The sequence below is a fragment of the Chroicocephalus ridibundus genome, chromosome 9 (assembly GCF_963924245.1).
Source record: "Chroicocephalus ridibundus chromosome 9, bChrRid1.1, whole genome shotgun sequence".
Classification (NCBI taxonomy): domain Eukaryota; kingdom Metazoa; phylum Chordata; class Aves; order Charadriiformes; family Laridae; genus Chroicocephalus; species Chroicocephalus ridibundus.
The window spans coordinates 35,876,828-36,165,185 of NC_086292.1; the positions used below are offsets into that span (position 1 = coordinate 35,876,828).

The 288,358-nt window shown below is 38.0% G+C and overlaps 1 protein-coding gene across 3 annotated transcripts; it reads left to right on the plus strand.

The window, feature by feature from the left end:
• The first annotated feature begins 282 nt into the window (after positions 1-282).
• WDR72 (WD repeat domain 72) lies at positions 283-124,311 on the plus strand. Of its 3 annotated transcripts, XM_063347146.1 has the most exons (21): positions 291-337; positions 7,354-7,522; positions 10,379-10,540; positions 11,641-11,747; positions 14,746-14,824; positions 17,776-17,950; positions 18,514-18,590; positions 20,379-20,498; positions 22,254-22,399; positions 22,755-22,851; positions 25,846-25,987; positions 26,483-26,725; positions 27,262-27,482; positions 28,854-29,049; positions 46,213-46,418; positions 63,964-64,778; positions 69,615-69,706; positions 72,076-72,158; positions 78,477-78,591; positions 116,164-116,262; positions 122,077-124,311. In XM_063347146.1, the coding sequence occupies exons 2-21, from the start codon at positions 7,514-7,516 to the stop codon at positions 122,130-122,132; spliced, it is 3,240 nt and encodes a 1,079-aa protein (XP_063203216.1). In that variant the 5' UTR covers positions 291-337; positions 7,354-7,513; the 3' UTR covers positions 122,133-124,311. The 3 variants fall into 3 exon arrangements, with proteins under 3 accessions (XP_063203217.1, XP_063203216.1, XP_063203218.1); XM_063347147.1 differs by lacking the exon at positions 7,354-7,522 and having other exon boundaries at positions 283-337; XM_063347148.1 differs by lacking the exons at positions 291-337; positions 7,354-7,522; positions 11,641-11,747 and having other exon boundaries at positions 10,442-10,540; positions 122,077-124,310.
• Positions 124,312-288,358: the final 164,047 nt, after the last annotated feature.

Consider the following 288,358-nt stretch of genomic DNA (forward strand, 5'->3'; position numbering starts at 1 on the left):
CTGGGCTGTTGGGGCAGAAAGCTACCCCGTAGACCCCTTCCCTCGGCGGGCGCTGGCAGGGCGGCGCGAGCTGTGGGAGCCGCTGGGCGCTGAGAGGACGGCGCGAGCTGCGGGCGGTGCTGGGGAGGGCGAGCTCCCGCTGGCCCGCGCCGCCCTCGCTCCGGCCGCCGTGAGGGGCCCAGGCGCGGCCGCCCGGCCGGGGCGGGACCGGGGCCGGGCCGGGCCGGGTGTAGCCGCTCCGGAGCAGCATAAAACCCATCACAGCTCCCTCCCCTCCCCTTCCGCGCTCTCGCTGCGGCCGGCCGGTCCTCCCCCTGCTCGCGGTGCCTGGCTGCAGGTAAGGGGCTGTGCCGCGGCCTCGCCTGCTCAGCTCGGTTCCAGGCACGGCTCCTCTCAGCCGCCTTCCCCGGCCGGTCCTCCTCCCCGCAGGCCGCCAGCCCGGCTGGGCTGGGGGCGACGAGCGTAGGGCTCTGCTTCCTCGGGCGCCTCAGGAGGGCGATGGAGGGTGGGTTTGGGTTTTGCCGTGGCCAAGAGGAGCGGGGATGCTGGGGAGCACCGCGCTCTCCTCATGGGCGCTGAGCCTCTTTGACTGCTGCGGCAGGTTGTTCTTTCTTGGGCAAATTTCATCCAAGTTTCTGGGAGTTTTGCTTGGTCCTCTGTGTGTTTAGTATCGACTATTTAACCTCATGGTGTTAGATGTCTGAAACTTGTGATTCCAAGATAATCTAATTAATTATATACATTCTATCAATTGTCTTAGACTATACTTATTCGCTGAACTTCTTGCAGAAAAGCAGTAATATGAAGATATATCAGAGCTCAAAATATTAGCTCATTGAAACGGGAAAATGCTTTTGTGTTGCCTTATTGAGTAGATGCAAAACCTTAGAGTGGAAATAAATTTATATTTGTTTTACAGCAGTTCTGTTCTCTTTTGAAAATGGTTCTGGCTCGAGATTTTTTGAGACTTGCTCAATTACAAAATTAATCAGGATGGCTCACTTAGAGCCTTACGGTGTTTCTGTCATGATTACTTTTCTAGTTGCTGCTAGGAACAGTAGTAGTGTTTTCTTAATATATTATGAAACTTTAGCATGTTAGTAATGCCACTAATACAGAACTATGATCTTTTGAGAATTCACATTGCAAAAATGGCTCTTGTGGTGAGCTAGTTCTGCTCAAAATGTTTGTGTCAATTGAGTGGGATTGATTACATGACAAGAGTGGGTTTTTCCCATTAAAATTTTTTCAGTGTTAAAATTAGAAGTTTACTGTAACGAAACCTGCAATCCATGCATTGCAATGTATTGAATCAGCTTTGGACTTTGGTTCTGCTTCATAATTAAACAGTGTCTTTTTACTTAAGCAGATTTGACTGTGTGTATATATAATAAATCCATCTGAGTTGTTTACACTAAACAGCTGCATGCCCCATAGCAAAGAACACTGCAGAGAGGCCTGTTGGGTAATTAAGAGTAGTCAAAGAGCAAAATAGAAAAATAAGGAGTTCTTATTCTCAGAGTTCGGAAATCCTTGTGATGCAGTTGATCATACCACTGGTTAGTGATCATGACATCGCTATCCAGAAACTAAAGGCTGGTAAAATGTTTTAGTTTTTTTATTTCCAGCATCTGATTCCAATTTTGTTTGTTATTTAAACATTCCAGAGTACAATGTAGCTGAACCAAAAACATTACCTCTCTGACCAACAGGGTTTTTTCTTTATCTTAAACGAGTTCAAGGTCACTTAAGGAAGACAAAATGAGTGACTTAAAGTTTTGATGCATATTCACTGCCTCTATTTGAGATTTGTGTAAGTTTGGTTTTTTTTAGGTTTCATGTGTCTTGACCTTGCCAGATTTTATATCCTTTGTGTTAAAGCAACGTAAACAAGAATGAATTCTGTAGGCTTAATTATGGCTAGTTCATTACAGAATATGTGATATTTCATAGAAATTAAAGTGGATCAAAGCTCCTGTAGATTACATGTGACTTTTGCTTGCATCTATGGGAAGTCTTGACACAGACTTAAAGTTTATTACTCTCTATGCTTTCCAAGTTATGTAGGCCATAAACTTGGAGTTGACACCATCCTGGTAGACCCTTTGATTCATGTGGGATTATGTTGGGATCATTGACTCTTTAAAGGACATAAATGTCTCTCTGCTCATAAGAGAATTTATAATTAAGAAAATGTAGGGACCTGTCTCTTTACTACCATAAGGAAGTAGCACTTTCTCATGTGGAAAACGGTTACTTTCAATAAAGGTAGGCGTAACTTAGTATATATAAAACTAGGGTTAAACCCTCTCCTTAAGTAAGAAAGATGCAATTTTGTAGAAATCAAAGCTCACATTCTGCAGAAACTGATGTCCCTTTTCTGTCATGTGTGCTTTCCTCTAAGAATTGATGAGTGAATGTCCTGGAACCTGGTTGAAACTCTGCTTCAGCAAAGCATCTCACCATTTGAATATAAGTAATTCCACTGAACATGACTTAAGTAATACTATTTGTATGCTGAAGGCTTTGGAGGTGGCAAATAATTCACATATATGTAGTTCTGTATAGTGCTTAAGCAACATTTCACTTCCTGTAGATAACTATTCTGGTAGTTGATAGGACATTCAGACACTGTATTTCAGACAGTAAAAACGAATGTGGTTGTTTTTCTTTAAAGACATCTTTTATGGCTCCAAACACACTTGTATAGTGTATTTCTTTTTCAAATAAACTTTGTATATATACCACATCCTTGATATATGTGAGTATAGTGTATTTCTTTTTCAAATAAACTTTGTATATATACCACATCCTTGATATATGTGACTTAAAGCCAAATTAGCTAGCTCACGTGTATTAATTGTTGTCTGACATGCTTAAACAGCTATTATATCATTGGTTGTTGTTGAAGCCTTTAATAACACTGAAAGAAAGTGGGAATTTGTATTTTTACAGGCATTTTTAGTTTTTCTACTTAGCAAAAGAGCATCTTGTGACACTTTTCTAGCAAGCTTAAAATAATGTAACGGTTTATGAGGTAAAATAGTAACTTCAAGGAGGTGAAGATTATTCTACTGTACCTTATGACAGTGTGTAAAGCACAAGTGTTCTGAGTTGTTGTTTTCACTGCCCCATTTTCCAGCTTAGGTGCAACATAAACTATTTTAATTAATACTGTGTCACCAAAAGGTTTTGAGATGGCCAATTGAATTCTGCCAAGATAGAGTCTTTTGATGAAAACATATCTTTATTGATTGTAGAAGAAGAAAATCATTCTTAAAATGAAATCCAGAGAAAAATCATATCCCTCAGAGAAAATTTCTGAGTGGCAGGCTGAGATTAACATCATAAAATTGAATTTGTGCTGCAAACCTTTGATGTAATCAGCAGCTGGGAGATGGTGTTGCCCTTACTGTGCTCCTTCTGATTGTGGTGAATTATTGTGTGGAATGAAATAAGTGTTTCTTGTGTCACTCGTTCAAGAAATACAAACAAGGTATTACTAGGTGGTTCTTGCTAGTTAAAATGGGTTGTATTGATTCCTGGTCCCAGACTCTTGCTCCCTTGGACTGCAAAAGCAGTATGTTCACACCCCAGGGGAGATCTGGGTGTCACTCAACAGTGACTTCTCCAGCAGATTAGGGTGTAGCCCTGACAGGTCTCAAGGGAAGTCCCATTAAATCTTAAACTGGAAGTGCAGTGGCAGGCAGGGTCTCCAGGATGGAGCTGCAAAAAGCAAAGTAGAGGAAAAGGTGTTGAATTACTGAGGGTTTTGGTAGAATATATTAGAACATGAGGAAGTGGGGCATTGGATAGAAATGTCGGTTACTGGAGTATTTTACTTGTTGCATGCTATCTCATTAGATATATTAAGTAAAATATTTGAAATACAGAAATATTTTTGCTGCTGCACCTCCAGAGAGCAGACTCCACATCTTAAAGGAGCTAGTTATTAGTTCTATTGTATGCTGTGCTAAATACAAACCAGTTTTTAATTGTCTTTAAAAATATTTTGATAAATTATTATTTTACTTTTTGCTATTTATTAATTCAAATCTCTTTTTGTTACCTTTGTCTTGTCTTGCTGTTTTTAGTGTCATTTCTTTGGCTGTCATTCCCTTTTCACTTATCTAGCCTCATATATGTTCTTTTTTCCTTTCCTCATTGCACACCCTGCCTTCTCCCCTGTAGCCTCTGTATCTCCATTCTATTTCCATTTCTCTGTTAAGCATCTTTCTCAGCATTGTATTTCTCTTTTCTAATTTATTCCATTGCTAGCACCTACACAAATGCGTGTGTACCCTGCTGCTTCACAAATTAAAAGTATTGTTAAACTGTATTTTCAGATTCATGGACACAATAGGCTTCTGAATAGCAACTTATATAAATAGTAAATCTGAGCGGTGTCATGAACATCAGTGTGGTACATCTGCAGGCTTACAAAGAGCACTGTGTCACTTCTGTGTCTTTAGATTTTGTGCTTTGGATACTTCTATTGAGTATTTTGTAAATGCAATATATTTTTATTATTTATGCCTCTTAGATGGACTTGCTACGTATTGTGGACAGTGGACTTCTTAGTTTGGGAAAGATTATATCTTTGCTGATCACCAGAGATAATATACAACATCCTTAAGGAGATTGCAACATTTACATCATAAAGTAAATTGAGAAAGCTGTGAAAGAAATATAGAATGGATTGGTAGACTGCAAGTCAAAGCTATTTTTAAGGAAAGTAATTAGCTTTTTACTAATAGTACAAAAGTATTGGTAAATTTTATTTTTTTGTATAGACAGTAAGAGAGAATATGTCAGATAAAGCTAAATAGACAGGAATAGGAGAATGAGATAGTTTAGGAACCACAAACCTTAGGAATTTGTCATGAAAGCCTACCAGGCTCTGCCTAAAATTTATTTCCTAGCAGTTTACTTCAATGATGAATCTAAAGGTGGGGTGGTGGTGGGAATTTATATTATTTTACTTGTCCATCAAGAATATTGAAGTCCGAGCAAATAGAATTTTGCTAGACTGATAAAATGTATGCTGCTCTTATAAAATTGTCAATAATTGTTTTTAATCATTTTGGCCTATCTCTTCTGTTTTATTTGAGGGTTTTTTTTCCAAATATTTGTATTTTTAATAGAATAAATCAGTTAAATGCTGCCAATCCCTTAATATATTCAGGACTGCAAGCTAATCTCTGCATCTTTTTTGTGCTCTTAATGATTGCTACACATTTAACTGGACTTTGAAACAACTGATCTTGGATTGATAGTTTAGGATGCATGTGAAACATGAAATAAGTATGAATATAAATTCAGAAAAGGTATTTTGGCAGGTTGACTGTTACCTGTAAAGTGATCTTTTGTTGCCCAAAATCTTTTCTCTTTCTATAAATAAGCTGTAAAGCTTTTGTTATGGGCTGTAGCTATGATAAGGAGGTTTCTGTTGCAACATGTGTTATATTATGTGAACTGTTTGAGATTAGGTCACTGGGAAGTTCAGTTCCTGGTCTAAGGACCTTCATTCATCAGAGAACTGATGAATTCTGAATGTATTTAAATATCAGGGTATGTGTTTTCTTTATAAAGAACTGTGATTCTTATAACTGTAGTTAATAGTTTAGTATTGATCAGGATGTCTCATGCTAGAAAGCTTCCTTTAAGTAAACTCTGCATGTAAACACAAGACCAATAGGGAATGTGAGCCACAGACTTCAGTGGGGGCAAAAGAAAACCCAAATTTTTCACTTCAGATCACCGTGAGCACATATGCATGCATGCTCCTAAGGAACTCTTCCATTCTAACCCGTATGTTCCCAAACAACCTGCTTTAGGATTATAATTTTTATCTTGAGAAAATGTGCCTGAGGTTAAATAGCGGCAGTGATTGGACGGTCTGAGATGGGCCTAATAGAGAAGCTAGCAAACCTTTTTCTTTTAAGGTCAGTAGAGGAGGCAGAGTCAAGATATGCTTACTATACTGGAATTAGGGCTCTATGGGGAAAGCATATGTTGAGTTATGATGGCACTGTTTCTTTATGGTATAATCTGACCTTTTTCATTCTATTCAGTTCATGACCAGTCCCAGTCAAAAAAAACACGAGTGATGCGGGAAAGGCCTTGCATTAATATGTGCTTAAAGGTGTTCAAGGTCAGGTCTCTGGCCCCTTAAAACTTTTGACTAGACTTTTAAATACCTCACAGCTCTGTAGAATAAGAAGTGGTGTACTCTGCTTTTCAAATTAAACTTTAATGCTGTACAAATGGTCCAAAGTTGCTAAAGTAGTACAGCCAAAGTCCTTGAAGGTGTGCAAATTGGGATAATTTTCCAAGTTAACAGAGGTTTGTGGTGCATTTTCAGTGTGAAAAGTATTATAGAACTAGAGACAGGATGGTAGAGATTCGGTAAGTTAGTGGTGGGATAAACTGGTATGGTTTTAACTAAGAACAGGGAAATTTTTGTTACAGTCATGAGGGAGTTCTTTTTGACAATGTGATCGTAAGGGCAGGACAAGCAAATACGTTTATTAGGTTGTAAGCAGAGAGAAATGGGGAGTAGGACTGAGGAACTTGATTTAAAGTTGAATTATGGGTTAATACTGCTAATCAGACATGCTTGAGTGGGCAGAGCTGGAGGAATTTGACACGTGCTGATAAGCTACATGCAGCTCAGATATGCCTTGAGCAATATTTGACTTTGTGGAAACAGTTCTTTTTTTAAAGGAACAGTCTGATAAATATCTGTTGATTTTATTAAAATAAAAGTATGCTCTAGGTGCCACCAGCAGCACTAAATAACTTTGATAAAGATAAACAGACAAAATGTGGATATGTGCATGTGAGTATGCAGTATTTCTGGGAAGTCATGTATTCCTAGAAGCAAAGATTTCATCCAAAATACTTACCTTGTGTGTCAAAATATCTTAATCCAAAGAAAAGTTAAACAAGAAGCGAAAGAAAAAAGTCAAGGACTGTTCTATTGACATGGAAGTTCGTATACCTTCTGTTTTCTGTTTCTCTTATGATTCAGTCATAATATAAAGGAAAAAGTCCAAAATGTTCTTGTAACATTTCAGTCTAAATTAATTCTCTTCTATAACCAATGTTTTGCCTGTAGTAGTAGCTGTTTATTAATTCATGACACTCATAGAGATCTAAAACAAATGTGTGCAAATAGATCAGCTATATATTAGCAAATTCTAGCAATTTGTTTCATTTTTGACTTCTGATGATCCTCTGAGTTCTCTATTACTCATAACTTGCTCAGCAGTAGGTCTTCTGCTAAGAATATTGATCTTTATTCTATGCTTCTTTTACAAGATGTAATTTATGACTTCATATTCAATGCAGGACAAACCTGAATTCTGCTGCCTTATGGCGTTTTATGCTAATTGAACAATCCCATGGCACAAGTGCAAATGACTACATGATATGCAAGAAAATGCATCTTAAAGACTCAGGATTTGGCTTATCAAACTGTTAACTTGGCAGCCACCGTTGTATAAGCCCTATGAAAATGGTGAGTTTTCTTTGCTTAACTGTTACCTGAAAACATATTATTAGAGTTTGTCTAGAACAACTTTCATTTCAGGGCATGAACTGGAAGAGAAAACGACTTCAGTGTTCACCAATAAGCATAATACTTCATGTGACTAGAGGCTTAAAAAAGTTTTAGAAAAGTCAAATTCTAAAGCTGAGATCAATAATATCTCTCAGTATTTTGTGATGTGCCCACAGAGAGCTTTAAAATTAAACTAAATGTGATTTAGCCTAATAAACTCTTGACCTCAATTAATTTACTCTTAGATTTCTCTTCTTCTGCTGTTGATGTTCTGGCTGAGGTTGTATGGCAGGACCTTGATAGTCTGCCATACCAGCCTTTTCAGCCCTTTTTCTCAGTAGCTGAGCCCTTCATCTCATCTTGTCAGGAAGCAAGACCATCTGTCTTATCTGTGTCCCTGCTTTCAGCTGCTACTGTGCTGGATTTAGCAAGAGTTTGTATTACTGTTTCTCTAAACATAGCTTCAAAGGCTGCTTCTGTGCTCTGTTTCTGTCCTGTGGTCTCTTCTGAATTATCACAGGAACTGCTTTGCATGTCACTTTGCATCACTCCTGTGTTACTACCTTTGACTGGCTGTTACCTGCTGCCATGCATTTTGTTCTACCCAGTTTCTGTCTCTCTTCCCAAGGTTTCAGCTTCAATGTCATGTCTTTTGGTTGACCTCTCCCAACTGCACTGTTCTAGTGCCTTATTACTGGCACCTGTTTAATTTTAAATATCTTTGCTAAGGATGTCCTGAGGGCTCTGTTGTCTCTCCTTTCTTCAGGACAAATAGGAGCACACCTCCAAAAGGTGAATTTTGCTTAGTGGCTGCAAAGTGGCTTCTCTGAAGTATCTTTTCAACGGTACTATTGCTGTTTGGATAAAATGTAGGTGACATACAGTATTTTGAAAAGAATAACTAAAATATTTGTTTATTCACATGGTGCCAGATAATGGTGCATCTGAAGAGCTTAAAATCTGTTTCTTGTTCACTCATGCTTGGGAATAACATGTTGATGTATACAAACGTTCTTAATATTGGTCAATATCTGTCAGTTATCTGAGCATCACCTGCATACTGGTAGTAGTCAAAACTGCCCTCAGTAAAGTTTAAGGGAATTTCAGTTCCAGTTTTCAGAGGAGTCACTTCACAAGCACAAGTCAACTTCATACCCTTTGCATCTCTGACAGCAGTTAGAAGCAGGTGACAACAATCTTCTGGCATCTTCTCCAGAAAGCTGAAAAGGAAGAGAGGTAAACAGAGATGCTTCAGAAGCAGCTGTACAGGTGTTCTAGAAAAATGAAGGAGAGAAGAACCATCATAGGATACAGGGAAGGAGTGCTGGAGACTGCTGTATACTGAAGTTAATAGTTTGGGAGTTTTGATAGAGCTGACTTGTTTATATGGGGATTGTTTGCATTTGGACTATGGTGGACATTGACAGCTTAGTGTAGGGCTCTTTCATATGAGGACACTGATGCTAAAGATGTTGCTCATCTGTGTCTGTTTTTAACAATCAACTGTGTCATGTAAGTTGAACCAGAGGAGACATACTTGTTGGGTGTGTTACTAGGTCCCCTGAAAAGTCTTAACAATAAGATATATATGAAATTTTTTAAGTGAGTTGATTAATTAAGTGCCAAATTACTTATAATTAGGTAGTTGCTGGTTTTTCAATTTGAAGGTGTTGTTGGGAATATTCTAGAAATATGTTAGATGCTTGCAAACATGGGAACTTGAACAGCAAACAATGTGACAGAAGACTTTTGAGGCAACTGAGAAAGTTTTCTTAAAGTTTTTATTTGAAACAAAACAAGTATAGAATTCAGCTAGCAAGCAAAGGTGGCTTTAAAAGGAGCAGGCATCAAATTTCAAAACAAGTGAAGTTAGACTTTTTTAGTAAGGAGGACTTCAGGATATTTTGTAAGTACTGGTGTTTGAACAGACACCAAAATAGTTTTCTGGAAATGCAGTTGTTGAGAATCTATATTGAATTAACTAATGGCCAGTAGTCATTTCAGACAATTCCATTAAATCAATTTTTCTCAGTAGTGACTAAAATCTATTATATTACAAATTTTTTTGAAAAAGGGACTCACGAGTTGAGCAGCAGACAGAATGTGTTCGTTCTCTCTGTTTCCCAGCTTGCAACTCTGCCTCCACCTTTCTTTTGGGTCTTGTCTCTAGGAGAAGCCACCAAATGGTTGAGGATATAGTGCTTTGGTCCTGCGCCTCATTTTTATCTTCATCCCTGACCCACTGCCCTTACAGCTCTATTCTCTTTCTCTTGCCTTAGCCTCCTAGGAACCACAGGCTCTTCATTGACATCCTGCTTCCGTGCCATCTTCATGCTCCAGCAGTTAGCTGCTGAGGATGAGCAGCATGGCTGGTTGGAGGGAATAGGGGAGGCAACCAAAATTAGGAAGAAGACAGTGACATGGGCTCATTGGAACTAAGCCAGGTTGTGTGGGGCAGCACATAACTCTTGTTGCTGATATTTCAATATTGTGATAGTACTGGTCCCTGCTAACTCTGGTCTTGTTTGATGCTGCCTAGACTTAAAATAGGGACACATCATTGTCTGGCTGTATATTTAAGCTATTAGTGGATAACTATGTTAATGAAAGTGTTAGTGTGATGTTGGCAACAACTAGAAAATGTTTCAATACCTCATCAACTATTTTGCAGCAGTATTTTGTAGCTCCTCTTTTCAGACGTTGATTAAATTTCCTTTAAGGTTTTTTTGTTCAGGGTTTTTTGTTTTTTTGGTTTTTGGTTTTTTTTTACATTTCATGTTACTTTGAACTGTAATGACTTTTTTCTGTTTTCAGGTGCTGACTATGAAGGTATCAGCACAGGCTGTGGCAGTGTGGGGGAAAATAGCTCCCTCTCACAGCATCACTGCTATTATGATTACAGATGACCAGCAGACTATAGTTACGGGAAGTCAAGAAGGACAAATATGCCTCTGGGATCTTTCATCAGAATTAAAGGTTTGTGTCCGTTGTGCTACAGTGTGCCAAACAGGCAGACTGGAGCTTTATCTTTTATTATTAACAATGGTATCATCCAGACTTGCATTTACTTAGATTAAGTTTTAAAGATAGGGTGACATTTGTTATAGGAAACTCATGAAGAGAAAGTGTTGAAATGACTATATGAACAACCAGTTATTTGCAGACTTTGGAAAAATTTTTTCATAGATTATCATGACCTGTGCATTATAATTTGATATTGTGTCTTGTGAGTAATGACAAGTAAACATATACAATTATCATGATTCCTATTTTGTAAAGTCTTTTTTCTTTTTTCTTTTTTTTTAATCAATTGCTGAGCGTGGCCTGTCATTTAAGGAAAAAAGATCTATTTATCAAACCAAAGCGCTCTACCAGGTTAACAATGGAAACACTTGTAGGAAAATGGGAGGAGTAAGATGAAATATATATTTTTGGTATAATTAAGCTGCAAGCCTCCTGGCATATATTTGCTATTGCTTTGACTATTTTGTGTTTATTTTGCTGAGAATGAACCAGAATCAAAGCAGTTCAAATTTTTTATTCTGCATTCCTAGAACTATAGTTCTGTTCTTTTCGGATTTGACTGCCCCATTCGTGCTCAAATATAGCTTGAAACTTTAGTGTGCACTTTTATGGGGCTACCGTTTTCCATTAAGATTTTTGCATGCAGTGAAGCTAATCAAAGGGATTACTTAAACACATTGTATGAAACACACGATTAAGAGCTTTGCTGTATTAATTCCCTACTTCACTCTGCCACTTCTGCTTCATGCTGTAGAGTGAAGGCCAGAGATATTCTGCACATTGCATGTTTTATAATGTTTGGCATTCCATAAATTCTTCAGAAGGTGCAGTTTTTAGACTACAGTGAATATAAAGAGTGCAGTTTATGCAAACTGCATAATCCATCCACATCTTTATACATTCCAGAAACGTGACTGAAGAACAGAGAATATAAAGCATATTGACAATTACTCCTTAATAATATCTACAAGTAGTATTCTCTAGCTTTTAGATCTCCTTAGTTCATACTGAAAATATTATGTTTTAGTTAAACCATTGTGTTATTCTCCTAGATTTCATCTAAAGAAATTCTCTTTGGCCATACCGCTTCTGTAACTTGCTTGGCAAAAGCAAGAGAGTTTGAGAAACAGCCATATGTAGTAAGTGCTACTGAAAATGGGTAGGTAACTGAATATTCAATTATTCATTTCTTAAATCATGAAATGTATGGCAGGTGTAGGTCAGATCCTGCATTTGGCAGTAGGTTTTTAATCCACTCCTATGACATGAAAAGGACAGCAGCTACTTAGGATAATGACTGTATTGCTTATATACAGTAGTTTAACTAAGAGCTCATCTCTTGGACAACAGAAGGGTTTGGCAGATTTGGATATCCAGTTAGTAGTCAGGAGAATGAATTGTTCAGAGGGTCAGCTAGGCCCCATTCGAAGGGAGAATTGGAGAGAATCAGCAGGTTCAGAAGCATTTTAATATCATGGTGCTTTTTTTCTATTCCTTCCTGAGCTCAGTCTTGAGAATTGAATCAGTACAAGAGGCTAATGCACTCTGATCCCACTTATGGTTGCTCAGTGAGTAGGTATGGAAGCACAAAAAAGACTGCCCTTGAAAAAGAGACATATATGTTCTTCGTTTGAATCTGACTTGCCCTTTTGGAATATATCCTTCTAGATGCTCCTGATCTTGCAGCTTTCTCCTATGTGTTTGTTGTGACATGGCCCATCACCTGAGTCAAACTAATTTCTGCGGTTCTGCTAGGTTAGCATTCAAGATTTTTTTTTTTTCTATTTCATAATCTTTTCAGCTGGGGTCTGAAGCCCACCTATTCAGGATTTCAGTTGCTGAAAGTAGTTAGGGCTAGCTTCTTACTTCCTTAAGGACTTTCCTTAAACAATTTTGTCTTGCTGCTTAATGATACTCTCCTCTCATTTTGGGTTCATCTTTTCCAATTAGCAGGACAGCTCTGTTAAAACCTCTTACCATGAAGAGTTCCTGTCAGTTGCCCTTCTTCATGCTACACCTTCCAGAACCTTAAGGCTACTACTTTCTCACTGAGGAGCTTGTTTATCCTTTCGAGCTGCTAGGATTTCTGTCTGATTCTCTCAATCATGAGTATACCAGAAGGAGGTAACTCGAACACGCTGGTTCAGGCTTCTTAATCTTCAAAGGTTAGGCTGCCACACTGGACAGATAGTGGTAAACAGTTGTGGTTGTTACGTGCAGAAAGGAAGGTGAGGAGGCTACAGAAGTAGTTTTGTATTGGCCTCCTACAACTCTACTCAAGGGTTCAGGGGTGAACTATTTTTCATCATCATTCTGAAGTTCTGTTAGTGCAGTACTGTTTCCAGATCATACTGGGAGAAAAGATACTGTGTTTCCAAAAAGCTGGATTGAAAAGCATTAAGAAACAAATGAGGTTTTTGCTACAGATACACCATAGAGAGTTCACATCCTAAATGTTCTGCCTCTCGAGGGATCATCGGACTTGTTTGGAATGTGTATAGGTAGGACTGAATAGTCTTCTGGCCCCTTTAAATGTTCACTTTTACCAAATTACTGCTGACTTCTCATCTGTATTACATAAGGGCAAAGCATCCATCACTGATCCCTGGAAGGCTGCAACATGAAGTTGAGATAATTACAAATAGGAAGCCTCATCTTCAGGAGATGCAGGGTTTGTCGAACTGCATTTTCTGGCTTGTGAATCATTCACTTCTGCCTCTTTCAAGCTTCCATCTCCTTGTATTGAGGTGGAGGAAATAGTATGGAAGATGATACTCGCCCCCCATCCCGCTTCAGAATCTCTTAAGTGTTTGTATAACTGACTTATCCCAGAAAGATGAGTATTGAACAGTATTTTTGTACTTCTAATATGGAAATCTATAATCCATAATGATTCGTAAGTTCTCACTGATGTTCTGTGCATGTATATAGCATATGTTGTAGGACAGGTTTATCAACATGTGGTATCAGTCACTCCTTCTTAGTACAGACAGTAATTTAAGTGCGACATGCAGAAGACGAAGTTATATTCTCATTTGTGCATGCTTGTATGTATGAGATTTGCTGCTTTAGCTGTGTTATTGTAGTTGTCATTCTGATATAAACAAGGAGAAATTTACTACCTCAAAATGTTTAATAAACAGCATGAGCATTCTGTTTAAGATAGGACTCTTGGGCTACTAACTCTGATGCTACACTACAGATGTATAGATTTCAGTGCTCTTGCTCAGCTGAAATATATAAATAATATTTTTAGATTATCATAAAATGTGAAAGTGTGTACATTAAAATGTAAATCACTAAGTACTATTTCTGATATAATAAATTATTTTTCCCATTGTGTTCTTATACAGAAAATGTCTTAGAACGTAATTTCAGAAAATGTAAAATTATTGTTTCAACTGTGGAAATAATGCTTGCTGTTTAAATAAAATCTAAAAGCATCAAAGTTTAACATTCAATTGCTGAGTTATGACAACATACCTCATACAATCTCATTTACAACATTTCATTTGGTTGTTTGTGTTGTACTCTAGTCCCATAGCATGTTGAATAATGTCTAGATGAGGAAGACTGGCTAACACGTCTTTCTCAAACATTCATTCCGCTTGTAATTAGGTGTAGCTAGAATGTTGCGCAGATTTAGGTTGTCAAGAGGCGAGTGCTGTATCAAGAAGAGATTTCAGGAATAGCCTCATGGTGGCACTGTTTCTTCTTAACAGAAGTTGCGGTTCCTCTCAAGAACTGAAGTCTGATGCGGCAGAAGATGCATTGTGTTTTTCAAAACGTGTGGTTTAAGTTCAGTGAAATGAATCATTTTCAGGAGGATGTAGTTCCAACGACAGATAGTTACAGTGACGCGTTGACGAGCTGTAATGGCAGTATACCTACAATTTGTTGTAGACCAGAGTTGGCCTTAAAGTCAGGTTTGCTGCAAGGCAGCAGGGTGTAATTACCAAAACAAAAAGAAACAGATACTGTATGTCATCCCCTGCTAATGACCGCAACATTTTCTTACCCAGTAATTTGTAACAAAAAGCCACATAAACGACCAGACTGCACTTAAGTACAGCACTAAAGAAAAACTTGGTGGCACAAAATTATTGCAGCCAATTGAGTGGAAATGACAGAGAATAATATGAAGTTATCTTTGGCAGGGAGATGTGTGTTTGGAATGTCACTAGTGGACAGTGCATTGAGAACGCAAAGCTTCCTTATAGGCATACAGCAATCTATGTAAGTATAGCAACTTTTCATGGACTACATCTGTTTGTTAGAAGTTTTGCTTTATTAACATGATCTTCTTGAGAAGCATACAATTTTAAATGTGTAGCTCATAACAAACTTAACAGGAGGAAAAAACCCTGTTGCAATATATGTATCTTTATATCTGTTATCTTTCCTTTTCTGATTTCCTTCTAAGAAAAGAACTGAGACTCTTAAGTTCCTCTGAACTCCTTATTCAAATCAAACTGATTCTTTTTAAGCTGCAGATGTCTGGAATGCAGTATCAATTAATTTATTCTAAAATTTGGGCACCAGGTAGCAAAGTGAAACCTGTCTTAATCTTTACTCTTGTCCTGTGTTAAAATCGCATGGAAACTTCAAGTTTGATGTTGGCTTTTTGATGTCATATTTCAGAAGTACAAGCAATCTAGCCAAATATTGTGAGACAGTCTGATGAAGATCTTAGTTTTAAGCATTTGAAAGGTTTTGATGCCTAACTGCTGACCTCCAAAAGACTGCCCTGCCACACTTCCAAAAATACACTTTCTTTCATTGCAGAACTCGGGACAGTTTGCTTACTTTCAGAGGCTTTAAATATTGCTTCAGATAATTTCAGGTGTCTGCTTTGAACTTTATCTAAACGTTGGAGTGTGAGGGTATGTTTGAAATACATGTGTGTATATGATTGAGGAGCTCAGCATCTATGGATTTGATTCAGAGAGATGGCTTATTTCTGGATATATTAGTAGAAGAGCTCAGGGCTCCTAGGTTAATTAAAATGGTGTTTTTCTTCAGTGAGGAAGTATGGGGTGGAACTAAGCCTCCAAATGATGGGAGTCTGATACCTCATGTGACTCAAACTATGGCCAAATTCAGAATCCAGAAGAAACAGTGTTTTTCATGATACTGTTTAGGTTGACATGATGAATTCACACACAGTTGTTAATGATAAAGGGAAGAGAAAAAGCTTGGGTAAATTACTAAATAAAAATTATAGAAGAATAATTTCATAATAATCTATGCTTTTACATATATATGTGCGTATATAAAAGCATAGATTGTTAAGAAGTCATTTTATAATTTTTATTTGTGTATATGTTTTAAACATATACACATATGTTGTTTTTACATTTCTGTGTATATACACACAATACAATGCCTCAATTATAATAGAGGTGTGGTATGGTCTGCTTTGTGATATTGCTTAATTAGATTTTAATGGTTAAAACTAGGGAGGAGTTCTGCAGAGAAGTAGACAGATCTGTATTGTAAAGATTTTTGTGGAGATCAGAGGCAAAATCTTTATTCTTATACTTCAAGTAGGAGAAGTAAATACTTCTCCTACTTGTTATTCTCCTCTATTAGGAGAAGTAAGCCAAGTCTAATTTTGACTAGATAATGTTTTTTGTTCTACAACTTGGGCAGGATGGCTAAAGGAAAATAGGAACATCTAACAGGAAAACTTTCTTAGGAAAAAGACTAGATGTCACTAGAAGGTGAAAAATATTCTTAAAATGCAACCTTCAGATATTTATGATAAACTGATTTTTTTTTCTGAGGGTTTTTTTGGGGGGTGGCTTTTTTTTTATTGAGATGGTTTTTTGTTTTGTGGTAGGTGGTGATGGTGTTCTGTGGGGAATGACTGCTTGTGGCATAATAGGACCTGAGAGGTTATAATTTCCTGCAGAATGTTATTGTCGTGGAGGTTTAGTGCACGCTGATTTTGATAACATCCAATTTAAAATTGTTGCTTTATTTTTAGTTAATGTTTTAGCAGGTTTTAATTACATTACTAACCTATGTGGTTTAGTAGGTTCCTTTTGTTCAGCTTAGATGATTCAGCTATAAATGGCAGATGTCAAGCAGTGCAAACTGAATATTTGCCATTTGAAATGAAGTTTAACATCAGGGTCAACTCTTAACCATTTGTGGATCTTAACCAGTGTGGGATTTTCTCAGAGGACTGACTGTACAAATCTTCCAGTTCAAGCCTAATTTAAGACTAACAATAATTACAAACGGTTCCTACTGCTAAGCATTTCTGCCTCTGATCATTCGTAACATCTGTGGTAATACTTATCCTATTCCCAGTTATTGATGCTTCTTTTGTTTTCAGACTTCAATTAGTTAACTGATCGACCAAGAATTATTATCTAAGCAAAACTGACTGTAGAGAGAAGTTGTGGTAAATGAGGCACAATTTTGTGGTTCTGCCTGATATTTTCCTCTGACTACATGATTGTTTCCTTTACTTTAAGGCTACTATTTACTTGTAGATTCCATTTGAGGTGGCTGCTTATACATTTATAGAAATTATGTGTACAATTGTTGACAGATATTACATAAAATGCAAATATCCTTACATATATAAAACACCTAGCAAAAAAGAAATCTTTATAGTCACTCTGTACCTTTGTTGTCTCTGTTCTTAGTACTTTGCTATGTGTCTGTTTTTTCTTTTCCTTATGTGATTGTTGAGAAAGAGTGCATCTTCTGAACACTAGGGTATCTAGTATCATAATGAAGAATATCTCATGGAGTAGAAATTCTTCCTGAAAAAATAATGGAAAATTCGACATGAATCTCTTATGTATTTCCATGAACTTTCTCAAATGTTTGGAGTGAGATGAGGTTTCTCAGAGAAACAAGTCCCAGACTGTTTAGGAATTTGTAATGAAAATTAACACCTTGGTTGCTTCCAAAAATCCTAATATTTAGGCATGGCAGATGCAGCTTTTGGTACGAAATGCCTCTTGCTAAGCTGTATGCCTTTATTAAATTGTTATAAATGAATGTGAAGTGCTTGTCACTAGCAAAATTGTGTATGGTCTCATATATGCGTTAGATCTTTAGTAATGCTACAAGTGTTGATTACAATTCCAAGTATGACATGCTTAATGTGAAGAATATCCATGCACATTTGTGTAGCTCTGCTGGCTCTCTTCTTTTTATTTCTACAGTATTACCATTGTTCGTTCCGAATGACAGGTGAAGGCTGGCTTCTTTGTTGTGGAGAATATCAAGATGTTCTTATTATTGATGCTAAGACTTTGGGTGTTCTTCACACTTTATCATCATCTCAGTCTTCTGATTGGATATATTGTATGTGTATTGTACACTCTGCAAGAATTCAAGGTATACATTGTAGGTGTATTTATGTAGGCCAATTAAATTGTGGTAAAATATTTCTGTATAGATAGTACAATCCTACTAGATTTAATGATCTAATTGTATTTTACAGAGCTGTTATGTACAAGATGTTAACATTTCATTGACAGCACCTAAGAAGGTGTTTTTAATATTCCTAATGTTGGTCATGTTTCATTTAATATGTTTCTTAAAGAGAAAAACAAGCAACCTCTGGACTGGATGTAAGCAGCTCTTTTCTTGGATACAAGTACAAAGTAATTTTGTAATATCAGGGAAAACAAGGTCATAAATCCACTATTCTATGCCTTCTCCTGAAATATATCTCATTGGACAAAATGATTATTCACTATTCACTTGCATGTTTGGTATTTCTGTAGGCCAATTAGTTATTTTTGTGTAAATTTAATATTTTATCTAAACACTGTCCTGCAGAATACTTGTTTTAGTGCTGTGTAGAACACCATTGTCAATGTCAAGGTTCTGTTTTGGTGTTAGGCACTGTTTGAACTTGGTTTCAAGTTGACTATCTCGCTGTTAACTTTTCACAGAAGACTCATTGGTTGCAGTGTCTGTAACTGGAGTTCTTAAGGTGTGGGACCTGTCTTCGTCTTTGAATAGCATACAGGTCAGTTTGTATGAGGTGTGAAACAGTGGTTTGAATGATAACATGAATGTAGTAATTTCTCAACTAAAGGATATGTTGAAGCATAATATGAATAAGTTAGAATTTTCTAGATATGTATTAAACAAAATAGATTAATTTTGTCACAAAATTCTGAAAACACCCTCATATTGCTATTTAAAATTAGTTGGGCCATTGGACAGCTCTTGCCTTGACAACTGCAATGTCTTTTTCCCAGTCTTCATGTCCTTCTATATTCTATGATGGTGAAATTGTAATGCTTTCCTTCTGTCCTGATAATGTCACTCCATTCTTTCAACCCCTTTACTCCTTCCTTTAAACTCAAAGCTCTTCAAAATCGGCCTTTGTACTCCCTCTTCACCCTTGTTATTTTCTTCAAAAATGGTCCTTTAGACTTTGTTTTCCTCTGTCTGCCTCCCACAAGAAAAGATTCTTGTTGTGTCAAGTGCCCTATTTCTCCATCTTCAAACTTGCTTATTCTGTGCAGCTTTTCTGTGTTAATATTCTCAGCAGCTGTCACTTGACATGCACAAGTATTAGAATTGGAATACAACGTTTGGTGTTTGAATTAAAATCCAAGAGATAGATTCACAAAGGGACTTCGATATTACAGCTAAGTACTATGAATCATCAACAGAAATGGCAAAATGTCAACAGTCTTCTCTGAACGTCCGTAATACATTACTGCTTTATGCCACAAACTGCAAATTGTTAATGGGGAAGAATCAGGCCCTGCAGGAGAGAGTGTCAAGTTCGATACCATACCAGTGTTTTTGTGATATGTTTTTGGTTTATCAGCAATGTTTTGGGGTGGGGTGTCTTTTCAGCATTCCTAGTGCAAAAATATACTGTCATGCTATAGAAATTCTGGGCAATGTAACAACTGATTACAGACATCAGAGAAGCATATATGGTATGGTGCCACCCTTTTACTGCCTGTGGCCTGCTTTTGTGAAGGTAGCAGTGCAGAATTATTGACAACCCAGCTACTTCATATGTTAAATAGTAGTATTTTAATAAATATCATTGGAATTAATTTGAGCTGCAAGGCGTAATGAGAGAATGGTTTGCAGTTTGATAGCTATGGTTCTATGACCAGCATAACCCTTCTTTGAGAGGTTTTGTTACTGGTGGTATCTTTCAAAATAGAAAACATCAGTTTTCAGTGATTTAATCAATTATTATATTGGAATTATTTTTATTAATTATTTTGAGCATGATGGCCTTGATAAGTCTGATATTAACACAAAAAGGGTGAAAATACAGATTAATTTTTTTAAACCTTCAATACACTCAGCAATACAAAGCTAAGAAAATTAATACTTTACCACTAACTTTTGGTGGTGTTAAGGTCAAAGAAGACAAATGACAACACCATAGTTCTCGGACTGTCCTGGTTGCGCCAAGAATGAGTGGCAAAGCAGAATATTCTTCAGCCGTTCTGAATCTGATACTGTCGGTTTATGGGTTGATGTAGCTATTTTTTTGAATGAAGAATATTTAGCAGATATTCATTACAGCAGATGCTATCTATGACCTGCCTTTAGTCCTTTTCCATATTCATTATCACTTCTTTAAGTGAGACCAAGGTCTGAGCCATGCTGAATATCTTCTGTTTACATCATACTTGTGAACCCTGCTGTCTTCCTATCTTTGCGTTTTGGAAGTACATGTTAACAAAGCCAGTGTCAGTGGTTTGTTTCTATCCTAAAAATAAAAGCTCGGATATCTAAAATAAATCTTATGGCTCTTTTCCTCTGTATTATAAAGGAGAGACAAAGCGTGTGTGAGAAGGAATCAAAATCTCTGGACTATAGAAATTGTCGGGCTGTACGGTTTTGTTCTTACACAGAAAGGCTCCTTCTAGTTGTGTCTTCCACATGCTGGCAGGTACATTATTGAGCATTATACTTGCTTTTTAATTTTTTTAATAATTTTGAAAAGCTAATGTGATTTTTGCATGCAGATTCTTGTTTTTCTCCTGAGCTTAAAGAAAAAGCATTCATTAATTGTCAGATATAACTATGTGCCATATCCCTCCTCTGCTTATCTTAACTGCCTGGCTGAGATGAATTGTTTATTTTTTACTAATGTATTTCTACTTTGAAAATTTAACATGAAATTGGCTGGGTAGAAAGGGGATTACTTTAAGTATTAGTCAGTTTTAGAGCACTAGGGTGTATTATATTCCTTTCCACAGTGCATTTCAAAAGGAGACAAAGGTGCAGAAAACCAGTTTAAGTTCAGTTAAACTGAACTTTATTGTAAAAAATTCTGTATTTATTTTCCCCAGTATCATAAACGTTCTTCTTAAAATAATCCTGAGCTATGAGTGCAACATATGTACCTGATCCAAACACCACCGCTGTTGGCGGAGGAAGACGGGGGGTGGAAATTTCACATACCCTACAACCGTATTATTCACAGTTAACTTAGGTATATCCTTGAGTTTTCTTTTAGGCTATTTTAAAAAGTCTGTACAAAAGCATTTATAAAGAAATTCCATTTATAGAATAGGTAGGCTTTTAATGGAAAAGTCTGTGTAACATGAATTGTTTTCTGATAATTTCTGTGTTTTCCCACAAGAGGTGACCATTTCTTGTAATATCTCCATTATGCTTTTGAGTACTTATTTTACTGCTTGTAGTAGTGTTAAATATGCATATGTTAGATTTTTAACTTCTATGTTTCAATGAATATACAGCTTTAAAATAAAAGATGATATAATAATCTTAATGCTTAATTAAAAAGGTGTGTGATATATAACATAGAGATTCACATGTATGTTTACAGTGGCTACTTAACCCCCTACTCTAGTAGTGAAAATATAGAGCAAATGAGCTAGAAATAAGCTAATGAATAGAAATTAGCTACAGATAATTTGTAGAAATTCTCATTCTGGAATCTATTTCCTCATACTGCTGGAATATATTATAAAAATGTGGCTATGAATATTCTCTCCATGAGGCCACTAGGAATGTGAACAAGCAGACAATATCCTAGGTTGCCGTAGTCATATCCTGTTTTGGCTTAAAATGGGAAGGTCAGAGGAAGCAAACAAGTCATATAATTTTTGACTAGCTCTAGAAATGGGAGAGAAGAATTCTTGCAAGAAAAGGGGATTATATGTTCTTTGCTTTCAATTAATTTATGAAAAAGAAAAATCTCTACTACTCCCCAAAGAAAGATAAGAAGAATCTCCTTTAAGACGTGTGCTGTGATTATGCCAGCAGATCATCTTTTAGAGAATACAGACAGAAGAATTTATAGCTTTTATCAATCTTAAATGTCTTATTTATGTGCTAAATTCATTACCTACCTCTCTATAAGAAATTAATAGTCCAGCAAATATTAATTATGAATGCAAGGCAAAGCAAAGTAAATCCTATCCAAAAATTCCCTAATATAACAGAAGGCTATAATGCTGCTTTTTTTAATTGTCAGTTTCTTTTTCTTCAAAATGATATGGTTTGATTCTGACTTTGCACTAGTTTGATAGTATGAAAACTGCTTTGGTTTTAAAAGAGGTAGTCAGACTACAGAGTCAAGCTAGTGTTCTACTTATTGATCCATTGCCCCAAACGACCTTGAATTAAAATAAATGTTCCAATACTGTTTGTTTATATTTTGTTTTTCTGAGCTTAGGTCTATGATTATTGTGATTTCTCCTTGCTTTGTACTGAGTTCTGTAAAAGTGGTCATTGCTTTGCTGGTGGAGAAGTACTAGCAGCTTACAGACTTATCATCTGGACAGAAGATGGCCACAGTTACATCTACCAGCTGCTAAACAGGTGGGCTCAGATGGGAAATTCACACAAAAAGTTCAGGTACAAGATGAACTTTGGGAGGTTTATTATGGAAAATCTCTGCATGTTGCAAATGATCAAAAACCAGAACAAAACCACTTTGGCACTCAAAGGTTTACGCTGAGTTTGACAGCCCTCGGTCTTTGTTTGACACAGCAGGGGACACAGGAATAAGATTAGCCATGTAGAACTTGGGCAGCTGGTGCTGTGATTTCAAAAAGTCGCTTGTAATTACTTATTCGGTAACTTTTAATTGAACTTGTGAATCTTGGATGTTACTGTTCTGCTTTCTAGAAAATATGACTTTCAAAAGCTTTTTTTTTTTCTCCAAATTATGCAGTGGACTTTCTAAAAGCATATATCCTGCTGATGGGAAGGTGCTGAAAGAAACTGTTTATCCTCACTTACTCTGCTTTACTGGTGTGAAGGAAAATAAGGTAATTTCATAGAGGTTTACAGTGAACTTCAAAAGTTCGTTTGTTATTTGTTTGTAATTATCCGAATAATCCCTAAAAAATTGTTGAATTCATCAGCAGATTTAATTGTTCTATGGAAACAATGAGTAAGACTTACTTCTTCATTTTAAAATTTTTACTTAGAAACTTGGAGATGCTCATAGTATATTTTTGTCTTAAATTCTGGCAATATTTACTTATTTCACGGGGGGTGGGGGGGGAATCCTGTGTTTTCAGCTGTAGATAGGCTAATTGTTGAAGTGATGATGGTTTTTTTTCTACTTTTGGCAAAAAAGGAGGTCTTTTTTTAAGTTGAAGTTATTCTAGAATAGCTTTAGAAGCTTTTCATTTTATATCTGTAAAAAGAAAAAAAAAAAACCAAACAAAAACAACCAACCCACAAGCAAAATGTAAGCAAGTTGATTAGTTGTTTTATTAAGAAATAAATGCATGTTTCAGTGTAACTACATAAATAGGTTTTTCCCATGTGTATCCACCCTAAATTGATGGGGTTTGAATCTGTGACATTTTATCCAGAATACTGTTATCTTGAGCCTTCAGAGGCATAATCACATGCCTAACTTTCTTACACTGTGAGCAGACTGACAGTACCCACGGTGCATAAAATTATACACAAGTGACTCTCTTCAGAACTGTGGTCTCTGCTTGAAGAAGCCTCTGTGTTTAAGAAAAGAGGAATCTAAAAAAGTAGGTGATCTTTACACTTCTGATTGAGAATTCACATTTAGCAGAGCATGTCACACCAATTTCAAATTTAGAAGTCACTGCTTAGACAAAGTAGCTCAAGTGGACTATGAAAACCTGCATCTTGACTCACTTTTGACTAGTGCTTTGTGTGACCACAAAGAAATAGGTGAGGAAAAAAAAGTTGACTTAAAAAGTAGAAAATTAATTAGAATTAGGAAGTAGTAAAAAGAAAAATAATCTGTGGCAGGGAGTTCTTACTTGGCAAAAGCTGAAGCAAAACAAATAACAGCTTTTTCTATGTAGCTTTTGTTCTGGTTTTGTTGCTGTTGTGTTGCTAATACTGTTTATGAAATAGCATTTGTTGGAAGACATGTATTTAATTCATGCCTGCAGTTGCATTAGTTTATTTGATGTGTATTTGCAAGAGAACTCAAGCAGGTCTTTAAACAGTTTCTGAAGATATGCGAGAGACATATTTTTATTTGTACCTGACTACAAACACTGTCAAATATATACCTATGTGAGGTTTTCTAGTGTTCTTTTTTCTTTCTGTTGACAACTACAGACTCTTAGAAAGTATTTTTGTTGCATGCTCTTGCAAAGCCTGACAGATTTAATTTTCAGTTGAAGGGCAATAGCACAAGCCATTCAGCTTTTCCCCCAAATGCTGTGATCTAAAATCAGATAGGATAACTGCTGAAGGATGCCAAAAGGTCACATATCGTGAGGGAAAAGAAATAGCCAAAACATGTGGCTTAGCAAATAGGGTTACAGTGGTGGTAGGAAGCTCATATTTGTTTCCCCCCAATGTATGCTTTTTTGAAAATAATGTCCCCTGCCCTTTTCTAATATTTCTGCTCTAATATTTACCTCACTACTTGAATGATTTTTATAGCTGATTTGTGAGACAACAAAACTGCCTGTGTGATTATCCGTTTTGATTTCTATTCTTAGATTATAAAGTGAACCACATTACAGTACAGTTGCTTATTGTGGAATTTACTCCCAAACGTCAATGTTGTAAATAAAATATATCCAACATATGGGGATGTTATTAAAATATTTTGAAGGAGCAAACAGAGTCAAGCTGTGTCTACACTACCTAAGTAAAGGTGATGGGTAGAACGAAACAGTTTGTGCTGATGATGTTTCACCCACACTATCTACAGTACAGGGTGTGCTTTTGGGGTTTTTTGGTGTGGGTTTTCTTTGTGTGTGTGCACTCCTGCACACATCTCCCTGTTTACTTCCATGCAAAAAGAATCCTGGTTTGGTGCTCCAAGACAGCTCCACAACACAAACCTAAGCGTTCACTTCCGAAGTACACACCTGGTGAAAACTCAAACATATTAATGTAGACATACCTGGAGATTACTGATTTTCTTGACTTTTGTGAGGGTTTTGAGCCACTAGAAGCTTCCCCGTAGACACCTCACCTGTTTTTAATTGACACTTGGGAATGAAGCCTATGTAACAACTAAACAGGCTGTTCTTGGGAAGTCGCCAGTAGATTATCACGTAGTTTGGGTGTTACTGGTGTAGTGATAGAGAATTATCTGTGGTGTTATACATGCAGACCAAGAAAACCTACAGACTTCTTGTCTTCATGGGAGAATAAAAACATGGTGTTTGTCTGAGATAAGTATACCACAGTAAGTTTTAGCATTGACTAAATGAAGCTAGGTAAATGTCAGCAAGTCTGTTTATCAATGATATTACACCTCTTTAATATCTAACTTTTTCCAGATGACTGAATGATGGTGTTATAGGCTATTACCTATCTGTGTAAAAGCATAATTCTTACCTTTCATTATTTGTAGTAATTTAAGCTTCATGATTGAAGCTTACAGAATTTAGTTTGTTGTGAAGATTATAAATGTTTCATTGCACTTTTTTCAGCCTGATCTTGGTATTTATGCTGTCATTTTTTTATATGTTGGTGATACTGTTAATAGAGTCTCCATTTAGAGACAGTAAACCTAGGGAGTTCCCTCCCATTCCACTTTTCTATTTGGGCTGTAGGCTTAACCAAGGATACTGACAAAGCAGAGGTGATTTTTAAGGGGCTTGCGCCAGGCAGAGTAGACCTGATCTGTGCAGAACTTAGTGGCAGGTGAGGGTTCAACCATTATTTGCCTTATATTTCCAGAGCTTTTGATGTTTAAAAAAAAAAAAACAAACCAAAAACCTTTGAATTTGCAATTAATTATTACATTATTTTATCAGCTCTTTCGTATCAGAATATTGATTTATTTTTGTTTTTGGCAGAGTTTTCCTTTTGTCATGGGTTTTATGAATGAAAGAAAGGAGCCTTTCTATAAGGTTCTTTTTTCTGGTGAAGCTTCAGGAAGGATCACTTTGTGGCACGTTCCTGATGTCCCTGTGTCAACATTTGATGGTTCGCCAAAAGGTTTGGCAATTCTGTGCTCTTGATACCATCTTTTTAATTATGTCTTCAAGTCAATTTTCATGAAAACTTGAATTCTCATGAAAATACCTTCACACTAGAAAGTGATGCTCATTCATTGCATGATGATTGCCTGTATTTAGAAGGAGCAAGACACTAACAAAGTAACTGTCTAGAAATTATTCATGGAACTGAACAAATAAATGTTCCTATTTCTTTACCATCTGCCAATAAAAGCTTCTCTACCAAATGTCATGAAAATTTACTTGGTCCCGCTTATGGTTGTTCATAGGGAGGTATAAAAGAAAGGATTTAGTGAGATGTGATCTAGTGTTGGAATAGCAACTGCTGGCTTTCCATTGCTAGGCTGCAGAAAGGGTAAGTTAGGGGAAGCGATGAAGAGATAAAAATGTGTATTTTGCTTTGTGTGTGTTTTTATTTTGTTTTGAATAAAAAAAAAAATCTAAAAATTCTTGGCTCTCTTCTCCCACCCCTTAGAGATCCCAATTACAGCAACATGGACTCTTCAAGATAATTTTGATAAATACCATTCAATGTCAGAGGGCATTATTGATCATCTTTGTTCATCTAAAGATGGAATCGAAAGTGCAGTTGTCAGTTCCTCTGTATACATACCCAGTCTTGATAAGCTCGTGTGTGGATGTGAAAATGGGAAAATTTTTGTAATGCTAGGTTTAAAAACGGCAAGAGCAAGACTTTTAGAGAACGTATCTTTGAAAGGTAAGTTTTGACAATTTTGTCCAAATTCATCTCAGTCAAGCACGAAAGACTGCATACTTCTGACATCCCCTCCAGCGATTCCTGTAAAAAGTCTCAGAAAAATAGGGGTGATGGCTAGGGATTGGATGAGGAAAATTAAAGATTATGATCTTTCTACTTCTCTAGCTGATCTGTCAGATCACATCTTAGTACTGCCAAGGTGCTTTGCACTGTTAGGGGTCCTGGAATGGCTGTGGGGATGGAGTCACCTGGAAGTGAGATATGGGATGTCACGATATAGGCAGTAGTCTTTTTTGTCATTTTCCCTCTAAAAGATCATTCTGTTGAAGGAATAAAAAAGGTACATCTCAGTAGATGAAGCTCAGAGCGCAGGCCTTTGTCATCCCTTTTAGGAACACATCCAAAATTCTTTGATCCCACGTAAAAGATTGTTGTATTTAGTCTTTTGAATCTCTTGACTTTTAGCAAATGTACTGTAAAATATGGAATGTCTATTCTTAAAGAACATGGATAATTTATGTACTATTTTGTTTCAGATAATCTACCTTATAAGGTTCTGAATGGTCATAGTAGCAGAGTCACTTGTTTACTTTATCCACATGATAAATCAGTAAGATTTGATCCAAGCTGGCTGTTATCAGGGGGCCAGGATTCTATCGTGATATGCTGGGATATATTTACTGGAGACATCTTACACCAATTTAGTCTGCAGTCTGGCCCAGTGACAGAGCTCTTGCGATCTCCAGAAAACTACAAAGTATGTAAAAGTATAATAAATGATGTCTCAAAAAAAAGAAAAGTATCTCCATATACGTGTGTGTGTGTGTGTGTATATATATATATATGAGAAAAAAAACTATCTGGTAATACTTTTATCCTGCAGCACTTTATCCTTAATTTACATACATTTAACTGTCTTATTTGAAACTTGCTTTTACTTTCAGGGGGTTGATTTCTTGTTAGCTTGTAATTTCAGTGATAAAAAATGATCTTAAACCAGTGACATATTAAACTTAAGCTCTTAACGTTCTATTCACCATTTTTAATATCATGGCTGTCAATCTAAATGTTAATCTGGTTATGTCCTAACTTCTAAAGTTAAAAAGTGTAATTAGTAAGACTAGGGGTTTGACGATAGTAAGAAAATATTTGGACAAATAGTATTTTAATCTAAATTTGTATGTTTGATTTTGGTTCCTGATGCATCCTTGTGGTCCTTTGCCTGTATGCTTTTGTGTTTTGACATTTTGAACAATTTCATATGGTTTTAAGTGGATTTTGAACTAAAAATCTGGAATAAGATTGAATTTAAGTACTGAACACTCTATGAAATTTTGTTGAACATTCTGTCCCCATTGTATTCTGTGGGGCTAGGATTTAATCTTTTTCTTCTTAAAAAGCCTGTGAAGACATATTTTGATATTTATGGTTGACTCAGAGTTCACTTGTGTGCCACCAATAAGTAGTCCAAAAGATGTTTTGCAATGGCATAAATTCTTAATGCTTGTAAGGTGCTCTCTAGCCCTTTTTTCTGTAAAGTATGTGGTAGGATTTAATGTCTGCTTGGATTGTGTTTCAGTTCTCTTTACATGGTTGAATTTTTCCATAGAGTGAATTCCTTCCTGTATCACCAAAGCTTACTTGCAGGAATGGAAAGTTTTGCAGAATCAGATCCATACAGTGTGAAATGAAATTGTAACATACCCAATTTTTCGTTAGAAATACATTACCTTTGGCTTTTGTGTCACAATACCTGATGTAATTTTATATCACACAAACAGCAGTTTGATTTAAGGTAATCTTTTACTAAATTCTCTTCTAGGACAACTGGTACTGTATATTTGGATATATAATCAATGCTTCGACAGGCAAAGTATTATGAATAAATGATATTTAAATTTTTTTTAATTGAAAAATCAGAGGAGATTATATATGTTCCTGTCAGAAGATCAATTGTACAGCTAGCCTGTTAAAAACAAGTTGGAGATGTAGGCTGAAATAAAACATCATTTTCTAAAATGATTATGTTCTGGGAAAGTAATCACTGGACAACTCTTACCAGGCTTGTTAAAATGATGTGGTTATGACTATGGTTACAGTGTTGAAACTGAACTTTTCTGTTTTGCAGTTAAAAGATCACAGCATAGTGTGCTGTGTGTGCAGTGATCACTCAGTAGCAATCCTACACCTTCAGAAGAGAGTGTGTCTCTTACATGCCAGAAAGCATCTGTTTCCTGTGAAGAAGATAAAATTTGACCCTGTTGAAAATCTGCTAATTGTTGGGTGTGAAGATGATTCAGTTTATGTTTGGGAAATTGAAACAGGTAATAACACAGAGGGGGTTTTTTTTGTTCATTTTCCTTAAGTTTTGTTTGTCTGTCATGTGGTGATATACAAATCTAACTTATGGAAGACCAAAGGAGAAATACTAACACATTGAATACATTAATTGGAGAGTTTAAACTTTTATATAAACAAGCAAGAAATAAAACTTTCATACGGTTCAAGGTATGTCACTAGTAAAATACAATAGCTTAAGTGACATGGACAGTGGCATAGAGTGCACCCTCAGCAAGTTTGCTGACACCACCTAGCTGTGTGGGGCAGCTGATGCGCTGGAGGGAAGGGATGCCATCCAGAGGGACCTTGACAGGCTGGAGAGGTGGGCCCATGCAAACCTCATGAAGTTCAACAAGACCAAGTGCAAGGTCCTCCATCTGGGTCAGGGCAATCCCAAGCACTGATATAGGCTGGGCAGTGACTGGCTTGAGAGCAGCCATGAAGAAAAGGACTTGGGGGTGCTGGTAGACAACAGGCTCAACATGAGCCATCAGTGTGCACTAGCAGCCCAGAAAGCCAATCATATCCTGGGCCGCATCAGAAGCGTGGCCAGCAGGTGAAAGGAGGTGATTCTCCCCCTCTACTCCACTCTAGTTGAGATTCCACCTGGAGTACTGCATCCGGTTCTGGAGCCCCTACTACAAGAGAGATATGGATGTGCTGGAATGTGTCCAGAGAAGGGTCACGAGGATGATCAGAGGGCTGGAGCACCTCTCCTATGAGGACAGACTGAGAGAGTTGGGGTGTTCAGTATAGAGAGAAGGTGGCTCCGAGGAGACCTTGTAGTGGCCTACCAGTATCTTAAGGGGGCCTACAGGAAAGCTGGTGAGGGACTCTTTAGGATGTCAGGTAATGGTAGGCCTAAAGGGAATGGATTAAAACTAGAGATGGGACGATTCAGACTGGACATTAGGAAGAAGTTCTTCACCATGAGAGTGGTGAGACACTGGAACAGGTTGCCCAGAGGGGTGGTGGAAGCCCCATCCCTGGAAGTTTTTAAGACCAGGCTGGATGGGGCTCTGAGCAACCTGGTCTAGTGGGAGATGTCCCTGCCCATGGCAGGGGGGTTGGAACTACATGATCTTCAAGGTCCCTTGCAACCCTAACAATTCTATGATTCTATAAGTCAGGACCTGACAGTCAGAAGATTAGCCAACGTTGCAGTGAAGTGAGTAGAATATTTCTGGAAGCTATAAATGGAAGTTCTTCTCTTTAGTTATTAAAAATAATGAAATTTTCAGTCCTAACAATCCCAAGTTACAGCATGAAGTTCGGCTTTCTTCAGTAAAATCATAATCTGAGTTAACTCAAAATCATAATTTTGAGTTAATTAATAATCAGTTAATAATGGAAGATAATTGCAGAGCTGACAACTGTATAGTCAGAAAACCTAAAGCAGAGTGTTTCAGGTTAAACTGTAGATTCCCAGGTGATTTGGGAGTGTAATGCTGATTCACAAAGGTAATAAATGTAGTTATTTGAACCTCGACAGACCGAAGTATTAGAAGCTGTAATAGTACTAAGCATTACAATACAGTGTTTCCACGTGATTCAGAGCTATCTGTCCTGCAAGGGGGGAAGTGCACAATGAGTCTAGAACCACTGAAATGCACAGCATATTAATACTGTATGAAAACATAGCTTTACTAATGCAACACTGAAATAATAATTTACAAGTTATTACAACACACTGTCTAGACTGTGTGCTTTGGACAAAAAAAAATCCCTTGTTTTAAAGTACAAAATATCTGTGTTTAATAAAGGACTTGGCAAAATGAGTACAGCATAAATTACAAGCCTGTTTTGTTAGTAAGCTATTTAATATCATTAAGCTACTGGCATAGGAAATGCCTTCTGGTACTTACTCTTTTCCCAAATGTACTGTGTTGCTTCTTTAAAAAGGTTTAGAATAAAATTAAATTGAACTAACAATTATAGTCAGTTAAAACCCCTGGTTTTACACCGGTGTTCTTTTTCCTATAGCTACTCAAAAATAGGAAGTACTCTTATGAATTTGTCATATTTTTGCATTGGTTTGGGGGATTTAAAAATTCTTTAAAATCTTCTTGTTCAAAAACATCAATAAAAAAATGAGAAGAGAAGGTGTGACCTTAGGAGACTGTCCAATTGTATATAGTGTTGTACTTATTTTTCTTTGCTGTCTTGTTGTTGCTGAGTGACTGTGTGATGGTTTTGCTTAGGATTTCAGCTTTAACTGCACTGATGGGAAAAACAGTACAAGGTTAAATGTTCAAAAGTAAATACTAGGCTCTGAGTTAGGGTATTCTAAACTTCTTATCCTGCTTTGATTTGCTCTTGTTTCCTGTGTAACTTTAAATTCTGTTTTCTGGTAAATATCTAAAATTCTTCATGTGCGTGTTCTACTGTTCACGTAGCTGCATGATATTACAGTTTTAAGTGCATTTTCTTCAGTCGGCGGGACATGGGTTCTACCCTTCTGCTGAATCCTCTTCCTGGAAGGTTTGTGGAACAGTAGTGTCTTGTGATTCCTCTGATCCCTTCATTATACTAGTCCCTGTCAGCACATCTGCAATATTGCAAGTTGTCACTTCTCTCTCCTCTTTTCTTCTACCTGTAAAAGAATGTTTCCTCTCCAGTGTGTTCTTTTCTGTTCCTAAAGGTATTACTTGATCTCATGATTATTTTCCCCCTGTAATGGTAGTATGCACTTTGTCTATGCAAACAGTATTTCTAATAACAGTAAACTGTAAGCTATATCTTAGCTTGAAAAAGATGAAAAATTTATTTGATTCTTATCATTGCCTAACTGCTTGTTTTGTAGCAATTGCCAGAAAGTCACCTTTGCCTAGTGGTAAAGTATTAAAGGTAGAATAGAAAGATATTGTACTAGATCCCTGCTGTAACTAAGTGAACTAGAGCAGGCATCTAAATGTTTAGCAATCATTAATAAATGCACGTGTTTTTATGGAGAAGTTTGTAACAATGCTACCAGTCTCTGGCTGTTCTATCTACCTCTTAATTGCTCTTTTACAACTAATGTTGAAAACAGTTGAGAAATTTAGGGGGGAAATCTTGATACAGAATGTTTTCCTTTATTTCGCAATTAAAAAGGACATTTCTCAAAAGCATGTAACTGTAGGCAGGCTGTTTCCTAAGTACATACCAATTTGAGAGTGAGAAATCCTTGAAGGTCATTATACCTAAATGTTTATTAGCATTTCATGTAGCGTCACCTTTTAACCAAAGGATTAGTGTGCACTTGGAACTCTGCAATAAAATTGAGCAAAGAAATGTAACAAAAAAACACAGGATATTTTACTTCCTGATAAATCTGTTGTCATAGCTATCATTTTTAACTGATTTGCATCAGTTATTTTCTATCAGAACTTAATCTTAATGTTTAAAAAAGGAAGTAGATGAGATATTAAAGCTCTAAAACACTTATGTTGAGCATGCAGTGATTATTTTTCATACATACTTTTGTGATGTATTTGTTATGAATCATCATAGTCTGTGTAGCTGTTATATTGTAGGATACAGTGTTACAGCTCCTCAGGTGCTCCCTTGATGTGAATTAACGTTAAAGCTCACAAGGTGGCAAGTCTTAATGTGCCTCTTAACAAGACATTGGATTCTAAGTGGACTCAGACTACTATGTCAGTGCAAGACTTAATTCCCTTCTTTAAAAAAAAAACCAAACACATAAAAAACCCCAAACCAAAAAAAAATGCCAAACCCCTCATTGCACAGAAAGTTAATTTAAAAATTGAATTATTAACAAAGTTTATTTCTAGAGCTGTAGAGGCATCATGAAGAAATACACTAGTTTATATCAAGGCATGTGTTGCACACTAGTGGCTGCAGGAGGATAGCACTGTACAACAGAATTGTTCCTGTATTGTGCATTAAGAAGGGGGTTGTGTTTTGTACTTATGCTTATCTTAGAAGTGTGAAAGTTAACATCCTTACTTTCTTTGTTTTATAATTTTTCATGGAAAGTGTGTATTCGATTACAAAATTTTGAAGACTTAAGTATATCCCACATCTAAAAAACCATTGTGCAAGTTGCTAGCTTTTTACTTTTTCAGCCTTTCACTATTTTTGTTACTTCATGGAACATATACTATTAACTAGAAATAGTGCTGACAGGTCATAGGTATTCCAAACTTCTGGGGCTAAGTAAATAATTGCTAAATAATTCATTTTTAAATTGAAACTTTTGGCTGTTGATTTAAAGAAGCCATCTGTGTATGCCTAAGAAAAGGCAGTTCCGTGTGTGGTGTTAGAGAAGGCTAGGTCTGCACTGCTCAGAAAGGCATCTTGCAGGATTAAACAGTACTTAGGCAATGTGTGCCTTTGAGTTAACTCCTGACAGTGGGGAAACTTTTCTCCCCACAGTGTGGTGCAATGAGGTTCTTCCTTAGCTTGAAACAAGCAAACAATTTTTTTCTTTCCTAGATTTCTGGACAATAAATATTGTGGAGCGAATTCGCTGCTGCTGTGTATACTTAATAACATGGAAAGCAACTGACTCATTAATTCTGTAGAAATGCTAGGCCAAAATGCAAATTGTTGCACTCAACAATGTAAGAACTAAGAGTTTCCATCACCATACGCTACCCAAGGCAGCCCAAAGAAGTTAAGGGTCTGTAGGCAGAATTTCATCTCAGATGCAGGTTTATTTAGCACAGCTAGATAGCTTCAGTGAATTCTTTGTAAATCAGTTAGATTTAATAGCAGAGGACTGCAATGATACCATAGAGACAAAAATAGGAGCATGGTATTAACTGCCTCTCCTTCAGCTGTAAAAATGCTCCCTATTTCAAAATTAAAGACAAAGTAAATTTGATGCTACAAGCAAGAATGAGAGCTGCAGTCACCATCTCTTAAGGAATAGCTGGAACACAAGAAGGAATGCAGTTATTTGCTACATTAGCAATTAACAAATTAATATTTTTTGCTCTTGTTCCTGTTATGCATTGGTAAATAAAAGATACCATCTAGGGTGAATTCTTAGGAAAGCCTACTAGGATACACTGTAGTTGGTTTAATGTGAATTATATCTGTATTGCAGTAGAACACAAGAGGTCATGGCGTTGATCCTTGAAATTGGCCTGACCTAGATCAAGAGCTATGTAGATATTTCAGTGCCACTCAGGAAGACGAAGCATTGTTCAGCTGTATGGGAAAGATGTATAAGGCATCACAGACAAACCTCTACAGAAACACAGCAGCCTTTCATTATGATTTTCATCTGTTGGCAAATGAACAGGCAGCCATGCATGGTACCACTTGCCTATACAGTTACCTGTGAGTGTATTCCCTGACGCAGTTAAATCAGATAAAGTTTAAGTGGTAGCTTTGTGCTTGGATTCCATTACAGAAATTGACATAAGATAAAAGTTTTTGTTGTCTCTGTAGCCAGTGTTTGTGTGTGTCTGTTTTTTTGGTGTTTTTTTTTTTTTAGTTTTTCTTCCAACTATGCAGTTAGCTTTGTGACTGAGGCTTTGCCTCTTTAAGTGAAAGTAAGTGGAGGACCTGATTTTGTGTCAGACTCATATATCACTGTTTAAAAAAATCTGAACAGTGTTACTATACTAGAGTTAATGGATAACTGGGAAAACAGCCAGTCTGTTTGTAATTTCAGGCTGTGGATTAAGGAATTTCCATGAATATTTTGATATTTACACTGTTGTAGAGTCAGCGATAATTCTGTTGAATTTGACAGATGACTTTACAAAAGTTTGGGGCATCTAGTACCTATGACTGTCTTTCGGTTATACCAGTTTAGCTCCAAAACTGTCCTTCCACCAGGTAATTAAGAGGATGACCTAAGCAGATCAAGGACTTCATTATGCATAACAGGTCATCATCCAATTTCCTATGACAAAGGCTGACACTTTTTGAAAAAGCGTTCTGAAGTTTTTAAAATGTTTAAGCAGTCTTTTAGCAGGCTTTCATAATAGGTTTTATAGACTTTATGGGGTGGTAGAAACATCATCACACAGATTAAAATCCAAGCCAGTACTATTTAAGTACTACTTAGTACTATCAAGTCTGTGTCAGGAATGGTGTGGCGAGCAGGATTGAGCAATGATTGTCCCACTGTACTTGGCACTGGTGAGGCTGCACCTCAAAGGTCACTTCCAACCTAGACGGTTCTATGATTCTACTTCATATACAACTTGGTACACCCTCTCTTCATGAGATTGACAAAGATACCTTCTTTTATGTGGTCACTGGGAAGTTGCCCGAGTACAATGGCCTGCCTTTATTCTGAATAAATAGGCATTTCAGCATATGCTGAAATGCATCAAATACCAAGAGTTTAGTTGACTTCAATTTACCTTATCTAACTTGAGACTTCTATCTATACTTAAGACCTCTGCCTATGAGATAGTAGTTCATGTTGGTTTTGTAATGAGCAGAAGGAAGCAGGAATAAGGAGAAGTGTGTATCTTTTCCCCATTGATTACAAAGGGAGTCAAAAGAAGAGGGGTGTGTGGGGGGGAAAAAAAGCAAAGCTAATTGCCTGTTGCTATTGCAAGTCTAGAATAAGATAAATTGAATCCCATCCTTTTAGTCCTTTGGTTTATAGAACAAATGAAAATTATTCTATTCTAAGTTTAAATGTTATTGCACATGCATGTGAGTAGTAATACAGAGAACAGTACAGAAGCCATGAACTAATATCTGTGTAGTTTAATGTGTTTTGCCTAAATTTTAATACATGAATACAGCAACTTTCCATTACAGTGGAATATCTTTCCATGATAATAAATATTGATCTACTAATACATTTGGCATATTAATATAACATGTGTACAGGATATGTTCTAAACTTATGTGTCCTAGAAGACAAATATGAAAATCAATAACAAATTTTATTCTAATTGGAAGAATATTTCTTCCAATAGCCACCACTTGAAATCTGCTTCAATAAGGAAACTATGTGTTATCTATATTGCTTTTACATTTTCCTAAGCAGTTGGTATCTTTGCTTTTTTGAAAACAGTAAATATCAGTATGATAAGATGTAGTCATAAAAGGATCGGTGTTTTTTTGCCTTGCTGTGTACAGCATATGGCAGCACATCTACTGAGCCACATTCCTATCTTATATGTATCAAGAGTGAGGAAGGAGCGGGCAGACTTTAAAGAGCAATCTTCCTTGCTCAGAGGTAGCAGTCTTCATTTATCAGAGGTAGATTTAGTCTTTCAGTTAGTACTAGTTTAATGTGAATTTATTCCTTGAAGTTTGTCATGCTCGCAGAATGAATCATCTGCCAATGTCCTGTTATTTTCTTCTGCCTTGCAAGTCTTGTTGTCTTTTATTGTTTTACAACATGCTTAGTGTGACTTTAAAAATAGAATAAAATCACTAAGTAAGGCTTTTTCTTGAATTATAATAATAGGCAGTTAACTTTACGCTGGCTACATTGTATTTTTCATACTCACCCAGGGAATGCAAGTTTTGATAACTTTCTTGCATGATGCTAGCCCCAGTGCACCAAAAAAAAAATGAAACATATGCCTAAACAGTATTTCTGCTGAGGTAAGATTTCCTGTACAGTCAAAATTAAGTGTATGCTTACAATCCTTACTAGAAAAGGTCAAAATCATCAAAAAAATAATGGTATTAGTGTAGTTAACCATGTTTTTTGAAGACTGTGTCCAGTTAAGTCATTCAGATGGCAGATGAAATAGATTGAATAGAGAGTGTATAAGATATCAAGACAGAGGAATTAAGATGTGTTGGGGCATTACTGCACTTCAGTTTGAGAAGACGTGGTGGCCTGCTAGTCTTACTAGATAGGCTTCTTATCTGGGTACACTGGGGATTGTGATACTGCATTGTAGTCTGTGACATTGTCACTACTGTTATTGCTAATATGCGATCTTAGAAATAAATTCAAGTACAGATACGGCTCACTTGCATTCATAGCATGTCCAAAATGCTGAAAACCTCTTCCTTTGATCTTTTTCGGAGGGCCGGTAAGGGTGCTTTCACATGTTATTGTAGCAGTGCCATTAATTTTTCACTACTTGTTTAGAAGCTGTTTTTTAAAAAATGGTTTATGAGCTGTAAAAATCAAAGTTCAAAAAACGCTGTGTCATATTCTAAGCTCCTAGTCTGGGGATCTACATGCAAAGGAACAATTATTTGTTATACACAAAATCAGATTTCTTAATTTTGCAAAAGCACTGAATAATCTGAAGGATGATCCAGTCCTTCAGGAACGAGAAACTCCATTAATTTTTCTGATGAAAATTTCTAACACATTTTTAATAAACACTTTAGATAAATTATTCATATATCAATTTCAAATTCAATACAAGTGTGTTTTCCACATTGTGCTTGCTATCTGTACAAGAGCTGTGGTGATCATGGTAACTTTTAGTATATAATCTGTGTTTCTGTTAATGGCAGTGGTGATTTTACAGTATCTGCTTGAAATGTGCACTGCTGGAAAATATAATTCATAAGATGATCTTTGATTATAAATGTCATAATAAGCATTTTATTAAGTTAAATACCTGCTTGACTTTTATTTTCTTTTTTTGACGACTTCTCACCTCTGAATTGTTTATGGATCCTTATCTTCTACTTATTAATATTCTGTACCATTTAATTACAGGCAAGACAATTAAAAATAAAGGACGTAACTAAAATTTTCAATGTAAAATTGAGTTGCTAGGGATGAAAAAATAAAAATATAGAGACTGTTATAGTACAGTTATATAACTCTACACTAAGAGATACATGTTTGAAGGAAAAGAAGTTTATGAAGTTAAGCTTTGAAAAGCTCAGAGACGTTAAGGTTAGAACCATTCGTGCAAATCTGATTGCAGAAATCTAATTTGTGCAATTCTGCATTTAGTTTTCTTTTCATGGACTTCTGAACTCCTGAGGACAAAAACTAACTAAATATCTATATAACACTTTGTTTTATCCATACTGTGTAATGTGTATTGCTTTCCCTATTTGTGCCCTATTTCCATCCTTTTCTGAATATAGAATCATAGAATAATTTGGTTTGGAAAGGACCTTTAAAGGTCATCTAGTCCAACCCTCCCCCTCCCCCCCCCACCCCCCCCCACCCCCGCCAAAAAAAAAAAAAAAAAAAAAAAAACAAACACCAAAAAAACAAAAAAAAACCACCAAAAAAACCAACCCAAAAACTTTTTGCTTTATTTTGCCATCTTGGTTATCACAGTATCTGGGTGCTTAGTTACAATATTTCTGCCATTTTCCTGTGAAGTGCAGAAGCATTACAATTGTCTCAGCTTCTAATTTCTTCATCTAAGAAAGCAGAAATCCTAAAAATGACAGTGCTTGCCATGGAGTTATTCTTGGAACATTCTAGGCGTTATGTAATTTTAAAAATATGTTTTAATGTATACAATGCACCAGAAACGTGCATAAAAGGGTCTGCTACCTCAGTTCAGAGACTTTCTTTGCTATTACTACCCATCTTTGCAAACTTAGCATTATCTTGATACTTACATATGATTTTCTACATGTGTATAGCTTGATTTTTTAAATATAGATAAATGAAAGCCTATCACTTCCATTCACTGTAATAAGATCGACTCTTACTTGTCGTGTGGGATGAATTCTGTGTAGACCTCTCTTGCTTGAGCAAACTGAAAAGGTAGTGGTGCTTCAATTAAAATTGTCATTGTGGTGGGAGTGAGACATCAGGATTGACAGTGTGTTTCACAGAAGTGTAATGTCCAGCTTTGAGTCCATAATTTAAGGCATGAAGATTTTATGGAACACCCATGTGTTTCATGACTTTAACATCAATGATAAATGGTTTGAAACACTTTTGCTGAGAAACAAAAAAAAAAAAAAAAGAAAAATCCTACCATCTGAAGGTAGCTGTCAAGCATAGACAACTTAAGCATTTAAAAACTACACAGGTATCAGTATGCTAAAACGGGCTTTTAATGAGATTGGCAGCCCCCATTAAATATGCAGTGTCTAACATTAGTCAAATCCATCCATGATCACTTGTATTGCAAAAAAAAAAAACCAAATCTTTATATAAAATAGACCAGTTTAGAAATACACTGAAAATATTTCTTGCAATGTTAATGTCACATTGAGTAATTTAAACTGTTACATAAAACCTCTTCTGTTTCAGAAGCATCCTTGCTGGGGAGAGAATGCAATTACTCTGCATGTAGTGGTGTGTTAGATCAAACCTTTGATCATATTGATGGTCAAACATGATGGAACACTTCAAACACTGCTTAAAGATAATTTGTATGTAGTTATATATGCTCCAATATTTTTATAATTGCCAACAATAATAAGTCTTCTAAACCTCTGGTAAACTCTGTGGAAGTATTACAAGTTGCAGAGTGTGTGGGGGTTTGTTTTGTTTTTTTTTAAGTGAACCCTTATTTAGTCGGTCTGACAGCTTCTCTCATGTCAGGAAGAAGTTAATGATTAAACTGTTTGTAAAACTAAGGTTTAGGTTTCATCAGGTGGCTGTGAGGAAAGAAGTTGTACAGTTTTAATGAAACTCTTTGAACTGTATCAAAGTAAAATTGGTCATTAATTTAGCATACATTTATGGCTAGATAATTGTAGAAGCAACAATAACTACACTGTTGTGACCATTTTGTCCTTGCAAAACTTAGTGTTTTACAGTCTCTTTTGGTATCTGTTCCATTTTTTTTCTTTCTCTCCCTCTGTCTCTCCATCTTTCTCTCTTTTTCTCTTCAGGTCATTGGTCAGAATGAGATTTGAGTTGGGTGAGTGTGGCCTGGCTGATAAATCCTGTGGTTGCATTTCATATGCTGGAGGCTGTGGTGCAGCTAGGGTCAGTCATAGCGATCACTACCTCTTTCTTTTGGTTTTGTGGTTTTTTTTGGTTTTTTTTTTTTTAATGAATGCTGCATAGCCTAAAAATCTCGGCTGGTGCAAAACTCAGTTTTAGAGTCCTTGGTAACTACATTTCGTAAGTCTTTTGTGAAACATACTACGTGTGTATTTTTTATATTCTTGGGAGCAAAAAAGCCTGGCTAACAAAGTTGCCTGTAGGTTCCTATGCCGCTGGTCAGAAATCAGTCACTTATATATTTCATGAGTAAGATGCAGTAATTGTGAAATGGTTTTGATAGGAAGGGGCACCAGGTTGATCTCTGCAGTTCATGTGAGTAGGGCAATGAGCTTAATCTTTAATTGATGATAAACCATAAATCTTCAAAAGTGTCAAATGGTCAAATTGCGGTAAGTGTTACTTGACGGAAATGACTATACAGTTGTTTTAGTGAACTTCTGTTAGACATTTGGATAGTAAAATCAAATTTTTGATAAAATTGCCATCATTCATGTGAATGAAAACATTCAAGGCTTTTGGAGCGATGCAAGTTTTTCAGGAAGAGACGGTACGTTACCAGTTGCTTCACTGATTTTTGTCATTTTTTTTCTGAGATGCTCTGAAGTTTCAGTAAAACTTCTTGTTTCAGCCTAAGCCTGTGCTTTAAAAAAAGTCCTGTAATTCAATCAGTCTTGTACACACACTCAGAAATTCTACACATACTCAATTCACACCCACAAAATATCTTTGCTTTCCTTCGTTTTAGAATTACACAATAGAATATTGGTAAGCAAGTTAAGTAACAGATTTATCTTAAGTCTGGTACATCTGTGAATGCACCCAGGATATGGGCCCTAAAGTTTGCTTGGTTATACAAAAAAACACTTTTGTGCATACTCTTTCTGATATTAGGACAAATATGTCTCATTTGGTGTTCCTAACAGTGATCTCTCAAACAGTTATAGTGCAGTTAATTTCATTATCCCTTGTGAACCTAAAAAGAATGGCCCTTACAAAACTGTGACTCAAATATTATGTAAACTGTTGCCTTACTAGGAGGAGTTAATTGAAGACTGGGAAAGGCTTGTATCTCCCCTGAAGGAAGCTTTTCATATTTGGAAAAAGGCTCTAGTGATTTAGCTCTTCTGTGCTTAGGTCATGGACTGACCTTCAACATTAATAGTCAGGGCAGACACCACGTGGGCTGAGATCTTGATTTCTCTTCCCCCTCCACCTTGATGCCTAAGAGGTAACCTTAGAGAAAGGGAGAATCTGCAGGGAGTGAGTTAACCCGGCTGTGCACTATTGAACTGAGACAAGGTAACTTCTTGGGCCCAGAGTCATGTAACATTAAACAATTAACACTTACTGCAACATTAAATGATTTCTAGTTTAGACAATCTTTTTCTATGAAGAAATTCAAGGTATGTTAAGTGTAACATACATGATGCAAGTGCTAACATGCAATAAGATGCAAGGTTGCCATTTTACTGTAGTTTCTCTGCACATCTTACACTGTCACTTAAATCCCTTTCTAAAAGACAAAAAGGATGAGGAAACATTGGTTAGTGTATTTTGAAAATGTGAATGATTCAAAATAAGTCATAAGCATGAATATATATGCTTTGTGGAAGTTTAGTGTTTGGTGTTTTTTTGTTTATTTGTTTTAATTTGTCAGTCTTAAGTTAAAGTGTAACTAATATTTTACCTTTATATTTTCTACATGTAAGCTTCAGGTCAGTCTGTAGCTTGCACTTGAATATTTCATAGTTATCTAAACTTGAGTCATTGTTCAGTAACTACTTATTGATGTAGAATAATAAAAGGTAGTGGAGCTTGGAAAAGTCTGCCTCAGGAAAAAAAAAAGGCAGTGTCATCTTTTGCACAATCTGCAGAAGCTAAGGGTGCTCGTTTATACTGAGAATAGTCAGGTGTCTTTGTATTCATATGTATACATACACATGCATACTTTTATGTACTTTATGTACTAGGTGGAACATGTATGGAATTTATGCGTGTGTGTCTTTAAATGGATGTGTTTCTTATAGTTGATCTTCATTCTTATTAATAATGAAGTGTAACATTATATTTAAAAAAAACCTAAACAGTGGAAATGAGAACTGATTGATGTGGTCAGTGTATTCAGTCAGAAGAGTTCATATCGCGGGGTGGGGGGATGTGGTGGTGGTGTTTCATTGCAGACATTAAGGGATGGATTCTTATCCTCGTGCTGTGTTTCAAATGATAATAAAGACATAGACAGAAACTGCTCACATCTCTTCCAAGTTCAGACCTGGCCACTTCTTCTGTTCAGCCCAGTTTAGCACACTTACTGTATCTTGACAATTCCTGTTACAGGATTATTGTCCTTTACTACTTAGAGTAACTTAGATGGTGTCAGTGAGAGAACAGGGGAGTTTTAATGTCCCTTCTTTCAGGATGTTGTGTCTGCAGTAGAAATCCTGAGATGAGCACTGGCTGCACTGGCCAGCTGCTCTTTTTACCTAAGTATGTAAACCTGCATTATATATGATATTCCGGTAGTTTTCTTTGTATTGTTCTTTATTGCTTTCTTTAGCTGAAGGATATTCTGACAATAGTTTGCTAATGCTATTCTGAAAATGCATATTCTGAAGAATGTCGGTAATGTGCAGCAGTTGTACTATACGACAGAAATCTTCCAAATGCAAAAAGCATTATGGAGTGTCTGCCAAGACACTCTATGTGTGTCTGTAATACAGTGCTGTTGTCACAGGGCATCTCCATTGTTAACCTATTCCTATACGTAAAATATTCTTTTAAAGATTATTAGGTATTAATAGACTGAGTTTTGTTTGATCTGTCCCATTTCTGTTTGTTAAATTGCATTTACTTTTGTCCTGACATTTGTTGGAAATATATATGCTTACTTAACACAATGTTTGTTCCATCTGTTTTGGACCATTTGATATTAGAATGGTAGCACTAGCAGTTTGGAGATGTTTTTCAAGCTTGACCACTGTCTTGGAGCAGAATGGTAGACTTGTCAAATTCAAGCATCTTTTAGTGAGGAACACTTCTGTTTGCCTGACTCTACCAGCATAGAAGAAAGCAGTTTCTTTTCAGATTAAATAGGTATTTATGGAAAGGAAGATCTTGACAGAGAATAAAACAGCTAATATTACAGATGATACTTGTTCTGAAAAGTGAGGTTTTTGGTTTGGCTACTAGTAAAGAAAAGGATTTGTTCTTGAGCACGTGCTCTTTTTAAATAAAATCAATTCTGAAACAATTTCTCATTCACAGATCACTGTTATGCTGTAAGATTCAGCTGAGTTACTAGGTCACAGCAGCACTGCAATATTGAGGATTTTTCAATACTTTAGCTGTGACAGCAAACAGAAAGCACTGGAGCCTGGTGATATGGCAGGTCATGTGATGTCAGTGAATACCTCGTCTTGAGGCAGGATAATATGCGTGACCTCCCCAGGAAAAATACATCATTCAGTAAGAGCAGAACCTGGAGAACCGTGTGGGCAGCGCTAGCACCAAGAGACACAATTTGTAGTACTTGGTCCAGAAGAAGAATAAGATGTTGTAACAGTCTCTAGCCAGTCACATCTGGTGGTCCAAAGCTGCCCAGGAGAGTGAAATACTCCACTCTTGTCTGTTCCTGAGACTTGGTTGCCATGGTCACAGCTTTAGAGAGATAAAGACTTTCTTTTCCTGTATTTTGTATGTATAGTAGGGGGTCGTAGCAGTGGTGTTGCTGCTACATAGAAAACCCTATCTTTTTCCCTTTCATCCATTGTTATTTTATGCTCCCCTGTCAAAAGCTTTTGGGCTCATTTGGGTTTAAAATACTTCAGGTTTGAGAATTGTCTTTATTTCTGTCCTCTTTCCTGTACCCCCATGTACGGACTGTGTCTTTTCTTACTCTTCTTATTTTGATTTTCCTTTAAAATCAGAGACAACATATTCCTAACGAATAACTGTTTCTGGAACAACAACCACTGTGCCCCAGTATTCTTTTGACTGTTTGCAGTGGTCGGAATGTATTTGTCGCATACACAGGTTTCTCCATCCTTCCCCCCAACACCTCCCATTTGTTTCTCTTAAGATGTATTCAGGAATCACAGAATGCAGATCTCTTCCTTTATTTTGTCTCTGCCACCTACGCACTCTGCAAATGAGTGTATTCGTCTCTTTGGAAATGTAAAGTACACTGGATAAAATAAAGATCACTAAATTCTTCCGTAAAATAGCCTGGCTCTGAGAGATGACTGTTGGTGAAGCGCTCATATACGCATCTGGAGCTAGCAAAACCTGTTTTGAATTTTTGAAGTTCTGTCTAATGCTAAAGAGTATGTGTAATCAGGTCTTTGAAATATAATACCATGCCCCCAAAATTCTTGGATTTATTAAAAATCTATTGTAATATCTGCCTTAGTTCCTCACCCGTAAAAATAATACGATACCCTGTAATTTCACAGGGATATTATGGTAATAGTCTTTCTGAAGCATTTGAGTACTCTAGAAGTGAATTGCATAGACAAAAGGGATACAGAAAACAAGGACGGATACAGATGTGTGTATACATATAAATATTCCCTGCATAGTGGACTTGCTGCAGAAGGTAGTAGAGAAAGCTTAGTCCTTCACACTGAACAATAAGGGAGAGCAACTACTTCCTTGGTGACTTTTGTTCATCTTTTGCTCTGAATGATGCAGGGTGTTCTGTGGGGAAACAAGTCATGCTTGTAGCTTGAAAGACTATATTGCATATATAAAGAGGCCAAAATAATATTACCTGACTAACTGTATTATTTCCAAACTTTTAAACTTTACAAATAATCCTTCCTTGTAGGCATCTAATAGTATAGTTTTTGTGTTCCTGAAATTTTGAAATGCTGCAGCGTGGGGAGCTTTGTAGCCATTATTGTTTTGAAGTGTTTGTAGATAGTGCAACTGTAAAGATCTTTAGGCAACTTGCTTTCCTTACAGTAAATATTCAGTTCTGTAACGATCCCTGACACTGGCTGCAAATCCTGGGGAGGGGTGAAGAAAATGACATATTAAAAATAACTGGGGCTCCTTATTTTTTCAGTGTGATATTATAGTAATCCATGGTATTCAGTTGCTTTTGTAGGGGGCGAAGAATCAGATGCATTACTTTCTTCTGCTCTGAATTCAAAGACTCTTGGCCATGCAAGCAACAGAGGTGATACTACAGTGAACACAAATGGATGAGTTTCAGAGAAATAATTTCAGATAAAGAGATTTTATACACACGTGCACACAAACACTTATCCTATGAGATCCCTCAATCCCAGTCCAATATTTTCAGCAGGTGTTACTGATAGAACTTCAATGTTACATATTTTTTCTGGTAGCAGCAAAAAGGAAAATTCATGTTTTATTACTTGAGGCTACAAAGAATTCAAACTTAAGCGAAAAAAGACTTCAAGTTACGGCAGATATTTAATACTTTTAAAATCCTTCACGTTTCTTTTATCCCTGATATTTATAGGAAACGCCATTTCAGCAATTTCTTAGGAATTTAATTCCTACAGGAAAAGTGTAGTATATAATAAAAGCTCATTTCAAATATTTAATCTCAGTTTAGATACTTTAATGTTAGTTATACATTAAGCACTATTAGAAAAATTATTACTAAATAAATTATTACTAAAATAATTGGGTATAACAGTTAAAGGAATTTGGTTGCCTAGACCCACATGGGTGATGAAATGGTCTCTGAAATGTAGTATTCATGTTCCTGACTACTAAGCTACATGTACTATGTATATTCAGGTGTTTAAAAAGTGTCAGAGGTAAAGATGGGTTTCAGGAATGGAAGGAAAAAGTTGAGCTTTCTCTTGTTATTTGTAATCTAGAACACTAGAGGACAGCACTAAAGTATTACATAAAGGTGTTATTGTTTACACTGTTAACAATATAGATGCTCTATGAGGGCTTTGTGAGAAGAAAACAAATGACACTTCTGAACAGAGTTAGGGCAAGTGGTATTCTTCTGAATTTCTTTTACTCCTTTTAAAAATGCATCTGACTTCACATATTATACAAAATATCTTCAGTTTCTTGCGGTCTGAATCTAAGATATTTGTTGCAGTGATTTTTTTTTTTTAAACATAGCAATGCTGTAGAACAGACTCCTGTGTGAAATTACATTTTTAAGGTCCAGGAATGAGGAATTAGTTGGCTCATCTGTAAATGTTTCATGATTTATCTGCTCACATGAAATGTAATATGTTAATACTATGATACTTCACTACAATATGAAATAGTGTAGTACCTTGAAAAAATTACGGCTTTTGTTGTGTTTCTCTAGGCACGCTGGAACGACATGAAACAGGTGAAACAGCAAAAGCAATTCTTGCTTCCATTGAAGATTCAGAATACTTAGTGGCAGATGCCCTACTTCCTGTATCTCAAGAATCAAAAAGAAATAAAAACATTGGATACAAACCCTCTAGCTCTTATAAGCATGACATGGTCTCTTACAGTCTTACTCATACAGAAAAATCTTCAGATAAGGTAAGAATGAAGAGTAGAGTGTTTCTCAAGAGCAAGGAGTTGTGATCCAAATTCCTTACCCTTTCACCTTCACTGATGTGTAGCCCTGATGTGTAGGCTGAGGTTTTTATGCGTTCAACCCCATTTCATAGAACAAATGGGGAAGACGGGGGAGTGCCTTGTGCAAAGTCACCAGTAGATCATCTCAGAAGTGTTTTCTCAGAGACTTAGCATCCATAGTTAGACCCTATTTCCTTATGCCTCTGGCTTATGACTGCATCTATTAGAAGGACCCTCAGAACAATCGAACCCACCGGCTTGGATGTTTGTCTTGAGTAAAAGCACATCATGGCACAATGCTACTTGCCTTTGCATTATTGCTTTTCTATGAAATCACAGATTCCTGTTATCATCCAGTGCTAGTTTTTGTTGGGTGTTTGTTTTCTGTTAACGTCATCACAGAACAGAGTGTAAGTGCTTATATTAGTGGGATTAAATTTGGCACCTTATTGGTTAAAAGAGAGTGGCGATGTTTCTTGTGAGATACTGGGCTGCAAGTAAGTATGACACTCTTCAGGAGAGATTTGTCCAGGCACTGTACTTAGCTTTTTTTACAGATTTTTTTTTTTATAGAAGTGGTTAAAACCAAATAATTGTGACTGATGGAAAAGGTGGCCTCCTTCTTTTTATTTTGAAACAGTACCAGAAGGAAATACCATACTGAAACTAGTGGTAATGTGCTGTTAAAGCTGAGAAAATGAGTACAGAGACACCATATAATGAGAAGTAAGGTTGAAAAATGCAATAGTCATTCTATTTGCTTGTGGCCTAGATATATCTATATTTTTATTAGTTATTCATAGGTATTTAAAAAGCCTGTATTTGCTAAATGTAAAACCAATTATTAAAACTGTCTCAAATTTAATGTGGTAGGTATTACCTTATTCAGGTTGGAAGATAATGGCATATACAATTTTCTGAAAACCTTGTTTGTGAATCAGGAGTGAATATATCCACTAAGCTCTTGATATGAAAGTATCTTAAGAATAGGGCCTCAGTGTTGCTTGTTTGTTCATGCTTCCCCCTTTTTAATTAATGGGTTTGGGGAATTCTGTTCTCTGCAATAAAGAGAGGAAGTAACGTCTGCTATTCCTCAACTCTAAATGCAGATAAAAAATCTTCCCACAAGGATGGGAAGATGAAAAAAATGTTTTCCCTCAATTCACATGTGGAAACAGCTTTCAGAATGGTCTCTGGCCTTTTTCTGGCTTTATTGTAGTAAATGAAACATTGGATATTCCAAAATTCTGACTGATAAAGTACAGCTTAATCCACGTCTTCATTATTGAATTTTCTTTTCTGGTCTTTTTCTTTATTGTACCTACAAATTTACATATAACTTTGGGTTTATAATGATTTTTGTTTAACTCTTAATATTTACCATTGACCTTTTACTAACCTTATTCTGATTTCTCAAGTTCTTTTTGATCCCATTTTCTGAAAAGTCTTATTAGAGCGTAATCCTGCTGAGCATGTTGTGGAGCAGATGGTGCACTAGTTGGCCATTGACACAGAATCTGATCTCGCTGTTAGTTTATTAAAAGAAATAGTTTCTTCTTGCCTTTTTAAAGAGGAGTGACAGAAAAAGTTATAGTAGTTGTGCTTGGAGTATAGTTTTGGTCGTATCTATTAAATTGAAAACTGCATGGATTTAACAAAGTGGCTGGAAAGAAAATGTGCTGCTTATGGAAAATGGGAAAATAGTTTTTGGTAAATTTTAAACTGTGGAGTTTAACATGCTTTGGGGATTATCATGATCTTAAATTGTAAGTAATATCACAATAGGTGGCACTGGAGTTGTAATAATAATTTATAGTGCTTGTTTGGGCATACATCTCAGCTGCTCTGATTTCTCAATGAAATATTCCATTTTCTTGCTTAAACTTTGTTCATTAATTATCTTGTCCCAATGAAAACTTTTTATTAAGAGAATATTCTTGATGCCTCTTAGACTTCCCTATGACTGTCAAAATATCTGTTGAGTTTTTTTCATTTTACCTTCTTTTTGTTTCTATAGTAAAGTTATTTTAGTCTAATTGCCTAACAAATGAAGTTCTATAGTTGGGAAACCACTTAATTCATCAAAAATCTGTCATCCATTACATCCAGCGCTTCTTCCCACCTACATCCCAATCAGAGCAGGTTCTGTAGATTGGTGTGGGAGATGCTGGAGGCTAAATGTATAGGGTGTAGCTGAACCTGGGAAGAATATAACAATGGAGGTCCCCTTAATTCTATTCCAGAAGCCCAATGTGGGCTACACAAAAGGAGCGTGGAGCTCTGCGGCTTTTTTTAACACTGTTTTTGTTATTGCTGAAATGAATTCTTTTTACAAAGTCTGCTGTTTTTCTTAGTTCTTATGCAGGAAACTTATTTTAGGTTTTTCAAACAGTGCTGTATTGATTCTTTTGAGTCATTGTATTTCAGCATCTTGAAATAGTCTCCTGAAGTCCAGATCCCATGAAATTAGTGAGAGTTCTGTAGCTATTAGAGTTCAGTATTTCATACCATATTGATAAGCATATAATGACCACACAGATGAAACCATTGTGAAACTTTCAGATTATCAAAAGGTTTTAACATTCATGTGTACAATGAGTATTTATCAATTTGCTTCTTTGGCAAATTGTGTATTAGAAATTTAAAAACACACTAAATTGTTAATAACATTCTATTTAAAAAAAAAGAGTGCAGTCAATTTTAGCTGCTTTCTTAAGAATTCAATTTCAGAAGATTTATGTAACAAAAAATGAGTGGTAGCTATTCAGTCCTGTTGGTATTATACTTGTGAGTGATCCTTATTTTGTACAATGAGATGAGCCATATGAAGATCGCAAGTAAGAGTCAGGATTTTAAATATTTAATCTTAATATTTATTATTACATTGTTATATTATATTTAAGACAAAGTAACATTTGCAAGGTAATGGTCTCTCTTTACTCCATCCTAAGGAGAAGGAAGAAAAATATCCTCACATAGCAGTCCAGCTTCAAAGGCTTTCTTTCAAAACATTTGTCATCATGTGAATCACAGATACAAAAGCAGAATGCTTTGATTTCATGGTGTTTTGACCGTTTTAATTCTTTTATTGTGCTGCACGTGCCAGTGGGAGCACCAATAACAGATGAGTGTGACAAATGCAGTTAACACAAGATCCATATTAATGTTGTCAAATCCCCTTGATATATTTAAACAGATTTTAATTATTTTCAATGTCAAAAGACCCAAAATATATAGCTTAATAGTTCTTCAAGAAAGCTTTACTTAATATGTGAATGTAAAACCTCTCATAAAAATGAAACTTTTATATTGGCCTTAGTCATTGACATAGGGTATTCATCAAGTCAGCAATTTGTGTGGCAAAGTGCCATTTGAATAGTGTATTGTTAGAATACTTATGGTCCACTTGACAAGGGCTCTTGCTGTAAATAGTGCAATTTGACTCCAGCTGTTAAAGAGTGGCTTTGACAGCAGCCAAATAGAATGGAGATGCTTTACTGCACCGCAGAAAAATCAATATTGGGTTCTTGTTCATAGTAACCTGTTTTTTCTTTTTTTGCAGATTTATACAAGACTATCTAGAGTTCGTTTGTGGAAGTTTAAATATTATTGTAAAAGTGGGTCTGTTTTATTTTCACATTAATGTTGGTGATGAATGATGCTTGTTTTTAGTAAAAAAGAAAAAAACATTATTTTGTGGATATACATAAGCAATGTGGTAATGCAGCATTATTTCAACTCTCAGCTTTTATGGATGGATATTAGGATGTGGGTGCATAAGTTATGTAACTAATGACAAAAAATGGTCTCTTCTTCCTCTCTGCATTTTTTCCTTTTTGTAGTGCTACTGTACTATCCCTGTCAATTTTCTAAGCATCGGGTTTTTTTAAAGCAGATTTCTTTGTTGTTCTCCCTGTAACAACCCCCACAGATGTTGACAATCTGTAGTGCCATTGTAGATTTTCCTGAAGCATAGTCTTGCTGGTGCTGAACAGTTTTCCAGCAGTATTCAGTGACACAAGGTTGCTATGATACCTGGCCAGTAGCAATAGGTATTGAATCACTGGTCTTAATTACAATAGACTACACACTAGATTGTGTGCTCATGGTGTTTATGTGGAACTAGCTCTCATCATACCTTTAAGTCATAGTTATATTTGAAAATTGGAGCTGTGTGAAAAGCTGGTTTAAAGAAAAAAAAATTAAAATGCTTCAATGCATCATATGAAGATTTCATTCATGCACATAAAAAGGTGGATACATCTGGGAATTGTTTTCCTGATGTTCCAGAACCCTTTCATGTTAGAAAGTTTCCGAGCTTTTCAGATTAAATTGGATATAAATCTGTGTTTATCATGCACTGATATTTCTAGTGATTTCCATAATGTAAATGGAGCTTCTACTGGGTACAAATATTGGAGGAAGAGCAGTTCCTAAAATTTATGCAATAATTGCTAAACCTTGGACTGCTGAGTTACACTTCTGAAAATCTAGACCAGAAAAGGCTAATTTTTACTGTGTGTATAAAACAAATAAGACAGATGGAGGGCAGCAGAAAGTATTTATTTACATATGAACTTTTATAGGGATGTTAGGTATATTTATTGTTTGATGTATTAACCTGACAATTAACTAATGATAAACTTATTCTTACTATTCTTTGAGCATTAATACATGGTACACAAAGTAGAGTCAAAGTGTCTGAATAAGGGTTTACACAGGATCTGTAAAAATTCATTTTGATATATGCACTTATTAGAAATAATTATAACCAGAGCAGTTAAGTACCAGTTACTGTACTGTAACACTTCTAAATGCATTTTAAATCTTTCAAATTGACCTACCTAGTAATAGTTGTTCTAAAGAACTTAGTATTTACTTATGTAGTAGCTTACATATTCCTCTCTAAAGAAAATATCTAAAGGCAAGATGCTTCTGAAACAAAGGTATTTCCTTGGTAGGGAAGCCAGAGTTTGTCTTTTTATAGTTGCTTAAAACAAGAAACAAAAATGTACAGAAACCATAAATAATAAAAGAAATATCTGTTATGTTGCGGCACAGAGCAAGTAAAAGACAAATGAAGACTGTAGGACAGAAGCAGTTATTTGTTTTAGTATAGTAAAGGATGCAATTTGAAAATAAAGTTGTTATTGGAAGCCTGGAAAATAACTACGAGCTAAATCTTACTGATGGAGAAATTGATAGAAAAATGGAAACAAGTTACAAGAACAAATGCCAAATAATACTAATCAAATAAAAAATCAGGAGTGGTACCATAAACAATGGTATGTTAGACATGGGTTCTTTTTATTTCTTTCCTTTTGTAATATTTAGAGTAGCATTAATGAGGAATTACAGATCTTGATCACTTCTATGAAGTGGATTATTAAGAACAAAGCAGAACAGAAAGTAGCAGAACACTTCTTAAAGTTGGTAACCTTTTATGTTGTTGCTCCCAGGGCATTTCTACTTTTTTTTACTGGTGTTCAGAACCTATATTTAGTAGTATATTAATTAAGTGTAGTAGGAAAATGAGTGAAGAAACAGAGAGGGGGGGGTGTGTATATGTGTGTGTATACATATATATATATATATATATTCCCACCTTTCCCTACCCCCAGCTCCGTAACTTGGATGCAAAGGACTTCAGTACTACATTTCCTGTAAAATTTCACAATTAAGTATTTTATCAAGGGACCAAGGTAGCAACATAGCTGCAGTGAAATAATAACTTTAGACTTATGAGATTAAATTGGTATCAGTTAAAAAGCATCATGATCCTGAGAAATATTGGTAGCTTGGATCACGTGTCAACTTTGCTGAAATTTACTGCAGTTTTCTGAATTGGTCCACCAATTCAAGAATTTGTTGATTTCAGTGTTTTCTCCATTGATTACCTCAAAGCAAAATGAAAGCAAAAAGTTGTTATTGTAGCACATTTTACTCTTGCAGATGTGGATAGTAAGTAATGCAGGCTGACAGAAATATGAGAATAAGCCTTAACTATTTATTTCAACTATATATTTTAGACACTGTTTCTATATGCTTATACAAAGTTTGGGTTTTTTCTCTGTTATTATACTGAAGGTAACTGACTTAAATTTTTTGTTTTCCCTCCCTGGACAATTAATCAGAGCCTATGCTAAAGAAGGTGCTACAGTGTCCCACTAGAAGTAATTCTAAGGTCAACATCCCTAGTGCTTGTGAAGTATTTCACATTGAAGGACTGTTTATTGAAGCTAACCTAGCTGTTGCTGTTGTAGTCTTCATCTTCTCCCATACCTCAACTGTCATGCTGCAATTGCCTTCTTGGTCCCTTGGAAGTTTGTAGTTTGTTTTTTAGAGACATATCTTTATGGATAGAAACATACAGTTTCTATCCTACTGAAGTGCTGTTCATGGTATCGTATTCTCCACTTATGATTGTTCTTTTTAATTCTGGGTGTGGAGTTGTATACAGTTTGAATTTTCGTATCTCACACTTGACCTTTACTACTTTCTAGTCCCTAAGATGCAGTTTCTTCTATAGATCAGCCTAATTGATTTTCCTTGTAAGTACTCTACCTAATTCTAATAATTCTAAAATAAATTACATCATCTTTGTTATAACCTTTGTATTTTCGTGTTGTACAGAGATGTTCTTAAGAATTCTTCACCATCCATGATAGGAGGATGGTGGAATCTTTACACTTGCAATAATAATATTTTCTATTCTAAACATTAAGTTCCTGTCCTCTAATAGCTTAATTAGTATTATTTTAGAGAAGAAAAGTATCAAAAGGAATTCAAATCTGTGACATTTTCCTTGGTTTCTGCCTCATACAGCCATCCAAAAAAAAAAAAAGTTACTTTTTCAGAAATACATTGACAAATTAAATGCATTTATAGAACTAGGACTTGCAACACCAAACCTTACTCTGCAGCAGAAAGACTTGCTGTGTGCAAGCTTCCTTCTGATAACTGAGTCTCTTGTCTCAGTTAAATTGCAGAAATGAAATGCTAAGCTAAACTGTGTTCAATTTAAAGCACACGACAGCAGTGCTTTCATTTCCATTCTCTTTACATGTTTTTCTACATATTAATACTCAAACCTTTATTGTTCTGGTGGTCAAATCTGGTTCTTGCAACACTTATGAGAAAGGGTGAATCAACCAACCAGGTATGTCTGAGAACGCTTGTTTGCAAATATTGTCCTCTTGGAAGCCTCTGCAGTTCTACTGCCTTCAGTAAGATTGAACAGCTCTTAAGGAAAGAACAGTGTGATATCTATGGGTACAAAGAATTAGCTGCTGTCCTTATATGTCCTAGAATGATATAGGATCTGAAGAAAGTCCAGCTTGTCTATTCCTGAGTCGCCAAGAATGTCTTTTTCTAGGCCAGACAGGATTTTAATATTTAATATTTAAGAATTTAATCTCACGATTTTTGGTTGTAGTTGTTCTTTAGTAGAAAGCCACTTGCTTAGGATTTTATCTAGTACTTTTTACATAGATAAATGTTATGGGTGGGACTCTTATAATCCAATATGGGATATGCACTATCAGAGCAGCCCAGGGCAAATACGTTATTTCTGTTGGAGTCAGCAGCCAGCCATGGGTTGGTAACTTAATTTTTATATACATCAATCCTTCTTAGAAAAAAAGCAATATTCTCATGCTTTTACCCTCTTTCTAAGGTCGTGTTGGTAGTATCTGTGTTCAGCATTATTCTCACAGATATTTGGATGTTCATTCATCCAGTAAATTGTTCAGTATAGTAATTCCTAGATCCATGAGTCAGTAGTCTGTTTTGTGGATTGCTGTAGCGTTGTTTGTCCAGTTGATGATGTAGGAAACAAGGGAGATGTTCCATCTTACAGCTTTTCTTCCCACGTGCTGAGTAAATCTGACAATGTTTTGTCTACCACTCATCGCTGAACCTGATATATTTCTAAAGATATGGTTAGGGAATTTACTTCTACATTCAAGGTAAATTAATTTAGTAAGATACACAGTATTTGAATAATGAATATGTAAATTAATAAGACTTCATTTGAAAAATACCTTACCCTTCCCTTCCATCTAAACTTTTAATGGTGGAGGGACTGTCCGTGTTAATGTCTGATCTTATTTTGAGATGAGTGGTTCTCCAGTTCATTTTTATATTCTTTCTATAATAAAAATGTTAGAAGAGACTTTGTCAAAGGTATTGTGTTTAGAATTGCCTTTCTGATAGTGTGTGCCCAGACGGGTAGTGATATGAGTTCTAGAGCAAAGCAAAAGTTGCCTGGATAAAGTTGTCTGTATATCACATATATTTCTTCAAATATTTTCCTGAAAAACAAAATGTAGACTTGTTTCCTGCTGCTGAAACCTAATGTGAAGAATATTCAGTATATTAGCTTTACTTACTAGTTATTCTTTGATACTGTCTTATGATTTGTCTCCAGGATCACTTTTATATGTACATTTGCATTAAATCCAATGAAAAATTTAAGTTCAGCATTTGTGATGAGGAAGCAGTGTGGACATGAAAACAAAATATGAGAAACATTTGATTTTCGTACCAAGTCTCTACATTGAGCACTAGATGTGTTAACAATTCTTGCTGAACAATTAAAAATTTGTTGTGCCCAGTAGATCCATCTGGCCAACAATCTGCCTGATCGTGGTCTTCCGTACATGATAAAAAAGGAGGTTTATCCAGTTGCTTAGTCTATTCATCACACAGCTTGAGCTTGAAGACTTCTTGGCTTAATTACTTACGTTGTAGCACAGACTCACCAGGAGTGATGCCACAATTACTGTTCAAAGTGCTGCGAAGATAGTAACATTCTCCACTGGGATTAAAAAAAAATAGCTTTTAGTGTTGGAAGGAAAGAGGTTGACTCTGCTTATGTTGCAGTTAAACTGATAGACAAACATTGGTGATTTAAGCTCAAAAACCATTGTAGCCTTTTCTGTGTGGGAGAGAAATTCTTAGGAGGATCTGGGCATCCTCAGTAATATGACCAGAGTTGTAGTAATGAATAATATAATAAAAGTAATGTCAGGCAAGTTCAAAGCAGTTTCTTTAAACTAGTTCATATGGGAAAATTAATCATGAACGGACACCTTTGTTTGGGACTGCATGGTCCAAATGATGAAGCCTCAGGTCAAACAAAGATTGCGTGTGAAAGCAAAGTGGGGCACCACTACTGACTCCAGGCTTTTTACACTTTGTTCTTTATATGTGAGTACTGGGGTTTAAAAAGGGTAAATGAATAAGAAGAATAAGTTCTGAATGCCCCCCTCAAGAGCTTCCTCTGTCCTATGACTAAGTTGAAGTGTGTGAAGGTAAGGAATATGAATGACCTTGCTATAGTAACACCTTTACTCTCTGTGATCTTCACCCTATGCATAAGGCCTGCATTGCTCTGGAGCGGGTAGGCCTGACATATTTCAGGAGCCCGTTTTGGGAGGCTATGGATGCTTTTAGTGACAGGAAGTGTTCACGTGCTCCCTGAATTGAAGCTTCAGGAGATAGGTAGGGTTAGACATAGGAGAGTGCATGTGTGGGTTGTCAGTAGGGGCTGTATTGGATTAGAAGGTGCATATGGTCTTTATGTGGAGATGAAAGCGTAGCTGATAATTTGCATCCTTTCTTCCCATGCAGCTTCTTTTAGAGATCGTGTATGTTAAGAGCCATTTCAATTATATACCTGCTGTTTATAACTATTTTTAACTAAATGCAACTTTGCACGTATCCTGGGTTGTTCATCCTTTCAGCTGAGCAAGAAAATAAGACAGCTGTGTATTTGCAAATCACAGTAGGGTCATTGTTAGTAAGACTGGTTTGAATTGTTAGTTGAATTGGGATGATATTAGAATGAAGGGCTAAAAAATGTTTTGGGGAAGTATTCTTATGAAATATCCATGACATCCTGCAGAAAGATACAGTTCAGAATTGTACCTCTTGGGAATCTATTCTTCTGAAAACCAAGCCAGGCTTAAAAAAAAGAAAGTAAAAAATAGTATGGTTTTACCCAATTTAAGACATTTTCAACACTAAATCTAGTTAAGCCTATATAACATTTGTTATTTAAGGTTATGAACTTAACAGGGCAGACTTGCTGATGTGATTTAGCTCAAAAGACCAATGTTATTGTTGAACAATAGATTATTTTTCAGTTACAAATACATAAATATGATTGCAAGACCACATTTATATCTAATTATTACCAGTTCTTCAAGCATCACCTAGGGAATTTGAAGCCTTCTCTTATGTATTTTATGACTAAAATTTTGGTGCAGTAATTTAAAGAGTAAGGGCTTTTAAGAAACTTAAGGTAGGGAAATTTGAAACAAAGGTCCAAGCCTTCTCTGAATGCTCAGCAGTATCCAACTGTTTTACTATTGTTCCACTGGATGATCTGTTTGATCATGTGCTGTATGCTGCTCTAACTCCTGTCATGTAAAAGGCTACATTAAATTTTCTTCTTGCTTGTCATTTTATTTATAAAATTAATTAAATTAGGCTATCTGAATTCAGAAGTGACTTTGTACTAGCTAGACATGTAAGTTATCAAGTTTTTAGTATTACCTGTAGAAACTGCAAAAAAAAAATTCCTAGTAGATAAAGATGTGGTGTGATCATGGTATAGGTTTAAGATGTGCTATTTGAAATATGAGATTTTTGTGGAACTTGCTAACAATATTTTATGCTCAAAACCAGTTTGAACCCCCAAACACAATTTCATTTATCTTTATATTCTAAGCTTTATAGAGTCGGCAAAAGTGTCCATCTGTTCAGCTGAGATTGCTTCAAATAGTGAGTGGTCAGAGAGACTTAGCTGATAAAGGTCAAAGGAGCCTCTTGACCCTGTGATACTTGCCAAAGCAATTGGAGCATAGGGACTGATATACAGTTAGATATAGCTTGCTAACGTGATCTCCACTTTAATTGGTAATGATAGCAGGAATACACAGTAAAGTCATTGCTGAAAGAAAACAAAAAGTATCCAATATAGTAATTTATTACCAGTCAGTGGGTTTCACGCACTAGGTTGTTTTACCCCTGCAGTGGTCAGAGAAAGCAAAAAGGTACTCTAACACTTAACTGAAAATGGATGCCCTGCTGCTATCAGAGATGCATGGTGGTCAAATGATTGCCTGTGCCATTAGCTTGGTAATGTTTTCTCTATTGTAAACTCAGCTCCCCATGTTCTTCCTGTGCATCAGCTGCAGATTGAAGGCTTTCTCGTTTGTCTTCTATTTGTGCTGCCAATCATCAAGCTGCTGTCCACCAAGCACATTTCAAGGAGGCAATTTTTTTCACTACTATCGACTACCATCTATAGCAACTGAGGGCTCAGAGGATTTAGAAATGAATTTAATGCTTTAATTTACACTGTGCCAGCCATTTTGTGCATTGTTTATGTATTTGTTTTCTGAGACAATTCCATGAGACAATTATGGGTTTCCTGTTTTGCAAAACTATGAATGAGATGGCGCCTGCAAACATGTCCCTAAAACATAGTTCTTTCTCATGTGTATTATATGTTATGCCACTATTTTCTTTAAAAATGTTAGAAAAATGTCTATGCGAGTAAAGACATTTACTAAGCTATTCTGTAGTTGAAAAAATAAAACCCCCAAAAAATGCAAACCCAAAACAAACAAAACCAAACAGACTTATTGCTTCCTGCCATCAAGAATAAAGCATCATGGACAATGGAGTTGTCATTGGCAATATAAGTTTAATGTTTAAGACCCTTAAGTGTGGTAGCCATGCTTCAGCTAAAACAGTTCTTACAGCTCCATGAAGTACAAATTTAAGGCAGGGTAGAAGTAGCTAAATAACTTTTACTAGCAGCTGTGTAACATGCTTATTTTTTGTGATCCTAGAGCCAGACCAATGATGAGATGTGGTTCTGAACTTCTATTGACATCTCAGTGATTGGCATGATCGAGACAGAATATTCTTAGCCCTCAATACATTTTGGTTGGCAAATTCTACTGCCCAGCCCTCCTCTTTCATTTCTGTAACTGAGGTTCTTCACATTTTAGTTTTTAAAAAACAAAGAATCCTATTTATGTTAATGTCCAATGACATTGGCCACAGAGGTAATGAACAGTAAGTGGTTCAAACATGTAAATGCTCTTTAAAGTTTCTGTTGTCTTTGTAGTGTAATTAAAGGTCAGATTACAGCAAAGACAGATGACAAAAATAAGAGTTAATTTCATTGAAATGAGCATATTGGTATTGTATTCTCAAACTTCATTGTGATATTTCAGAAATTATCATATCAAGAAACTTCAAGACTATAAGATGCAGTGGGTTTTGTGATTCCATATTGGATTTTGCTTAAAAATACTTGTTTGAAAGGGTGAAGTTACAGTTACTTTGTTCACAGGGTGTCTCCATTCAATACACAAGAGCAGCCAGTAGGATGATGGTATTTTCCTGCTTAAATTAGCACACTTCTTTACAGTAAGAATATTTAATAATGAGCTAATTACTCTTTAAAAGAGGAAGTCTTGCTTATCTGACAGACTTTCATGTACTTAATGTGTTGTTGTATTGGGCCTGTATTAAGATCCTGTACTCTAATGACTGTCAAAATAACAAACTATAAATCTGCTAAAAAAACCCAGGCAAATAAGAGATAGAAAGTCCTCCACTCAAAAAAAAATCAGAAGCAGTGCAGCTTCTGTTAATGAAAGAATCTGCCATTATCCTTTGACAATACTTCAATAAAGCTTGTCCCTCCATGACAATCTAACTAAAATTTCACCTAAAAATGTTGTTCAATTTCTGTCTAATATTTTCTTGAGCCTTTGCAGGTGGCAAGTAGTGGCTAAAGGAGGGGACTGATCTTTTTTTTTTCTAACTTGTTTAATGTTAATGGATCAAAATATAATCTTTCATAAGAGAAAGCTCAAATGAACACAAACCTCTTGAATGTTAACATAATTTAAAAAAAAAAACCTGATTACGATCGGCAGAATAGCTCACATTTATGCTTTATAGACAGCATGTTTCATTCTGTACCCACTGGGAACTTTGGGGGCAATTTTCTGTTACTTTTATCCTGTTATGTTTGGGATAAAGTGAGAACACAACGGATGAAGAAGGCCAAAAGTCTGTAAGAAAAAGTCACATTTCATACTTCAGGACTTGTTTTACATAGAAGTTGATGCTACCCACACTGTGAAAACTGAGAAATTTCTTTTAAGTGGTATCAAAGGGATGTCTGAGTATATTTTGAGTCTGGTTTGCCTTCTAAAAAATCTACCATGTGATTTTGCCACTTTATTTCCTTTATGTAAAATGAACGTCAAGACCATTCTTGTCAAAACTGTTTTTAGCACAAAACCCACAATAGAATGCATCTGGTAAAGAAAGCTGGTGTGTGGAGAAAGTACATGTGTATATAGATATGAGCAGTTGAAACAGTATGGGAATCCCTGCCAACTAATGGAAGTGTGTGTTTTAAGTGGAATAGTGTTCCTAGAACAAGTTGGATCCCAGTGGAAAAAGGCCTTTAGAGATGAGAAGGCAACGAGGTAAAATAACACTTGAATTGTACTTCCAATGAAATTTTTATGTAGTATGTTTGTCTTAAACCTGTTAAAGATAATGGCATGTATTGATGTATTTGGGGGCCACAGTAAGGATAGCCCCCTTCCTCCCCCTTCCCATAGACAAGGGTAAACTTTGCCTTGGGTGCTAAGGTGGTTTGGAAAAGATGTGTAAAGGGAGAAGAAAAGAGGTAGAAGAACAGGCTTGTAAGTTGAGGAGCAGGAATGGATTCTGTGCCAGAAGAAATCAATTAAAGTGAGTCTGCAAAGTTTTTTGCCTTGGCTCTTGTCTTGTCCTGACTCAAACCTCTTCAGCGGCAAACTAGGGAGCTGTTACAGAGGTGATAGTTGCCATGCATGGAATATAGCTTGCCACTTCAAAGCCGCCTTGCATCCTGCTCATTCCTGGATGTAGAAGGATTTTTCTGCTGTGGTTCAGTCTGAGATGATGCACAAGAGGTTCATGAGTCTCAGGATATAATTTTGGTCTGTAGCCAGACTTCTTGTTTCTTTAAAGCTTACAAGTGAAGGACTCCAGGAACCTTATCAAGCAATGCAGATCTTTCCAATCAGTAAAAATTTTCCAAGTTCCAGTTGTTAAGCAGGAGTGTTATCAGCACACAAATGGCTTTATTTTGAACAAAGGAGGTCTAGTCTCATTACTAAACTGTTCAGGTTCAGAGAGTGATGTGTTAATTAAAAAAAAAAAAATTCAAGTAGCTATTTTACCTTGGTATTTGGAAATGTTTAAATGGAGATCTAATAGTTAATTATAGAAGCTTCATGAGATACTTATTCATCAGTTTTTGTTAGGGACTAGCCAATATTTTAACTGAAATGGCTGATGGTGCTATTAGATTAATTTTGATATAATGCATATGTACAAAAAATAAAATTAAAAAGTGCTTCCTGCTTCACAGTTTCCAACAAAAGTGGTAAGCTGTATCATGACAATAAAACCCTGGGTTTAGTCCTGAGCATGACAATTCTTACACTTTATGAAAACATGACTCTTCTCACTACTAAAATTTTCTTTCTTGACTAACATATACCTCCTTTGGAGTAACTCCTTGTTAGATTTACTGCTAGTGATGCACAAAAAAGAAGTAGCACATTCTGCTTGTTTTCACAACTGAACTACAGCAGGAGACCTTAACATTTATAGTTATTTTAGATTCATACACTTTGATATCAACAAAGAGGACAAAGATCGGTTTTCAAAATCTGGATAAGATTACTGAAGCTCTGAAAAGTCATACAGTTTGCCCTCTCTGTAATAGCTTCCAGAAGATTTTTTTTAAATAAATAATTTTTTCAAAATCTTCCCACTTTTTCAGCTAAATAATAAAATTAGCTGGAACATTGGTGGTCAGGAGAGATCTGTAAATAGGGAATTAGAAAGTTGGCTATGTCAAAAATAAAATTTAAAACTAGCAATGGTAAACTAGAAAAGATGCCTTTACACTGTCTTTCAAAATTATGATTATCAAAATCTCTAGGTTGTGTTCAGTACATTGTAGTGTGGTGGTCATTTAACTTGCAGAATTGAAGGGAGCCTCTATATTACTGAATTAATTCTTTTTTGACATGATCATTTGAAATTCACTGGGAGAGTAGTAAGGCTCGAATGGCTTTATATTTGGATATATACAGTACTATCTGCTTAAGCGGGTTTGAAAGACAATCCTGTGATAACTGAGTCTGAGTTGAGGAAAAATCGTCTGAAAAGAAGGAAAAAGAGATTTTTTTCATTACTGAAGCCTGTGTGTTGGCAACAGGGAGGCATCAAAGCTGGACTGTGTGCTTCAGATACAAGTCATACTTTGTTATTGCAATTGTTATTAGCTATTTTTTGACACTGATTTACCAAACTCTTCATATGTACATTTGAAAAAAAAATTAAAGATAATGATGGTATTTATCTGAATGTAGTAGAATTTATTTTTGTGAAATACTTTTGGAACTTCAGGAAAGGCACAGTACAGAATGTAAATATCTTTTAATCTGTTTTTCAGTATCCATCATCAAATGCTATTCCCAGCTTTCTAGTTCATAGTTAGTTTTATGGGTTTCCTTCCATTTTCTGTCATCCTCTGTTACAGAGAATATCTCATCCATATTTCCTAAATAGTGTTTTATGTCTGAAGCTTTAGATGTCCACCTTCTTTCAATGGAATGAAATGCCTATGGCAGAGAGCTAAGATAACTTGGTAGATGCTTTTAGGATCAATGTCAATAAACTTTCATATTGCCAATAAACATTTATTGTGACTTCACACACAGTAGCATCACCAGATGCTTCAACAGATTGACATTATCACAGTATTTTCCTGTGTTTGAATGGTGATTTTCCTAAAAGGTTTCTAAACGTTGATCAACAAAATAAAAAAATATAGAACAGAGAAAATGAAAATGATAGGCCAAATAATAATAGCTTCTATTAATGTCAAAGCTAGCTTGTGAATTCCAGTGTTTGCATTCCATGGAGTTCTCCCTATGTATTAGGAAACAGCATAATTAAAGATTAAAATAATCCTAGTGCTTAACTACAATGTATTATTTTTTAAAAAGGAAAAAGGAAAGGGATAAAAAGAAAACCTGAACAAGCAGTTGTAATCTCTTACTTATGACTCCCTATGGAGATCTTTAAATAAGATTATGTATTTAAAGCACATCCTCATCTGGTGGGAGCATCATTCTATAAATAACAGAAAGACAAATTATATTATTACCCAAAACTATATAGTCAAATAACTTAGAGATTATAGAAAGTCAATTTTTTCCTTGTGTTATTCATAACTACAATATTAACAGTTTAAAAATAGCTACTCGTATAAAATCAGGTTGAAATGTAAAAGGAGTTAGATAAGGAGTGGTTTTGAGAAAAAAGAGTTAATCAACATTACATCCAAGTTAAAGCCAGCTGTTGCCCTGTTTACTAAGCCTTGATGATTGCTTTTAAGATTCATCTATTTTCAACAGAAACAGTTCTTTGCATTCACAGGAAAATCTAGAAGAGTCTGTATCACTTGTGACACCGAAGCTGGCATGATTGTTTGCAAGAGTATCACTGGGCTGGAAAGTTGGCTTCTTGATACTTTCTTTCAGCTCGCACATGTTTACTTACAAAGGTGAAATGGCTAGACTGAACTCGGTGCTGAAAGCATAGGCTTGTGCGGGACAATAAAAACGTACAAGTCATAAATGCTTAAAGAAAAGGGCGAAAGCATCAACAAGGAATTTATACTCCCTCAGGTCTGCTGTTCCCATGAAGGTAAAAAGATACCTCTTTAATAGATACAGCAGGATTCTGATATAAGAAGTGTCACAATCTCATAACTTTACCATTGGATGATCCTCCCAGTACCTTCATGGAATGCTGCTTGGTAGTGCAGCATGATGGTTCCTGTGAAAGAAAGTAGTTGCTCTCCTACAAACTCATCTCGAGTCTCTCTCAGACAAAAATGTAGAATTTTGTCTTTATGATGGGAATTTATTGGAGTATTCTTAAAGATTCAACTGTCATCTAGTTCAGTTTCTGATATGTTTTTTAGTTGTATGCAGAAGCAATGGGATTTTTCTTCCAAATTACAACTGGATGATTTTCATGTTTGTTTTTCTCAGAAAATGGATTCTGAAATACCATCAGTTTCATAAAAATATCAGTAACACAAAAGTCTGTAGAGCGGGAGGTTTGATGAGATGACCTACAGACATTCTTTCCAGCAAACATTTCTGCAAGTTCTGTGGTTCTCTGTAATATTGCATTTCCTATTAAAAAAAAAAATCTTTCGAAAAATTCATAATGCCAATATTTACAAAATATTTCCATTTTTTGCTTAAAAGGAATTACTATTCTAGACTTTATGTTTTAAAATGCACCTAAAAACTAAAACTGAGGAGGAAAATAGTTTTTATTGACACATTAAGGTCATCCTTATAAAACTTGGATATTTTTCTTTCAGTTACCTGATACCAGCTGCATCCAACAGCCCTTTACTATTATACCATTTAACACAAAATGGAACAATGCAAACTTTCATATTCTCCTGTTTGATCTGGAAAAACTTGAGGAACTTCTGCTGTCATCTCAACTCAATGGATTAAAGTCATCAAATTCATTTCACACCTATGGCATTCTAGAAAGACCCAAAAGTACTACTGAGAAAAGGCCACTGACGTTAAAAAGAAATAAAACTTCTGGCTCCATAAATCCAGTGGATGGGAAAGGAGATACTGTTTGTTCAAACCAGGTCTGTAGGGATAAAAACAGGCCTTTGGAAGAAAGTGGTGGCATTAAAAGACAGAAAAAAATGAAGAGTTCAAGAAAGATTAGAATGCAGCCATTAGGAAACATTGATGTGAACGTCGCCACTGATACAGCTAAACTGCTTTTGTCATGTCTCTTACCATGGGGTGTAGATAAAGAAATAGACAATCTTTGTGTTAGACACTTGGATATCTTGAGGCTTCAGTGTCCTGTTTCTTTTGGACTTGTGTCAAATGAAAACCACCTATCACTAACGCTGCCAGGATGGAAATGTACCGATTGTGGTGTCCTGGAAGAACACGCACTAATCAACTTGTTTTCAAAAAGAGTGCTTGATTTATCAAACAAGTACCTTGCTACAACTGAAGGACAAACTGGAAAGAAGGATGGACCCGAGAATAGTGTTTATGGAACAAAGGGATTGGAAACAGTATTCTTCTTGTTTAGCAGAATAGCTTTAATCAACAGGATAATTAACATACCTTCAGCAGTTACAGGTGAAACTGAAAGGTAAGAACCTTTTCATTATGAGTCGTCTTCCCTTATAGTGGTTAAAAAGTGAAAAATATGAAACAAGCACTTTTCTTAAATATGGACTTTTGCAATAGAGTTTACATTCTTTGTCTAGACCTTTTTTTATAGGACATTTTTTGAACGAAAGGAGAATTGGGATAAAGTTAAAAATATTTATATTTTTCTATTTAGCACATCAGAAAACTGATGCAGAAATTTTTTTTCAACAGAACAAGGACTTGAATTATCCAGCTTCACACCCTGTTTTTCCAGAGATCGCTCTCTTCCTTGCAGTTTAAACCGAGTAGAATAATGAGGTCTCTTCAGGCACATTTTGAGACGTGCATTAGCACATTTGTGCTGTTTTAACTTCCACTCTGTGTAAGCTATATACTTCCTTTACTGTGAAACCCTTGGCTTCACAGATAAATAAAACATGAGAGACAAGAACAGTCTGTCCTACTTACACTGTCTAAAATACAAACCCCCCAGTAACAACGGCAGCTACTGGGAATGAATGCCTCATCAGCCCTTATGTTGTGAGAACCATCACAAATAACATTTATGTTACTCAAAACAAATTTATTGACTAAATGCTTTTTCAGTGTTAAAGGAAAAATAGGATGCTCGACATTATTTGACCAAGCCAAATAGAGCATGCTAATTGGGCAATGTATATTGTCCACAGACTTTTGTTGTTCAGCAAGCCTAGGTTGGTCTGTATTTAGCATTTTAGGGACAATTAACTTCAGTGTTGGTGACGCTATGGCCCACAGGCAAGAAGGGGGACAAAAATTATTGATCTTGATGCTGCAAATTTCAGTGCCTCTTCCACAAAGCTCTAGGCATTCAGAATATCTCAAGAGATATGCACCATCCTATAGGACAAACATACATTTCTCAGTAACTTTTACTGCTAATCACATTGCCTACTGGTCCATATTCAACATAAGCTCTTATATGAAACGTTGTTTCCAGGATTCCAGCTTGAACAGGAATTCCTTTCCAGGCAAGAAATGCATAATATTTTTTTTGGCTGAAAACTGTACTATGTAATTTGAAGTTTCCTCCAGGAAATGTAAAGCCATATAAGCTATCAGCGCTTGTAGAAATAGGTGAATTTTTGTACAGAACAGAGGAGGAAAAAAAAATTGCTATAAATTTTGGTTGCAAAAAAGTTATGAATTTTATTCAAAGACTCTGAAATGTTTTATTTGGGATTTTGACAAGGGTTAGTTTGGATTACCTCTCTTTCTAGAGCTGAATACTATACTTATTTGTAGCTGTCTTGTAGATAAATTTTAGTTTGATGACATTTGTGATGCTCTAACATGGGCTGTTGCCTCCCAGTGGCCTCATCTGGATAAAATCACTGGAGTTGTATCCATTCAATTCTGTTCTTGGATTGTTTTTTGGGGAGGGCGGAGGGTTGTGGGTTTTGGTATTTTGATATTTTGTTTTGTTTTGTTTTGTTTTTTTGACCTGAGCTCCATATTTTCCTCTTGAGTTCCTAAACTGAAACTGTAAGTGCTATGGGTCTATATGGAGATACATAATAGCTCAGAGTTTATCTTTTCCCCTACTTTCCAAGAACTGTTTCAGAAATTTAGACATGTGAGTCTTAATTCTTCCCCCCTCCCCCCGATAAATAAAGAAAAGTTGAGGTCTGTATTTTGTACTCTTTCCTAACCTCTGTAAAACTGCAAATGATGTCCCACTGTAGTCAAGAACCATCATTTTCACATAGAATAGAAGGCAGCGGAGGGTAGAACCAATGAAGCAATGTTACTGTGTCAGCGTAAGTGGGAGAAGTGGAGTAGAGTCACAGGAAAGAATTTCATGCTTCAGACACTTCTTTAAAAAAAAAAAAAACACCTCAAAAAACCCCCCAAAACAAGCAAACATAAAAAATACTGATTCCCTACACGATGTACTTTCATGTGATAATGTTATCTTTGTGTCTGAGTATTGAAGGCATAGTTTTGCTATCAGAAATTGCTGTCTGAATGTACCTATACTTTCTGTATTGCCTCAAAACCAGTTATGTATATGCAAAGCTGTCTCCCTCTCTCCACCTAGGCAAAAAGCCCCTTTCCTGTGAAGTTCCCTTTCCCTCTTCCCTCCGCCCACTTCCCCAGTAATAAGCATAGCATAAATAGGACTTGGCCCATTTGTCATGATCTTAGGATTCATCCTTCATTTCACCTCGTCCTCTTGCAAATAATTGGGAACTGAATGAACTGTTGCAATCTGTGTTCATTCATTAAATCTTTTTATATGATTTATGCTTATTCATCACTTACTCTATTCAAGGTTCGTTTACTCTGTATTCAGATTGGAATGAGTTTTCTTTGTTGTGATGAGCTGTTAAAATAACATACTTTTGCCGAATTAAAAGCTTGAAAGAAACCAAGCAAATGCTATTTTGTCCAGTTTGCCTTCTAAAAGTATAGTATGTAGCCACACCTCTTTGGGCAGTCAGTTTAGCTAAAACTACAGCATGCTCAAGGGAAAAAACTACGTATTGATTTCTGATTTGCCACAGCATTTGCAGAAGGAGTTAGTAGGACTTTCACAGCTTGTAAGGGTCCTGATCTCCTAAGTATTACTGCAGTACGAACAACTCTTACTAATTCAGCTACTAGTATGAGAGAGAAAATGTATTCTGCTCTCCTTTCCATAGCTTATCTGGTCAGCAAAGCCATGAATATTTTTCCGTTGTGTGAAAACTTGCATTCTATTAGCACACTGGTGCTAACTGGTGCAAACTCCAGAGCTTTTAAACTTTGAAATTAAAAACAGGAGAAAGAATATCTGAACAAATTATCCAGTGACTAGCACAATTGCTTACTGTGTATTCAGCTGATATTCATAGTTCTGCTTGCTTTGATGCTGGAGAATGGGCTTGTATGTTTATTCCTTGCAGTGCAGCATGGTGTCTGACCACTGGCTTAGTAATAATTTTAGGATTCCAGATTTCTTCTGTTGCTGGACCACATTGCATGTAGCAATGAAATACTAATTGGGTGAATTATTTTAGTGTCAGTCAGCTATGGTCTTGATCTGGGGAATGCGATAATAAAGTTTAAATCCCTGTTCTTTGGCATATTGGATGATTTTGCTGTTACAGGAGAGTGAAAGGAACTTCTTTTTTCACAGAATCACAGAACGGTTTGTGTTGGAAGGGACCTTAAAGATCACCTTGTTCCAACCCCCTGCCCTGGGCAGGGACACCTCCCACTAGACCAGGCTGCTCAAAGCCCCATCCAGCCTGGCCTTGAACGCCTCCAGGGATGGGGCAGCCACAGCTTCCCTGGGCAACCTGTTCCAGTGCTTCATCACCCTCACAGTAAAGAATTTCTTCCTAATATTCAGTCTAAATCTACCCTCTTTCAGTTTGAGGCCGTTACCCCGTGTAGAGGTACATTCCATTACATTCCCTGGTACAGTCCCTCCCCAAATTATTTTGTTAAATAAAACACACACATATGTACATACTTTCAATCTGGAGAGTCAGAACTGGAAAAAAATGCATTTGATCAGTTCCTAGACTACTGGATGTTCTTGGATGAGTCTGGCATGCTCATTTTGAGCAGAAATTCTGACTTTGTCAGCATGTTTATATGTTTCTGCTTAAAGCGTGGGTTTGACAGATCGTCATTTCCCAATGAGAAACATTTCGTTGAAAAACTCTTGACTAGTTGCTATCATAAGTTTTCATTTGTGTTTTGGATCAGTAAGTTTCAGGTTATAGTATTTCTGTGAACTATTAGCTATTTGATTGGATAAATGAAATTTGTGGAATGTGAAAATAGTGAACAGTGAACGACACGCTTTAAGCACATGTTATCAGACAAGTACTAATATGTTCTCTTTTTTAAAAAAATCAGTATTATTTAACATAATCTGAACATTTTACCAAAAAATATTCATAATCCAAAAAAGAATAAAGTATGAAAAACATGGCTTTGTAAAAACTTGGACTTGAGTCTATAAGCTGTTCATAAATGTGTTTGTATATCTGTTGGGTTTTTTGCAACTTGACCCTGCCTGTGAAAATAAAGAAGTCTCCAGTAAAATGCGTCAGATCATAAAAGTAGGACAAACAGGAAGAAACTAGTAAGAAAAGATCTTCAAAGAATTGGTTTTCTCTTGCCTTTTGATATTTGTACCTGTAACTTAAAGCTCATAGGCTGAAAGCTTTCAGAGTTGTTTAATGTTGCAGAGCTTTTGAAATATTATGACTTAGTGTTGATTATTGTGAATTTGAAACACAAAATGTGTTATTTTTAAATGACACCTAAATATAAGTCACTATGGCAATGTATTTAAAAGAAGTAGTTTAAAATAGTACAAGGGTTTGGAGAGGTTTTTCACTTCCTTTCCCCTTCCTCCCCATCTACTGAAATCCCAAGTATTGCAATAATAGTCTAAATTATTTAACACCATGAGAAAATGGAAACGTATAAAATAAAGCTGCTAGTTTCTCTTGAATTTTTTCTTATGTAATAGAAAAAAAAGCACAAGTCCTTTGTGAAAATGATATTTTGATTCATTTCTTCACATATGAATACAACATAGAAGTTAACCATAGTAAATTTTGAGCCGAATGTGAAGTTTCCTGCATGTATGTGGTACTTCTTAGTATTTGTGTACATATGAACGTTTGAATATGAAGTTGTCGGCAAAAGTATGCAAGTGACTTTTGAGGAGAAACTAAATTGTTGTTGATAGTAATCGATAGCAGAGTACCTACCTTAAAAACCTACCTTAAGGCACAAGGTTTTTCCTAAGTATGTTCAGGTTTTGTTTAATAGTTTCATATTCTTTTAGCCTACAGAAATCAGAATCTGCACATAACAAATGGCGAAATATAGAAGCAGTAACACCTTCATTCCCCAGTTTTTATGGAGAGTTACCAAACAGTAAGTATATGGAGGAGTGGCAATATTAGCTTTTAAGTGTTAATTTTTTTCATGCTTTTTATTGCTAAAGTAGGACACTTAACTCCAATAATGAAAAAAAATTATTTATATTCTTCAGCTTCAAGCAGGTCTAGTTTGCGAATTGAGGAACTGGATTATTCTGTTGTTTTCTTCTTTGAGTACCACAAAAGCACGTGAACAAAATACGAACTGTTAAAAAATATGGGAATCAACGATATTTTTTCTATAACAGCAAAACATTCAGCTGAGTTTCTAAAGACATTTTCTAGCAATCTGAAAAACAGAAATGTAATAAGACAGACACTGTTGTGTCCCCCTCCCCCATCTCCCTCATCACCATTACATGCCCGCCTGATAATATATACAGCCCTTCAAGCAAACTGTTGCCTTAGTAATACAAGAGTCATCTTGAGTGTTCAATAATGCCCTTAGACTTTTGGTTTAGGGCGGAATAAAGTAATCTCTTCACGTTAATGTCCCACAGGCAGTTGTTTGCCAGTCTTGGCTTTGCAAGACAGTCTAAGTGTATTGTTACAGTATGCAACTAAAGAAAGAATAAACTAAAGAAAGAATAAAAACCTAAACAGGATATGGGTATTTGTCAGTATACATTACCTAACAATTACAGCGTTCCTGTTACAGACTAAGACCTGTCTAGGCTGATAACACAAATTTATTTCAAGTGAAATCTTGACTCTCTGCTATGCAACTAAGCCTTAATATCCCCATCTAAAATCAGTTTTTAATGTACTTTTCCTGCTCTGATTCTTATATGAAATAATAATGTTCAGCTTTGACACAGCGAAGTTTCCAAAATGGCAGAAAAAAAGAAAAAGACAAGCAAAATACATCCTGATATATAAAGAAATCACAATTAAATCTAAAACCTGAGAAGAGGTCTACCTTTGTATAGTTAGTCCTGCCTCTCATTTTGTCATCCCTTTTTATGTTTCCATATTAGCCTTTACATTTTCTATTGTCGTACATGCCATGTCAGCTATCAGTGAGAGAAGATAAAGTATTTGCTCTTACCCTGTCTTTCTGTAAAATGTTGCTAATTGCTCTAGTTTTCTTTTTTCCTCTTTCTTTTTTCATTCTCCTTCTTTTGATCATACCTGTGTCTAGTATGTACTTATGTTTTATGTATTATATTAGATATTGATATAGTTAAATTTACATGGTCGTTTACTGAATAGCATACTGCTCCCATTCAGACTACACTAGTGTACCCTGTTCACTTTGCAATATGCCGGTACTTATGTGTTTTTTTTCGAACTTCAGTCTTTGCTGCAGGAATCCAACATTTAAGTGAATGACTATGCATTGTGTGATCGTGATACTTGTGAACCTTGGTGTTATGGAAACACAGTTGATACTTGCAATTCAGTTTCCTCTTCTTAACATATTATATGGTACTGGCAAACAAAGATTCTTGTGTGGATTCAAAGGATTGTACAACCAATTTGCCCAACTTACACGTTTGGCAACAAATATTGTAGTAAAGTTGTGAGATGTCATGTTTGTCTATTGAAGTCAAAATGAGGAAGAACTGGCACAGCTGCCAGTTCGAACTCTGCCTTGCATTGAAAATTATCTGAAAAATCAGGATGGGTAGTAATAAAACTCACATGCAAATCTGTAAGTGTAAAATTTTTCTTAACTGCAAGCATAACTGGTGAGCCACTGGCGATGTGACATCTTGACCACACAACAGTATTGTTGCCCTGTAGCAGCAAAGTATATCAGGCGGAACTGTAACTATACAAAGTGTTATTGAATGTATTTTTGCATAGACTGTACTACTGTTTTCAACAGCAGAAACACATACTCAAGTAGTTTTGTTGAAGTAGAAGTGGTTGAGGCACTATCCCTGGAGGTTTTTAAAGGACGGGTAGACATAGTGCTTAGAGATATGGTTTTGTGATGGTTTTTGTCAGAGTTAGGTTGGTGATTGGACTAGATAATCTGAAAGGTCCCTTCCAACCTAGGCAATTCTATGATTCTAAGTTTTAGAATTTACAAAGTAAAATTCATGGTCAAGTAGCCCAAATCGGAAAGTATTCTCAATATCTTTAGAAAGTTATGATGGAAATATACTCTGTGGGATATCAGACCTCTGTTTAAAATAAAAAAAAAAAAAGACTGATCTCATTTAGGATAAGAATAAATGTTCAAACAATGATTGTCTAAACACTTTGTGCTTATTGCAGCAGATGAAAGCATATTCTAAGAAATTACACTTTTTCAGGTATGTTGCTGAAGTGAAAAATGAAAAATGTTAAATATTTTTCTACTTGTGTAATTCTATGTATATTGTCAGTTCATAAACTATGTATGTGTTTTTTCAGGTAAAAGTAGATATCATTCCCCGGACTTTGGAAGTGTTTCATTGCTGAAACTCGTTTGTTGTTGGAGTGACCAATCTATAAAGGTAGGAAATAGCCTGTTTCAGTTGTTGTTATGTAACGTTGGCTGTAATTCAGTATTTGGAATCTGTAATGTGACATAGTAGTTAGGGATTTATTGTGCCATTCAGATCTATGGAAAGCGGATTATTATTTCACTAAGTATGCTAGTCATGAAACTATTTTGCCTTAAAGTATATGTTTAAATATAGGGAAGTAACTGTCCTACTAGTCTTTAATCTAGGTGATCTTGTCCACAGCATGTGTTTAAAAGAAATTAGTTACCTGTTCTCTAACAATCAGACTTATATTACAAATGCCATTTTATGCTCCAGGAAAATAAAGACTAAAATAGGGGCAGTGTCAAACACCAATGTATTATTGTAGAAGAAACCAAAAATGCCTTCTTCAAAGGATAAATAATTAATCTCAAGTCCTTACTTATTAGAACACTCCTCAAGAATGACTTAGAAAAGTCATTTATGGGTTCCCAGGTCAGATGAAGCTCATGCCTATTGTTAGTGAAGAATCTGATGCCTTGAGAGATAAATTACTGTTTCTTGAGAGCTGACAGGTAACTGTGAAATCGTCTGAGGAGTGAAATCATGAGACCATTTTTCATTTTGGAGATATGCATTTAAATAAAGTTGTGTGGTTGCTTGAGTGAGTTAATGTTCAGGAGTATGAAAATCGAGACAGTATGCTATGAATACAAGGTATTTTACTCCAGAAAAGGGAAATACCTGTTAAAAGTTTATTTTATGATGTTACTTTTAAAATTGAATGCAACTCTGTGCTGCATTTCAAGTGCAAAAATACTTCCCAGAGCTGAGGTGTGCGGGGGTACTGCAGTGATAGTCCAGTGTTGTATTAGGCAGCCAGTAATGGTTTCTGCAAATATTCACATTCAATTGAATCCAGCATTTTATCTTGAGTTTATCAGTTGTTTATTATAACCCTACTGTCTGCACATTTTCCATATTATTTCAGCATTCTTCTTGCCTCACAAACTGTCCTCCTTTCTCTTATAATAAGATTTTTTTCCTTTTTTGAATCCTTTTAATAAAAAAAAAATTGTATACAGGACCTCAGTTTCAATAGCTGCAGTTGTCATGTGAAATCCATATAATCTCTTGCTGACCTGGTCAGGCACTGAAACTCTTTATAGAGTAGAGTTGTATAGCCATGAAACTTGTATTTGTAGCATAGCTGATTATGTGTGGTCTATGTATTTATATTTTGCAATGATAATGGTCTTATCTACCACAGGAGGTTAGTGTGCAGGAAGATAAGGCTCAGAATAAGCTGCCACAGTTTTTTCAGCTGAAAAGACTTTCAATTTAAGACACTGAAATTTTCAAGAACTGCAAATTCGATGCTATCAATGCTTCTCAAGTCTTTATGCTATTCAGACACATCCTTGTAGTTGCAATAAGCTTTGTTAACCTGCTTTGTAGTACAGATTTTTGGTTGTTCGCAGCCAAACTGCCATAAACATCTTAACATTCAGTTGGGTAATCAGCAACCAATGGTTTATACAAAATTATAGTCTTCGTTTAAAGTAGGGTGGCTTTGTTAAACCTTTCTTTATACAAACACAGATTTATCATCAATTTATTAATCCTGAGCAGCCTGATTAAACACTCATGTACATTTACCCAAAACATCACTAGTTACCCTGCTTTTAAAAACTTTTTTCTATTGTTATCTTCAGTGGAGGATACTGACTCTCAGACATGACCCAAAGGACTTGCTATTTATCGATTCCTCATCTCCTTACGGTACTGTAACAGATTCTGGGCAAACAAGGCAACTGAAAAAACCTGCTGGAAATGATTGATCAGGGGTCTACTGACTTGTTGAAGTTGAAGGGCTGAGGGAGGTATTTTTCTGTCTTGAATTTTAAAAATTTAAAATATTTTTCTAGGATTTTTTTCCCCCAGATGGTTTTAAAGGAAAGGTCGTCGTGGTGCATTTTGCTCTTCTTTCAGTTAAAATATAGCTTGTTGTTGCCACACTCCCATCCTGCCCAAAAATAACTTAAGTGGTTGCATTTCTGCCCTTAAACGTCCTTATTCTGTATTTAAATAGCCTGTTCCTCAGTTATATCTGTGATAGGTATTTGGTTATATTTTAATTTTGTGGAACCATTTTGGCTGAAAGAGTGAACTTTAAAATAAAATTTAAACAAAAGTTATCAGAATATTCAAACTGCAGTGCAATCAAAACATTTTGCCTGTTACTGACTCTAGCAGATATAAGTGTATTTTTTTTCCACCAGAAGAATTTCTTTGATAATCATTATGTTCTTCCTAGCTCCTTAGTCTTCAAATATAGGTGTTGAAAGGCCTTCCCTCTATACCTTTGTTCAGGCATTTCAAGTGAAAGAATACAATAGGAAATAATTTGCTTCCTTTTTTCCTGCTCTAAGATCTTTTCAAATCTCATTGAGTGAAGTTAGTTCTTGTTAGGTTGACTTTCCTGAAGACTAAGTCCTTTATCTCTTCACAAAATTACTCTAGACCAAGTAAACTTACTTCTACAATACGTCAGACTCCCCAAGCTGGACAACCATTTGTAAAACGGAGTAAATGACCCTGTCTCCAAAGCCACCCTCCCATTTTCAGTGCTAATCTCAGCAAAGAAATTCAATAGTATACATAGTGAGTTTTGCAAGTAACTTTTAATAGGTCAGTAGTTCCACTAACAAAACATCATGTGTACAGTCTTCACACCTATGGTCAAGGATTTTAGTTCCGTGACAACATGTGGGTGGTCTCATACTCACAGGTGTCCACCAGTCTATGGGGCTTCAGCAGTTTGCCTTTCTGTTACGTACAGCAGTATTAGGGCTCTGTGGTGTGATAGACCCGTATAGAAATAACTGAGCTTTATCAGATTCATTACTAATGCCTTCGCAATCGGCAGGAGTGATGCATCTGTTCCTCCTAGTTCTGAGCTACCTGGACATGAGTCAGCTCTAACCTTGAAACAGTCCTGTTGTATAATCCCAGGTAATAAGACCTTGTTAGAACTTGGATGTATTAATTCAGGAGCACCATCAGAAATACACTTTACAGCTTCAGTATACAATATTTAGGTCCCGATTTGGAAGTCCTCTACTGCCATCCTGATGTTGCAGTATTCCTTTTCTGTACAAGAACATATGTATTCTCTATTATCAGCTAGATAATTAGCACAGCCTCCCCTTAGGAAAACTCTTGATACCGTGTTTAGATCTCTGACATAATCAGCTGCATGAGGAGAATGTAGTTGTTTTAACCTCCATCTTTCATCGGTGGAAAAAGATAGGCAGTGCAGGGGCACTGCTGAGACTTTAGGAGGAATGAATCATCTCATTCAGAGAAGTCCTCATTAGGACTTTCTCATCTATTTGTATTGATTCCTGCAGTCCGACTGTGTTTTTTGTTTTTTTTTTTTACTTCAGTTACTTCATTTCCATTAATACCTAAAATAAGGTGTGATGAACCTGAGAGATATTACAAAGGGCTTTACTTTCAAAGAATAAACCATATCATGTTAAGGCCATTGCAGAGAGTAGTACTGATAAGCTAGTGCCTTCTTTGCTGATGCCCAAGTTTGCAGCAATTTCTCTAACAAGAATTCTCTAAATGCATTTGTTTTTAAAGCATTTGACTCTACCTGAAACCAAATGACTTCAGTATGAGTGTCTAGATGAATATCCTGGCAGTTGCTATCCAGAATTAGAGGAAAGTAGACTGGATAATACGAGCCTGGTATTTTGATCTGTATTTTTTTTGCTCCCTGATGAGACTGTGTTAAGGAGGCACCTGGGAGGCAGTTTCTGGAAGGCTCAGCCCTGTTGAGGTTATGGCCTGAGCAATAACCAGGAGAGATGTCGATTGACTTCTCTCCTTAGACCCACTCATTATAAAGAGAATAGTAATCCTTGGGAGTAACTGATAAAGTGTAGAAAGGAAAGACAATATAACGTAGTATAGATGTAACAGTATAGCTTGCCTCAACTTTTGTTCGCTTGTCTTTTTGAGTTGTTCTCTAGTATTGCTGCTGCAGAGTTAATTACCCTTCGCTCCTTAATGTCTCTGTTTATACTTGGACATATGCTATTTATACTTTCTCAGCCATAGAAGCAGCATAACTTCTGTCATATTTCACAATCCCAACTAAAAAGCAGCTGGTATTTACAACAGTGGTTACAATTATGGGGGCGGGGGGGGAGGGTGGAATGAACATACTAGTAGCCAACAAGGTAGCCAATGTATATGTAATCCAGAAGAATGCTAAAGATAAAGTTGAAACTGTCAGAGAAAATGAAAGGTGCTCGTGTAGATTGTTTTGTGTTAGAAACAGGCAAAGCTTCTGGAGATTTTTAAACTTGGTGATAATGATAGATGAGGTATATGAATTCTTGGGGAAGACGCAGTGAGAGGACAAAACTAAACATGTGAAACCACCCTGAGCACTGTGGAAGTGCACATTCAACAAAGTGATAGACAAGTCACATGCAGAGATGTACAGGTGCTTCTACAATATCATGTTGTGCCATTTGTCACAGTTTTTTATTTCATTTTAAGGATGTTAGAGGAAATTACATGTTACAAATGCTGCCTGGCTGGCATACGCAGCAATGGTACAGGTGATGAATACCTGATCAGATTAGTGACAGGTTCTTAGCAGATCAGAACACCATGAAAAACACATACTGTGTGCAATTCTTTTGTGTACCTCTATAAGAAATTAGTTTTTTGTCAAAAAATTTCCCAGGACAATGGCAACATGTCTGCGTTTCCTTCCCTTTCTTAATTATTGTAGATATATTGTAAGAGTCTGCTGTAAAGTCAGGATCTGTAATCCCCAAAGCTCAGGGTTGTGTGGATATGAGGGACTGGAAACTGCCTTTGGTTTCCCCTGTAAGATAAAGAGCTATTATAACAAGATGAAGGTTTGTGCGATGTCAAAACACATAGGGCTGGGTTCACTTGCTGTGAACTTTCACATAGTGGACCTGACTATGGTATACTTGTCTACAATAAAGGATTTTGTCACAAAGGACACCTACATCCTTTGTTCTGCTTAATGATTTGAATTTACAAGGGCAGCTAGAAATGTGATTGAGGACACCCCACAAATGCACTGTACTTCATTAGTCAGATGAAACTGTTTCTCTTCCAAGCAGTTTGAGGGAGCCTGCATGTCAGCTTAAATTCATATTAAACTTAAATATTTTTAATAGAATGTTTATAATAGAAATATAATGGAAATATAAAATGTTTATAACAGAAACATATTTAACTTAAAATTTTCATATTCAGTTTAAATTCATATTTAAGTTGAGGTGGAGTACGCTGTCCTGGTAACTTTAGATTCTCTCTGTCTTTCATGAAATTTCTTGTACTTGAGAATGAATACCTTCCTGAGGGGAAAAAATTGTATTTCTTTTCTGAAGGAAATACCCAATTAAGAGAAGGTATGCATGCTGCCGTTCTGCACCATGCTGAAATTTAGACTAAGTGAGGATTGCAAAACTTTGGGTCTGTTGTGTAAGGTCTTCATGTGCTTTATAAATGTCTTATGTCTTTAAACTTTCTTAATGCTGGGACTTCTCTGCTAGAGTAAAGAGAAGGAAAGTAATAGCTCTATCATACAGTCACCACACTGCATTGTCTTAACACCCATATATGTTACAAGTGCCATTTATAGGCTGTTCATAATTCCAGCAGATGTTTCTTTTGGATAAAAGGAGATTGAGGAATGGTATTTCTCTTTGCATTAGACAAAAAATACAGTATTATCATGCTTAAGCTGGAGGAATAGAGGTTCCCTGCTACTAACAAAACATTCTTTAAGCTTTTCAGAGAGAGACTAGACACCAAAAATTATAAAACTTCTAACTACACAGTCCTCATTCAGTCTGAAGCATTTTTGCACACATCACAGAATAAAATGAAGATATTTCTTATTAGCTGTTATCACCATGTGCTTTAGTAAGGTATATTGTCATGACCCATTGAAATCAAAGAGGCAGTAGAAAACTGATTCTGGTTTTGAGATTAAAGAAAATGAATGTTCGGTTAATGGGAAGCAGTCACAATTGACAGCTTGCACCATTTTATTGCTATTGAGTTAACATTTGTTTCTCAATATGTGTGTTATCACTGATTATGATATGTGTGTTATGCATGATTATCACTGTCTGAAAGATATCCATAAGTGTTGACTTTCTAGTGACATTCATTGGAACAATCTTAAAATTTTGTAGTAGTTATTTAAAATTGTCAAATGCTTAGATAAATAATTGAAGTAACTAATATCATCCATTAATAAATTTGCATTTATGACAGATTATTGAGGCAATGCAAGCAGTGCTGCTGGCGGAAGTTCAAAGGACTTCATACAATACCTTGGGAAAGACGGCAATCTGTAGAGAGCCATTGGCCATAGTAGAGAATGGAAATGGTAAGTTGTGGACACTGCCAAAGACTGAGGAGAGGGATTTACGATACATTAAAAATGTTTCTTTGCCATGTAGGTGGAAAATTTATTGGTATATTCTTTCAGAAGAACTTTCTCTAGTACTCAGAGCAAGTTAGGAGTATGACTTCGTAATACATTATTTCTGTGTAAGACAAGCCAAATGGCCTATTTCTGACCTTATCAGGCTGAGTTTTCTCATATAATTGTCAAGGAGTTAAAGGACTTTTACATTCTCTCATCATCTCTGAACATTAAAGAAGAAAAGGTAAAGTTTTCTTTGATTGTATGATAGTTCTGGTATTGTAAATATATGAAGCAGCGTGTTTAAAACAGCATCAGTAAATCACATTGAAGAGAAGTTTTACAAATTTATCCTTTCAATGACATCAGAACTTACACAGCACTAAAAATTAATTGCTTACATTTTATAACTTCATAATGTAATACAGAATATTTTATTTTTCTTTTAGAAATAACCTCCTTGCAAGGAGATATCAAATGCATTTTACAATTAGATCATTTCATTTTACAAGAAGCTTATTCTTTGCAACTTTACAATGGTGCTAATGTTTATGGTAAAAAAGATTGAACCTGAATTTATGTTATGAAGTTATACTCATTTTTTTTTTTAGCCCATTAGCTGAGTCTTAAAATTAAGTGACCTAAATTTTAGATCCAATCTTATTAGTGAGCCTTCTCTTGGGAAACTAATTTATAATCTCATTGAGTGTGTGTGTCTGTCATGAAAATTTGTTACCGATCTCCTTGTTCCAGGATACTAAAAATGATCAGTGATACTTGCTTCAGGCCATGAAACAAAATGGTGTGTCTATAATTTGGACTGTTGGAATATAGTGAAACTCAAACACTTTGAATAATTGTCATATATGAGTTTGTACTTTGCTTACATTGAAGATTGCTTTGAATCACTTTATTTTTATGTGGTTTGGGACAAGATGCATTGTAACTAAAACATCCCCAGCTGTGAAGTTCATATATGGATTTGATTTCAAATTTCCTGAATTTTCAGGTTGTATTTCAATGGGGTGTTTTGACATGGGTTACAACAAAAATGGGACTAACTGGAAGTTGAAAATGCAGATATCTGCGAACTCCAGATGTGTTTGGGTTTTTGGGTTTGATTCAAAACCTTCTATACGAGATGAAAAAAAAAGTGTTATGTAGAGAGCGTTGGAATGATTACAAGAGTCTAGTAGTCGATTGTTGTTTAATTCTAATTAAGTATTAAGGCTCACACAAGTTATGAATTCAGGGGAGTTACTTCAGCTTTCCACTGTCTGAAAGGGGGGGTTGGTTGGTTGTATGTCTAGTAAAAATTTCTATCATGACTTTGTTCTTAACCCTATTATTTGAAGGTTATTCAACAAACAGATAGAAAATTGCTTTGCTAGAATGTGCACAGTGTTCATATGCATTTATACTGGCTAGGACTTATTTTTCATACTTCATGATCAGAACACATAAATATATCCTGTAAAGCAGAGTGGATTTTTTGACATATCGTTGTTCAGCAATTTAATGTATTCTGGAATAGACAGAAGATGTAGAAGACGACTGGGAAAGAGATGTTGCAGTATGAGCATTTAGTTACATATTAGCTTTCTTTTTGTTCTCATTTCCATTCATGTTTTAGCTTGTTGCATTACTTATCACGGTATGTAAATAGCACAAATATTCATGGTTTTGTTTGTATGGTTTTCTAATAGGCACTGCAAAACTTGATGGGTTTGTTCAGAACTGAACAATTTTTCTGTGATTTCTAGTATGTTAAAGAGTAAAAAACTATATGTAGCATGTAATGATATGCAGAAATTATTAAAAACCCATCCAGGAGTAAGTCTACAACCAGCGTAATTACTAAGACAAGTAATTATGTCTGGTTTTAGTCGTTCATCTGATAGGGTTGTTATCTTATATCTTATTAAATACTCTGTATTTATGGGTTGTACAGTAGCTGTCATCTTGTGTGACATTAAGGTAAAGGTTAAATATTGTTGCAAGTTTTTAAGTCATACTTCAAGACTGGGATCATGCACTCTGAACCAAAGTAAAAATATCTGAATCTTGGCGGCCATCATCATTGTATTGTATTTAATTTTTGTTTAATTGGAATTAATAGATTTGATCTGGAGATGTTTAACCTTGTTTAACTCAACAAATTTACATTGAAGTCAATATAAGTTTTCTTTAAAAAGACAAACCAAATTTCAGGATTTGACATTCAGTTTTATTATCTTTAAAGTTTATATTATATTATATTATATTATATTATATTATATTATATTATATTATATTATATTATATTATATTATATTATATTATATTATATTATATTATATTATATTATATTATATTATATAGCTGTTTTTTCCGAAAGCTTCGTACTCCTTAGGAAGCTCCTGTATCCTTACTTCATGGTTAAGGGTGATAGCATTTACACAACAGCTTCACTTGCTGAATAATTTAAAATGCATATTTTCCTCTGCAGTTCCATGCTGACAGAATTGTTTGTTAATTGAATTAAAAAAAACAAAAAAACAAAAAAAAACAAAAAAAAAACCCAAACAACACCAAACCGTCATGTAGTTTTCCAGAAACAAAGAAAAGGAATTAAGAAAGCTATTCATGTAAAGCATGCCAGAGAAAGGGTTAACTGTGTTCTGCGCTACTACATTCTGCCATTGCTGCTAAAAGGAAATATAAATGCAAACAGTTGCAATTTCTTTATGTTAATGTCAGAGATAATAATTTTGGACCTGTTCCAAACATATTGATAGCAATCTTACCATTGATTTCTGCAAGCTTTGCTTCAGTTCTTCAAAGAAGCTGAGGTTTTTCTCTATTTTTTTGACATTCATCATAATTCGTAAAAAATACGTTGCACTTTATCCCTTCTTGCCTTTTCCCTAAACACTGATAATCTCAGGTAACGGTACCATTTAACAGGTTGTCATGTGGTATTGTTTTCCACTGCCATGTGAGTCAGAGGCAGTGATTTTAAAATCTTAGGAATCTATTTGTCTGCTTTTATTTGCATAAACTAAGAGGAACTAAGTTTGCTGGCATTCTTCATTAATTTTTAATTTTTAGTATTTGATCTTGTGGCATACATACATATGTAATCCATACCCAGCCACGTGCAGAACTTCTTTGATCGGAGGAAAGATGGTGTTAATACCACTGTTGTCATTCAATAGCCCGGTGATTGGATACAAAGAAATTGGATAGTGTCTCCTGTTGAGTTGATTTAAAACCATATCTTCTTCAACAGTAATTCACTGCTTATCCTCAAGGCATTCTGCAGTGAGTTATCTACAGAAATTGTTTCACTTTTCACGGAAATCTCAAAATATTTGCAAGTGGAAGAGTTAGAAGGTGTGTGTTGTGTGTAGAACTGTGATCTTTTAGCTACTGCACTACTGAAAACTGAAGCAGTTTCCTATGTGCCATCTTCAGATGCCTATTTATTTATTCTAATACATTGGGAGCCAAAACTATCTTATCTGAAACGGCGTTATAGCATACAAGTTCTTCTGGAATTGTGTGCCTCAACTTTTTCTAAAATGTGAGGAACTGGATTTATTTATCTTTTAAGAAAATTGTGAGGATAAATGTGTTCTAAGATGTTAATTCTCAGATATTAAATTGAAGAACTGATGTACGTGATATTCCAGGAATGCCAAAAAACTGGAAAAGTTAAAGGAAAGCATGAAGTATAGGCTTTATTCCTAAATACAGAATATTATTTTCCTGCCTCTTAGATTTGTGAAAAAATGAAACATGTGTCATGGTTTAACCCCAGGCAACAAGTAGGACCACGCAGCTGCTTGCTCAACTTTCCCCCTCCACTCCCCACATGGGTAAGGGGAAAACCAGGGGAAAGAAAAAACCAAACCAAACCAAAACACTTCATGGGTTGAGATAAAGACAGTTTAATAGAACAATAACAGAAAAGGAAAATAACAATAATAAGCTGAAACAATATATGAGACGAAGTAATTCAACCCAAGTCACTCTCACCACCCTGTGAATTGGTTGCCCAGCCTGTCCTGAGCAGTGATTGCGTGTTCCCAGCTCTGCCACCCCCCATTTATATACTGAGCATGATGTCAATGGTATGGAATATTCCATTGGCCAGCTTGTTCTGTCTGTACTCCCTCTCAGCTTCTATGGGAAGCCGAAAAAAGTCCTTGACTAATACAAACATCACCTGGCAACAACTAAAACAATATGCATTATTGACATGCCTTTCATACCAAATCTGAAACACAGCAGCCACTAGAAGGAAAATTAACTCTATCCCAGCTGAAACCAGGACAATATTGAAAAATCACACTGCTAAGACTAACTTGCAATAAATTCTGGTTTGCACTTAAAAATTCCTAGTTTAAGAAACTGCTAATGATTCAAGCTTTTAAGTATATTTGAAAGCTATTAGCTATAACCTCATCTTTTGTATGTGGCTTTGGAGCTCTTTAAACTATTCAATTAAATAAATTGGTTCTTGCAGGAAAAAAGCTTCTGCTGATAAATACCAGAGTGAAATTAATGGTGGCAATTGAATTCCATAGGTTAGTGTAAAGAATTGTCAAAGACTTATCTAGAATATAACGATATGTTTTGTTAAAATGAGGAATCCATTCAGTAATGGTAAATCAATGAAAGGCGGGATATAACAGCTTCTGTTCACTAGAAAATGTAGCGACCTGCAGCAGAGGGTTTCAAACACTTCTATTGTCTGGGTTTCAGAAATCTGTCCAGTTGCAGACAACTTTTTGTCAACTCTTAGGAAGTCATTCTGTAAAAGTGTCTTTCTGTATAGCAAATGAATCTTCTTGCCTGCCTCCAAAGTCTTAAGGTTTTGTCAAGGAAGCACAGATAAGGAGAAGGGCTGTTTTTTCTCTTGATACTTTCTTACATATTGTCATCTTCTTACAACCTACTGCCTTTTCTTATTAGCCCAAATATACATTCTGACTCTATATTTAAACAAACAAAAAAGGCCCAAAAGACAGCCCCAACTCGGAGCATTAGTCTATTTGGACCATTGATATCGCAAAGATTAAATAGGATTTCAATGAAAGCTTGTCCTTGGTTGCCTGATTGTTGGGGAAGTAACTTTTAAGGGTGCAAAATGCATTGATACTCTTATTTACTGTAACCACACTGATGTAACTTGTATTGTTTGTGTTCTGGTGAAATACTACATGCCCAGAAAACTTGAACATCTGAGGAATCAATTTCTGGGTTAACATGTTACATTCAGATAAACGTACATCTGTCCTCATCCCTTTACATTTCCCTTACTGTGTTAGTTTCAAGTTTGGATTTGGGTTTGTGACACATATAATGTATTCAATCTTTGAAACTGCTTGCCTTGGTGTGGCTGTGTTCCATATCCAACATGAATCAAGTAATCAAGCAAAACTAGAAAAAGGTATCCAGGCAAAATGTGCTGGAGTCCTAGAAATGCACATAACCAGAAAATGAAAGCTATCGGTGCAGCTCTTGGGAAATCTCGCTTCTCTTGTGGATTGACTACTTGTACAGTCAGGGTCAGTGGTGCTGGGAGGAAATTCGTGGGACGATTTCTGATAAACAAAAGAAGAGAAGACTAAAGAGAAGAGGAGAGTGGGATATAAAAGAATTGGAGGTCAAAAGAAAAAAGTCTAGGAAAATGGGGAAGGAAAAAAATGGTAATAGAAGCATGACAATGTGCAAAGGGTTACCAGTTTTCCTGTGGAAATCAGAACCAGGGAATTGGTTGCCGATTTAAAAAATTCAAGAATAGAATTTGATCCCATTTCTGGTATGATAAAGGCTATTGAGTTTAATTGTAACAAGGAAATGAGGTGATTTTCACAGTGTGCATGATTTTGAGTTGAAAGAAATTGAGAAAAGAGATCATTAAATGCACAAGCAGTTAAGAATCTACGTATCCCAGCAGCATGGGTTTTTAAGAGCATAGGAGAAAATGCTCCTTTTCTAGCACATTGAAATCACATGAAAGGAAGGCAATTCAGTTGTCTGGAAGAAAACTAAAGACAATTAGAAACATCTTTCATTATGACAGATATTCTAAAGGAAAGCAAGTGAAGGGTTTGTGTTAGTTTTTATAACCTCTTTGTTAAACTCACTGATTTTTTTTATTTTTTTTATATGCGGATATTTGAAGAAACTTAAGGTGATTTACCCTATGCAGCCTGTTCAAAGATTTTATTGCTTTAGAGGAACCGATAGTACTTCCTGCTGCTTTCTCAGACTAGTTCAATTTTTCAAAGGTATTGAGATTAATTATCTACAGTTTGGCATATGAAGATCTAGACTATGTCTCCAGAGCTTATGTTTCTACTAGCCAAAAAGCAAGTGCAACAGGAATAATAGATTGCGCTTGGTAGTGATGAAATTACATTTGCATGAATCCTGTCACATATAGAGTGATGCACTTCACTCCTAGGAGAGAAGCAGTAATACGTTTATTGATACAAAACAGGGATTTAACAAAGTTTGATAGTAAATGCAATAGTGTTTTAACAAGATTTGATAGCAAGGTAGACCTAGTTATTTACTGCATAGAGGACACGGTCAGACAGAATTGTCAGGGAGACCCTTCTGTTAAGTCAAGGTTCAGAGAGGACCCCCTTGCTTTCTGAACTCCTTCTCAGAAAGGAGTCTAGGTGTGGCTGGATCCAAGCCTAGTCCCAGACTTGGTCAATGGTTTATGTCTAAAGGATTACATGTGCACAATTACTTTAAGATATAATCTTAGTGAAGCTTCAAAGTTTAGGATGCTATTATTAACTTACTGAGGATCTGTTGTGGCGAGGAATCTCTCAGTCTTGAGAAGTAACCTTGAGGGACATCCCTACACAAGGTAAGATCCTGGCATGCAGCCCACTGCTGTTCAAGAGAGCTCAAAGGGCTCTTGGACTGTTCACCATTTATGGGGGTAAGATGATTGACTTATAGTCATATTTGCATATCAGCCACAGTGCCAGTATTGTGGTTAGGTGGGTGCGTTACTCAAGTTAGCCCTTGGCTATTGTGTTATCTCTCTCTCCAAAACCATGTTGAGCCGTATGCAGCTATCACAACTAGATACATCCATTATGACCACCACAGATGGTTGTTGCTTGGCCAGGGTTACATGAGATGAAGGTCAGGTTGGGAGCAGGGGAGTACACACCATCACAAACCCACCCTAAATTCTTATCCGGAACAACATTTCTACATTATATCAAAATTCTGTTTAGAAAATACAGTGAGAGCTGATCTGGTTGGGTCAAAGTAGGGTCCTGTTCATGTAAGTTGACATCTGAATCAGACCACTGTTGTCAGGAGGTAAGGTTAGGGTTTGGTAAAAATGAGTGAGAATGTTGACGTGAAGAAATCTTTACACTTCAGGAATTCTTTTCATACATGAATCCTCCAAAATGTATAAACTGAAATGTCCTTCTGAGCCTCACAGCATCTGTGATTAAAGCATGTAGTATTTCATATGAAATTAATCAAAACTGTCCTTCCTATGTAGTCTCTCTGGGCTTTGAAGTATTTCCAAACTTTAGTTTTAGAGCAGCATCTGAAGCAAACACTAGGATCCTATTCTCTTGCAGTTGTTACTTTTCAACTGATTTGACTTTTGGCTTCAGATATCTTCCTGCCTGGCATCTCTCACATTTTTCCAGTTTAACCTTCTTCTGTTGCATGTTACATCTTCCACCTGGATCCCTCCAGGCTGTTTTTATTCCTTTACATTCCCATCTTCCACTTTCTCTTTTTCCTGAGAAAAAAAAAATGTTAAAAATTATCTGCAAAATGAAATTTCCTTTCTCTGCCCACTGTGTTCTTAGTGCAAATATTTCAGCCAATAAGAACAGAAAGTTTTTTAGGTGGAGATGAAGTTTTGTGTTCTTGGACAAGGTCACGCACATAACAAAATTCATTGAACTATTAGACTTACTTCAGGCTGTTTTAAAAAATTCTCTGGCCGGCCAGTTTTGTGTGTATGTGTACATTAGCAATAAGCAGTGTAAGAAATGATTGTATAATCAACATTTCATCACTATTAATGAGAATTCGAGTCATCTGTAATCTTATTTTAGTCCATGAAACAGCAAACCAATTAATCTAGCGTTTGTTTGATGAATGGACTTTGAGTATAAGCTGGTGACAGCAGTAGCTTTCCTCTGTACTGAATATGCATTAAAAATGAGTGTATTATATCCTAGTTTCATATTACAAATATTTCCAGTAAAAGAATACAAATCAATGTTATATTTTAGCATCCAACCTGCGGTTTAACTATACCACTGTATCATGTCCTATATATCCAATTAAAACTGTATTTTGATCCAGTAGTCTTTAATATTAGTGGTCAAGTACTAAAGGAAGTGAGCTTAAAGACTCATTCTAGAACTACAGCTTATTTCATTCCATGCGTCATATATTTTACCAGAGAACTCCTTAATGTAGCAGAAATCAGATTTGGTGTGTATTTTTACACAAAATCAAATTGTACAGGCGCCATCTCAGACTCCTCCAAAACATTAGGAAGGATAGGATTCACTGGTCAAGGAGGCAGTAAGGATGACATGTATTCTGAATTCAAATGCACAATATAGTTTGGACAATTTTGGTTTCTATGTTCTTTTTTCAGTATTTACTAAATGAAAAGAATCTCTAAGATACCTTCTATTTAGATCTTTAAAAGTAAACTCTCTTTGAGGGCTGTTAATACATACATATAAAATTATCATTGGTTCATTTTTACTCTCTACTGGTTTAGAAGTTCGTTTGGTACAGGCAAAGTACAATACAAGGCTTTCAAAGATTTGAAAGCTGGTTCTGAGTTGGGCTTCAAAATAAGAAATGAAGAACTGCAAGTACTGAATGTTTAAAGCAGTGTCCCTAGCTTTTTTTTTTTTTTTCTTTTGGAACAAGCCTAGTCTTCTCTATCTTCTGGTGGTTTTTTTTGAAGAGCCACTCCTTGTCACATCTTGCTTCCTTATTCTGAGTGTCTCCTTGCCTATATTGTTCTAATAGCACATAATTTTTTATCTTTATAGTTGGAAACCCTGCTCTTTTTATGACTGATTTAGTATAAAGAGCCATTGGTCAAATAAGTCTCCCGATGTTTCCTTAAAACTGGAAGAGATGTAAACATGCCATGGAAAATAAGTGTGTGAATTACAATGCAATTTTTTAATTTCCTGTGTTTTATACTTTCTTTTAATTGCATCTGTATAACATGAGCCTTAATTTCATCCAAAAGGTAGAGAGAATAAAACCTATTGTTTTTCACCCTGGTTAGGTTATGTTTTGAAGTTTGTCCTTTTACTGTTTTAATTTCACAATACTCAGAATCTTTAACTGCTCAGATTCTCTCCTGCCCATTGTCCACACTGGTAAGTAACTCACAGCCTTAATGGTGTTTCCCTGCTTCACTCTCTGTCATTCTTCCACTCACCTAGCTTCTGTAAAAGCTTGTGAATAAAACCGCAAAAAAAAATAATACTTTAGTTCTAAGTGTAACACTTCCTCTAGAATTTCTTGTGCTAATTCTTGCAAAGATGGAGATTTTCTATTATGAGAAGCAGACTGAGGGGAGGGAAAAAGTACTTCTATGTATAGTCCATTATTAGTACTGAACCTTAGCCCTGTGCCAATAGCCGTAGAGCAGAAAAACACAATATCAGAATAGCTTGTTTATATTTACAATAACACTCCATCTAGATTTTTTCTGGGCTGTATTGATTTTCTGTAATCTCCAGTCTCCTGATACTATTTTTATTAATTTCTTCCTATAAAATTTCTTTGCTGTTTCATCTTCATATACAATGTTCGGGGTACATGAAGGTGAGGAAAGATTTAGGTCCCACCCTAGAGGGACTGGAGAGCTTGATGCCATTCTGAGAAAAGAGTGGTTCAGAAAAGAATGGATAAGGGGATGATCCCCAGGCAGAAGAGTTTTCTTCTCCATTTTATGTGACTATACTGTTACCCTCCTTGAAAAAGGTTTGCAAGAGTTTGGCAGTATTTTTTCCTTTGGGCTATGTTGCCTGGCTTTTCTTATTGTGGGGAATAAAATCTTGCTGAGAGGTTTTGATTGCGGATAGCTATGGCTTGTACCATCTTCGGCTGTTGGGATGCCAGACCAATCTGCAGTGTGCAGGTAACGATTTTTCCCGTGCCTTGGTTAGTCTTCTCTTATGTGAGTGGAATAGCATTTAAATTTTCTTTAGGATGTGTGAAGCAAGTGACTATATACCTCCCAATTTTGAATCTTGTATTTTTGAATCTTTTAAAAGATACTGAATTTGTTCCTGAAGCTGGTCTATAACTGTATTTGAGATGTGCTTGTCCTTGAATTTCAGCATATCTGACTCTCCTAACTCATATGAAAGGAACTTACAAAATTAAGTCAATTCAAGTATTGAACTAAACAGTAATACAATAATAATCTGGCAGTAAGAAAAGTTAAATGCTTTAATAGTATTGTTTGTTTAAAAAAAATCCTTGCCAAAAGAGAGAAATTACTTCAAACTACTGCTAATAGTTTTCAGTAAGATGGAAATTTTCCATTATGTGTTTTGTGAAAGACACACTGAAAGGTAAAACTACTTTTATTTATACAAGTCATCATTATTAGTATCAAAGTTGAAAGTCTAGCTAACACTCACCCAGCAGAGCAACACAGCTGCACAGTGCTTTTCTCTAATAATAAGAGAGCAAGTCATCTGGCTCAGCAAACAAAAAGTGGAAATAACTCAAAAGAAGCCTTTCTTGCCTATCAAGTTTATCAAGAAAATATTGAACCAGTTGGAGGTACATACATATCCATCACTATGTAGAACGTATATCAACAGAAGTGTTAAATTTCAGGATGGAGAATGTGTTCATCTCTATGTGTGCTTCTGCACCTTCACACACTTTTAGAAGTCTTAGTACATCCATTTGCGTTTCATGTCTTTTAAGTAATGCAAAATCTATTTTGCTTTTCATATAAAGATGAGCTCAGTGTTGTTTCAAAGCAGATAAACATTATTAATTGAAATAGTATTTCCTATTTGGATGGCACATAGAACTGATCAGCACAAGATGACTTCCAAATTCTGAAATTTAATAAGTATGATTGTTCAGTGTTTTCTCCTGTCATGCTTGGTTCATATTTAATGTTCTGGCATGTGCTTATTTTAAGGCCCAAAGTTTGATTCACCAAGTATCGTACCTTGCTTCAGCTTACTAATGAAGATGTCAATTCAAATGTTAATGAATACAGAAACCTTTCCAGTACATCTGAGGAAATTCTTTTCTCAAATTCGAAGTGTATTAGCAGAAGACTTTTTTTTTTTTTTCACCCCTACCCTTGGAAAAATTCAACTTGTATCACACTTAAGATACCTATCAGTAATCCCTAAAGACCAGGTGCCTGTATTGTTCTCATATGATGGATGTTAGTCACATCACCTGCTGTGCTACTAGAAGATGCTCAGATAGCCTAGTGAAGAGGGTGAACTAGGAACCTGAATCCAGGAGGTAATTTCTGTAGAATAATTAATAGCTAGTCTGTGTATTCTTTTCTTCTCTACCACCCTTTTTTTCTTAAGCTCCAGAAGTAAATTTTAAAAGAAAACCCCAAAATATAAAACCAAAATACATCTGACATAAGTCTGCTCAGTTTTATGTACTGATAATGTACTACTCCTAAATCTTTTGTTTCTCTTGGAAATGGAGTGCTGTCAAGGTTTTGCATCTCACTGGACTGAAGAGTTTAATGCTGACAATGAACATCTTTGTCTTGACTGAAAAGACAGTCTATTTTTTTATTGTTATGTAAATTAAGCAGACACTGGTCTTAATTTGTGTTTTCAGGAAAGAGTAGCATTTTGATATAAACTAGGAAGATCTTTCAAATAGGTGTGTCCCAGATAATTTTAGCAGATTAAGTCCATCCTCACCCTACAGGAAAGAATTTGTTATTTAATTAGTATGTGCCTCTTGGAAGGTTCAAAAGGAGCCCCTTTCGCTAGTGACTATTGTTAACCGTGTCAAGGTATGATATATGGTATATCATATGAATTACACTGCTGGCAATAGACTATATTAAAGGAATAGTTAAAAAAAAAAAAAAAAAAAAAAAAACCCAAAACAAAAACCATGACGGTAAACCTGTGCTTTTCTGTCATGAAATTTAATGGTTTGGTTGCACGGTTAGGAATGTTTTAAAATAGGACCTGTATGTGGTTTAGGACTTATGTCAGTGCCAAGCACACTAGAAATAAAACTAAAGCATCAGTAGAAGGTCTAATCTATCAGGCACAGCAAGCAGATCTACCCCGTGTACAGGGACAGCAAGGCATGTCACAAAAAGGAATGGACAGGGCAGAGAGAACCATTGTTTCCAGTTGTCTTGTGATAATTGTATGTAGTGGCTGTATTTGCAAAGCAGTTTCTCTAATGTTCCATGGCTTATAAGGGAGTAATTTCCCTGAGCCAGGAGTAAGTTGATTTTTGTGAAGGAGTCTTGAATGGTCAGCACAAATGTATGCTGTTTTTGAGTTATGCTCTAACATAGTTCACAGATATTATAAGGCAGTGTTCTTTTTCACTCTCTGATTGTGCCTCTTAAAATGTGCCTTTCACTATTTGTGTTCCACTATCTAAAGATCATTTAAGGGGTAGGGCTACTCTGGAATAATTCCCCCTCTTGCAAGCCCCACCAAAGTTGATATTGCAGTTTGAACCTTAACTGTGTGATGTGGATGCATTTTTCCTAAATTGATGTATGAATCTACTTTATGGAGAAGCAAGAATGGTAATTTTGGGATCAGTGGGCAGATATATTACAATGTGTTTTCTATCTTAAAATAGATACTTAATATTGTATTATATTTATAGATACATTAGATAGGAATATAATAATACAAAATTTTGACTATTTTTCTAGCTGTCTTTGTGTGATATTTGCAATTATATATGAGATATTTAGAGTAGAATGTGAGGGGGAGCTGTCCCTCTTATAAAAGATATTGTTGTAGTGCTCGGTGCTTTTAGGAGTCAAGCAGTAAAAGCCTTGCAACAAAACAAAAACCTTTAAGAACATTGTTTATTGAATTCTGTTGGCTAAAACTGCCAAAAATAAATTAATAGCCGTTACCACCGCAGTGCTTTTTTTGTTCACAAGAAAAATATCTTGACATATTTTTTCATTTTGTGATTGGTGCACATTTCAAGGGTATAAATTAATCTTCAAAGGATCCTAGGGAATATCTTTCCTGGACACTTCACTTATACATCAAGTTGGCCATGTTAGCAATCTAATCACAAACCTGTAATTCAGTGGACAACAATTTCTTATTGTGAACAGCGTAGCAGCTTTTACTATCATTTAGGTCAGCCTAAGATTGCTGATGCACCATATGTTTCAGGCCATGGATGATGGATGGTATCCTCTGGTGCCCATCCCTAAGTGATTGGAAAGATTGAAGACACACAGTTCACTTAAGCTTGCTTACTATTACATCAAGTAATCAGCGTGATAGGCAAACCTGTGCTCTTTATGTCACACTGCCCAACTTTCTGCAGGGACATTGTGTCAAAAAAACAATCTAAGAACATTTCCAGATGACAGGCCAGTTACTAGAACAACCATTTAACAACTGGATTCATCTAAAAAGCTTAATAACATGGAAAAGTCAATACAGGTTTTTAAAACACCTTTATTTATATGAACCAGACATGGTGTTTTGTTTTTAAAGGGTTTTTATTTCAAGATTGAATTTATGCAACAGAAAGATGTAATAATGCAATCTTTCCCATAGGTCAGCCTTTAGGATGTCAAAACATAGCGTTCCCCATATTAATCAGAGAGAAATGCTACTTTGAAATAATTGTAAATTCATTAGAAGTTTGTTTAAAATTTTGTGTTTAGAAACACACAACGTCAGTTTAAAGTTTAAGACAGAAATCTTTTTTTATTTCCCAATGCCTGTCTCTACTGATAGCAGTCAATGTTATTTTCATTTTCCCCAACTCTATTGCACTAGTATCTAATCCAGACAATTGAGAGCATCTTCTTTTTTATCAGGTTTTACTGTGGTGAGGAGTCTTTTATATGATACAGGAGTAAAATCCTAGATGATACTCTAAGAATTTAATTTTGCATAAAAGCCCTGCAAGACTTGCAGCGTGTATGTCATCAGTCAGAATAAATCCAACAAAATAATGCCAAGTGAGGCATTCAGAATGTTGTTATTTAAAACTACTGCTGGTGTATGTTATTGTATAAACGGGTATTTTTTTGTTGTAAAATAACTGAGTTGAAAGCTGAATATGTAGGACAAAGTATCTACATACCCACATCAACCATGAAAAAAGGAGCTGGGCAATTCTGTGAATTCAAATTCCATAAAATGCTCATATAGTCTGCTATTAATGAACATATTTTTGTGTATGCATTTTCTAATTAAAAAGCATAGCTACTGCATGCGCTTTGATTAAATAGCTCATAGAATTACAGAAGGTTTTCCTGAAGTAACAGACGCTGTTTATTTTCAATACTAAATTCTGGCAGCTACTCTGCTGTTATCTTTTAATTTTGTCTCAGCTTCTTCGCCTTACTTGATCAGTCACTGGTTTCATAGTTGTTATATTGGCCTAGTTAGGTGACTGTGGCCTAACACCAAAATCAATACGTTTTTCATATTTGAAGTGTGCAGTTAGTGAGAAGTGCTAGTAAAAATAGTTTAAAAAGCATTTCAAAACTAGCCATTCCAAAGTCAGAATTTCAAGGCAGGCTTCCTCTTGTCAGTCTGAGATTGCTGAGACACTGAATTCCATAACCAGAGACAATTTAGGCAACAGCCTCTAAAGTAAATATTAAACTAAGGTAATGGAAAGACAAAGCTATTTTGAGGGAGAGACTTTGGGGAGCAGTGATTAACACTGACTTTAAAACCAAGGCAGTCAAAGAGGTGGGGAGGAAATGAGTTGATATTAGTAAGACTCGTCACTTAACTGCAGAGCAGAAATTGTTAGAAAGCTGAATAATTCTTTTAGACGTTGCCCGAATATGTGAACCTGTCCATGTTAGAACTGTGCTTTTTGCAGTCACTGACACTTTGGTTGTTTACTGAGACACCTCCTGGGGAGAGATGAGTTTAGTGGGCTGTACCGTAACAAATTCTGATATGAGGGTGCTCCCAATTAAACCCTTGTGCTCTCACTGGAGTGTTGAAGTATACAAATGAATGCAAGGATGAATGAAATAATTTCAAATATAAAAAGCGCTAGACTAGAATAGTTTTGTTAGAAGAGACCTACAACGATCATCTAGTCCAGGCCACTGCTTTGGCCTTGCCAATGAGAGAAAGACCTGTAATCAAGGAAAAAGATCTTTAAATGTCTGAAAACATGTGGTTTTTTTTCAAAGGAGAGACAATGAGAGTGAGTGAGAGCAACTTCTGAAAAATTGCTTTACCAACCCCATGAGCCAGGTGTGCAATAGGAACTTTAACTAAAATAGGGCACAGAGTCAAACTCTTATATATTCTGAAAAATTCTTTGTGGAACTTTTTGCTTTTCTAAAATGAGAAGTGTCAGTCAATGTGAAAATGCCTGGAGGATAAACAGTCGTAGTACCCACATCTTTTCTTTCTTCTTTCCAACTATTCTGACTTGGATAGCAGTGAAATCATAGTGGTCGTCTTCATTTGAAAGTATGCTGGAGAAATTAAAACCAGCACCTAAAACTGCATTGAGGTATCCAGGGGTGAAGCTTGTGCAGAGAGAGGGCCAGAATCCTTGTAAACAGGGTTTTAGGTATTTAAGCAGTGGAAAAAATCTCATTAGCCTCCTATACTTGTGTTAATATCAGAGAATAACACAGGGCTTAAACCCATGCATTTATTGTGCATGTTGTGGTCTATGTTTGCTTCACATTGTGACTGTTATGTGAGAGCAGTGACAAGGATGGGCTGGAGCGGGAGAACCCATGCCCTCCCTGCATGTAAGAAGACTAGGGCGCAGCATTTGACTCAAAGATGAGGCTTTCAAACTGGAAAGGCAGTACAGCCTCAGCCAGTGTGAATCACAGGCAGCTAAATATCCTTAAAAATCTGAATTAAATATTCTCAGCTCCTTATGTAAAGAGAAGTCACTGCTCTCAGCTGAATTCAATAGTGCCCCAAAGTCAGGATTGCTTAGATGACTGTAATGCTTTATATTGGTCAGGCAGTGTTGGCTCTTTTGCTTAAAGGGAATGTTCCCTAGGCATCACAAGCATGGAGATAAGCATTCAGTTTCTGCTAAAAACGAACCTAGTGTAATAATCCTCATGTTTTGTGAATATGTATTCTATGAAATCAGTAGCATCATGTCAGTGAAGAATGGGACCACACCCAAAGTCATTAGAAAGATAGAGATTACATTTTGAGAAAATAACTTCATTTTGAGGGAAGTGGCACAGCAGGTAGATTTTGGCTGTTATGCACAATGGTGTTATCTTTTGAATGAGGCACTTCTCCCTGAACAATCAGCCCTATCATTGCAATAATAAGCCTGTGATAAAACTGATTATATTTTTTTCGGTCACCGCAGTTAAACAGAAGAGGCGAAGCTGTTAACTACTGCAATCTGCTGTCCCTTTTAAAATCCTGTAAAGATGGCAGACACTTATGTTAAACACAGTGGATTGTTGGTAAAGTTAACCGTGTGCATCCAGAAGTGGCAGAATATGGACTAAGGTGCAACCTCAATCTGTGCTGTAATAAAGTAGCTGTTCATCTGTGGTCAGAGATCGTCATGAAAGACCTTGAGTTCCTTCACTTTATTTTGCAGAAAGGCCATCAGACAGCTTTGCATCATCTAACTCTATCAATCAAGGACCTCAACCACTGCATTCTGCTGAAAGCTTTCCTGTTTGGCTCTGTTTTTCACAGACAGCTCAATAACTTGTCTGTGGAGCTGTGATAAATGTACCATGTGCTTCTAAACTGTCTCTTTAACACTGAACTGAATTTCAACTTGTAATGCTTGTGACTAATTGTTTTCATCAGAAACATTTTATTTATTTCCAATTATTATTCCATAGTCCCTGATTATCCCTTTTTTCATTCGTTCTCCATCCCTGTGTGTGATGGACTACTAGAAAACTACATTTTACTCAGTGAATAAGCTGCATAGTATAAAGAATAAAATTAAAGTGAACCTATATGAACAAAAAATATAAATTTCTAATACTTTTTTTTTAAGCAAAGTATATACTAAGCTGGTTTTTAAATATAGATTTTCTTACCTCTGATTTGTGAGCCAGTCCTAAGTGCTTCTTTCAGTATATATAAAACTAGGGCTGGTATCACAGAACCTCATGCTATTTGGGCACAACTGTCTGTTTTTGCTGAGGAGGCCCAAAATAGAGCTATTACGGCAAATGAATAACTTCTCACTCTGAAAGAAGGCGGTTCTTTTAGATCAGGTTGTAGGTCAATGGCAGGGCAGGGTGAGGAAACTCATATTGCAGCTGTCTGCAAATGAGCTTCACTCCTGATACAGTATAAAAAGGACTTCAAGGTTGGTAAAGGTTAAAAATTGGATAAGGGGACAAACATGTAAAATACGGGGAGGCAGAAGAGTTTTCATAGTTGCACACAAAGTCCACGGGTGATTGTGTAGCTTATACATTTTTAGCACTTAGAACTTAATGTCAGTCTTTGCTTTCAGATTTTGTAAGACCATAAGTGCAGTTTAGTGATGAGAAAGACTGATGATTTTTTGACAAAAAAAAAAAGCATGTAATGTGTTGTAGTAAAAGTCCTAATAAGGAATGCATGAAAAAGCCTTGTGTTTTGGATTGTTAGACATCTTGGAGCTTATGAGCAGAGAAGCTATTCCTTTGAAATAAAAAAAAAAATAAATGATTGCAGTGTGTTTATCACTGTGATAAAGTGCAAGTTCTGCTTAGAAAATTCTCAGCTGATTAATTCATGTAACTTGCAAAACTGTAGTATGCATTGAGGATCAAAGTAAAACGTAATCTTTTCAGGGGGAAATGGCATATGAAATGACTTCTTAATAAAAAATAAGCCGCAGATGGCAGAATCTGTTCTGGGATATATGAATGTGGCTCCTATCAAGCATAATTGTGCTAAAAACCAGCAATTAGGACTTCAATTTGGCGCAAAGTTACATTAAAACATACCAAAATGAAGAACTCTTTTTCTTTTTTTTTTTTTTTTTTTTTTTTTTACTTTTCTCTGTAGTGGTTTTAGTAGGAGAAGAAGAAAGAGCGCAAGGTGTGTTTAATTGCTTTTGGGAATATGCTATTCCAGGGTAAGAAGAATAAATATTGTACACTCTGGAAAGCATGTTGATTTTTGGTGGACAGCACTAATTTACACATTCCTCATTTAGAGCACAGAGGTAATACTAAAAATGGATCCTTTGGTGTCTGTAGTAAAAAATACATATACTGGGACAATTCTCATTATCCATGTCACTGCATAAATGTGCAGAATAAAAAATAAAATGGAATGGCATTGTTGTACTGCATGATAAGCAGGACAAGTGGTGGCAAACGGCAGCCCCACCATACGTTAGCTGTCACACTCTGCAACTACAATGGCACAGGGGCAGAGTGTACCTCAGAGGACAGCTGGGAGATTTGTTTAACAAATTTAGTGTGTAGGACCTATCTGGAATGATTTTCTGTGAGAGAATTATTCCCTGTTACTACAGTGCCAGTTGGGTACAGTAACCTTTCTGACTTCTCCTTCCCATACTTACACCCTTGCGAGCCCATAGCGAGATCCAATCTGTATGACGCATCTCTTGCTCCTGCTGAGCAAAGCCAAATAGAATTTCTGCTTATAGGTGATCCCACTAAGTGAATCCCTTGAGCTCCTCCTCTCTCTCTCTGATTAAAGCATTTTCAGATGTTGGTTAAGAGATGTGTCTCAAAACTGTGACTCTAATTCCAGGCTGCACTGTTCTGCTACACACTGTTTTACCAGTAAACAATTAACATAAGCCCTGCTGATTTACGTAATGAAAGATTTGGCCTGCTAGGCAGAAGCTTCTGCTGGTGCACAGCTTTGTAGGGTCTTGTTGGGGGGTAATAGGTATGAAGCTATTGTGAACAACTCTTTGTTGACTTCCAAAATGACTTTTACACTCATAGCTATAAAATAGAGCAACCATAAAATAAACTGGCTGGGTTTTTTTTTTCCTTTTATGATATTTTCCAAAGATCCCAGATATACTCCTTTTTGGAGAGAGATGTGCCTTTGGAATACCAAGACGCTGTTCAGGAGAGGGGAGCAGGGAAGGAATTAAATTAGGAGCACAACTATATATGAGACACTGCTTGCACACTATAGAGCTCATGTTATTGTAAAGCAGAGTGAATGTAATGTTTTTAAGGAAATTTAGAAGACTCATAAAAATACAGATATTATCTAGTGGCAGGAAAGAAATCAAAGCAAGACTGAGTACATTTTACAGATGCACTGGATGCAGTAAGAAATTCTTTCCCTTGTGGAGGCTTCTGCCATCTTAAATACATGAAGCAAAGCTAGAGGCAGACTTTTGAGCAACTTTTATAATCTAATCTATTTATAATCAAATTTTATTTCAATTGCATGCAGGCTGGGAGTGCAGGAGCTGGTTACTGTTGCTGGTTCCCTAAATGAATGCACTAAGATTTAGAAGCTCGGCTCACTAACAATGAGTTTAATTGGTATCTACACACAGTACTGAAATCCCAAAATTGTATTCCAGGCACACACTTGACTCAGTGAAAAATTGGGATAGATTATGTAGAGACAGTGTGTAATTCCCCTTGCAAAGTCCTCACAAGTGCAGAGGGAGGACGTGTGGTCAAGACAATCCTTTGCGCTAGCCACCCTAACTATTGGCTGCTACATGGTCTTTAGAGGCAGTGATAAATTTGAGGGTAGTCATCTGACTTGCCTTAATCAGCACTGATTAAAAAGATCTAAATGGCTCCTGGCAGCCCCTGGATCAGAAGGATACAGATGCTCTCTCCCTAGTGGTATGCCAGTCACCACTGTGGAGGTAAATTCCATCTATAAATGTCAGGGGTAACATGTCGGTCAAAAGTTGTACAGGTGTACAGAAGAGCTGATACACTGAGAAGGTGTAAGAAGAATATAAATAACACTGCAAATATTACAAAGTTATTACGTACATTGATTGTGGGGCCTTTTGGGGAGATCATGTTCTTTTCTGTTGACTGTCTCTGAAAAGATACGGCATATATAGAGGAGAGCTTAAAGATAGGCAAGAAAAATTAACAGGCTTCTGTATAAGTAATTTAAAAAGCTGGTTAGTTTAAAGAGGCAATAAATAGGAAAGAATGTTGTAGAAGTATACAGCATTCCAATTGGTTTGGAAAAAGTAAATCAGCCACTCATCCTTTTTTATTCTTTCTCATAATTCCAGAACATGCAGACATGCAGTTAAACTGAAAGACTGAAGCTTTTAAAAGCTCAGAAGCAAATGTTTCTTCGTCATACGTAGTGCCTCAAATTCCCCTTCAATGAAATGGGGCAGCATTATTTTCTCCATCTCCACCAAATATTGAAAGTTTCCGAGTTCTTAAACGCCAGTTGCTATGCAAGTTAAAATTAACTTATGCAAAATAATACAGAATTGAATAGAGCACACTAACTTTTCTGTGGAGTCTTTAATGTAGCCTCTATCTAGACTTCAGTGTCTAAAGGACATCCTCCATAAAAGTAATTATGGTGACTTTAAAAAGACATAGTAAAGCTCCTATAGCTTTTGTAGTTCCTGTAGCTAATTGTATTCACAGTGGAGTATTTAGACAGCGGGAGAACCCAAGCAGTTATCTTTCCTTACAAAGCAGAGCTCAAAAAACCTCCAACAAAGGTATTTAGAAATTTGGCCTTACATTGCTAATTCATGCAGAACATAAGCAAACGTGGGTATATTCCTGGAAATGTGTGCTGTAGTGTACCTGGGGAATGAGGTGGCAGTTTGTGGAGCTCAGACCCAGCACCCAGGGTGAAGTCAAAACGCAGGGTTTCCAGGGGCTGGAATGGAGTAGTGACCCTAGGCCATTTGCGCAGTGAAATCTAACGGTGGGTGAAAGAACGAATTCTAGTATACTGCCACCTCTTCTTCATGAACCACCTACTTTGTAACACTTTTTGAGTGGAACTGTTGATGAAGTGATCAGGAGAAAATTGCTCTTGGCCTTGCATGCTCTAGGATTCTCTTTTACTCACTGAGGAAGAAATATGTTATCTTGAATTTAAATAAAATAAATTTAAACTTAAAAGCAATTTTTGTTGACTTGTATTAAATGAGGTGCCAAACAAATGCACTATCGAAGTATATCTCTTCAAAGTACATCCACTGAATGGGAACCATAGTAATGTGAAGAGAAAAGACCTTAAAGGAAATGCTAGTCAGGTATTATATTTTGTGGTTAAAGGCCATCTAGGAGAAGCAGTAAAATAATCGCTGTAGTGAGGATTACCATGTATGTCGTATTACACCTCACTGTAAATATTGCTTTAATTTTTTATGGCACAGATTATTTGTAACTTTATTTTATATACTGCATAGCACTTAAATGTCACTGGATCTAAAACCCTTATCTAGGAAGCTCATTAGTTGAGCTGTCTGCGTCTGTATATCTGCCATCAGCATCTGGTGAGAGGGCTGCTGCTGACCCTGCCAGACTTGGGTCATGAGGTCAGCAGGTCTCATTTATTATTCAAAATTGCTTTCTGACCTTTTATCAGCTAGGTCAAAGAATGCCGCATTCTCCTTGGTTGAATTTTATAGTGAAATCAGTATCATGCGTGGATAATGTAATTACCAATTCATGTGAATCTCATCCCTCTCTCTCCAAAAATGTACTCACTTTGGGGTTGATGAAGTTCGAAGAGTTGCTTGTACAAATCCATGTACGCTCCAAGACCACACATATACCTTGTCATCCTTGTGCAGTAACACATGTAGCTTCACATCTAATTCATGCTTCAAATCGTGCATCTACTTTCCGCTGTCATGGTACTGAGACAGCTAAAGGTAGAGCTCCATAGTTAACAGATGACTGCTCATTTTTACCACTCCCATTCTTTTGAATAGATTCCTTTTCACTGTTTATATATTCAATATACATATTCAATATATTTTCAGTAGTAACTATATCTCCCCCTTCAGCTGCGCACATGTATCAGTTGAATATAAGAGAACTTAGAAGAACTGTAAACCAAGAAAAGCCAATAAATATGAAGACGGTTTTCTTGGAGATTATAACAGATTCTGGAAACAAAAAACACTGAGAGTCCAAAATATTTTTAAAAATATTTTTTGGTTACAGATACAATCTAGATCCAGGAAATTGCTATCCAGCATGATTTCAGTCCCAAGCAGAATCATGAATGCCTCTGGCAAAATTGACAAGGAACTGATGATTTGAAAATTTTGTTCTATGGTGAATAAATAGGAACCATAAATGACATGACAATAAGAAAAATATTTTTGGAGTTTTAGAACACTAAACTTTGAAGAGAAAATTAGCCATCAGCTCTTAACCAGCCATACTACAGTATGGAAAATTGGAAACCATAAATGGCAGATTGATTCTTAAAGGGAGCTGTGCAGTTCAGCATTATTCCTCTGGAATGATTTCATCCTTTTTAAAAGAAGGAGCCAAAGGTCACATTGGTCTTGCCCTTGAAGCAGACAATATGAGATGTCAGCTTGTGCTTTCTGACACTGCGTATGATGAATAACCTTGACACAGTAATAAACAAATAACCTATATTAACGTTTATAAGCACGGTGAAGTATTAATGCAATATATACTTCAACAGTATGTTGTGAATATACAGCTTCCATAGAAATGGATTTCCTCTAGTAATACTGTAGTAAATTTATGGTTTGTTAAATATTGCTGCAAAATACATGTTCTTTAAGTTACAGAATGTATACATATCTGAAATATGGCCAACCATATGTACATAAATTAAGAGAAGTACTTTACAGAAGCAGGCACTGAATTACAATTATGCAAAAACCCTGAACATCAGTATTCGTAGAGATACTCAAATTGGTGTGAAAAGTTTATTTTTAGTGTTTCAAATACTTGCAATTAATTGTCTCTAAGTGCAGCTCTGTCATAAATCAGTATTCAGTAAGGTTATCAGCTATTCTCTTTTGGTATTTCCAGTAGCAGGGAAAAACAATTGTGTACTGGTAAGATGTCAAGGTGTATATAATGTTTGGTTGGAATGAGGTGTTTTCCTCTAAATGTGTGAAGCTGGGAGTTCAGTTGTTGTGGGGAGAATTATAGAATGGTGTAGGAGCCTTTTTAACAAATTCCTTAACTTTAAGAATAGTCGTGTACTATTTATAGCTGTCTTCATGGCACATTAAGGTTTTTTGTGGGTGGGTTTTTTTTTTAACTGAAAACTAAACAAAGCTATTGGATATTAATGAAATGCAGGCTAACATTAGAGGGTGGTACTTAGCCCTGTGCGGAGTTTGAAGTACAGAGTTTCTCTTGTTCATAAGCAATATCTGTATCTTAATTGTAGACATAATTTTTGTTTGCTTTTAACTACAAACCATGCTCCCAAACAAGTAATCTATTTCTAGTATAGACGAGCTGTGTTGAGATTTCTCTATATTCTTTCTGAATCTTTTAGAGACATCTCCGTGTACTGTTACATGTGAGTTAACCCCAGGTCCTACTCCAGCCTTCGTTATTACGCAAACTGGATTGTAGTCATGGTACAATAAATATTCACCATATGTGACAGTTTGAGAAACACCTTGTGTCTTAACACTTGCAAAATACTCTAGCACATATCCCAGTGTACTTTACAAAGTGAAAAAAGGCATCTGTCGTTCTTCCTCCTGCATGTTATGAATGTTACATGTCCACGAAAGATATTTTGCGGGAGCTGTGTGTACAGAGAAGATCAATGATATGTTTCATAGTATCATAAATACGTTCCAAAGGTTCTAAAATTTAGATTGGAGGAACGTGGAGAATGGCATGCCATTGCTGTAGATGAAAGAAACCAAGACTGCTAGTTAGAAGTCAAAAGCTGTTGTACACTGCAGATATTAAATGAGACAAAAAATGTATAGAAAACAGTACGTAGATTAGTGAAAAAAGTTTTATCTTCATCTTTTAACAAACATTTAACTGCTCATAGATTGACATGCCTTTACACTTATCCATCATTATTTCTACTGTTAAGTAGGGTTAAGTACTAGAACTAAATGAACAAAGAGAAAGGACAGTCCTGCTGTTGTCTTTACATTAAGTGTTAAGTGAAACTGCTTAAGAAGTGCAAAGGAAAGGAAAGAAAATGAACATACATCCAAAAGAGTGTGCAGTCCCAAAGAAACTAATTTTAAAAAATCTGCTCTTTAGTGGGTGGCATGGTAAGAATAAAAAATAAGACAACAAGGAAAGTGAGCCCTGACTATTCATTTGCACTCAATAGCTGTCTTCTGAACTAAACCAAACCAAGTGGTTGGTTCTTCTAAACCACATTTTCACTTTCCTTTAGTTCTGAATGGCTGAGTGATTCCCTTGGAACGGGGCTTGAAGTGGCAGCCGTGAATGCAACTATAAAAGTGTGAGCTCCAGATTATGTGTTTATAATACTACAGTATGGTAATACTGCTGTGATCCCAATTTTGTAAACCTAAATTTAACTCTTCACATGGATAGAATTATTTTAATCTGTTCTTTAGCCTTTCAGTTTTTCCTAGGATCAAAGGGTGTCTCTAAGTGAATTAACAAACCTAGGTACTAAGTGCTTTACACAAACAGCAAATCTGGTTGTGTACTTTTGAAGTCCAATAGGGCACATGCACTGTAGATATTTTTTCATTTACTGCCACAAGAATTCTTGCAATTCTGTAACAATGTAAAAATGTAAAGTGGAGCTCTCTTGGCAGAGGTAGGCTGTTCTCCTCTGGAAGAAGCATCGTGTTATGGGAGCAGTTTATAGCTTGAAGCTCACCTGCATTTGTTATTTGGCTGTGATGAAGGATGTGCAAAGACTGGAGTGCCTATGAGCTTCAGCGGGCTTTGTGCATTTAACAGTCATTGAAATCAGGTATACTGCTGTGCTACAGCTTTGTAGTCTCAAATCATTGGACTAAGGCTAAGGCTTTATGTTGGAGCTGAAGAGTTTATTTGGATTGCTTTGGAAAAGATTAGGCAGATTCCAGAGTGTCAGTTATATTCTGGTGAAAGTGAACTTCTGCTCTTTTGAATGTAGTTGTGGAAAGTTGACTTACTTCTACAATATCTGTTCTAATCCTTTTTACACATCCATTAGAATTTCTATGCTGCTTGCTTCATCCTAGCCACCTTGGCCAAACTCAGGTTGTGGTAAATCAAGAGCAGCTCTATTGCTTTTGATAAAACTTGCACCTAGTTAACACAAAGGTGAACTCAGTGCCCTGAGCAGGCAGTGAGCGTTCTGTGATTTATTTTACAAGAAAACTGTGTTCTTTGTTAATTATGCTACAGCAATTGCATTGTGCTTTTGAAACTGCAGTCAAGGTCCTGCTGCACATTTGTACCTTTTTTCTGCAGGAGCCCTTTTGGCATTTCCACTTCACTCATTTTATGAGCTGGAGTGCAACCTTTAGTGATCTCCTGAACTGGCAGGTTTGTTTCCTGAAATACTAAATTTGTTTTTATCCTTCCATATGTAGAGGATGGATACATCCTCTGTCCCTAGATTCACCTCTGATTGTGCAGACAAGCTGGTAGTTGAAAGCATATAGGAACAGAAACAAATCAACCAGTAAAAGGGAAGAATACCAGCAATACAATTTGAAGTACCTAAAGGAGACAGGTAGGACTCTTCCATATAGAATTTCTTGTCGAGGACTGGATCATCTCCAAATAGTGTATGCCTACCTTTTCTATGTGTGAATTGGAATACAGATGTGCATAAATACACAACACCCTGGAACAGGTAGATTTCAGAATACGTAAATAAAGATATTCCGGATACTTTTGACTAGGTATATTGCAAAAAGCAATAGAAATCTTTGCTTTCAGAATTAACAAGAAACTAATGATCAGACATCAACGAAAAATCAAATTCTAACCGGTGACTTGGCTACCACAATAATGCACCCAGTGAATATACTGTTGTTTCACCAGCCTTCATAATTTTATAGCAAATCTTGTGGTACCTTGTGTGTTTCTTTTCTGAAAGTCCCAGTTCTTATAGGAAAGTGATAATATGAAAGCATTAACTTACTACTAAAAGCAAAAGAAACCTGGAGAAAATTATATCTTCCTGAGGAATAAAAGCTCAACACAGAAAAAGGCTAGCACTTAAAAAAAAAGTGAAAAAGAACCTAAATAAAACTTTTTTTAAAAAAAAAGCAAACCTCATACCTGTGAACACGAGTCTTATGCTGAAAATAGGCAGTACCAACACTGATCGCAAACTTTTAAGTTTGGCAGCAGTGAGCAGCATGCTCGTTACATTTGACCAACCTTATTTAAGCAAAGTGCAATGAATTTGACATTTTAAAAAATCCTGCCACTTCTCCATCTAGATTGTTTCTGCCTCACGCTCTCTTTTAGCACTTGAATGCACAAAAGAGAGCATGGAAGTGCTCACACTTGTGTTTCTCCTTGGCTCTTCATCCCCCCGTGGAGCTTAACTCCACTAAGATGACGGTCTTGTACCATGTTTGACCTATCAACAGCAAATCATCTGCATTTTTTGGAACTATGCTTTTTAGTTCCTTGCAGGTATGGTTTCACATAGCCTACGAACCACAGAGACACTTGTCAGTCACCTCCTTAGATGTCCATCTTCTTGGAAGTGCCTGTAGTGTCTGTCTTTCCTCTTTATTACCCATCTCAAAGTGGAAGGTCCAGGCTGTTTTGTCCACTTACAGATACATCTTGCTGATGGCCTGAAGAATGAAGTCGAGCATAGGTGAATAGAGTGAAGGTGTAGTATTAGACAGGGGTCATCTTTTACTCACTAAGTACTTCACAGCTCCTTGCTTATCTACTCATTTGAGGGAGTGCCACATTCATTTTCTGGACATACATCCCGTGGTGCTTAAAGGGGAGACTCTGTTTCCCAAACCTGTGTCTGTTTTGTGGTAACTGAAACAGATGGTCCACATTCATTACTGATATAATTATGTATCATCCATTAGTTCAACAGTGCACCTTTCTGATACTTATAGATAACAACAAAAATTGCTTATTAATTCCCAGAATAGTAATGTCCAGGTTTTGTTGTCAATCGCATCAGGAAAGTAGCTGCCTTGAAATTAATCCAGATTCATGCTTCTGTAGCACAGCCCAGAGTCATTGTCCATATATACAAAATATATAGATTTCCAAAATGTAGATTTCCAGCTACACAAAAAAGGGACAGCAACTCATGGTAGCTGGTGTTTGGGAAAAAATACAAAATGATATAAGTTTGTCAGATGCTAGTTTGCTTCTCTGCACGCCAGTTCACTACAAATCTTAACCATGTAACTGGAAATCATTAATTAAATCCTGTGCAGCCAAGAATCATGCATAATGTAACACAGCTACTGCAAACAGTTAGCTCCTGATCATTTAAATTTCCTTCTTGCTCTTAGAGACATGAGGAGCCTGTATTTGAAGTAGTCCCTGATGAGATTTTGCTTTTACATCCTTGGACAATGTCCTTGTGCATATTTATAGGACAAAGTAGAAGGATTACATATGTGTTTTATGGTATCAACTGTAATAATTTAAAAAATACGTACCGTGGGGCAAAATGGTCACATAAGCACACCTCAAAATCTTTTGACTGTACGGAAAAAAAGTGGCCTAATGATCTAAGCCTTTAAGTAATAATGCCATGATTGGGTCATGTGCATGAGATCGCCACTTTTAAATTGAACATGCATTTCCACCTGAAAGATAGGATTTCCATATCTCCTATTAATTTTTATGACGAGGATTTTAGTAAGCCGTCCACTCTGTTGGGCAGCGTTATTTCTATAGTGCTGTCATGTTAGTGGTGAGAATAGATAGGCGCTGCAAATGTTCAAAAAGGCAATTTGTTTAAAGGACAGGGACAGAAGAAGGAGGAAGTGGACTTCACAAATTAAAAACTGCACAGCAGTTTCACTGCAAACCATCTACTGGTCATACAGTACTATCCAATTAATCCATTACTCTTAGAAGAAGAATCCCTGTATATCCAGGTACAATCCTTGCCAAATATCTGGACACAATCATAGGCTTTTAGGATTACAAGTAACATAATAAAGGATAATGATCAAAAATTAAGCACACCAATACAGAATGCTTGGGTTAACTGGGCCTGCCATGTGCACTATAAGGCAGCAGTCTGTTAGGTTTAAAGTGAGATTAAGGAGTTGTGTAACCTGCAATTATGCTGTTTTTCATTAAAAAAATAAGATGATTGGGCTCAGTAGGGCCCTTCCTTATATTTACCTCTGTTTAATTGGATTGGGAACTGCTTAAACATCTTTGAGTTGGAGCTTATAAGAAGATGATCCCAGCTGTTTTTCGAAGCTTAAGACAGCAGGCAGACAACATGATCATGTCAAGACTCATACTAAAGCCTTAATCCTACTTTTTCATCAACTAGCACTACAGCTGAGTCTTTAACCTCCTAAGTACTAAATGTGCTTTGGATCTCTCACAATACATTTGCTGTCAAATGTTATTGTCTAATAATATTAATTTTTGCTTCTTTTCTGAGAAGGACTGTAAAGAATAGTCTCTGCCTATCTGAATTTGGAGAGCTATAGCGTAAGCCTGGATTTTCAGTCCTTTTAAAACTACAATTTATAAGCTTGCACCTATTGAAGTCTGTTGTTCTCTTTGGAGGGGAGGAATTGCCTTTGACCTGTACCTCACCTTGTTATAACGTAAAGCCCAGTATATTGGTAACTATTTTTTCATTGTGCATGTATCACTAGATTGAATATAGTTTTCAATAGGAAAGAAATGGCAACAGCTTTAGTTTTATTCGAGTCTTTTTTCTAGGCACTGTTAGCATGACCAGAAGAAATTTTCCAGATTCCTAGGCTCAAAACTTGCTAACCAGAGCATTATTTAGTTTGATAATCCTGGAGTTGCATAAAGATTCAGTGTTCTAATGAGTTTTTCCTGCATCTGTTAATAGTATCTTTACAATGCAATAATCTCCTTTCTTTTTCTTTTTCTTTTTCTTTTTCTTTTTCTTTTTCTTTTTCTTTTTCTTTTTCTTTTTCTTTTTCTTTTTCTTTTTCTTTTTCTTTTTCTTTTTCTTTTTCTTTTTCTTTTTCTTTTTCTTTTTCTTTTTCTTTTTCTTTTTCTTTTCTGTCGGGTAGTGCTCCGATTTGTTCTAGTGACACAAGGCTGCCAGCAGGAAAGCAAGCGTAGTTAATGCTCAGCTGCTCAAACCAGTCAAGCAAGCTAGCAAGTCCCAGCTGTGCTACTTGATGTTTTTTGATTGCACCTAGTCCTCAATCTGTGAACTGTTTTCTGGACTTAGATTCATCAAGCTCTGCCGCTTTAAAAACTCATGCAGGCAGGCATCCTAGGATATGCCATTATAAGCTGCTGCCAGGGGATCTTCTAGGAGATAAATGGAATCTGTGTGAAGTAAATTAGTGTGAACCAGTCAATCTGTGTGTCAGCCTTGAGCCACATCCATGGGTAACTAGCTTGCTGACTGAAAAGTCCACTGTCTTTTGCCAATCAGAGGTTTCAGCCACCAGGAAGCAGTCCTATACAACATTAGTTTCTTGGAATAAAGCCTGTTTGACCAGCTAGTGAAACTCTTCAGTATACAGTACTGTACTGCCCGCGTTTACTTATTGCTTACAATTGAAGTGAAAATCTTTTAAAGTCAGATAACATTTTAACAGTAGGGAGCATCACAGAAATGTCTTGGAAATAAGTACTTCCACTTTCATACAGCAGCCATTCAGCAGAGTCATGCTGGGCGGCAGTTGGCTTTACCTCCCTATCACTAATACATCTTCAAGGCCATAATGCAAAATAATAACAATAATCTGGCCAGAAGAGGTTAATAAAGAGGCTCTGAGTGTATTTTTTTTCCCATGGATTAAGCTATTTGGACAGCTTTGATCGAGAGAAGGGAAGAGTATGCAAGCCATAACATTCACATTATGCACAGGGATATGTCAGTGTCATAACGGTGCTGCACACTTTTGTTTCATTTCGGTGTTAAAAGCAATTGAGGCAATCCACAGCTAGAATTCCTCTGTAGAAAGGGACGGAACCAGCATCCTCTGAAAATTCCCTGATTAATGGTTTTAGACTTGAATACCAAATTGATTGCTGTCATGAAAATAATAATGTCAATGCCATCAATAATGCGATTTAAAAAATAGGAAGTATTTCTTTCTTTGTTTGTTGTTTTTACAGAAGCTACCGATACACTGATAGGCAGTCATATGTGCAATTCATACCCTCCCACGCCATTGATCTAATGTGCAGAAACCAGGGGGGATTTTGATATATATTTTTAGAATATTGGACAGGTGAGGAGATATTATATACTTTAATTAAAAAAGAAACTAATTATCTAGTAACTATCAGAACTGAAAATTGGCCTTCTTTGCTAATTCCTGTAAAAATTGTTTTTCTATTCTCTCCCAGTTACTGGTTGAAAAAAAATAATGAGAGGGATAAAGAATGTTGATCAAATGTAATCACTTAATTCAGTCTTACTGAATATGCACTACCACGCATTTAGGGAACTGAAAAAAAAAGAAATTTGGGCTTTCTAGATGGGGACATCATTGAGAAGAAAAAGCAGTGTATAACGATAGAATTAATTAAAGACAGTTTGAGGTTACGTTTTCCTTTTTTAAATCCTCCTAAGTTTTACAGAAGCATATGCTTCAGAACTGTGCAGTAAATGGTGTGTGGGATTTTATGGGAAAGTATTTTATTTCTTGCAGCAGAACCCACTGAGACAAATTTAACTAGTTAGGTGTTTTATTATATATACTACACAGAATACATGGACAGATTCCAGTATAAATCACAACTAAGATCAAGACAACTGCTTTAAAATTGAGTGAATGTTTCATTGCACTAATGAAACAAAAATGGGATGTCCTTTGAGAGCATAATTTGTTACATGCCATTATATTTTAGTTGAGAGAAGTAGGGAAGTCCCTCTGGGTGAATAAAACTTCAAGGTATATTGGGAAAAGAATCACTGAAAATTTCTGGTTTCCTGTCTGGAGTAATGCTGTCCTCATAGATATGGGGAGGGAGGATGAATGGAGTTTCAGGAGTTTTTTATTTAAAATATATAAAAACTTTAAAAGAAATTTCACTCTTACAGAAGGAAAAATGTTCTTTAGTTGCAATTCACTTAGTGAGTGGAATGAGTTTCGTTTGCACGTGGCTTCACAGAGTGCAAGAGCAAGCTCTGGCTTCCCCAGGCGCTTGGGTTAGTGTTTCTGCAGACTGCGCCCTGCACTGTAATATTAGGCCCTACTTCTGCATTCAGTGGAATGGATTTAAGTTACTGTAGCTTCCGTTTTGACTGCTGCCATTCTGGCTTATTTCAAGGACGGTTCCAACTTCCATATGCTGCAGCATTCACTTTAGAATAATAAAGTGTTTCTCCGGGTTAATTTCTTAATCTCTCTTTTTAAAATTAAAATGTAATGAAAACTGAGCGAATGTGATATTTAATCATCAGAAGATAATAACCAGCCATTCTCAATTAAATGACAACTACATACATTGGTGCAGGTTTTTTTAAATGACACTAAAAATTATGAAATGACCAGCAACTGATGTCTTCTGTCAGTGAGATGAATTAGTGGTTTATATGGCCTGAGAAATGGTCTGGAAAAAAAAAAATAGGGTTCAATTCAATAAGGATAAGAGCAAGGATCTAGGCTGAGGTAGGATTAATCTTCTGCAAAGAGGCAGGATGGGGGAGAAATAGCAAGGTAACAGTTCCTCAGAAAAGAATCTGGATCACAAGCTGAGCATGAGTCAATGGTGTTCATGCGGTGGCAACAAACCCCACACCAGGCTCTGTGCGCAGCAGTATCACCTGTAAAACCGGCAAAGTCCTCCGGGTGCTGTACTCGGCACTGGTGCCGTCAAGGGCACGTCCCCACCCTCTCTGACTCCCTGCCCGGCACCCTCATGGCAGGATGGGTGCTCCACAGCGGGTGGTGTGATTTTGTTACCTGCTTTTTCTGTTTTTAGGTGATTGTAGTAACTGCTGCTATTTCACTTGCCATTTCATGAATGCCTTCTGCATTTCTTTTAATATCAATGAAACAACGGTATCCTTTTAGGTTGACATCAAAATAGATGGAAAAAACTAAGTAGGATAGTAACCCTCAACCTAGAAAAGAGATGGTTGAAAGAGGATAAACCAAAGGACGTTCAATCACAAGCACCACAGAGAGAGTGTGCAGGGCTCCTACGTGTGCCTTTTCTCATACAAGAATAAGTTTCACATTAAGCTAATACGAAACGTGCAAAGAAACAAAAAGAGATGCCCACCGATGTGGTAAAGCTTGCCATGTTAAGGCAAGTTAGGGTGTAGGATGTTAAGGGTGCAAAAATTCTACCTGTTTAAGGGAAAATGAGAGAAGTTTGTGGAACAGAAATCTACTGTCGGTTTTTACAAGTAAAAAAAAAAAAAAATATTTTGGAATTCCCCGTTTCAAATTGGAGTTTAGTGGAAATTTCTGGTGAAGTATTACTGTAGTGTAGTGGACTCTTAGGCTGATGATATTTGGTCTCAGCGAGTACAGCAGTTGTTATGCTTTTTATGGTATCTGTGAAATGTGCTTTTTAAAATAGTACTCAAAGCATTTCTTGCCCAGCTCTCCATCAAGCTTCTTAGATATAATACTGTAAGTGCCTGTAGATCCCATACATCCCAGAAGTGGCATTGAAGCATGATTGTTTTATCCATTTACGAAAATAAAAATATACCAGCATTTTATTTTCCTTTACAGAGCTTTTCATGCAGTTTTATTTAGATTCAGGTTGCTTTGTGTTCTGTATTGGATATATTTATCGCCTATAGCCTATCTTGCCTAATATTTTTGATTGAAAAATAGTTTTTGTTATCCTATCTGCTATTTTTGAATGACAAATAAGTTCTTGTTTTCTCTGCAGACAGGCTGTCTTTGAGTTACTAATCTATCTTATCAATAACAAAGGCATCTTATCAGAAAACACTAACTGGTTTATTCACCTGTATTATACAAACTTCTTTCTCCAATGTGTCTGCCCTCTGCAAATTGGTATGCAGAGCATGTTATGTACACTTTAGTGTGTGATGTTTCCAGAGTGGAACAAGGCTTTTCAGAGTTTAAACAGAACATGTAGAAACAAATAATAGTGGTGAGTTGTCGCTGTAATTAGTGGATATTCACAAAGAACAGCTTATCGTTTAACAGTTCGTTCACACAAAGACTGTTCTTTCATAGATTGATCACGGATCAGTCTGTGATCTCTTTTTGGAAATAATTTGGTTTTATTTTGTGGAATTTGAAATATTTTGAAACTATTTGCATAAATGTTTCTTTGAATACTTTGAATACTATGATCTTATGATATTATTTTGCTATTTTAAATTCCAGAACTACTTTTTATATGTCTTTTTCTGTTTCAGTAGTGTGAGAGAATGTGTATCAAGTTCAGTAAACAACTCTTAAGAGCTTATTAAGATGTATCAGAAAAAATTACCACAGTTCTCACGATTGATCGTGTAATGAAGATTTATGTCATTTTTAGATGCTAAGTTCAAGGTCATTTGCCTCAGTGAAATGTGTCCTTTTACCTTACTTCCATGCTAACAAAGCTCATTTCTACTGTCCAGTTAATAATTGAAATTACATTGCACTGAATAGAAAGAAAATATCATTGGAGTTATTATATCAGAAATTGTTGTTTCTTAACTTTTTCTCTGATTTGTAGATTTGGGGCTCGTTTATACTCCAGATATTTACATCACTTTGGCTACACAAATTAGCTTTCAAATGGAAGCAAAAGTAATTTTAAGGTCCATTTAAACCCAAAGTAGGACAGAGTATCCTCAGAATGGATAAAGATCACACTGTTTATGTTTAAATAACTTAAATTCCATCAGCATCCTAGGTATAAGAAACTCAGAACAATATTTCCCCTATTGACATTTGAACATAAAATCCTATTCCCCTAAGAGAAAACACAGCAAAGTAGGTGTCAGTGTTCAGATTTTTTGAAATCTTTTTTTCGTGATTAGGTAATGCCATTTTTTACTTGCACTCTTTATTTGGGCCAGACTGTTCTTTCCTTATTTTTAACGTTTCAGTTCCCTTTGTTCTTTTATGATATTTTTAAGGAACCTTCCTCTTCAAATTGAGCATATAACATGTGATGTTTTAAAAAAAGAAAGATCTGAAGGTCTCTGCCTGGGTCCCTTTCTTGCTCACTGCGCACATTCATTATGTAACTTCGTAAACTAGGGTATCGTGAAGTTTATTTGCCTGAGTTTTGCCTAGGGAGGTATGTGTACTTCTGAGTAAGTGACAAGGCTAAGATGGGCATCCCTCACTCACACCAGTCACACGGTCCGAGCCTGTCCCAGCCTGTCTCCTGGTTTTCTGAAATATGTGTTTTCCTCCCTTCACTCTTTCCTGCTGAACCTCGTTCTTAGACAGCTCCTTTTACACAAGTTGTCTAGAGATCTGCATCTCTGTCCTGTGGAAACCTGTTCTGTCCCTGTGAAAACCTGTTCCATCCCTGCTTTCCACTCCCTTTAAACTGTTCCTAATGACTCCTTGCCAACAGCTCTTAGTGCAAGTGTTCTATCATTGTTTTTTGTCATTTGTCAGCCCTATCAGCTCTGCCTGTGATCCCTTTTTTCCCTTTTTTGTCTTTCTTGGCTTTCAGTGACTCCATCCTCTTCCGAATCTCCCCAAATCTCTGCAATCTCTACTCAAGCGTATCAACTGAAGACCCTTCTGCTTTGTCCAAGGATCTTGCTGGCCTGTCTTTGTTTCTTTCTTCTTCGCTTCACACCTTCCTTCTGATGTATCTCATCTGTGTGCGTGGACCTGCTTCTAGCTGCCTTCTATCCATTATATTCTGGGTTACTTCTCAGCTCAATGTGGTACTTTCCCTAAACACACTGTTCAGCTCTCCTTTGTTGTAAAATCAAGCAGGTGAGTTTAAATGATATGATTTATGCTGATGTGGTCTGGGACAGAGGGAGAGCACTTGAGCAGGCTTGGCCTAGTCCCGTGGAAGAGCAATTACAGCACAGAATCCCAGCAAGGGAAGTACCTGCCATCTCCTAACTGGGACTGATGCTTGGGGCTGTGAATGCATCTCCCCTCCTTGGTTCGCTATGAGAGTTCTTTACTGGGTGAAAATCCACCTTTCGTTTTGAAAGGATGATTCTGAGTTTTTGGTCATGGCTATGTTTTTTGGAGAGGAGAGCTCTTGTGATTTTTCTCTTTCCCTGCAGAGGCATAGCCGTACTTTTTGTTTTCTCCCTTTTACCACAGTATACTCTGTTGGAAATTTTCCTATTGCTCTGCTTCAGACTAGTTCTGACTTTTAAATTTGTGCAGCTGTAATGACTCAATCTATCACTCAGCACAGTGGAGCTGACTGCTTAATGGGAAGAACAGTTTTAGAGAGAATGTTCTAATAAATTTGCCACAAAACAATTTTTTTGAAACTATTATATGCACACTTGTATTTTCTGATTTTTCTTTTTTTGAAGTGAGAATCCTGGCCTTCAGTTAGTGCATTTGAAAATTATTTAAATGTTGTAAAAATCTGAGAAAAACACTTCTTCAAAGTGTTCTTCAAAATGTCTTCAAATCTTTGAAGGCATTTCTCTCTGCACATATCATAGTGCTTTCACGTGTGAACAAGAACATTTGTTATTTATTGTAACTTGTTCTTCAGTGTCAAGTCACCTCATGCAGATTATCATGTCAATAGTTCCATGGCAGAGATAAGCATTGAAACTCCCCTTCATGTGGATACGTTGACCATTGATACAGGTCTACTGGCCTTTTGTAAGCTTAGAAATTTAACTAGTGTTCCTGCTCTACCTGGGCAGGGTTTTATGTACTGCTTAGTTGCCATCCAAGGCAGATTTTTTAAGCAAAATTTACTGGCTTTTTTTTTCAGGTAAAATGCGTGGTGTCACTACCATAGATTTCATTATTTATTATGTTTTAATATTACATTTTCAAGGATCTAATTCCACAATTGTATTGAAGCCATGATTGCTTCAAACGGACTCTGTGTAGATGCAGGAGTCAAGAATGATGGAACCTTTTGGTGACCCGGGATCAATAGCTGCAAACCGATGGAAAGCGCAGAGCACTGAAGTGGAATATGTGTCTTTTGAGCTCTTCCTGTCTGAATAATAGCCTGAGGCCTTGTTGATTCACTCATAATTTTGGAAAATTTAAATGGGTGTTTAAATTAAGTAATCTTTCAGCAAATATTCTCTTGGTGAAAAAAGAAAAATCCATCAAAAGTTATAAGGGAAGAAATTTCTTTTTTTGAAAACAGGACAAAACTGTACTGAAATTGTGTATTGCCATTGATATCCCCATCCTCATGGAAGTGTGTAACCTTGCTTAGTTTTCTAGATATTAGACAAAAATAAGTATTTTCTAGTCAACACTATTTTCCTAAGAAATGGGATCGGCTAAGAGTTTTAATGGGACTGAAAAATGGCGATCTAGTCTTTGCTGTGCTATTCCATAACGTATTGTTTAATAATTGTACTTCAAGCCACATTTGTGGCTCCATATGGAGATATGGAGCAGAAGAGAGGGAGAGGGGTGCTGACAAGGGAAATACCTCTCTTCTGTTCAGGAAAACTTATATGGTATTTGTTCAAAAAGCCAAATGAATTAAAAAGTCATATACAGGCAAATAATTGTTTCCATGAAAATATTTTCATGCTCTAAAATGAAAATGTTTTTAGCAGTTAAGTAAAAGAAGAAATCAAATTTGGCAATCTCTAAACTGCAGCTCAGTCTGGTTTTTACTGCACTTTGGAATTATCACTAATTTTATTACACATTCTTCATCTTAAAACGAACACCATTTCTCTTCCTGGTGAATGACTCCAGTAATTACAAAACCACCTAATTGATCTTTTCTATTGTTTACTGGCTTCGTTGGTGAAAGAGACAAGCACTTTTTATGGCTTCTATATTATTTTGGGATTCTGTAAGAAAAAACTGTATTTTTACTTCAAAGGGATCACGTTTAAGCCAATGCCTCAAACTTCTCCCTGAATGAATTCTTGTCTATAGATTTTTCAACTGTGCTATGGTTGCATATAAACACTGTGAGTTTCTGTTTTATTTCAGTCTAATATTTGTGTTTACAAATTATGTCTTCAGCATTGAAAGCTCTGCAGAAAATCAGGAAGTGTTTGTTTCTGAATACATTACATTTCTCCCTCCCCCTGTTTTTATTCTTTATTGCTCCAGTCAGTGCGCTGAAGCATGACAAGAGCTCAAACTCGGCAAACTTCCAAGATGTGGAGGATACGCCTGACAGATGTGTCTTGGAAGAGTCTGAGAGTCCAGGTGAGAGGCATTTAAAGACAGTCACCAAGTATCAAGTGATAAATCTGACACAGCTTTTGGGTCTGTAAAAAAAGCACATTGTAATGCTGTTTCCTTTTTAGCAGCTGCAATGTCAAATTAATGGTCACCTCCAGGGGTCACAGTGTGGAGCTGTTATCCTTTCCTCTTTCATCAAGAATTCAGGTCTTAGAAAGGATAAAGGCTTTATGACCAAAAAGAAAGCTGACACTACTAGTTCATTATAATTAGTTTTGGACTACACTGCTTACTTAATGTATGTACAATGTCTGACCCTTTGAAGGTAGCATGAGATTATGAAAAATTAGAAGGACTGTATATACTGCAGTTGAATATAGTGGCGGACATTCAAACAGTGTATCTCTGGAGGAGAGCAAATTGGTAGCGTTAAATAGCTTGATTCTTTTCTTTAAACCAGCTCACAATCATTATTTCATTTTAATGGCTCTTAACATTGATTCAGCTAAATACAGGAACATCCATAAAGTGCATTCTTTTTGGTGACTAAAAGATTTATCTTCATGTAGTTTCATTATCTTTCTCGTTATGGAACATCTACAAAATTTATTAAATGAATCCCAAAGGGAAACAGTTAAATATAAAGTGTATTGAGTCACAGCTGATTAAAAACATTCTGTGCGACTAAATACTAAGATCTTTTAAGCAAACGATGAGCTTGACCCACATACACCATCATATGTAACCTGCACATAGTCCTCATTAGTGAAAGAGTTAAACATCTTTCTTCACTTGGTATTTTCCTTCCCAGCTTTATCTGGTTTCTGTGTACCCTCTTGCATCTTTGTGTGCTGATCCGTGTATCATATTTTTGATTCATCGTCTCTGCGGCCTGTCAGCTTAGTTAAGAGATTTCCAAATCTTGCAGCCTGTGCTGACAGGGGGCAGCTGCCAACAGTCCCCTGATCCTTCCCCAAGGAACACTGCTGAGATTTAATTTTCAGTCAAAGGGTGCAGTCTGAAATCCATGTCAGGTCCCCTAAGTCATCTCAGAACCCAGATAGGACCCATGTCTGGGGGATTATATTTCAGCACACTCCACTCCTCCAAGATTCCTTGGGAGTTCAACTGCTGTCATATACCTGATTTGAACTACATTCCCTTTTCATCTTTTCCACAGAAATGAACAGCAGTATATGTTAGAATAATTGAAACCAATGAATTGTAAATCCGTATTCATTTTAAAGCTACGTAGGCTTGGACTCAATGCTGTACGACAGAAACCAGCATGAGATTTAGAAAGAAACAGATAATCTACTCGGGAAGGAGCCAAGTTTAATTCCTTACCGCACCTACAATCTGTGGTGCGTGGCACCTTCTTCAGAAACTGTCTGTAGTCCCTTCAACAATGGTTAGGGGCCAAAATGTGGATTGTCCAAGTTCTGATCTGTTCTGAAGTGAGAAAGAATTAAAACAAGGTGGCACTAAAGTGTTCAGGTGAGAATTAATGTACTTTAAAGGTAACATTAATTTTAGTCTTAGCTTGATTCTAGTGTACGCGTTTAGACAGGAACTTGAAAACCCAATTCTGCACCCTGCATATCTATATGAAGTAACGGAAAGAATAAAAGCCTGTCAGGAGGTGAATATTGACTGGCAAAAATACATGTTGATAAAGCATCTAAACTTAAAAACTGAGTTCCATTCGGTCCATCTGACATCATTAAACTAGTAATAAACAATGAATTACTCTGGCTTTTGTTTCTGTCCATTCCTGCATTTTGAGACATCTTGTCTTATAGGTCTGAAAACCTCAGGAGATTTCACTACTGGTCTCACTGCTTTCCACTGAGAATTTGTGGCTTGGTTGTCATGGAGACATCGTATTTCTCCAAGAATTGCTCATATTGATCCGTGGACAGGCGTAAATGGCCAGGCGAATGTGAGGAGTAAAGGGGGTTGGGCAGTACTATAAAATGACCAGAGGTTATGGGTCGGAAATAAGCTCATAGCAAACACTTAGGTAAAGAGAAAGAAACAGTTTCATTTTGTTTCGGGATTTCGTTTTTGCACTTTATGCCATTGTCTTCTTTCACTATAGACTGAAAGAAACTTGTTAGTCACTTGTCATGTCAGATCTTTGGTGCTTGTCCTGACACAGCTGTCAGCCTTCCAGCTCTGTGCAGTTCAGGGACACACAACAAAGAGCTAGGAACATGAATTATTTATTGCTCCTTGTGCGGATGAAATTCTGTGATAAGAAATTAAGACACTTCTGACAGAAGTGCTTGTTTGAAAGGAAAGGTTTGGTAACACAATACATTTACTTAAAACTTACCACTTACTTTTAGTAGCAAACATTGAAACAATAATATGACAGTCACTCGGCTATGATTTTTCTCTAGGATTGCTCAGGTGCTTTAACTTTGAATCATAGCTTGGAATTTGAGAGTGGGAGGTCAGCGTTTGGTTTGGTGAAACCTGCGACTTTAGAATCTCTCTCACGCATATCCAAAGTCTGAGCAAACTTACAAACTTCATTTACAAGTTTTTATGAAAAAGCCTATGTATGTGTTTTGCAGCCTCTTGCGCTTCACTTGCATACAATACGTTGTCATATGTGCAAAAGTGATGTTAAGAAATATGTTGATTTTATTCTCTCTTCTGATGAGGAAAAGGTGAAAATATGACAATATACCTGCAAGGAATTCCAACTATTCCTCAAAAGGGTTCTTTATTACAACTTGTACCAGAATCGGGAAGGCTACAGAGCAGCCGTTAACAGCCGTATCTGCGCATTGTGGTTTCTAATGGTGAAAGGTGCAGTCTCTAACCTTGACGTTAGACTGAGAGTTATTTTCAAAGTGATCTTAATTTTCTAAAATCACATAAAGCTTACTCTGCTTATCTTACTTTCCCATTTTCTGTGCATCTGCACATGTTCTCACTGCTCTGGATGTGGGCCTCCAGCAATTGCAGAAAACGGCATATACTCAGATGAATAGCAGGAATCCATTTGACTACCCAAGACACCAATCTGAGATTTACCTGTGATTTCTTGTGTTCAATGTGTGATCTGAACTACTCTCAGATACGTAATGAAACCCCTCAACCTGTGCTTTTCTCTTGGATAATTCACAGCAAACACTTTTCACATGTGATGGACACAAGTAAATATCAGACTGCAGTCTCTTGTCTAAGTGAAATGGATTTTAGTTGCTCCCTTCATGTGCCTACAAGCTGCCATTATCTGTGATAGTGGCTTATGTCTATTTTAGCCCACACACAGAGGAGATGCTGGGCTTCTCTCCCAGATGCCTAATAGTAGGTTTATCACTGCCATTTTCCCCACATGCTGTGGACTACTTCTGGTTGACGTGCAAAGCCTTGGCTTTTCAAACTTGTCTCTGCTCTGGCCTTGAACACAATAATCAGATAAGAATTGCAGCAGCTTTTTGTAGAACTCAACTTTTAATCATATCAACCCCCTGTAAAGAATTCACTATCTCTTAGAGTGCTTCTTTAATATAAATAAATATTCCCAGCAGTGTTTTCCATTTTAGCAGACAAATTTTCCACATTTAGAGAAACTGAGAAAAAGGCTGAAACTGAGTGAACGTGGATGTAAAAGTTAGACTTCTAGATCTGAGCTATTCACCCAAGTTTTCTTGTACAAACAATGGTGGAAAATTCATACCTCCAGAGGGCAGATTATCTTGTCCTAGGGGAGCTGCTTGAGATGGCTTTTAAGGGGATTGAAAATGCTTTGAATTTTGTCAGTCAAAATCTAAGAGGAACATAGCAGGACTTGACACAACTTGAGGTGTCTTAGCTTTCATATGTGATGCAGTCCCACTAAGGAGGGTTTGACAAGTATAGCTCTTACGAGGAAAAGAAATAGATTTGGGCTGAAGTCATGAGAAACAATGGAGGCACAGATGCCCCTTGCCTCCTGTTTCCCCCAACAGAGATATTGCGGTAGACTACGCAATAGGCTATTACTTCACTTGGTAATAGAGGGAAATTGAACCTCCCTAATGGAAGACTGAGTTGGAAGCTGTAGACAGAATTTAGAGTGTTTTCTTTTTTTGGATGAAAACCATGTAAATGGTGAGAACCCTAAATGCTTATGGCCTTCAGTAGCCAGTTTCTGCCTGAGTCAACTGGTCTCTTCTGCAGCTCATGATCTCTCCCATCCCTTCATTCCAAAAACATCGCCCGCATTCAATTTTTCCCTCTTCATTTTTTGACTTTTCAGGACAGAATGTCATTCTGAGCGTATAACAGATAATAGCTTAGTTGCCTGTCCTAGGCAAACCTCGGCACAGAGATGGGAGCGATGTCTGACTATCCCTGAAATACAGTCTGTGAGAGGCAGAACTGCAGCAAATAGAAATGAGAATGAGGACATGTATTAAGATCAAGAGTCTTATTAGCCACAATGTGCTTAAAAATACAGCACTAAAATTGTGACTATCTTGTTATAAGGCAAGTTATAATTACTCTATCGAATATTCACTTACCAGCACCAAGTTCCATCCACTGGAGAGTGCGTTATTTAAGTCAGCACTGTGTCACCAAATGGCTGTTGGTCAGTACACAGGCAGAATGTAAAAGTAAACGCTCAGTAAATTTCTGAGTAAGAAGCAGCCTAGACAAGCATGAGTTTCTTTTTCTGTATTTACATCATCATGAAAAGTAGGTAGCAGCAAACGAGGACAGATTCAGGAATGGAGTGATGGAGGTTGTTGATGATGATGATCCATGAAGGAGGAAGACGATGCAACGTAGGGGCAGCCCACTGATCACAGGCACTGATGGCCCATACTGCTCAGCGACTGCATATAAAATATTAGTGCCCAGAAATTATTCCAGAAAGAAGTCCTGGAATTTCCAATGTAGGCACAGATGAATACATAAGAATTTCACTGCAGTAGATGTAGTGTCACATCCACTCAGCATTCTGGGTTACTAGTATCGTGACTCATAGGTTTTGTTTGTTTTTTTTTAAATAGTAAATCAAACTGTAAAACCAGAAGACCACATAGTGGACATCAAGAAAATACGTATCTCTCTGTGTCTATGATACAAATAGACAAAACGATTAGAGATAATATGATACATGCACAAGATATCTATTAGACTGGGAAAGAACAGTGTATGCTGCTTTCTTGATTTTCATGTACCAGTTTAAGCAGTGCTTCTAATACAAGTAATATTTAAAATTCATGTTTAAATGTTACCATACATAAAATAAGAAGAAATCATGAAGCTAAAATCTGATGATTCAGACTGCTTTTCTGTGGAATTCTGCTAAGCCATGACAGAATTAAAATATAATGCCTTAGTAGTATAAATTCCTATTACTTCTGTTTACAGCTATTGTAGGGTTATTTATGCTGAAAAAAAAAATATATAAAATTTGTAAAGTGTATTTGCAAAGGAAACATAAACAGTCTATTAATTTAAAACAGCAGTTATCTTTCTGCTGATCCACTGGAATGTTTTGCTTTGTAACAACAAAGGAGGAAGAAGGAGAAGGGTGTTCAGGAGAAAAGTTTTGAGGAACGCCATACATTCTCTTGAGCTGTTTTGCATTCCGTATTGCCTCTTGTAGTATAGCAATTATAATGCAAAAATTATAATGTTTTCTGGAGGTAGATTTGTGATATTTTTTAACATTAGCATCTTGGTGTTGAAAATTTTCATTCCTTTATGAAAATGATATTGTTAGTCTGTAAACAGACTGTAAAATAACTTATTTTTTTGAAAACAAAATCTTCCCTGATACCTCAAACTGTTAAATCATTAAGCTAGATGAATACATTTCTTTTCCAGATGAGATGAAGCCACATCCCTGGATATCTAAGGTGTGCTCCTGTAAGGTGTGTTAGAAAACCCTGCTCAGCTGGAAGAGCTAGAAGATGCACAACAGCCAAGAAACAGGACATATGTGGTGTGGACATGAAATGGCTTGTTGTATTTATTATTGTATACCTTTAATAATTCATTTTCAGAAGAAACACCTTCCATAAGATCAGCTTCTTTTTGATGATTTTTTGGCTTCAATTCACACTTCCATCACTAATAAAGTTACATTTATTCAATTAAATTTAGATAGTTCTAACATAGAAAATATCAATTTTTTATTTTTAGATCTTTTTCACTAGTTTATGTAGTGATCCCGAATCTTACAACTTTGGTTGACCATGAAACATTTGCATCATTTTTAATATTCTTTTACGTGTATCAAATTTAAATTTTTATCTCTCCTTGCTTCTGACTTCTCTTACCAATAACATTTTAACACTGAGCAAAACCAAATGCATTTTAAATAATTAGAAAATTTGTTTGCATTTAAAGGGAAAATGCAGATTTTGAATTAAACATGCAATATTTAGAAACAACTACGATATAAAAAATATTCTGTGCACAGGAGAACATGGAAAATTGATTATAAATTTGCCATGTCTAGGATGTAAATTTTCCTTTTCTGTAAATACTGCCATCACCATCACCTGTAGAAATGCAGTACCAGTATGAAGCTGGAGAAGCCCATTGGAGTCCTCTTCTGAAATGCTATACTTCATTGAATTGCTATTTGTACTCATTGGGAAAAGCAGCTATACATTTTTCGTCTTTTAAAAAAATAATAATCATTATGTGTGGAGAATATTTGTGGCTTATTAGACTCATTTATCACCCAGCATTCTGGGGTATTTATGCTGCTTTGACAAAGAATGGCCACTCAGAGCAGTAAGCTGCCTTTCTGTATTACCAATAGTCAGAGTGCTAATGAAGTCAAAGGGACTTGAGGATGTGCTTTTCTGGACCTATACCTTATGGTGGAAATCATGGGCTGATGTTACCCTTCCTAATTGCCTTAACTAGGAGAATGAAGATTTCTTCAGTGTAGAAAGATTCTCTGGCAGTGAATCTCTTTATTACTTGTAAGGAAATGTCACGGCTGCGGGAGTGAAAAAACCAGGTTTCTGTTGCCATAACTATGGCTTGAATTTTGTGAAACATGAAACCTTTCTTTTGCTCTTTTGTATCTCATGAGTCCATATTTCTAAGTGTGGTGTATGGCAGTGAGGTCTTCAGAACCATTGAGTGGAAGGGCCTTCTGAGAAGTAGTATTTCAGTTTTTATTCAACTAAAGAATATGTCATTAAAATAGGCTGCAATCCAGAGAAAATAAAGATACTTAATGCTGTTTTTCTCTAATTGTAAATACCATGCCAAAAAATTACATCTTTTAACAGAAAAGTCACTGGGTTTTACACATTTGGTATTTTTCAGAAATTTTCCTTATTCTTAGAAGGCATTTTCCTATGTAAAACATATCTTTTGTTTATATAAGCTTGTATTTGAATTATGATGACTAAACAATCTGGATGTTGAGTGTTATGGCTCCATTCTTTCCCTTATTGTGCTGGATGTCTGGAATAATTTCATTGACTTATTGGCTTATACTTGTACAACACAACTCAGAGCAGAACACGTCTCCATCTGACATATATCCTCCTCTTTTATGGTTAAATCAGAGTTGCAAACATCAAGAAGGTAAGAATAAAGTTGCAAATATAACTACACAAACTTAGTAACACTACAGGAACCTTGCAGACAGTAAACCAAATAGCAACTAAAGGATGGACTGTGCTATCTCCTTTGCCACACTCCCTTGTCAGCAGCCACCTCTTTGCCACAGAAGTCTTCCATTGGCATTGGAAAGTCCATTTCCCTTCACAACACACATCACTGCTTTGCATCAGCAGCTGCTCACTTGGGCCGGCTCAGTTCTTAGTGCCAGGGTAACAAATCTCCTTAAATCTCTTTCTGTGAGATATTTTGCAAACTGATGTGTTCAAAGAGGTCTCATAGCTCAAGGAATTGGCGTTGTCCGTAACACCCAGTACTGCTGTAGTAGCAATTACATTTGTGCAACACAATATTTGATTGCTTGTCTTTAATTCTGCAAAGCAGTGCACATCAGCAGACTGCCAATACAGACGGCCCTTTGGAATGGTTTGTGCAGTGATGATTGGTGTTTGGCACATGCTTATGCGTGCTTTGTGCTAATTATAATTACAGTATCAGTAAGGTAAGGCAGGAACTTTTTTTATTAGGTACATTTATTTCCCAGTAAAGCAAATATATTTCCCGTGTGGTCTGGATGTCTTTCAAACAACCAACTTTACAGTATATGCTCAAGATGAACTCTTGCTTAGCGTCAAAGTCACAATTTTAGAGCTATATACAAAAATACATATTGAGCTCCTGCAGTTGTTTCTTGTAAACCATAACTGAAGAAACGCTTCTATACTAATGCAGTCTGATGTACCACTGTATTCATGCTTATGGAGACTGTTTTTACAGTCAAGTTGCAAGGTAATTAAGAATATATTTTTGTGTTATGTTACTCTGAAGGAATCCTGCCAAAAGGAGTAATATGCTAATATTTTAGAGTAGTCGTCTGAATTTTAGATATGGGGTAAAAAATTCATGAATACCTAAACTGCTTGAGGAGAAATGTCTTTTGTTTTTTCATCCAGAAGTCACAGGGTCCAGTAAACTGTATGGCTCAAGTTGTGGTTTCATAGTCAGGGCAGTTTCTCCCCACTCCAGCCATGGAGGGGAAAGAGGAGACATCCTTCTGTGTTTCCTCACTTCTGTCTGCGCTACTGCTTGTATGACCAGGCCGTGTCAAGACAAACACGGGCCTCGCTGCAAAGAGTGGATGAGGAATGAGCAAGCCAGGGTAAGAATAAGGCAGCGATACCATATAAGCATGGGACAACCCACACGTACATCAGCATTATCTCAGCACAAAATTGGAGATTTAGGGTGCTATATGCAGTGGTCTTTCTTCAAAACAGATTTTCAGCTTTCAAAATATATAGGCATTTTTTACATTATCTGCATAATTCATAACATTTTAAAAAAAGTAAAAAGGAAGTTACTGGTCCTTTAGTATAAGCCCAAACCAAAACTCATTTATGTCTCTTTGATTGGAGGGATTTTGAGTTTTCCAAATGATTCATACTTGCTAAGTAGTGACTGACCTAGATTCCTGCCTGGAAACATCCCTAAACTTTGAACTGTTCATTTATGGCTCCAAATCCAAACATTATATTTTGAAATCTCTTGTGCTATTTAAGTATTTTAAATTAGATCATTGAAATCAACTGCTTCCATTTTTGGGTTGTATTTTGTTGAGCAATGCTCTTCACCCAATCCAGTGAAAGATTCTTCCAGTGAAAGATTGCCTTCAATTCTGAAGGCAAGTTGGCATGGAACTTGACATACATATATGAAATCCAGTGTTTCTTTAAAAAAAGAGACGCGTGAACAGAACCACTATGTAACAGGGCTGCAAGCTTCAGACACCACCAGAAGTCTAGCAAGGGCAGTGATTTTGCAAGTCTGACGGAGATGAAGTGTTGAAAGTTCAGAAAAGGATGGGACAGGTGCAATAAGCAGCATTACCTTTTTCCGGGTTTGTACTCCTTTTGAAAGAGGCTGTTCTCTGAAGGCAGACTGGGGCAGTGAGCTCCAGCATCAGCCTCAAAGTCATCGTCCCAGTGCTGAATAGGTAGCAAGCACGAACGTTCCTGGTGGGGCATCTGTGAAGACACAGTCCCACTTCTCGCAATGGCTATTTCTGCTGAATTTTGCTGGCCATTATTCTTGCAAGAGAAAAGGATGCAGAGGAATTTCAAGGGCTGTTCTTCCCCTTTTTCCTTCCTCATTGGATATGCAGTCTGAACTGCTAGATGAAGCTCTTGGAATTATTACTAGAGTTTGAGTTGGGTTATAATTCAAATTCATAGATCCCCAGAGTGAAAGTTAATCTATCTTATTTTTGAAGAAGTAATACTGAACTTGGATGCAACATAAAAATCACACAATAACCCAGGATTGTCTTATTGGGGACCATGGGAAGTTTGTTTCTTGAATGACACCTGCTGGAAAGTCTAAAGTGTGTCGAGAGCTGTGCTGCAGGACAAGGCACGTCACGTAAAGACTACCTTCCTCGTCTCCCGATGACTCAGAGTGCCCTGGATATGGCATGATGGGTAAGTACAAATCTAGCTGTCAGGGTGAAGCGGCGCAAGTTGCTAAACAATGTAAAACATTATGAAACTTAACAAACACCTGCAGAGTTTTTTCGAGTGGACCATGCATTTGATAAAATTCTTACACAGTACAAATTTAATTGCACTTATCTTTTTCTTTCATCTATTTCTAGAAGCATTAGCTTGAGAAGACAGAGTTGTGCAGCCTGAATTTACATTGTGTCTTGCAAGCATAGGGATAAAAACTGTTTTTCTTCCTCTGGTAATACTCTCAGTAAGATAGCTGTGAAACATAGCATCACTAGAGTAAGCAGTATATGTTGTTTCATTAAGTACATTACTCCCTCCATTTTTACAGCAACTGGGAGATTTTTATTATATTTTTTCCAGCATTTGAAAGCTTAATACTCAGCAGAAAAATATTAACAATATCTAGCACTAGTAAGATAATAATATTTTCCTTATTTATTCTCAAATTTTATCTGAATAATGTGTAAGCTTCTTGATAATAAGGACCTGGGGAAATTGCACTCTAAATCATTATGAAATTTCCACACAGAAACTCGGGGTAATAAAAGATTCTCTTCAATTTCAGAACTTAGTTTTCTAGAATCATACTGGCAAACAGACTTACAGGTCTGACCAGTAAATGCAACATACATATTTTTGTTGTTTGTTTTGGTTTATAGTCTTCCTGCCATGTAGATGGCAGCAGCACTCAAGCCTTGAAATTCACTTCAGCTTTTTCTTGAATTTATTCCAAAACACCACGTTTACGAATATTATTGTTGAGAATGAACTGAAAGCATGATCACTTCAAGATGGATATCAGCTTAGTTATATATACCTTTAAAGAAGCCTGTAACTTCATAATATCAGTGTTTAAAAGGCAATGTGTCATATCTGTCTGTATGAATATAGATGCTACTATTTGGTTTTTTCTACATTATGACGTATTTTCTTTCTGTAAATTAATTTGCTAGTATTTTTTCTGCTGCACTAGGTTTCAGGACACACAGGGTGTTTCTGAAAGTTCAAAAATGTTAAGAGTTACTAGGATAGTCCCCACATTTATCTCCTTGCAGAATGAGAAGCAGCTAGCAGGTGCTTGGTCAGGAAAGCCGTTGATTGTGAGCATCCTTGGCAATGATGCAAAGAGGAAGGCCAGAGAAAGGGAGTGGGATACAAGGTGTAGGATTTTGTTCTATGGGCTCTACTAATCATTGTGCTTTATAAAAAATATCATTAATTATCCTGGAAAAAAAAAACATTTTGAAAGTCCAAATATCTTTGGCTTGGCATAGCATGGAATTGTCTGCACTCTGACATTTACTTTGGCTAAGAAGTAAGAGAGAGGTTTTGAAAGAGAAGCAACAAAACTGAGACCCAGAATCAAAGCTGTCTGGCAGCCTCAATCTCTGCAGCATCAGCTGAAACCTCAGGGAGGGTTTGTGGGATCATCTCCAGGCCCTGGGAGATAAAAGCAGGTGTTACACACATGACTGTGCGCAGAGGAAAAAACTCACACAAAAAAAGCATAATGATGGTAATTCCTTGAACTAGGTTTAAATGCTGGAGGCAAATGGTAGTGTTTTAGTAAGCTGTCATGCAAAGTAGATCAGCACTCCCTCAATGCTTCTTAACTAGTAGCAGCTGAAGTAACAGGGAGATTAAATGTCCAATGGACGGCATTTCTCATCCCGTAGGATCTTGTCTGGGGAGGTTTAATCCACACTGAGCGTGGAATCAGCTAAGGTGACTGGGAAGGTGGGCAGACCGTGGCACTTAACTATCCTCATCCAGCTGCCACAGCTGCGGATTTGCACAGGTCTTTTCTAGCCTTTCTGGGGGAGAAACAGGAACCAGTATCCCTCTGATGCCCTTGTTATGTGGTGTGAAGTAGAAACCCTTGGCCTAGTGTATCAGCCAGCCGCTTGTAGTCAGGCAGATGATCTTCAGAGGACAGGATTCCACACTGGCGGGTCCATAACAGCTTCCAGCTGCACTGAATGGATGGTCTGTGACCACACAGGCTTCTAATGCCTAATGGGGCTGTTACCAAAAGCTGTTAGAGATGCCGTGATACATGTCCTGGAGTGATTGCATTCCTCCTGCTTAACTAGTGCTTCAGGTAAAGGAGTAACAAAGGGAAAGTATGAATTCGTGGCTGATAAAATTTGTGACAACAGTAAAAAGTAGAATTAATGATGGTGAGAAAAGAGCAGCAAGAGGATACATGTCCCATCAAAACAGTGGGATGGCCAGCTTTTGACACTCCTGCATGCTGTTGAGAGTGATGCTACAGCTGCTACCTCGGACAAGTGCTAATGGGAAAAGCTCTTCCCTTCTTAAATCTCTTCCAGATAAATACAAGCCTACAGCAAATATATTTTAACTGCTTATAAGGTGTGTTTTGGAGATTTGGTGGTTTTTACTCTCCACTTCATAGCATCCATTAAATCAATCTTAGATTCCATTCCAGCGAGCAGATATTTGTCAGAAAGCTGCTTCAAGGTCTGCCAAATCCACATGGGTTTTTTCTTGATATTTTCAAAATGATGCCACTGCTTAAGTAATAAAAATCTCTTTTTACCTTTCCTCTATCACACTGGTAGTACACTCAATGTAGTTATGGGAGTTCTGTACCTTGCAACCAAAAATGCATTTAAATTCAAACAGAGTTCATATTAGTGCTGATTGTTCATGACCTATAAAGAATACAAATTTAAAAAACTCTTGGAAACTTAAAATAACTTTCTGTGTGTTAGTATTTTGTCTTGTCTGTGGAATGGAAATACTTGCAAGCCCCTACCACAGAGACGTTTTGTAAGGGTACAGTAAGGGCTTGTGGGTCATGGCATTTTGTAAGTAAAAATACACAACCAAAATTATGTTATAAAAAGCTTAGTAGAATTTTGTTGTCCTGCCCAAAATTGTTAGGCTGAATCAACAAAACTAGCTGAGCAGTATGATGTAGAAACTCTGAGAACTGCCAAATGTGGCTTTCCTTAGAGATATTTTTACAGAATCACCTTGGATATAACTGCTCCTTAGGAATTTGAGATTTGCAGCAATAAGATTTCAGGCTTTAAAGAAGTAGATGAACAACTTCAATGGATTGGATACTGAGAAAAACATCAGAGAAGACATCACAAGCGAAGACTCATTCCAGGCACTGTTTCTTATATTTGTTGCTTTAGTTATATGGAGTGACAGCCCAATGAATCACTGGGTGGTCTTTTGGTCTGACAATTTGGGTATTGTCCGAGCAATTAACAGGCAGTCAGCCAGTCACAGTGGCTAGAGATTAAATTACAGAGGTTCTTTGGTGGTTTCCATAAAGAAATCTCTGGGAAGAGTTAGGTGGATCCACCATCTGTCATATGATGAACATGCGTCTTGTTACGTTTACGTGTTTATTCAACTAAATACTTAAGAATATTATGTCACTTGAGAGGAGTTTATATTTGAAACACATTTCGTGCTTTTGGATTCTGCTGTGCTAACCCTGTGCAAGAGGAGAATTTATGATACTGTTGGGGTAAACCTTTAGCTTTAATTTTTTTTTTGGTAGGAGATTTCAGAAGTGTCTTTCTTCATGTCTTAAGTCACATCTCTGACTAACTGCATGAGTGCTTCATTGGTTTCATTCTAGATTTTTCATTAGAAATTGCCTTCTCTGCTATTTAAGTCCTTTAAGCAGATATTATTGGTGTTAACTTTTTGCTTAGCTCCCGAAACATGTAACACCCTGTCTTACTCCACTTTTTTACAATGCCTAAATCTATAGATGCTCATCGTGTTTCTGCTGTTTGGCTGTTTCTGTTCTTCTTTGTGTGTGGGACAAATCTACTGCACTTCTCCCAGAATTTTGAGGTTTTTCTTCCTCCCATGATAGGCAGTGGTTAAACTTCCACAGGGAGAGAACAAGGTAAAAGCAGCAATAAGGAAAAGTAAAAAGAAGTAAACTCTATTAGCAAGAGTAAATATACCAGCATGACCAAATTATGATCACGCTGACCTCCAAGCTGCACTCTGTGATCTTTTATGGTAATTCTGAAGAGAGCTGCTGAAGGTAGATGTAAATGTCAATACTCTAGGAAGACTGGGAATTTCTGGGAATTTGCATAGGATACACATAGCCATAACCACAATCCTGCGGGTGCTGGGTACAGCACCCACTGCACTGAGCTCACATGTGACATTCTTGAAAGGGGAATGTGACTATAAAATTAATCTCAGCAACACCGCATTTTCTTAAGCATTTAGCCCTTTCTCCTGGGGGTAATCTTTCTGGATTTGCCAGGAAAGTGCCCTTGCTGGCTAGCAGAGAGGGAAGGAGGTCATTCTGTACATTTTAGTGCTTTTACAGCTTCTGTACTAAAATACACTGGGACAAAGAGGGAAGCTTGAATTGGCTTCTTTGGAGGTAGATTCAGCTCCCTTGCACACAAAGGTTTTGCCAAGGTTTTGACAAAATGAATCCCCACAGTAGATTACTCCTATTTTCTTATCCAGCATTCAGTCCTGGACCATATCCTCCGGCAGCTTTTATTCAGCCAAAGCTGCTTCCAAAAGGGCTCAGGGGCATCACTTGGTCAGCAGCAATCAGTGGGTTAATACAGCCTGGCTTCTGCCTCTCTCAGATGTTCAGGAGAAGATAATGAGGCAGGGACAGAGCCTGCAGGTTAATGAGATACCCCAACTGGAAGGCAGAAATCTGAGAGGAGAGACTTGGGAAGCCGAAGAAGAGCGGGGAATGTGAGGGTCTTTATATTCAGGTGTTACTCAGTTGAGAGAATTGCTGGGGCAGGATTGCTTTCCCGTATTATAAAGACCATTTGACTTGTTAGAGCATAGCTGAAATTATTCACCTACCTGGCAAAAACAGCCTACCTTTTACACTCCTATTAAAATCAATACTGGACTATGTTTGGGACTCTGTTATGCTAAAAGAATAGTGTCGTCCCCCCACAAACCCCAAACAAAACACCAAAATCCAAAGGCACTCATATTAGGATAAACAATGGAATCTCGCTAACAAATTCTAACTAGTGCTTGGGTAAGCAATGTTAGAAACATCCGTCATGCATTTGAATAAAATCTATTAATAAAATGAATGAGTAGAATTTAGACAAATATAGAGAGGTAATACAGTAAAACAAATGGCGCTGCTACAGGAAGATGTTGTACTATGCTGTTTTGAATATCATGATGAAAGCAGCTTACCTTTTTGCTGAATCTTTTCAATAATCCTGGGCTGTAAATGATGCAGCCATGTAAATAACCCTGACAGTTGCACTTTGACCATATAATATGAAAAATAGCTAGTTCTCCATAATTGCATTGTCAAAAAATTCCTCCTTCTTATCAGTATGCGACCTCCTGTTACAGACAAGCAGAATACAGAACAATCTACACAGTCTGCAGCGTTCAAGATGCTATTCTTACTGTTATTCTCAGCAATGACGATTATCTCTAAATGTTCAACAGTAAATCCAGAGGAATAAATGGAAACATTTCTCCTAAGTGGTGTGTAACAATACCTGACATTTATATAGCACCTCTCATCTGTAAGAATCCCAAAGTGCTTTACAAAGTCTGCTGGGATCACTTCACCCACCCCTGAAATGTAGCTATCTCTGTGGTGAAATTCAACTTCTATTCCGCACCGATGCCATTGCACAACAGTGCTTTTGAAAAAAAGTGACAACTAAGTGAAACGCGTTGAACTGTTCTTGTGAAAGCTATCATAGGATCCTCAGTGACAGCCAGTGGTTAAAGCCTTGGTTTGGTATCTACAGCAAAAACCAGCAGATACTTCATCCTCCTCTGCCCTCGTACACTTCCTTCCCAGCAAGCACACTCCTCTTCTCTTTCTGTTCTCAGAGCGCTGTGCCCATGGTGAGAAGAGCAGCTGCAAACACACTGACAGTGCCCAGGTTTGACTTTGCGTATCTTACCTCTTACCAGCAATGACTATCAGTCAAAATACTACTGATGACTGAAGTTCTGCTAGTGAAATCACACTGGTAAGCCTGGGTACCTGGAGTTGCCCTTAGAAAGTACGTAAGAATCGACATAAAATACTTAAAAATTTATCGGAAAAAAACGGGCATAACTAATCTACGAGTGTGCCTCTCTGACAACGTTGGTCTGTTTGAGCCCAGCTCTGTGAAATTAAATACTAATCTGTTTTTCCTTATAAGTTATTTACATTCTTTTTCACAGTCTTAGTACCATGTTCATGTATTTATATGAACAGGTATGCCTGGGCCCTCACTGCATGGCGACTGTAGAAGCAGATGCTGTATTCGTACTGGTAAATTTGAGTAAGACAACGTTGTCAGGTAAAGGGATTCATATATATTGATAAAATGACGGAACATTCTCCATGTTCTTGATCTACAACAACTAATACACTCCTGATGACCATATCTGCTAGGAAGTGTTTGAACGTGTCCATGCTCTTCTGGAGGGTAAAAGAGTTTTTCACTCAAACTTTCTTTCAGTTCTTCCTCTGACAGTTGGCTTTATTGCCAGAAAACAGTCCTAGGCACATTTAATTTGCTATTACATATACAAAGGGTATGTACAGAATAATAGAGTATATGTTAAGTGTAGTATTTGTGCATTCCTGGATGTGCTAAAAGTTAGTATAAAAATGGATTGAATCCTCTTCAAGAGAAAGCCGTGGTATGCAGTATGAATCGTCTTGAAAGTGCTCTACCAATATTAATCAAATCATGGAGCTGAAAATGCATGTTCTTGCTAGAGTTTCCTGTTACATTTTCATCTCACAGGAGGATGGGAGCAAGCCCAGGCAGGAGATCTGCTCAATTTTGAAGAGCTCAGCTTTTGCTGCTGATGCACATTTGATCCCTCCAACTCAGGTTTATGTCTGTAATGTGTCACTTTAAAAAAATCAAGGTCCCATATAGGATCATTCCACTGCAGTGTTACTTCTTTTCTTTTAAGCCCGGGGAAACTTTGGACGTCTGTCACCACCGAGCTACAGAGTCTGTGGGGAAATCAGCTAAGTAGGCAAAACCATTTTACCGCTGAGAATAAAGTGGTCTCTGCTCTTCCACAGCTACAGACGAGGAGGAGAATCAAAAGTGTTGATTCAGAAGAAGTTACTGACCTTTCTAAACCAAGCTGTCATATTTCTTTAGTAGAACAAATGCAGGTAAACCAACTCATGTAAGTTCTCATTCTGTACATAAATGTAGACAAAATATAAGTACTGTATGTGGTCGGACGCACAGCATAACTTGATAAAGGTAGTTTTTATTCTTGATATTGTTATGTAAATACCAAATGAGAAAGCTATGCATGTTTCGTTACAGCTTTTAGTTGGTAGCTATATAGCAATAAAAGGGACAAAACCGAAGTGAGTGTAACATACAGTAGCAAGTCGCTTGAAAGGGAACCTGAGCATAAGAACAGTTTATAGAGACATGCTGTTCTTCTGAATGGAAATTTAGAAGACTTGAGTTTGATTCAAGTTCAAACTTCTCATCTGCTCATGGGCAAGCCATGGGAATCTCTTTAAGTCTCTGTTCCCACATAAACTGAGGGATAATTTCCAGCTTCGTGGGAGTTTTGTGAGTGCAAGTTCGTTAAGGTCTGTGAATCAGTTAGATACTATAATAAGGGTGAGCTAGGTAAGTAGGTAGGTAAATATCATGCTTAGATGCTATCAACCACTTATTACTGTAAAAGTGCTTAAATCTATTTTTTCTTAAGAAGCTTCATAATACTTTTAAAATAGAGAGCTGTAGAGTGAAGCCTAAAGTAACAGCAATAACTCTGAATCCACCATGAGATGTTCTGAGTGGCGTCTTAAGAAAGCACGGCATGAATACACTATCGGGGTTTATCTCACATATAAATCCACAAAATTCTACTGCCAAAGAGACAAAATTATATAAGCTTATGATGAATTTTTAGTTTCTGAAACATATATGTTCGGATGTAAAATATCTCCTAAATTAAAATCTCCTAGATTAAAGTGTTTAATGGGTTTTAAAATGCATTAAAATGTAAGGTTGTAAATTTATATTAAAAACATCACATTTATTTACTGTGACCTCACTGAAACAGGCTCACTGATTCTAAAGTATTTTGAGTCTAGTCTTGTATGTATGTGTTTATAGCTATGTGTGTGTATGTATATGTATTTATTTATCTTGCTATTGTACATTCCATATTGAGTCCTATTTTAAAAGTGAGTGAGAAGATTGCAGTTACACTATGAAACGTCAGTGATAGGATTGTAGAAAGAAGAGACGTGGCAACACTTCACTCTTCCCACTGCACGTATGTATCACACACCAATCTTTATGGGTATTAGCCCATGTCCGTTCATAATCAATAATACTGCCTCATCAAACTCTTCTATACTTTTATATACACATATGTTTAGCACTCTTAAAGATATTTTAAAGATAAATGGGTCTAATTTTGGTCCTGACAATTGCACCAAAACCATACAATTGATAGATTTGGCTCCGCATTTGAAATGTTAACCTGTTATGAGGCAGGTTTTAGCAAACATGCCAACAAACAAAAAAAAGGAGAATCTTACCACTTATTTTCCCTGTCTTCAAAGACTTCATCTTTGAGGCAGAAATTTATAATTCTGATATTTATATTTAATTATCATTTGATTACGACATCCTCAGTAAAATCCATATCCCCCTTAAATTTTCCAAGTTTTTTTCCCTTTAGTTGACAGACAGTTGCTAATCACATGTATAATACCCTGAGCAAATTTCAGGCCATGTGGGGATAGAATAGCTTCCTGCATATTTTACCCCCTTCCATCCTTATTTTTTCCACTTTATATGAGAGACTGGTTTGCATTTGTGCTTGAATGCTGTGGCGCGTATTGCCTGTGATAAGAGGGATCATGTGAATGTTAAGCCTTTAAACATAGATGGTGAAGTTTAGCAGAGACTTTCAAATTCACACATGCAAAGACAACATTTACTACTCTGCCTGCCTGCTTTGAAGCACTCTGCAAAGGATCTGCCAAGTGCACACAATAAAATATTCTTGATACCAATCCTGGGCAAATATTTTGCAGTTTGCCTGGCAGACGGAACAGGGCGGCACGCTGTCCTCTGAATGCTGCACTGCGCTCACCCCTGTGAGCACAGGGACATCAGAGTCTTTAGCCAATATGTAGCAATGACGTGAGAGCTCAGGAGAGATTCTTTTGAGAAGAATCATCCACTCTTTAAGTTGGATTCAGCTTTTTAAAGATTTGGCATGTGGATTTTGATCTCTGAGTTGCCCTGACAAAAAGCGAATTCCGTAACTTCCTCTGCAAGGTCTGTTTGACTTTGCTGGAGGAGCGCTTGTTCAAAGCTAGCCCAGCAATCATCATTCATCAAAGTGTCAGTCACACTCAGATACCAAGATACCTTCAACAAACGTTTTGTATTGTAACCTCTTGGCTGGTTATTAAATTAGTGTTTCCCACAAAATTCCAGTAGTCATAGGACGTTTTGTGAACTTTATGGGATTTATATTAACTCACAGCAATCTTTACAAGGTTGCCAGAAGGTGTAGAGAAACTAATGATTAGCTAGATTCTCCTTAGTAATTTAGAAATATCGATGAGTGCTAGTTCAAGTTGGCTGTTACCAGCAGAGTATTACCTGCAATGCTTGACTCCTGCTAAGAAGGAAGTCTTCTACACTCAACACAATCTTACTTTTCCTTATTTCATGTTTCTTAATGTGCTAATAATGCTGCAATTATATCTCTGTCAAAATTTCTTTTCAGCAACTGTTGAAATCTTCAAGTCCTGCCAAAGGCAGTCATCAACTATCAAGTGAGGCCTGAGTCTAAAGCAGATGCAGTATTCTCAAAAATTATTGTAAGTAAAAATAGTTACAATAATTATCACTAATATCGAAAAAGTCTTTTTCTTTTAATCTAGTATCGTATGAACTAATTTCAGAAGTTAATATTTCAGTTAACATGACCTCACAAAGTGTACGTAGGTTATCTTAAACTATAGATTTAGCATTATTTTAGCATACGAAGAAAAGTTTAAAAACATTTAGACTTTGTTCAAACGCTGTCTTGTGTACAGTTCAGGAAAATGTACACATCTGATAACACAATGACAGTGCCACATGCACCTGTTCCCAGAGAAGGCTGTTTACTTAAGGCCTGAAGCAAGGTTCAATTTTGAAGAAAACTTGACAAGGACAATTTCTTACTTACCTTTACTAGCTGACAAAGCACAATAACAATAATGATGGGTAGTTGCATTCTGAGGTTTCCCTCACCTGAAACACCACAGAGCAATTTCATAGAATCATAGGGTTCAAGGGACCTCTGGAGATCATCTAGTCCAACCCCCTGCCAGAGCAGGGTCACCTTAGGTTACACAGGAACGCGTCCAGGCGGGTTTTGAATGTCTCCAGAGACGGAGACTCCACCACCTCTCTAGGCAGCCTGTGCCAGGGCTCTGCCACCCTCACAGGAAAGAAGTTCCTCCTCATGTTTGGGTGGAACTTCCTGTGTTCCAGTTTGTGCCCATGACCTCTTGTCCTGTCGCTGGGCACCACTGAAAAGATCCTGGCCCCATCCTCCTGAGACCCACCCTTCAAGTATTTATAAGTGTCGATAAGATCCCCCCTCAGTCGTCTTTTTTCCAGACTGAAGAGACCCAAATCCCTCAGCCTTTCTTCATAAGAGAGGTGTTCCGGTCCCCTAATCATCTTGGTAGCCCTTTGCTGTCCCCTCTCCAGCAGTTCCCTGTCCTTCTTGAACCGGGGAGCCCAGAACTGGACACAGTACTCCAGGTGTGGCCTCACCAAGGCAGAGTAGAGGGGGAGGATGACCTCCCTCGACCTGCTGGCCACACTCTTCTTGGCGTACCCCAGGATGCCATTGGCCTTCATGGCCACGAGGGCACATTGCTGGCTCATGGTCATCCTGTTGTCCACCAGGACTCCCAGGTCTCTTTCAATCTAGCTGCTCTCCATCAGGTCAGCCCCCAACCTGTACTGGTGCATGGGGTTACTCCTCCCCAGGTGCAGCACCCTACACTTGCCCTTGTTGAATTTCATAAGGTTCCTCTCTGCCCAGCTCTCCAGCCTGTCCAGGTCTCTCCGTATGGCAGCACAGCCTTCTGCTGTGTCAGCCACCCCCCCAGGTTTGTGTCATCAGGGAACTTGCTGAGGGTGCACTCTGTCCCCTCATCCAGGTCATTGATGAATATATTGAAGAGGACTGGAGCCAGTACCAACCCCTGGCGAACAGCACTCATCACTGACTTCCAACTAGACTCTGTGCCCCTAATCACGACCCTCTGAGCTCTGTCTTTTAATCAGTTATCTACCCACCTTACTGTCCATTCATCTAACCCACTCTTCCTAAGCTTCCCTATGAGGATGCTGTGGGAGACCGTGTCGAACGCCTTGCTGAAGTCAAGGTAGACCACATCTACTGCCCTCCCCTCATCTATCCATCCAGTCATGCCATCATAAAAGGCTATCAGATTAGTCAGACATGATTTCCCCTTGGTGAATCCATGTTGAGTTCTTCTGATAGCTTTAGTTTCCTCCACATGCCTTGAGATGATGCTCAGAATGAGCTGTTCCATCATCTTTCCAGAGACGGAGGTGAGGCTGACCAGCCTGTAGTTCCCCGGGTCCTCCTTCTTGCCTTTCTTGAAGACTGGAGTGACATTGGTTTCCTCCAGTCCTCAGGCACCTCGCCTGTTCTCCAGGACCTTTCAAAGGTGTTGGAGGGTGGCCCAGCGATGACTTCTGCCAGCTCCGTCAGCACTCTTGGGTGCATCCCATTGGGGCCCATGGACTTGTGAATATCTAATTGACCTAATTGATCCCTCACTCGATCCTCCTTAACCCAGGGGAAGTCTTCTTCTTTCCCCGTTACTTTCCCCAAAGCCTGGGACTCCTGTGGGCTGGGCCGAGCAGTAAAGACCGAAGCAAAGAAGGCATTCAGTAATTCCGCCTTCTCCGCGTCCTCCGTCACCATGGCTCCTGTCTCATTCAACAGTGGGCCCACAACTTCTCTGGTCTTCCTTTTGCTTCCAATATACTTTTAGAATCCCTTCCTGTTGAGCTTGACATCCCTACATAATTTAATGTATTTGTTCTGTGCTTTCACCATAGTATTACTTAGCTAGGTGCGATTTCCAAAGAATGCCAAGAAATAAAGCATTCAGCTCTCAGAAAGAGTTACTGAACTGCATGAAGCTATGCTTATTCATCCACAGCAATGCTGAGTTTTTCTGAGACCCCATGCTAAGGAGTGGGAAGACCACATTCCTGGCACTTCCTTGCATCACTCCTCTCTCTACAATATTGTCACATCCATTGGACACTTTCTAGAACTATATATATACTCCTTACCTGGAAAGGCTCAGCCGGCCCTCTAAAGCGGTTTCACTCTTTAAACCATTCCATTCCTCCTTTTCCCAAGATCTAAACCCTCATCTCCGTCTGCTTTTTGCTGCATTCACTCCAGCTGTGGATGTCTGAGGGATATGAGAGGTGCTTTCCCCTCTGCTCTCTGAGAAGTACCAACACAGAATTGCTCCCTTGAAACCTCATCACTGGTAAGAGAGTGATGTTCCTCTGATATCTGCTCCTGTATATGGTATTGGGAACAAACACTTCATCCTTCCCCACACACTCTCTCTGTGCCAAACTAGTTCTGAGCTACAAATACGAGTTCGATGTTTCCTGGTCAGCTTTTTCATGGATGTTCAAAATATATAACGAATAAAAGGGATGTTTAGTTAGCTCTAGAAGGTCTGTTCCTAGGCATTTTGGGTTGAAGCAAAGTAATTTTTACTTGCTTGTAGATCTCTCTAACCAGGATCACATACTAATCCAAAACACTGAAAATCACTGATCATGATTGCTGCACGATCTGGCATTTCTGCATTTTTGCCCCATAGTCTTCTACAGAAGACAGTTCTGTGGTGTAAGTTTAGACCGTTTTCCTCTAGCTGGACAAACAGCCCTGGAGAGTAGTTGGTTGCCTTTGTGAAGGAATAAAGATTGTCTGAGCTCCCTAACTCACCTCTTACCACATTCAGGCAGTAAGGTGCAGGATTTTAATGTACTTTCCCACACTTTTCCGTATGTGTTTTTGTGGTTACCCACATCAGATGCTAAAATCTTTCCATGGATTGAACATTTTTGTATGGCAAGCCTGTGTGCCCTCTGGTTTTGAGCTGTGGATCAGTTTTTCCATGATGTCCTTTGAAAGACAGAGGTATCGGTCGAGCAAACCAGAGCAGGCAGTTTCCTGTAATCATCTATGCCATCATCTGTGCTGGATCATGGCAGCAGCTGATCAATAGAGGAGTATTTAAATATGTTAGAGCCTGAATCTGATATTCTACATGTTTAACTGCATAAACAGATCAATGGGACAGGATTGATCTCCATTGATATTTGGCAGTTTTCAAATACAATTAAACCACATTTGGAGTACTGAAAGTACTTGAAATAAACAACTGGGCACTATTTATAATTTAAAGAGCTACTCAAAAAATTTAATAGATCAAGTGGTTGTTTCAACAATGACAGCATCAAGGGAAAAGTTGAAATCCATATGCTGTATATAAATAGCAAACTGAAATTAATGGCAAACTAAAATTCAATGTGTTCGTTAGCACATATTATTATATACAAATATTTCAGTATTTATGATGATAAGGATATGCAATTAAATTGTCATTAACTGATATATATGAATGATTATGCCTGAGCAAAATCTAGGATTGGAATTATTTGTATAGTAGCGGCACAGATTCTTCAAAAGTATAAGTAGGGCCATTAATAATTGTCTTAAAGTAAGTAAGTTGCCAGCTTATAAATGAGATGCTGTTGATAAAATGGCAGCTTTAGCTTTCTCACATCCATAAAACAGAGGAATGCAAGAATTACCCAGCAGGTTTTTGGTTTTGCTGATCCCTGTTGGCTGAATTCCCACTGTGTCTGACTGGGCTCAGCAACTCCCTGTATTCCAGAGCACCTCCGAGAGCTGATACCTGGCATCTCTGTTGTTTCTTCAGAGAGTCTGGCACCAGCATGTGTTTAGGCCACCATCAAAACCTATTTGCTTAACTAGTGACAATCTAGGAATGTCCTTGTGCTGCCTTTGAGGGTAATGTCATTGTCACCACAAAGGCACACCAGATAGCCAAAGCCTGCTCAGGGTTTGACTCATTGACATGCCAAATAGATAGATACTGGAGGTCATAGAAAGGACCAGTGCCCACAAGTTTTATTCCTGGACAATTCAACTGAGTCACACCAAAGTTGCCCAGAAGAATATTCTTTTTGGGAAATAAGATTTATTGGCCATTCTGGTCTCCTTCTGGGCAGTTTTACACAGCAACACAGATGTAGTCATAATGAAACCTAGCGTGAGAGCTGAGGAGCTGATCCAGAACATACAAGGCGATTAGGAGGTTTACTTCCTAAAGAATTCTTTGCAAAGAAGGACTTATGGTTTAAAGCAATTTGAAATACATAAAGGGAACATGGATCTGTAAGACTACTCTCTACTGGAAACCCAGAGCACACCGCTGTAAACCCCGATTTCCGTAAAGACATAGACTTGGTTCATTACAAGGATGCTGAATGTCAGCTCAGTAGTACATTTACCAGCCACCTTCACTGTGAGCACGAGGAGGTGTATTTTTCACTTTATGTTGGCAATATTCTGAAACCTATCTAAACAGTATCGATGTGTTTTCCTTTCCCAGATGCTTTGAAAATGATCCCATATGTTTGTGCTAAGGTCCATATCCTGAAAAGCTGGGAAAGTGATTTGCTTAATACAACGCCAATGTGAAAAAATAAGACTTTTCTTGCAATATGGATTGAGAAGACAAAAATCTATCAAGCTTCTTTTGCCCAGGAAGAAGGACTGGTTAAGCAGCATAGAGACAGCAGGGATTCCCAGCGTATGTTTATCAGAGTTGGGACACTGCAATCCTTGACTCTTCAAACCTTCCCAAATGCCTCCTAGCTTCTGGGGGGCTCAGAACATGCATATGACTGTGTACCCTTCTCCTGAAAGTACATATGTATTGTTCCCAAGGGAACTGCTTTTTCAGTTAATGATATCAAAAATACTTTTACCTAAGAGGCTCTTGCAGGGTTAGATTAAGAGGCTAAGTTCAGTGTTAAACTCTGCACTGTTCCGATGGCCACGAGTACAGCCCACTACCAATCTGTGTTGCACAGAGCAGCACAGGGAAAACTGTACAACAGAAATACTTTGGCATTTTACCTGAAGAGACATGGTGATGACTTATAGTTCACCCTGAATAATATTTCTTCTCGGTGCTTTATCTGGACCAATAAATGCTTATGCTTCTGGATGCGGGAAGAGCTGTTTGTTCTCTTCAGCTGACAACCCATTAAAAACAAAATAAAGTAAACATATCAGAATTAGTCCCCTAAAGCTTCCATCAAGCCTTCTGCCATGAGCACTTTGCTGTTGTTTTTGTTTTTTTCTTTTGCCAGCTTTTGGCACGCAGGGGCAATCTATCTTTGGGAGAGAGAATAGCATCGCTCCGTCTTCATGTATGATCCAGGGACTAAAAATAGAGGCTATCCAGAACAATATCAGATGGCTGCATAAAAAATAAGTAGGCAAAATTGTTGAAGACATTTTCTTCAGGTGGCGAACACAATATATTTTAAAAAAATGTAAAACCTTACAGTGAGCAATTATGAGCTAACAAATAAAAAGTTATTTCCTTACCCCACCCAGTAGCAGTCAGTTTAACTCCTGAACCTGGGGCAGTTTTCCCAGGATAACTCTGAGGAACTACCTGACTTTTGATTGTATTTCCTAAAAATAACATTCCAGTTTTATTGTTCATCATCAGAAGGGAAAGAAAGAAAGAAGCATCGCCTGCAGAAAAAAACCACGAGGCGCTGTTTCACGTGAATTTGTCTGTAATGACTGCCACGCAATGGGCTTTAGGACCTACTGGAAATGCAAACCCTCTAACAGCTTTCAGGCAAGCCCTTCTCTTCAGCTGATCATTACTAGTTCTGACCTTTTAAATCCTCTGCTGCTAAGGGAGAATCTGGTCTTTACAGAAAAGCTGTTCTGTATTCCATTCATAGACAATGGAGAACTTAACTATATTTACTGGTATTTAACATATGGAGCATATTTGCCTGGAAGGTAGATGAAATCTCCTGCATTTAAGATCAAATCAATTTGAATTTAAGGTCACATTTGCAGAAGTCAATGTTCCGTAAAATCAAAGAAGGGCTTAATTCTACTATTTTTTTCTCTGCCAATCAACTGTGTAGTTCCACACAGCGCAGCTCTGTGAGTCTTCCTCCCTGAAGGAATCCTTGCGTGCACAAACATTCAGACGGGAGGCGGCGGCATGACTTGGCTCTCACTCACCTGAGTGGAGCTACGAGTGTTTAGGTCCAAGACAAACATGAACTGCGTTCTGCAAACTTCATATTCTTAGTTCTCGCTCTCACAAGTAGTCTCAGTGGTATTGCTGAGACCACTCACACAAGTACTTTGCCCGCTTAAAGCGAGGCTGTCAGGATCAAACCTCTTTTCTTAAGATGAGATGTATCCAATTTGGAACATCTAATTCATGTCCTTCCAGGACTAACTAGAGAAAATACGTTCATGTGATTTCAAGGTGAAAGTGTGTGTATCTTCATTCGTAAGCAAGTGCTGCTACTTCAAAGGAGAGGAGATTTGCAGGAATCAATGATCTGCAATATCTTTTTGCTTAAGGTGTAATTGCCATCTAACAACACTTAGGGACTTTGCTATTGCAGAGGTCTGGGAAACACAAGCCCAAAATACAACTTTCTGGTTGGGAGATTTCTAATATTGGAACACTGTCTTTGCACGCTACTAACCCACAGCCTTTTCCCCTGGAAGTCTAATCAGGAGAGGAGAGGATGGGAGCTGCTCTTGATTTCCCCTTCTGCTTTCCCTGTGAACGTGCGATACGGCAGGTCTGAAAATGACATTTATGTTGTTAATAATAATATTTTGTCTTTGTTTTAAAATGAAAGTATTGATTATTTAGCCTTGATGAAATAACGAAAACATACAGTCAAAGTGCAGTGGAAAAAAGAAAAAAGAAAAAAATTAATTGCTCCCCCCCATGGTATAAAAGAAGAGGGTTTTTTTTTTTTAACACAATGGAAACAAGAATGGAGAAATAGTGCATAAAAGTGGGGAAAATTCACAAATTCTTATTTTTAAGTGACATTATTCATACTGCATATGGGATAGACAATTGAAATGTGTTTAGCAGCATTTTCTGTTCTGATGAAAGTCCGTCAGCTACTTGAGGAAATGATTTTGAAAGATAAAAAAGAACAGGACAAAACACCATTATCACCAGGACATTACTAACATGTTCTGGAAAAAGTTACAGAAGCATCTTGCTTGCTCCTACTACTTAGATCTTAGGTAAACACATGGCAAACTGTAAACTTCTCTTTATGTTTCATGTTGTTTAGTTGTTGGGGTTTTTACTAGATAAAATAACTTCTTATTTGAAGAAAACAACTGTTTGAGCATATTTTGGTAAGATGTCTTGATGAGCATTTTTGAAAACCAGTGACGTCTTCAAATAAGTTTTGGAGGAATAAGCAAAGAAATGAGAATTTTTGAAAGGAAAGGGGGAGGGATTTTATTTTTTTTCTGTATGGAATGCCATATATTTGCAAACACATTTCCAAGCCAAGCTTTCTTAATTCCTGGGTGTACTGTGTCTTTCAGGAAAATAAGAATTCCACTTTTATTCACAATATCCCGTCCTAACCTAGCATTTGCAAGAAATCTCTCATATTGCTGAGTTGACAAACCACGCTTAACTCGTCCCTGGCTGCTGGGATTTGAATGTGTGTTTCCACGCAGTCTTGTGGGACAAATTCACCTCTGATGTAAATGAGCACAGTTCCACTGAAGTCAGCTGAGTTGCTTTCTCTTGCACCAAGGCTTAATTTGATCCTAGATGTTTAGATCACTAAGCTATCCCCTCTGGCTTAGCAATTCTCCAGTTGAAAGATTACTTTCTGACTGTGAATGCCAATAGTCTTTTTACTCTGGTAGCTGAAGAAGTAATAAGTGCATATAAGGGTTTCATGAAGTGTTTCACAGGTGAAGGGAGACAGCCCATTGCATTCTGGAAGTGTCTCTTTCCCTTCAAATGAAGAAGAGGAAGTCTGAGAGAATGAAAGCTTAGTGCATTTTTGTGATTTCTACATCAAAACCAAAAGCGTTTGGACCTTTAGAGACGAGGGGGACCGCTGTAACTCGTTTCCCTACAGCACTCCTTCAGCTCTGAATCAACAGGGCTTGTAAGTCCCTGACATATAGATCGACCTGAGGGGGAAGAGGGAAAGAAGGATGTAATTGTGCCAATTAATCTGGAAAGGCATCTGAGAGAACAATGTCTTTAAAGAAAGCCTGATTCTGATCTTGGTTAGACTACAGTAAATCTAGAGCAATGTCACTGAAATCAAAAAATCATCCTGTATTTGTTGGTTGTTACCTGGATCAGAATTTGGCCTGGAATTGGTTATTCATCCTGGAACTCGCCTTGGTAATTCTAATCACAGCTGTCTAAGGAGAACACCAATGGCTGTAGTTAAGATCAAATATTACATACAACAGCAAATATTTTCAAGCGCATAATCAAAAAGATCAAATGAATTAACAATGCTGGTTGCTATTTTTGCATGTTGCTAAAAAACCCACAGCATACTTTGAGAAGGGATTTGTGTAGTGCTTATCAGGACGGGAAGCAGAACCAGTAATGTGTACAGGTACAATTAGTAGGTTTATTCTAAGACCTGTGATATTCTACAGAGGAGTCAGGACATCAGAAAGCAAAGTAACATGATCTCCAACGCAGAATGAAGACAATGAGCCAACTATCATTTTGATCCATTTTACGTTAAAAGATTAGCAAGTCTAGTAAAGAAGAAAAAAGTAGAACAGAAGTACATTCTCCTTCCCTAGAAATAGGGGCATTTGTGAGTCCTAGGGAGCTCTAATGTAGGAGTAATAGGCGCTCTCCTGTGCTGCTCCCTCTGTCCATGCCTCCTGTCCCGTTGATGCGGAAGCAAAGCCAGGCTGCCTGCTCACTCCTCCCGTTAGAGGGGCTGCAAGCCAAGGAGAGAGGTGCAGAATCCAGTCTGTGGGCTTCCTATGTACCTACAACAGAGAGGAATGCGAGCAGGTGCCTCTCATCCTTCCGGTCCCACTTCCTGGATTTACTGGACTTAATGGAAGACGCACTGACAGCAAAGCCATAGCTAGCACATAATTTAAATAATCCCTGATTAACTAGTGAAATGATAATTTTAGGAAGTATTGAGTGAATTGGAAAGTGTGGAGTCCCACTGAAACATAATATTGATTTGATGCCTTTTAATTTGTTAGAGATTGTAACTAGCAATTCTATTCACCTACTTACTCTTCCCAAGTTATTTATTATTGACCAGAAATAGGTCTGGATGAAAGCTGTTAATACAGAAGTGCCAGATACTGCCTAGATCTGGATGAGGGAATGAATGGTTGGAGGTGAAGCTAAGACAGATCTGTGTTGTAGTCAAGGCTGTTTGGTTCCATGTTTTCCAAGCCTCTCCATTTTCTAACTTGCAGATTGCGGTTTCTTGGAATAGTCTCCACATAGTATAATTGCTCAAACATAAATCAAAACACAATGTCCGAGCCCAAGCCACTTCTAGCATCCCGGCAGTAATAGCTGTTGCTGGAAATGTTAGAAAGAGAAGACAGAGCTATATCCTCTGCCTTCTCATATTTTGAAACGATAGTAAGCTTTTCAACCGGAGGTTATGCTGTTTGGTGTAGAGAAATGGTTTGTGAATCCTAGCTTCTTGGCTGCCTTTAGCATGGTCACTTGTATGGATTCACTTGCTTTGTGGGCAAGGTATCTAATGTAAAGTGCTATAACCACAATTTTCCACTCACTGCGTTGAGGATTCGTCCTAGCTGATCAAAGGGAAGCCTACTGGAATGGTATGAGTCTTTGAGACTCAATGGCTGCCGCTGTTGTTTCTGTGACATTGCCAGACACAATGAACATTAGGTCTGGATTTTAATCCACCTCTTTACTTAGGGAAAAATGCAGTTGGAAGATTTAAGATGTGATCCTGTAAATTCTGTTTCACATGAGCAATCTCACTGCTGATTAAAGACTAATCATAGAAGGATTTGGAGGATTGGGCCCTTTGATTTCTCTTCACGTTAAGGCTCTCTTTTATCTGGATCATCCTGTTGATTATCCTTCTCCATCTTTTGCATAGAGCTTTAGGAATAATTAGAAGGAAATAAGATTTTCTGACTTTAACTTAATCAGTAACATGTGTACTTTGAAAAGTTACATTTTACATGACAAAGAATGCATCGACCAAAAGCAAATATCTCCAAGGTATTTGGACTTGCTTTTAACTGACAGCTTGGACGTTATCACAACTGTGTGGCTGCTCTTTGTTCTACACTGTGAATGTTTGATAAATGTTACCTTTTTAATTCTTGATAACATTATGAAAATGTTAAGAAATGTTACAGCAGATAACCTTTCTAGACCAAACAGCCACATTAACCGTGTGAAGTTAATAACTGACTACAGGACATTTACTTAATTTAGCTTTAAAAAAAGTTTTGCTCACACTACTCAAACTTTCCCTTCATTTTTATCTCCTTTTCTCCAAGGCCACAGATAAGATTTTCCTCTTACTTACTTGCAGGTCAGCTTTCCATGACACTCGGGTCTGCCTCCAACCAAAACCAAATATTTATGGGTATGTGGCTATGAAACACCATAATGATAAATGCATGATAATACACCAGAATGAAAGATTTCAAGACAACAGTGTTTGCTGTCTGAGCTGGACATTTACTTAGTCTGTGTAACCAGGAGCAGGTACTTTGATATAAATCAGATGGAGTGTTTTTGAATGAATAAGTCTATACTCTGAAGTATGACTTCAGGGATCAGGACATATGGGTGCACAGGTGTCATTTTGCAATGAAAGCTGCTAATGCTTTCTGTGCATGTCTAAAAACACTTTGTTTCAAGGTTGTGCTTCTGAGGATATAGCTCTGTAGGTTTCTTTTAAAGAATGAAGTGCTAAATAATGGATTAAAGGCTAAAAAAGGATTTGAAAGGTCTTCACTGTATTTTTAGCACATTTCAGTTATACTTTTTACTCCTTAGAAGCACCCGTCCAGACTGTATTTAAATTTGAAGCATGTCACGGCATTGCATATTCTTAGAATGATCAGATAAGCTCGGGAAATTTAATGTTTAACCTTCATCAATTATTACACAGAGCTCCTCATCTAATAAAGCAGCTGCTTCATTTTAAGCATGTTAGTAGCCACACTAGTTTTATTCTTTAACTCTTTGACAAACTGAGGACATAAATTCACAATAAGTCCTGCAAAAAATATAAACATATTCTTTTTTTAATGCAGATTAGTAATGAATGTGACTACCAGAGTGTTTAAATTAGGTGCTTTTGCTGCCTGACTACCTAAGTAGGCAGTCTCTTCCTCACTTTTGTCATGAGTAAGAACACAGATGAGGTCCTTTCTCTCACTACCTCTCACGGGGATTCTCATGGGAATATGACAGCCAAAGCGCAAGTTTCACTTGTGTTGAGTGTTTGTGAATGGGGCCTTGTTACAATGAAGTGCTCTGCTCGTGGAGCATGGGCTTGGTTTATACAGGGGGAGGCTCGTTTTGAGGCTTTAAAAAAAGCATCACTCTTCAGCTCAAAAAAACCCCAAAATAATGAGGTTTTACAATGTTTATCTGCTTCTACTTTTTATATTAGGGGAAACCTCAGTAGTACAGCAAGATGGAAGTGATGGTTCTGTTGCTAATTGAATTTGTTAATACTGGCTGTCTTCCGTCATCCTCATCAGCAATGTACCGACTTCTTGCTCAGAGTCCTCAAACTGCAACAGCAAGGATTAAACATGTCAGTAATTGCTAATTATCCTACCAAATTGTTACCATTTTATCTTGCTGTGTGAAAATGGCTTAACTTGCCAAGGAAGCATTTTATTTCCAGGCATGATCAGTTGATTTACATAATTAAACATACGATGAGAAATATTCTTGACCATTGCGGCTCAAGCCGTGTTTTGAAGAACTGATAAACTTCTGTCCTATTTTTCAAGCAAATAGTCCAGTCAGAATGTCTATAATTGGCTGAGCTCGGTTCCTGTGTATTTCTAAACTACTACTATTCAAATAAATGTTCTTACCTTTAGATTTGACCAAGATATATTCAATATGATTTATTATAATATATGTCAATCCAATAATACTAGGGCTCTGGTCCCAAAAATGCACTGTGTCAGGAACCTTACTTTTGGAAAAGGTTATTTCCTTTAACAACATAATGTAGAATTTATAATTTACTTGCCAAGAATCACCATGTCTGTCTGAACTGTATTTATGGTTCTTAGGGAACCTCCAGTATACTCTTGTATTGCAGAAGCTCAAAGACATAAAATGCCTGTAACCTCATAGGGTTAGTTTTATGGAAGTTTTTTGGTTTGTTGGTTTGGGTTTTTTAATTATAAAGCATAGAAAAGAATGTCTGTTTGGTAATGTAGTACTTGGAGTTACACTGGTGGCATTATTCCCCGGGCCTGCAGATCTCTGTTTATTTTCGGACAGTACTATTCCATTTGCAGAAACAACAGAAGCTTCTCCAAAAGAAATTATAGACACAGACATGTCAGGAAAAGCTATACTTTTAAGTGACCGCAATCTGGTGCTGTAATTTCTTTTTCATATCCTGTTATACAATCATGCCAGTTTATGTCACCTTACGTAGTCATGCTACTTGGGACAGATTTGGAGGGGATAGTTTGAGGGTGTGGGTCAAGCACAACCAAGGAAAATCTTCTCTCCTTATTATTCATCTGTGTACTGTACCAAACAGTGCTTAACTGATTCTAAAAACCTAGCCCTGAAAATCTGGGGCCAGTTTGATGACATCTTCCTTCAAAGAGTCTAACTCATTTGATGATCTGATACCACTCTTGGATCCCACCTAAGCTCGTAGGAATGCACAAACTACTAGATTTGCAAAGAAAAAAAACAGTTATTTCCAGGTGTAGATGCTATGGCAACTGGTTAATAAGAATGATCTTTCAGGCTTTAGCAGTTAGGAACAGTAGCAGAGTCCAAAATCATCAGCAAACTCTATGGGACATTGAGGAGCCCTGATTTTCTTTTTTGTCCCCTTTCTGTCTCAAGACAAACTTTATTATACTAACTCCTTAGCTTGTTCTGTAAGCCCACTGCCCTTCATGCAGAATGATATGAACGACACCATCTTCTCTCTAAATTTTTGTAAAGTCCAAACAGACAGAAGAGCCGGAGAAGATGATAGTTTTATTTCCCAGAAACTATTTACTATCAGTTACCACCAGACCTTGAAGTTTTCTATCCGATTTAGAATTCTTTAATGAATTAAAGTTAATGCTGGTATCTGTTCTGTTTTCCAGTGTTGCAGTCCTTAGCCTTTTGAACTGTGGTTTCTTGATTTTTACTTGGCACCATTTAAATTTTAACCTGAAAAACTAAATTATTTCCTTTTGTTTAACAGAGTTCTGATTTACCTTGTGCATGCTACTCTGGCATCACTGGAGATGTGCTTAACTGTGGTGACGTATTACGTCTGTTGAAGTGAACATCAAAAGACCATTTAATCACTTGTAATGTTTTCTCCTTGTCTGGGCCAGGGTTTTGTAAGGGTAGAGTTCTGCTAATGCACCCTTCTGCCGGGAAACTTCCCAAGGTGGGGCACAAGAGATGCTGAGTGGCAGAAGGAGGATGAGTAGAAGCCATTAACATTTCCCCAGCAAGGTCAGATTTGATGTTTCCTTTGTTTGTAGTATCCAAATTAAGAAGATGCTTCTGTGCTCTGAGTGTTGCTTCTACATAAAGATACTCCTGGGTAATCTCAGGCTGGTCACATCTCCTTACTATTAGCCACCCATTAAGAAGCTGATTGAAAAGGACCCAGCGCAGCTTACACAAAGTGCTGACTATTTTCCAGGAAGACCAAATTTCTCATCAGCTTCATCAACACTTCAGACTATCAATATACAAAATAAAATACTGTTGTTCTGAAAGGCTATGATCACAGGAGAAACCTTTGCATTCTCTCCTTTTTTTTTTATTGCAAACATGTTTGGGAAAAAAAGGTGTTATCTTGCTTTTTTCCTTTTTTTTTTTTTTTTTTTCTGAAGCCAGTATTACCAGCCATTTTACTTGTACTTTACTATTATTATCTAGGTGATGGCTGTGACATGTTGATCATATATGGCAGTGAGAAAATTGATTTCCCTCAACAGAAATGCTTCCAATTTTCCCTGGGCCATAATTTTATGTCCAAAACAAAATAAAAGGGTCATTTTCCTTAAGATGAGGGAATTGAAATCTTTGATAAAAGCCATAGTAAATGTTGTACTTTTGATTGCGGAAACTGCAGTTTTCACAAACATCTCTCCTGTCTGTTCTCTGGTATGTGTGTTTCTGGGGAGTACGTGGGGGCAAGAAAAGGAGAGACAGAGAGGAGAATGGAGGCAAAAAACAGCTTTTCGAAAGACTGAAGTTGCTTTAAGTTCTGCAAATCTACGAATTCTTCCTGGACACAAGCTTTTTTTTTCTCCGGGAAAATTTAGGACTCTATTGGTAGCTCTCAGTCAAGCATCTCGTTTTCAAAAAGTTAAAGTCATACTTCTCAATCACCTGCTTTTAGATATGGTTGCCTAACTTTCTGGTATGATTTTAAACAATTGTTTTGGAAATTTTTTATATAAATAAAATTGTAAAACAACCACATTTCTTAAGAGATTATAATCACAGTACACCAATAAAAAAGAAAATTAAATAAATAAAATACTAATTTTTTTTTTTTCTGAAGGAGGAGCTCTTCTATTCTTAAACAGTCCTGTTATTATATTTATTGAATTACCATTTCTGGGAAAATAAAGGAGTTATTGGCTGAGGAAACCAAAAGCTACTTTAAGGCTGATTCTTGTGATAAAATTCCTTAAATATGTAATAGAAATTCTTTTTAAATGTTTGTTTCTTCTTTGACTCTACATTGGCAAGTAGAGAAGGTCTGGAAAGTTACCAGGCAGTCCGCAAGTAGGGGCTTTTTCAGTATGAACAAAATATAAACTGAATCCTTGAATATTCAGGAAATCCTGAAAACCTGGCCTTTTGGTACTCTTCTACATTGATCTTTTTTGTCCATAGTCCCATGTGTGCGCGTAACGCTTGTGGTAATGTCTCACTAGAAGTTTTTGCCTCTATAAAACTACACTCTTTGATACCTCACTTCTACAAGATGAAAGATTCCCATAATTGGCCTCATCTCAGTTTGGTTTGTGGAGTGGCAAGGGAATTGTGCCCAATCAAAGTTGTGTTTTCAGAATTTACAGTGAAGGAATGTTTGAACAAGAGACAAAGCGTGAACAATCATTTCCCTATGAGTCTGGTCTAAGCCTAGTACTTACAGCCAGATATAAAGAATAGCCATTATTTTGACTGAAACACAGTATCAGGTAAATACAAAATTTTCTCTTGCTTTCATATAAGCGAGACAGAGTTTACTCAGTTTGATGGCTTGATGGTTTTTACTTGGCTGCATTTCTTCATACATTTATGATACTCCACCTTTTCAGAAGCTGGTAGAAACTGAAGTGGTTGATATCCTTTAAATTAGATTTTTTTCAGACTTTCCTCTGCTTATAGAAAGGGACAATATATGCAAGAATCCAGCATATAAGGAGCATGGGAGTGCAAAGGTTAATTAAGATGCTGAGGTGCTGCTAACATCTAAAGAGAATGGCAGTTTGAAAGTCTGTCCCGTCCTTGCATGTTATATATGTACTGTTCGCAACATCCAGAAGATGTGTATTTGACAGAAGAGTTAATCTTGTGATCTCTTTGCTTATTTCATCTGTACTCACAGGGGAGAGAGACGGAGGTCAGTTCAGATGGGTGGGTTGTGATCGTTTCACCAGGGAGATAAACAGCAGGCAGTAAGTCATGAAACAAGGGTAATGTTGAAAAAAAATTCACAAGAGCTTTTTTTGAGACAGTAATTTTCACAGAGCCAAGCAAAGTGATTCTTCTTTCTTTTTGACTTGGAACATACTTTTTGATTAACATCATATTAATAAAATCATATTTCTCATGATTTTCTTTAACACCAGTGGATTAGACTGTTGCAAGCACTGAAAAAGAAGGCCTACCTTTTACATAGCTAGTGTTGGGAGGGCTTAGTTATAAGAGGACTTTTGCATTTTGTGTTCTCTGCATGGTATATGAGAGAATAGGTGGGACCAGTGGTCCAAGTTGCTGATGATTTTTGCTTTTTTATTGAAGTACAGCACAGGAGTTGCCCTGTACATTATTTTCACATACTGAACTAGTGGAGAATATACAGTCAAGGGAAGGACAAAAGGAATTCTGCGCTCTGTTTAGCAGTGTTGGGAAAGAGTCAGCAATAAAAATGGAAAGAGCATGTGCATTCAAAAGCAAGAACCACTTTCTAGTGGGGGGAGCAAAAGTGAGGTAGATGGGTTTAATGACATTATGTCTCATCAGATAGAGCAAGCCCTGTAGCATAAAAAGAAGGCATTTGAGAGGCAGAAACAGATGCTAGCATGAGGGTATTCCTTTTCCTCCCAGAGTAGGAGGGAGGAGGAGTCTCCCTGAGTAGTAGGAGACTCACCCTCTTCATTTCTTCTCTTAAGTATTACTTCAAAAAATAGTACAAGAAAGAAAAAGTTTGGCTCTGAAGTGACATTGATACCAGCAGTGACAATATTGGTGGCTTTTGCTGTCCTCCCTCAGAGAAAGGAAGGACTCAAACACACTGAAATGCTCCTGGAAGCCTAATTTGATCTTGGAGACTGACAAACGTGTTTTACATGGGCAGTGTTTTGTCACTGTTTGTTAACTGTTTGGAAATGTGAATTGTAGTTTATGGTACACTATGAGCAATCATCTGTTACCGCTGAGGGTGGATGATAGGAAATGAGGTGGTTTCTTGTTATGTAAATGCAAAACCATTTTGGGATAGCATATAGCATTGTGAAATGGTTTTCAGTACCGAGCAACCTGCATCCGAGCAATTCTGTTCACTTCAGCGAGCTCACACACATGTAACTGAGAATGGAACCTGGACCGCCTCCTGTATGGAAATCGATAAACATATTTATGATCCAACTGGACTCCGGCTCTTCAACACATCATTTCTACATCAATTTCCTGGGGACTTTTCCAAAAGACAGGGAATGTAGTTGTCAAAGTGCAACTCTTCAGGGTGCCTTGGAGCACTGGAGACTACCCAGTTTCACCCAGCAGGCGGATTTTATATTTAAAAAAAAGCTGGTTAATATGAACCTTATTAAATAATAACAAGGTTATTGGTTATTCCTAATTCAGCTCAAATTTACCACCTGAAGTCACGTAGGTCCCAGATTTGTCTGGCCAAATTCCAACAGCCTTTACAGGAGCAAAATTGCAACTAGCAAATGTTTTACAAAAGGCATTGTTTCTTTGAATATAACTGTGATATAAATAGCTGATATTCGTAGTCAGAATAAGACAAAGGCATTGAAAAACCTCTCAGTTGAAGGGGTAAGAAAATGACATTCCAGAAAAGTAAAAAAGCATTTTGCTACATACTCAAGCAAAAAATATTTGTGAAAGCGCTGCTTTGCAATGTTTTGGTTCACAACCTATGCTATCTCCACAAAGGAAAGTAAAAATATTTGCCATTGGCATCCTTAACATTTGCCTGTTACTTTCCTCAGAGAATTTGCATTTTTGAATCCCAGATCATTTCTACCAGGCTAAGATTATTTGTCCTTCCTTTTCTTCTTCTTTTCCTTATATTTCCCTGGATCTCTACAGATTTAGAATTTGTTAGATGCCACTTTCTCTCTCAGACATTTTTCCATCATCAAAATAAAAAATGGTATTTCTTAAGGATCAAATCCACACCTGCAGGGTGATAGTTTGAGAATCCCATGAGCAGATACAGCTGATACCGCCCTGTTAACATCTGCAGAGATTTTCAAGTTTTCAAGAATGGCAGAAAATGGCAGATCTGAACTGCTTCTCACTAAAACCCTAGCTAGACAGCACCCCAAATAGAAACAATTCTATTTGGGATGCAAGTAATTCTTGGGCCCTTGCAGTTGTCCATACAGAGGTAGATTTTACCCAGAAAGTTACAATAAGTGAGGGTTAATCATAAACAAATAGATTAGTAAAAACCAGCCTTTTATCATATAAATTTGTTAACATGATTTTTTTTTTTTATTAGATCATTGTTTTGCAAATAGCATAGATTTTCAGGGACATATTTACAATAAAAATTTCAGCTGGTATGATAGATTTTTTTTTTCTGAAGTCTTTTTATATGCAAGGCTCCCTTCCCTAAATGAAACTTATATAATGAGAAATAATATATTTAGAAAAGGAGAGCAGTATATAATTTCCAGATATGTAACTGTGGCTGTTGCCAAGGCACTCTCTCCTTTTGGAAATTGAGTCAGGAAAATCAAACATAGCAAACAAACCCAACTGGCTTGCTTCTGAAAGTTTGGGTCTGACTAAAACGTAGGTAATCCAAGCCAGAATCAAGGAACAGAACTTCCTAGTTCCCTGTTTTATGCTCAGTTCTTGCAGATAAATTTCTTGGTGGGCAGTTTGCCAGCATGGGATAATGTTACCAGAAAATATTATTTCCTTTAATAGCCAAGTGAATCACTGAAACAAAATATGTTGGCAAATGAGAAACAAATCGTCAGGCAACACAACAGCTACCGTGAACAATGGTGGGGAAGTGGTTGGCACAGAATCAAGACAAAAAATCAGAAAATATTTGAAAGACTAGGGCAAAGCTTCTTCCAGATCTCTTGTGGGGGTGTACTTTACTGCGGTAGAGTACTCCACCTGTGACATGGGTCCCCTCCCTCTCATCCTTCTGTTGGAAGTTGTGGAATATCATGGGGCTATATAGTGCGCGTGGACCAATGCAGCAGACTGCATTGCACATCTATGTAAACGATTTCATTTGTATCTCAGTTAATCATATCTATTAGGTTACTAAGCCCTTTCTGATTATCGCGCAGTGTAAATAAGTCATAATGGAAGAGAAAATTTAACCCCATAGCAGTAACGATGCTATACCCATGTCTCTGTATCCTGCTATAGTACTACAGACTGTACACTGTTTCTTGTTTATCTATTTTAAACAGTGCAGAATTTGGTACCTTTTATAAGAATAAGGTTTTATTTCTTTCATGATTTTTAACTGATTCCTCTCTATTTCTCCTCAGACATCTCATCCAGCCATATCTCGTAATTCTGTTGCATCAGATTTGGTGAAATATTATTGCATATTTTCCCTACAGATTGCAGGTAGAGATGGTGTATTTGGGGAAAGCAAAGTGTCAAATGATTGCTTAAGGAGCTTAGAGTGGTGGTCCTACCATCAGGTATGTAGGTTCAAATTTCTATACGAGAGGAGTCTGATTGCTTATTCCTCACAATGTAGAAGAGAAATACCTAAATTCAAGCTGGAGGTTGGAACCACAAGGACAATACCAAAGCTAAAGCAAAGTCCTCTACCTTTCCTTTTTTATTGGTAACAGGGCTCAGTGACTATTATTAGAAGTGATATGGCACCTCAACATGCAATAGGCATAGAGTGAGATTTTTCAAAACCACTACACATCTAATTTACATTGACTGAAGATCCCATGAGACACCTAAATACCTCTGGACAACCTTATTGTGTCAATTCATAAAGCTCACTTATCTTCCTCTTTCTCACATTGTGCAAACTCCTGATTTTTACCACGTGAAACACTACAAATTCCTGTTCCCTTGATTAGGAGGCCAATTTTACATGTAAACAATTCTCAGATATTATGGGAAACCCTTGTAAGCAATGCTTTTTCTTTCTTTTAATATTCATTGCAGTCCTCTGCAGCCATCCCACTGCTGAGCATGCGGATCAGATTCAGATCAAGGCAGTGTGATGCAACAAGCTGAATTTCTTGACTGACCTTCAGCTCTCTCCCTCCATTGCGATATACAGCTTTCTGTTCTGCTAAGTGGAAGTCAGAAACAGAGGCCAAGTGAAAAGTGATTTTTTTCACCCTTTTCCAGAAACAACAGAAAGGTTGCTTCTTTATGTGAGAAATTCTTTTGCTCGTCTCTACTGGAGACTGAATTGTTTATTGTATTGACTGCAGATCATTGTGGGCTGGGTTTTAACAGATATGACAATTTATCTGTATCAAGGATTGGGGGGGGGGGCTGTTTTGATACATTAAATACCTTTGCAATCATTTTTTTCTCTTTCTTTCTTTCTTTCTTCCTTTTTTTCAAGCACTAAATCTCAGCATGACTGTATCCTGCAGTGGAAAATTACTACCCATTCAGAAATGTGCCTTGTTGCATTACGGTCATATATTTGAAGACTCAAAGCTCTATCTGCAGCACAAAGGCAGGCTCAACAAATGACTTAACAGCTTTGTTCCTTTATCACAACACTTTATAGCAGCATTTTCTACTTGTTGTAATCAAGGTATACTTGTGAAATGAATAGTTTTTGCCATTTAGCTTATATAACAATTACACAACTTCATTAAAATGGGATATTGCAGTTAATATCTATCTGAAATTATTTCTAGTAGTGTCTGAATTACTCTCTGAGTGAATGAATGAATGAATGTTTTTACAGCACCAGATGAAATTTACAGTGTCCTATCTCTTTATCAAAAAGGCTGCCTGGGACAATGTTTAAAATAAGTTATTTTTTTAGACCAAATGCAGAGACGCATATTCCTTGTCAGCTCTGTATGTAAGATGCAAAAGGTAAGAGGATCCAGCTACATCTACCCTTTTGGGGGGTTGATTGTTAAGAATTTCTCTCTCAATATGCACTTGGATCCACATTAGAAGCAGTCGGAGGCTTTTAAGGGGAGAAAATCTCAGGACAGTGTACAAAATCAGAGCCAGGGTCGTGACCTTGACTATTGATCCAGCCTCTCTTATTTCCACAGCTTGCTGAGGCTTGTTCTTCCAACCTGCTGGTGTACATTAGAGCAGAAATCCATAACATGGCCATGTTCATCCAAGCACAGGAAGAAACTAAATTAAATGTTAAAAAACAATCTGAGGCTAGAGTTGGAGACAATTCATCATGATCCTAGACGTCAGGCAGGTAGGATGACCAAGAGTTCCTCAGCCAATAGACCCCAAACAGAATATGGAGGGACCTCACTGCCTCATTTGTCAGATACAGAGCAGATAGTCGGAAAAACACTGAGGAAAAAAAAGTCTACCGAAGGTCAGTGTTTTAATTCCCAACCATGCACAAATATTCATCTTTTGGAATGCAACCTGTAATTGAGGTTTAGGGGAGAAAGGGAGGGAGATAAAAAATTATCTGACATTAATACATTAGCAGTCAAAATTAGAAGAAAAAAAACCTTTGCATGGAAGAAATGTACTAAAAATTGAGTCCAACTGAGTTCTTACAACTCTGGAACCCAAGTTTAGGTGAGAGACTTTAACTACAGACTTGAGTAACCTATTAATATCAGCAGTCAGTCTCTTTTTCACTTTTAAAAGTTATCTCAGTGGAGTGCTAACCTTTCTTCTTGATGAAAGGGGTTTAAAGTATGTCATTCTGTGTGATGCTTAGAATGAACTCAGCATGTTTAATAAGAGGGAGATTCTGTAGGCTGGTTGAACAGTTTAGAAGCTGCCCTTTGCTGCTTTTCAAGCTGATGTTTTTTTTACTGGACACAGAACACGTCTCTTACATACTCATCCAAAACATGTAACCTAAAGAATACTTCTCAAATGGCAGAGTTTTTTTCTGGGAACTACAAAACATACATGTCTTGAAAGTACTGTGCAAATATTATGGTGACTGAAAATAGTCACAAACCCCCCTGCAGTCCACACAGCTGCTTTTCTAATTTAGCTACCTGGTGAAAAGAAGAACTTGCCAGTTTTGTGAACATGAATTACATTTCCTGTTGTGGTTGAATTGTGTTCTTTCTCAAAACATTGATAAGTGGGTATCTGAGCTGAAAATAGTCTACTGCCCTTTAATTTTATTCCTAAGTTATGTTACACAATTTGTGCGTTATCAGCATGTGCTGTTAAACCTCATCATGCTGAATGCCAATCTGATGAAACATAATAAGACATAACACAGTTTGACAGCTAATATTTAAAGAAGAAATCTTATCTCTCGCTATCTAAATAGCAAAGGGCTCCCATTCAGACACTTACAGATTCTTAGTGGATATCTTGAGAGAACAGTTAACCCGAGCTTTCTTGGAATAGTTTCCCAGTATAGACAGCAGCTTTGTACGTGTGTGAGCTTAAAACAAAATGCACTCTTACAAATTGTTAATTTCACACTGAACAATTTCTGAACTGATTTTTTAATTTGTAGTACTCTAAGCAAGATTATGTAGGAAATATGAGTGAACCGACAGAATTTTGTTCCCTAGACCTCTTTTACCAAATACTCTGCAATATCCAAATCAGAGAATGTATTTTAACAAGCCAATGAAAACTGAGGTAATTTTCAGTAACAAAAGTGGGAAACATTTGACATATCTTAGGTATAGGAGTTTGCTGAAAATAAATTCCTGGATGCTGTGCATCACAATTTGCTGTTTTCTTGCCTGGCTTTTTCCGGTAAGCCCGGGGTGATTATAATTCCATTTTACTGCATTATTATTACTTGCCATTCACACAGGCTTAACAAAGTATTTGTCGGTCTACATATTGACAGAAGATTGGTGTTCTACTGTTAAGGACTTACGCTTTGACATATTTTTCAAAAGTGTCTCAGTTTTTGGATTCTTACTTTCTTCCGTCATTAGCCTGATTTTTACCACCAAAAACTAACTTACAGTTAATGCTGTTAACTTACAGTAATTTAAAAGTAAAGGAAAATTATGGATACTTATGGATAAATATCAGGGAAAAAATAGCTTATGCTGAGCACTTGATATAGAAGCATCTCAGATTTCCTTATTTGGAAAGTTTGACTTGAATATATCTGAGTTTCATGATTAACTTTTTAAATTCTAAAACCTTTTGAAAGTAGTCAACTTGAAAGGATGTTCAATACTAGTGAAAAGGTCCATCTGGTTCCCAAAGTGTTTTTTTCTTTTCTGAAAATATAGGCTGAACTTCATAACTGGCACAATCAAACGTGTTGTGTCACATGTACATCTGCTGTCACTGAATTCCAGAAATATCCCTTATCCAGCCTGAATAAATAACTTGCATGTCAAGACTCTGTGATAATCTGCCCAGATGATAAATTGTAGCAGGGGCAATGCCCATCCAGAACACCGCTCCGAGAGGTGTCAGCATGCCACCTCCTTGTGATGCCTACTGCCCTCACCTCTGCTCACACCTGTCCTAGCCAGCATGCACACAAATACGCAGCATCAGATAAACTTGAATCCTTTGAAAGAGTAGAAACAAAAAGCAAAGCCGTTCTCAGTTCAACCAGGTAGGATCTGTTCTTGTGGCAGTTTTGTAGCATGCTACAGGAAAGGGGTGCTTCTCACTTGTAATAATGCTCCACAGCTGTTGCCTGCAAGCCTTTACTCATGACAATATTTAACTTCCTTGTTTTCTAACAATAAAATAGCAGAGAACTCCACCCGCAGAGTCTGGGATGTTCTCTCAAGGAAATTCAGGCAAATTAGGACAAATTCAGCAACACTTTGAAATATTAATTCGCCATAGTACATTAGCAGCTTGAATCTGCGTAGGTCTTTGTGTTGTTAAAGATTATTTTTAATATATATTACTACTGTATTTGACTGAGAAATAATATGCAGAATGAAGCAGAAATCTGTCAGAAATTGTGGCTCTGAGAAGCCACTGAATAGCACAAGCTAATAAACTAGATTTTAAAAAAATCGGAAACACATAAGTGTTTCTGAGAAACTTTACGGTATATGCCAGCCCTAGACATAGGTTAGAGGGATAAAAAAAAAAACCAATGACACACGGCTGGCCATTTTGCTCTGATTTTGGCGGTTACGGTTAAACCATATAAATCTACATTTCAATAACTTTAATCTAGTGTTTATAACCGTTTAATCCAAAAGATTTTGCAAAGTTATCTACTTTAGTACTTCCAGCTGTGCTTGCTTTCCGTAGGCTGCATGTGATCCTACAGGTTGTTTCACCCACTCCTGAAATAAGAAAACTATACATGAATGACACAGGCATTGGTTAGCTAAATGTAAGCTGAACTCTCAAAACGAGACTGTATCTTTTACTGCATCATATAAAGACTCTTGGACATTGTTATTTGGTCATATAGATTTCTCAAATACTGTAATAAACATTTTCCCATTTCATTTGGAATTGGTATTCTTAACTTTTATACCCTGCTAAGATCTAAAACAAAAGATCTGAAAATAGTTTTGTGGTCCGGTAGTTAGAGTGAAAGTCTCCAAGGACATGTTATTTTAATTGTTTCCTTAAATTTGCTGTGAAATTTGACTCACTTTTTTATTGCACTTGAGCCTACACTTCCTCTTCCAAATACGTCAGTGCAGTTCCCTCCTGCTTAGGTAACAGGGAGGAATGTATCTGATAATTAGTTTAGTTGGGGTCCTAGTATTTTATTTCTTGCATGAAGGAAAGTGGCATCAGTACTTAGGTGAGGTCCATTAGAAGCAGAACAGGGTTTAAAAGTAAGACCTTAATTCATTGTGGGCTCTTTATGGACTATAATCCAGTAGAACTCAATAATATTTTGCAGTGAAAAGAAATAACATCAAAAGTAATGCTTGAATCTTTTTTATATAGTGTCTCACAGTTTTGATTGTCTTTTTAAGACATCACAGAGGACTTAAAGGACCATGACAGATAAATGCAGTCTTTAAAGCTACTCATGCATTCTTAATGGACAGCCTGTTAATTTGAGGTCTAGGTCATGAATTTGAATGCCATTCACTAAACACCTCTTTGTCAACAAAAGCTAGTTTTCCCTTAGGGTAAATTGTAACTCATTAATTGTAATTAAATTAAACATATGCGACAACTAGAAAATCCAGGGTGCATTCTGTGAGGAGCATCGGTCTAGCAGTTCATGGCTGAGATCTAGGATATTCAGGACTTTGCAAGTGAGAAGAAAATATAAGTCTATAGTTTTAATAACAGGTTGAATAAAGAGGGCAAGTAGCAAATATCTTGCACATTTAATTTCATTTATTACTTTTCTATTGGATATTAAATATAACAAAAGTTTTAACATGAAAAGTCAGTTAGGTTTTTTTGCAAGTTTAAGCCAGTAGCCATGATATTCAAGATATTTTGCATCCTGTATATCAACCCTAAAAAGATATAACCAATTTTAAGCCTATATTCATGTTTATAGTAGCGATTAAACTGTGTTAACAGAAGACGCCTTTGTATTTGGGAGCTCTGTTTAATCCATCCTCAGGTCCTAAGTTAAATCAGTTTGGTTGTCAAAGATGAGTCCCTAATGGGCAATGGTCCACATCACAAAGCCATCATGTAATTGCCACTATTTGGCATATTTGGCAGTTCCTATTAGGAGAGGCCCAGGACTGAGCTAGTACACTGAAGCGTTACATCATTGCAGATTGGAGACAACAAAACAAGAACTGGGATGAAAAAGATATACTGGTTTGGACATTTTTTTCACTGAAAATGTGGAAGCACTTTTTTATTCAGGGGATTTGCAGGCTTTTACCACTTTTCTGCACATTGAAGATTTCTTTTTTGATCTCAACCGAAGTATTTTCATTTTGGGTTTTGTAACATCTTCATTTTTACAAAAACTATTTTTTTTTCATTCCAATTAATTTGCTAAAATTGTTATAAATTCATTAAATGCTTCACACATTTTTGGTGTAAAGAATGTTTTTATTAGAATGTTTAGGCCACTTTCATGTGGAAAGATATAGTTGGCTGAGTGTGCTGAAGTCCGATACACATGAGGAGAGAGATGGCTATGGTGCATACAGATGCTGAAACTGCATTTGTTATCCGAACAGCAAGTGGTTAACTTGAAGACTGAGGACACTCAGAAACAGTAGATAACTGACCTTGTATTTTTTGTTCAGCTGAGATATGTGCTTATAAAAATTCAGTTAACATGCTCTCTGCAGTTTCCTAGCTGCAGCTCTGTTGGGAGCGCATGTCTCTATTTAAAACACATGTGTTGTTTAGCAACGCTATTTGTATCAAAATCCCCACTGTGAATAGTCAAGTGACAAATATTAAAGTGGGGAACCGTGTATAAACGGGAGTGTTAGGCCCCTTTGAATGTGTTTGGAGAACGTTAAATGGAGTGCAGGGGGAAGATACTCCTCATGGAGGGGAAGATATACTTCACCTCTCCCCTATGTTATTTACTCAGGAGAAACCTAATAATGTGAGTTTATTAATGAGCACCCCAGTATCGCAGATGCATGAGCTCTACATGAAAACTAATCCACGAAATCCTGCATCTAAGGTTTCTTTCACATTACTAACCTTACAATCCCAGGATCTCTCTCACCTTCATCATTGACCTAGTCATGGGGAGAAGAGTGTCTCATCAGCAACAGACATACCATTTCCAAAAGTTCTGACTCAAAGGGGCAGTTTGACTAGCAGACTGCCAGCACTGTAAAAAGAGTTTGAATCTCTCTCCCTGCTGTACAAAATGCAAGCTACTGTGCAAGTGATATGAGTACATGGGAAAAGCAAACTCCCAAAGAAGGCTGCAAGGCAAAGGGAAACAGGAAGATAAGTATCAGGTTTGCTTCCTTCACTGGCATTAGAAACATAATCTTGAGAAAAAGCCATTGCCTGGGAGCTAAGCAAGCCTTGATGCGAATGCTGGCTCTGTCACAACTTACTCCTGAGGTCTTGGAGTTAATAAACCTACCTACCACAGGGAGTTACTTTTTCCTGCTTCAAGTTGCAATGTAGCAACACTTAGATAATACAAGAACGATGGCCATGAGGGTAGGAATAATTCTTATAATTGACAAAGCTTTGTCTAGCTTTCATTCAGTTCCCATATTGGAGCTTGGCATGAACCCATTTTATTTTGTATCTTATTCTTTTTTTTGCTTACTTCCTTTGGAGAGCTTTTCATATCAAAAACTTCTGAGAACTAGCTGTTTAAGCTCTGGAAATCTCTGTTTTACTAATTGGTAAATGGAAGCTGAATGGGATTACATACACACCAGTCTCAAAAACAACCTGTGACATTGTGTTCCCTCTCTGTGGTAGGCTCATCTTTCCCTTTCTCTGTCAGTGATCAGCATCCTGTTGGTTCGAGTCTATCACCTGTCTTACCCATTGTATCTGTGTGACCGAGTGATGATCAGGAGGTGGCATACCTGTTTTGCTTTCCAAGGTGTTATGAGCTCCTCTTCATAAAATGTGTTCTTGCTGTGGAGTATACTGCTGCTTGTTTTGTTTTCTGATTATGTTTTTTTTCCCTCTGGTTTACTACATATGAAGAAAAAATGCTTTCTAAGTCCTGATATTCATACACCCAGTAACCTCCTCTCGTACTATCAAAACCCAAGAGAGAATGCCCGCTCCATTGGACTTCTTGTATTCTCTAACTAAATCCACAGTTTGGAAGCAGTGATTGGGGATTTGTTAAGTGTTAATGCAATAGACAGCGTGAGGCTTTGGGATCATGCTTGGCCTTGTCTGGAAGGCAGATAAATGTAGAAAATGCTCCTCATAGTTCAGCAGGTACCACTCCTCTGTAGGCTGGTTGAACTGAGAGCTTTACTGAGAGCTTTACAGCATATTCTGACCTTGGGTCGACATGGTCTTGAAGCTGCCCATCCTTTTTCCCAAACCTCAAGGTTTACCTTAACATTTAGCACTATGGTAATGGCCCTTGACCACAGCTCCTTGTCTACCCAGGTGTCCATAGGCCACTCAATCACATTGGACTATGTTACTGAAAATTACCTTTACTCATTAAAACATGTCATTCAATTGGGATACATTACAAAATTTAGCTTTTGAGTCCCATTGGCTGTTTTTATTGATATTGCAAAGAAAGAAAAAAAATGCCTGACTGATTTTAGCCTATCTGGTCATCTCAAGAAAACCCTTTCTTTACCTCTGCAAATACTAGACATCCCATAGCATGTATCATGCCATTTGTAATTACACCATGATGACAGTGATCACAGCTTTATCACTGTGGTCAAAAGAAAATAATGGAAGTTCAGTAAGTGCAAACAAAATAACCCTTGCTGGCACCCTTGAGGGGCTGCTTGTGACCAGAATCTAAAGTCAGGAAGGACTGCAGTGGACTGATGAAGGAGTGGTCACAACCTCCCATCATCCTAGCCGAGTCAAAACCCCCTTCTCCTCCCAGACTGAGCGTGGGGAGGGGACAGCAATGCCACTGCTTCTGATATCACTTAATATTCTGTAAAATCTTCCACAGACGTGAGAACAGGAAATCATGGTTAGAACTAGTAAAAGAAAATGGTTCACACTGAGAAAGCACTGATGTAAGTAATACATCTTACTCACAGTTGGTCTTAGCTTGCTTGGGGGTGTCAACTTTCTGGATGTCTGGCTATATGATTGCTATTGTTAAGACTTGTCAACTATTTGTGATTTGATTAATTATGTCAGTGCTCTACTTCCCCTTAAAATGAAGCTTTATGCAGATACATCAGTGCCATGGGAGATCAATGCTAGGCTGTTTCTCCGGTGCAAGCATCTTCTGTCCGAAACACCAGATCAGACATTAGTAAAAACACATTTCAATTGGAAAAAAAAATGTAGTAGGTGATTTCTATGTCTGTAATAAGTCTGAGAAGCTATTTGTAACCACCAATATTAATATTTCATTTCGCGTGTCAAGAATTGATGACATTTTTCTATGGGGTAGTGTGTGTGTGCATGTGTATATTTACATCTCTGTTAGACTACTTCTCATGTCAAGAACCTGCCTTTCTGGGCAATGTCAGACAAATCTAATGTTCTTCTTTACTTGCTTAGTTTACTATTAAGTGATCCCAAATAAGAGACAAGAGTCTCTGGAAAAGGAAATTCTGAATGTGCAAAGAGAATATTAGCAGCCATCTTCAGCAATTTTTATAATGGTTTTGCAACATTTGCTTATACTGTCCTATAATGATGACAAATGGTGCCTTAAAAAAATTCACACTCTCAAGGAAGGTGGAACAGAAAATTTTGTATTGTGAAAGCTGTGTACAGAATAAAGTAGTCCTTACTGAGACAGCCAGTGCTTGCTAAGTGCTGATCAGCATCACCTGTAGGCACAGCTGGAGCCCCCTCATTAACACACTTCCACATTTCAAATATTTTGCAGACTGATTTCTTAAAAGCAAAATTTAAACAACAAAAAAAAAGGATTTATGAAAGCTAGCTAAACCTGTTGTCACTATTACAAATATGAAAACTTTTTCCTGGTGAATGAACTTTGTTAATTTGATGAAATCTCTGCTTCATCTAAGACAGAGTTTATGTGTTGTATCGGTACATGATACAAACACGCTGCTACAACAGCTGACCAGGGGGACACAACCAAGGCCCATGCTCACCACGAGGCCCACGTCCACCCCAGAACACGCCATGGGGCCCTGAGGGACATGACAGTGACCAGGCACTGTCAGGCCTTGGTGTCACCAATCAGCCCCAGCTAAGGCCTCTCCAGGCCCCGACCTGTGGCTCCGCATGGGCCCAGGCCTGCGGGACTCCCACCCGGCCCCAGCCTGCCGACCGCGGGCCGCCTTCCCCCCTCAGCCTCAGCCCGCCTCCTCCCTCACAGCCTGGCCTGAGGGGGACAGCATTTTCCACCTGCTGCAGCAAAGGCTGCAGATCTGGAGCCTGCCTGGCGTGCCTGTTGCACAGGCCGCAAAGCACCTCAGGTGCGGAGCGGGGAGAAAAGGTACTTAAAATCCAAATGCCACGCTTGCCTTGGCCACTGGTTTTAAGAAATATAACGTAAGCACAGCATCAAATCCTGTGACAGAAACCCCCAAACGTTCTCAGTGACAGGAACCTCACTGGGGTGATATCCCGCTTCTGCAGAAGTCGTTAGGAAGTGCAAATGAGCTAATGGGCCTCATCAGCCCGCCTTCCCCACCAGCACCTGAGGGAGGCTACAAGAAGCCTGTGAGGGTGGAGGTGCTGCTAGAGGATGGCTGATGGTGGCCTTGGGGGAGTGTGTTTGTGCTGTGGAAAAATGACTTGTGTGCACCAGCATGCAGCAGCCTCTTGCCACAGGGCTGCTGCTGGAAGGCTGTGGATCCTGCCTCAGTTGTTTCTCAGAGCCAGGGGTGGCTGTTGTGCTTTTATGTGAATTAGCTACAAGGCTTGCTCTGGAGGGCTAGGCAACCCCAGCTTTTCCTGCTTGCTCCTGCCAGCCCGCAGGGCCCCACAATGGCCCAGGCTATTCATCTCCCTGCGAGGCCATCGTGACTGAAGTGAGCAGCAAGCCTCTTGTCTCCTCCGTCCTGTAGTCAGAGCTCTCTCTGTGTAACTTATGAGCTTGCAATAGTGGCCATAATGACTCTGGGACAGAAAAAGAAATACTTCAAGTAGCTGCACTGACAAAAGAGGACAGATAAAAGGCATCTTATGCCTTTCCATGGCAGACTGCATAAGGACACTTGAAAGCCAGAGTGGTGTGCGGTACCTGCTGGGCTGTCTGAGGAGAGTGGTTGAGACTCAGGTAAGAGACCTGTTGGGTGCTGTGGGTGCTCACCTCTGCTTTGGTTCATATAATTGAATCCCCCTGGACTGAAGGAGTGTGCAACTCCACAATGAAAAGCAGAAAGCCAACAGATGACAGAAAATATTTCAGAATACAGGCAATGTAGTGGAAATATAGGGAGCAGGACTTTGTTACCACATCTCTAGCTCCAGTACCTTTCTCATACTTTAGTTTCTTCATTTTGCTTTCTTGGATGTTTGTTTATTAGCAAAGACTAGGAAATTCAGAAGCAACTGGATATAATTAAAGTAAGGCATTTCACCTGTTGCTAGAGTTCTTCTTTGCTGTAAAGTCAAGAGACAAATATTAAAAAAAACCCTGATCTTCTTAGGGGTTGATGCTATAGTACAGATTAAGGGTTAAGATATTAAACAGCAGAGATATTAACTGTTTTGCATCTGGTTTTACAAATGAAGATGGTGGAGATTTACTTAAACTGCATCAGATGTTTAAGGATAACAGATGAAGAATTAGGAAGTGTGCAGATTAACACGAGTGATGATTAAGAAAAGCTTACAGGCTCTAAACCCTATTAATGTTTCTGTCAAATGACAAGCGATACAAGAAGGATATGCACAAATTTGGTTTGAAGAGGCATGGAAACAGGCAGAGCAAGGACTGCTTAGTTCAATTTTGGGACCTGAATATCATTGCGAGGATAAAATTAACTTTGACAAACTCCGAGCTCTGTAGGTGCCCTTCATCTATCCTCTTCCCATGACCTATTAGCTCTGAATTTGTTCATTATATGTCTACGGCCGGTTGCATAGTATTGAAAAGCACTCTGTGGCCTGCAGGGTATTACCTGGTTGCCTAAGACTGCAGAAAGTCAGACCTGAAAGGGAAACCTGGGTCATCTGGTTTCTAAATAACAAATAGGCCCTCTCCTGGCACTCCATTCTTACTTCACCTGTAATAAAAAGGATTTATAATGTGGACATAATGTATTTTTGAAGAAATCACAGAATCATTTAGGTTGAAAAAGTCCCTTGGGATGATCGAGTCCAACCATCAACCCCACTCTACAAAGTTCTCCCCTACACCACATCCCCTAGCACCACATCTAAATGACTCTTAAGCACATTCAGGGATGGTGACTCCACCACCTCCCTGGGCAGCCTATTCCAGTGTCTGACCACTCTTTCTGTGAAGAATTTTTTCCTAATGTCCAGCCTAAACCTACCCTGCTGCAGCTTGAAGCCATTCCCTCTTGTTCTATCGCTAACTACCTGTGAGAAGAGACCAGCACCAACCTCTCTACAATGTCCTTTCAAGTAGCTGTAGAGAGTGATGAGGTCTCCCCTCAGCCTCTTCTTCCTCAAACTAAACAGTCCCAGCTCCTTCAATCGCTCCTCATAAGATTTATTCTGCAGGCCCTTCACCAGCTTCGTTGCCCTCCTCTGCACTCGTTCCAGCACCCCAATATCTCTCTCGTATGGAGGTGCCCAAAGCTGGACACCATACTCAAGGTGTGGCCTCACCAGTGCTGAGTACAGGGGGGGACAATCACCTCCCTACTTCTGCTGGCCACACTATTTCTAATACAAGCCAGGATACCATTGGCTTTCTATCATTGTTGTCAGTGTAAAATATAAAAGTATGGCAGAAGTTTTACAGAACTAACAGAAATGTAACGATTTCTGTTTGACAATGGTGCTTTTATCTATTAAGCTAGAAGCATCTGAGAACTCTTACAACTAATATTTGGTAACTGTCATTCCACCTTTTTTCCTGGGACCCACTCTATCATTTCTGGAGAAAGCAAAAGGAGAAGGCTCAACCATACAGATGGCCTCAGGGGGTGGGGGGGATGTTAAGAGGAGCTTGTTTGAAATTCGATAAAAAATAGAAGGGGCTGTAAGAAAAGAGTTTCTGAAGTTTTGAGGGAGGGAGATGGGCAAGCACATGTGCTTGGAGATAAAAAGCCTGAAATAAAGGAGAGAGATGTAAAGTATGTGGCGAGAGGAATTTAATCTACTACCCACCAAGCCTGGAGAGGAAGACTGTAAAGGTAAGAGAAAAAGGCAGCTGCAAGTAGTGAGCTGGTAGCTGTTGTGAGGGAAGCAGGAAGGAGTCAGTGCCAGTGTTGGCACTGGCCTGGCAATGTTGCTAAGAGGAGAGAAAGGGGGAAACCCCATGGCAGGGCTTGGGATGCAGTAAATTCTGGTCTATTGTATGAAAAATTTTGACATCCGATGGAGAGGGATGTTTTGGTGAGAGCATAAACAACGCCAAGGCAGGGTGAAATGCTGAGGTAGGAGGAAATGGTGGTGGTGGTGGGTGTTGTGTGTCACCCTCCCTTATCCTCATAGGAGGGAAAGAGGAGTAAAATGGCAAACCTGTATTTCCTGATGCTTTCTTTTCCTCTCCTCCTTCCCGAGGCTGGATAGTCTGCCCTACTTGATAAGGGCCCAAGGTTTGCGCTGGCTTCTTCCCATCCTTTCTCTAGCCATAAGCTTATTTCTTCTGACTCCTTTACTTTTGCTCAGTGCCCCACCTCACCCCTCCTCACCATCCCTGAAGAGTCCTTTTGTGTCTGTGAAAACGGGAAGTGAATGAAATCTGTGTGAGCAGTCAAGGTCGTTGTCCTCTTGTAGCTTTCATGTGGAAACTTCTACTTGCTTTTTCCTTTTTGCACTCAAAATACTACTACAGGGATATAGTATACTGTAAAAATGTTATACAGCCTTACGTGCCTCTTGATTACAACAAGTAAAAACCGAAAACCATGCTGATTGTTACAACTGAGTTCACAAACCTTTTTAAGGCAATGTTTAAAAAGTACTATGGTTGTCAATGTATTCTAAAAGTTATATCCTGAGAAATTAAGGGCTGGTTTCTCCCCTGGTGTAACCTTACTTGGGCAGGGCCCCAGCAGTGACAGTCAGGGAGTCCTGGCTCACAGTGCTGATCAGAGGGATTTTTCCTCCTGAGACGCTATTGGAAATATTGCTTCATTTTTGTAAACTGTCAGTCATGATTCAGAAGTGAAGTAATGCTTTCCTTATTTTCTTTTATTCCCCTCCCCCCACCCCCCCGCCTGAAATTTTATTTCTGGTAAATCTTTCCTTTTACTACTGAAATTCTATTTTTGGTTCTGTTAATCCAGCTTCTTCAGGTATTACCATTTTTCATGCTTGCGTGACACATTAGCTGAGAAAGAGAATTATTGTAACTGATGTTCTTATACATTTTAAGCTTAAGACATACAGTCTTAAGCTACATACCCTGCAAAGTGACTCTGATGCTTTTGTTAATTTGTAGAGATAATGGTTTCAAGGGAACTTTTTCTGAAATTGTGACTGGATTACTTGCTGATACAAAGAGTTGGACTCTTATTTTTAGATCTGATCCGAGAGCTAATACTCTGTGTTTTGCCTAGGTATAGAAGACACCTTGGCTTGCTGCATAGTATTCAAGTTACTAAATCTCATTGAATGTTTTAAAAGTAATTACTATTTCATCAGAAAATGTAGTTTACCAGAAAACTACATAACAGCGAAGGGCCAGCCTAGGCCATATGTGCATATGCAGACCATATGTGTATCCACTGATTGAGCACAGGCTCTCAGTATCGCCTTTCATACTTTGATAACCTTGGTATTCGCGTTATTGACCATGTTAAGGGCTTTTTTTTGCCAAATAAGCAATATTTTGCCGAAAACGCGGTGTGAGAGAGGACTGGGAAAATGGAGCCTTGCTTCCTCTGTGCTGGTTTAGGTGGATAAATGTTGGAGCTTGTGGGAAGCTGTGTCCCCATCTGTAAGGGGGATGCTTACTGATCCCTTCTCTTCTGGGGGCTAGAGGAGGGCAGAGAGCGGCTTCCAGGTGGAACAGCAGGAGGACAAGGCATCCTACAGAGTATTGGGCTTCACTTTTTAACCTAGGGTTGGTGCAGAATCTTTCTGCCTGCTGCTCCGAGTTACAATGTAGGGATCCTGGCAGTTCATAGAGCATGGAGATGGTCTGTGAAAGTGAACTAAGGTTGTTCCTATGGGAAAGTGAGTGTTACCTCATGGCAATGAACTGCTAACTTGGACTATGGTCTGCTTTAAGGTTATAAATGATTTTCAGTCTTAGAGAGGTAATGGGAAGTTCAGGTGCTGGGCCATGCTTTCAGAGTGCAGCAGGAGGCATACAGTTTGCAGTAAAAAATCTTTCAAGAAAGAAGGTTTTAAACTAAAACTTTTCCACAAAAGTTGATTTGAAGGGGGTAAGGGAAATTTAAAGAGAAAATGCAAATGAGTTTGGCTATTCCGTGGCTCAGGTTTGTTCCGTAAGACTGTTGCAGTAGTTGGAATGTGCTAAGAAGTTGAGGTAAAAATTCTGAAAGCTCCTCTAAAAAGGTCAATTAAAACTGAAAAACAAATTAAAATGCAAATAATTTTTTTTTCTCATAAGTTAACTACAATAAATCAGTACAGATACAACTTACCAACACATTTTAAATATATTTCAGTAGAAAACACATATAGGAGCTGTTTTAAAACCCCCGTTTTAATTTGAAGTCATGTTTTCTTCTTGGTGCGGCAGTGATCGTAGCGTCACCAAAGACTAGTGACCAGTAATGAATGTGTCGCACTCGAAGATCCCTCCAGGGTTCTGATTCAATCTTTTGAGTTATAGGATCAGGACAAAATGAACTATTTTTCAGGCTTGTAAATATGTGACAAATGACAGTGCAGGAACTATTGATTCCAATCACACCGATACAATGTTTCATAGTCAGGACAGACCCGCTTTACAAATTACTTGCAAGTTGAACAGCAAAGCCATACATAACATGCTTCAAACCGTATCAATCTTCTAGGGTGTTTCTGTCACTAGTTGCCTTCAGATTTGAATAAATTGCCCAAAATTGAAATGTGTGTTTTAAATATTTTTTTCTGTCTGAAGTCAATGCAGCAGTACTTTGACTTGAAGCTGAATCACACAGTGGGACTTGGGCCCCTTAAGCAGGGTTGGGGCTCTTGTACAGCAGTGAGCACGCACGCGTTGCCATTTATCTGGTGTTGGCAATGTTTAAATAGTCTGTAGATGTGAATAACGGACTCTTCCCTGCAGAGATTGTTACTGCAATTGTTGCAGTACAAGAAACACCTAAAGATGAATCTAGGACACCTCAGCTGACTCAGAGGAGCCAGTTAAATTTGGGGGGGAATTTCTTTGAAACGTGGGCACAATTGGAAAATGTGGTTGAACTTTCTGTGTGTTTCTAAAGCTAAGATTTTAATGTGATGTAATATTGATGAAACACTTTATTATGAATATTTGACACTGCAGGCTAATAGAAAATTTTTACCCCCTTGGAAAAGAGAGACAATGATGAACAAAGAAAAAGTCATGTTGAATATACAGTTTTCTTCTGGGAGATGCTCAGAGGAGCCAACTGCACGTGGCAAGTTAGTAGTGCCACTTAGTATCTAGGCAGTTTTCATCAATGTGTTATGGTGATAAAGGCAATATAGCAACCTATACAAAATAGAAATAATATCTCTAGTTCAGTGTCTGTTGTATAAAAATAGGTTTTTGGTGGTAGTTATGTGTTATAGCTGGGGACCTACAGTATTGATAATGCTTTGAAATCTCCCTCTGCTGTATAGCAAAGTCAAATGAAAGCTGAAAATAGAACACTTGGGGTTTTTAGTTAGGGATAAAATTACAAGAGGTTTCGAAAAGCTCCTTTGATTAACTGATCATAAATGGCCTACAGTGCTTTTCAGTGGGATATGAATAAATAGTTGCACCTGAGAACAGCTCTTGGTCATTAGTAGCCATCTTCACAGTTACTTGCAGCAGGAAAAAAATAAAAAGAAATATCCACGCTCCTAATGAATTATTATAGTGCATTTTTGGTTAGCTCAAACTATTGCATCCCTTTCTCTGTGTAACCATTATTTCTGTTTCCCAGCTTGCTACTATTATCCAGAATTCAGCCTTAGTTCACCATACTTATCGCATACTCACCTTAAAGGAGCCGTGAGTGATGATTTATTATAGACCTTTTTCCCCTGCTGCTTGAAGGAACAAGCCATCTGTGTACCATAAAGGTATGATAAAAAGCTTTACAGTGTTGTCTGCGAGGCAGATCTAGACAGTTATTACAAAGAGCGGCTCTTGTTTTAGAAGGTACTTCTAGCACTATGAGCTCTGCTGGACCAACTGGGATGTAGTCCCATCCTTTGCTTTTCACCCTTTCACTCCTTCCTTCTCATCTATTATCCTTCTCCATTAAAATGTGATAAACAGAAAGGCAAGAGAGTTAGGGAAACAGTAATGCTACGAACAACCTCTTATTAAAAAGTCAAGTTCCTGCCAAGTCTGTAATTAAGTAGGGCTTTGTTTGACCACATAACTGTATCAAACCATGTCATTGGCTCAGTCTACTCAAGCCAGGTCAAGCTTCATCTACCGACCTCACTAAGTGAAATCTTGGTGTGGAAGCTATTTTAACTGCAGCATGCTTCTAAATCTAGGCTGTAATTGCCTGGCTTTTATTTGGCTGTGCAGGCTGCAGTTATAACCCAGTCCAAGCACAAAGAATTCAGCTTTGCCAAGCCAGGTCAAGCCAGGCTTGCAGCTTCCCATGTGAATTTTTCCTCAAGCTGGAATCCATTTTTATTTTTTTTTTTTACTGCTTCACTTGGTTGATCAATGGGTCCCATTCAATGATAATATTGACTTAGAAAACTAGCTCAGAATGTCAGATGAAGTTCATACCACTCCAGTCTACAGGAGGCAATGGTAATCATCAGCACTTTATGGCAGAGCAACAGCACAAAATGAAGAGAGATTTTAAATCCCTTCCTGAATCTACAGGAATATGCTGTTCCACTGCTTTGCCGTGGGTTTAGGGAAGCGCTTAATTGCAACTTTTCACTAGCCTCTGTTACTCCCTGGACCCCTGTGCTTCCTATTCTATAAGTGGCTAGGCTCACAATTTCTAACCCAATATTCACAGATAAATCTGTCTGGTGTTGTACACAGCAATTGTTTTTTAATCTGTTGCAGTGTGATATTTCATGTTGGCATCTATACTTCAAAAGGTAAGGCTCACTTATGTCTCTTTTTTTTTTTTTTTTTTTTTTCAAACAGCAAATGAGAATACAGTAGCATGCTCCAAGTACTATTTACAAAACAGCTGGGGGGGTTAGAGCAAACCTCAGGAATACACAAGTTAAGGATCACAGTTTCTTATTGTTTCCTCTGCCAATTCAGATCCAAATTTGGCATAGATATGGTAATCTTTATTTGATGTTAGCTAGTAAAAAAACCTGAAGGATGAGAATAACTTATATTCCCCCCTCTCCTTTGAGTTGTCCACAGAAGTTTGATGTTCCTGAGTTTCTTTGTCTTTGAATGGTACAGTACACAGGGTAATGCATATTGATGCAAAAGTGTAAGAAAACAGAAAATTCCTTCTCACTCCCTTACCATCATCAACAGTGTTGCTGCTGGTGAAAAAGAACAGTTGCTGTGGCCGCTCCATAAGTAAAGGGATAGGCTTAGCTCCACTTTCCCACACTGCACTGGTCATTTCAGCTGATGCACTGGTGGAGTTCACACCATGTATAAACCTGGTGAAAAAATTATTTCAGTATGTCTGTGAGAAATCTCTGGGAAGGGGAAACATAGAGCAAAGCTCTAGGTTCTCAGAAATACATACTGACTCCAGCTGAGACCTTTCAGGAAAACCACAATTAAACCTTTTTCTACTTATAGCCTACAGAGCATGTATGACCTGTTTGATATGTGTACTCGGACTGGAAATGTTGGTATCAAAAACCTCTGGGAGGTTGCATGGATAAAGTTGTAATGCCTCATTGGATAAGCAATTTCTGAATCTGGCATCCAGTGTGTAAGATTCAGTTCCTGAGAACTGAATTCGTAATGAATATAAACTTAAAGCTTGCTTAACGATTTGATATATTACTCTTAGAATCACAAAATGGTTGATGTTGGAAGGGACCTGTGGAGGTCATCTGTTCCAACCCACGTGCTCAAGCAGGGCCACCTAGACCCAATTGCCCAGGACAATGTCCACATGGCTTTTGAATATCTTCAAGAATGCAGACAGAACCTCCTAGGTTTCCATTTGTGTCCATTACCTCTTGTCCTGTCACGAGGCACCACTGGAAAGAGCCTGGCTCAGTCCTGTGTGCATCCTCTGTTCAGGTATTTATATACATTGATAGGATCCCCCCTGAGCCTTCTCTTCTCTAGGCTAAACAATCCCAGCTCTCTCAGCCTTTCCTCATAGGAGAGATGCTTTAATCCCTCAATCATCTTCGTGGCCCTTTGTTGGACTATCTCCAATGTGTCTGTGTCTCTCCACAGTACGAACTTGTTGATTCCTGGACCTTTGGCCAAGATCTGTGTCTATACAGCATGTTTGGGCTTCCAGCCTGCCACCTCCTTTCCTTGTAGCAACCCATAAAACTGTAGGAAAACAGGTACATACGTCTCCTGTAACATTCCATTCCCAGCTATCGTGCTAGGAGCTAGGCACTCAGCCATGTGGACACTTTCTTGCTAAACTTAAGCATGTAATGAGAACCTTTCATCTGTTAACTTATCTTTAAACTCATGGCATTAAGAAAATAGAACTTATTCTGTCTTTTAAAATGTGAGATTACAGCCTGGATGCAGCCACACTAGTGAAGTGAACACTAGCGGTTCACAGCAGTGGCACCCAGAGTCCCACTGCTTCTTGAGCCCATGCCGCTGGTGAGAAGGGATTATGTCCTGGCAGGGTTTTTTCACAGAAAGGATATTTTCTGCCTTTGAGCAGGCACAGAGGGTGATACAATTGCAAGGCTGCTCCATCTGCATGCAGACCTCAGGAGCAGCAGATGGCTGGCTGCTGTTATTAAACTGTGCATCTTTCCCTGAAGAATTAAGGTTGTCCGAGTGTAATAACCTTTCCTTTTTATCTCAGGATTGCTCTCAAACAACAGTTAAAAGGGGAAACTGCTGATAAAACATTATCCCTTCATCTTGGCTAGTGCATTTAGATCTTTTGTGATTTTTTTTTTTGTATGACATAGCCAAAGAAAAGTTTAAATGTTTACTTGACACCAAAATTGGAGGAAAAGCAATGAAGAAACTCTGTTCAGTTTAAATAGAGATCAAGTGAACTGCATGAATCAAGATCTGGTGTGTAGCCTTTCTACAATTAAGAAGGGAATGCTTATTACATAGTATCACTTTGGTGCTGCCAGGATTTTATAACATCACTGAATAACCCCCCTGTAACCTCTGGCTCCTTAGCATTTTTCCCCACTTGGGGGGAATGTTCTTTATTATCCGTGAAAACATAAAAAATTATTTCATTTAAAATTAGATATGTACATCCTCAGGTGTCTGCTATATTTCATTAATACTGAGTAATGTCACCCTTCTAACTGATTAAATGCATCTCTAATAGAGCAATATTTTTGAAAGATATAATAAAGTGGCCTTTGAAGTGTCCAGTACTTGCAAATTCATCAGACATTATTTTGATTTTAATGGCATGAAGTCCAGTAATACTCGGTTGCTCATTCACTCAAGTCTTTTCTACTGAGAGAAAAATAATTTAGCATAATTCATATTCTCAAAATTCAAATCTATTTTTCAATTTAGCATTTCTAGAATCTTGTACTGTGTTTATATATTGTTGTTTTATTCAGTGCTTAAGGCAAGCTTGTGTGCATGATTTTGCGCAAATAGGTAATGTGCCGTTACTAATAGCCTACTTCTTAAACCATATCAAGCAACTTCTCCCAGCGTGAAACAAATTAACTATTGGGGATCTAAACCAGAAATCATTGATAGATCATAGTCAGGTCTTCAGGGTTAGCTTGAATCATAGTGCTAGGGGTGAAAGGTCAGAACTTCAAATACTTCCCAATTCGTTATTTCCTTTCTTAATAACATTCGCTTAGTTACAGCTGTTACTACTTCCAGGCCCAAATGTGTGGCCTTGTTTGATAAAGGTAAGATTTCATTCAGGAAAACCTACGTGGAGTTTCTCCTTAACTTTGTAGCTGAAGCACTAAATGAACCAATAGCCAGGTCACTTGCACGCAACATGCGTACACAGCCATCCAGTGCACCATAGCATATATTAGATCCTGAGTATGGCAGGGCAGAACAGGAAAAACTCCCTTTGCCCTTTAGTAATGACCTATTTTGAGTCTATTGAAATAAAATTAGCTGAAAATTGAAGGACTTGAGGTGGATCCTTGGCTGTAGTGAATTTTTGCATGCTATTCATGGGGACGTCCTCTTCCTGTGCAAAGACAAGTTCATGGACTGCAGGCTGTATTGGTACCCAAGCCCTTGTAGAGGTCTGCTGTTTAAAGGCATGTCCAGGAGTAGAAAAGGACATTAGCAAAGTCCAATAATCCTTTCCTGGCAGAATGGGTCCCCAAGGAGCCAATCCAGTTGGCATATATTAGAGTAATCCACTGGTTCATCTTGTGTTTTATGAGGTTGCATAGCCCAGCCCTGCCACTGAACTGGCTGGGGTGGTCTAGCCTGGTCTGCAGAGAAATTAAGTCTTAAAGGGCTGCTCTTCTGAATACCTTGTCTTGGAGTATAGACCTTATGTGTGGCTTCTTGCCTTGGAGTAACTTGCACAGTTTGTCAGAAGCAGTATGTTGGAACACTTCTATAATGGAGGCAAGCAGCATTTGTAGGGTGTCTTCCTGTAAGAATATAGTGCTGCTGGTTGCCTTCAGGAAGCAAGGTTGGGTTTGTAACTAGTAGTCTCTTAAAGTAGTATTTTGTCATTTGCCTGTGTGTCGATGTTTTCAGAACCTTAATTTAATCAATAGTTTACAAATGGCTGGAATTAAATGTCAAGTGAAATTTCAAAATCTGGGTAAATATATTAACTTTAAACAGAAGCTCTCCTTTCCTATTTCAGGTAAGCAATTAATGTTTGGCTTTCTCTAATTTTGTTTTTCTTTCAAGCATTTTTATTCCCCTTTAAAATATTATGTTCCTCTTCTGACAGACAGGAAACATATCAAAGAAAGGAGTGGCATTTTGGTGAAGTTTTATTTCATTTTGCTCACTTCTCTTTCAATCCACCAGTCCCTAAACTGGTAAACCCTGTGATGCAGTGCACCCCCTGATTGCAATGGCTATTGCTTCCCCCTTGTGAAACTTTAAGGATTAGCTCTACTTAGGTAACAGGCGAAAGCACACCTGGCTCTTGGCTGCAGCTTCCACCTTGAAATTCATTAGATGCCAACAAAACACTGTATTCACCAGAGATAACACTTTATTTACTTTCCACAAAAGGACTTGTAACTCTGTCACTGGCTAACTGCTGCCATAATGTAATCTGTCTATTAAACAAATATTGTTTGCTGTTAAAATCTTGGCCAGCTCTTGCTGTTTCTATTTAAAGGCTGTATGTGTCTTCAGTCCATAAGAACTGTGTTAGTAATTGGTTTAATAAGCTGTACATATTCTTTCTCATTCTTCAACACACTGAAAGAATAAAATATGTACCCAAGTAAAAAGAATTACTAGCATACATTGCAAATGAATTTTTGGAGACATGTCATAAGTTTGTTTGGGTTTTTTCTCCCTGATGACGACTGTTCATTAAATGTTTTTGAGTCTTTTGTCAGATACTTTTAGGTGATCATCTGAATGGATAATTCCACGTCTCCTTCTACCTCTGAATTTGTTTTGCCTAGCATGGCACCCAGGATACTGTTGTTTTACAGGGAGTAGATAACATTGTTTTCTTGTCATGGTGCTATAATGTTTCCATTGTTTTTCCTCTTATTTAGTATATTGACTCTAGAGACACAGTGAGTGAAATTTGCTTCTAGCTTTTCTAAGCAGAAACATATGAAAAGCCATTGGTCAGTGGTGGTAGTAGATATGTTCACAGCTTCATAACTAAAAGTTGTGTAATATGAAAGAGAACAGAAGGCTATTGAAACATATGGTAGGTCATTCTGATTGACCTTACAAGCATCCAAAGTGATTTCAGGGCCAAACCTTAATCGATAAATACAGTTTCTCTCTAGAATAAGTTTATTTCTGTCATTGTCAGGAGGTAATCTGTGTGCATCTGAATTCTTATCAGTGCTTCCAGGTTTAAAATTTTGGATGCACATTGTGCTCTCAAGCTGAAGCTTGGGATGCGACATTGCATTGCACGCAACCAGAGTTGAGGTCAATACACAGAGCGAAGCTCATGTGCACATGATCAGTGTAAATTGAAACACCAACATGCTTCATTTATGTATAAACTATTCATACTTTCACTATGAGAAAAAGATGAATCAGAGTATTAAAATGAATATTAATACAAAGAATGACAAAGTATTCAAGATTAACAACCAGTGAATGATATAGGATAAATCTCTTCAATTCTGATCTCTGCAGTATGCAGTATTCGGATTCATTTAACTTCAGAGGGAGAATCAGGTAGAAAAATACTAGGAATCAAGTCCTATTTGAGTAGAGTAGAAATTATGAAATGAAACAGCTTAAAAATTATTTAAAACTGAGGTTAAGCATATCTGTAGGTTGTAACTACTGTCATCACAAATCCTGCTTCTGCAGAACAGCTAATGGTCTGAGATACTGAGGAAGCAGTATCTGGTTTGAAAAGTTAAACCTTGAAAACAAATTAGTGGAGAAGTTAAAGCTACATACTATTTCCATAAATTCTAATTTGTCTATAAATACACACTAGTGCGAAGACTTTGAAGGAGTCTTTCTATTCATTCATTTATAATGGGATTATTCTAGTGTACACTATAGAAGGGATTTTCCATGCATCAGCTGCTATTGTATGACCGTACATAATTGGGTCTAAGTGCTTACATCAGCTGCCTATTATGTGAAATTAATTTTTGGAACATATGCTGTTGTATTTATACCATTGTTGTTTCATGCTAGATTAATTCTTCAAGGGTTATAATCACATGACACTTATCACTTTAATTATGCCTCTTTAGTTGCAACATATGACAGCTTTTGACTTCTCACCCTCTCCTTCTGCATGTGTGACAGATAAAATTATTAATAAATGCCTGTTTATTATGTAGTTATGCTGTACATGTCCACAGGGTGTAGGTTGGCCTCATGTATTTTACTCAGAGTACAGTGTCATTGGAGCCTTTGTGGTTTGCTAATGAGCTAAATCCTGCTAACACCACACACACTCTAAACTGCCAAAAGCCCTTTACACATTCAAACACACACAAAGACTCAGCTGGGTCCTTTGTATAAAAGATTAACTCTTTATTCCAATTAAAGATGAGCTGGCCTGTCTTGGTCCAAGCAATTAAGAACTGGAAGTAATGAACAAAATGATGGGCAAGGTGGTTTTACAGCAACATTCATCCTTGTGATAGTAAATGGGTATTTCTGCAGATTTTGAACCTGGTACGGAGAAAAAGTCAGGGTCCTGAGACCCCTTTTCCTCATGCTGCTCTCTGAGATGAGATCTGTCAGACATCCTGGTTTTGTCATTTCTAGCAAGAAGCTAGTTTTGGCTGTAAGCAGGTTAAAAGGGAAATGTTCTGGGATAACTTAGTGCACTTAAACACCGATATTCTCTGAATTGTCACTTCCTAACGAGGTCCCAGTTGCCAGCTACTTGACTTTATATCTTCAATTAAGGGAAACTTTTGTTAGTAATTTCAAAATACTTTGGCTTTAAATAAAAAGTTTGAAACTGTTTGCTTCAGAGCCTGCTGGCCTAATTTTCTTTATTTTTCCCTTTGCTTTTCACTTTCTTCTCTCATTACTCTGAAATATCTGAAACTAGCTAAGTATATATTTTGTTGAGCTGCTGTTGTGGTTAAAACTAGCTGAGTCAAGGGCAGGCGACTGTATGCAGTGAAAACAAGGAGCATGCACAGAGTGTTGCTTGATATGTGAAGAAGCTAAAATGCCTTCTGCAATCCTTTTCAGCAATATTTCAGCAATAGTAACATTGGAGTGGATGATGAAAATAGGCAGTACCTTTCCAGGCAAAAGTATGATTTGAGTGCTTTTAAGCGCACATAGGTAAGTGACATTTCTTTCAAACAGTCTGTCTTATTCTGTGCCCAGTGCCACAGGATGCTTCTGAACTCTTAAGCCTGAACTTCATTGCAAGCAACAGGTAGTTGTATGCCATGGATTCCAGGTAGAAGTTTATAGTCTAAAATTAACATAGATTTTTCTGAGCTATTTAGACAGCCCTGACCTGTGTAGGCAGAGGGATGCCCTGGCCCTGCTTGCTTTCAGCTCATCAGGGCCATCAGTCCTGAGTGTCGACCTGCCTTCAAACTGGGCACCCTGTGGCTCATGTGTGGGGTGGCTTGCTGGCTCTCCCATTGCCTTATGGCCCACTGTTAAGGGAACAGTTTGTTCAGGTTTTAATAGCTGGCACAAAGTAGGAAAACCTTACAAATTTTACTTATTTATTTTTAAATAAGTAAATATCCAAACAAACAGAAGAATGTTTTAAAAGCTACTTGGCCAAGATATTGTTTCTTGTTAAAACAACTTCTAAATCATTTGTCTGTCATATATGTGTATTAGTACACTTCTTGACACAGACTGACCATATGCATTGCATACTCTTTTTAAAAAGCATAAAAGGTATTAACAGAAAGTTCTATATAATAATATGTATTTGGCAACCTTAGGAAAAAGGTACCTGGTGAATTAAACACTACTTTCAGTAAGACACTTGTTATCTCAGAAGATATAGCAAGGTTTGTTTGTTCATTCTCAAGACCTAAAATGACTACTGTTCCAGTTAAATTTGACTTAGTAGTATAAAGGAAAGCAAAACTCGTCCTAGCTCGTGATACCATTTCAATGAATGGAATTACCTGATCCGAAGGAAAGCAGAAGTTCACCTGTCCTGCTAGTATTTGAAACTGATTTTACTATTTTCCTTAAATGTAGCCATAAAGGTAGAAAAATCTCCAGTCTGAGCCAGGTCTGTAAAGTTACTTAAATGCTGAGAATGCCAATGAGATGACAGTGGGCTCTTCAAAACTCTGTCACTAAAGGGAATTAGATGTCTAGGCTCTTTTAAAAATTCCACTGGGCACAATCTACTGTATTAAATGTCTGAATACCTTTTTTTAAAAAAAATCTGGCCTTCTGTAGGTCACAATCAGTGGAAAAATCCTGTGAAAACTAAGATGTTTTAAGTTAACTCCATTAACTTTTAATGAGACTAGAGGTTTTTTGAAGCTATTTTTTGTAGTATTAGTATGTTATTGTAATGCTTGTTTGTCTTATTTTAGAATCACATAATCCAGTAGATTTCATTGTCACTTTGAAAGGTGGCACAGAATAACCTTCCCAATGCATCAGTTAAAGCATGTCACTGGCAGCTGGGGGAGGGCTGGTTTTCTTGTTCTTGCTCTGCTTTTTTTACGCGTTCTGTTTTTTCACCTCCATAACCTTGTCTGATGGGCATCCCTCACATTTACAATGCCTGATGTGCTTCCTGACATCTGTTCAATTTGATTTTCTATAATTTCCATTGATGCCCCTGTTTTCCTGCCATTAAACTAGTATATTGCCCAGCTGTATTCTGGGTCAAGAATGGGCAATCTTTTAAATCTAGTATAAGGTGAAATATGACTGTGGAATGGGAAAGGGAGGAGGGGGAAGACAGGGATTATAAAACTGACTGAGGGGCTGTCTGTCCTGGAAAGGGAAGGTGTGTGTTTTATCTGGGAGAGTGGAAGAGAGTGAAGGTGCATGTATATTTAAGGGAAGAGTATAATATATTTGCTGGCACTGGAAGGCTGTGCATCACCAGCAGCTGAATTCTGTGTCTGTAGTTGAGATGAATACAAGCAGACAATATCAGCCTTTCTACCCCACAGTGACTAGCCATTGACCTTAACCCTGAAGGAAAGGGGCACTCTCACTAGGGGAATTGCATGCTTACTCAGCCCTAAGCCACATCTGAGCTGAAGCTGCCAATTTTGCCAAATTATGTGTGATGCTTTTGAAATGTGGACTATTGTCCACGAGGGACTAAGCTGAAATGACCGAATTCATTTCACTTAGGTTTTCAATGGCAATAACATTATTTAAAAAAAATACCAACTATAAAACATTTATCATTCTGATTTTATTCGTCTTTGTCATTTACTTATGTTTCACGGTAGTTTGTAAAAGGCAGTGAAGTTAATGTCCCATTATTTCAAACCCCCAAGGTTAGATTTTCAGGCTTAAATTGAATTTAAAAACCACATGTATAGTTAATTTGTACATTAACAAAATTTCTATCAATCACAAGAGCCTTGAGCTCTTGCAGATTTTTTTCATGTTTTACTGAAATCATTACTTGCTGAAAAAGAGCCTAGAGATACTGAGATAGGTACTCTGAAATGCCTCTGAGCAATAGATACAGAAATGCTTCCTTAGGTGAATCTTTAGCATTCCTCTGCTACGCAGAATAGCAAAGACAAATTTAACAGCTAATGTACCTTTAGGTCCTTGGTTCCAGTACTGTCAGAGCATCCTCTAACAGTGTTGCCAGCAAGTCTAATAACACTTACAGCACTGTGTTGGTAGTGTTATTTATTTTGTTTTTGGAACACTAAACCACAGACCTTTTAACTGAACACTTTGAAGGACTTTGCTAAATCAATTGGTAAAGTTTAAAATAGTTGCTTTGTCAGGAAACATGTTTTTTTCCTTCATTGAGGAAATTTTTAGAACTGACTCTGGAATGTTTTCCTGGAGACAACGAAAGTCGGTCACAGAACTCTGGTCTTGGAAACAGAATGATAATGTGCTTTGTATTAACATATAAAAAAAAAAAAGTCAGACTTCCTTTTTCAAAGGAATGAGGTTTTAGGAAAATCCTGCTGTTTATTCAGTTTTGAAAGGAAGCAGAAAACGCCCATACAACAGAAGCTGCGCTGCAAACTGTGTCCAGCACAGGTGGAGAATGATGGTACTGAGTACGTCCTTTAAGGCCTCAACTACTGAGTCCCGACATGTTTGGCTGCTTGCAGAGCCATACATTTGTAAATGCCCGTAAAGCTGCCTCTCATCTTGACTTGAGCTACAGAATTAGGGACAGCCTTAAACTCTGTCTTGCTTCAGCACTCTCTAAACCTGTTTGAGGCCACACAAGCTCTGAGAAATCAATTACTTGATAGCCTATTCCTCCATGGTCAATTGTTTTCAGCACAAAACTAAATTTTGGCAGAGATGAGGATGAGGATGAACAGACATAGAGGCAGCCAGCCCAAACATGTTCCTTTTGGACTAAGAACGGAATATGGGAACTACCCTGAAATAACCAAGGGACCCAAGATGATTCATGCTATAAAAAAAAATAAAATAAAAAATTGGTCTCCGTCCCAGAACTTCCTTATGTTTTCCCCCCTCTTATAAAAGGCCACACTGCTGTCATACTCTAGTTTTTCTGAAAACCTCACTTTGCTCTGAGGCAAAAAGCTAATAATGACCCAGTTGACAACCAGGCAGTTGTAGTTGTTGTTTGCATAAGCATTAATAGAAAAGCTCACACCTTCACCGACCTGTTGCCTGTATTCATATTTCCAGAAAATTGTACCTGAGTAAACTTGTTTCCATAACATCTTGCCTGTTTCCTCTTACCATCTACATTCATTTCTTGCACTAGTTTTTATTGTGTTTTTTAGATGCTAACTTTTAAGGAGAAAGATATATGGCTTCTTATGCTAATCAGCCTCTAGTAGTGAGAACACTGCCAAGGAAAAACAAAGTAGCCAAAGCCACTGATTGTGGCAGGGACTTTCTGAGAACTGATGGGTCATCTCCTGCTGTATGTTATGGTCTATGGTGCATCTCTTTTCATATAGGAGGAAAAGTGTAGAATTTGTGGTTTTCAGATCTATGGAAATAAAATTTTCTGATTTGTATGTATAATTATTTTAGTCTTTGGAGGAGAACTGAAAATAAATTACCTGCCAAGTATTTCACCTCAGTTCATTTCAAAGTCAACTTCTTCTGTGGCTTGGTAATGGTTAGAAGAAAATTATTTTGGCCTCTTGCTGATAATCGTGTTTCTCCCCTGCTTTACTTAACGTTGTGGTAGGACTGAAAATTAATCTCCTTCCATGGTTTTTAACCACCTTGACAATAAATATGTAGCTCGCCTTCGAGTCTGCTGTGCCTTAGGAAAGCAAGTGCGGTGGTGGTATTAGGCTGCTTATTCGGCTGATTCTGTGCTAACATGAAGCATGTGCTGAGCTAGTCTGACATTGCTCATCCTGTTCTGTATCAGTTGCTAGGGTACATCAAGATCCACCAGACCCAGAGCAGAAACAGAGTGGGCAGCAGCCAACACATGCTCTTCTCTGCAACGTCCCTGAGTTTCATTGTGTGTGCTTCTACTCTTTGTGCACTGGGCAGTGATGGCAAGTAGGACTTCGGGTATGTTAAGGGAGTTGCGTGAAACTCCAGGCAATGGAACACCACACCCTTTCAGAAAATGCATTTTAGTAAAGCTTGGAAAGGAATCATCTGTGTCATTGAGTACCACAAGTCTTATTGTTCATATGGTCAATTTTTTCTGCTTGATATTACCTTAAATTGTAATATAATCCTTATCTATAGCTTAAAAAAAGAAGTTACAGAGATGCAGTAGAAGGAGGAATGATATGAAGGAAATGTAATTTCATACCCATCATTTTTCATCATTGAATTATGCTGGCTGAAAAGCTTCTATCTATCCCCATCAGAATCTCATTACAGGTCAACTTGCAAAGTAAAGAAATACTCAGTAAAAGTAAAAGTGACAGAATTTCTCAGCTGGCAGATAGCCCAATTCCACAATTATTCACCTTAGATAGTAGTCATGTGAATAATACCAAAGAGCTTGTTAGTGCTTTACCAGCAAGCGTGATCAATTTGCACAACTATGTGCTGAAGAAATGGTTCTTTGCAAGCAAAGAACCTATTGTTTTCTTGCATATTTAATTTAGACTGACACACAGTGAATGTAAGAATGGCCATACCAAGATGGCCTTGAGTTAATTCTGAGTCTATTTTCTGGTCTCTAAGAGGAACCAAAAGCGGATAACTAAGAAATAGTACCGCAACAGGGCAAGCATGTAGTGATATTTCACCAGATTGATATATCCTGCTGTGATTTGTCGCTTAGAAAGACTGATGTGATACCTTTTCTATTCAGTAGCTCTCAAGGCATTTTCCTTCCACGAATTTGCCTTGTTGCATTTTGACCCTGTGTACCTATTACTAGCTAATAATCAGAATTTCTTAATCTGTGTTCAATCCATATGAAACCTGCTTTATAATCGGTGAAATGAGTCTGTCTCAACATAAGTGTAGATTATTTTTTTAACAACAGAACTGTACTCTACTAGAAAGATTCACGGTGCAGATCCAGGGAGGCTGGTGAACCCTGATACTGTCTGCCTCTGAATTGTTCTCCAGCACTGCAGAGACAGTGCTATGCAAGCATAACTATTAAACAATTTTTGAATGGGTAAATAAACCTTATATTTTTATGTGTAACTGAATTCTAGCAAAGCATAGAAATAAGCAGGGGACAGGGGACACCATAATTGGAAGACATGAAACATTTCAATCCATAATACCCTTTATTCTGAGGAAACTTTGGTATAATAGAGGAATTCATCTTGAATTATTTGTTTCTAAGGAAAAATGTGCTTCCAAGGAAAATAGAGGGAAGAGAATTCCAGGGAAAGGTTTTTAAACATCTAAGATCCTACTTCAAGGATTTTGGCTAATATTATTTTTTAGTGAGTCCTTTTTACAGACTAAGTTTTGTGTATGTGTGCTCATGTGTCCACACTCAATGATTTCCTTAGCTGCCTACAGAAGTTTCTGCCTTTGTAGAATCTTGCTGATTCCCTCAGGTCCAGTTTCTTGTCAGAGGAGAGTGATGCTTCCCCAGAGCTCTGCTGTCGGTCTACAAAGCTGGTTGCTTCCCCAGAGCTCTCCAGCTTCCCCATAGGATTAAAGCCACTTGTCTTTAGGGTTTTGTCCGACTGAAGACGTTGAAGGCTTTCATGTCTACAGCCTGTGAAAGTTCACTTCTATTGCAAGGATTACTCTTTGCCTTACTTGGCTTAGTACTTTAGACGCAGACCACTTTTCCTCACTACTTTAATTTTGGCTGTAGATGAATTGCCTCTTCCTAGAAAGAAATAAAGATGAAACAATAATAATCCTTCTGTCACAAAAGAAGATAGTTTCTGGGGCTTATTCTTACAGACTGAATAGCCTATTTTTTAAAAGAAAACAGATTGTCAGCCCAGTATATTATCTTCACTTGAATCTTTACCATTCCATGGTATTTCTATGAAAGGCAGCAATGCTAACTTTTCTGATTTTCCAGATCTGTGTGCTAAAATACTTTTCAGGGGATGGTTCTCTTTTGTCCTGGGCATACTGGCCATTTGAGTCTATTGTTTGACAGGTGCTGTTCCTACAACCAATTGAGAACACTTCGCTGAAAAATATTTTTTTGTTTGATGTCCTAATTGTGAATTATAAAGAAATTTTAGATGCTTTGGTTGTTTTGCTTTGTTAAAATTAAAACTGCTTTTCTACCTTTTCTGGGGTCTTGAGAAATGTGCCTAGTTGCTACCAGAACTGTTTCACTTCTCCAAAAAGCTTTCCATCCCTGGAAATGGGGAACGCTCTCCTTCATAGTGCCTGCTGTTTGAGCTCTGCACCCCAGCTGAGCTCATGTCCTCCCTGTCGTAATCTCCAGCCTCATGGGTAGGGAAGGGGTATCTTCTGCATGATTCAAAGCACTAAGCAAGGAGTATTCCTCTTTCCCTCTTTAATGACCATATTACTGTAAGACAGACGAGATATTTTAACTGTCTTCATTTCTGAAGACACGGCTGCTTCATCTATTTTTATCATCTTCCTTGACAGTGACAAACACTTCTCAGTGAGGAACTGCAGTGATTAGGTAGTCCCTTTTTTAATTTCATAGTTTCAGACAATGATACCCCATTGTAAAGAGAGGGTTTGTAAAGAGGCAAGGATGGCAGTGTCTAGAAAACAGAGAGGTGTCTGAACCCAAGAAGGACCAGCCCAATTAAGAGATCCTGTAGTGCTGCTATTGCATAAGAATACACTGTGAGAGAAGCAAAAATTTACACAGGTGCATGGGCAGACCAGGTGCCTTGTTATGTCATTGGCTCCAGTGATCTCCCTGCTTCTTGGGGGATGCTGTGTATCCATGTAACATTTCCCAGGAGAGAGAATTTTACAAGGAGAAAAGCCCCACTCTCACTGCAGAGCCCTACAAAGTTTGTTCTCAAGAAGCCTCGCTTCATAATCACAATCTGCAACTCTTTCAATGAATTCAAATATTGTACTGATGAAAAGATGGACAGTCAAGTTCATCTCCATTTCTTCTTTTCCATGTATTTGTTTGGGACATAGAATTTCAGGCACCTAGGCATGTTCATTGTTAACCTCAATTTCAAATAAGTAAATCTCTGCTGATACTATCTGTCTGAGCTATTTGCTGCAAAAATGATGCAGTTTTTGTTTTGTTGAGCTTATTTATCCTAAAAGGGGAAAAGCAGTATTTTTTCCTCAGTTTCAACTTCATAAGCACACACAAGTCCTTTTTCAGCTCCATTTGAAATCAATGTGAAGAAATTGATTTCAAAGCCCAGTGAATTCAGTAGGCGTTACTCCATTGACTTTTAATGTTCTTTCAGGTGTGCTCTGTAATAGTGGTATGATCACACCTGAAACAGGAAAATCTCAGTTTAAAAATATGCAATAGAATGATGAAATTCTTATTAGCATAAGAACTATCTTGCAAGGTGGACTCTTGAGGTAGTGTTTGCCACAATTTTAAGTGTACACAGCCCCCAGTGAGGAAATAGTCTTTTTCAATCAATTCAATGACTGTAGAATCTGAGTCCCCAAGGGCTGTGGTAGGCCTACTATAAATTTAAAAAGCTAAAGAAAGTATTCCTGAACTTCAAAGTGAAGGCAATACTCTGGATTCTTTCAGCTGTTTTTAACTCACTTTAAGTTAAATTATGTAGCCTCTTGCTCCAGTACCTTTGAAGTGCCTAGGGATGCCTGTATGTGAAAGCAAGTATTGAAATTTTTAAAAAATAAAAGAAAAACAAAATTGGGTTGTTTTTTTGTTATCAAAGTGGGCTGTGTTGAATCCCAGCTACAGTTGAGACAAAACATAAGAAAGCATTCACTCTAAGCTATCTGGAGTCTCTCTCTTCAAACGAAAATTGAAATGTTAAAGCAATTTCTTTGTGCTTACATATTTAAGACCTTGATCTGTTTGCAGAAACAGCGTTATAGCACAGCTTTTAGGGAACTGGACACATTCATACCAGCTTCACAATGACACAGATGCTTCTGTTATTCCCTGTACTCAGTGGTTAGTGTTAAGTCCTTTTGGTTTTTTTCTTTCCTGCACTAGGGTGTACATAACTGTATCTGCAGATTTATTCCAAAGCAACCATTAAATTAGTGCAGTAGGCAGTTGCTACTTCAAACACTAAAGAGATGCTTGCTAGTGAACAGGGCAAATGTCACCTGTATCAGATCAGGCTATATGTTATTGTTCCTTCTGCAATTAAATACAGACAGCCCTCAAATTCAAGCTTATAATAGCCAATGTGGAAATGGTTGTGAACATAAAGTGCTCAAATAACAGCAAAAATAAACATCAGAGCCTGTTACTGGGTTCAACTTTGAAGACTTTGGTTTCCTTTATTTCAGGCTTCTAGGTTTCTTAAGAAGAGACCAGAAATTTGACTCCAAAAGTACTTTCTATCTTCCGTGTTAATGATTGGTTTTAAAATAAACCAGCTTGTTCTTCAGACAAATAAATGAGATATGTTGTGTTGATTTAACTGGAGAAACAGTAACAAAAAGTAGCAAGATTTTCTATAAGGAAAAGTGATGGGCTAATTCTTGTACATGCAATCAACTTTAGTTTCCTTATGAGTCACCCAAACAGAATTGGACTTGAGGCATATAGGCTACTGTCGCTTCTTCAAATCCTGCAGGAAAAAATGAACTTTGCAATGCCTCCTGTACTCTTCTTTAGCATAATTAAAAGTTGCTCTATTTTACCTCTAATGCACATTAATATAAAAGATACAAGCATATAGCACACTGGAACAGAAAATGAAATTGGTGCTAAAATGAGCCTGAATAAACCAAAAGCAGGTTGTTTAAAAGATTATATCTCCAGGAAGTATTTGCATAGTGAAATATGGACTGCTTTTACTGTATTTCTGTCATTGCTTCTGTAAGTTTTCCATGAGCAGACAATAAATGAGAAGTGTGAGGGAATATCAAAATTTTTCCTTTAAAAATTAAATTTCAGTTTCTAAAAACTGTTAGCCAGTGACGCTCACAGAAGAAAGACTGGAAGTTTTCTATACCTCCTGCCTCAGGAGGACAATGCTCCCACTTGTTTTGTTGAAAAGGTTTGAATTCTAGGAAGTTTCTTAATGACTGTGAACTGGAAATATGCCTGGGTAGATGATACCTCTACACCTTCTATTCTTTCTTAAACTAAGTCTGTCCAAAGGCAGGAAATTAGGAAGGACCAATATACTATTTTCAACAAGTTCTAGCTTAAATTTTATTATGCTCAGACCTTCAGCTGATTTGTCATTCATCTCTTGAAGAATTAAAAAAAAAAAAACCAAAAGAAGAATCTTTAAAGTGTGTAATATTTTCCAGTCAACAGTCCCTTAGAGTTCCCAGTCAATACTGTCAAAAACTCAAGTGCTTCTAACATGGGGCCTCTGGCAGAGCAGTATATAAAACTAAAAATGTCTGAATTCATGTTGAAATAAATGATACCACTCACTTTCAAAGGAAGAGGCCTTTATGTGCAGTAAGGACTTGCTTTTATTGGTTAAAAGGAAGGAAAGTCCATAAATGCAAATTAAATAGGGGCAAGGAGTAAAGTCTGGAATGAGAGCCAAAGAAATCCTAGGGGCTTAGCCCTGGAGAAGTTTTGTGTCACCACCCACTGGAATCTGATTTTGCTGTTGGCGTATACCCTCTCAGAGCTGTGCTGGGTAAGGACAGGTTAATGCCCAGCTGCAGACCTGCCAAAGGGAAAGGAAGAAGATCATTCTTGTAAACACTGCATTTCCATAATGCCACATTGGGTCAGTGAGTGTTTGTCTAATACGTAAGGGGAAGCTGCAAAATGCAGCCTTGAGGCAGTAATGCTTTAGTTACGCTACTAATGCAGTGTATTAAAAAAAAAAAAAAAAACAACACAAACAAACAAAACCTTAAATTAGCAATGATTAGCACTCAGCTTTTTATCATTGCTGCAGATGCTGTGATATTTATTTTTGCAATTAATAAGTTTAAATCAATTCTTTAAACATCTCTGTTATGATTTACAGGGGATATTGAGACATCAAACCTATCAAAAGCATTAATCTTTAATAGGAGGACAATTCAGTCATCTTGCCAGAAAGTTTTAATTAGAAGGAGATTCTTCATCTCTGTGATGCTTAGCTGTATTAAGCTTTCTGCATCAGTGTATCAAGTTTTGGCTGCAGGAACAATGTTTTAAGTTAATTAATTCTTAAGGAAAAAAAGTTGCTCTGAAGGTTGAGCTTATCTCTCATTTGCTAAACAGCTACTCAGTGCCTCTTTGGCCCTTGAGTAGAAACTTATTTATAAATTGTACCAATTCGAAAAGTTGAACAAGGTTTTCTGAAAGCACGTGCTTATAACCTCAGAGTGTGCAAGTGGTTCTGTGTGTGCTGGCAGGATAGGGAAGGGGCCCTAACACTTCCTGATGAGCTCCATAGTACTCCTTAATCAGCCTTCTCACAGCACCAGAACTGTAATCATCACTGGGATCAGAAACTAGGGCCTCTAGAAAGCTGATGAACGTAGAAGACTTTGTCCAGAAGTAACTACAACAAATGTAATCATCGAAAATGGTAGTGCAATTAAATCTTTTTTCACATGATACATTATCAAAATGAGAATTTTTCTCTTTCATTCCGGGAAAACATTTCAGACATTATTATTGTCAATATATATGTGGTAAACCTTGATTTAGATGATTTGCACAACAGAAAAACATATTTCAAAGTTTCTAATTTATCCTAAATTGCATTATATAGAAGCTACTATTTTTCTTTAGTAAACCAATTGCATAAACCAAGAGAGAACACTTGCATTAAATGAAAAAAATTAAAAAAAATAATAAAATAAACAAACAAAAAAACCCAACAAAAAAACACCCCCAAAAAACCTAATTCCAGGTATCTTTAAAAGTTCACAAGAAAAAAAATTCTCAATCTAAGAATGATCTAATCTTGCCTATATATTTATCTGTTTCCCACAATAGTGTTTTTTCATTGTAATTGCTGAGTTTACAGGAAATTGTTAGTGTATTCCTATCTAATATTAAATAACAGATGCATATTTCTTTCTAAATGTTTATACACATTTCTTTCAATAGGCAAATTTAATTTAAATGTTATATCTTGCCTCTTTCTGATTATCTTCCAACAGTTAGGACATGAAAACAATATAAGAATTCACTGCAAACAATTTTTTGTTAAATATGATTATTTTGTTAAATGTTTAATATACAATCAGGAGTTTTGTGGTTTTTTTAAAAAAAAAGCTTTCATTCTCTGAGGTTTGGTGTTTTCCTCCTCTTGAAGAACCGCTATCCTAAGAAACAGATATCCCATGACATTTCTCTTCCAAAATCTGACATATGAATATTCTTACTTCCTTATATATTGTAAATCTGCTGCTAGCAGTCATCTGCTTGTACTTCACTTTTTCCTGAACACACTGGTAAACTGTACCTGTATTGAAAAGTTCATCTGCAGTTAAGTTTTTGGGTTGATTCCCTTCCCAGATGATCAGAAACAGGTCTTGTGTCTGTATCTCATCCTTTGTCCAAGCCCTTCCTAACTTGATTTGCCAGAATAGAAAGATGGAGGTACATGCTTTTTTATCAATTGTGTCGTTCTTTTGGAGAAGCTGAATATTTTAGGAGTAGAGTTTCTGCTGTTCTTTGTATCTTTGACTTAGAGTAATTTGTTGGCTATAGTCTCTTCATGCGGGATATGCTTATGCAAGCAAACACAGCTATTGTGGAACATCAAGACAACCCTGCACCAGCAGAAATTATTTCACTATATCAAACGTAGCTGACACTGCCAACAAAAAAGCCTGATGTGACTTTTCAGGCAACTTTCTTGACAAGTTCCTACCCCCAAGGTATATTCAACTAAGTAGAGTTTGTTCTGTTGTGTAATACATGTACAATACCTTTTGCTTACATAGGGTATGCTGGAGTACTTAAGCTCGGGAGGGAATCTTTCCTTTAGATGTGAATGTGTACCTTTCTGAGCACGGAGTTACAGATGAATAAAAATAAGTTTGACAGGTGAGTATCCTCCAGGAATCATTATGCATTAGGTAAAATATGAAGGACTGATAAAACTGAAGAGTTGTATCTAATTTTCTCCATGTCCTTTAGGATCTGCTTGGAAACCTTCATGTTTCAGTTAAAGAATATTTGCTGCTTAGCTAACTGTTGCGTTTCAGATTACTGTTCATCTGAGCAGTAAAAATGTTATACCAAAGGGACAGTGGGCCCAAGACTGACTTATCTATCTTGTCCTATATTAATTCATTACTTCTGATATGAGACACCATATTTATTTATTGTCCTTGAAGGATTAGTACTGGTTCTGGGCAATCTCATTCAACATCTGTTTCCAGAAATGGTATGATTTCAGAGATGTGTCTCAGTAGGGCATTATTGAAAAGCTTGCTCAAGCTACTGACTGTATGTGGTGTATCTTCAACAAAAGGACTGCCACATCTCCAATTAAGGTCCAGTGTTTTGAATGTATACATCTTGCAAATGTAGTCTTCATGCCCTGGCAGCATCAAATGTCAAGATCTAATTAGGCTTCTTAATAATGAGGTGGGAATATTGCTGCTGTTTTGAGAATTTGACTGTGGGAATAATGCTAAATTGTTGATTTAAAGGCATAAGGAAGTGAAGTTTAGGTTCTGGGAAAATTGTGCTGGTGCTTTTTCCGCGGAGAAATGTTTTCTTCTAAACTTAGCTTCATTTGAAGCTAGATTTTTCTCTCCAATTTCATACAACTAATATTATGCTATAAACATGGTGTATGAGGCTGTGTTCTACATATAATCAACTTTTCCCAACATTTCTTTTAAATATAATGGAATATTGCTACTAACGTGCTTTTTTTTCTGGAGAAAATAAATAATTGTAATATGAAGAAAGGTGTAAGTGTTTCAACTAGGGTTGTCCTCTGGAGTTAGTGAGTTCAGTTAGTTTCTTAGGCCCTATGGGAAGCTTGTAATAAGGACAAACAACAGAAATGGACTGGAACAATGAGCTTTGGCCAGTGAGGAGCTGACATGGTCTTATGCTAAACACTAGACTCTGGTTTGGTGTTTGAACATGTCACTTAGGAGATCTCTAAAATGGAACAACAAAGCTAAAAGAAACAGGACTTCATGGGGTGCATAGAAATCATCGTTCAGCAAGAATTATTGTATTTGACAAACCACGTCTAATACAGATGAATAAACATAAGGAAAACAGTGGAATAATCTAAAATTTTCTTTGAACTATTTAATTTTTTCAGTACTGAAAACTGAGTATCCAGCCTTCTTACTCAGTGTTTAATGACTCTTGCTATCACAATTCTTGTTTTCAGGCTCAGTTTTGCAAGCCTAAGTGTGTTTGGTTTTTTAAAGAGAGGTAGGCTTTCAAACTGCTCACAATGTAGATTTTTCTAGACTAAACATGCTCTGTAACTTCTTAAATTGTTCTGTCATATAAAAAGTGAACTCATAAGATATCAGTTAAAAGAAGTTACACAAGTACATTCCTTTCCATTTGCACCTCATCTAAAAACTAGGTTCTAGATCCCTATTTTAAGACTTATTTTGCACCAATACATTATTTTCAGAAACACAAGTCTGAGAGCTATGAAAAAGTATTGACATGTATGAGGTATTGTTTAATTGTTGAGAATTCAACTTGTTCTGTAAGGAAGTAAGAACTGCTTTTCTATCAGTGGTGAAACTAATGAAGAGTGGATTCTTGTGGAGTTTGGTTCTGTCTGTCTCCCAACGCTGTGTATCCCCACAGTCCCAGCTTTATCTCCCTGTTTGGCCATTGAAAGCTATTGCTATGTCTGATTTCTGATTGCATGCATAAATATTGATTTAAAAAGCCAGTGAGTACATATGAGGATTAGCCAAGAGGCTGCTGATTCTCAGAACAGAAATAAGAACAGGACATTGGATGCTTCATCTTCGGTGTGGAGCACTAAATACAGGTTTCTGTCCTCTATCTGCTCGCTGACTTTCGCAGAATTGCTAGTAACTTAATATTTCTACTCCTGTATTAGTTTTCTGTTGAAACTGGCTATTTTTTAAAAAATTGCAGGACCAGCTAGGTGGCATGATCACAAATATTTCCTTAAGAAACCCGGTAAATAAGGTTTTTATAGATTTTTCTTTTTTTAGGTTTTTAAAATAAATTTTATAGATCCCCTTATTCTGAAATTCAGAAGTCTTGAGCAACAGACTTGTATGGTGTTTTAGTCATTTAAATGATGCTTAGGCTGCTAGTTGTTTTATAAAGGCTGTAAAGCTTGTAGTGAAGTTCAGAAGAGGTGCAGAACTTCTTTCAGAGGTCATAGTCTCGAAACTGGAGGACTGGCACAAGCAGAAGTATGCTACATTGTCCATAATGTCAACATCACCATAGCAGTATATAGTATTTGTACATTTTCCGGTTCTGACTGAGAAGTTCAACGACTCAAGAGGACTTAACTTTTCTCCCTTTTAGAGATGGGTCCCAGGTCAGGGCTGAAGCATGGTGAAATAGCTCTTCAGTAAAGCAGCTCCTGTATACTGCGAGTGTTCTCCGTAATGTATTTGCACGGTGGATCAATGGCTTAGATTTTCAGTGTCATAAATCTGGAAGTTCAACAGCTTTCAAAAACAATGCATGCACTTACAAAAAGTAACGTAATGGTTGAGTAGAGATTTTAGTAATGGGATCAGCAGTGCTCATGGAAAGCAAAATATTTTCAAGCTGAAGAAATCCTAGCAAAACAAAGCATTAATCAGATAAGGCAGATTCATATAAATACATCACTTGGTTTCTAAATGCAGATATGAATAACCAATACTAAACATTCAAACTCCATAAATTAACGTGCTAATAGGCACTTACCAAAATACATTGCAGTACTTTTGTGTGTGTCAAATACCCATAACCTTAAAGACATCTATGTGTTGGCTGAATAGATGTTTAGCTCTTACACTTGTCATTCCTTTGCGTAAATACTTGTGATGCTGGCTAGAGCACTCAGGGATTTTAGGCACCCAAGATTGTATTTAGAACAGAGGCCCTAAACAGGTCTAGCAGCAGAAGTATCGCACAATTACCCCCTGAAATCTAAACTATGATCAGTTTGTACAAATTTTTTAATACATTCACAGGATCTTAGTGCTGCTGTCAGTTTTGGTGTACGTGATGTTCGTACTCTGTATTCATCTTTGTGGAGGGAAAATAGTAATAAAAGTGTATTAACTTTCTTGGCAAATTGTGTGCATAAATATGATACAGGCTAGTATGTTCATGTGTATGTCTGAAAATAGAGTCCTTCTATGGATTTAATGCGCTATATCAAGAAGTCTTCAAACTGCAATATGTATAGGATCCACCTTCCTTATAAGGCACGCACTTACATTATTCTCTTTGAAAATTTTCTGGCACTCAAATACTGTGCATGAAAGCCTATTACATTCTCCTTTATTACAGCAACATCTCCTTGTGACATTCAAAATGCTTGTATTTCAAGGATGCTGTTATAATAAGGTCCAGAGTGTTTGTAATAAATTCATAGAGATCAATGAGTAGTTCATGAAATAACTTCACAGTCAGTTGTGTGAAGCAGCAGTGCAGCAATATAAAAACAAAGAAAAAGCAGCTGCAGTTGCATACAAAATTAAACGCCTTGCCGCCTTTGATGTGGAATTGTAAAAAGTTATGCTTTTTTTTTAATCTATGCATTATATCTCTGTCTTGAAAAGAAATCCTCAACCAATCGCTGAAAATTTGGAGATACTGAATTCCACCTTTCTCTTGCTCTGGGATTTCAAGGATTTCCCATATTTTGATGAAAATAAGCCTAAAGGAATAATCATAGGACTATTAAACACTTGGAGTCGGTCAATACAATAATAGGCTGGTAACACCTCCTGTAATTCTTGACTGTATATTGTTGCTACCAATGAAAATTAGGTGACTCCTTATGCCAGGTAATTACTTTTTCACTGTTTCTGTATATTTAGTTTAAATGCACTAAGAACCTGGTGATGATTTAACAGTGCCCATGTAAGATGTCATAAGAAGATTCAAATGCTCTTTTGAAGGAGTATCTTTTTTCATAAACATACAGGAGCATTTTTACATTTCAGAAAGAAAGTGCATTTCTGCTGTTGCAATATACCGTTTATTTATTATTTAAACTTTTTTATAAAAGACAACCCTAAAGTCATTTTATTGAAGCTACATCCATTATAAATAAACCGTGCAGTTTGACACATAATGTACTCAATAAGCATGTAGTCACGGATAATGGCAGTTAAGGATATTGTCATGGTGGAGCTGCATAATTAGGTCAGAAGATGATTGTAAATGCACAAACTTTGAACTGTGAGTTGTTTATTTTTTTAGAAAGCAAAATTTTAATTGAATGCACGTGGATTAACTGTGCAAAAAGTCAATTAAAAAATAGTTTTAATTAGAAACAGTTAAAATTATTCCTAGTTAAAACTTCTTCATACTTGGTCTAGAAAGCCAATCTCAAAAGTGGATATTTTCATGAAATAGCACTGAAAGAGGAACACATCAGAAATTGCTTTTCTCAGTCATAGTCGAACCCATCACTGTTGCTCTCTAAAACAGCTAAGCTGCTCTTGATTTCCAAAGATGGAGTATCGTTCTGCTTTACAATTGCTTTAAGCCAGTTTTGCTCTTTAGAAATCCAGGAGAAAGAAGAATGAAGCTGTGGGGGGGGGTTGTCTATCAGTCTGCATAATCAATAGTTGACACAAAAGGACTAATTGCTCTTAGCATTTAAAAAGGAGGGCTTATTAGCACAAAAGCTGTGTATCCTCTTATTGCAGTTAGTAACTCTACTACTCTGATGCCTATCTATGGTCACAATCAGATAAAAAGAGTTGATTTCAGCCAGGATCCGGGGAACAACTAAGAACTATAGGAAGGTGGGAATAACATAATGTTAGAAGTATAATCCAGTCTGTCAAGAAGTTTCTTTTTGTTATTGAAAGATTGGCCTGATGCCTTTCCATCTTACCCCTATTTTTAATATTGAAATCAAGATAAGCTAGGAGAGAGTGACTATGTATTCCTTGAAATTCAATTAATTAAGACTTAATTTTTAATGTTTTGAAGTATTCTGCCTCTTAAAATTTTATAATCATGTCTTTTTTGTATTTCATTCCTTATCTGGAATCTAGAAGTGTAGTAGAACTATAGTGAAAAGCTGACACCATTTTGAGAGGCTTTATTTTTAAACAGTGAACAGGAATAGGCATAAACAAAACGTAAAGTGCCTTCCCCAGCTGACTACATCAGATAATGCTCCAGACAATTGATTTTGTTGCTTGCACTTATGTATGAAGCAATGTGTTGGCCTAAGTCAGCACATATGTACCATGAGGTTATGGAAAAGGCTAATTCTACTTACTGAAGGGGTGTGTATATGCAAAACCAGATCGGTGTGTGCACACACAAAAAAGAGAAAATTAGCTTGACTAAAATGCTTGCAAATTATGCAAGACTGATTGATGCTTCCCACTGTCATTTATATCTTCGAAATTGACTGTACCCAATGCTTTTTGGAGTTGTTTCAATTTTAAAAGCTTTCTGTAGAAAGATTCCTGAAATTTTTATTAGCAATGCAGTAACTTAAATGCTTTCCACACTCAGTGTTCTCGTGTTGCTCCACAAACAGGCACTGAAGTCTAACTGAATGAGAAGGTTCTTGCTAATTTCCGTGATGTTCTGATCGGAGCCTGTGTCCCCTGCAGATTGTGGCAGGGAAGCAGTGCACAGCTTCCTGAAAGTAGGACACGTGCAAAAGAATGCGTGTCGTCATCTTGTCTTAAAAACAGAATTGAAGGTTTGAGATGGCTTGCAGGAGCAAGGGTGCAGAACCTGGGTATTCTATTTCCTATAGAAGCAAAGCATTTTTTTGTGCCCTAAAACTTTAAGCACTGACCCGCTGGCTCCTTGCTGTGCCATTCCCCAGCTTTCTGCTGTCTTCCTTTCCAGGCGTCCTTTGCTGCGTAACCAGACAGCAGCTTGTGCTGCCAGGCAAGGTGGGGAGCGAAGGGGCAGAAGCAAGAGGGTAAGGGGTGGGACTGTTAGCAGGAATGCTCCAGAAGATTGAATTGCAAAGAAACTTCGCTTTCAAATTGCATTTCCCTAGCACTAAATGGCTACAACCATGTTTAGATATCTACATGGACGTTACCTGGTAGCTCCCTGCTTCCCCGAGATCATGTGAATGCACAGCATGTACAAAATAATCTTTTAAGTTGAAGGCCTGGATAGACTTCAGTCCCAAATCAATGTTTATCAATGTTGATCAAACTCATTGAAAGGTGTCTGAGCTACCATTGAAAAAGAAGAAACAGGACTCTAACACGACAGGACTGTTTCTTCTGTCTATTGAGCTATTAAAACACAACAATGTGCTTTAAGCTGAGGGGTGGTTTTAACTTGAGAGCCAGACCTTTTCTGTAGTAAAAAGGCATAGTTTCCTTTATTTCCAGATGTGGAGGAATTGGTCCTTATATTTAGGTATTTTTTCATAGACTGTCATCTTAAAACTTCTTTCAAAAGATCTGGTTCCATCTATGTTTTCTTTTAGCATTCTGAGTTGTTGAGCATTTTGCTGGTGTTTCAAACTTCTTCCTTGGGGTTTCAGGACCTTAGGATTTTTTTTTTTTTTTTTGTGCTAATTCCCTGTGTATGTTTTGATGTTTTTTTAACTTATTTTTGGTTTTCCTTCTGAATTCCTTCTAAAATAATGGTTTGGGGTCCTTTAGGAGCTAGATAGAACAAATCCTTGATATTTTTTCTGTGCCTTTGTTGGTATGTAGTATACTGTACTTTGTGACAAAGTTGCTACCAGCACCTCTAATTCTAATTGGAAAGTTTCTGCTCTTTCTCCTTGATATATTAATAGAAAAAGTACATAAATTATTACACAAAGTTTTTCAAAGGTACTTTAAAACATCTTTAACTCACATGTTTGGGAATGTTTTCCAAGCAGCTACTGCTAATACAACTCTCAATTTGCTCCAGGCTTCATTAAATGATTATACAAAAAATCAGAAGCCTTGCTATAGAAGTCATATTATGTGATACAGAATAAACACAGCATGGCTAATTCAGGATGTGAAACGGAGAAAGCTCTATTTCTTAAAGATAGCTTTTTCCACAGCGCCCCTGCAAAAGTAGGCTTTTTCTCCCCTTCCTTTCCTCTTATATTTATTCCTAAAGGCTCTTTCCATCAATGTATGACTAAGTCAATCTTTTATCTTGATTTTTGTGAAAAACTGCTTTTCCCTTATGGCTTCTTTTGGCCTAGAGCTTGTGAACCCTCAGTCTTTGTCAGTATGGAGTGAAGGAATACAAAATTTTCTGCAAATTGCCCCAGTGTATTAGCACTAGAGCTATGTGAACCTTTCCAAGTGTGATTTGAAAGGGTTACTTTCAAATCATAACTTCTGTGGGAGATCCAGTTCATATGGGTTCACAGGCCAACCAGTTAAAGGAAAGGTTTCAGGCTGAGCCGCCCCCTCCCTTCTCCCTACGCGTTTTTCCCATGGGTTGGATCTCATTACAAACCCACAGGCAAGGTACAGGGTCAATCACATCATGTTAATTCATACAGGTTGACTGGTTCACTGGGACTGGAAGCTGGATTAAAGGTGAGAAGTTTATCACAGCAACAGAACTCTGATCTTAGAAAAACAAACATCTCCAAAATAGGTCTCTAATTATCATATGAATCAAAACCTTAAGTAAAAACAAGATCATTTTAAATAATTGAGGGAATCATACAGGGAATCAATCTTCCCCTGCCAGGAATACTCAGAGGTTGGCTTCACTTCTAACACAACAAGAACTCTGATCTCAAGGAACTATTCCTTTCTGGAACTCGGGTATAATTACATGAGCTGAAATATAAAATAATAATGAGTCAGTTCTATATACCTGGGAGAATTCCAGTGTGAGACACGCAAGGGAAGGAACCATTTTTAATGACTTTTCTGGCTGGAGAGGTGAACTCAGCTGAAATGCTTTATCTTTCTAGGGGGAGAAAAAAAGTAAAAATACCCTCAGCTGAGCAAAAATGACACTAGGAAGCTTTGATCCCATGCATTAATTTTAACTAATCAGGGAAATCTAAGAAGCATGAAATACTTTTCTTACGTGAGCTCTCTTAAGGAATAAATTTGAAATATATTATGAGCATCATGAGGTTTACTGTGGTTGGTCTGAAAGCAGCCAATGGTATCCCGTACAGTTTTTGCTTCATTTCTCTTCACTTATTAGCATTGTATTACAATCAGGCTTTATTAAAAGATTATTGTATTGAAAGTTTTTTTATCTCTAAACTTAAGCAAAGCCAAGTACAAAGTTTGGATTGTTACCCTTAGTGGATGTCCATGCAAATTTGTACACTTCCTTTCCCTTTGTGCTTTCACTTGGGTAGACTGTCCTCATCAAAAATACAACTCAATTTGATTTGGATATGTGCTATGCACACGTGAGTTGTCTTTGGCAACCATGGGGATATTAAAAAATGGATGTGTAGTAGGTGTGTATATGTACCGTACCTAGCACAGACAGTACATACTAGCAGCAATTGCTCTACTTTTGAAGGTAGTGCTATACAGTAGATTTGAACCTAAAATGGCTGACTAGTTTCTAAATAATCCCCTAGGAAACAGTTTAGTCTAGGCCATTATCTTGATAGTTCATAATTAGGTTCAATAATAAAGCTTGTTTTGCTGACCTAGGTCAGATCATGGCGTCCACCGCATCTGTGCGCAGTGACCTTGCTCTGAGAGTGTATTGTTAGAAAATCCATTATTATCATCACATACACTTCGGAGAAGTGGCTGTTTTGTGAATTGATGGTGTGATGTTGCCACTTTAGATAAAAGAATCCATGAATTATTGACTTAATGAGTTAATGTTGCTTGATTTCACAACAAGGTCTTTTTAGTCTGGATGCTATTTACTGAACACATAATCACAACATATGAAGGAAGGCACAGATAATAGTGAAGTGCATTTACAACCCTCTTCACTTCTAACAAAGCAAAGTGTTAGCGAAGAATTGTTCTGTTTCCTTTAGAAAACCATTAAAACTTGGGTAATTATAAGCAATTCCTGTTTAAACAATTAACAAATAAATGTTTGTCATTGATTTCTGTCCCTTCCTTCTTTTTGGTTTAAGGTCTGTCACCAACAAGAACTTACTAATTATTTTAGAACCTGAACATATTTTTGACCCTATGACTAACCCTAATGCTGCTATCACATGGAGGGTCCAGGAAAGGCTGTTAAAAGTCAATCCATGTCATCCAAAGTTCATCATATTAGTATTTTTCTTTTAAATCAGAGTTTCCTGGTAAATTTACAGAATTCAGAAAGCTTAAGAATATAAAGTTTTTTATTACAGAATGTAACCTGGGAGGGGAAAGCGGGAAAACATACGGATCATGTCCCAGAGCAGATATTTTAAAAGTATAAGCATCAGGTTTCAAATACCTATGCTCCTTTGATCCCAAGGTGTGAATCCCAGCTCTGTTAACTGCTCAGCCTTACAAGATAAATAAAATAAGGTCTGTGTGTGGTGTCTTACGGAAACATATGTCCTATAGAAATGTAGCTCACTAAAATTGAAGAGAAATTTGTTTTCACAGAGATATGAGCACTGTAGAATTCAGCTACACATTCAGGTCTTTTGGAGGGGACCATGTCAACCAACACCCTCACATTTTTCTGCAATTTCCATTAGTTCTTAATTAACTCTATGGAAAAACAAATAACTGTATAGAATTTTCCCAGTAGGTATTAATCTGTATGTAACTCTCACCCTTAGTTTCTGTAGAAATAGGTGTGGTTCGAACATGCTGGCTATGTATAGTTTAAAATACTGTAATGAGAAAACTTGATTCTGGCACTTAATATTTTTTTACATTTCAGTCTTTGAGTAGTGTTGTTTCATCTTTTCTATTGGTGTCCCAGTACCGCCAGAAGGGATTGTGTCATCAGTGCTGAATGAGCTAATGCTTACATATATGCAAAATACATAGTTTAAGGGCTGTATCTCATGTTTGCTCTCATGAATTTTCATGTCCAGTTTAATATTTTCTATATACCACAATATACCACAAATGGTCTATAGACCATTTTCCTGGTCTACCTGGAAAACGGAAGGTGTCAGTCCATAGGTCCAGAAATACAAATGGCAATGGGGTATCGCACCTGGCAATGTTGTTGTGTGTGGGAACCTGGGAAGCAGCCAGCCATCCTAGGCTTTCTGGAAACTTCTTGGGGTGAAGATGCTATGAGCTGCATCCATGCAAAGCCTAGTTGCTAAATCCGGAAGCTAATATTTATACTGCAATCTTGTCATCTATGACTGTTGAAACAAAGCAAGCTGAGGACAATATCTCTGATGGTACCTGACAAGCATTGACCTCTCTAAGTTTGGCTGAATCACTGAGTTAGAAAATCACCAAGATTTCAAATCTTTTCAAAACATGTGGCTTGCAAATAGTTAAAAAAAAAAAAAAACCCAATGACTGTTCTGCAGGAATCTGAGGGTTAAAAAACTGAGAGCGCACATGGGAGATTTCCTGGAAAAAACTAATTGCGTACACCTGACCAGCTCTGCTCACAAACACACAGTTAGCTGGAAGCAGACCTTGAAATTCTCTGGAAAACAAGGATTTTGACTGTCCATACATCATAACTTCTCTACATATTGTTCCTGGCTTTGAAATAAATACAATTAGTAAGTATCATCTATAATAAGTTGCTATTATATTATAATAAGTTAACTGAAGTACTTCAGTCATGGTGAAACTTTTTTTTAATGGAAAAAGTATTACTTTCCACTCTTCAGTGTTATTTTATTAATCTCATTCCTTGATCTTCTGCCTTTTAAAATTCTTTTCAGAAACCTGTCAGCATTACACTAATGTCACATTAGTACCCTCTGATTACTGTTAAAATGCAAATGAGTTAATGATTCTCTAACTATGTTAAAGTGTCATCATAGCCATTTTGAAATATTACTAAGCAGAAGGAAGAATAACTAATTTTCTTCACTTTTCAGAAACCAAAACATAAAGAAGGGGGGGAAATGGTAAGGCTTTAAGGAAACTCTCAAACAAGAATCTTCATGTTACCAGTTCAGTATTGCACAGCTATTCATAGGAGATAATTTAGATAGTTATCTAACTTGCAAAAGTGGTTAGATTATTTTGCTTTGTTTAACAGTATCCCTGATTATATTAGGATTTAAAAACAACAAAAAAAATCAATTTCCATGACAGAAAAGGACAAGATGTGATACCCACACAAAGGATGCGTTTTCTAAGAGATGGTGAAGATGAAGCACAAGTACGTCAGGTGCTTGTGCAGTGACTGCGTCAGCAGGGATGGCACAGGCACATTTGCCTTTCCCACCTCAGTTCCCTTACAGCTTCACAGTGGTCGCTTTTCCTTTGCAGGTGTGCTAGGCACTGACCCAAAATCGCCTTCTGCAGGCTCCTCTTGCCTGCTAGGTTAGGAGGATAGGAGGGGTCAGGGCAGGCTCTTGTCCATTTGTCTTCCTTCCCATGTGCTGCGCTCTTTGTAAATGAAAGAGGGCAATCAATAGGGCAATAAGGAAGGAGGACAAGCAGCCTGCTGGTATACACTGCATGGGAAGGTCTGCTTCTTCCCGAGGTCCCACAATTTGCTGGATCGTGCTAGCTCGCCAGTCATACACGAGGGAAATGAGACAGGCGGAGTTTTCCTTAGGAGTGTGTGTGAGCGCTTTGGAATACATAAAGGCACTTCGTTGCTTTACAGTGTGTTATATCCTTCCATCACAGTGCATTACGCAGAGGTGGAAGGTGATGATTTCATTGGTATTTTGGTTAAATGTTATCTCTGCTCACAGTGGAGGGATGCGCTGCTTAGCCCAAATTCATGGTGAGAAATGCCTGCCTTCTCTTGAGGCAGAACACAGAGCTTGATTTCAGTAGCTGTCTGTGTATGCACCCAGCTACTAGAAGTGTTGGCAGTGTCACCTGGTATTTTGTTTATGCCATGGAAGAAACAAAAATCCAAGGGTGTGACAGACTGCATGGACTTCACCTGTACTTGGAGCTGATTTGATGTGAATAAACTCAGACTGGTAAAGGATATAGCTACATAGCAATAGATATTTTTTTCAGTTTTTAAGGATCATCTATGTGTTCACCCTTCTCTTTACTTCCTTTGTACCAACCTCAGTGAAGTTAGTTTTACAGGCCTTTCAAGGTGAGGAACCTGAATAATTAACTTCATAACATTTAAGTGTGAGCTAAGAGCCATTCTGTGCCTCACAGCACTGCAATTTGGAAATTTGACATGTTATGATCTACCAGGACTAAACTGAAAACTTTTATATCTGGTACAGCCTATATTGAACAATTAGGGGAGTGAATTTGTAGCTCTTTTTCATTTATATAAAGTACTCATTTCTAACCTTCAACTGTTCTGAGATATTGGACTTTAAACTTGTCAGTGCTCTAAGAGTGCCCCGAACCTCAGACCAATACATTTTAGGGGCAAGTTCCTCATTTGTAGGAAGGAAGAAAACATTTTTTTTAGCAGGTTATTATCTGAAAAAAATGATAGTTGTCTGCAAGCAGCTGATAGGTTTGGAAGGTTAGAGGTAGTCCTGGCAAAGATGGATTAGTGGGCAGAGTGCAGGTGAGGCGGTCAGAGGTGCTGAAGAAATGCAATTTATCACTCGGTTTCTGAGTTTAGTACACATATGTCACTGCTGCATATATGGTGTGTGTAATTATTTCATATGAGGGATAATAGTGGTTTTGGCCTTGCTGTAAAGGGAACTGGTGTCTTTACTAGTAAAATGATATGAATTACCAGAGGAATTGTAATGATATTAACTGGAAACCTTTTCTGGAAACTCTTCGACCAAGCAGATCTCTATGCTTTGTAAAAAGTGTGTGCATTTTATATGCCATTTTGTGTATTTGCAAAGCAGAATCTTTAAATTGAGATTTGGGCTTCATTCTGGGTTTGGGTTATATATTCCAAGCAACTTCAATGACTTCATTAGCCACACTTTCAATCAACTCCTTCCTTCCCTGTTCTAGTGCCCTGCAACTATATGTATTTCCATTTAGCTGCTCATTAGCCAGATTAATTTTGGGCTATCCTGTCTTCTAGAAACTTCAAGTTTTTATACTAGGTTGTGTTGAGTATTACTTAGTCTCTCTGTAAGAAATACTGTTTTAAATTTAGATGCCCTTAGTGAAACTATTAGCCACTGTAAGCAAGAGTAGCAGAGTCTAGCTTATTGGATTTACTAGGAATAAGGATTTTCTTTTCCCAGTAGTTCAATTGATACCTTCACAGTTGAGGTACCTGTCAGGTATCAAGGAAGGTGCTAAGAACATCAGATGATCTTTCTGCTCTTTTCTAATAAAATAATAGTAATTGTTGAGATATCTTCTCCAAGGCTGACTGTACTGTTTCTTTGTAGGTTTCTGTAGCAAGTGGTCTGCTTTTATAATTGTGGGGAAAAAATAGTGGATGACTGGCACCAGAAGAAATCTTGGTAGTAAGAGCACAAGTTATCAGGGAGGCAGTGTCAATGAGAGCACATCTGCTTTTCAAAAGCATCAATAAATTATTCAAAACACTAAAATGCTTCATTCCTACCTATAGGAAAACAGCACAAGTTTTTGTTACCTTTCTCTACTGCTATAATTTCAATGACATCTGCATGTAATCTCTGGCGGAAACTGGGATCTAATGTAGCTTGTGGCCACATTAAACTTACGTGGCAGTGGAAGCAATAACATCTTTGAAAAAAAAAAAGCATATAGTTTGGATATAATTGTGTATAAAGTACAGTTTCTGTTTTAATTTTCTAACTGAATTTATTTCTTACCTTGTGTAACATACAGGTTAGTTTTATTTTTCAGATGGATGCCGCTTTTCAGCCTACTAGAAGTCACCTTGTTTGGATCTCACAGGTTTTTTATGTTTCTCTTCGGTGAAGCCTGTAGTCAGACACCTGTCACTCATCCTCAGAAAGACTTTTTAAGCAGCATTTGACAGCAGCCATGTCTTAGCAGGGTATGCTCTATATATTACATCCCTCTACACTATGAAACTGCCTTATGGGGACAAATGTGTAGGTAACTGAGGGCATGAATTGCAACTTGAGGGAATTAGTACAGACGATCCATTATCCCAATGGATCACATATTATGACCAATCTATTACACGTTATGAACAGTGTAATAGAAATCACAGCAAAATATGAGAAATTAATTTTTAGGAAAAAAAGCTCTCTAAACTGCCTAAACATGTCTTCAACAGGATCTGTAGTCTGAGACAAGACAATACCAACTGTAATGCACACTTCAGTCCTCAAGTGTAAATTGGAAGCAGCTTTATTCTGGTGTGTTATTAAAATCAGTGCAAGCAGGGGAAGGCTCTGCCTTCTGACTCTTCTGGTAACAGTGTAAATGGCTCCTGGCACTGCAGTACCAGGAGCCAAATGTGATCACTGCTCCAGTTACATTTTGCTCAGACATGGTCACGCTTGCCGCTGCCAAGCAAAATAACTCTTCAATTACTGTATTCCTCATCCTTTAGTGAAGCTCTTCTCTTCACAAGAAACTCGACCAAGAGTTCAGTCTTGACCACCAGTGAAACACTGAATTGACTCGCCATAGTCAGGCTTGACTGTAGAATCTTTTTGCAGATGAAGATGTCAAAAGGCAATCCGTAGTGAGAATGACAGCATGATTAACCAGAATGAGGCCTAAGTCAGAAGTAGCATGGACCACTGGGAAATTAAGGCACCAATTTTCACCGTCAAGATTGTCTGTGATAGGGCAGTATATCCTAGCAACGGCAGAAACCTTAACCTTACCATCACAGTAAAACCTAATTTTATTGTGTTATCTGTTCCAATGTCTTTTAATCAAAAAAGTCTTTAAACAGAAAATAAATACTCACACGCCACTTTTCCTGGATCTGCTTTCTTCTCTAATTGGGAAATCCCTAACTTAGTGAATTAAAGGTTACAGAAGCGTTAACATAAATTTCATTTACCTTCTTGAAAAAGTGTTATGGGAAAGGCTCAGAATGTCTCTGTTGCAGCTGCAACAGGTTAAGAAAAGTTTTAATGAGTAACATGGTTTTAATCATGCTTAGGATAAAATCTGTATCTCAAAGTCCATGTTATAAAAATACATGTTATAGGTTGCACCCATCATGCAAACACTATTTAGAAAAATTACTACTGAATAATAAGGACAACTTTCATAAAAAAGAAACTGTAGGATTAAACACTATATCTTCATGAAGGGCATATAATTCATGTGTGGTGAGGAGTATAACTTGGTAATCCTTTTATTTAAAGAATAATGTAGCTGTCTTCAAATAACATGTTAGTTTGCTTTTTACTTAAATTTGACTTTGAAATCTTTTATTAAGTGAATTACTTTGCATACTTTTAAAAAAGTACTGTCATGGTCTCAGCAGTACAGTTTGCTGTGTTATCTTTGACACTGGTAAATATTTGGGCAGGGCTTAAATAATTTTGGGTGGACCTCCATGATGCTAAATTTGGGTGGACACAGACTTTCTTTAATTAGTTACACAAAATATCTCTATTTTCATGCTGCATTTTTCTGAGGTGTGTGTGTGTGTATTTTTGTATATAAAGGCATATATATGCATGTATTTATGTAAGTATAATCTGTAAAACCAGACTCCTCTTCCACGTCCTGCCAGTTTTGATGTCAATTCTGCAATGAGAGTGCTTGAGACCAGGGCTGGAGCAGCAGGTCTGAAAGGCATTTGGTTCCTTTTGGGGAAGTTACATATTACAATTTGAAAAACGGGCAAACTTTCAAATAGAAGGAGAGTTCTCTGGAATTACTCTGTTTAAGCGCGTTGGAAATCTTTAGAATGTGATATTTTTTTTAGTCTGATTTTCGAAAACATAAGTCAGTATGTCTTTATTTCTGAAAATCATTATTTCTGTAGACTTGATATTAAAAAGGCTGCCGTGGATTACACTGGTATGTACATGGTAACATCAGTGATATAAATACTTTTAAACATGGGTACCTAAATGTAGGTTCTAACTCATTCTAACATCTAGGTAGAAGAAGCTATATTTTTCAAGCTGTCAAGTGCCCGTAGTGCTCTCTAATTGCAATGGGATTCATGGGCATGTATCACTCCTGAAATTCAAGTCACTTCTATTAGGAACCCAAATTAGGTTCAGAGTGTAATGTGTATTCATTAAGATTTCCAAATTTTGGCCAGACCCCAAGAATATAGTATTTTTAGCACACAATCCAAACATAATGGCTTTGATAGTAGTAGATGTTGCAAGTTCTATACTAATGAAAAGGAAACCGGATCCTCCTTTTCAATCTACTAGTTCTGGGAGATCAGAGCCACCATTTTGTAAATTTTGCAAGAAAACAAAATAGAGCCAGAGATATATTCCGCTGTTGTCCTGATAATACTGGTTGATTTACACATGGAACATGTATTCCCATTAGCTTCCAGGAAAAGTTTTAAAATCTAGACGTGAAAGTTTGTCATGCTGTGAGCCAACTGTCCCATATTGATGCAAAAGGGAGAGAGCAAAAGCCAAGAAAATGCTTTAATTGATTCATCAATGCACCAAAGTGTGAACAGGCGTGATGAAGTGTAAAGAGGGATGTGACACCAGTGTGGCAGAGCTGTCACAGTGGAAAGGATTTCCTGTAAAAGTGATGGCACTTAAACGTTATCTAGGCCTCCTGTCTGAGCTCTCATATTCCCTGGAAACTTAGTCTTAGGGGAAGTGTCTGACCAACTTGTGAGCAGCCAGGCATCATGCCATCTCAACAGGTAAACATATACAGGCTGTGAAGAACCCCTAGTTGTATCAAGTTTGAGAGTTATGGGGACTAAGTAACCTCTGATGGATCCAAACCCATCAACAGATATAATCTTGATGGAAAAGTGATGATCATTAGTAGTGACTCTATGTGGTATCTTTTGTCCTAAAGCATCATAAGACTTATAAACAAAGTTTAAATTGGAATCAATATCTTCAGCGTTAAAATTATGCCCCCAGCAAGGTATAATGCAGCAGTTCCTAGGTATTGTACATTAGACTGTATTTTAGGATTGCAGTAAGACTGTGAAGGAGAGGCTATTGATAATGAAATATAACTGTAGGAAATGGATTTGAGCCAGAGTTTTGTACCAAAAGGTTGTTGCAAAGTTCTCCAAGGGCTTTTTACTGAAGAGATTGTAGCGTGCATCTCATCCAAAGAACAGGAAATCAAAGAGGGTGAAAGCCCTTAGAGTCACTCTGAGGTTTTGGCTTTGGCTTCATTTGATTAACTGGGTATGAATGTTACTGATTTAATATTGATGCTGATGCTGCTTACAACACCTAAAATCACTGTTGTGTGTTAAGCTTGCTTGCAGGGGATTAGACATGTGAATTACTCTGAAAGGGGTTTTGCCAGCTTTGGAGAAATACGTTTGGGAAGGAACCCCTACCATTATGGCTCAGGCCATTTGCTTTTGCATTGAAAGATGCATCAGTTCCTACCATGCTCTGGGAAACTAAAGATTCAAGTATGGTCCTAAACAGAAAATGTTGGCAGAAGTACAAATGCAAGCAAGTGTGTGTTACCACTACTGCAGTTACTCTGCCACTTTGAAAATCACTAGTCAGACTCCATTTGGAATATCTGCAATTCTGCAATGTATTATAGGAAGGACATTGCTGACTGAGCTTGTAAAAGTGCAGTGGAAGGCAAACAAATGCATGATTTAGGGTTTTGAAAGTATGACTTCTAGAGAAAGATTGACCTAACCTGTATTCTGTAAATTAGAGAAGAAAAGATTTGAAGGAGTGAGAAATACTGGTATGGGCAAAAAATACCAAAGTCATCTGAAGGCAGATATATGTTCTAGTTCCACATAGGTCATATAGCATCACCAAATCAATGGCATGTCTAAGGCTAACTTAGACCACTATTAACTGTATTACCATAAGGTGGATGACAGCTGATCCAAAACCCTCTGCTTGGTGCTGTGCCCAGCCAGGGAGCAGGAAGGAGAATGGGGAACTGCGAGGTACCTTGGGCCAGAATATCAGGCAGTAGCTCAGCACAGACCTGAGTTCAATTTATCAAGGGCTTGGCTGGCATCGTAGGGAATGGGACTTTTAAGCTGACATTTAGGTGAGGATGATGAAATCCCTCTGTAGCTTTCCAGAAGTTCCTGGAAAACCCAACCCAACTGAGAGGGGCAACACAGGAGAGGATGTAAGTGCTCTTTTAAAAAAAAAAAAAAAAAAGAAAAAAAGAAGGTGATGGGATGAGATGAAGAGAGGCAGGAACTGATGTCTGTCACAGAGAGTCAGCAGATGTAGGGAAAATAAGATATGTCCTGTAAATATGAAAGGGAAAGGTGGGGGGTTTTGCTTATACTTCGGAGAAGGTGAAGCAAAACCAAGAGACTTAGAGGAAATCAGAGAATGTGGAAAATAATCTTGAAGTAGGATTCCGAATGGATGGCATTATTAGGGTGTTGCTGTGAAGAAGCATAATGCTGGGTAAAAATCTAAGAACTCAAAGCAATTCATTTGGCTACTGCTTGTATTCCAGCGAAATGGAAAGGAGGGCAGGGTCTGAACTGATGGGTTTGTATGTTCAGCTCCCTAATTTCTTGTGCAATTGTAAAGACTGGTGCAGTAGTGTGTACCAGCCAGCTACACATTTTATATTTTCACAGATGTGTGTGATGTTGCCATTGCTCCTCTGAGATTACACAGTGTATTTGTTGTGTTGCAGCTATACACCATCTGTAGTGGGAAAGGCTTTGAAACAATTCCGCTTGTGATTGATTAATTTTTTTAGGTTCCATTTTCATAGAATGGTTAAAGTTGGAAGGGACCTTAGAGATCATCTAATTCTATCCCCCTGCCCTGGGCAGGGACACCTCCCACCAGACCAGGTCACTCAAAGCCCCATCCAGCCTGGCCTTCAACACCTCCAGGGATGGGGCATCCACAGCTTCTCTGGGCAACTTGGGCCAGTGTCTCACCACCCTCAGAGTAACGAATTTCTTCCTAATGCCTAATCTAAATCTCCCCTTTTTCAGTTTAAAACCATTACCCCTTGTCCTATCACTACACTCCCTGACAAAGAGTCCCTCTTCACCTTTCCTGTAGGCTCCCTTTAGTTACAGAAAGACTGCTATAAGGTCTCCCTGGAGCCTTCTCTTCTCCACGTTTTCACAAATCTACAACAGGATAGATGCTAAACGAGCTTTGAATGGTTAGACATTTACTCGACATTTCAGTTTTGATTTTTCTGAAGTTTTAAGGTCTGAATCTCTATGTATATAAAGACAAATGCTCCTGTTCTGTAACATGGGTGTGATACAGGTCTTTAAGAATGAGTTTGTGATATGCCCAAAACCATTTTTTGCTGGCAAATATTGATTTCCAATCAGTATGATATCACATGAAATCGAATCTTTCACTTAAAGTGAATTTGTACGAAGACCAATTATCATTGATTTCTAAGTTCCAAATTGTACCTTTCAACTACAGACATAGCAAAGAGAGCAATAGGGGCATAACCCAGAAGTGAGGTTTCTCACTCTGTCAGTAGTAAGAAGATAGCTTGGGTTTCCCCTCTGTACAAGAAACTGCTGGGTGGAGATACATTTCCTCACCCAGTCATATGCTGCCCACTCTCTGTCAGAAGTGAGAGACATTGCTAGAAAAAAAGCACCAAGACAGGTACCGGGACTGAAGGTGGGAGCAGATAAAAGGTGCAAAATGCCTGTAAAATCTAAGGACTGCTGCTTAAAGTAAGATCACTACTTTAAAGAGATGAACAGCATTTTCATGCCATGTGAGAAGCTGGAATCTCAGGACTTAGACGGATGCAAGTATTCTTACAGATGAACAAAACCAGTATAGACAATCTGAAAATCTAGCTTTTTCTTGATTTTTGTGTTCATCAATATTAGGAAAAATCAGTCCCATTCCAATAATACCTGAATTTTTATGAACACGAATATCCAGCTCTGCTAAGTATTGGTATGCTATTTTTATTCATTTGCTGTCTGGAAAAGTGGATGGAAAAATGAAACGGTGTGACCACGGTAACACAAAAAATTGTGACAGATGGTATAACTTAGACTAATACCCTGTCTCCCTTCGCCATTGTCTTGTGAAAAATGCTGAAGTACTTTTGGGGGCTGGGGTTTTCATGACTGGCAAAGCATAGGCACAGGTTTAATGTTGATAACATCAAAGAACTATGTTCTGCTTTGTCTGTTGTGTGTTCCTATCCCCCTATCACACAAAGCAGACAAGGACCAACCGGCTTATAGGAAAGAAGTTTAACATACATCACCAAACTTGGAAGACACTGAGAGAATAAATGGCATTTGTAACCTGAAAACACAGCAGCTGAGGTATGGTTTCAGTTCATGGAACCATCTGTAGTGCAGAATTTGTAAGAGGGAGCAAGCATCTGAATGCGTTGTGGGTAGCAAGAGCACGAAGACCACATTGAAAGAAGGTCTGTATCACTAAGAAAGTGCAACGTTATGTCAGCTTTTGACAATGAGCTGGCCTATATTAAAGTGGTGTTTTATCTTTTGTATTCAACTGATATTCTTTACAAGGAATTAATAATGGAGGTGGTTGGGGTTAATACAATGTCTAAATCTCCTGAAACCACAAACTCCCCCCAATCACTTACTTCTGCATGGCAGAGCTTCATGAGCTGCAGGTGCATGCCACAGTATGAGTTATGCGACTTCTATTTCTTCCCTACCACCCATGGAGGGGGGTCTTCCTCCATGAGAAGAAAGTTCTGCACTGTCCTGGAGAGTCCCTGGCCATAGGGCCTCTCCCAGGCAGGTCTGAGCTCTGATGTGGGATGGAGGGGAGCAGCCAGGAAAGAGCTGGGGGAATCTGAGCTTCAGGGATCTATGGCCATGGACAAACCAGGCAAACACAGAGTGGGGCAGCTTTTCATGTGGTGCATTGTGCCAGGGGCAATCCAGGCTTGGCTGCTCTAGAATAAAGGATTGGCAAATCCTATGCTGGGCTCTCCATCAGTGCTGGATTCCTTCTATGAATTTTTTTTTAAATCTACAGTAAGCATTTCATCATTGTTGAACTCAAGATTTGTTTTCTGCAAGACATAATTCCTGTAAGGACACTTATTTGCCCTTTTTAATTATTATTCTTTTGCATCACACATGTACACAAAGGGAAGGCATCTACAGCTTTTTAAAAACCTTCAGAAATGTCCCTGCTTTGTGGACATGAAGAACCCCAATCTGTGAGACAGAAAACAGGGGAAATTTTTTCCCCAGCAGGTCAATAAAATGGTAGATGGATTTGAGTAGAACTGCAGTAGAGGACACGCACTTTATTCTCTGTAGAAATAGTTGAAAAGACAAGTGTATACTGAAGTGGATAACGTTGGACTGTCTTGCAAAGCACAAAAATAAACAAGAGAAGATTGCCAGAACTATGCAAATCCACTTGCATCAGCTTTGACATCTCTATATAATATGCATTAGAGTGAGTGGCAGATTTGAATACAATCTCTGGCAGGGAAAAAAGTAATGGTAGCTAGGTTTTGGTAAATGTGGTACATGTTTGGTTTATATTTAGGTACATCAAAGTCTGATTTTCCTCTTTCTGTGATCAACCTCTCTTGATTTCAGAAGAGTTATTCCTGATTTATACTTGTGGTGAGAAGAGAATCCCACTCCTGAGACTGAAATATTTTTCCCATTATCCACATGCTGAAAATTGTTGTTGTTCCTGCCAGGTGCTGAGCCCCTCTGGGGGTGTCTCAGCTCGTGCTGCAGTACCCAGCCCACTACAAATTCTGCATTTCAGCCTGCCTAATCCTGCAGTCCTATGTAAATTTACAAGTGGTAGAAGATTAGCAGGCAGTATTTTAATTCAGCAGTTTATATTCTACTTGGTTCTAAAATAAAGAATTAATGATGCTGACTTCCATGCAGTGTCTTCAAACTCCTAGATATCTTTTCTTGCAGCAGATTCTATTACAACATTACATCAACAGCAAAGATAGATGACTTTAAAAGATTAAGGAATTTCATAAAGACTTTTCTCAGGCACAATCAGTGCTGACCAGTGACAAGCTCCACTCTCTAGGGGGGGTTTATAAAAGAAAGTAGGCATTTTAAGATGTTGTCAGGGAAAATCCATGGTAGATTGGCACAGATGTCTAAGCAGACACCTATCTGCCCTCTTAGGCATTGGCATACCTTTGATTAGTGTGGCTAGTCTACACATATATTAACTGAGATAAGTGAAAGAATCATATTCAAAATATGTCAGTATAAATCCTCAATTGAATATGGTGGATATAAATATTTGTTAAAAATGTTTAAACATTTTTATAGCAGCATAAATTAAAGTTCATCTGTTCTGAATATCTCTGTTCTTGATAACCTCTATCTGCAACCTTGTGTGAAGGCTCATTGTCTTTAAAGGTTGTACAACTTGTCTTGGATAGTGTCTTTAATTTGGAGATTCTTTTCTCTATTACAATTGTATTGCAAAACTTTCCCTGTTTAAGGCATTGAATTAATGTAGTCAAGAATAAAATGTATGATGTTGGCCAGATTCCCTGTTAGAATAAGCAGGTAGAGCTCCACTGACTTTAATGGCTTCTGACAGTTGTGAATTTGATCCCATAGCTTCCTTGAATAATAAGGTTTAAAATAATGTGAGTTTAGGGTAGGGCAGGAAGCCCTGGATGAAATATCTTGTTGCATTGATTTGTCTCTTATTTTCTGTCCTATGAGAATACCTAAGTTGCAAATAAAGGGTCAAAAAGGACAGTTAACAATATATGGTCTATACAGTATTAAAAGACCATCTTACAGTTAATCATATGATTAATTTCTACAAGAAGGCTCCACTAAGTCTGCAGTAAAAAGAAGTAATGAGGTTTTATAATAAAATTGAAAAGCTTCTGTGATGCACACAGAAGTCTTTTAAATAGAAAGGTAAGAAAAATCAGCTGTCTTCCTTTCAGTCCATAGATTGGTGCCGTAGCTTTCTCTGTGAGGGCTCTTGGGCTCTGGAATCACATCTAGCTCTGGCTTGAAACGGTCAAGTTGTAGGGGATGTTTTAGGACTCTCTTCCTTTTGCAAGATGTATTTAAAGAGTGAGAAGAGGTTCACAAACTGTCTAATGTACTCTTATTAGGTTACTGGCATTTTATAGTAAAAGTTGCTGACCTACAGGAGGGTTGACTCTGAGGTGTATAGGATAGCACTGTAATTGTATGAGAACTGCCTGGTTCCTCAGAGACTCTGTGGAGGCACACATTCGCGTTACAAATGGCAAGCAATAAATCTTACTGTAATGCTACAGCAGCCATTGTTGTTGTGACTTGGCACTTATGTTCTGTATTATAAGGATTTTGAGCAAGCACATTAAATTCCACTGAAAGATTCAAGATGCATATAAGGACACCCACTTTCCTGAGGACTAGGAAGATCAAGAAACTGTGAAAAATGCATAGTTGAAGCAGAGGGCCCATAATAAAGCAGCTGAATACTAATCCACTGGCAAACCATGCTGTAAACTAGTTTTACTTGAGTGGTATGGCAATCTGAAGGGAGCTCACTCATACAGAATCCAAATCGTGAGGCTGTAGGGGGAGAAACATGCAGCTTGTGAACCTGGCACTCAATCTGTTCTCTGCTCACTAGAGAAGATGGCAACTGTTGAAAACGTCAGGGAGATATTGTGCTTTCTGTTGGGGACCCATCCAATATGGTATTTTAGAGCAGCACATCCTTGCAATGTGCCATAGTTGGTATATCAGCTCATAGGAAGCAATTTTTCTGCCAAGTCTCATTTGCTGTCTCCCCATTGAGGGTAGTAATAGGCTTGACAATGCACTAGCAGTCCAGGTGAACTTGACTTTAAGGTCTATTGAGTGGGTTTCAGTAGCAGAGTACATTTAACGTGTAGGGATATACATTTTGTTAGATTTACCATGTCGATCTAGTCACCAGTGATTAGTCAGTATATAATATTTCCAGGACAGCGGTTACTGTGCTATTTGATTCTTAATGTTCCTTTTCATAGGTAGTTAAGCTATATTCTGGATAGTATGTTAGTTTAGCTCATTTTAGGTAACCAAAACAAAAGTATATCTGGTTTGTGCCTTTGGGCCAGTATTTGCACAGAGGCCACTATGTAGAGGGTATTATCCAAAGTTATCAAAGTCTCCCAGGCTCCAGGAAGACCAGGCATTCCTGACTGGAGCAAGCTATTAATTCAGTGGTGTACTGCTTGGCTGTAAATGCAATAGTAGAAAAATCTGCAGAGCTTTCCAGTCTGGTCCTCAGCGAGCAGATGTTCAGTTAAGCTCCTAACTTCCTCTGTTCCTCACTACAACCACTGGAAACAATCATTGCAATAGTACTTAGCATGATCTAGGACCTCTTTCATAACATCTCTAAGCAAAGTCATAATCATATGATTGTGCATTTTGCCCTTCTTGTGGGAGGGCATTCAGAACAAATATGAAAGAGCAAACTGATCTGCATAATAACAAACGACCTCCAATGGCCAATTATCAGATACAGACAAATCTGGATCTAAAGAGTGGGAGTCCTATGTTCTAGTTTCCTGGTTTACATTTAAGGTTGCACAAATGAACAAGAATTGAGAGCAAGAGGAAGGTGGAAACATAAAGTGCAGTGATGTGTTAAATTAGCAATTAAAGTTAAAACTCTGATAAAGGAAGACCTAAAAAATAATCATAAGGCCAATCTGACAGTCCTGCTCATTCTGACTCCAAAATTCTTTTGGTTTGTGGACATAAAGGACTTGAAACATTTCTAGAGTCAAATATTGGTCAAGAGTTAACAATGTTGTGTACAGGAACTAATTTTCACTACTTAGAATCTTTTCTGATTTTTTTCCTCAGCATAACTTTGAACACAGCCCCTTGAGACAAGGTTGTCTTAGCGTTCTGACTCTCTAGAAACAGAATATACTGTTAAAATAAAAAGGACAGTTTCTCACCTTTTATAATAAATCTGCATAATTATCTATCTCACTCATGTAATCTGTCTTATGTAAACTTGCTAATTTTAAACATCGAATATAGGAATAACTATTTGAAAATGTATGAGTTTTTGTTATTTGAAAAACCCCAACAGTTATTTTGACCTATCTCTATGTGCAAGTAACATTTTGGATTTGACCAATGTGTGTGTTTTCTAGCAAAACTTCTAAATGATGCCCTTTCTAAACCACGCGATTCTACTTAAGTTTAGAGAGTCTCTTTTAGGGCCAGAACCTCACTTGGAGTTAAAACGTGCCTTATTTTGCCTTTTGCAAGTAGAAATATCTTTAGGGAATAGGGAATTCTGTGATAACTCTTCTTCAGACTGATTCATGTAGAAAATGTCTTCAGGGAGGTAAAGTTCTTTGAGAACCTCTATGAACTTCCATACAAAGTTTCTCCCTTTAGTTTACCCTAAAACCTTTTCCCCTCTCTCCTCAAAAAAAAAAAAAAAAAAAAAAAAAAAGAGACTTACAGGCAAGAGGAAGGAATGGTAGGTCTGCAGAGTTGGGTAAGCTAGAATGAAAGCGTTGCGAATATGCAATCAAGCAGTTTGAGCGGACTGACCATATAGTTGCGTGCAATTCCAAAGATTTACAATGAAACTAAATTGAATAATTTTTAGAAGCAACCAAAGAATTCCACAGAATGTCAGTGTCTGCAGGTCTCAGAAAGCACTTATGATTGAATATCAGGCAGGAAGTGATCTCTGGATTTGTAGTTTTGTTTGCTATTATGGTTTTTACAGCATGCTGAGATAAATTGATGTTTCTGCTAAAGGGATTACATACCTTGGAAATCTCCTTCACTGCAGAATCTGCGTTTAAGAAAGCATTTCTTGTGAGATCTGCCCTAATGCACTAAATACCCTTTTAGATTGAGGGCAAACTGGAAGTGTTCTATGATCCCTCTTCTGCATTGCTTACTAATAGTAGGACAAATCCTTATAAAATCATTACTGAAATCATTACGCTTTTTGTCTGATTAGGGATTGACTGTAAACTGACCAGAGCCTTCATGACTCTTTCTCATGGGACTCTGTAGGCTGATCAAAGTTAGATTACTAATGCTGTGTGACTTATTCCCTTATGACTAAAAAGGGCACAAAAATAGGTTGAAACAGGAGACAGTCGTCAATTCTAAAATATTGGAAAACCTGTTAATCTGAGAGGCACAAGTGAAACATACGCATATGTATTCTATTTTCATGTATTTCATACATGACTAAACATGCACGCATTTTCATTCTCATCTTTCATGTGTCACTGTGAACGCATAAGCATGCAAAAATATGGAAAACAGACTTAATATTATGTTATCTGCAGTACTGATGTTGATGAAATACTAATACTGAAATACGTAACAAAAGAATCACTGCCACAAAAGCATCAGGCACACAGTGTTACATATACCACTTCAAACTATGGAAAAACAGTTCACATGGGTCAAAAATTATGGAAATTTTCCTCTCTATATATATGAACTCTTTAAATTGCAGCATAAAGGATGTAGGCAGTGTATACCTGTCCATTGCTGTGAAAGGAAAAATTCCAATTTGCTATGGGCATAAAACTTTGTTATTTGTCATTGCATCTGCCCTGCTAATATTAACGTTGGCTGCTTTCCCCAAGCTACATGAAGATGTAAGCAGTTGGCAGTCCTAGTGACGATATGTAAATTACTCAGAGTGAACCTAATCTTGTATAATAAATGCCAATTTGACTCTAAATTTGTTAACAATATTTTAATGTGGTAATTGAGGTCAAGGGAGACTCCAGTTAAATGCTAAGCTATCTATAACTGTCAATGTTAAATAGTACTTAGGTATCCTTGCTGAAAATCAGATATCCAGGTTAACATATATCATTGGGTTTTTGCAGCCAGAAATCAAATAAACTGTATTAGTCTTGGCAGCATGTAAGTATATTAGTTTATAAACGTGCAGCTGCAACTATCCATGGCTTTTTGGACTTGTTTTGTATTACAACAGACCAGTAATTGCACTTTTTCCTGTTCTGTATATAATTTTGATTAGAAATCAAGTAATAAATACATGCCTAAAGGCTTCTGGAAATTAACTGGCATGTTTCTTTTCTGTCAGCTGATTGACGAGGCTCAATTTTAACCAATTTTATTCACGGTTTCACTTATCATTGCTTCTTTAAAAAGCTTTCCAACATTGTGATAGGCATGCAAGTGATGAACTTCTATAGCAACTGCACTGGACTGAAAGGATTTTGTCTATTAAAATGTTCTGATTTTCCCTGGAGGTGTTGGCATTCATCAAAAACATGTAGGTAATTGTGAGTCAATGTGTGTCCGTTCTCTTTTTTTACAGTTTTGATGTAACTGCAGCAGGTTTGGGGGGAAGTTTTATGCTATAACCTCCCTCATTCCCCCTCCATTTAGCATGGACTGTAAACATAAAGGGCCCTACCTTTCCCTTATACCCAGAAGCAAATTTATAAGAGATAATATGAACAGGGTTTGGTTTTTTTTCTAGGCTCAAGGATATCAATAAATTTCTTTTTTTAAAGTGGGGGAAAGGTTGGGCGTTTTGTTTTGGTTGGGTGCAGGTTTTTGTGAATGTTCTAGCTGAGTGTTACTTTAGCCAAAGGAGACTTGTTCCAACTTCCTTCTCCTAGCTTTTTCGCTTGTTAAATGGTCGCTATGTCCAGCATAAGAGAAAACATCTTCTCCAATGGAAATTAATCTCCTTCAGTGTCATTAGCCTCGCTCTTTGCAAGGGAGATCATCAACTGAGAGTAGTAGCCTGTCTCCTTACACTACACATGGAAGCATACAGCAGCTCTGGGACCACCAGTGCAGCCTCCTGCACAATGTGGATGGAAGAGATTACATAAAAAATGCAGCATGAGTCCCTCACTTTCCTCTGTCCCACATAAGGAGAATGGTCTCCTTAGGACAAAAAGGCTTGGGAAATCCCCGTGCAGCCCTTTGCTGCACAGGGGATTGAACAGGGACTTTCTGTGCGCTGTGGGACAAATTACAGAATTTCTTTGTGCCACCCTCAGTGGTGAGAAAATGCAGAGCTATCTATCGTCTTTGAAATAAGTCCTCAGATATCTCACGCACTCAGATGCAGGGAGCCTACTGGTGAAGTGGACACAAGACTACGGTGGATGAGATTGGAGGTGGGTTTAACGTCCTACAGAATGGCAAGGAGTTTAGTAATGGAAATAATTTAGAAGTAATAGGTGTGGAAAATGTGGTGGTCCCCGTTCATCTGTTTCCAACACTGCCTGCATGGGACAGACAACAGCTGCTTCTCCAACACTCCCTACAACTGGAGCCCTGTTCTTAGTGGAGGACTGCATGTGTTAATGACCTAATAATAATTATTTCCAATAGGTTTAGAGGAATTACTAGCTTAATCCAGGATTTCAAACCTTAATAAACAATTCCTTATTCAATTTTTGTTCAGGAAGGAAGGGCAAAATCTTATTTTATCCGTCCCTCTAAATATAAAACATTGTCTTCCATTCTAAACACTCAGGACTCATACTTTGTAGATGGTGTTATTGCATATAATAATACCCTGAAATCTATCCCAGTTAATCTGGTTGGTTTTGGTTTTGGTTTTGTTTAGTACCTTGTAAACTTTGCAGATCGTATACGTCTGCACTGACTGAATCACCAGATAAGTAATAGCTTCAATAAAATCTCCTCTGGTGGAAACACTTCATGATCAAATTTACAGAACAAGTAAAAAAGTTTTGTATATAATCCTTTCCCTCCTTGTTAATACTTGTACAGGATAGTGCTGCTATAAAGTATGTTTATCCAGTGAATAAAGGTACTGCATGATACATCAGTTAACAAAAAGCTGATGTTAAATTTAAGCTGATTGGATCATTTTTACTTCCTCTGATTTCAGGCTCCCATTGCAGGCGTTGGGGATCTTTGTCTAGGGGAAGAAGGGAAGGACTGGGCAAGGACTTTAGGATTTAGCCTCTGGGCTTCAAAATGGATTTAATAAAAACAAGTAATAACCTGCAATACACCATAAACCCTGCAAGGTGTAAGGAGAGAGTGAGTTGGCTGAAAAAGACTGCACTTTTCAATAGCAGTGTAGTGCAGGCAATTCATAGTTAACATAGTGAACCTGGAAAGTCTGATTCAAATCCCATTGAAGTCAGTGCTTGTTACACAGACTTTGAATCAGGTGGGTGGTTTCTGCACTCACCGGTCAGCATAAGGTTTCTAGAATTGTCAGTCATTCTGTGTTAGTGTGGTTAGAGTTTCACTGACTTCCAAATACATTAAAATTGTAGCATCACAGATGTTAACTGTTAGTTAGTCCTCTCCTGCCTGTTTGCAAATTACACTCCTTCAAGTATTACTGTAGAACCAGAAAAAAAGATTGTGATATAAATCTGGAGAAGTGGTACTCTCAAAATCCTCGTAAAAATACATCAGGACCGAATGCAGTGTCTCGATTATCACACTTTCATATGTTGTTTAAGAATAATGTCCTTGTCGTTATTGGGAGCTGGGGCTGACATACAAAAACATTATTAGTAGCTGGGCTGGAGCAGCTGGAGCAGTGTAATGGCACTGAATGCAGAAGCAGCAGTTCAGGCACAGAGCAGCTTTTGTCTAGTGGTATTTCCTGCTCGTCCTCAGGGGAATCCAAAAACCCTGGACATTCAAACCCAGAAAATTGCTCTGGCCTTGGCTAGACTAATAGAAGTCAAAACTTCAATCAGGCACTTATTAGTTACTTTGCGCACGTGATATAAGGTGCCTTTGTTGGTGGCAAACAAGTGCAATTGCAGTTTGGAATTGACAATGAATTTTTTTGCTATCTTTGACTGCTCAATATAAGGTTACAATTGGGTCATGTACCAAGGCTTTTACCAAATTAATGGTATCAGGGGAATTACGCTTAAATGGAATTCTTTCTCTCTAAAAAATTTCTTCTATTTTTTCCTCTACATTTTCTCTTTGTCAGTTGGTATGATTTTACAAAATAATTCAGACAAGTCAACAAATGAAACAATACATAAAATATCATGTTTTGAGAGAGGTTTGAGAGAGTGCTGCTTCTTCAACCTGAAAGTTCTAAGCAGCTTCTGCTTTTTCTCAGTCTTTGAATAAGATTTTCCAACTTGCCTCTTGAAAGGAGATCCAAGTTTAGGTTAAATCTAGGATGTTTCCCTGAACTTAAAAAAGATAATTTGCAGTTGTATTGAGCCTTAAGTAACATTGTGAAATACTTACCATCAGCAATTCTGTACTGCTATCACAAGAAATTATTCACACACAACTCAGCTAAATGCCACTGCAAAGGTGTAGCCACATAAAGACCGTTTCTTTGTAAATGAAATCCGCAAGAATGCAATGAAAGCTGCACCTCGTGCACTTGCCCTTCAGTATGATGCTTGATCGCATGAAATGACAAAGCTCTTCCTGCCCCAAAGGTTATTCCAGGAGTAGATCCTTCCTAGGAACAGGAAAGAAAAATATCGTATAAGCAATACAAATATTTAATGAAGGTCCATGAAGGTATAGGACTTTAGATTCCCAGATGAGAACAATAGACACTTTTGAGCATAGACTTTCCAACTTCATAGTTTGCGGACTAATGAATGCAGAGCTTCTATTTGACTGATGAATCCAAATCTCATTGGAAGTAATTCAGGATTGATATCCCTTTAGATTTGCATGAGAGAGAAAGAAAACCTTTTGAAACCACCTTATCAAATGCTTCATGCTGACCACAGAAGTCATGGTCAATGCTATCAAAAGGAACCTGTTGGAGTTGTTTAGGTCCTCAAAGCTTGTTTATCTCAGGTGGAAGTTATAAGTGATATTCATGTTTCCTTAGCTGCATTTCTGACATCTGAGATGAGACAGCCGGGAATCTGCAACATTCAAACAAAAATGGGTTTTGCTACCAATTATATGTTAATCATTTTCTTAGACTTGAGGTTTGCTTTGTATCGTCCCCTTCTTTTTTTGATAATGCTTACATTGGCAATATACAAAGATAACTCTAAGCAACAGTATAAGTGAAGAATATTTCTGTATAAAAAGAGAATAATTTTCATTTAATAACATGGTACTATCAGCAACAGGGAGGGAGGTAATATTACAGAAGCAAATCGTGTGCTCTGAAAGTTTAAAAGGAAAGGACATTGAAGAATAAAAAGAAGTCTGGGTGGTAAGGTTCATAAAGTTTTTTTCTACAGATTTAGCTTAAAGCTAGCTTTCAAAAGGAACAGTAGATAATAAAATGTATAAATGCTCTACCAACAGAAGCTCACATGTCCTAAATGGCAACATACAGGTTTTCTATAAGTGTTGATGTTTCTTCTTCATTATGTTAACAACATTTTGCATGTGTTTAATCAATGGACTTTTAATCAGTTACCTTTGATTGTATTTGTGTGCTTATTCTGATAATTTTTTTTAATATACTCTCATTTAAACTATGCAAGTGTAGGCTGGTAGTCAATGATCTTTAATTTGAAAGGAGTGCTTCCACTGTTGAAAAGAATTTAATTAAGTTTTTGTATTCTTCATGTCTAGGAAATAATCCTTTGTTGTCCTACCATCTGAATGAATTTTGCATGATTCTGGAATAGCTAAGACTTTTCTCTCAAGATATCTGACAATTAAACCCCATCGAGAAGTTCAAGTACATCTATATACTCCTTGTTGATTGACAGCAGTTCATAGATTGCTAAAAATTTCTGTAAAGATGACACTATGTAAATAATACTCGTCATTAGAATATTATACCACTTGATTATTTTGTTAAATCTTGCTTGATCTTCCTTGAAATAAAAAAAAAAAAATTTACTAACAACACTTATGTCAGCATCTTCTCCCAGATTGTGCAAAATAATTTTAAAATGCTTTTAGAATATTGGCTTCAGAAACAGCACTTCTGTACAAGTAAATGTGAACATTTGCAACTGAAGGAGTGAAGTGCTAGAAGATTCAGGGAAAGAATTGGAACCAGTGATAGGTAATTTCTCTGTAGATATATTTTTCACAGTGCATACATAAAACCAAGATGATGCAGCTGTTCCTCAGACCACCTTTAAATGCTGAACTTCCTCCATGTATCACATCACAGAAGAGGTAGTGCAGATAGTACTGTGGTCCATGTGTTCTTGTCTCCTTGTGCTTATTGCAGACTTTCTCACACTATTGGTTTCCATTTCTCAGTAGTACAAGGGTTGCTGGGAGCTTCATCTAAGTCCTTAATGCTTACCACTTTGTGGTTTAGAAAATAGAGGTGATCTGCTGGGGTGACACGCTGGGTCTTCATCGCAGCTTCAGGTTTGAAGCCTTGTTCTTCCACACACTCTAAGAGGTTCTCCTGTTTCTTCATTGTCATCTGGGAATTCTTTAGGAAAGAAAACGAAAGGTTGCCTTTCTCATCTCTCTGCATGGTTCCCTGCAGCCCAGTTACTAGGTCCTTTTTCACAGCTAATTCTTAATCTTTCTGCCGCTGCCTCTCTTATCTAGACAAACCATAGAAGGATCTTCAGCATTTCTTGTCGCTTGTCAAAATGGGTTTCGTGGAGGTTACCCTCAACCTGGATATCTATAAGATCCTCAGGGATTAACTTCCTTTTTTGTGTTTCAAAGTGTATCAAACTAGGATGTATAGGTTGACTGATTTTTGTTCCCTGCAAGAGCCAGTCTCCCAAAGTGTTTCAGAGAGTATGCCAAGAACAAAACCTACTGTGAAAGAAACAGCTCAAAGTTGAATATAAAGCTGGCATTTAGCAACACAGAAGGTGTTAAGATTATACAGTGAGAAACAATTGTGTTTAATGTTAGTTTTGTGTTATGAGAGTAAGAAATAAACGCAAGAAGAGCCTACAGTACCTAATTTTGAGGTTTTGATAGTTTTCCTTAGACTTTATTCTTTTCAAGGCCTCATGAATTTTTTGCATTTCTGCTGTCTCTTCAAGCAATAAATGAAATTTCTAATCCTTTGTAGGTTTTGACGAAAATAATTATGTAAAGGAGCTGTACTCCATATTTACAAATTTATATATTTACATATTTACTTTGGGCACCTCTGCACTGGTGCAGGTGAGATAGGTATAAATTTTCGAATTAGAGTGAGGATTGTGTCTATTATTGGCTATTAATTGTGGCAGTAGTATGGCAGGACCTATAAAACCCTGACATCAGACTCTTTGCACAGACACCCCGTGGTCTTGATAAAATTTCTAATGCCATTATTTTTCACAGCACTTTTCTGTATTTCCTTCTCTAATTTCTCTTTTGTATGTAACCCAGAAATAGATAGTTTTGGAAGTAAGGGTGTTAGTTATGACAATTTGTACAGATTTATTGACTTTCAAAACATAAAATGGCTTAAAGTGTTGATTTGAAATATCAATAATGGGTGTTATTTTGCAATTATCAGAGCTGGCAAAGAATAAAAAGAACCCTCTTTTACACTAGTAATAAACTTTTGCAAATTTGTAATTAACAGCTGCACCTTGAGAGTCACATTTTAAATGACCTGAAAATTTGCCAGTTTGTTTCTATGCATGTGAAAAGGAAAAAAAATACCACAGAACAACGCAGCTCCAAATGCTTGCCTTGAAATCTAGAGCTATACAATGTGATTTACAGACATTATGTCCAAGTTTGTAATATTTTCTTCTTTGATAAAACTTGATAAAAGTCAAGTTTCATCCAACATTGAATTTTTATGACTACTTAGAAACGCCTGAAAGTTTCTTTCAGAATTGCTGCTGACAGACCTTTTAACTACAAAAGCACATTAAATTCACTATAATCAGAATGCAATTATTAGATTTATATTATAAAACAACTATGTTACTGCCTACAAATAATATGAGAGAAAAAAGGAAATAAAAATTGCCTATCTTAAATAGCAGGAAAACAGTGATTAATCATCCTGTTCATGTAAACAGGGTTATTTTTCTTTTTATAACATGACATCGAGCCAAAAGTATGTGATTGATTTTATAAATCAGTCACTACCCTGTTCATACCGTCATTTTTTTTCTTTTAATGCACTCTGCATTAATATCCTGCCTCTGGCTTGTTTCATTTAATTTCTTCCTTGCCAGTAGAAAGTAAGCAGCTATGTATGTTTGAAGGCAGTAAGCATTTCTCTGCAAAAAAAAAAAAAAAAAGACTGAAAAAAAACCACAAGAGAAGGTAGAATTTGGGGAGCTTCCAGTGGGAATTCGACAATAAGCATGATAAGCTTGTTTTGTGTTTGGAACTAAAGAGTTAGATTTTCTGTTAGGCTTTCAGAAATTGCTCCTGCAATAATAGCTTTACTGCTGTTAAACCTCTCACATAATATGCAACACCTTTCTGACTCTTTATAAGGATTTCCAATATCTAGAAATGGTAGATAACACTCAGGACTGCATCCTGACCTTCAGCTCTATGACCGACTAGGCCATTTTTTCACTGTCCTTGTGAAGCGCTAAGCTTCTTCTCAACCTGTGTTTTTATTCTGATTGCTAACCAGGCAATAATTCAGGTAGCTCCTCACTTGGTCATAGAAACAGGGAATTTCAGCAAGGCATAAAGCCGGAAATCCAACCAGAGAGGATTTGAACTACAGTTTGAATTCTGTTTTATTTGTGTTAAACTATTTATTGACCCCCATGTGCTGGAGCTCTTCATAATCCATTTGATAAATTCCTAACAATTATCATAAATACTTAAAGTACATATTTGTTTGTTGTCACTGGCCCCTTTTTACTCAACATAATTTTTCTTGATCCATTAGTAAAATGTTGTTTCTACTTTATGTCACTGTATCCCTGGTCTTGTAAGAATGAAGGTATGGAAGCTTTAGCATATATTTTAATAGGCGCTCCCTCAAGAGTATACTGCTGAGAGTCTCAAATAATTTTCTAGTATAGTCTGTAAAGCTACAAAGAACAGAAAGTTCTCCTGTCATCTACTGAGACCACCTGCCTTGGTCTGTCTTGTATTGTTGGTATGGATTGCACTGCTATGTTTAAGTTGCTTCTACAGTTTCCCTGGCAAGTCCTCTTTTCTTCACAGTAGCTGGTTTGCATTTGATAATTTCTAACTTTTTCTACCAGCATCCAGTGTCCCCATCCTAAACACACTCAACATGTCCTCCTAATTCTGGAGGAGACAAGTTGTTAGCTAAGATTTACTGAATTTCTTCTTTCGTCATGAAGTCTTTCCATTTAACATCCAATATCTTTCATAAGTGCATATATTATAGAAGATGTCTTGTTTCCTGCCTAATGTTTTAGTAGTTCTCCACTTCTATCCAGCTACGTGTTAACATTTGTGGGGTCAACAGCACAGATTGGTCTTGGCACTTGGCCCTTTTGGATATCCTCATACTGGTCCATCCAATCATGATGCCTTGCTTGGTTTGTTGCTGAGACTGCAAGAAGCATCTGGAATTATACTGAAGTGAACATGAATAAATGCAGTATAAAATCAGCTTGCAATTCTTTTACTATGTATTTCTATAAGCACCAAGGTAAGCGTATTGCGTCAAGAATCTCTCACTCCATTTTAGTAACAGTAGGATGTAGTGTTTATGTATTTGTGTATTTTTAGAATTTTCTATTCTTTGTGTGAGGAAATTAGTCTTGTTATCTGCTAACAAATCTCCTTAATTTCACATTTCTTACAGTTGATTAAAAGATGGTGCCTCTTATAGTATTTATTTTTTGTGTCTTTTAATTCTGTCTTCAGTTTCTGGGCTTCATTCTAAAAGCCTACCAATGTCTGCTCCACATGATGGTTATATAAAAGCTGTTCTTCCTCCTTATCTTGTGCTACTTTATGCTTCTGTTATACCTCTGGATCTTGTGAAAATTATTCATTTTAGACCAGTGCCTTTTTCACATTGTCCTTTTCCTACACCTGAGTTTCATACCTTGTAGTGCTTCCAGAACATTAGTTTTGCTTTTAAGACACTAAACTGACTTGCAAATAATTTCAGTATTAATTTGCCTGTACATGTACTCATTTCTCTTTTTTTAGAGTATATGGCACAACATTCATACGCCGTTCCTTACAATGTAGATCCCTAGGATGTTCTCCCCTGGAAAATATGAGCCTGTTTCACCGTTAGGCCAGCTGCTTCATTGCCAGGGCAGTTGGACAACATCTGGTGTGTGTATGTAGATCCAGTGAGGCTAAGATGACTGCAGAATCTCAGCAGAGCCAGGAACATTGTCGCTACCTGGAAAAGCCCTTCGACCTTTCTCATTCACACAGTGTGAAAAATGCCTATCACTTTTATTGTAGTGCGGTGTACGTGCTCACATCCAGGAAAACTAGCCTGTTCTTCCTCTTCAGTTACGTGTTATTCTATTTCATGGGCTTATTTAACATCCAGTTGCAAATGGCTTTTACATAGCAAAAGGCAGGAGGTGGCATGATTGTGTTAGAGTAGCAGGCAATTTTTAAAGGTTTTATGTTTGGAATGGAAAAAAGGCCAACAGCTTACTACTAACCACATGATCAGACTAGTTAAATGGACAGCCCTGGACCACATATTTAAAGCTGTGGCAGTAGATGTGGGGCTGTTTGTTCAGTGCTATCCCATCACAGAATTACACAGCTCGCTGTGGTTGCAGTCTGATAATTATTATTGATTCGCTCTCAGGCTGTCAATCTGGGGACAGCGCTAAAGCAGTCCATGATGGACAGAAAGAGGATTGGACAGCCACCATCCAACGAGGAAACTTCATCTTGAAAATGAACTTAGATGAGATGGTGCTAGTGGATAAGGGTAATTGATGATTGTTTCAGAGTGGAAGAAGGGAAAAAGGAGAGATAAAAAATTTCTCTTTGGCATTCATCCTTAGTGCCCTGTAACACTCCAGGGACTGTCTACAAAGTCTATGAAGTTTAAAGTTTCTATTTTCAATGGTTAGCCAAATATACTGCACTTATTATAAGTAGTGATTAGCTTAGGGTCACCAGGATGCATGAGAAGGACAGAACAGTACCTCAGGGAAATAACTTTTCCCAACCCAGATGTATTATCTTGGTCTAGTTTTGAGTTCCTAAATGTAAGCAAATCTTAGCACTTTTAGGTTGGTTAAAATGTTTAATACTTGAGATTTAAATATTAGCACTATGGATCATTATACTAAAGACTTGCACCTGCAGTAATGAGACAGTTATACATTGTATTTTGAAGCATCCATACTTGTTACATATTTCTTTATAAATCTGCTGTAGTTAATTAGAATAACTCATGAGAGAGTAAACATTCATAACAGAAGTGCTGGACTGTGTAAGCTAGCCAGAATCTTATTTTATGATGTTGTTGGACTTTATATTTTTAAAACACCATACAAAATGCTTGAGATGGGGAAATCAGTGCAGATTAAATAAAAACCTACGTGTGCTTCTTGATCTGTCTTTTCAGCTGAAGTCTGCCCAAGATTTTAATTCAGCACTGATAATGTTGGTTGCAATTTCCTCTGCTCTTTTGCTAACTTAAATTGAGCCATTGTGTTTCAGTTGGGGTTTTTCTTTGTTGGTCATCTTGCCACATACAGAACACCTGGGACCCCAAATCTCCTATAAACTCTAGAAACCACAGTGTGTGAATTCAAAAGTGCCAGCTGGAAGCAAGCACTATTGCTGTGGCTGCCGGCTGGCAGGGAGTACCTCTGAGCCTCTCCTGAAAAATAAATCTCTGGGCGGAGGGGAGCAAACGAGAGCCCTTCCCTCTTCAAAATCACCAGATTTACTCCCATATAAGTGCTGCAGAAGGAAAATGGGATAAATAGTGTCTTTTGCCAGCTCTGATGTCTTCAGCATGCAGGGAGGGCTCAAACCTTCGCCGCCTCCTTGGCAAGACAGCAAGGATGTTGCTTGCAGCCCCATGGTTCGGGGTGAACACTGTTGGCTTGCTCGTAGGGGTGACTTCTTATTAACTTTTGTGTACAAACATTTTCTTCATGTTACCTTTCAACCTAGTAGCCGCTGCATTAATATAAGTATTTTCCCTGGTGTTTCTTTGTTGTTTGGCTGCTGTGATGTTAAACATCAGTTGTAACTGAAAGGGACCATATTTTAGGGAAAATTCACTTGGATTTTCATATAAGCCCTCATAGGGGCCTATGTTAAGTGCCTAAGCTGTGAGGCCAGTCTTCCCAGATTTTTATAGAGGAAGAGATGGACTCCTTCAGAGGACAAGTCTGAGCAAGTGTCTAATTTATGTGGCCTGACTCAATTCCTTGAAGGGTTTTTCTGTCTTCTCACTACGTGATCAGAGATTGTCAGTAAGAGCGGAGATCTTAAGGCAGCTCAGATGAATGGCAAAACCAACCCTTCCTTTCTGGCGTCTGTCATTGTTTCCAACCAGTGTTATCATCCTCCACAAAACAGTACGGAAGAGTGAAATGCAACCAACTATTCCTCTTCCTGCCCCATCCAGTAGACATGAGGAAGGGTATATCCACTCTTACTGGTGGTAGAAGGGAAAAAAAGAGTTACCTCCAGGACCACAAGGCTGCCTAAAGGAGTGTCAGCAGAATGGAAGGTGTAAGCCTGGTAAGAAGGATTTATAATCTTCTTTGCAGGCAGCCAGGAAGGTTTGTACTCTGGGATATAGCTAGAAAATGGTTAATCCTGCTTTCCTTTTATATTATTTCTCTTTAGATGAACTTTTAGATAAAGCAAAATTGTATTAAACTTTTCATTCCTGTACCTCAGAAATAGCAGAATCAGAATATTTCAAACCTGATAAACATTTGCTGTCAGTCTGGGACTAATTGTACCAGCCATCAGCCCAAGAAGGCTAAGTTTATCCTCAAATTCTGTGATAGAGGAGATAGAGGTTTTAAAATGAAATCGCCTGGGTTTACATGGCAAAAATGAGGACTCTGATGGAAAAGACGTTATTCTTTCGTTTGTGACTCTTCAAAATTTCCAGGGTTTACCTGGATTGCCTGAAGAATTAGCTAGGGCAGATGATAAGGCAAGATCTTCTGTGCAGTCACTTTTTTCAGATATCTCAAAGGCTTCTAAATCCAGTTGTTTTCTTAACTTGGCTCTGTGATCCCCTACTGTCCGCAGTGCAGATTAGTGTTTCGATTAGTCCTGCCCTTCTGATTAACATCATGTGTGGGAAATTAATACTGTCCACAGAGGAACACTGTGTGTAAAGGTACTCTCCTGTGTTATCCCTCTGAATGCTGTCCCCACAAAGGCGGAGACCAAGAGAGATTTTCCTGAGTGCATCTGGGGACAGTCATGTAATGCTTGCTCTGGCGCAGCACTTTGGTTGCTGCTGTCAGATCTGCCACGGCTTCACCAGAGTCCCCAAAGCAACAGAGTTTCAGCCTTCAGCAGAAGAGAAGGGCCTGAGCAGGGTGTGAGAGGAGCCTTCTTGTCGCAGCAGATGCGATAATGCTGTAGCCCGTCGTGATCCCTGTGCGCAAAGTGAACTTGCCTTTTCTATAAGGGATTACCAAAATGTCATACTGGAGCGAAAAAATCAAGTCAGCTTCCCAAAGACTGACTCCTTTAAAGCTGTTACAATCAGCATGCATTTTAGGTGAGTTGTGGAGATTAAGGTGCTGTTTGTATTTAGATTTGGATTCTATTTCATTGGCCCTAGTTGGTGCGGTTTTACTTCCCTGCTTTCTAGTTAAAGGCAGAGCTAGATGCGGCGTTAGCAAGAAGAATATCAGACTGGACACAACGAGACGTAACTGGGATGTGCAACAGACTGCGCACTCCACAATCCCAGAGGATGTCCAAATTTTGATGCTGTTTACAGGTTTTTTAGTATGGGTCAGGTGGTATTTTGAACTCTACCAGGCTGCCCAATTGCGTTTGTGTATACAACTGCTTGTATTTAATGGCCGTGATGCCCTATGTCTCAGAAGTCCCCCTTTTACTCAGATTTGCTGACTTTCACGGTCACGGCAAGGTCTGTCTAATCGCCCGTCCTTTCCCAGAAATTGTGAATTGAATAAGGCTGTGTAAGTTGAAGAATTGTTTCTCTGATAAGATTGTGGTTTTTCACTGTTGATATTAATTTGTATCTTTATTATTTATATTAACTAGCTTTCTTGGCTATCCCTACTTGCGGCAACAATAACTGCTAGTCCTGGTCCTGGGCCAAGCTGCATAAATGCCAGGAGAAAGCAGCCAGCTGTCCACAGGCTATTTGTGTACCACTCAGAAATGGCTTGAATATCGCTTTAGGTACTGCAGCCTTGGAAACCCTGGCTTCGATAGCTTCTCTTATGACTGACTTGTCTTGTGACACAGGTTATTGGTTTGCAGCCCCCTGTCCCAGCCAAGCTGCAAACAAAGGAACTGAGCTATCCTTAGGGCACATCAGGTGGAGGATTGTGGCTCAGAGAAGTACAGTTCCTCCCGACTTTTATCTACTGGGCAACAGAAAGAATCTGTGGCTCTATAGAAGCTCACTTTTTAGGAAATAACATCCCATCCTGTGAGTTTGTCAGCCTGGCTCTGCCCAAGCTTCTCAAATCCCTCCCAAAATGAGAGAGCTGAGGGTCCCTGGGGCCACATGAGAATTATGTGCTGTGAGAAGCAGGTACAGGAGGCTACAGCAACATGTTTTACTCCTGCAAAGGTTTATAGCGCAGGTCATGCTTTGACTTTAGGGGCCATTTTCTCAAGTTAGAAGCTGTGACTTGAGGACTTCAGCAGGAGCTAATCCCATGTCCTGGCAAATTCCTCCAAAGGTAACATAGAAGAGTAGAGGTGAAGGCATGGCAATAGCGGTGCTGGCTCTACTCCGAGTGCTATGCTAGAGTAGAGGAATAATTGACTATATTGGGCAAATGATGGGAGATCACTGTGCTCTGACAAGGAAGCACGTGCGCCTCTCACTCATAACCACTGGACATGGAAAATAGTGGGTACTCACTGAAACAAGTAATACAACAAAGAGACTGTTCCATTGGTTCCTTTGGAGAACGCCAGTGATTGATGGGTGCCAGCTCCAGTATTTTCTCCTAGCACAAAGAGTCCCTGCGTGCTCTTATCTGTGAGGGGCACAGGGTTACAAACTGGTGTACGGGGTGCATTTTCTGGAAGCTAGAGGCCTGCAATTGCTGGGAAGAAAGCTGCAGCTGAAAATATTGAATTTCTTTAGATCCCTAAGCAGACCTGCAGGTATAATAATTGATCACAGAACACTGTAGGCTGGTCTGAGATGTGCAGAGATGAGGCAGAAAAAGGCGCCATTCCTCAGCTGCCTCATTCTGCTTTTTTCTCCATCATGCTGTTTGTGTCGCATCTGCTGCCCTGGGTTTTTCAAGCATCTCCCATGCCTCTGACCATCGTGTGACAGCTGTTGCCAGATGATGACCCTCACTAGAGGCTGCCCTTTACATCTGTGTGCATATGCATGTTGTTAATACTGTAGTGTTTTAGGTGAGTCCTTTGAGACTGTGACACCGCTATTTTTCTCTTACAGTACCAATATAGTATCCTGTGTGCTCATTAGGAAGCAGGAATTTTTCAGGAATTTGGAAGCTTTTTGCCTAAGGCTCAGTGGCCTAAAAGTAGTGTTCTGCACTGAGTAGTTTAATAAGTTTCAACAGCTTTCTAAGCAGCAGCATCGCTGCTGTCCTAGTAACAGGGTAATAATCCCAAATAAGACTCCCATGCCACTGCAGGTATAGAAAACATTGTAATATTTATTTTTTGCATGTTGCAACTCTGAGTAGTCAGATCTTCTACAGAAGCATCGTCTCCTGATTTCTGACCCGAGTCAGGGTGGGGGGTGGGTACCAGCCTCATGAAAGAAGAGCACGATAATCCTATAAATGGTTGGGACACACTTGTACATCATTTGAATGAGACTGTGTCAGTCAGCAGGTAAGCAGTTTTGTAATAGAAAAGAAGCTGGTTTGCGGGAGCTACCCTGCAGTCCCACCACTTGGAGCAGGTGTTACGATAAGATAATGGTCTCTTGTAGTAACCCTTGTGAATCACAATCCTTGAGGAAAAAGTAGGGACAAGCCCTTCAAATTGGGTTTCAAAAGCATATAAAGAGTTGACCTTACAGAGGTAGTTCAAGGAATAACCTAATCTTTCTGTCCCATATCCCCCCATGTACAAAAGCTTGCCTGAAATTGAAAGGAGGGGGGGAAGCCTGTAAAGGCAATGTTGATACCAAATAAAGAGACTGGTGTCCCCACAAAATCATTTTACAGCCTCTCTCTGCAATCTGCAGAGGATTACAGGTTTGCAGCACGTTTATGTCTGGCTGAGACCACGGAGGGTTTGTTGCAAAATGGTTATCAGTGTAAAATCAAGGCATAAACAACAGCACCGAAGTAGAAAGCCTAACAATTCGAATGAATTGAGTGGAAGAAATGATGCATCTTAAAGACAACGTTGCTTCAAGAAAATATATTTTCTGGTGTGGTTTTTTTTCCCCATTATTAAGCTCTAGTAAACTCATGTACGCTCACAGACTTGCCTTCTGCAAAACTAACATAATTTTAACAATTAAAGATTGAAGTGTGGACTTCTGAGATGATCCCTTATGACCTACACTTTATTAGATTTATGTTACCTTTTGATATGTTCTATTTGCTGGAAGCCCCAGCATCCTATCATTATGATTCAAACAGGCTTTGCTCTCTGCTCACAAATAATTGATGCTCCCTTTGCACAAAGCATAGTTTTCAGCTGATAAGCAGCAGGGTAATTGGCACCTTCACAGGATATTAGGCAGAAAAAAAAAAGCATCACACTTAGCAGACAGGAAGCAGACAGGAGAAGGTAACCAAATAATTGTGGTAGTGTGAGCGGGGCTAAATGCTACTTGACAAGTTCTATATGTTTGCACTTCCTGTAGTAAATATTAAGATTTCTATTTATCAGCAGAGGGGTGGGGGTGTGGTAGGGGGGGCGGCTTTGTGACATAAGCATTTGTGAGAGAGGTGCATTGTTAGCAGTATCTGTATTGAATATGGTTTATTTATTTAAAGCCACTGCAGTTTTAAACGCATCTACATGAAGCATTTCTGTGGTCCGATGTTAGGTAGTGGGTGTGACATAATTAACAGCACTGTCATGTCAGGTAGGTGGCTATGAATAATGCGAAATTGCAATGGATTCCTGTGCAGCTGCATGTCACACATCGTGCCTACAGGCTTGCAGCCTTAAAAAAAAATTAGGTGTATTTGAGGGAGCCAAGAAATGCTTTCAAGTCTAAAATCTTACTCCATCCGATGCAGATAAAAAGCTTCTTGGCTGCAGGCACTGGCAGTGTCACTGTGTCGCTCGAAATATTTTTAGTTTGTTTGACTTTGCAATGCTATTCTGGTACGACTTTTGTGGTGTCCAGCAGCTAATAGCTATACATTTATTTTGAAATTATCCTTTCAGGTTCAGCCATGTACCTGTTAAGAGTAAAACCGTTGAACAAATGAGTCATATCAAATGTGCAATCTCATCAAATTTAGCTTCTTAAGCTTTGGCTGGTATTTTTAACGTGTGGCATTTCTCACCGGTAATTGCTTTTCCTTTATTTTCTTTGTATAGATTATGGACTCCATAGTAAATGTATTGGTGCTTCTTTAATCTTGCAAGTCACTCGGATACTACACTGGGTATGCTGGAAATGTATATAAATAGAAAGGTTAAAAATAAGTGTAACTATGTAATGCCATGCACTATTTCTACCAAAAACATTTCTGTTTACTAAGATCCACTTTTGTTAGCTGCTGCTAACAGCTCCCTTATGTGCTGTGTGTGTGAGGGGAGGAGAATGTTATATTAACAAAATAATTTGGTGATGAACTAGACATAGGCCAATTCTTAACGTTTAATAGTTATTAAAATATCCCTTTGAATCTGTACAGAGCACCACTATATGTATGAGGTTTAATTATTACTATAGGTTTACAAAGGCTTTGGTGGTGTATTTTATTAGAGAAGAATAAAGAGTGCCAGTGGAAATAAGACCTATCACATTATACAACAGCTCGTTCTCAAGACAAGCACTTGTGTCTGTCCTGATGATGGTGTTGCTGTATTTGTTTTCCAATTACATCTTGAGTGAACTCAATAGAGCACAAGGCATGATGGGAGAAATCACCTTTCACTGCAATTACTGTTTATGGTCTGCCCAGAAATAGGTGAAGAAACATTCTTACTTACCACCCTTACTTGATTTCTGAGTACATTCCTTAGTACTTGTGCCGAAATAGGAACCTGCAGCAGAAGGAGGCGCCTAGCAGAGCTCTCTCGGGTTCGGTCCTATTTCTCACTTGCACGCACAACAATTACGCCAGAGAAGAGGATTGATTTCTCCAACCAATTATGCTTAAACATGCTAAGCTTGTTATCGAGCTACATTGTTGTTATGTAGAACGCTGTGCTTATGTGGTACAGCGCTTTCTACTGATACTGATTATGAAATGAGTTCTTGCTGTCTTCACAGCACACAGATGGTGACAGTCTAGGTCTGAGTAACACATGTAGGGAGGCAGCATGTGATAACTCTTCGTATAGCATGTAGTTTGGGTAATTATGGCTGTGCGTGTCTCACTGTAGTACTTGTCAAACAGAATTAGTATTTTAAGAGCTCATAAATTTGTTAGAATATCAAATTTCACTGAGTTTTTTTTCTATGCATTTAACATCTCCAGAAATAACAATCCATTTTGAATCAGAAAACAAACATTCAATTTTCCTCTTCTGGACAGAGGTATAAATACCGGTTTTGTTGGAGAATACTCTCATTTTCTTCTTTAGTATTATGACAAATAAGTTCTTTTCCTCAGAGTTGTGGAGTGTCTAGTATCATTAGAGAATCTTCTATTCAATTTTTTTACATCTTTATTGTGATCAGCATTGTTGGCCTGTTAGATATGGACCATTTGTATACGTGTTTATCTTGTTTCTTTGTGCAGAAGGGCCTTTAGTTCATAGCCGTTTCCCGCATTCCCTAGGTACTACACTGTATTGGTATCAACATCGTGGGACGTGACAACCCAGCTGCTGAAGAACAATATTTCTGCAGCTCTGATTTCACAGACTCTACCAGTATCAGCCCATGGAAAGCCTTGCTGCTGTAGATCACCAGGCAACTGCTTGATGGTCTGGAGCTGAGCTCCTCTGAAGCTGCACCCATAGTTCACTGTGGTCTGCCCCTGCAGAGCCTGCTGTTATCCCCTGTGCTCTGAGGAATACAAGGCTCCTATAATATTCCTTGAATACCCCTGGAGTCCGGAGGTGTTACCATAACATTCAGAGAAAGAAAACCCTTCCTGGATTAATCTCAATCTGCTCTACTCTTCCAGAGCAACAGTCTGTTACTCTGTGACATTTCTTCCCTCTTAGTCTGTCCTCTTCCTGGGGCTCTGCTTGACAAAATAAAATGTACACAGAAAGAAAAAATCTTTTAGCGTCTGCTTTGATGGGGAATCCTGCCTCACAGGACAGAGCACCTCCCCTCCAGCCGGAAAAGGGTGGAGGAAACAAAACATCCAAGTTGTCAGATCCAGAGTGAGATGAGTTTCCCTCAGTCCCTGCCGACACTTTATCTGGTGCTACCAGATGCTTTTTAGCAACATAAGCCACTGCTGGAGTAACACCAGGCTGAAGATACACAATGTTGTCTTCTCTGTCTTGTTAAATTGACCATTCGGAAGGAGAAGAAAAGCCAGGGGGGTTGCAACTAGATTTTTGCCTCTGATTTGCAGCATGTTAGTGCCTGTGGCCAACTGAGAAATATCTTTTAAAACATATACTCTGATGTGTTAAATTAGGAGGAGGACTTAAAATACAGCCCTGTGGTGTTGGTCATTGCCACAGATGTAACTCCACATTAAGAGACTGTGCTAATAAAGTAAATACCACTTTTCTTCACACAGGACGTTAACCCTGCATTGCTCAGACAAATAAAGCCATAAATTAAGGTGTAATTTTAGTTATAACAAGATACCTACCCTAGCCTTAGGAAGAAAAATCTGCTTGAGAGGTGATCACAGCATCTGCCTGGGACAGCTGAGGTTGAAGTTACAGCCCCTAGTAATGTCCAGCCTTGCGGCACTCCCCATTGCCATGGGCACAGCAGAGGCCTCTTCCCTTGAGGTACCAAGGGCTACAAGACTCACAGCTCTAAAGGGTCCCTGCGCTTTGTCATCCTTTTCCTGCTGCAGCTGCTGTTTTAGGCAATCTTTTGCAGTATTTCTCTGTTGCTGGCAGGAATCTGAGTCAAGATATATATTGTGGCTATACCCCACAAGCAGCCTCCTAATCCGGTAAAAGTGACAGAGTACTTAACAGTTTTACAGACATTCATTCATATGCTGCACTTTTTTTTTCCTGCATCCTGAGTGTGAATTAGGATGATGCCTTCAAAGCCAGGATGACAATTTGGCATCCTTGACATGATGTGCATTATTGGAACAAGGGAAGGCAGAGCCTGCCTGTTTAGATCAAGAGAACACTTAAGAGGATACTTACTGTTCTTCCGAAGTCATCATTAGGCTCAATTAGTATTTGTTAAGTGGTTGAGATTTTTGGGTGAGTAGTACATTATTTACGTACTATTACCATTTATATAGTAGTAGCGAGGAGGGCTGATCATGTGGTTGAAGCTGAAGCTGTAGAATCAGATGTGGCTCCATGTCACAACTCTGCCAAAGATTCTTTTTTTTTTTTTTTTGTGACTAGTCATTTAGTCTCAGTGTCTCAGTTCTCCAGCTATAAAATGGGAATAATAATGGTGCCTTGTTCCCAGCTTTTGCTTGTCTTATTATTGATGACTACATTCTCTTTGGGGGTTAGACTTTCCCTTGCTTAAAGGCTTAACACAAAGAGATCCTAATCTCAGCTACTTTAATACAAATAACAGCTACAAAAAATAGCGCTATTACTACCTGGGCATCAGCATGACTTGTGACATCAATATCATGCTGACAAGCTCCTTACCTCTCAGGATTTGCTTTGCCCATCTCTGCTCCTAATCCTAATGCATTCAGTCCTGCTGGGGTGGAAAAACATCTTCATGGTTAATACTCCTCCCTCATGAAAGGAACATTACTCTGGTTTTCTGCCTATCTCTGCTTGTCAAGGTGAGCTGCTGGCATTACGTCCTGCATACATCATTGCTTAGGTGTTATACTCAAGGAAACCTTTAGTTAGTCCTGGCATTTATTTCTGCAACATATACTCATTTTTGGAGGTTTGCTTCTTTTGAAAAGTGCAACCACCTCTTCTCACTTTTAAGCATTTGCTGCAGCACCTTCCGGTAAGGTGGCACAATACTACCAGGTCCTCCTTATCCCCTTTCTTCTCCTTTCACTGGTCATCTTTAATAGGTTTACACAGGCCTTTTCTCTAACAGCAGAATAGAAATAGCAAAAGTACCAGCATTGAGCTTATCTGTTTTTTCAGGCCAGAGTTTCTGAATCTCTCAGTTGAGAAGACTGCAAGATCTTTCCTGGATCAAGCCCCACAAATGCCGCCACCATCTCCAGGTGACGGGGCACGAGGAGTGGAGCCAGGCCTCTGAATAGTTCCCGTGGTTGCAAACCTGCTCTCATTTCTGGACTAGAGACCTGCAGGATTCCAGAAAGATCTATTTGGTCTACAGCATCCTCTGTAGGCAATGCATATCCTGCCCTAATACAGTGACTCAGACTGTAGTAATCACTTCTAGTAACAGGATAGTTCTCTGCTATAATCCTCGTTAGCAAGAGAATGAAACACACATTTATTCAGGAGTGGATTTGGCTAGCAGGGCTAATGCACTAAATGACAGTGAAGTCCACCCACCAGAACATGCATTATGGAGTCTTAAAAGATCTGAAATAATAGAAATGAAAGCTACCATTAAAGAAAATTTAGGGCCAGGTTAAATGCTTTTATGATGGGTAGAAGTATCATAAATTAAAGTATTTCATAGTGTTTATTACATTTTCAGCCAAAGGAAATAATAAATGCAGTGACTGGCTGATTAAAAAATATCCTATTATTGGCTAAATTATTAGTGGGCAGTGACCCTAATTAACAGGGTAATAAACCTGAAGATTTGCTTGTGATGCAGCTGTTGAGAGACCGTATGCTCCAGGTGGAGTTTGCTCTGAAAATGAGAAGGAGCCCAAGGTTCCTGGAAGAAACAAACCAAACAAAAAAATTGGTTGATGAGAGTCCCTGGGTTACTGGAAGTGACACTGCATTGTAGGTTGCAGACCATAATTGTCCCGTAAATTTATGGCTTGGGTAATAAGAAAAGGCTACAACATAGTTCTCGCATAACACACCGAGCAAATGTGGAGGTCAGATAACAAAGTTTATATCCAAGCATGGGTTCACTTGCTGTTCTGGAAATAAGACTGATTTTTATTTTCTTCATTCCTTCTTGCAATTAAGCAGATGAGTAAACATGAAGCCTTAATTGTTGCCTTGATAAAATACCTAATACCAGGCCTTTTTGAAGGGGAGTGAAAGAAACAAATGTAATAACACAATTCTGTGGATCTGATCTCCTTTGCGCCCATTCTCTTTTTGGGATGTCTCCCTTGCAATCTCCCTTTCCCCTGCCATTTATTTCCCTAGGTCTTTCTTTTTAGTTCATAATCTGATCTAGCTGATCATTGCATGGTTTGTGCAGTGCCTAAAATAACTGAACCCTACCCTAATTAATGCCTTCTTCAGGTTTTTTTCAGTAACTCATCCTGAAAAACCCAGAGGAACCTTAAGTTTCCCTGCTTCTCTGATAAGCTATAAACATACATTCTGGGAATTTTAGAAGAGCCCCAAAGCAGTCTCTGAATTTGCTGATGCATTTGATCTTTTGAAATAATGGCAAACTTTAAAATTAATTATTTGTGCAGGTTTATAGATTCAAGTAAGGGATGATTAATTTAATCATGCTTAGATGTCCGACTATCTGATTTGCATGTTTAATCTGGTCATCAGATGTCTAAGGGCTATAAAGTGCTCCTGTATTTACTCTGGGTACAAAACTGATGGATAAAATTAAGGTCATTTTCCAACATCAGGCCTAATTATGTGCAGGGTGGCCTTCAGGCAGCAAAATTAATCTTGTACATTCAGTGGGGCAAAATGAAGAGCACCAAACCAGAGGGTCATATCACTGCTTAAATGATTTGTTTCATCACAAAATAATGTACAAATAGGAAATTCCCTGGTTCTCTTGACCTTCTCAGCTGCTTAGGGAAAAAAAAGTTATCAGACACGCCTGCTGTATGGATAGCTGTATGGTTTTAATTTTTTTAGCAATTTTGCTGTTTGGAATTCTTCCTGTTTGAAAATGATGGGGAAAAATAAGGACTTTTTAATTTGAGCATTTCCTGTAATTAGGGGTGGAATGATCCCCCTTGTCTCTGGGGCCTGAATCAAATTCTACTGATGCTTTTGGGAGTTTCCTCACTGCTTGTGAGTGGTTTTGGAATAGTTTAACAGTGGCCTAAAATGAAAGCACAGAATTCCTTAGCTAAAAGGTAGACTTGAGGATAAAAATTTACAATGTTATTGTTGTTCACAAATTTACTGTTAAATGTAGAGGTCTTAAGGCAAACTCTTTGGAACGTGTGTGATGCCTTATCCGTAAAGGTGGTGTTTTTCCCCACAAACACACCCTATCAAAAAAGATCAGAGTCAAACCGATATTTTCATTGTACCCCTTCCTTGGCAAAAATCCCTGGTTCCCATAATGCCATCTGACATTGCTTGTCCTGTGAAATTTTTACTGTTACTATGATTATTTAAAGGAATTGCCATAAAATACACATGAGTTATGGTCAGCAGTCACCCTTAGTATTTGGGGCTGTGATCAAACATGAAGGCTGTGTGCAACACATTTTATTGGTTTCAGGACCTTGCATAAGAGGAGGGAAGTACCTGCTGCATCCTCCGTTAGGATGGTGTCACTGGCGTGACAGGAATCTTGTACTAGATTTCCCACTCCTGATAGCTAAGGCTCTGCTTCCTGCTAAAATTTAGAGGCAACAGAGCGTCATCTTCTCCATCATCTGTGTGCGTATGTGTATATAATAATGTTTGCAAAGCTTTCATGCACTTCCTCCCTCTGCTACCTCCTTCCCCAGTGATTCAGTCACTTCATATTGTAATACTTTGTTGACTATTGATTTTTGGTTAAGGTTGGAGCCCAGTACAACTGTATGAGCATTCGTTGGCTTTAATTTGATGTTATGCTGCTGCCTTCCATTCCATATTGACAGGCATCCTCTTATTTTCAGATTGGTGTCCATTCACTGATGAACGCGCACTAGGGGGATCATGACCTTTTCTCTTATCTGGACAGCTCTTGGCTTCATGAACATTTTTTGCTGCAGGGTGTTATTAACAACAGGGTGATAGAACAAAGAAATGAAGCAATGGGAAGCACATCAATGTATGAAATTTGCTTTATTAGGATTCCCCTGAGGCCAGAGCAGTCCCTAATTACAGAGGTGTTACATCCCTTCTTGGAATAACAAACTATATTTTTAGCAGTAATGAGAGCATGATTTTGAAATCACTGTGTGGACATCCTCCCACTGTACAGATGCTTGTTAATTCACATTTTCCCAGATACTGATTTTGAGAGAAACATACAACAAAAGAAAAGCTAAACATCTGTGAAATTACCTACTACCAATTGAACAAAGCATCACACATTTCAATATATGTATTTTGAATTTTGAGCTTTCCTGCCATTCTATTTCACTATGTAGGAATGCAGTGTAATTTGTAAAATAATCCAGTTTGTTAATACGCTTATGCAGAGACAAGGCCACAATGTATTAGTGATGTGAGTCTGAATCTCTTGTAGCATCTGGATGCGCTGTTTAGGTAAATACTGGGAGGTTCTGTCGGTTATAGAAATCTTCTCTGAGCATGCCTGGGAATGAGCTGGCATCCTGAATTCCCAACAATAGCACTTGGTTGTTAATTCCCAGATTCTTCGTTCCGTCTTGATGTGAATTGTTTCCAGAGTATCCTATTTTAATCTTCTTTTGGTCCTCCTGCTGCCAGACTCCTGAGGCAGAACAAAGGTAAAATGAGAAGCAACCACATTTGTTTATTCTGCAAACACATGCTTATTATAACCCATACAGCTCTTAAAAACAGCATGAGCTCAGCAGAGCTCATCTTTGCCTGCGCAAGCTGGACATGCTCCCAAGACAGAGGAGGCTAACAGGCCCCATTGCAAAACGTGTAACCTGCTGATTACCCAAATAAGTGGCCCTTATGCTACTGCCACAGCTTCTGACCTCTCATGTCAGATTTGACTGGCAGATTGGCCTTCTCAAGACTCTTAGTTTACAGATCTAAAAACAAATGCAGGCAATCAAAAACAAACAAACAAAAACCTCACCCAAAACACGGGTGCCAACATTAGCAATTCACCTATGTGAGTACTCCTTGAAGCTTTCTAACTGCACTCTTCTCGCTGAGTCCTGTTTTGTCCCTTCCTTCTTACTTTGTGTTAGGCAGCACCGGGTAATAGAGCCATGTCACTGAAAATAGTGGCATTGGGTTTTAACTGAATGGGCCGTGACCGGCTTTACTGTCTTCGGTGGGATACGGAGCAGCTTCCCATCAATGTATCCCATTGCCCTCTGTTGGGCTGATCCAGCACTACTCTCTTCCTGTAGCAACCAACTTTGGCTGTTGGTGAAAGAGATTCTTGTTCAGAGCAGGGCCTTGGGCAGGAGATTTCAGGGCTACGTTGGGCACAATAGGTAGTAAAATGACAGGTGTGGTTTAATCTGATTTTAGAGATATTTCTTTATTTAAAATTGAAAATTTGGAAAATCTTCTAGCAATGACCTTTTAAAGTGCTTCCTTGCATGAGGATTTACTGAAATATTCCATTTTCCTGCCATTTGCTGTTAATTGACAATGTTAAAAAAAAAGAACAAACAAACAAAACACACCCAACTTGAAATGATGAAAATTTGTATAAGTGTTCCTAACTGCATTGTAAATTGAGGCTTATACTGTGTTTTCTTCAGCCCATAAATGCTTTTTCTCAATAATAAACAAATTGTAAAGGATGGAAGCACTACCATGTGTTTCAAAACTTGGATCACAATGTTGGTGATTGCTTTGTAAAAATCACCAAGCATTTATCCAGCCAAAGAAGGAGAGAGAATAATTCATGGAGCCTGATAAGTAGGATCCTCAGTTGGGTTAGGGCCCAGGAAACTCCTCTGCTTGGCTTAACATATACTGATTTATACAAGAGAAAAAAGTTTTGAAAGGTGACATCATAGTGACCTCACTTCAAAAGGCCCTGTGAGAACAGACGGAGCCGCTCTCCTGGGAAGTGAGAAGGACAGGTCCTTGTCCTTGCCCTGGAGCAGCCCCAGGGACTGGTCCCTGGGCTCCAGCCCTGTGGGGCTCCCTTCACCCAGCCCCCCAGGGAGCTGCCTCTATGTCGCCATCCCACCTTCCTCACTGCTTGGAACACGCTTCTTTTTTCCAAAGTACTTTTTGTTCAAAATGCCAGGAAATGAAAGAAAAGTTTTGCTCAGCCTGAAATTTTTGAAAATGCGAGAAAAAGATGCCACATAAAAAGAATCTTGGTGCTGTTTTTGTTAGATGACTCAACTTACTCAGAGTGTCGGTGTCACATACGCAAGTGTTGCTCTGTGCTCGTTGTCCTTTTTAAGGACCCTGGTATTTTTTCATATGTGCTGTGTACTTCACCACTCAGGGTTGCATTACAGGCGTTTCCCTCTCTCTGGCAATAATTCAGTCAGCCAAATACAAATCAAAGGAAACACTTAAGTGGCTCATTCCCTTTTAAAAGGAAAATTATACCAATAAAAATATTTGGCTTTAGCCCTCTTCTGCCCCAGAAGCTCCTTTAGCCTCTTTTGCCTCTCTCCAGATAGTTGTTTATTCAATATTAAGCTCCTCTTTCCCAGAAGACTGAAGCATCCACATTCACACTTCACCAGCAGCGTTGTGATTCAGTAATGAGGATAAAATGCTTTCGGGATCCTGTGCTCATTGAAAGGCTGAAGCTAACCAATCTACTTTGTAAGAAGATGACTTTGTTCAGCCAAGAAATATCTCTTTACTGGGCTCCTAAAGCCCACCCTAACTGCTAGAGAGAATGCTAATTGAAAGATGAGGGTGTAATTGCACCAGACAAGTAATTTTTATTGAGTAATTTTTCAGTGTTAGGTGGGCAGAAACAGCAAAGTCTCCTATTAGTGTTAAGGAAAGATGCACAGCTGAATCCCAGAACCTGATAATGAAAGTTTTCCTCTTTATTGTAACAGTTAAAGCACATGAAATGCCTCTGCAGTTAAATTACAATTAAATGCTTTCCTTTTTTAGATGGCTGACAGATTTACAGAGCATTTTCCCCTCAAATAGGTATCTTTGCGCTCTGTGTACCTGTGAACACAGCATTCCCTGGCATCCTTCAAAGTAGGGAGAGAAAACCACACATACTCATGTGCTGAAAAAGAGCCTTAGGTGGCTGATCTTTCAGATAAAAGAAGTGGTTCTAGCACTAAAAGGGAAGGAGGCAGAGGATGTACAGCATCTTCTGTTGCAGTATGCCTGTATTGTGTCATGAAAGGAAAATGGAGAAAGAAAGGGAAAGACAGCAACGCTTCACAGTCAGGTGGTTTTCTCTGTTTTAGGAGGATAGTCTGACTTAAAAGCAAAATCTGAAGGCCCTTATGTTTAAAACCATTTGGTAGCAAGATTATATTGAAGCCAAGAGTATGCTCAAATCTATAATCTATTTTGCTGTAATGCCATACAGCTTATTAAAGCAACAATGTCTAAGATAGCAGCCTCAAAATTTTGTCTTAAAATGCCATAGGATCTTTACATTGTCTCCTAATAACCACACAAACATGGGAAGTTTCCACTTTCCAATGTATTAGTTAACTCAGACATCAGGGTATGCTTAACTTTGAGGGCTCAGGTCTGCTTTTGGTGAAACAAAAGCCCTCGTAACCACGGGAGAGAATTGCTGTGTCCCGTTTAGGCAGTGAGCGCTCAGTGAAGGCAAAGAGCTGAAAAGAATATGTTGTCCTTTTCCAAGCGCTGGCAATGCCTGCAGCGGAGGACTGAGTGCATGAGGGGATGTGATTGCTTTCCCAAGGAGTTCATAATTTAAATAGGCAGAGGGGAGCAGGCGGGACGCTTCGTGGAATCTGTCCGCAATAACATCATGGGTCAGCAGGGCTTCTGGACTGCAGAAATGCTGCGATACGCAGCCATGTCCCCACCTGGGTGGGTCCCACTGGCAGAATAAGTCAAATGAAATCACCATCCTATGCAGCACTCACCGGTGGAAGAAAGGTATATCAGCTTTTCATCAAGTGTAGTATTGCTGTGTACTACTGAAGAAGGAACAGACACATTTTATTCTATAGATGTTATGCAAGTTGTTTCAGCAGGGAGGATGAAATTGCCAGAATAAGAATTTGGCCAGGTAACTAGAGATAATGTTCCCCCTCTGTCAAAAAATAGCCACAGGAACTGCAATGAGTACAGCTGGCAGAGGGGCTAAAAATAGCACTGGGCCCACTAACATTATGTTGAAATATTGGCTGAGCACTGATTAACTCCCTCTGCTTCTTACCACCCAGTATAGAGCTGTTGCAGCTCCAGTGTCTTCCTTGGCCTCACAACAATACAGAATGGGTCATGTTAAAATGAAAAACTTTGATTTGGCTAACTAATAAATAAATAAATAAATCTGTATTCTATGCGAGAAAACATGTACAAAAATAAAGTGTCATGGAATGTTAGGTGGGGACAGGGGAAAATCCCCCCTTGCCCTCCTGACAGGGTGATGCTGGGAAGTCATTCCTGTGACCACTGAACATCTGCGGTGCCTGGCGTGGTCCAAGCTGAGAGAGCGCAGCACCTTGCAAGGTTGGACTTGTCTTGAAGGGCCAGGGATGAAGGGGCAATAGGCTTCTGTAGCAACTGTCTTGTTGTCTGATAAACTGCCTTAAAGCTTTTTTTCCACTCAAAATGGGCAAGCGGGATATCTTCTCTACTTACACAAGTGTGATTATGGAAAGCTACTTTACCTTGATATGGAGCAAAGTGCAGTGAGAAGAGATACTGTGTGCTATTTTTAAACCATAGCCAAATTAATTGCTGGTGCAACCAGTTTAGGTGTAACGTGAATAAAAAAGAAATTAATTTAGTCCAGTATTTAGTATTGACAAACCAAAGAATCTGTTGGTGCCAGATACATACAAATAATATCTGTTTTTCTGGGCAAGCTTTCACTTACTTTTTTCATCCTGTATTGACACATTGCAGTGAAATGCACGGGATACTTGCATCTTGTGGAAGATTCACTGTAACCAAATTACAATGGGATCTTCAGGAGCAGTATTATTCTTGGAGCTCCTGAAGCTGCCCCGTGCTGGAACTGTTGCAAAGGACAGTTTGTGATGAGCAGAGGCAATCCCAAAAGCATCTGTTCACTATAGAGCAAAGATGTCCACCGTGTTAGAGGAGGGGGGGGGTGGTATTTTACTCTGCACATGTTGTTTTCAGCTAGGACCATGTAAAGGTTTTGTAACAAAGTCTGCATATGTTTTGCATTCATTTTGGCTTCCATTACAAATGGCAAGCTTTCACAAGGACCGAGAAGTGGTGAACATGAATCTGGGGTTAGTGACATGTGACCAGAGTGTGAGAGCACTTGTGATGCAGGGCGAAGGGGAAAAAATAAAGCTAACTCAGTAATATCCAGGCCAAAACCTTCCTGCTGAAGTCTGAGATAAAGGCATTTCAGTAAATTGGCAGTGATCTTATACCATCATGAGGGTGGCCAAAAAATGTTTGTGGTGATGCAGATTTTTAGAAGTGCCTGAAACAGGGCCCAGTTATTTTTCTTTGGCTTGTGAGTCGAAGCTTTCAGTTTGCTAGTCACCTCCTCCAGGATTCTAAATCCTTCCAGATTCTGTTGGCATCAGAGAAACTCAAGGACAGTCAACACTCTCAGGATATATTTTTTCAAAGCACTCAGCATTGAATTAAGTAGTTGCCAGGCTGGCTAATATTAGATATCATGAAAAATCTATTTGCAGATACAAGTTATAAATATCTACTATTTTGTAATAATTATTGAAAACGCAGGGTTTTTCCACGTATTTGTCAGAGGCCCGTGCTATGGGTGGAGGTGCTGGGGCCAAGGAGATCTTGACCACGGAGAGGGGTCAGGATCCTGCCTCACACATACTACAACCACTTCTCTTTCCATCTACACACAAGTACTTGGCAAAATTAGGCTGTTATGGTCAAAGCGGCACAGACAGCATCCTTTGAAATCGTTATCACAAACCCCATTTTAAAGCTTATTTTCAAAACCAGACGCTGTGTTTTAATGACAAGCTTTGAAACTTAACCATGACGAAGCTTGGAGGGTTTTGGGGATGCAAATTTATGTAAAATATACCACACTCCAATAAAACTCGAGTATCTGCACAAAATATCCCGACTGTTTTCCCAGCATTAGATTAATCATATCCGTCACTTACATCAGCTAACATTTGATAGTCTTAATTTTGCTTTACTGCTAGTTGCACATGAGGGTTGTGGCAGTGAACAAGGGGTAGCACGATTGGTCCTGGTCTGTGTGCATAGTTTTGTCCATGTACGCAGCGATATCTGCAACTCCTTATCAGAACTGAGATCAGTAGAGGAAGCAATACAAAGGTGCACAAATAGATTGACTCTGTGCTGAAAAGGATATTTTGCGACTGTGAGGTGCTTGCAGCTTGTTCTTCTATAGAAACCGCTGAAAAATTGCTACTTTTGAACCAAGTGATTAAATACCAGGTTTGAGGTCTGACATGCGTGTGATACCTGTAACATTTTGTTGGGCTTGACTGAAACTGTTCAAGTTCTTTAGGGCACTGTGTTTTACAGAGAAAATATGTAACAAAACATGCTACCTGGGGCTTCCCTCGCATTTGTCCTGCATCTGTAAAACCTCGCCAAAGAAGTCCGCTGACACGGCTGTAAAACAAAATTAAATACAAGCATACGAGGGTTAAAAGTAAAATACTCCCTAATATCTCAGGTAATTTACACGTTAAAGAGCACTGTGGAATGAATTACGATGTCATGTCAGAAGCCACGCTTCAACCCCAAAGCTGCCAATCATTATAAAGCTGAGTTTGTTGGGCCTTAGATACAGGGACCTAGCCAACTGCCTCCGGCAACATCCATACTTATTAGACAACATGGACCCCAGGGAGCTTTTCAGAGCGTGGCCCTCACCACCTGGCTAAAGCAGAGAGTAATGAAAGGCAGCAGTACAACAAAGCATGAAGTGACTACAGCCCTGGCTGCTGCGCGTGAATCCAGTGCCTACCAGGGCAAGTAGACTCGGTCCCAGGGGACAGACAGACATGTTAGATTTGTTTTTCACGTCCTCTATGTTTAGGACTTTTGTCAGAAGATATTCCAAAATCTATGTAACATCCCTGCTTCTTACGGCGGTGAGCCTGTGGTCTTCGCTTGACTTTGCAATTCCTGCAAAGAAGCAGCAGTTTGCCTTTAGCTGGATGGATCTTCTTGGGTGTTTGTTGTTGCTTTGTGATTTGACATGGGCAGATGTAGGGTCGGGTTATTGATCCGCCGGCGTTTCCTCCTGCTGTGTTGGGTACCAAAGCCTAGAGGGAGCCATCGACGCGGGCTGCGCTCCGAGGAGGAGGAGGAGGAGAGCTTTCACCAGGACGAAGCATAACGACAGAGCTGAGATTTTTCTGCGCGTTTTCTTTGCTCTTTTAGTAGAGTCGAGTGTGAATATTTTCAAGAAGAAACGCCTGCTTGATGCAGGTTTTGCAGTTAATTCTGTACTCTGCTCAGGCAAAGGATTGGAAATAAATCAGAAAAGCAATTTTAAAAGCTGAAAGAAATATCTAAAATTGTCAACCATGTCATAGGCAACAGGGATACTTTGTTTCTATGTCTTTATTCCTTGTAGTGTAGGGTACAACAATATTTACAGATTTTTTTCTACCCAGGTTAAAGCAGTTGGTCAGTACGCTCTTTTTTTTTTTTTTTTTCTCCTGCAACCTGCTTTGTAATATAATGACTAGCTTTAAATCCTTCAGAGTGGAGGACTTAAAGGTAAAGCCTAGTACAAAGTCATATTTCAGCAGTTCAGACAGGCAAATCAAGTAAATTTTATTTTCTATTCCGAGTGGGCTGGGGAAGAGGAGCATCCATAAGGCAGGAAGATACCATGCTGAGCACAGGGGCTGTCAGTTCTGCTTCCTTTAACAGATCACCTTAGATTTTCCATTCTCTTTTGAAATACTGTGGGAAGCACTTGCTCCATCTCTGTATGGTTTTTACACATAGGTATTTATAAAATCCAAATCCAGTGTACTCTTTGTTTATCTGTTATCAGATTGTAGCCGCAAGGTATATTCAAAGCACTGCTGGATGTAATCTTAGGGAGAGTGTGAAAATAATGATGATTACTTAAAACAATTATTTCCACATTTAACCATATCTATATGTATTTTTAAGTGCATATCAACAAGGAAACGAGTAACCAGAGATACTTAATACTTCCTATCTGCCTTTAAAACCTTCCCATTGCTGTTTGTCAGCCTTTTAGAAGCAGAAAGAGCATGAGCAGGATAGTGTGTGTGTCTCCGTGTGTGTGAGAACAATTCTATAAAAGATTATCTTGCACACAAAGCGAATGGCCCTGCCCCCATTGTGAAGGCAGAGATTCCCCCGAGATTAGGCGAGAAGGAATTGCTTGTGGTCAGCAGAGGCGGGAGAACAATAGAGCCCAAAATGGGCAGCAGCAGCAGCAGTTGCTGAGGTGGGTGGGAGACTGGCCAAATGGCCATTGCAGGCTACGTGGCATTGTCACTGACACCAGAAATGGCTAAAAGGTCTCAAATTAGCAATTGTTATGATTAGCAGGTGGTTTGAGAGATAGGAGGTCTAGGGAACTGATTGGTGGTTTAGGCATCACATGCTATTTAGTCCGAAACACTCTTCACTTGCTCATTAACACAGAGTTATGAAATTACTCAAAGGAAAACAGTTCTAATGAAATATAGGGGGCTATAGAAATCAATTCTTTAAAGGGGACACGACTTCTTATAAAAGTATTACAATTCCTGCGGATTTTATTTTTGTGAAGGAATTCTGTCAGAAAATCTGGTAGGGGAAACCAATGTTATTTAACAATATTTCATCTTACTAGGAGAGCTGAAAAAATTACTCTGTAACATATGCATTCCTCTAATAAATAACTTTTGTATTTAGATTGTGAATCTGCTTTTAAGAGAAGTCCAAAGACACAAGACTTAAAAATAGATTTAGAAGAATCAAAGCTCAGAAGTGTTTTAGTCCAGAAGTTGGTTCAGTTTAACCCAGTGCACTGAAGGAAGATCACATAAACAAAATGTGAATCCCCTTCTGTTTTTTGACTTTGAAAATAGATTCAAGGATGTCAGGGCCATAATATCACTGGCTCTTTTAAAAGCTAGGACTGGATTCTCCAATTTCATGGATGTGCAGATACCAGTGCTCTCCTGAGGACTGTCTCTGTTCCAGACCCAAAATCTGGAGCACAGCAAGTCCAAAGATGCTCTTGGAATAATATCCATTTACGCATTAACAGTCTGCTCTTCTCTTTCTTAGGACTTTTACTACCTACTCCTGTTCTCGCAGCAGGGAGTAATGACTTGTACCCAGCTTCAATGTCATGAGCACTTACTGAGTAATCTGCAAAATCCTGTCCTGGACGTTCGAGGGGAGTTAATTCTGCCAAAACATCTCTAATGAGGCACCCAAACCAAAACTAAATTTTGGTATGGTATTTTATGTTAATTGGGATTTTGCTGTTCCTGAGAATAAATACTGTATACTATGTAAAGATGCATATGGCATTCAAGCTGACTGCAACAGTGCTGGGCTATACCACTGCACACACTCTGCTCCTGGGTCCTCCTGGATACAATCAGCAGGAGTGTGAGAACAGGTCTGTGGCGCACACACACAGAGAAAGTGGGAAAAAGGGTGATAGCCCAAGGAGATGTTGTCCTTTAAGTTGTAGAATAGTTGTGTAAAATAGAAACACGATTTCATGAGATGACGATTTCTCTGACCTTGCAACAAGGGGAAAAAAATCTCCAACCCATAGTGTCTATTTGAATCTGCAGGCATATGGCATTTCAATAGCTCTTCAGCTGCCATCACAGGGGGCTGGATTCAGGGTAGCTGAGACTTGATTAGAGACAGAGCTTAGGACAGCTGGGGTCCTGAAGTTGGCACTCAGGCATCCAAAATTTGGCGGGATGAATCTGCAAAGGGAAAGATTTCAAGGGAGAGGAGGTAAAACAGTTTGGCAAAGGAAGCTTTGGTTCCAGGCTCATTGAATAAGCATAAAAAACCATTTGATCCAGGCTCGTTGAATAAGCTGAATAAGCAGTCCAGCTGCCCATGCCACAGAAAGTAAATGGAATAGGTTAAAAATGGAGAAAATAAACAATGTGAAGGAGGATGAAGAAATGCCAGCTTTTACAGTCTTTGTTCCCATAATTATAGCTTTGCCAACGTAAACAGTGCAAAAGTAGTTGTGTATGACTTGTAAAATTATGATACAGCTATTATAATTGTGAAGGTTTAAAAAAAAAATCTTAGAAATAAATATCACAAAATTTGCAACAAGCCTACCTTTAAAGCTACTATATTTCCTAAAGGTGCCATTTGGTGAAGCCGCCATGACAAACCCTTTGTTTTATATTCAGTGAAGCCAGAGGTGTTATTTCTCACAAATGAGATCATTTCCAGCTCGGAATGATATGTGCATAATCATATATATTCTAAATAAAATCTTGTCAAAAACCTGCAATCTCCCCATCTTTCTGTCATATAATTTATACTTGCAGCTTGAAGACAGAAAATTACACTGCAGGTGCTCGTCTGAGTATTTTTCCCTTTGCTGAGAAGGTGGGTGTGAAGTTATCTAGATTTGGACCTGCAAATGAAGGGCAAGGACAGAAAATCCAGGACAAATAAAGTGAAAAAAGCCACCATCCTTTTCATACATCTGAAATAATAGACTATAAAATAAAGCTGTAATCAAATACTACTAACAAAATCTTTCATGTCAAATGATATTTATCCTTGCTGTTCGTTTCTGAAATAACTGTTTCAGCTTCTGTTTTATTTTCACTTGGAGAAAAAAATACTGTAATAATTGTAGTATATCTACATGCAATTTTTTTCCTATTTCTTTCTGCTAAAAACTGAGAAGTACTATTAGAGATTTCGAGTGCATGCTCCTGTTTCCCTTCCAATCAGGGCAGCCACAGGATATCTGTCTGCCTCCATTCCCGTCCCGTAACCGCCCAGGTGTCCTCGGGTGCAAAGCTGAGAACTCGGGCTTCTTCCCAATCCTCCACTTTTCCTTCTCATGGTTTATTTGCTTGTTTTATCAATGTACATACTCAACGTAGGAAAGCATTCAGCAATTTTTTCACGGTGTTGTAATTTAAATGTAGTTTTTCTATCATACCATACCAGAGACAACTGATAATGAAGAACAAGGCAGAAAGCTTCCTTGTTACTCTTGCGTTTCTCTAAGTCAGATGAGGTACAGCAAAATCTGCCAGCTTGATTTAAAAAAAAAACAACAAGGAATTCCCCTACCACCACCATCCTGCATTCATAAAAGTTCACAAAAATCCTTACAAAAAGCAACCTGTGTAAGACACATTTTCTTCCGTGGTGAAAGAGCGCAAACCTCACCTGAGAGGTGATACCGAGGGCCCCCAGGGTGCACAGCGGCAATGAGAAAGAAGCCTCAGTGACGTGGAAGTTGATGCTTTAAACTCTTTTCTCTGGGTTTAGTCAGGTACCTTCCTTCTATTGCTCTATTTCACCATGTTTTATTTTGAAGTTTGGCTGGGTAGAAATCTGCAGATTAAGCATCTACGTTGTTGCAAAAAATATCACCCAAGCCTGGGAAGATGTCTACCCTAGAATTCTAAACTTGGATATGATGATTCAGAAAATGCACGTTTTATTAAGTACCTGGATGTTCATATTATGTCCTTCTGTGGGAAAGCATAACAAGGATTTTCCTTAAAAACAGAAGAAATAGATTTTTAATTCCTAATTAGAAAAAGGAATAAGGCTTAAATCTCCTGTTTAAAATTTATTTAGAGGCACTAGAAACTTCAGCCCAGAAGGATGACCTTTTCAGAAAGCTGTGGAAAAAGTTAAAAGGGAAACTGCCTTGCACAGCTCCAGTGCTGCGGCTGCTGATATGGGCATCCAGTAAAGTGTATAGAATGAAACAGCGCTGATAATCCTCATAAAAAATTTAGAATGGATGCAGGGTTTGAAACTTTTGCATCCCAAGTGGATTTTATTTCTTTGGTCCACACTGGAATAACTGGCTGAGGGCTCATTAAATAGCTGAGAATAATAAATAAGGAAGTAAGAGAAATTGCAGTTTTTCATTAGTCTTTAGACAGTTGACATTATTTATCTGTTGTTGTCACTCTTCTCTACTACTTTGTGTCGTATTTAATTGTATTTCTATCAAAAGAAGCATATGAAAAAGGAGAATGATTAGCAAACTCTGCTTGCTAAGGATAATTTGCTGCCATCTATGGCTTTTCAAGTGGAGCTCAAATGAGTGTTGCAAAGAACCAAGACAAATATTTTCCTTGTAAGAAATCTGGATGAGGATGAGGCATTTAAAAATAATTAATAGACTTTAAGTGAGGCATCAGGCTTTACACGTTTTTTTCCTCAGACCTCCAGAAATTTTACATACCATTTCTCATGTTACTGTCATTAGAAAATAGCTAAAAATTAGATGGCTTTGTGCTTTTTGTGGCAGATCCCTCTCTGCTTTCTCAGGATGCTGTGACAATACAGAGAAACTGTAAATTTTGTTCAGTTACACCTAGAAGTTTCCCCTTTGAAAGGAGGTAGGAGCGACATTGGAAAGAAAATAGGAGCTTGTGGAGGGGTTCCCAGCCCTCTAAACTGGGGGGAATCTGGGCAGAAGCCTGAGCTTTTCTCTATTGAGAAGTTAAAATACATTCAGAATTTAAAAGCAAATGAAGAACATTTTAAATATGAACAAGGCTCTGTTGACTTCGGCAGCTTCTGTCAAAACATAAGAGGAGTAAATGTGTTTGATATAGGAGGAGAGAGGGAAATCAGGCAGGAAATGGGTGCGGGAATGTGTTTGGAGTGCTGCACGGAAAATAGGAAGCTCTGGGGATGCTCAACTCAGGACCAGGGTGGAGAAAGCAGGAAGAGAAAGTGCGAAGAGGACTTTGTATTTCAGTGGCAGGGAGAGGATTTAGAACACCACTGAAGTCCAAAGAAGCTGAGGAAATAAAGTTTTTCTTTATTGGAAGAGATATGGAAAGTGAAATGGAGGCATGATATAGAACCAGAATGTTTACAGATTAATCCAAAAGGATTAAAATGTGTAATGGTGGAGTTCAGTCAATACTCAAAGAACAGTGGATCTGATTAGGATCTCTGCTATTCTCCATTTATACATGCAGAACTGCACTGATTTAATGCAGCAAATTTGGTTCGAATCTCTGCTGCTGAGTGGAACACTGCTAATACCTGTGTAGGAAATTCTTCAGCTTTTTCAGAACTCCAGCATCAGGAAGGCTGAAGACCAGCCGGTCAGACACTTTTCAGGTCCCATTTTTAGACATTTCACTCCTTGCAGTGAAGTAGAACCTTGCTTCAAAAACTGTGAAATAATACACAAATGGTCAAAACAGGAAGGGAAAAAAAAAGCATGAGGGAAAGCAAAAACTGGAGTTTATTCAAAGCATCCAGTTCTAGTTGGTATTCATGCAAATACACATGTGGTATATGTGCACATATATAAAAGACATATTTATCTACACATGTGGCTAGTGATGCTTTGATTTAAAAAAAAAATATGTACTTTCCCTCTCTTTTTTAACCTTATCTGTGCATTCTTGGGTCATGTAGCCTTTGTGCTGACTCTGGACAAAAATCCCCCTTTGATGGAGGATACATGCTGAAAGGTAGAATTCTGAATTATGTTCTCTAAATTATCCCGTGCTCGGAGAGCAAGTATTGATTTTAAAAATGACTGAGCCAGACCTCGCATTGCAGTCCCCCCAAAGCACAACAAACAGCAGTCATGTGTTCAGCTATCAAGAGGCCACTGTGCTGGCATTGTTTCAAAAAATCAGAAAGTCATCAATCAACCAAATAGTAATCGGAATAAGTACATGGTATCTAAAGACACATTTTATCCAGTTACATGCTCCAATTCAGTTAGCTACGAGGAGAATTAGAACAATATTGGACCGATTAACAAGTCTACCTTGGGAACTGTGAGCCGTTAAGTTATTTATTTTGCTGCCTTTTATAAAAGAATGAGTAGAATTTCATCTGCATAGTTAAGCATTCAGTAACTTCCCACAATAAATAACCCGGCGTCTCTTCCTGCTAGAGTGTTTTTTATGGAGCCTGATTGAGAACACAGAATTTTACTGTAATTGGTTTCTGTAGCTTTCAAATGGTTTGGACACAATTGTGTTTCAGGAAGATTTTTATTTTTTTCTTCAGGAGCTGTTAGTCATCAGTGCGGCAATGAAACTTCATAAGCAGTAAAATTATTAGGATCAGTGTATTCAAAACACCATTGAGTTTTATTTTAATGATACAATTTAAGGATCAATGCAAAAAGCACGGTTTAGAATTTCAGTCTTGCACAATTCAATTGAATCAATAATCTACGGTGTTGCTATGCAGTATGTGCTTCACAATAATACAAAATATACCATTTCTAAAGAAATACATGGCTGAAAAATACACTGTTCAAGTGAATACATCCAGCTCTGTATACTTACGGCTGTCTTTTGGGAGATACAATACAGGAACAGACAGACTATACAAAATGCTTTGTAAATTAAGATAATAGCTCATACAATTAAGATGGTTGAATTTTTCAGTACTGCTATATTGCACTTCCCCTAATGAAATCTCCGATTTTTAAGTTTAGAGGTGTAGAACTCCCAGGCTCCAATTGCTATTAAATATAGCTCATGGTATTCAGTATAGAGGGTATTAATTTAAAACTATTTTAATTCAATAAGTCTAGAGTTTACTAATGAAACAAAAAGAAAGTATATATGTACTTAAGATGCTATAGTACAGTCTCCTAAGATTTTACACTTAAATTTTACATACATTTTCAGTGTCTGGAGGGGAAGATGTTTTTCTGTATTCTTACTGATGATAAATACAAATGAGTTCATGTTTTCTTTCCTTAGAGCATCCCACCTGCCTGTGTTGTGTAATTATATATTTTATATATATATATAAGCCTGCAAGACGCCATTTACATTAATTTGTAGGGGTTTGCTGTAACTTAGATCTAGTACGAGTTTGTATCACACAGCCACTCCCTGCTCTTTGTTTCCTTAGCTTCCAAGAGAAGGCAAGGTTGAAGGAGTGGAGCTTTAATTACCTTCTCACCGCAGAAAAGGGTGGCTTTTCTAGGTCTGAGCTTACAAAACAGAGCTGGAAGGATCAGAATTTATTTGTATGATACCTGGCCAATGTGTTCAGCTACTTGAGGGCCATCATATTAACCCATCCCACCCCTCTCAAAAGCCCTTACTTCTGTCCTTTTTCCTCGGGAAAAAAAGCAGCTTCTGGGCAGCAGGCCGTTATTCAAGACAGGTGAATAAGCTTGATGTAGACAACGGTGGTAGGAAACATTTGAATCTTTGCTTTCCCATGTAATGATCACTGCAGGACACTAAAAAATATGCAAAGGGAGCATTGCCGAGTCATTCAGTGGGCCTATGTATTTGGGAAGCAACATCCAGAGAGGAGATAAGTGCTAGTTCTTCCTCACCATTTTCAGTGTAAAGCACTTTTGAGAATCTGTCTAACGCGAAGTATAGGTAAAAATGTTCAGGAGCTTTTTGTTGTTACCTCCTTCCCCAGATATTTAAGTACAGTGGAAAACACAGGCCTGTGTGACTCAGAAGCTCAAACCCTTTGTTTTTTCAGTAACTATAGCACTCTTCAAACTTCCAGTTCAACTAAATATGCATCAACAGTGAAACTAAATGAGGTTTACTTTAATAGTTTTGTAGAGGCATAAAGCATTTTATATCTTTGCTAATTAGCTAATAGGTCTCATTTCGGGGACTTTTCCTACTCTGATGTGTCTGTCTGTCTCTTTGCATATGTTTTTCTGTCTTCATTGAGATACTGTCAGCAAGCCTCTGCCCTGTTGAAAAGAATTCTACTACACCTGTAGGACACTTGAAGTATGGAAATTAGAGCTCTTTTTGGCAATTAACTGTTATTAACAATGTCTTTACAACAAAGAATTAAACAACACCTAATATTTAAACAATATTTAATTATCCAGACGTTTTACTCTAGGTCTGCTGTTTGATCATATGAATAATGATTAACTGGTGAGACAGCTGTTTTGGTGCGTGTTTTTTGGCAGCGGGAACTCTCCCAGGGCAGGACACATTGCTCGGCTTGTAAATATGACAGCTAGAAATCACTACAGGGAGTGTCAGTCGCAACACTGAGCTCATCTTACTTCTAGAAAAAAAAAAAATTGTCTTTATTTTGTGAAAAAGAAATACAGACATCTTAAAGATTCACCTTTGCTTTCCATGGAAGTAGATTTTGACAGTATGTTGCACTTCCCTGTTTTTCCCCTTTTACAGTTTGAAGAATTAGCCATGAGAAAAATTATTTGATACATATAGTGATTAACCTGCATGAAAAATAAAGTTAGGAAAGCCTTAGAAAATCCTGAATAATAGTGCAGAAGCTGCTCACTGTGAGCTTGTAGGGCTTGTCCCAAAAAATGCAAAGTGAGACACACTTTTCAAAGGACAACTGGCTGATAGTCACAATTTTTCTTCTCCTTTCCACTTCACAGCAGACATTTTTTCTCTTCTGACATTGTTAAGCTGACAGGTTTTTCTCTGAAGAAGTAGATTTGTAAGAGGTTTGAGTTTTTCACGCACGGATGTTTGTAATTTTGAAGTAAGGAGGGCAGGTACAGCAGAAGGAAAAAAAGGAGGCAGTGTAATTCTTATCTGTTTTGAAGTCCCATGTGCTACCTAAAAATAGCTCTTTGCAGAAACTAGCTGCTTTTCAAATACCCTTAAACTGCAAACAAAACTTACATGAAATTCAGGATTAAACATGGATGTGGTGTTGGGTAAAACACGTATTTTCCAGTAAAGCAGAATTCTTAAAAGTTGATAACATAAATTTAGGCAAACTGACAAGGGCAAAAGCAAGTCCCTGGCCAGTTACTGCAACCTGCAACTGCCTCATCTGCCTAGGCCCATTGGAGAGTATCAAATAGCCACTAAATCTGCCAAACTTCTCTGTTAGCTTGAGCCAGGTTTGTCAGGAGAGCAAAGGAGGTAGGACTTGGCCACACTCCCACACCGAGCTGTCATTCCAGGTGAATCACTCTGAATGGATTCGTGTGGCAGAGGAAAAGCCAAAACATGTCAGTCCCATGTATGCATGGCTTCTGTAAGGTATTTAATTTTTATGATAAAATAGGGACCTGAAGGTTGAAGGAAGGAGGGAAAGGAATGCAGAGAAAGAAATCTGGGTTCTTTTCCCACTCTGCCAATATTTTACTGTAGCCTAAAGATAAGGTCATAAAATGACATGTTCTGTTTCTTCATCTGTAAAATGGGAAGCAGAGGAGTTGCCTGTGATATTGCAAAAGTACAAACGCAAAGCCGTAACCCTCGAGCTGTTCTTCTTGTATGTTGCAAGAGCTTTTTCAGGACCTAAAAAGTATGTGTTGCAAAATACATTTATCAGAAATAAGCCAATTTACTTTGACTTTTTCAGAAAAAAAAACCCAACATTAAATTATCCTAGGTCTGTTAGACACTTTAATTGTTTGTTTACTTACTGCTTACGAACTAGAAAATGTAAATGAAGTGGCAAGAAACATGTGGCTGTAGCCAGCTGTGGCTAAACCTCTGTTGGGAGCGAAGGTTTGGTTCGTGTTCACATTCCCAATGGACTAGAATAACATTAAGTGAAATTCACATACTTCAAAAAGGTTCCTCATTTGCAATTTATGAGACGGAAGTGCATCAAAGGCATAAAAGCCAGCAAATGGTCAGAAGTTAAAAGTGAGGGGTAGCCAGGCTTCAGAGGACTTAGTTAACTAGTGATGCCCTTCTATGAATAAAATAATTTACCTCAAGAAATCTATAGCTAGACCATCTCCCTTCGGATGAATATCTCTATTCTAATGCAGTACCCTGCACTGAAAACTCTTTTCAATGTAGTTTTCTCTCTTCTCTAGCAAGGTGCAGGAGCACGGGGTTTATGGAGTAGCTGAGTTTGGACCAAGTGCTGGCTTCCAGGTCAGCTGAGGAGCAACTCCAGGTGAGGCAGCAGCTGTCCTCAGTAATCCTAGATTGCTAGATTGACTCCTGGTTTTCTTACACTTCCTTGACTTGGAAGCCAAAGCCAGTGGAGTGAAAGGGTGTGCAATAGATATGATACATCCCTGATTTCCATTCCGAGGTGTCTGCTGAGATATGACATCATTAAAAGCTTTTTCTGTTCTAGTGTGTGTGATAGGACTAGGTGCTACCTTTGTTGCTCTTGCTGTACAGCATGGATTTTGGCTGTGACAACCCTTGGCTAAACCTACTGTCTCTCCTTTCACTATAATTTAAAGCTGTTATTGTGGTTGATGAGCTCAAGTTCATATTGACTTCATATTTCAGTTGGGGACTTTTTTGGCGTGAATATTGACCAGTATTTTATAGTGCAAAAAAGGAAAACACTATTTAAGGGGGTAACAACACTTACTTACAATGGTCTCTTGCACCATTTTACGTAGGAATCCAGTGTGTGGGTCATGTCTGTTTTGCTCTCTAGGAAGTGTCTGACAGCAGTTAGTTAGGTCACAGACTCTCTGAGACAGGACTGTCATTTTGACCTTCATTTTAATGAAGCTGTCTCTGTGGGCTCTGTGCCTCTGAGGTGACACAGCAGTGGTCCTACATGGTATCACCATTCCTGGAAGTCTGCAACTGCAGACTGTCCAGCCTGCCTGATGATCCACTAGCCTGTCTGGGAGATTATCCCATCAGCCATCTATATGATACTCGCTTTCTAATCTTATTTTCCTGATTCTCAACATACCTACTAGATATTCTCAGAATGTGCCCAGAGGAAGAACATTTTTTGCTCATTTTAAGACTGTATTTGATAAAGGAAAGAATAGGTTTGGCTCAACTACTGTCTCTAGGGATGTATTTTGGTCAGAATATGAAGGAAAAAATCATCCTGTAGAAGGTCGTTACTTATTCACTAGGCTGTTTATTCAACAGCCACTTAGTAATTACTTCTAACACTGTTTCTGCCAGTCTTTTGTTAGCCTTTTCTGTTCCCACTATTAGCGTTGAGATCAGTGCTACTGGGTGGTTTTTGTTTCTTCTAAATAAAAGCCTTGTACAGAAAGGGTCATCCAAGTCTCCCAGCGACGTTCACAGTCAATGGTTGGGAATGCATCAGGACTCCAGGACGCAGCTTGCCTGTTTCTGCATATTTAGATGAAGATTGCTAGAATCTGATTCATACAAATCAACATTAATTCCCTCTGCACAATAAGATGCCCTAGATTTTTCATGGTTTTCATATATGTTTTTGTAAGGACTCTTAGAATTCATGGCAGACGCTTGAGAGGTTATGTCCTTTTCATGACTCACTTCAGGGAGTTTCACAGATGTCTTTAGTTTGTTCAGGCAAGATTTCTACCTCTTACTCTCCAAGCAGAAGAGAATTGCCATTAGCCTTTTATACAAGGCTTAATTGCCAATTACCAGCGGGTAAACAGCCTCATAACACTGCATTGCTCCAAGCTTATTACACTTTGCAAAGGAGTCCTGTGCAGAGAAATCTCTGCAGAAGGAAGGCTAAAGGGCACTGAAGGACCTCCCCATTTCTTCCAAAATTTACAATACCTCCTTGTAGGTTTGAGAGCTCCTCATACATTTAGCTGGAATATCACAATTTGCTCCTCTTAAAAAACTTACAATGTCACCATCCGACAGTAAGGGCAAAAAGCATTTAAAAGAATTGTCTTTCACAAAATAAAACAAATGTATTTTGAAAATTATATCAACATGAACACACATAATTTTCCAGGTGATTTTTGAAAAATAAGAAATTGCATATGCAAAGTGAAGTAAAGAAGGAGCAACTGTTTTGTTCTGGTTTGGTTAATTCCATTTCTCCATATTTTAAGCAGAGCAGGTCACAAGCACAGTCCAGTGGGGGAAGTTCAGTATATTAAATGCACCAGCAGTTTTCTCTTGCAAATTGATTATTTAAATTGAGCCACTCTCAAGTAATGGACAATACCCGTGCTTACAAATATGAGTTTGTGTGGAGATTTGCATTCCAATCCATTGTTCTTTCTCTCTGTGCTACCAGAGACATCCAACTTAATTTCTTTGTGCTTATCTCAGCACTTACATCTTAAAATTAAAAATTACTGGGGGTTCATAAATTACTGTAAGGGATTCATTTTTTTTATGGTTTTTCTCTCTTTTCTGCATTTTTTTTTCTCTCAAGACCCCAAGCCATACCGACACATACATACGGCTGGATGCAAGAATATTTTGCTGACGAAACTAATGCAGAAACTTGGGAAGGTTAAACAAAAAATTGCTTTGACATTTTGGCTCCACTATGATATCTGTAGTGCAGAACTGGAAAGTAGGGTGTAGTGATGCTTCCTCCAGAAACTAGCCCCAAAGTGGGAGAGGCCTTTTTAAGAGGACATAAAGGCATCACTGGGCCTGGGAATTCATCCAAAGATTCTTGGAAAGGTACGCAGGCTCTAGTGTTTTTGCTCCTCTGATTTTTGGATAATTCACAAGCCAAATTAAGTTGTTCTCATGTTTCTTGCAGGATCCACAGCTGTCAACAGCATCATCACAAATAGAAAGTAATTCTCTCATTTTAATCAACCACAGACACTCCTGATTGCTCTGACTGGACAGAGCTCCGTATATTCAAACCTGCCTGTCGCTGTTTCACTGAGGAGTTTGAACGTGAATCTCCTTCACTATAAACAGCAGAACAGTCCTGTTTGATGTAAACAGAGTTCCCATATTCTTCAGGGGCAGCCCACAGAAGGCTCTTCTGTAGATCTAACTGAATTTCGCTGGCAGATCTTGTCGTGGTTATGCTTCGTTCCATCGAGGGTGCTTGGCAACTTGGCCATATCTCATAAGCCTTTGCTTTTGGAGTTAGACTTGCCAGTGCAGCTTTAAATTAAATGGGGCTGTAAATCAAAATGTCCTCATCTACAATTCTTCCCTGAGCATCTGATTACAATCATGCTGCATGCTATTTGTACAGCGATGTTTAAAACTGCCTATAAAACAACAGCTAATTGCTGATCTGCTTAATTAAAGAGAGCCTTTTGTTGTCACATATACAAAGATAAATGAAATAATCAGCTTTGGACTAATGAGAGATAATTAGATTATGCAGTCCGATAAATAAAGACAAAAATCCTGCAGATTGCCACTGTACTGTGGGCGGCTGGGATCACAACAAGGTTTAGAGGTGCACTTTCCTCTCCTTTCTACTTTAGCTATAGTGGTTTGGGTTTTTTCCATCCCAGAGATATCATGGTTGTCAGAGCTTCCAGGCATTAATGACTGTTGTTATATACTATAATTTAGGATTTGTTGTTTAACAGCAGCGTGATTTGCATGGACACAGTTTAATTTACTCAGAATATAAGCCCCCATGTTAAAAAAAAAAAAAAAAAGACTAGATCTGACTGTTTACTGTTGACCTTCTGGCCTGAACAGATGCGTGATGCTCACAGTCTTCTTCAGGGAGAAAGGTAAAATCAAATGGCCATGTTTGTTCTTCTTGTTACCCTATTTAGATTGATAAACAAAGGATCAGTTTTGTCCAGAAGGTCTAAAATGCGTATGTTCAGCGGGTGTTAACACTGAAGCGTAGTAATAGCAGTTTACCTGTCTTCAGTGGAAATCCCTTACTTAGTGGAATCATCTTCAAGACTGGCGTCCAGAACTTTGGAAGAATACCTGACCAGCTTTATTCATTCTTCCTTTCATTTGTGGTCTCTGAAGGAATAACTTCACCAAAAGATGCTCTTCAGGCATGAATCTAAACATGCAAACCATAAGATCAGACTAGAGCTTGTAGAAAATTAACTCATCACACAGCTGTGTAGCATGGACATCATCAGCACCAACTGCTTTATTCTTCAGATCACTTCTGTCTTACTGTACTTGGTAATGTTGACAGATCCTAAGATTTCTTTAACAAACTGGCAAAAAAAAAAAAATTAATTTGCCTTTAATTGTCACTTTCCATGCCACAGTTTTATAGCAGCTCTACTTTTCATACAACATACATGTTAAACTCAGTAAAACCCTTGTTAGAATGAGGGTATCAATAGATGATGACTTTCCCAAGCAAGCATAAATGAGACATTTCTCCTGAACATGGTGTTCCCCTTTGTTTACAGTTGGATTTTTTGTTTTCTTCATAGAACTGAGTTTTTGTTTCAGGAGCCAACATACGGAAAAAGCACTGGTTGTTTCTTAAGTGACAGGGGTATGAACTTCTTGGAGCCTTCACCCACACCATATGATTGTCAGCAAGTAAAGATCAGTCGTTATCAGCATTTTTGTCTTATTTACAAGGTCAGAACAAAATATCATTTTGACAATATATCTTCCTACATTTATTGCTAAAGCCCGGCCTAAAGAGGGTCCTAAATCTGTAATCAGAGCCTTATACTGCTGCTATGATATATGAACAATATTTTAGTGTTTTTAATAATTTTCACCATATTTTCTAGTCAGATTAATCAAATATATGATTAAAGAGCTGCTGCTTTCTTCTATCTGAGAGCTTAATGTCCTGGCACCACAGCCTCTACTGAGCACTGTGTGCTAGGGGACATTCATGGGGCTTCATGCACCCCCCAGGGGGTCTGACCATGGTACACTTCCCTGCGTATGGAAATGCATGCAGCGGCTTACAGGGAGAGCTAGACATTTGTCCCATTTACATGATGTTCTGAAGAATGCTACTTAGCATATGGAGAGTTATAAACATTTTTTAGTACCTTTTCTGCTCCTCAATCATCTCTGTAAGGAAAAAAACAAAACAAAACAGAGAATAAGAACTTTGAAATCAGGCTTTTTGCTAAGAAGAGGATTAGTTTATAATTTTTAAAGGGCTTGGTTCACTCTGACCTGCAGATTTGAACACTCCCAATGAAAACCTCCAGAAATCCATGCCAGACTGAGACCTTTTCTTGTATTTTTGATAGCTTTAGTCCTATAGTGCACTGCTGAGATAAAGTTAAGCATCAGTGAATGAGATGCTGTAGTTGCATCCCACTGTTGCCACATGGCACTGCTGAACTGGAAATCTCTTCTGTTTCGCCTCCACAAGAGTTCTCCCCTGCCAGAAAACACACATGCTTTCTGCTGCCGTTAATGATAACGCATTTCACTGCTCTGCTGGTCTCAGACATATCTTGATGACAAAAAAGGTCCATCGCTTCCTTCTTTCTTTGCTATTCATGAGCTCAGATACTCTGCCTCCTCTCTATGAGCACAGAAGGCTTCAGTCAAGGGGGCTGGCTGTATAGTCACCCCTCTCTTTAGCACATTTAGAAGGCTGTAAATGCTGCTTTGGGTCCTGTGGCTGCCCTTGGTTTGCTTCTTGTAGGGATCAGAAGATGGTTCAGAATTATGTTCTGACTGTGTGGTGTCTAATTATTTCTAGGCTGTTTCCTATTGTCTTGCTCAAGTCTGAGAAGCCAAGCAGAGGTGTGATGCTGTGTGCAGTGTAAGACTGAAAGGACAGTAGGTACTCATATGTCCGCAGTACGTGCCAGGATGCTTGCATGCTTCTTCCATGTCTACTATTAAGGTCACCTTCACAGGGATATACTGTCACACTGACACCTATTTTCAACCTATTTTTCAAGCCTCTTAAACCTAGATTAGACCAGTTAATTATTTTAATGCCTTCACATTCAGAGTTAGGATGTTGCATGGTATTAATGCCCATTTAATTAAAGACAACCAGCCAAATCTTCCATTTAAGCTTCATAAGTTTTGCCTATTAACAACACCGCATTTTGTCTATCCTTACATGGATCACGACACGAACGCAAAGAAAAAAAGGTGGAGAAGTGCATTTAATTAAATAGCAGGCGTAGGTCAAGTGTCTGCCTCATATGTCACTGTATAGCAAAGACAACTTTAGGAAAATCTCAGGAAAATCAGCTACCCAGTAAACCAGGTCTGCTGGAGAGCCCTGTGGTCTCTCTCCTTTGGAGGGACCATCCACAGAGCCTCCCTCCTGCCCTGCCTTGTACCTTCATCCACATCACGTCATGTTTATTTACTCAGGTAAGAGAAAGGAAGCAGCAGGACCACCCGAAAGGGCGGATGTTGCTCATCGTGAGCAAAAGAAGCCGAACTGGACCCTTCGTTACTGGGCAACAGCCTTTTTTCATGGATTTTCGGAAAGATCTATATACAACACACATCCTCCCTCATTAAAGGCAGCTTGAACACTTAGCAAAGGTCAACTCCTACCTGGGGTAGAGCTGTGGGGAGACAAGAGGTTAAGGCTGGTAAAATTCCCATGATATCTTATATGGAGGTGAAGAGATAGCGTATGAGAAAAAAATCAGAAGAAATATCATGTCCAGCTACTTAAGAGGAATGAGCTTTTAACTCTTGGAACTTCTGCAGTAAATATTTGTCAGCTGATATCTGGACTGCTCATCGCTAGCTACTCAAAAACAATCCTCTAGCAGTTAGTTTCTGAGAAACCTTTTTCTTATTCTCTTTATCTGCTGAAAAGCTGCTGTGCTGCGGCGGGAAGCCGGCCAGTGCTCATCCATATTATCTGGAGGCCTCAGTCCTGGATCAGGACTCTCTACTGACAGGTGCTGCCCAAACACAGAGCAAAAAATGATCCCTGCATCAATAGTTTGTGAACAAATTATTCTTACAGAGATTGTTCTTTGTCTGGTATGGAAAAGGATTGTATTATATTTTCTTTTCCTTAGAGATGGGCCAAAATTGGAATCCCTTTGAATTGCAGATTTAAAATAAAATTGCAGGAAGCAAGTTCTCCCTTACATCTTTAGTTAGATCAAGATTTGGCATAAGCAATTTCAAATTTGTGGAGGGCAAAAATGTGAGGAAAGCACCATTAAAACCAGCTTTTGCAGTTGGTTGGGAAAGTTGATTTTTTTTTTTCTTCATGGATTCCTCAGGGGTTTTGCAGATGTTTCTGGTCATTGCAGAATGGCTCCTGTTCTCTACACAGCTAAGGGGAACTGGTGGTGTTTGGCACTAGTGGAATCAGCAGGACTTTGCACTGCCAGGTTCTAACCTTTCTCCCCTGGGGCTGGGCTGGGCATGCCAGAGAGCGATGGTGTAGCCAGCAGGCATGGCCACCACCACAGGAACAGGGAGCACTGCTGTAGCTTTGTCGAAGGCAAAGGCAAGGCCCCAGTTAATAGGACCAGCCTGTCTGGATTGAGAACTTGATCCTAAAACCCAGGAAGCACCAAAAAACCCAAGTCAAATAATCTCTGTAAATTAAAGGTCCTTCAAAGGCTTCTCTTGTTTTTCAGATGTTCAAAACTTGGTACCCATATTTCCTTCTTGGTACCCATGTTTCCTTTTTGATTTTCTATTTTTCCTTTTCCCTGGTTTAGCTGTATAGTTGGACTCTTCATGCAGCAGTTCAGAGATAATAAATGTTTAGTGGCAATTTGCCAGCTTGAACTCACAAGTGCTGAGCTTATTCATTACTAGGAAATAGTGGTTCTCTGTGGGGAAATGTCTCCAAACGTGATTAGCAAAAAAAAAAAACACTTATGAAAAATGCGTGCACTGCTAATCAATGGCAAATAGTTTCTTTGTACGTTTCCTGACACATTTAAAATGCTGATGAATATGCAGAACGAGGTGGGAGAAGCGGGGAGGCGACACCGTTTCATCACAAGGGGCTTTATGCAGATCAGCCTGAGGTGGGCAAGGAGGGCGCTGGGCCTCTGCAGGAGGTTGTGCATGTTTCCAAATGTTCCCATCCACAGTTTGTCTTTTCCTACACAGCAATGAAGCCAGCTGTGTTGCGATGTTGACTTCTTCATTTTGGACACACTCATCCCAGCAGCATGAGAAAGTGTACTGGTTAGAGATGGGAAGCCTTCTTTTACCTTCCTGCGTGCTTCCAACTTTAGTCTAACCTGCTTTCAAGGAGCCAACAGCTACATCTCATCAGTAAAAGAATTAACCCTTGGCCCCTTCCCCCAGCAACATCAGAAAGTGTTGACACAACAGGGGATCCAAAGCCCAGGGAAGAGGCACAGAGCAGGCAGCTGATGCAGGCGTGCAGAATTAGACCAGGGCTGTTGGTGTAAAGATGAAGAATATTTATAGTCAGCTAAAGTGAACTTGTAAATGTAGTTGTGTTTGAAATTTAAAAAACTAAGATGAATATGCTTTTCATTATCTTAAAAGCACATTACTAAATGTTTACAGTAGTATTATAATTTAGATCTGTGCACAAATTCTCACGTAGAACTGTGTCACATTACCTGCCTTCTCACCAAAGCTTTCCTAGAAGCAGCTGAATCCTGACAGAAAGCAAAATCCATTTGAGTTAACATGGAAACCTCAGGGGAACTTTAAAATGATTCTTGAATAATTTTAAAATCTAATTGTATTTACACTCCCAACTGCTATAAACTCTTTTTCAAATTCATTGGCAAACAAGTGAAACACGTCTGGGTTGTATGATTTATCACATGAGATTTCATCAAGGGTAGCACAGCTGAAATGAACTACATATTCTCAAAGCTAACAGGTAGATCCTGCCCCTTTTGGACATGCTGGAGTTTTTGCCGGTGACTTTTTAGAGAGGAGAGTCTTATTTGTTAAAAAAAAAAGTGCACTCCTCTAAGGAACATTTAATGTCATGACTTCTAACATTTGCTGCTGGGGACATTTTGCAAGATACTGATGAGAAAGCAGGATATAAATTATTAGACTCACAATTTCAATATTAATAATTCTTTGCATTCTCACAGCACTTTTCAACCTAGAAACTCAGTGCACCACTATGCATAGAAATGTATGTGACAGTAAGCTAACAGGGCAATCATGTAAGCTGGTGTTTGTTCCTCAGAGGCCAGCTGCTATTCAGCAAGGCGAAGTCACAGCTCACATTCCTTGGAAGGGCATGATGACGGCGAGAGGCAGCATCCTGCTACGCTGCCTCGTTGTAGGAGGGTAAAGCACTACCAGCTCTTGGTGCCTCCTCAGTGGTGGGGCTGTCAGCAATCCTCCAGTTCTTGGTAGCTCTCAATTTTCAGGTACCTAACGAGAGCCCTTCATTCTTAGTAACCAGGGAATATTCTTTGGAGGCAGAGTGTCCCTGCAGTTCATATAATAAAAGACTCTTCCTTTCTGTTTTGGTCACAAAGCACTGCATTCAGGATCTGGTTTTTAAGCACATCGTTACAGGATTTTGCTCTTATTTGGGTGCCTACAGCTGTAGGTGGGAATACAGACACAAAGAAGATTTGTAACTGATCTGCAAAATCAGTTGCAGGTGTACAGAGAGCCAGAAACAACCTGGTCCTTCACAGATTCAGCAACACACATTCAGCAATTCCGGGTTGGAAGCACTACATCCAACACGGTATTTATGACGCTGAGTGCTCTCTATTTTTCAGTAAAAATTCAGTAAAATAATTTCTGGCACAATTTTAATGTACATTGTGGTAAACAGCGCTTTTTCAGCATTGAGTTGTGCAGCTTTAGCTTTACAGGGTAAATAAATCAGTATGCATTCATTGGACCAGATGAAACTTGCAATTAGGAAATATGAAAAAGCTTAACGATTACATTAAGCACACGCAAAACTCACAATTACCTGTGTTGTTACAGTGGTATGGCTGTACTGATATCACAACAAGAAAAAGCTAATACAAAAGCAACAAAGCTTAATTGAGCTAGATTGCATATTCTCCCTTTTTTACGGGGCAGAGGATAGAGCTAAGCTGCAGTATTCGTGGTATTGCTTTTTAGTCAAAAACGCAGGAGCGCTGACACACAGGATGGCCACAGGAACCAAGATTCTCACAGATTTGCAGCTCTCACACTTGGTGATTGTTTGTGCAATTGTATTAACACTACATTAGTCTGGTATCATTGGCATTTATTTTTCTTGTTTATTTTAAGGTCTGAGTGAAAAAGAAACTGGTGGTATTGAATTTTATTCTACTACTACCATTTTCTTTCCCAAAAGTTTGCTCTGGCAAATACATACAAATATACATCATGTAACTTACCCACCAAAGACCATTAACTGCAGCAGAACTAGTCACAATATTACATATAAATGCCTGCAGACATTTTTATGGGATCAGACCCTTAACGTCGAAACGGAATTAGTTAAAATCCACATCTTATGTTGCTGAAAGTGGGTGCTGAGTCACTGTTTGGGTGAAGATACTTTTCATTTTGCAGCATGATGTCTCTTGGTAACAGACAGGAAACAACTTTGCGAAGGGTAAAATCTTAGCAGCTAAGCAACAGTCATGTAAAACCCGGTAAAGTTGTCGGGGCCGGGAGGAGATTTCCTATAGGTGTGTAATGGATGTTTTTAAATAAGAAATACAAATTTTGACTGTAGGAACTCTCTGAACATGCTATATTTTTCGGACCCTACATAGTGACCCAAAAAAAGACAGAGAGAATCTAGGCTTATTTCATAAACAAAACCAGAGATGCCGATGCAGTGGCCCCAAAAAATTTCTGGATGTTTATTGTTCTTTTTTTACTGTGTTTCCTGTAAACCAAAGTCCATATTAAAATACGTAAAAATGGCAGATTTCAAAACGCTTTCGTGGTAGTATTGTCTTTTCAGCACATATTTCAGCCACTTCTTGGTCTACTTTCAATCACATAACAGTCATTAAAAGAGTATGTTTTCTGTGCCCACCAACTAACGTACAACTACAGGAGGGCAGCCCATGGGGCCTCCTGGAATCAAGGAGCAGGATTTTTTGTTGCTTTATTTACTGGTTTACTCTTCCGTAGGAACAAAGCACTATTTGATCCCCTTTTTTTTTTCCACTAAATCTCATTTGCTCAGTAGTTTACCCCCATCCATGTGTTCAGCAGAAGTATTTACAGCACTAATAAAAGCATTTTTCTATGAAGGTTCAAAAATCATTGCTCTTAATACATTTGTGGATCAGCTTTTGAACATCATCCATTAGTCGTAGCAGGTATATTACAGTAGAAACAGAAAAAATACTTTTTTTTAATGTCAGAATTAATTAATAAATAATTCAAGCATATGTTAGAAAACAGTCTTTTTCTCATATCAGTAATGATACAAGTGACCCGAGAACTATTGTCTTCCTACATTTTATTTTAGCCACCTACCTGCAGAGGGAAAACTACCATGTTCTCATTGCTTAGCGTGTGGGAATTTAGCCGTCTTCTCTTCCAATCTGTTATGCCTGCAGATTAGAAGAGACACAGACTCATCCCTGGCCAGGAAGCTGCTGGCTCCGTTCTCATTATGGCAGATTGATCAGTTTATACTGATTACAGGAAATGGCTGTTAACTGGGCGAATAAATAACACATCTGTGAGAAGGTATTATCTTAAAATTTATTATTCCTTTCTCCAAAAACAATCATGTAGAAAATCAGAGGTGGGGTAACAGTGTTCCATTGGATCACAGAAAGATTTTCTTAATTTCCAATAACGGCAGATGTTCATTTCCCAATTTACACAGAGGAAAGAGTAAGCATCGTTTTCTGTCCCTTCGAAGTTTCCCTTACAGACATGCTGTATCCCAGCTAATATTAACAACTATTAGCACATAGTGCCCTTGAGTAACTAGTATGTCATTTTGAGAAGGAGTGGTAGGTTGATAGAAAAAACACAGAAGAGTTGCGTGTTACCTGGACTGCAGGGTGACAAACTGCACGTGCCTCAGACACTGGTCACTACGTTCGGAGTGGGCTGTTTTGATTTGGGGAATGCTTCCCACACCAGGCAATGTGGCACAGTTTTTGTGCTCCCTTCCCCAAGGCATGGGGAAAAGCTGGTGAGAACTGGAAGCGCGAGTTCACACACGGCAGCTGTCTGGCTTGAAAGCGACCTATTACACTGAACACAAAACCTGTGCTTGTTTGGGGAAGAAAGTTAGTGGCCTGCACTGGGCAGGAATATTTTATTGTTTTCATTTTTTCTTATTTGTATAAAAAAATTATGCAAGTAAACTTTTTACATTTGAGCCATTCTCACCTGTCCATATTTTAGCATTCTTGTGCTCCTTATATCTATTTCCTGTCTCGATCATAAGAAGCCAGGTTTTTGCATCATGTTACAGTGTTATTTGCTTTACCAAGAGTGTGGTTAAAGTTGAAAATAAAAAGAAATTCAATTTTAATATCACTGTGAGTATAGAGTAAACATGTTGTTTGCAGTAAAGTTTTCACCTCCGTTTGCTTTTGGTGCTTATTATAACTTAATAAGTTTTTTATTCAGTTTGTAAAGTGCCCCTTTTTAGCCTCTAGCTGCTGGGTGACACCATCTGTGATTTCAATGAAATTAAATGAAAATTCAATCAACAAAAAGATGGTTGCTTCCACAACTTCATTGAGTGGCTTGGGATCATATGTAAGTGACACGTCTTTCACACGGGAAGCACAGCCGCTGTGTGAGCCAGTTTAACTTAAAGGAGGAGATTTCCCAGAGAATGGCATAGTTAACGTACTATTTCCAGTGCATCATGCCCGGTTTAATTAATGATTAATTATCATTAATGACCCTGGCTCAGCCCTTCTTGGCAATAGGTATTCAGAGTGACCTCTCTATCATTCTTCAACGAGAAGCCCGTCTCCAGGTACATCTTTATTATGTCCCCCATGCTCTGAGTGCCCAGGTTCCAGTACCCGCGCAGTCCCCCTGCACGCAAGCAGGGACTTCTCCAGCTGAGGTAGGCTACGCAGAATACGGCCCTGAGGAGGGCACAAGCCTTTTGCTTAGAGACTGAAGCATGGACAACATGACACGTTTGTTAGTCTTAATATTCCTGAAATGACTGGTAGGATCTGAGGTTGCTGCAAGAACAAGGAAATGAGGGAATTACCAAAAAAAGGTTGGTGTAATTAAGAAAGAGATGTTTTTGTGCCTGCCCATTCTCTCCTTTTCCTTTCTGTTGAGATGCACTTCATTACTTTATTTTCTCCTTTCCCATGATCTTCTCTTTAACCAGTTCATAACAGCAAGCATAATGACTGAGAGTTCAACAAAATACCAGTAAAAACATCCCTTGGGAAACAGTTAAGTGGTCAAAGCTTGGAAATGTGGTTTATATTATTGTGTCTGCACTGACATTTTGCTTGCCTCCCCGTACTCTTTAAGGAACATACCTAAATAAAAGGTATAAACTAATTCCCCTTCCACTGTACTCTCTTTTGAGTCAGAAAGGTATGTTTATTTTTCAGCACCCGATTTTTACAGGATTTTCCAATAGGACTTTTTGCAGTCTGCGGCCTTGATGAATCATAGAGTAGTTACCAAAGAATAGAAGTAATGATTTCCACCGCAGTGGTGAGCTAATTTAATAATGGACACAAATGATAATTTACAGAACCAGAACATCAGAGTATATGACCATAATCCCTGCACTTCCCCACTTTTGAGAAAGTGGGGATCAATGTCTAATAGTATCGGTTATTAGTAGTATCCTCCTGACACATCTAGCTTTTTTTCATCTTATTTAATACAAAAATTAGGTCACTTTGAGATCTATTGGTAGAGAAACTTCACAAGAAATCTTGGAGGTTTAGGTCTTTGGTTTTTGTAAACCAGAATAATTTTCTATCTTCTAACCATTAAGTCTGCAGAATCCCTTCCAAAGAACACGAAGTCCTTAGCTCAGGAAATGTGGACTACAGAAAAAGGACTTAACTGATGGCAGCATAATTCATTTGTCATTTGATATTAGTGTCTAGCTACAAATTTCTTTTCCAGGTGGACTGTGTGGTCTCTGGTACGTCTTCTTGAACGTGACCGTACAGTGGGTAAATTGTATGATGAAGGTTAGCAGTGTCAAAAAGAAAGACCTAGCAAAGGAAAAGACATTGATCCAAATTCTTTACATTTGAATATTCTGTTTTATAGTTCTACCCCGATCGCTTAGCCTAGGTTGGGAGTTTTCAGTGAAACCTAGTATATTTGGAAAAAGAGGTGTGTGTGTAAGCAAAACAATAGGTGTCACCAGGTGTCACTGTTACACGGGGTTTTTTTCTTATGTGTGAGCAAATGGCCAGTTTGGGAAAGATATATCGCATTATCAGTTCATGCTTACGCATTTGGTATAGAGCCATCGAGGTAGGTAAAAAGGGCTCTGCAAGTGCAGAAGAACTTGCTCTCTTCTCTGGGCTGGTGCCTTGCACATCATTTATCACTGGAAACAGGGAAAGCCACTGGGCTGAGGCTCCTGCTAGGGGGAATTGCCTCAGCTACTGTTGTAGCACCTCTGTTCTGCAATTAATATGAATACACATAAATAAAACAAAATGCATTGTAATATCTCCTCTAAACACATGACTGCATCTTCTTCGCTGACAAGTTGCCTGCAAGAGGCTATCTAGCAGATGGTAGATGTAGTATTAAAACAAGGTGCACCACTCGTGTGTGTTTGCTTTACAGTGTTGGTGTATTACATATCAAACAGAGAAAACAAGTGTAAATATTTGGAGAAGAAATGATAGAGCATAAGGACAATGGTGACTGCAGACCTACTTTTACTATAAAATTGTGGACATGGACTTACCTTAACAAAGAATAAATATGTGCTATATTTGAAGCAGCGGTGTGTCTTTCTCAGAGGATACCATGTGATTTCCCACAGTATCTTGCATTTCAGAAATCCTAATTGATGTGTGGATAATGCACTGAATGACTCCCAGGCTCAACCCAGGCTAAAGCTTTATGACAAATCCCACTTGCATTCACAAGAAGCGTGCAAAGAGCCCCACTTCTGTCTTGCCACAGGTGGGAAACGCATAGGCAAGCACAGAAGAGAGAGTTTGGTGTTTGCTGAAGGAAGCAATATTGCCCAGCTATTGCATGAGAGAGGCAGTAGTTCAGGTTGGCATTTGTATGCTACCGTTGAAGCAGCTGGCATCACTGCAAATAATAAATATAAAGGGAGGTCGGTTAGTGTTGAGGAAGCTTTATATTCATCCTTCCTGGTGGCCACAGGGTGGTAAGGAAATATGTCTCTGCTGACCCCAGGGGCTGAGCTGGGTGGGGAGCTCTGCAGAGAAAGCACTGAAATACTCCAGGGTGTAAGCATTTTTTGTTTTGGTCTTAGTAATCCACCAGAGAATGCCATCTTCAGCAAAAGGAATTTCTGGCAAATAAAACCATTTTCAATTGCTGCCTTCCTCCAAGTCTCACCGGAGGCAATAGAAAACTTTAAGCTGATAGAATAGACTTTGCATCATTCCCTGTTTTGAAGATTTCTTGCTTCCTACCTAATATTGTGGCTTGCGATGTGCTGCATTGCAGCTCTGTCTCTGGAAGAAGCAGTGTTGGAATTGATGAATCACTCACCTTCTTGAGATATTGCCATATAGGCCTATAACTGTCATAAATAATATTGCAGTGATTGAACTTAAAAGTCACGATCTGTGGAAGAATCTAATCCCCTTTGAACATTCACAGCTGCCTGCCTTTCACTCTTTACCAGTAACTTCACCTGATTCACTCCAAGGGGTAAGCCTCTTTCAAGATATTTTCTTTCCTTTGCTTAAGAAACACTATCCTTTTCTCTGCGTGCTCTGACATTGCTTCTTCCCCTGAAAGCTGGTGCCCTTGGACATTTGAACCTCATTAAATTTAGAAAGCCTGGTGACTTGGTTTTGTTCCCATAGTGATGTTGCAAATCTCATATTTGCAAGGGAATTGCATGGGATTCTTTTTAAGCAGATTCATTTTCTCTTGTGGCTGCTGCCACTAAGTGTGATATCACATCCTCTTTTATTTAGAAAACACGAATCTGAGATCTTTCCATGAGACATGGAGCTTTACAGCAATGTAGGGAAAAGGATGCTATGTAGCAAAGAAGTAACTACTCGGTACCTTTAATAGTGGGGAAACTGCAGCAGGTAAAAGGAACAAAAAAAAGTTCTAGGCCAAAAAAATTGACAGATATGATATGCATCAATGGAAATTGAGGACAAATTTTAGATACATGGGAAAGCGTTCACAGTCCTCTCACCTGTCTCAGGACAAGGCATGCGACAGGGGACTTACCTGTGCCGGAGTAACAGACCTTTAATGAGTAATAGTTCCTTCTTGTGGCTCAGCACGCACCGTCCTGATCACGACTGCCGCAGCCTGCAGGTGCTGACTAGCACGTCTCCATCTTAAGCACTTGCTCCTTGGCACTCAAAGGAGGACCAGTTTTATTACGCCAGTTTGAGGCCATCAAAAAGATGGTACTCCTGATAGCTCAGGACTAAAATAAGGTAGTGCATTATACATTGTGTAATAAAGATAGCTGGAAGCATTACAAAATGGCTGGAGAAATCTCCAACATTAATATTTGATTCAAGATCTTTTAGTTGTCTGTGGCATATTTTGATTGAGGAGGCTTGTGAGTATATTTATTTATTTTTAGATTTATGTAAATGTGCACAGTCAACATCTCTTGAGGCACCAGTATGGCATCCAGTAATACGTACTGCATAGCGTAAGCCCATTTCCATCAGAGCAAAGGAGCAATCCTGCTCACCCCACCCAAATTACACCAAACAACAGATATATTCCCTGAGGGAGCCTTGACAAAACAGGTAACAGCTCATAACACTGACACTGGGACAGCAGCTGAGCCAGCACGGTACCGGGAAGGAATTTGTGTTTCAGGGTGACAGATGCTGGTCCCACGCAGCTTTGCCAGGTTCAGTGACCCGGCGGGTGTTTGCACGGTGCCCCAGCCAGCCTGGCAGTGTGTTGGAGGAGAGGCAGCTCTTCTGCTGCTCCTGCTCCGCAGCACGCTTCTCTCTTGCAACCAGAAACCATCTGCGGGGGAAGCCAGGAGCCCCAGTAGTAGGCAAATGGGCTCAGGCGGTGGGGCAGAGCCCAGCCCAGTGTCCCCCAGGGCAGGCAGCCCGTGGGCACGGGGTGTGAGCTCCGCAGGGACACCCGCCCCGTCCGCCCCGGTGGAGAGCAGCTGTGAGCTCGAGGCTGAGCTATTCCTGAGCCTACCTAAAGGCAGAGCTTGTTCAAGCAGAAAGGCGCCTGTCTGCAGCCCGTGCTCCCTCCCCAGACCATGTAGCCTTGCTGATGTAAAATTTGGATTGAGGTAGATACATGTTTGATTTTCTTTTTTAGTTCTAGCTCTAACATCCTATCTGCCAATGAAATGACGCACGATTATCCTTTAAAAACAAAATCTATCCTGCCAAGCCCTAGTAAAGTAGCTTTCTAAATAGCTTTTTCTGATGGGGGATTTGTTGTAATGAAGAGTCTTATAAAAACTATATGTAGTTTGCAGTGATTCAGGAAGCCGGTGTATGACTACGTGGTGGCTGTTACCCTAAAGCAGCGCAGCTGGGGGAAGGGCTGCCCAGGTCCTGTGTTGAGGGTGGTGCCTGGGCACTGCTTGGCATGCTGGTGGGGAGCCTGGCTCCCACCTGCCTTGGCCCTGGCACTTTCCCTACCTAGAAATAGCCTGTGGGGCTGGTTGATTCCCGGGCTTTCCCTGAAGAGCTCATCTCCTCGCAGCCAGCACCCACGTGGGTCTCTGCTGGACTTGCTCCGACAGGGAGACAGCAGGCAGTGCAAGGGTGCGCAGCACTTGGTGTCAAGGAGGCGAGAGCAAGGAGTCTCAGGGGGTTACGGTGGGCAGCTCCAGCCTATTCCCACGGACTGAGCCCTCACTCAGGGCCAAAGCACAGCTCAAGAGTGGTTGGATTTAACCACTTTGCTCTTCAAGCCTGAGCAGGTCAAACTCTTTTGACCAAGATACTTTTTGCAGGTAGAACTATGACTATTATTGGAGGTCGAATTATAAAATATCATTTTGCATTTCTTAAAAAGAGAAAGATTCCTGACAAACATTTGTGGATTTTCAATCACCTTAAAAGCACAAGGAAACATCTGTTCTTTTGCAAAATCTTTTAATTTTCTGTTTCCTTAAGAAAAGTGGGGTGACATAGATTTATTTTTTTAAAAAATAGGCTAAAGGTGAGAGAAATTAGGCTTTTATGTTTTTTCTGACAGCAATATTTCATTGCTGTTAAAGTTATTTTACACTTTAAACTCCTTTTTTAGTTAACTAAAATACTATTTAAACAGGTTTTTTATGCCTCAGTTTTCTCTCAAGTGAGGACAATTAGCAAAATGAACTTTCTTACAGGAAAAACCAAAAGATAATTAGAAGGTGGTCTCCCCACTCACATGCTCTTATTTATTTTCCAGAATCAATCTTCTCTATTTTGCGGCATGAATTGAGTGAAAATGAGGGATAAAATCTTCCTTTGACCATATTTGCCCTCCTAAATTTTCCTGTACTCATTTTCTCACTTTCATATCCATTTCATGTAAAGAAATGTGAGGTAAAAGAGGGGGTTTCTTTCTCCGTCTCATTCAAGGAGAACTTTTGGAAAGAAAAATAAAGAGGAAGAGGTCAACTGAAAATTTGATTTTCCAGAAATCAGATTTCAGGCCAGCAGTGCTGCCTGTCCCACCAGGACATTAGACCTCCTCACCTTGAGGTGTCCCCGTTGCCTGTTCCCATGGACATCCCACCCGTGGAAAGTCTCTCCTTTCTCCTGGCTCCTCTAAGTAAGAAATGAACACAGTTTTAGACTTGTCACTGTTTTCCACAGGTTGGCAACCTTCAGCTTTCTGAGGATTGCTTTTGTCTAATTGTTTTGGTAAGTAATTCAGCTGCAGCCTACAAGACGACAGCGATTCCTCGTGGCTGACATGGGCTGCTTTGTGCTCATGTCACAATGTCTTTGGAAAATTGTTAGCTCGCACTGTGGTAATTCAATTTTGATGAATACCCCATAACTTAATTTACTCTGTGGCAAAACACAATTGTATAAACAAATTGGTTCTGTCCACACCCATCGTACCTTCACAGGGCATCATTTTAGTATTAACTGCTTTGAGCTATGGTAGATTACAGTGTAGACCCTGAAGCAGGAATGTGTCTGTAAGCACAGGGCAGATGGTTTTAGTTTCACAGTACAGCTTTTATGGAGATCATTTATTGAATGTGAGAATAACAGACCAAAATAAAAAAGGAATTGGCAATAATGTATGAGAAAAGGTGAGTTGTGATAGCAGCTGAGAGACCCTGGCCGGGACTGGGACATGGACGTGTGAGGTCCCGCACAGCATCAAACGCAGCGACAGTCTCTGTTCCAAGGAGTGCGTAGCACAAACACTACAGTAATAAATTTTAATTCAGCAGTTATGTTAAAAATGTGTAAAATGTTCCCCATCATTAGCATAGGAGATAACACAAAGTAGTTAAAGAAAGTAAAAAGATCCTTTCTGTGATACCAGGAACAACCTCCAGCTTGTTGGGTGGCTCAGGCTGTGTCTGCACCGCACACCCAGAGCTCGTGGCTGCTGCTGGGCCTGCATCTGAATCCCGAACCGCTGAACTATAGCTGCCTCCAGGGCCCCACGATACCTATCGGTGAGTGAGGTAGCCTGCTCTTAAACTGCTGCTGTAATCTGAAACATGATTTGGAGCCCTAAAACATGGATAGCTGCTTTAATTAAGTTTGGTGCAGGTATACCTATGGTCATCGACTGGTGTTGCGTTGCAGTGAGGAGCACCTTTTCAGTTTTTGGATAACATAGTATTGAAGGCAAAATCAATAGAGATTTGCTGTATTATGTTTGCTTTAAATTATGGAAGTGTTGGACGCAAATATTATCAAAATTGTAATATTTGAGCCTAACAAAAAAGGAAATGGCTGCTTTGTGTAGACACAGCTTTACCTGGGAAAAAGTGTGATGGAAGATGTTTTAAAATAGACCAAAGAAACTCCCTTTGCACTGCTACAAAAATGCAGTGTGAAGCTGGCCAGGCTCACCTTTTAAAAAATCCTGATAACCCTATCGATCAGAGTGGGATTATATCAAGGATCAGATCAGACCGACGTTATTTCCAGAATCGCCATTATCACCGCCAGTGCTCTCCAAATGTCCAGTTTGAACCCACAGATGTTTCCAAGCACTCCCAAGGCAAACATGTGGCACAAGCTCCTTGCAGCTTTTCCTTTAATGGATCAAGATGGTCTTAAGAAGGTGTTTAGCAGATGCTTCCCATTTGCCCCCTCTCTGATACACAGACAGGGCTCTAGTAAGTCTGTGGATACTCCCTGCTGCCCAGGCGCCTGGCACTGGAGGCTAGGTGCTATTTTAAAACCTCACTAGCATTAATGCTGCATCTTTTCACACTTAAATGAGTGTAAAATTTGGCTCTTACTTAACCCCAGACACTCCGTGCATGCTAAGCTGCACCGTGTTCAGTCTCTCTGTACTGGGAGGCAAGCAGGGTGTGACGGGCACCCCGTGGCAGGACGAGGATGTGTGTTCCCAGCGCGGCACTTGGTCAGCAGGCGGCTAGGGCCACCTTGCCAGGGAGTCAGTCATGCTCGTTTGAAATCTTGTGTGTAGGTTTCAGCATGTGGTAAAGACTAACGTAGGTGCATGTAAACATTTGAGAAATTTACTTTCAGGAATTAGTTGTGATCTTGTCTTGGGCCCAGGGTGTTCATCACAAATAATAGTTGCTGTTTACAGCGTCTGCTGAAGGATCTCCTTTTCTAATCTGTGGGTCTGTTATCAAAGGAGAAAGCTGGAAACTTAAAAACTACTAGTCTAAACCATCTGAAGGGTATGGTTTTAAGCTAAGGATGCTTTGTACAGCAGCCACAAGCTGTAGGAAGAGAGTGTCACTAGTTTTTCCCAATGCTGTTTCTGCTCCCTGATTGTAGCAAGATTTCTTTTTTAACAGGGAGTTTTGGCTGATGCATTCTTGGACAAATTCACGTTTCCCTAACACTACTGTGAATATTTGTAGCTAATAGAGAACACGATCATACAGACGATAGCAAATTGCATTTAATTGCTTATTCACAGGATAGCAAATTGCATTTAGTTACTTATTTACAGGCAGCTCCAAAACTGCTTTTGTGTCTTGAAGTATTTTTGCAGGACTAAGAGAGATTTTTGGCCATAGGCTGCATTGGCCTTCAAGAACTAGAATCGTTCAACAGTGTCTTGGGTTATAGCTCTTACCTCGCACTCCAAACACTATGTATGGATCTGTCATCTACCGGCGAGTAAAGCACATGCCTGAAAGCTGTCCTGAGCAGGACTGGCTATAACAATGCCCTCAAATGCTTTGCTGGCTTGGGACTTGGTGTATGAATTAAGCATGTGCATAAATATTTGCAGTATTTGGGCTATAATAATGGTTCCATTTAACAAAAAAAGATACAAAATGGAATGAAAAATGGAACAAAAATGTTCGCCCTTAACCTTTTAACCAACATTTTGGAGTTTGATCTTTTGAATTGCATTGTTGGTTTCAGGATTTGCTCAATCCTTCTCTGATCTGCCATGAACTGTTAGATTATTTCCACCAAAGGTGGTCTCTATATTAAGACACAAGCTGCTTTAATAGTAGATTAACCATTGTGATTAAAGATGATAATGGATGAATGCTTTTGTCACTAACAAAACTGCATGACCACATATAAGCTTTAAAACCAGAATAAAAACATAGCATTGTTTAATCTGTTTCAAGAAGATTGTAAATGCCTTGAGATATTGATCCAGCCTGCGAGCCTGCTTATAAGGATACTCTCTGCCTGCTGTAGTGTGCTTAGATACAATCTAATAAGGGCTCATTGAATAATAAACAATGGTAGCCACCCAATCCTAAAAATTTAGATTGACGGAATTCCCTCCCCAGTGAAGAGAAAAAATCCAGAGCTGCCCATAAACCCATTACTGTCCACTCAGCCATAAGCCAATAGAAGATCTTGGATTATTGGAACTCTTCGCTTTAAGAGAAATTGCTTTCCTAAATTTGACCTCCCACACTAAATATAAAATATGGACCATCTGTAATGAAGGGATTGCAGCCCAAATAGCTATCATCTCTCGGTGGCAAAGGTTAGAAGGTTGATGCACATTGGTTCCATGGGGATGGGGATGTTGGTGACCTTTTGGCATGAAAATGGTCACTTGGAGCTGTAATGTGAGAGAAAGGGGTCGGGTATTAGCCACTAAAGACTCTCTGATGCTGTGTCCTTGTTAAGCTTTTACAGAAAAAGCCATGGAGGCATGATGGGAAACAGCATCACATCCCATCTACCAGATCTGAATATGATACAGAGGAAAAGTGAAACTGGATATATTCTCCATTTAGGTAACATTTCTTCACTTCTTAAAAGGACAAATGTCATCTGAGCTTATATAGAGTGTTCATTTCAAAGGGAAAAAAAAGGTAAAAAGGCAATTTAGGTGTTTGCGGATTAATCTTTTGCCGCTCCTGGACTCAATGTTATATTTGACTGCTCGTGATGGGCCAAGTGTATGAGTACAAAGATGCGTTCCCTTTCCTTATTTACTTAAGGAATTAAGTATCGCAGAAAGCAAAACAAAAATACGGTATGTGGTTAAATGAAATTGCTGCTGTCCATACCCTGTGTTTTAGTGTAATTCCTGTAAATGCTTGTGAGGGGCTATAGAGGGAAACACAGTGAGCACAATGTTCCTTTTTGATCAGCAGCTTTTAACAAAGGAAGGATGTTGAACATCTGAAAGTAGGGAGTGCAGAGTTCACTGCAGGTCACCATTAAGGACAAGAACAAGGTAATGTAAGAGGCTGTGTGATTCCAGGTTGACAGGAGGATTTTAAAAGATCAAAAGTGTTTTATATATATGTTATAGAGGCCCAGAAGTGCTTTCAGTCAACAGATGAAAATGCTAATGTTTAGAAATGATGAAAGCAAGACAAATGTGGTGGTGAATTCCAACTGAGTCATCGAAACAAGAAGTATTCTTAGTCTGTGGTTTTTAAAAGATTATTGCAAATTGTCCATCAGTGCAGGTGTGGTAAAAATGGTTATTCTGATGCTGTAAGAACAGTTCACTGCGTTTGTTATTTTGGGATGGCAGAGTTGACAGTGAGTTGCGGCTTGTGATATGCGTTCTTTTAGATCCAGACGTATTTGAATAAGCCTGTTAATTTTTTGAGCTTTACATTGTGCTCTTTTCCTTTCAGTAACAGCAATAGAAATGTTTCTACTGTATAATTAAGAAGCTGGAGAGAAAAGAAAGAAACAATTAATAGCTGTTTCTGATAGAACCTTCATCAGTTTAGTGTGAAAAAGAAAAATGATGGAGCAATATTGCCACCAGCAATTCCTCAGTCAGGTGACTTTTTTGCTGGATCAATTCTGGTTGCTAAGCAACAAGCAAAAAGGCACGGTTATGTTTTGGTAAATCTTTTATTTTTGAATATTCTGTGCCCGAGTTTCATGTACTGTATCTATTACTAATGCTGTTGATTCAAGACTCACGGTATCTTCCGAGCCATAAAAGCCCATCTTTTCATATTTAAAGGGGACAATGTTATTTAGTTTTCAGAAAAACTTTTGTGGCTAATACACATTCAAAAACACAAAACTGAGCCACTGATTAGAGAATCTGTTAAAAGAAAGCAACGGAAAAATCATTAAAACAACTCTGACATTTTTGGTTAATGATATCTACATTAATGAGTTAATTGCCAATGCATCACATTTTATGCCACTATCAAATATTAATGTTATCAATGTTATAATAATAGCATCTATTGATATAATTGAAGCTTGCTTTCCAATAGGTGTCACCATGAATAATACCATTGCAGTATTAAAATCAATAATAAGAATATTAGGAGGGCATTATAAAATGTCAATACAATGAAAACCACTTAAATAAATGCTTGATATAAAACAAACTGACTAAATTTACTAAGCTATAATTTAAAAGAATAAATTCACAACCCAATGTATTACAGTTTGGTCATTGCAACTTAACTGTTCTTTAAAGCATCAGACTGAAACTAATAATAGAATAAAGCTATGAAGATAAGAAAATCCTTGTGCATTCAGTGAGAAAATATTTAAAGATTATATGGTATATCCGAGGAAATTATAAATATTGGAAGTGGTTTGCTGTTACATTTAAGATAAAGCCTTTGTGTTGCAACAGTCCAAAATCTGCTAGCAAATGTCGATGCCTGTCTTCCTTTGAGGTCAGTTCAAGCCAGGCGCACAGCTGAGTCTTGGAAGGACGCGTGCCTGGCTAGCTTACACTCTGTATAAAGGAATCAGCAGCCCAGCCCTGGCAGAGGTCTGGAAAGACAGAATTCCAATTTTCCAACATGAAGCAACTTGTCAATCTGTGGCCATTGCTGTTTCATTTCAACAGTGGCAAATTGGCACAAGGATAAGGGTCTGAAGGTATTTCTCCGTGCCTCTCGGCAGCTGACAATGATGCTAAAAAAGAAAGGTTGGAAGAAGGAGTCTGAAAATTTAGCACGTGGGTAAAAGCAGTGCTGTTTGTGTGGAGTAGCAAGCAGGACAAATATTCTGGAAAAAGGGCACAATTAAGGTGCTTAGTTGCCATCCAAGGGACAGGGTGAAATGCACACATAGTCCGGACAGTTGTTGGCACCAGCCTTCATCCTGACAGCCACAGAGAGCTAGGTGGTCACCAGCAGCTGCCCAGTGTGGGGACATTTCTCCCTACGCTGAAGCTTTCTTTGTCACGTCTGTGCTCTGAAACAAGGAGGAGGATTGCCTCTCCTGCAGCTGCATAGCTGACCAGAGGAGAGGAGGGCTGGGGAAAGCAGCCTCCAGAGACTGCAAGGACAGCCCATCCTCAGAAAACGCTGATCCTCGAAGACATGCCTTGCCACTGGGGAGTAGTAATTTAGGGCAGAAAAACAATTTTACATTAGTTTCCTTCCCGTCTGGTGTGCTGAGCTGGATGGGAAGCAACAGGGTGTGCACGCAGCAGCCAGGGCCAAGCACCTCTTCCCGCGGTTGGAGGCGGGCAGCAGCCGCTGGGGCTCTTTCCAGGGCACTGTGGCATAAATTAAAATTAAACCGACAGAGGCCAATGATACTTTGAACAAGCATCCAAGTTATTACCTCTGGCTGTCTTGCCATTTTTGACTGCCCGTGGTAAGGATCTCCATTCCCCACCAAGCAGGTTTTGCTGCTGGAGATGCAGTGCAATTCAAAGCTTACCTGGGAACTCTGTAAATCAAAATCATTAATCTGAAGGCTTTTTATTACTAGTGTCGTCTTCAGCTATATCTGCCAAAAAAGTTTTAAGACAATTCAGATTTATTTGCCAAAAAACATTTGACATTTACTTCATTACTCGGTGGACTGCATTCTCTTTAAATAAATTTTCCAGTGATCTGGACTTTCTCCGTGAAAATCTGTACAGTGAACTCCTAGTTTATTATGCCTACTTGAAAAGGGTAATTTAATAAGGCATCAGTACAAATACTTAATTGTGCAATGGCTATTGACAATGCCTTTAAACAGTTGCATATTTGCCAGATTTAGCTAATGGAAGTAGAATTGCCACTTAATGTCTCAGTTTGCACTGCCTGAAAATAAATTGTATCTGACATTCCTTTGGCTTTTAAAGGACATATTTAGATATTTACAGTCAGATTGATCTATTGTTGCGTTTATGTTTCTTATGTGAAGAAGTATGAAGTAATTTAGATGGAGATACTTATTTACACATTGAGTATTTGTAATAGCTTCACACAGTCTGATGTTTCACAGACTTGAGATATTGATATCAGAGAGACTTGACTGAAAATAACTTGACAAAATCTATTTTTTCCAAAATGTGTGGATTTGTCAAGTGTGAAATAATTTGCTGGAGCAGGCTACCTTTAATGACACTTTCATTTATAAGAAGTTTTGAAAAATAAGTCACAAATTGTTCATACATGATTTTGCATAATTTTCTAAAAGTTGGGTTTTGTTTGGAAATGTAATCTATAACAAAAATAAGTCAAAAAGTGTAAAAACAAAATGATGGCCTTTTGAGCATATCAAAGCAAAATATTCTGATTGGCGTAAGGTGTAATTTTTCTTAAGTTTTTGGTTCAAAAAACTTCTATGGTGTTTCATTCTGATGTAGGATGCAAATGAGATCTGCAATATTGAAAACGTTCATAAGATGGGAAAACTATTTCATGTTGAGTTCTACTGCAGATACATTTACCCCATTTTATATTCTCAATTAGAAATATAATTACTCATC

Coding starts and splice junctions, on each gene's coding strand:
- WDR72 (XM_063347146.1), top strand. Junction 17,951..18,513: donor ACACTCTGCAAGAATTCAAG/GTATACATTGTA, acceptor AACTTTTCACAG/AAGACTCATTGGTTGCAGTG. Junction 69,707..72,075: donor TTATGGAGAGTTACCAAACA/GTAAGTATATGG, acceptor GTGTTTTTTCAG/GTAAAAGTAGATATCATTCC.